At 43.1% G+C, this 248,528-nt stretch overlaps 8 protein-coding genes, 1 long non-coding RNA gene and 1 other non-coding gene across 18 annotated transcripts; 2 read left to right on the forward strand and 8 right to left on the reverse strand.

The window, feature by feature from the left end:
* Positions 1 to 57,574: 57,574 nt before the first annotated feature.
* On the reverse strand, positions 57,575 to 104,217 carry LOC106577569 (protein Dok-7). Of its 2 annotated transcripts, XM_014155715.3 has the most exons (13): positions 104,092 to 104,217; positions 103,942 to 103,987; positions 101,445 to 101,675; positions 99,544 to 99,744; positions 90,595 to 90,714; positions 87,047 to 87,151; positions 85,676 to 86,505; positions 82,731 to 82,779; positions 81,786 to 82,454; positions 80,731 to 80,852; positions 79,944 to 80,013; positions 61,900 to 62,076; positions 57,575 to 59,266 (listed from the first exon to the last, which is right to left on the reverse strand). In XM_014155715.3, exons 1-13 carry the CDS (start codon positions 104,143 to 104,145, stop codon positions 59,130 to 59,132), a joined length of 2,811 nt encoding a protein of 936 aa, XP_014011190.2. In that variant the 5' UTR covers positions 104,146 to 104,217; the 3' UTR covers positions 57,575 to 59,129. The 2 variants fall into 2 exon arrangements, with proteins under 2 accessions (XP_014011190.2, XP_014011192.2); XM_014155717.3 differs by lacking the exon at positions 81,786 to 82,454.
* A 299-nt stretch (positions 104,218 to 104,516) lies between these two features.
* On the reverse strand, positions 104,517 to 123,119 carry LOC106577572 (hepatocyte growth factor activator serine protease). The gene is given in 15 exon segments (XM_045701336.2): positions 104,517 to 104,810; positions 105,574 to 105,716; positions 107,591 to 107,731; positions 108,338 to 108,477; positions 110,585 to 110,870; positions 113,504 to 113,601; positions 114,841 to 114,874; positions 114,877 to 114,972; positions 115,263 to 115,373; positions 116,254 to 116,385; positions 116,714 to 116,857; positions 118,179 to 118,252; positions 121,717 to 121,810; positions 122,472 to 122,535; positions 122,690 to 123,119. Coding segments are annotated over 15 exon segments (1,785 nt in total). The 5' UTR covers positions 122,744 to 123,119; the 3' UTR covers positions 104,517 to 104,636.
* A 751-nt stretch (positions 123,120 to 123,870) lies between these two features.
* LOC106577570 (regulator of G-protein signaling 12) lies at positions 123,871 to 187,815 on the reverse strand. Of its 5 annotated transcripts, none has more exons than XM_014155718.3 (18): positions 187,687 to 187,815; positions 184,104 to 186,067; positions 181,742 to 181,858; positions 151,510 to 151,531; positions 147,805 to 147,977; positions 147,298 to 147,390; positions 146,935 to 147,078; positions 146,123 to 146,296; positions 145,609 to 145,762; positions 145,027 to 145,124; positions 144,421 to 144,621; positions 142,408 to 142,481; positions 142,079 to 142,205; positions 139,019 to 139,118; positions 138,512 to 138,582; positions 137,885 to 137,981; positions 136,582 to 137,172; positions 123,871 to 125,100 (listed from the first exon to the last, which is right to left on the reverse strand). In XM_014155718.3, the coding sequence occupies exons 2-18, from the start codon at positions 185,973 to 185,975 to the stop codon at positions 124,778 to 124,780; spliced, it is 4,431 nt and encodes a 1,476-aa protein (XP_014011193.1). In that variant the 5' UTR covers positions 185,976 to 186,067; positions 187,687 to 187,815; the 3' UTR covers positions 123,871 to 124,777. The 5 variants fall into 5 exon arrangements, with proteins under 5 accessions (XP_014011193.1, XP_014011195.1, XP_014011196.1 ...); XM_014155720.3 differs by having other exon boundaries at positions 187,692 to 187,813; XM_014155721.3 differs by lacking the exon at positions 187,687 to 187,815 and adding an exon at positions 186,745 to 186,905.
* On the forward strand, positions 187,037 to 200,445 carry LOC123728731 (uncharacterized). The gene is made up of 3 exons (XR_006760468.2): positions 187,037 to 187,144; positions 199,862 to 199,960; positions 200,251 to 200,445. It is a non-coding gene; the product is annotated as an uncharacterized LOC123728731 (long non-coding RNA).
* On the reverse strand, positions 188,680 to 191,180 carry LOC106577573 (myb/SANT-like DNA-binding domain-containing protein 1). Its single transcript, XM_014155732.3, has 3 exons — positions 190,515 to 191,180; positions 190,033 to 190,314; positions 188,680 to 189,551 (listed from the first exon to the last, which is right to left on the reverse strand). The coding sequence occupies exons 1-3, from the start codon at positions 190,772 to 190,774 to the stop codon at positions 189,251 to 189,253; spliced, it is 843 nt and encodes a 280-aa protein (XP_014011207.1). The 5' UTR covers positions 190,775 to 191,180; the 3' UTR covers positions 188,680 to 189,250.
* On the reverse strand, positions 193,827 to 210,364 carry LOC106577571 (E3 ubiquitin-protein ligase DTX4). Of its 3 annotated transcripts, none has more exons than XM_014155727.3 (8): positions 210,122 to 210,364; positions 208,634 to 208,848; positions 204,583 to 205,687; positions 197,843 to 197,904; positions 197,350 to 197,511; positions 196,812 to 197,194; positions 196,558 to 196,647; positions 193,827 to 196,436 (listed from the first exon to the last, which is right to left on the reverse strand). In XM_014155727.3, exons 2-8 carry the CDS (start codon positions 208,839 to 208,841, stop codon positions 196,206 to 196,208), a joined length of 2,241 nt encoding a protein of 746 aa, XP_014011202.3. In that variant the 5' UTR covers positions 208,842 to 208,848; positions 210,122 to 210,364; the 3' UTR covers positions 193,827 to 196,205. The 3 variants fall into 3 exon arrangements, with proteins under 3 accessions (XP_014011202.3, XP_082821229.1, XP_014011200.3); XM_082965103.1 differs by lacking the exon at positions 210,122 to 210,364 and adding an exon at positions 209,508 to 209,894 and having other exon boundaries at positions 204,583 to 205,648; XM_014155725.3 differs by lacking the exon at positions 210,122 to 210,364 and adding an exon at positions 209,508 to 209,894.
* On the reverse strand, positions 210,143 to 210,214 carry trnaa-cgc (transfer RNA alanine (anticodon CGC)). Its single transcript has one exon. It is a non-coding gene; the product is annotated as a tRNA-Ala (tRNA).
* LOC145861755 (uncharacterized) lies at positions 210,365 to 214,440 on the reverse strand. The gene is made up of 3 exons (XM_082965104.1): positions 214,246 to 214,440; positions 212,011 to 212,146; positions 210,365 to 211,641 (listed from the first exon to the last, which is right to left on the reverse strand). Exon 3 carries the CDS (start codon positions 211,637 to 211,639, stop codon positions 210,995 to 210,997), a length of 645 nt encoding a protein of 214 aa, XP_082821230.1. The 5' UTR covers positions 211,640 to 211,641; positions 212,011 to 212,146; positions 214,246 to 214,440; the 3' UTR covers positions 210,365 to 210,994.
* Positions 214,441 to 216,260: 1,820 nt separating this feature from the next.
* LOC106577574 (coronin-1B) lies at positions 216,261 to 230,040 on the reverse strand. Its single transcript, XM_014155734.3, has 11 exons — positions 229,598 to 230,040; positions 228,207 to 228,412; positions 226,357 to 226,479; positions 225,419 to 225,548; positions 224,179 to 224,360; positions 222,210 to 222,329; positions 221,859 to 221,963; positions 221,597 to 221,742; positions 221,309 to 221,366; positions 220,796 to 221,116; positions 216,261 to 218,669 (listed from the first exon to the last, which is right to left on the reverse strand). The coding sequence occupies exons 2-11, from the start codon at positions 228,408 to 228,410 to the stop codon at positions 218,547 to 218,549; spliced, it is 1,512 nt and encodes a 503-aa protein (XP_014011209.1). The 5' UTR covers positions 228,411 to 228,412; positions 229,598 to 230,040; the 3' UTR covers positions 216,261 to 218,546.
* An 8,229-nt stretch (positions 230,041 to 238,269) lies between these two features.
* On the forward strand, positions 238,270 to 245,265 carry LOC145861756 (uncharacterized). 2 transcript variants are annotated; one of them, XM_082965105.1, is made up of 5 exons: positions 238,277 to 238,765; positions 239,208 to 239,259; positions 239,574 to 240,120; positions 244,597 to 244,733; positions 244,894 to 245,265. In XM_082965105.1, exons 2-5 carry the CDS (start codon positions 239,245 to 239,247, stop codon positions 244,999 to 245,001), a joined length of 807 nt encoding a protein of 268 aa, XP_082821231.1. In that variant the 5' UTR covers positions 238,277 to 238,765; positions 239,208 to 239,244; the 3' UTR covers positions 245,002 to 245,265. The 2 variants fall into 2 exon arrangements, with proteins under 2 accessions (XP_082821232.1, XP_082821231.1); XM_082965106.1 differs by lacking the exon at positions 239,208 to 239,259 and having other exon boundaries at positions 238,270 to 238,765.
* The last annotated feature ends 3,263 nt before the right edge of the window (positions 245,266 to 248,528 follow it).

Below are 248,528 nucleotides of genomic sequence, written 5' to 3' on the forward strand. Positions count from 1 at the left end.
CTTTGATAGCTTGTAGTCCTTGCCACATGCGTCGCGAGTCTGAGTTACCGAACAGTGATTCAAGTTTGAGTCAATATTGTATTTTTGCATCCCTAATTGATTTGCGGAGCTCGTACCTGCTCGCCTTGTACGCATCGCGTGCAACCGGTCATCAGGGTTCGTTTTACTGTCAGCATGGCACGTACTTCTCCGTTCATCCATTGTTTTTGGTTGGGCTATGTCTGGATTGTTATTGGGGGTATAACATCATCAACACATTTCCTGATGAAGCCTGTGACTGACAATGTATATTCCTCAATGTTGATAGATGAGTCCTGGTTGGATGAGTGTTTGATCATCCTCCGTCTAGCACCTCACTATTCTCTGTGCTGGTGGCTTCCTCTTGAGGAGCTGCTTGTAGCCATAGAGTAGGAACAAAGAGATAGGATCTGATTGGTCAAAGTGGGAGCGGGGAATGACTTTGTATGAATCACAGAGGTTTGTGTACACATGGTCTAGTACATTGGTTCCTCTTGTGGGACAGAACACATGTTGATGATATAAAATAAAATAAAATTAACATTTGTTTGGTTAAAATCTCCTTTGACAATAAAGACTACTTCTGGGTGAGAGGACTCTTGCTGGCTAATGTTTGTTCGCTGAGTGCCGCTGTGGAGTTGGCTTGTGGCGGTATTTGTACACAGAGGTCATAATAACAGATGTGAATTACCTCGGCAGATAGTGGGGTCTGCATTTTAGCATACACCTCCCCCTACTCTGCGGTTTGAGCCATACGGAAGATGGAGAAACCGTCTGGTTGAATAGCTGAGTTTGGTGTATAGCCACGATTGAAGCCTTGCTCTGAGTTCATCAATTTTATTAACGAGTGATTGGTCTTTAGCCATCAGAATACTAGCAAGAGGAGGCCGTGGTGCCTGTCCTTTCAGCCTAGCTTGGTGTCCCCCTTTCAGTCCTCCAGTCAGCAGCAACAGGTAACAACAAAGGAGTGAATATATTCCAGATCTGGGAAGTTTATAGCTTCGGATCTAATGTCCAGAAGTGTTTGTCAGTCATAGGATATTGTCACATGAATATTCTGAGCAAACAAAGTAATAATTATAAAAATTGCCATAAAATCGACCAAGAACCGGCAAGACGAGCACCCTACCCAGCACCGCCATCTTACTTTTTACCATGGCCTATAAGTAAGAGGAGAAAGAACATTTCCATAAATCTTCAGAAGAATATAAGGGGAAGTGTATAGAGTCCCCACATAATGACATTGTGGCTTTCCCTATGACTCCAGAACAGAAGCAAATGTAGATAAAATAGACCTTTTCTATATGCCATTATCAGTTCGCTTGGCTGAACGCAACCCAGATATTTCATACATCAGAACGTCTTTCCCCTCCATCCGCACAAATTATGCGTGTTGCACCAATATGAAGCAAGGAATAATGGTGCGCTCTCAACTATATCTCCATCGGGAGAAGTCAGTATTTTAATCACTTCAGCAAGCGAGAGCTGACTGAGTGCTGGGTGTGTGCCAGCAAGCCAGCCTGGCTAAAACATACGTGCTCCTATCACCCCTCCTGAAAGCCAGCAGCCTATCTTCTCAAATGTAGTTCCCCCCGATAATATCTCCCATAGATATTAATAAAGCACTTGGAAAGTGAAAGTTAATAGATCTTCGAGTTGGGTTCAGGGGCGGTTCTGGGGGGGTGGGGCCAGGGGGGGCCAGTGCCCCTATGGCAACAATTTTGGACCCCCTTGTGGCCCCCCTAAATGTGGAGTATGAAATAATTTTTACATAACTAATTGTTGCTATCGTTCTTTTTTTTTACATCCGTTATTAGACAGTGGCAACTCGGAACACTAATGATTATGAACATGGTCTTTTGCCTGCTAATGCCTGCGATGCAGTGAAGAAAATGATATGACAACAATAACGTCTAATGTAACTGGCCCCTCTAACAGTACAACTGGCCACAGCTTGGCCCCCCCAGTTGAAATGGTCTAGAACCGCCACTGGTCGGGTTGCCTGGCGTCTGCATTAGTAATGTCGCTCCTTTGTCGGCAGCAGACTTGACCTAAATTAGAGTTTGATTGCTATTGATTGCATTGACAAATTACAAGTGAATTTGGGGTTTTGAAGGGTCTTTTAATTGGCTCCGAGCGGTAAATAAATTAATGATTGAGGACAGCAACTTCTGCCATGAATCACATTTATTGGTGATCATATCAACAAGCATTAGAGGCTAAGACATGAATGTGTCACATATTGGCCAGTAGAGTCAAGGATGTCTATACTTTTTAACTAGTGCTGGGAAAAACAACTGTAGGTGACTAACGCTTCTGTGAAGCAGCAACATACAGTATACCCTGTGAGGGCCTATCTGTCTTCAAATACAGGATATCACAATACCTAATCTCTCGTGGACAGACTACGTTAACAAAAAATGGTATCGTAGATCTGTCATGATACAACGGAATGTGTGAGATAACGAGCAGCATAGTTTCGGTGCTTGGGTTTTTCGTCACTGGTTATTTGGACAAATCACAATTTCGCTGGTGTTAGCATCTTTCGAATTTCAGAAGGGGATGGGACATTTGACCAATAGACTTGCACGTAACTTGCAAAGAGACTGGGTTGAGCGCTTCGTTCCGTTTACGATCCTCATTTTATCTCTTCTCTTAATAAGTATGCAAGACTTTAGTTCTGGGTTAACCGAGATTACACAATTTAACTATATTCAAACCAACCAATATCGTCAATGACAATGGCAAAGTCATAGCATGAGGAGACAACAGCTAAGCTTGAAAGAGTTAAACTTAAGTATTTCGCTCCTGAAATTACATTTAAGTTTATCAATAGCATCACACAACAAGTATTACTTCCATTGGTTCTAGTAGGCCTATTGTATTTCCCCTGTGTATCAGCTCAGGAAACATAATGGATATACACTGAGTGTACAAAACATTATGAACACTTACTCTTTCCGTGATATAGACTGACCAGGTGAATCCAGGGGAACCTATGATCCCTTATTGATGTCACTTGTTAAATCCACTTCAATCAGTGTAGATGAAGGGAAGGAGACAGGTTAAATAATAATTGTTAAGCCTTGAGACATTGATTTGTGTATGTGTGCCATTCAGAGGGTGAATGGGCAAGAAAAAATATTTAAGTGAACGGGCTAAGGTAGTAGGTACCAGGCGCACCGGTGATGTCAAGAATTGCAATGCTATGTGTTTTTCACACACACAACAGTTTCCCATGTTTATCAAAAATGGTCCACCCCCCAAAGGACATCCAAGCATTGGAGTCACCATGGGCCAGCATCCCTGTGGAACGCTTTTTCGACACCTTGTAGAGTTCATGCCCATACAAATCTAGGCTGTTCTGAGGGCAAAAGGGGGGTGCAACTCAATATTAGGAAGGTGTTCTTAATGTTTTGCACAGTCAGTGTAGATGAAGGTTGTATGCTGTAATTGTACAGTATATCATACACCACTTACTTTAAAGGACTGCCTTTGTGAGCGTACCTTTTAACCCGCAAGCAATTCAAAAGAGATTTACCCCTGGAAGAAAATGTTACTCTCAACTGTTCTGTCATAAATGTGAATCATTTAAACTTCATCTCCCCTCCAAGGAAAATGTATCTAGTCTCATAATTAGCAGACTAATGACTGCTGCGCTTTCATATGATTCTGTGGTAGCTTGCTAGAACAGGTGGCTTGTGAGGCTGGCATTTATCTTTATTGCAGTTTATTCCCTTTCAGAGCGTCTCTGGCTATTGCACAGATGGGAAACTTGGACAAACTGGAATAAACATGAATTTGACCAACATCGTTGTTGGCTAAATTACCGTAACCGCAACCTCATTCGCAAAAAAAGTAATATGACAGTTTGACATAAGGATGTGAAAGAAGAGTTCTCTCAAGCTCCAAATTAATTGTCATTTCTTGTGACTGTGCCAATACTTCTCCATGGCAACCGGTTCAAGCAGGCTTCAAGGAAGGTGCATGAAACTTTTCAAAAGATTCTCATAACATGAAAGAGACTACAACAATGACAATTGACTTTTTTCATTGCCAAGTAATTTCATACAGCATATTCTAAGACATCTATTGTAGTCTCTCTACTCTCCACAGTGATTATCTATCATCTTTTGCAAATCATATCTTTGTTGTAGCAGCTATCTCGCAAATGATTAATGATTTAGTATAGTTGGTTGATAGTCAAGCTCAGTCATATTCAATTCAACTCAAGATGTAGCCATAAAAGGTAAAGGAACTTCACTATCTGCAAAAACTCAAAGGCCATGAATTTCAAGTTCACATGGCCTTTATGAAGCAGGTTAGGATCCAAGCCTTTTCTGGGTCAGTCCTCAGGACACAATCCTTAATTGAAAGAGACAGGGGAACAGGGACTAGGCATGGAGCACATGAGAGGGTACAGTACCTCATCTTGTTCAGCCATCAGAACCAGCCTATATGCCAAACCACCAAAAGGCCAGTCTCAGCATAGGAGTTAAAGGAATAGTTTGTGATTTTGGAAGTGAAGCCCTTTATCTACTTCCCCAGAGTCAGATGAACTCATGGATAACATTTTTATGACTCTACGTGCTGTTTGAAAAAAGCTGCTAACTAATGTTAGTGCAATTGCTAACTATTGGCTTGCGAAACTACCTCTAACTTCCTTCACACTGGACTCTGGGGAAGTAGATAATGGGCTTCATTGCCAAAATCCCAAACTATCCCTTTAAGAGAGTTGACTCCGGAAAATGTCTGCTAACATTTGGTCTCCTGTTTGAGGTTGATTCCTAGTTAAAGATCCCCAAGCAGAAGTAGGTTACCTTTCCACCATAGCCTACAGAGCAGCATGTCAAAGTCATGATGGTAGATCAATGATAATGGATGCTGTGAGACCCTATGGAATCTCACAACCTGTTCAATGAGCTGAAACATTAGTTTTGAACATTCTACACAATGCATTTATATCTAAATGTTCTGTCATTGACGGCCTACCAAAAGGCATCCTGCGGGGGCTGGGACAAAATATATATATATATGAGCAGTGTATATATATATATATATATATATATATATATATATATATATATATATATATATATATATATATATACACTGCTCAAAAAAATAAAGGGAACACTTAAACAACACAATGTAACTCCAAGTCAATCACACTTCTGTGAAATCAAACTGTCCACTTAGGAAGCAACACTGATTGACAATAAATTTCACATGCTGTTGTGCAAATGGAATAGACAACAGGTGGAAATTATAGGCAATTAGCAAGACACCCCCAATAAAGGAGTGGTTCTGCAGGTGGGGACCACAGACCACTTCTCAGTTCCTATGCTTCCTGGCTGATGTTTTGGTCACTTTTGAATGCTGGCGGTGCTTTCACTCTAGTGGTAGCATGAGACAGAGTCTACAACCCACACAAGTGGCTCAGATAGTGCAGCTCATCCAGGATGACACATCAATGCGAGCTGTGGCAAGAAGGTTTGCTGTGTCTGTCAGCGTAGTGCCAGAGCATGGAGGCGCTACCAGGAGACAGGCCAGTACATAAGGAGACGTGGAGGAGGCCGTAGGAGTGCAACAACCCAGCAGCAGGACCGCTACCTCCACCTTTGTGCAAGGAGGAGCAGGAGAAGCACTGCCAGAGCCATGCAAAATGACCTCCAGCAGGCCACAAATGTGCATGTGTCTGCTCAAACGGTCAGAAACAGACTCCATGAGGGTGGTATGAGGGCCCGACGTCCACAGGTGGGGGTTGTGCTTACAGCCCAACACCGTGCAGGACGTTTGGCATTTGCCAGAGAACACCAAGATTGGCAAATTCACCACTGGCGCCCTGTGCTCTTCACAGATGAAAGCAGGTTCACACTGAGCACGTGACAGACGTGACAGAGTCTGGAGACGCCATGGAGAACGTTCTGCTGCCTGCAACATCCTCCAGCATGACCGGTTTGGCGGTGGGTCAGTCATGGTGTGGGGTGGCATTTCTTTGGGGGGCCGCACAGCCCTCCATGTGCTCGCCAGAGGTAGCCTGACTGCCATTAGGTACCGAGATGAGATCCTCAGACCCCTTGTGAGACCATATACTGGTACGGTTGGCCCTAGGTTCCTCCTAATGCAAGACAATGCTAGACCTCATGTGGCTGGAGTGTGTCAGCAGTTCCTGCAAGAGGAAGGCATTGATGCTATGGACTGGCCCGCCCGTTCCCCAGACCTGAATCCAATTGAGCACATCTGGGACATCATGTCTCGCTCCATCCACCAACGCCACGTTGCACCACAGACTGTCCAGGAGTTGGCGGATGCTTTAGTCCAGGTCAGGGAGGAGATCCCTCAGGAGACCATCCCCCACCTCATCAGGAGCATGCCCAGGCGTTGTAGGGAGGTCATACAGGCACGTGGAGGCCACACACACTACTGAGCCTCATTTTGACTTGTTTTAAGGACATTACATCAAAGTTGGATCAGCCTGTAGTGTGGTTTTCCACTTTAATTTTGAGTGTGACTCCAAATCCAGACCTCCATGGGTTGATAAATTGGATTTCCATTGATTATTTTTGTGTGATTTTGTTGTCAGCACATTCAACTATGTAAAGAAAAAAGTATTTAATAAGATTATTTCTTTCATTCAGATCTAGGATGTGTTGTTTAAGTGTTCCCTTTATTTTTTTGAGCAGTATATATATATATATATATATATATATATATAAAAATATAGGACAAAACATACATCACGACAAGAGAGACAACACAACACTACATAAAGACAGACCTAAGACAACAACATAGCAAGGCAGCAACACATGACAACAACATAGTAGCAACACAACATGGTAACAGCACAAAACATGGTACACACATTATTGGGCACTAACAACAGCACAAAGGGCAAGAAGGTAGAGACAACAATACATCACGCAAAGCAGCCACAACTGTTAGCAAGAGTGTCCATGATTGAGTCTTTGAATTAAGAGATTGAGAATAAACTGTCCAGTTTGAGTGTGTGTCCTGCTCGTTCCAGTCACTAGCTGCAGCAAACTGAAAAGAGGAGCGACCCAGGGATGTGTGTGCTTTGGGGACCTTTAACAGAATGTGACTGGCAGAACGGGTGTTGTATGTGGAGGATGAGGGCTGCAGTAGATATCTCAAATAGGGGAGTGAGGTCTAAGATGGTTTTATAAATAAGTTTCAAGAGGTGGGTCTAGAGAAGGGTATACAGAGATGACCAGTTTCCAGAGGAGTATAGAGTGCAGTGATGTGTCCTATAAGGAGCATTAGTGGCAAATCTGATGGCCGAATGGTAAAGCACATCCAGCCGCTCGAGAGCACCCTTACCTGCCGATCTATAAATTATGTCTCCATAATCTAGCATGGGTAGGATGGTCATCTGAATCAGGGTTAGTTTGGCAGCTGGGGTGAAAGAAAAGCGATTACGATAGAGGAAACCAGTCTAGATTTAACTTTAGCCCACAGCTTAGATATGTGCTGAGAGAAGGACAGTGTAGCCATACTCCCAAGTAGTTGTATGAGGTGACTACCTCAAGCTCTAAACCCTCAGAGGTAGAAATCACACCTGTTGGGAGAGGGGCATTCTTCTTACCAAACAACATGACCTTGGTTTTGGAGGTGTTCAGAACAAGGTTAATGGTAGAGAAAGCTTGTTGGTCACTAAGAAAGCTTTGTTGTAGAGCATTTAACACAAAATCCGGGGAGGGGCCAGCTGAGTATAAGACTGTATCATCTGCGTATAAATGGATGAGAGAGCTTCCTACTGCCTGAGCTATGTTGTTGATGTAAATTGAGAAGAGCGTGGCGCCTAGGATTGAGCCTTGTGGTTCTCCCTTGGTGACAGGCAGTGGCTGAGACAGCAGATTTTCTGACTTTATACACTGCACTCTTTGAGAGAGATAGTTAGCAAACCAGGCCAAAGAACCCTCAGAGACACCAATACTCCTTAGCCGGCCCACAAGAATGGAATGGTCTACCGTATCAAAAGCTTTGGCCAAGTCAATAAAAATAGCAGCACAACATTGCTTAGAATCACGGGCAAGGTTGACATCATTGAGGATATTTAAGGTTGCAGTGACACCCATAACCTGAGCAGAAACCAGATTGCATACCAGAGAGAATACTATAGACATCAAGAAAACCAGTCAGTTCATTATTGACAAGTTTTTCCAACACTTTTGATGAACAGGGCAAAGAAAGTGGTTGTATACAGAAGATAGCCCTAAGACATGAAGTTCAGTCAATCCGGAACATTTCAAGGAATATAGCAATGTGGAAATGTCAATGAAAATACTCACAAGAAGTCGACAGAATGTTGAAATTCTGAATTACAGTGAAAACTCGAAGATTAGACCAGTCGTAGACAGAGCTGTAGCTACATATGAGGACAACTAAGGTCCAGACCTCTGTAAAAAAAATAATAATAATAATCCTAATAATAAATATAAACACTATTGGTCAAAAGTTTTAGAACACCTACTCATGCAAGGGTTTTTCTTTTCTTTTTTACTATTTTCTACATTGTAGAATAGTAGTGAAGACATCAAAACTATGAAATAACACATATGGAACCATGTACTAACCAAAAAAGTGTAGTAACCAAAAAGGGGTTGTATACAGAAGATAGCCCTAAGTTTGAATCCTAATGCGCTCTACTCGCCCATGTGAGTAATGACACAACATCACCTGAATCCCTTCAGTAAATGATTTAAAGGACTGTTGAATAAAGACATCTCAAAACTGTGAGGAAATCTTTAAAATAATTTCCAACTGAAAGCTATGCCTCAGTCTCTATATCCCTTTTCAAAAGCACTTGCTAAATTCAAATCAACCTTTTCTGCCTGAAACTGTTATTGAATTTCTTTCAGAATAGTTTGTTATGCATTTTATCTCATTTTCAGTGCTACCTAAGTCAGATCGAGTGCTCCTGGGTAGCTTGTATGTTAAATTGTATTGGAAAAGTTAAATCATTTTTTATTTTACCAGGTAAGTTGACTGAGAACACATTCTCATTTACAGCAACAACCTGGGGAATAGTTTCAGGGGAGAGGAGGGGGATGAATGAGCCAATTGTAAGCTGGGGATGATTAGGTGGCTGTGATGGTATGAGGACCAGATTGGGAATTTAGCCAGGACACCAGGGTTAACACCCCTACTCTTACAATAAGTGCAATGGGATCTTTAATGACATCAGAGAGTCAGGACACCCGTTTAACGTCCCATCCGAGAGACGGCACCCTACACTGCCCTGGGGTATTGGGATAAAAAAAAAAATTGACCAGAGGAAAGAGTGCCTCCTACTGGCCCTCCAACACCACTTCCAGCAGCATCTGGTCTCCCATCCAGGACCAACCATGCTTAGCTTCAGTAGCAAGCCAGCAGTGGGATGCAGGGTGGTATGCTGCTGGATAATAAAGAAAAGTCAGGAGGAAAATCGTTCACTATCACGCTTCGTCAAACCCAAACTCAAGAGTAAAACATGAGAGCTGTAAGCAATCTATCTTATGATGCAGGAAATGGAACGGTTCATTTAGTTAACCTCTTTGGGCTAGGGGGCAGTATTTTCACGTCCGGATGAAAAGCGTGCCCAGAGTAAACTGCCTGCTACTCAGGCCCAGAAGCTAGGATATGCATATTATTAGTAGATTTGGATAGAAAACACTCTGAAGTTCCTAAAACTGTTTGAATGATGTCTGTGAGTATAACAGAACTCCTATGGCAGGCAAAAACTGAGACAAATCCAACCAGGAAGTGGGAAATCTGAGGTTTTTCGTTTTTCAAGTGATTGCCTATCCAATATCCAGTGTAAATGGGGTCAGATTGCACTTCCTAAGGCTTCCACTAGATGTCAACAGTCTTTAGAAAGTTGTTTCAGGCTTCTATTGTGAAAGGGGAGAGAATAAGACCACTCACAGTAAGTGGCTCAGCTGAAAGCCATGAGTTGTTTATCGCGAGCGCGAGCTCCGTTCCCTTTCCTTTCTAATGACAACAGAATTGTCCGGTTGGAATATTATTGAAGATTTATGATAAAAACATCATAAAGATTGATTATATACATCGTTTGACATGTTTCTACGAACTGTGTGGAAATGTCAATGAAAATACTCAAAAGAAGTCTTGATAGATGTGGAGAGTCAACACCTTTAGTTGCTCCACCTTTTTGGTTTGCTTCCTGTCTTTGAGTTTGGTGTGGGTTTTTCTTTTGTTTGTCTCTTCTTGGGCAGATTTAGTGGGTCTCATGGTGGGTGTCTTTTAGCTCCCAGTTGTTGTTGTTGTTGTTGTTGCTCTTACACAGATATTCCTCTTGTCCAGATGGGACAGAGCAGTGTGCCCGGATGCTGGAGTGAGTAGTCGTGCTGTACTTCGCTCCGCGGGTAATATTACATTTCATTACATTACAACGGAACGATTTGATTTGATTAGCTAGCTAGCTAGCTACATAGTTGTCTTTGCTGTCTTTGTATCAAGGATATAGGTGTAGCTTTGAGAAACTAACAAGGTTAGCTAGCCAGCTGTATTCGTTCTTTCGCGCCGTTTTCCAAACGGCGTCAACACCACAACACCACAGCCACTGCTAGCTAGCCAACTTTACCAACTAGCAGTACTGTAGAAACTAAATACATTACAATGGAACGTATTGATTAGTGTAATGTTAGCTAGCTACATAGATGTCTTTGTATCAAAGATAAAGGTAAGATAAAGGTAAACACAGCCATTGCTAGCTAGCCAACTCTAGCAGCTAGCATTACTGTATCATTTTTAGTCAATAAGATTTTTGCAACGTAAGCATAACTTTCTGAACTTTCGAGACGTGTAGTCCACTTGTGTAGCTAGCTAGCAGGACTGACTTTGTGTTAGCTAGTCAACGTTTAATCACTTCTGCGTTATGAAAAGAACTAGACACGGACACGTATGATCCATTGGTAGTTTGTTGTAACCAAGTAGTGGTGCTAACATTGTGTATTGGTGCTAACCGTGTGTTATTGGATGCTAGCATGCTAGTTAGCTACGGTGTCATAGGACACGGTGCACTGGGTGGGTTTCACGGAAGAATACTGTACCAAGTTATCTAGCTGAATAAACTAAGTTTGAGCCTATTCCTGGAAACATTGAACCACTGTAGTTTACATCAATTATATTTCTAAAGTGGAAGTTGGAAAAGTTATATGAGTGTTTCAGTGAATGGTTAGTGAGGGAGGCCCTGCGCTCTCGCTTCCCCAGTTGTTTAGTTAATTTTCATTCCAATCTCCTTTGCATTAGCGTAGCCTCTCCTGTAGCCTGTCAACTATGTGTCTGTCTATCCCTGTTCTCTCCTCTCTGCACAGGCCACACAAACACCTCACACCGCGTGGCCGCTGCCACTCTAACGTGGTGGTCCCAGCGCGCACGACCCACGTGGAGTTCCAGGTGTCCGGCAGCCTCTGGAACTGCCAGTCTGCGGCCAACAAGGCAGAGTTCATCTCAGCCTATGCTACCCTCCAGTCCCTCGACTTCTTGGCGCTGACGGAAACATGGATTACCACAGAAAACACTGCTACTCCTACTGCTCTCTCCTCGTCTGACCACGGGTTCTCGCATACCCCGAGAGCATCTGGTCAGCGGGGTGGTGGCACTGGAATCCTCATCTCTCCCAAGTGGACATTCTCTCTTTCTCCCCTGACCCATCTGTCTATCTCCTCATTTGAATTCCATGCTGTCACAGTCACTAGCCTATTCAAGCTTAACATCCTTATCATTTATCGCCCTCCAGGTTCCCTTGGAGAGTTCATCAATGAGCTTGGTAAGTTCCTTTCCTGAGGAAGGCTCACCCCTCACAGTTCTGGGTGACTTTAACCTCCCTACGTCTACCTTTGACTCATTTCTCTCTGCCTCCTTCTTTCCACTCCTCACCTCTTTTGACCTCACCCTCTCACCGTCCCCCCCTACTCACAAGGCAGGCAATACGCTTGACCTCATCTTTACCAGATGCTGTTCTTCTACTAATCACACTGCAACTCCCCTCCAAGTCTCCGACCACTACCTTGTATCCTTTTCCCTCTCGCTCTCCTCCAACACTACTCACTCGCTCTCTCTCTCCTGCTACTCTCTCCTCTTCCATCCTATCATCTCTTCCCTCTGCTCAATCCTTCTCCAACCAATCTCCTGATTCTGCTTCCTCAACCCTCCTCTCCTCCCTTTCTGCATCCTTTGACTCTCTATGTCCCCTATCCTCCCGGCCGGCTCGGTCCTCCCCTCCTGCTCCGTGGCTTGACGACTCATTGCGAGCTCACAGAACAGGGCTCCGGGCAGCCGAGCGGAAACGGAGGAAAACTAACCTCCCTGCGGACCTGGCATCTTTTCACTCCCTCCTCTCTACATTTTCTTCCTCTGTTTCTGCTGCTAAAGCCACTTTCTACCACTCTAAACTCCAAGCATCTGCCTCTAACCCTAGGAAGCTCTTTGCCACCTTCTCCTCCCTCCTGAATCCTCCTCCCCCTCCCCCCTCCTCCCTCTCTGCGGATGACTTTGTCAACCATTTTGAAAAGAAGGTTGACGACATTTGATCCTCGTTTGTTAAGTCAAACGACACCGCTGGTCCTGCTCACGTTCCCCTACCCTAGGCTTTGACCTCTTTCTCCCCTCTCTCTCCAGATGAAATCTTGCGACTTGTGACGGCCGGCCGCCCAACAACCTGCCCGCTTGACCCTATCCCCTCCTCTCTTCTCCAGACCATTTCCGGAGACATTCTCCCCTGCCTCACCTCGCTCATCAACTCATCCTTGACCACTGGCTACGTCCCTTTCGTCTTCAAGAGAGCGAGAGTTGCACCCCTTCTCAAAAAACCTACACTCGATCCCTCTGACGTCAACAACTACAGACCAGTATCCCTTCTTTCTTTTCTCTCCAAAACTCTTGAGCGTACCGTCCTTGGCCAGCTCTCTTGCTATCTCTCTCAGAATGACCTTGATCCAAATCAGTCAGGTTTCAAGACTGGTCATTCAACTGAGACTGCTCTTCTCTGTGTCACGGAGGCTCTCCGCACTGCTAAAGCTAACTCTCTCTCCTCTGCTCTCATCCTTCTAGACCTATCTGCTGCCTTTGATACTGTGAACCATCAGATCCTCCTCTCCACCCTCAACCCTCAACCCCACCTCTTTAAGGAATACCTGGGATAGGATGAAGTAATCATTCTAACCCCCCCCCCCAAAAAAAAAGATATAGATGTATTGGTTGTTCCACTGGATATCATAAGGTGAATGCACCAATTTGTGAGTCGCTCTGGATAAGAGCGTCTGCTAAATGACGTATATGTAAATGTAAATGTAAGTCAACAGAATGTTGAAAATCTGAATTACAGTGAAAACTCGAAAATTAGACCAGCCGTAGACAGAGCTGTAGCTACATGTGAGGACAACTAAGGTCCGAACCTCTGTAAAAATTATTTTCTAGAATGATCATAATAATAAATATAAACACTACCGGTCAAAAGTTTTAGAACACCTACTCATTCAACGTTTTTTCTTTATTTTTACTATTTTCTACATTGTAGAATAATAGTGAAGACATCAGAACTATGAAATAACACATATGGAATAATGTACTAACCAAAAAAGTGTAGTAACCAAAAAGGGGTTGTATACATGTAAGACATATTGTAAGACATGAAGTTCAGTCAATTCGGATCTTCCTTTGGTCTTATGAGTCTAAATTTGAGATTGTCTTTGTGAGACGATGGTTGCTGAAAATGGGCCGAGGTCCGCCTATGTAGATATTCCATTAAAAATCTGTAATTTCCAGCTACAGTAGTAATTTACAACATTAACATTTCTTCAGGCTAGGGCATATTTTTTTCCACTTCCTGTCTGACTGACGTGCCCAAAGTAAACTGCCTGTTACTCAGGCCCAGAAGCTAGGATATGCATATAATTTGTACCATTGGATAGAAAACACTTAGAAGTTTGTGGAAATGTTAAAATAATGTATGAGACTATAACACAATTGATATGGTAGGAGAAAATCTAAAGAAAAATCTGCCAGAATAAAAAAAAATTCAGAGCCCATGCTCTTTCAATGGAAAGCTGTGGGTCCTATGCAATTCCAGCTCCCATATTGCAATTCCTATGGCTTCCACTAGATGTCCACAGTCTTTGTTCAAGGTTTCAGGTTTGTTTCTTCCCAAACGAGGAAGAATTTAGAGTTTTGGTACTGGGAGTCAGAGTTGGAAATCAGTCTGTGCGCGCGCGACGAAGAGGACGCTCACTTGCTAATTTTACTTTTCTATTGAACATACTTCTTTCCGTATGAAATATTATAGTTTAATTACATTTTAGGGTACCTGAGGATTAGATAGAAAGATATTTTGACTTGTTTTAACAAAGTTTAGCGGTAGCTTTTTGGATTCCTTTCTCTGAATGTTGAACGAGTGGACTACTCAAATCGATGGCGCCAACTAAACAGACTTTTTGGGATATAAAGAAGAATTTTATCTAACAAAACGACCATGCATGTTGTAGCTGGGACCCTTGGGATTGTAAATCAGAGGACGATTTTTAAAAAGTAAGTGAATGTTTAATCGCTATTTGTGATTTTACGAAGCTTGTGCTGGTTGAAAAATATTTTGACATTTCTAAGTGACCCCAAACTTTTGAATGGTAGTTTAATATATATATATATATATATATAAGTACACAGTTGAAGTCAGAAGTTTACATACACTTATTAAAACTCGTTTTCCACCACTCCACAAATTTCTTGTTAACAAACTATAGTTTTGGCAAGTCGGTTAGGACATCTACTTTGTGCATGACACAAGTAATTTTTCCAACAATTGTTTACAGACAAATTATTTCACTTATAATTCCCTGTATCACAATTCCAGTTTACATGCACTAAGGTGACTGTGCCTTTAAACAGCTTGGAAAATTACAGAAAATGATGTCATGACTTTAAAAGCTTCTGATAGGCTAATTGACATCATTTGAGTCAATTGGAGGTGTACTTGTGGATGTATTTCAAGGCCTACCTTCAAACTCAGTGTCTCTTGGCTTGACATCATGGGAAAATCAAAAGAAATCAGCCAAGACCTCAGAAAAAAAATTGTAGACCTCCACGAGTCTGGTTCATCCTTGGAAGCAATTTCCAAACGCCTGAAGGTACCACGTTCATCTGTACAAACAATAGTACGCAAGTATAAACACCATGGGACCACGCAGCCATCATACCACTCTGGAAGGAGACACGTTCTGTCTCCTAGAGATGAACGTAATTATGAGCGAAAAGTGCAAATCAATCCCAGAACAACAGCAAAGGACCTTGTGAAGATGCTGGAGGAAACAGGTACAAAAGTATCTATATCCACAGTAAAACGAGTCCTATATCGACATAACCTGAAAGGTCTGCAGGAGGGACTGGTGCACTTCACAAAATAGATGGCTTCATGAGGAAGGAAAATTATGTGGATATATTGAAGGAACATCTCAAGACATCAGTCAGGAAGTTAAACATGGGACCAACACTTTACAAGTTCCGTTGAAATATATATGCATTTGAACTCAGTAGGGTTCTCAACTTACTGTTGACAGTTGGAATAGTACAATACAGAAGGTGCAATTTCAAAACTTAGTTGTGCATTAGCAGTTTTCCTCTTGTTGTACTGACAGTCTTACTGACAGTCACTCAATTAGCCCATGTCAGATACAAACATTGACTGGTAAATTATTCTAGCCAGCTAAGTTTTTATTAGTCATGGCCGAATTACTGACCCCCATTGATTTTGTTAGTTACTCTCACTCAGATATCAAATTCACATGGCATAAGTCAAGGCAAAATGTGTATAATTGCAGGAAATTAGCTTTTAAACTACAAAAATGTCTCCCCACCCCATGGCAAAATGTGTAGAATTGCAGGAAATTATCTGTAAAACTGCAAGAACAAAACAAAGTTGTCCAACCAATGTCATAGTGGCTGGGGTGATCTTTGCTGTTCTTCGAATAGCGTTTTAGGATTTTCTTAATTGTATGTTAATACTGTAAATGAGCTTCAACTTTCTTAAATTGTTTCTCTTCGGACCCCGTGTACAGAGCAGACCCGAGTTTACTCAATCTGTCTCCAAATTCGAGCTACCTCCAGAACAGCAAAAGCTGGCTGGGCAAATTGGAAAGCCAGAGGTAAAAGGTATGAAACTATCAAGGCACAGGGCGAAACCCAGATGCAGACACAGGAGGCAGATGGTTGGAGTCTTACAATGTTTATTAATCCAAAGGGGTAGGGAAGAGAATGGTCATGGATAGGCAAAAAGGTCAAACTAGATCAGAGTCCAGGAGGTACAGAGTGGCAGACAGGCTCGTGGTCAAGGCAGGCAGAATGTACAGGCAGGCGGGTAAAAAGTCCAGAAACAGGCAAGGGTCAAAACCGGGAGGACTAGAAAAAGGATAATTCAAAAAACAGGAGAATGGGAAAAATGTGGGTTGACTTGGAAACATAGAAGACGAACTGCCACAGACAGAGAGGAAACATAGGGATAAACACACTGGGGAAAACAAGCGATAGATACCTGGAGGGGGTGGAGACAGTAACGAGGACAGGTGAAACAGATCACGGTGTGACAGTAACCAAATGATAAGGGTAGCAATTTCACAATGCAAAGTGATTTTTCCTCCCCAAGATAAAGTTTCTTTCCAACTTCGTAACCTCAAATCAAATCAAAGTTTATTTGTCACGTGCGCCGAATACAACAGATGTAGACCTTACAGTGAAATGCTTACTTACAGGCTCTAACCAACAGTGCAAAAAATGTATTAGGTGAACAATAGGTAAGTATAGAAATAAAAACAACAGTAAAAAGACAGTGAAAAATAACAGTAGCGAGGCTATATACAGTAGCGAGGCTATAACAGTAGCGAGACTACATACGGGCACCGGTTAGTTGGGCTGATTGAGGTAGTATGTACATGTAGATATGGTTGAAGTGACTATGCATATATGATGAACAGAGAGTAGCAGTAGCGTAAAAGAGGGGGTGGTGGGTGGCGGGACACAGTGCAGATAGCCCAGTTAGGCAATGTGCGGGGGCACTTGTTGGTCGGGCCAATTGAGGTAGTATGTACATGAATATATAGTTAAAGTGACTATGCATATATGCTAAACAGAGAGTAGCAGCAGCATGAACGAGGGGTTGGGGGGTGGGCACACAATGCAAGTAGTCCGGGTAGCCATTTGATTACATGTTCAGGAGTCTTATGGCTTGGGGGTAAAAACTGTTGAAAAGCCTTTTTGTCCTAGACTTGGCACTTCGGTACCGCTTGCCATGCGGTAGTAGAGAGAACAGTCTATGACTGGGGTGGCTGGGGTCTTTGACAATTTTCAGGGCCTTCCTCTGACAACGCCTGGTGTAGAGGTCCTGGATGGCAGGAAGCTTAGCCCCAGTGATGTACTGGGCCATACTCACTACCCTCTGTAGTGCCTTGCGGTCAGAGGCCGAGCAATTGCCGTACCAGGCAGTGATGCAACCAGTCAGGATGCTCTCGATGTTGCAGCTGTAAAACCTTTTGAGGATCTGAGGACCCATGCCAAATATTTTTAGTTTCCTGAGGGAGAATAGGCTTTGTCGTGCCCTCTTCACGTGTTTGGACCATTTTAGTTTGTTGTTGATGTGGACACCAAGGAACTTGAGGCTCTCAACCTGCTCGATTAGAATGGGGGCGTGCTCGGGCCTCCTTTTCCTGTAGTCGACAATCATCTCCTTAGTCTTGGTTACGTTGAGGGATAGGTTGTTATTCTGGCACCACCCGGCCAGGTCTCTGACCTCCTCCCTATAGGCTGTCTCATCGTTGTCGGTGATCAGGCCTACCACTGTTGTGTCGTCTGCAAACTTAATGATGGTGTTGGAGTCGTGCCTGGCCATACAGTCGTGAGTGAACAGGGAGTACAGGAGGGGGCTGAGCACGCACCCCTGGGGGGCTGCAGTGTTGAGGATCAGCGTGGCAGATGTGTTGCTACCTACCCTCACCACCTGGGGGCGGCCCGTCAGGAAGTCTAGGATCCAGTTGCAGAGGGAGGTGTTTAGTCCCAGGATCCTTAGCTTAGTGATGAGCTTTGAGGGTACTATGGTGTTGAACGCTGAGCTGTAGTCAATGAATAGCATTCTCACATAGGTGTTCCTTTTGTCCAGGTGGGAAAGGGCAGTGGGAAGTGGAATAGAGATTCCATCATCTGTGGATCTGTTTGGGTGGTATGCAAATTGGAGTGGGTCTAGGGTTTCTGGGATAATGGTGTTGATGTGAGCAATTACCAGCCTTTCAAAGCACTTCATGGCTACGGACGTCTGTAGTCCATCTGTAGTCATTTAGGCCGGTTACCTTCAGATTCTTAGGCACAGGGACTATGGTGGTCTGCTTGAAACATGTTGGTATTACAGACTCGGACAGGGAGAGGTTGAAAATGTCAGTGAAGACACCTGCCAGTTGGTCAGCACATGCCCGGAGCACACGTCCTGGTAATCCATCTGGCCCCGCAGCCTTGTGAATGTTGACCTGTTTAAAGGTCTTACTCATGTCGGCTACGGAGAGTGTGATCACACAGTCGTCCGGAACAGCTGATGCTCTCATGCATGCCTCAGTGTTGCTTGCTTCGAAGCGAGCATAGAAGTGATTTAGCTCGTCTGGTAGACTCGTGTCACTGGGCAGCTCGCGGCTGTGCTTCCCTTTGTACACTGTAATAGTTTGCAAGCCTTGCCACATAAGACGAGCGTCGGAGCCGGTGTAGTACGATTCAATCTTAGCCCTGTATTGACGCTTTGCCTGTTTGATGGTTCGTCGCAGAACATAGCAGGATTTCTTATAAGCTTCCGGGTTAGAGTCCCACACCATGAAAGTGTCAGCTCTACCCTTTAGCTCAGTGCGAATGTTGCCTGTAATCCATGGTTTCTGGTTGGGGTATGTACGTACAGTCACTGTGGGGATGACGTCCTCGATGCACTTATTGATAAAGCCAGTGGTGTACTCCTCAATGCCATCGGAAGAATCCCGGAACATGTTCCAGTCTGTGATAGCAAAACAGTCCTGTAGTTTAGCATCTGCTTCATCTGATCACTTTTTTATAGACCGAGTCACTGGTGCTTCCTGCTTTAATTTTTGCTTGTAAGCAGGAATCAGGGGGATAGAGTTGTGGTCGGATTTACCAAATGGAGGGTGAGGGAGAGCTTTGTACGCGTCTCTGTGTATAGAGTACAGGTGATCTAGAATTTTTTTCAATCTGGTTGCATATTTAACATGTTGATAGAAATTTGGGAAAACTGATTTAAGTTTCCCTGCATTAAAGTCTCTGGCCACTAGGAGCGCCGCCTCTGGGTGAGTGGTTTCCTGTTTGCTTATTTCCTTATACAGCTGACTGAGTGCGGTCTTAGTGCCAGCATCTGTTTGTGGTGGTAAATAAACAGCCACGAAAAGTATAGCTGGGCAAGTCACAAGATACTCTACTTCAGGCGAGCAAAATCTAGAGACTTTCTTAGATTTCGTGCACCAGCTGTTGTTTACAAATATGCACAGACCGCCAGCCCTCCTCTTACCGGAGTGTGCTGTTCTATCTTGCTGGTGCAGAGTATATTCCACTAGCTGAATATCCATGTCATCGTTCAGCCACGATTCCGTGAAACATAGGATATTACAGTTTTTGATGTCCCGTTGGTAGGATATTCGTGATTGTACCTCGTCCAATTTATTGTCCAATGATTGCACGTTGGGAGTAATATTGACGGTGACGGCAGCTTTCCCACTCGCCTTCTGCGGATCCTCACGAGGCATCCCGCTCTGTGTCCTCTGTACCTGCGTCTCTTCCTCTTGAAAATAACTGGGATGTTGGCCTTGTCGGGTGTTCGGAGAATGTGCTGTGTTGAAGAACAAATCTTTGTCTAATCCGAGGTGAGTGATCGCTGTCCTGATATCCAGAAGCTCTTTTTTTGCCGTAAGATACGGTTTGCAGAAACATTATGTACAAAATAATTTACAAATAACGCGGGAAAAAACCACATAATAGCACAATTGGTTGGGCGCCCGTTAAAACTGCTGCCATTTCTTCCGGCGCCATTTTCACTCGGGCTCTCTTTTTGGAGCACTTTCTGAGAGAAAATGTGACTTGGCAGACACATTTAACCTCCCTGTGCAGGGCTTCAGTCACTCTCCGTTAGAAAAAGAAGTTATGTTGAAGCACTATAGCTAAGTCTGAGGATGGTTGTAATAAAGAACACTCAAACTTGACAAGCCAGCACCACTTTGGGGAACCCGTAACCAGCTACAATTTCCCCTGTCTGATCCTACTGATAAGTTGTACTCAAAAAGTCACTCCAAGTCCCAGAAAATCGAAGTTCTGAGGATTTTTAACTGGACAAATGACAAGTGTAATGCAGCTTCTTGTATTAGCCTTGCCACCTCTAAATCTGTTTTTATGGCTGTAACGTTTGAAAAGACATTTGAAAAAATATACTTGCTTTTTCCCCTAATGGTTCCCAAAACACAGCCTGTAAACTTTTCACCTCAGAGTTCATCCTTGCTACAAAGTCCTTAGTTAGGGAATAACACAGCCTACCTTCAAAAGTCCAGTTGTGCCCATAGATAAAATTCTACCATGCTTTCAGATCTACTCCACGCAAAAATCGCATTGAGTGTTTCCTCTTTAATTATTGAGAAAAAAATTGGGAAGATGAATACGGTCTATAAATATTCACACAAGGACTTAAACTCTGAGAATCGTAATCCCTTCCCACAGAAAACAAATCCCAACTGGGGAATTTAACCCATCTTTCACAGCTAAGAGACCACACAATAAGACCACGTTGTTAAAATGAAGTGCTTTGTAACACCAAAACTAGTGTCAACTGAGCTGTCACTAATGCGAAAGAGACAACCTTACATTTGCTCGAGTATTGAAACACATCATCCTGAGATGTTTTGAAACATTACATGGTAGGTTGTAACACCATTTAATCACGTGTTGAGCAGCACCTTGCCAGGGACTGGGAGCACTACCCGAAAAGGTTGAAAATAGCAGTTTGGTGTTTTGAGTTCTGTTTAGTGCAGAATAAGATACACTATATATACAATAGTATGTGGATACCCCTTCAAATTAGTGGATTCGGCAATTTCAGCCACACCCATTGCTGACAGGTGTATAAAATCGAGCACACAGGCATGCAATCTCCATAGACAAACATTGGAAGTAGAGTGGCCTTACTGAAGAGCTCAGTTTCACTGTGGCACCGTCATAGGACGCCACCTTTCCAACAAGTCAGTTCATCAAATTTCTGCACTATTAGAGCTGCCCCGGTCAACTGTAAGTGCTGTTATTGTGAAGTGGAAACCTCTTGGAGCAACAACAGCTCAGCCGTGAAATGGTAGGCCACACAAGCACACAGAACGGTACCGCCGTGTGCTGAAGCACATAGCGTGTAAAAATGGTCTGTCCTCAGTTGCAATACTCACTACCTGCAACACTCCCTACTGAGTTCCAAACTGCCTCTGGAAGCAACGTCAGCACAAGAAATGTTAGCCAGGAGCGTAATTAAATTAATTTCCATGGCTGAGCAGCCGCACACAAGCCTAAGATCACCATGCGCAATGCCAAGTGTCTGCTGGAGTTGTGTAAAGCTTGCCGTCATTGGAAATGCGTTCTCTGGAGTGATGAATCAAGCTTCACCATCTGGCAGTCCGACGGACAAATCTTGTTTTGGCCGATGCCAGGAGAACACTACCTGCCCAAATGCATAGTGCTGACTGTAAAGTTTGGTGGAGGAGGAATAATGGTCTGGGGCTGTTTTTCATGGACCGGGCTAGGCCCCTTAGTTCAAGTGAAAATCTTAACGCTACAGCATGCAATTACATTCTAGACGATTCTGTACTTCCAACTTTGTGGCAACAGTTTGGGGAAGGTCCTTTCCTGTTTCAGCATGGCAATGCCCCTGTGCACAAAGCGAGGTCCATACAGATATGGTTTGTCAAGATAGGTGTGGAAGATAGGTGAGCAATTCAAATAAATAATCATAAAAATGATGGATATTAAACATTTATGTACATACAAGTGTCTTATATCGGTTGAAAGCTTAAATTCTTGTTAATCTAACTGCACTGTCTGATTTACAGTAGCTATTACAGTGAAAACATGCCATGCATTTGTCATGACGTTGGCCTCTTTTGGTACAGGGAGGACAGTTGACCCCTCCCTTTTGCACCCAATCCACCCTGTGTGTAAAGGGTCGTAAAAACTCTAAAATCTCTGGCCACATGGCCCATAGAGAGACACAGGAAATTCTTCCAACTCATAGAATTGGAGAGCCAAGCGACATTTTGTGTTCTGGAGAAGGTATGGAAGATTGGTGAAGAATCCAGCTACGAACTGATCCGCTTGGTACAATTTTGTGATACTCAGAAGAGACAATATAGCCATATTACCATAAAACTGTTTATATAATAGCATCATAATGGTTGTATAGAATGTATTAATAAGGATAAAGCTTTTGTAAGACATTGAGATGCTATGTACTGATGTAATGTGATAGAATTGTATTTCTGTAACCAAATCTAACTCAGTCATAGGCACGCCCCAGGGACACATACAGGACCAGGCGTCATTTGACAAGCCTGTTCGATGGGCACTATAAAACACCCCCTGATTTACATTTCTACAGACCAGGCCCCCCACTCCATTGCGAGAAGTGGGCCAATAGGTTGACCATCCAAGTATTCTACTGAAAGTGAACCATACCACGTGGTTAACTTTTAGACTATTGATACCGACAGAATAAGAACAAGTCTTTGATATTAATTATTAGTCTGCAGCTAAGTAAATGATATCATCGAACGCGAAGACCAACGAAACAACCATTCGATGACGACATTAATGAATGTCGCTCTGAAAGATCCATTCTAACCGAGAGAGAGAGAGAGAACGCGGACAAAACTCCCCAACAGAACAGAACTCTCGAACAAGGATCACAACGACACATGAGCGTAAATATATATTGATTGCAATTGTTCCCGAATGAGTGAGACTTCAATTGTCAATTGTTAATATTAATGAACTCTGTGTAACTGCCACAGCTGACCTTTTATGACCCATTGTTCAACAGGCCGACCTGCCTGTTTAGCCCACAAGGGCACATTCCTATACCAATTCTTTGTGACGATAATTACTGTTTGTATGTTTTTCTGTTAATTACTTAGTGTAGTAAATAAATAATTTTAAGACAATTGATGTATGGATGATTTTAGTAAAGACTGGGTTCGTGCAGATACAACAATTTATGACGTTTGGAATGAGACTGGACTAGAGGTAAAATACACCATTGAAACTAGAAGATAATCGGCCTATACTATAATAGATTATAATATTATAGTACAGGAAAGTTATATTAGGAAAATTATAGCTTTGTAATCTGAATATTCTCCTTGGTGCCCCGATCTCCTAGTTAATTACAATTAAACGATTAATCAGTTTAGTCGCGTGATAATAATTACAGGGAGCTAATTGATAAACATATCTTCCGTTTAATGGTAACCCAAAGACACGACACATTGTTTGAGGACGGCGCACCACATAAAAAACAAATCCACCGGCACAGGTTTCATAAATTCACAAATAGCGATTAAATATTCACTTACTTTTTGAAAATCTCCCTCTGATTTGTCATCCAACGGGTCCCAGCTATAACATGTAGTGTCATTTTGTTAGATAAAATCCTTATGATCAATAGGAAACCGATTTTAGCAGGTGCTGTCTTCATGGCGCATGCAAACACGAATTTCCAAGACTGTGTGCTTATACTAAAACTGATATTTCTTATTATTTTTTGAAGTTACAAGCCTGAAACCTTGAACATAGACTGCTGACACCCTGTGGACGCCATAGGAATTCTATCCAGGGAGCTAATTTTCAATATGACCTTATACTTGCCATTCTGAGAGAATGGTCTCTCAAAAAACAAAGAATTCCGGTTGGTTTTTCTTTGGATTTTCTCCTACCATATCTATTGTGTTATATTCTCCTACATTATTTTAACATTTCTACAAACTTCAAAGTGTTTTCTTTCCAATGGTACCAATTATATGCATATCCTGGCTTCAAGGCCTGAGCAACAGGCAGTTTACTTTGGGCACGTCATTCAGGCAGAAATTGAGAAAAAAGGGGCCTAGCCCTAAGACGTTTTAAGGGCTTGTAAGAAAGCATTTCACTGTAAGGTGAATACCTGTTGCATTCGGCGCATGTGACAAATAACATTTGATTTGATTTGAAGTCCCCTCAGCAATTTTCCAACATCTAGCGGAAAGCCTTCCCAGAAGAGTGGAGGCTTTTATAGCAGCAAAGGGGAGGACCAACTCCATTTGAATGCCTATGATTTTGGAATGAGACATTTGATAACCACATACTATTGGTCATTAAGTGTCCCTTTCCCTTTTGTTGTAATTTCCTCTCTCTAAAGCTTCTAAACAGTGTTTCAAATCCTGTCTAGTGCAGAAGAAGCTCACTTAGGCTTCCCGAAACGAGCTGGTTTCCTGTTTCCGGTCACAACTTGCAGACTTGTTTACGCTGCTGTGCGTTTTGTTGCCGATCTTACTTTGCTACCTGACGGTTTTTTACTTTTTCATTAACGTATATTTTTACTTTATCCCTCACTCAACTTTTTTCATTCAACTTTTTCACCCCGGAGGTTTTATCTGGACATGGTTCGTCAGGACTTCAAACAGCCGAAGCTAAGTAACATTAACATGATGCCTTCTAATTGCAGTCGTTGTACTTATAATATACAGGAGAAGGATAGCTGTGCTGCAAGCCCAGCTTCAGACGCAATCGTTAGGCAAGGGCAATTTCAGTGTAGGAAAGGATGAAACAGCGTCTGTGCCACCAGTAAGTACAGATAGTAACGTTAGTATAAACCCCCTCGCACGGTCCCCGCAGCCGAACAACTTTCTCATTGCTTCTGGAGGGAAACGCTGTAGGAATGCTCAACCGGTGTCGCTTATTCAGCCGACAGAAACTTTCAACCGGTTCTCCCCATTAAGCGAGTCGGAGTCAGAGGCCGAGACTTCTCTGGTCTCTACTCCTCCCGTTACGGGGTCTGAGACGCCGACGGCTCCCACCATTAGCTCTGACAAATTGAAAACCCTAGTCATTGGCGACTCCATTACCCGCAGTATTAGACTTAAAACTAATCATCCAGCGATCATACACTGCTTACCAGGTGGCAGGGCTACCGACGTTAAGGCTAATCTAAAGACGGTGCTGGCTAAAGCTAAAACTGGCGAGTGTAGAGAGTATAGAGATATTGTTATCCACGTCGGCACCAACGATGTTAGGATGAAACAGTCAGAGGTCACCAAGCGCAACATAGCTTCAGCGTGTAAATCAGCTAGAAAGATGTGTCGGCATCGATTAATTGTCTCTGGCCCCCTCCCAGTTAGGGGGAGTGATGAGCTCTACAGCAGAGTCTCACAACTCAATCGCTGGTTGAAAACTGTTTTCTGCCCCTCCCAAAAGATAGAATTTGTAGATAATTGGCCCTCTTTCTGGGACTCACCCACAAACAGGACCAAGCCTGGCCTGTTGAGGAGTGACGGACTCCATCCTAGCTGGAGGGGTGCTCTCATCTTATCTACGAACATAGACAGGGCTCTAACTCCTCTAGCTCCACAATGAGATAGGGTGCAGGCCAGGCAGCAGGCTGTTAGCCAGCCTGCCAGCTTAGTGGAGTCTGCCACTAGCACAGTCAGCGTAGTCAGCTCAGCTTTCCCCATTGAGACCGTGTCTGTGCCTCGATCTAGGTTGGGCAAAATTAAAAATGGCGGTGTTCGCTTTAGCAATCTCACTAGTATAAAGACCTCCTCCATTCCTGCCATTATTGAAAGAGATTGTGATACCTCACATCTCAAAATTGGGTTACTTAATGTTAGATCCCTCACTTCCAAGGCAGTTATAGTCAATTAACTAATCACTGATCATAATCTTGATGTGATTGGCCTGACTGAAACATGGCTTAAGCCTGATGAATTTACTGTGTTAAATGAGGCCTCACCCCCTGGTTACACTAGTGACCATACCCCCCGTGCATCCGGCAAAGGCGGCGGTGTTGCTAACATTTACGATAGCAAATTTCAATTTACAAAAAAAAAACAATGATGTTTTCGTCTTTTGAGCTTCTAGTCATGAAATCTATGCAGCCTACTCACTCACTTTTTATAGCTACTGTTTACAGGCCTCCTGGGCCATATGCAGTGTTCCTCACTGAGTTCCCTGAATTCCTATCGGATCTTGTAGTCATAGCAGATAATATTCAAATTTTTGGTGACTTTAACATTCACATGGAAAAGTCCACAGACCCATTACAAAAGGCTTTCGGAGCCATCATCGACTCAGTGGGTTTTGTCCAACATGTCTCTGGACCTACTCACTGCCACAGTCATACTCTGGACCTAGTTTTGTCCCATGGAATAAATGTTGTGGATCTTAATGTTTTTCCTCATAATCCTGGACTATCGGACCACCATTTTATTACGTTTGCAATCGCAACAAATAATCTGCTCAGACCCCAACCAAGGAGCATTAAAAGTCGTGCTATAAATTCTCAGACAACCCAAAGATTCCTTGATGCCCTTCCAGACTGCCTCTGCCTACCCAAGGACGTCAGAGGACAAAAATCAGTTAACCACCTAACCGAGGAACTCAATTTAACCTTGCGCAATACCCTAGATGCAGTTGCACCCCTAAAAACTAAAAACATCTGTCATAAGAAACTAGCTCCCTAGTATACAGAAAATACACGAGCTCTGAAGCAAGCTTCCAGAAAATTGGAACGGAAATGGCGCCACACCAAACTGGAAGTCTTCCGACTAGCTTGGAAAGACAGTACCGTGCAGTATCGAAGAGCCCTCACTGCTGCTCGATCATCCTATTTTTCCAACTTAATTGAGGAAAATAAGAACAATCCAAAATTTATTTTTGATACTGTCGCAAAGCTAACTAAAAAGCAGCCTTCGCAAATGGAGGATGGCTTTCACTAATACATTTATGAACTTCTTTGAGGAAAAGATCATGATCATTAGAAAGCAAATTACAGACTCCTCTTTAAATCTGGGTATTCTTCCAAAGCTCCATTGTCCTGAGTCTACACAACTCTGCCAGGACCTAGGATCAAGGGAGATACTAAAGTGTTTTAGTACTATATCTCTTGACACAATGATGAAAATAATCATGGCCTCCAAACCCTCAAGCTGCATACTGGACCCTATTCCAACTAAACTACTGAAAGAGCTGCTTCCTGTGCTTGGCCCCCCTATGTTGAACATAATAAACGGCTCTCTATCCACCGGATGTGTACCAAGCTCACTAAAAGTGGCAGTAATAAAGCCTCTCTTGAAAAAGCAGAATCTTGATCAAGAAATTATAAAAAACTATCGGCCTATATCGAATCTTCCATTCCTCTCAAAAATTTTTGAAAAAGCTGTTGCACAGCAACTCACTGCCTTCCTGAAGACAAACAATGTATACGAAACGCTTCAGTCTGGTTTTAGACCCCATCATAGCACTGAGACTGCACTTGTGAAGGTGGTAAATGACCTTTTAATGACGTCAGACCGAGGCTCTGCATCTGTCCTCGTGCTCCTAGATCTTAGTGCCGCTTTTGATACCATCGATCACCACATTCTTTTGGAGAGATTGGAAACCCAAATTGGTCTACATGGACAAGTTCTGGCCTGGTTTAGATCTTATCTGTCGGAAAGATATCAGTTTGTCTCTGTGAATGGTTTGTCCTCTGACAAATCAATTGTAAATTTCGGTGTTCCTCAAGGTTCCGTTTTAGGACCACTATTGTTTTCACTATATATTTTACCTCTTGGGGATGTCATTCGAAAACATAATGTTAAATTTCACTGCTATGCGGACGACACACAGCTGTACATTTCAATGAAACATGGTGAAGCCCCAAAATTGCCCTCGCTAGAAGCCTGTGTTTCAGACATAAAGAAGTGGATGGCTGCAAACTTTCTACTTTTAAACTCGGACAAAACAGAGATGCTTGTTCTAGGTCCCAAGAAACAAAGAGATCTTCTGTTGAATCTGACAATTAATCTGGATGGTTGTACAGTCGTCTCAAATAAAACTGTGAAGCACCTCGGCGTTACTCTGGACCCTGATCTCTCTTTTGAAGAACATATCAAGACTGTTTCAAGGACAGCTTTTTTCCATCTACGTAACATTGCAAAAATCAGAAACTTTCTGTCCAAAAATGACGCAGAAAAATTAATCCATGCTTTTGTTACTTCTAGGCTGGACTACTGCAATGCTCTACTTTCCGGCTACCCGGATAAAGCACTAAACAAACTTCAGTTAGTGCTAAATACGGCTGCTAGAATCCTGACTAGAACCAAACAATTTGATCATATTACTCCAGTGCTAGCCTCCCTACACTGGCTTCCTGTTAAGGCAAGGGCTGATTTCAAGGTTTTACTGCTAACCTACAAAGCATTACATGGGCTTGCTCCTACCTATCTTTCCGATTTGGTCCTGCCGTACATACCTACACGTACGCTACGGTCACAAGACGCAGGCCTCCTAATTGTCCCTAGAATTTCTAAGCAAACGGCTGGAGGTAGGGCTTTCTCCAATAGAGCTCCATTTTTATGGAATGGTCTGCCTACCAATGTGAGAGACGCAGACTCAGTCTCAACCTTTAAGTCTTTACTGAAGACTTATCTCTTCAGTAGGTCCAATGATTAAGTATAGTCTGGCCCAGGAGTGTGAAGGTGAACGGAAAGGCTGGAGCAACGAACCGCCCTTGCTGTCTCTGCCTTGCCGGTTCCCCTCTTTCCACTGGGATTCTCTGCCTCTAACCCTTTTACAGGGGCTGAGTCACTGGCTTACTGGTGTTCTTCCTTGCCGTCCATGGGAGGGGTGCGTCACTTGAGTGGGTTGAGTCACTGACGTGGTCTTCTTGTCTGGGTTGGCGCCCCCCCTTGGGTTGTGCCATGGCGGAGATCGTTGTGTGCTATACTCGGCCTTGTCTTAGGACGGTAAGTTGGTGGTTGGAGACATCCCTCTAGTGGTGTGGGGGCTGTGCTTTGGCAAAGTGGGTGGGGTTATATCCTGCCTGTTTGGCCCTGTCCGGGGGTATCATCGGATGGGGCCACAGTGTCTTCTGATCCCTCCTGTCTCAGCCTCCAGTATTTATGCTGCAGTAGTTTATGTGTCGGGGGGCTAGGGTCAGTCTGTTACATCTGGAATATTTCTCTTGTCTTATCCGGTGTCCTGTGTGAATTTAAATATGCTCTCTCTAATTCTCTCTTTCTCTCTTTCTGTCTTTCTCTCGGAGGACCTGAGCCCTAGGACCATGCCTCAGGACTACCTGGTATGATGACTCCTTGCTGTCCCCAGTCCACCTGGCCGTGCTGCTGCTCCAGTTTCAACTGTTCTGCCTGCGGCTATGGAACCCTGACCTGTTCACCGGACGTGCTTGTTGCACCCTCGACAACTACTATGATTATTATTTGACCATGCTGGTCATTTATGAACATTTTAACATCTTGACCATGTTCTGTTATAATATCCACCCTGCACAGCCAGAAGAGGACTGGCCACCCCTCATAGCCTGGTTCCTCTCTAGGTTTCTTCCTAGGTTTTTGGCCTTTCTAGGGAGTTTTTCCTAGGGAGTTTTTCCTAGCCACCGTGCTTCTTTCACATGCTTTGCTTGCTGTTTGGGGTTTTAGGCTGGGTTTCTGTACAGCACTTTGAGATATCAGCTGATGTACGAAGGGCTATATAAATACATTTGATTTGATTTGATTTGACTTATTCTAGAGTATTTTAATGTTTAACATTGATTTATGTATCTGATCATTTGCCAATTTAATACATTTTGGCAGGCATTGTTGAGCACAGTGCTCAATCCAAGGGCAGTAACTAGAGGTTTTACAGAAAGCATTGCAGGGGTTTTACAGCAAGCATTGCAGGATATTGAATTTGCCACTATCATTTGAAGTTGAAATGTGGGAATGGGTCGTCTCATCATTGAACGTAATTTTCTGATATGTGTTCCTCATGATCCATTACACCTGATGGCTAGCTGATTAATTCTAATATAGGAAAGTATACATTTCTTTTTTCATACAACATTTTGTAAAATAATGAAGTTAAAAAATATATATATTACCCAAAACCCTCAATAAACAAACACGAACCAGTTCAAGTGCAAGGAGATTTAAACCTTCCAATGAGTTAAATCACTGTCACGATTTCCGCTGAAGTCGGGTCCTCTCCTTGTTCGGGCGGTGCTCGGCGGTCGACGTCGCCGGTCTTCTAGCCGTCATCAATCCACTTTTCATTTTCCATTTGTTTTGTATTGTATTGTTTTCCTCACACCTGGTTTCAATCCCCTCAATTACTTGTTACATTTACATTTTAGTCATTTAGCAGACGCTCTTATCCAGAGCGACTTACAGTAGTGAATTCATACATTTCATTTCATGCATTTTTTGTACAGGCCACCCGTGGGAATCAAACCCACAACCCTGGCGTTGCACACACCATGCTCTACCAACTGAGCCACAGTGTATTTAACCCTCTGTTCCCCCCATGTCTTTGTGTGGGATTGTTTGTTGTAGTGCTTGTGCACTTGTTTTCTGGTGCGCGTAGGGTTTTTGTACCCATATTCTGTTGTGTTTTTATGCTGTTGGTTTTTGGAATAAACTGCTCCGGCTACTACCTAGTTCTGCTCTCCTGCATCTCACTTCCCTGCCACCAGTTACACACCTCATTACAATCACTACATTTTCTTTATCTTTGGTTATCCTCATAAAAAATACTTACATTTTGACCAACATATTAAGTTGGATTATTGAAACGACTTCATTTTTAGTATACACTGAGTATATAAAATGACAGACTGACCAGGTGAATCCTGGTGAAAGCTACAGTATGATCCTATCAGACCTCAGGATAAGACCCAGATGCAGACAGTTCGAAGTAACAAAAGTGTATTACAAAAACCAGGGGCAGGCAAAGGTCAGTAATCCAGAACAGAGTCCGAAAGGTACAGAACGGCGGGCAGGAAGAGGTCAGTAATCCAGGGCAGTGTCACAAGGTACAGAACGGCAGGCAGGCTCAGGGTCAGGGCAGGCAGAATGGTCAGAATCGGGAAAGCAGGGACTAGAGTGAAAACAGGAGTACGGGAAAAATGCTGGTAGGCTTGATGAGACAAGACGAACTGGCAACAGACAATCAGAGAACACAGCTATAAATACACAGGGGATAATGGGGCAAATGGGCGACACCTGGAGGGGGATGGAGACAAGCACAAAGACAGGTGAAACAGATCATGGTGTGGCAGATGCCTTATTGATGCCACTTGCTAACAGGTTAAAGAAGGATTTTTAAGCATTGAGAGAACTGAGACATAAATAATTTATGTGTGCCATTCAGAGAGTGAATGGGCAAGACAAAATATTTAAGTGCCTTTCAACGGTGTATGGTAGTAGGTGCCAGGTGTACCAGTTTGTGTCAAGAACTACAACGCTGCTGGGTTTTTCACACTCAACAATTTCCTGTGTGTATCAACAATTGTCCACCCCCCAAAGGACATCCTGTCAACTTGACACAACTCGCCTCCCTGCGGACCTGGCATCCTTTCACTCCCTCCTCTCTACATTTTCCTCTTCTGTCTCTGCTGCTAAAGCCACTTTCTACCACTCTAAACTCCAAGCATCTGCCTCTAACCCTAGGAAGCTCTTTGCTACCTTCTCCTCCCTCCTGAATCCTCCTCCCCCTCCCCCCCCCTCCTCCCTCTCTGCGGATGACTTCGTCAACCATTTTGAAAAGAAGGTTGACGACATCCGATCCTCGTTTGCTAAGTCAAACGACACTGCTGGTCCTGCTCACACTGCCCTACCCTGTGCTTTGACCTCTTTCTCCCCTCTCTCTCCAGATGAAATCTCACGTCTTGTGACGGCCGGCCGCCCAACAACCTGCCCACTTGACCCTATCCCCTCCTCTCTTCTCCAGACCATTTCCGGAGACCTTCTCCCCTACCTCACCTCGCTCATCAACGCATCCTTGACCGCTGGCTACGTCCCTTCCGTCTTCAAGAGAGCGAGAGTTGCACCCCTTCTGAAAAAACCTACACTCGACCCCACCGATGTCAACAACTACAGACCAGTATCCCTTCTTTCCTTTCTCTCCAAAACTCTTGAACGCGCCGTCCTTGGCCAGCTCTCTTGCTATCTCTCTCAGAATGACCTTCTTGATCCTAATCAGTCAGGTTTCAAGACTGGGCATTCAACTGAGACTGCTCTTCTCTGTGTCACGGAGGCTCTCCGCACTGCTAAAGCTAACTCTCTCTCCTCTGCTCTCATCCTTCTAGACCTATCTGCTGCCTTTGATACCGTGAACCATCAGATCCTCCTCTCCACCCTCTCCGAGCTGGGCATCTCCGGCTCGGAGAGGATTGCGTCCTTGGATTGCGTCCTACCTGACAGGTCGCTCCTACCAGGTGGCGTGGCGAGAATCTGTCTCCGCACCACGTGCTCTCACCACTGGTGTCCCCCAGGGCTCTGTTCTTGGCCCACTCCTATTCTCGCTATACACCAAGTCACTTGGCTCTGTCATATCCTCACATGGTCTCTCATATCATTGCTATGCAGATGACACACAATTAATCTTCTCCTTTCCCCCTTCTGACAACCAGGTGGCGAATCGCATCTCTGCATGTCTGGCAGACATATCAGTGTGGATGACGGATCACCACCTCAAGCTGAACCTCGGCAAGACGGAGCTGCTCTTCCTCCCGGGGAAGGACTGCCCGTTCCATGATCTCGCCATCACGGTTGACAACTCCCTTGTGTCCTCCTCCCAGAGTGCTAAGAGCCTTGGCGTGACCCTGGACAACACCCTGTCGTTCTCCACCAACATCAAGGCGGTGACCCGATCCTGTAGGTTCATGCTCTACAACATTCACAGAGTACGACCCTGCCTCACACAGGAAGCGGCGCAGGTCCTAATCCAGGCACTTGTCATCTCCCGTCTGGATTATTGCAACTCGCTGTTGGCTGGGCTCCCTGCCTGTGCCATTAAACCCCTACAACTCATCCAGAACGCCGCAGCCCGTCTGGTGTTCAACCTTCCCAAGTTCTCTCACGTCACCCCGCTCCTCCGCTCTCTCCACTGGCTTCCAGTCGAAGCTCGCATCCGCTACAAGACCATGGTGCTTGCCTACGGAGCTGTGAGGGGAACGGCACCTCCGTACCTTCAGGCTCTGATCAGGCCCTACACCCAAACAAGGGCACTCCGTTCATCCACCTCTGGCCTGCTCGCCTCCCTACCTCTGAGGAAGCACAGTTCCCGCTCAGCCCAGTCAAAACTGTTCGCTGCTCTGGCACCCCAATGGTGGAACAAGCTCCCTCACGACGCCAGGACAGCAGAGTCAATCACCACCTTCCGGAGACTCCTGAAACCCCACCTCTTCAAGGAATACCTGGGATAGGATAAAGTAATCCTTCTAACCCCCCCCTTAAAAGATTTAGATGCACTATTGTAAAGTGGTTGTTCCACTGGATATTATAGGTGAATGCACCAATTTGTAAGTCGCTCTGGATAAGAGCGTCTGCTAAATGACTAAAATGTAAATGTAAATGTAACTATGGGAAGCATTGGAGTCAACATGGGCCAGCATTCCTGTGGAACGCTTTAGACACCTTGTAGAGTCCATGCCCCAATGAATTGAGGCTGTTCTGAGGGCAACTCCATATTAAGAAGGTGTTCCTAATGTTTGGTATACTCAGTGTACGTTGGTTGTTGTTGTTGTTTTTTGTCAATTTCAAAACACCCCAGAATATTTTTTGCTGTGTGGATGAGTGTGTAATGTTCCAATGAAATTTCAATGAAATGTAACATATTACTGCCCCGGAAGTCGGGGGTTTAATTCCCGCTGTGTCTCCTCCTGCTTCAAATCTGTCTAAACAAAGCATTTAAAAAATGATGGTGGAATTCCACCAAGATATTCTTCATAGACCCTTATCATCAGTCGATATTTAGGCTATAGCCAATTTGCATTTCATAACCATTTGATTGTATGAGAGACACAGTGTTTTGGGTTTTAATGCTGCTATTTACATGCACTGAAACCCCCTCTTAAAAACAGCAATATTCAGATTGAAACGGCGCCGGAGAAGATGGTTGATGTTTTTATGTTAGTTTTTTTGCGTTGTTTGTAACGTATTTTTTAACTTATTTTGTATATAATGTTGCTGCTACCGTGTATTGTGACCGAAAATAACTTCTGGACATCAGAACAGCGATTACTCACCACAAACTGGCAGAAGCTTTTTTTTCCTTTAGCGAGTCTGACAAGCCCGACGTGAAGGACATACTGCTTTCCCGGGAACAGGCCCAAATCCCTGTCATCTGCGTGAAGAGACAACGGAGAAAAAGAGGAAGGAGGTTGGACTGCCTTCTGAGAATTCGTAGGCGATCGAATAAACCCCCCTGCCTTCCGCTCTTCTAGCTAACGTGCAATCATTGGAAAATAAAATCGACGACATACAAGGAAGATTAAACTCCCAACGGAACATTAAAAACTGTAATATCTGACATTATCAACATACAGCTGGCTGGTTACACTGTATCGGCTGTATCAGCAGGATAGAACAGCGGCGTCTGGTAAGACAAAGGGGGGGTGAACTATACATATATGTAAACAACAACTGGTGCACAACATATAAGGAAGTCTCAAGGTTTTGCTTGCCTGAGGTAGAGTATCTCATGATAAGCTGTAGACCACACTATCTACCTATAGAGTTTTCATCTGTATTTTTCGTAGTTGTCTACATACCACCACAGGCCGATGCTGGCACTAAGACCACAATCAATGAGCTGTATTCCGCCATAAGCAAACAGGAAAACACTCATCCAGAGGCGGCACTCCTAGTGGCTGGGGACTTTAATGCAGGGAAACTTAAATCTGTTTTACCAAATTTCTATCAGCATGTTAAATGTGCAACCATAGGGGAAAAAATTCTAGACCACCGTTACTCCACACACAGAGACACGTACAAAGTTCTCCCTCGCCCTTCATTTAGCAAATCTGACCATAATTCTATCCTCCTGATTCCTGCTTACAAGCAAAAATTAAAGCAGGAAGCACCAGTGACTCGGTCAATAAAAAAGTGGTCAGATGAAGCAGATGCTAAGCTACAGGAATGTTTTGCTAGCACAGACTGGAATATGTTCCGGCATTCTTCCTATGACATTGAGGAGTACACCACATCAGTCATTGGCTTCATCAATAAGTGCATCGATGACGTCGTCCCCACAGTGACCGTACGTACATACCCCAACCAGAAGCCATGGATTACAGGCAACATCCGCACTGAGCTAAAGACTAGAGCTGCCGCTTTCAAGGAGCGAGACTCAAACCCGGAAGCTTATGAGAAAACCCGCTATGCCCTCCGACGAACCATCAAACAAGCAAAGTGTCAATACAGGACTAAGATTGAATCGTACAACACCGGCTCTGACGCTCGTTGGATGTGGCAGGGCTTGCAAACCATTACAGACTACAAAGGGAAGCACAGCCGAGAGCTGCCCAGTGACACGAGCCTACAAGACAAGCTAAACTACTTCTATGCTCGCTTCGAGGCAAATAACACTGAAACATGCATGAGAGCACCAGCTGTTCCGGATGACTGTGTGATCACGCTCTCTGCAGCCGATGTGAGTAAGACCATTAAACAGGTCAACATTCACAAGGCCGCAGGGCCAGACGTATTACCAGGACATGTACTGCGAGCATGCGCTGACAAACTGGCAAGTGTCTTCACTGACATTTTCAACCTCTCCCTGTCCGAGTCAAAATACCTACATTTAACGCAGACCACCATAGTCGCTGTGCCCAAGAAAAGTAAGGTAACCTGCCTAAATGACTTCCGACCCGTAGCACTCACATCTGTAGCCATGAAATAGTTTGAAAGGCTGGTCATGGCTCACATCAACACCATTATCCCAGAAACCCTAGACCCACTCCAATTTGCATACCGCACCAACAGATGATGCAATCTCTATTGCACGCCACACTGTCCTTTCCCACCTGGACAAAAGGAACACCTATGTGAAAATGCTATTCATTGACTACAGCTCAGCGTTCAACACCATAGTGCCCTCAAAACTCATCAATAAGCTAAGGACCCTGGGACTAAGCACCACACTCTGCAACTAGACTTCCTGACAGGCCGCCCCCAGGTGGTAAGGGTAGGTAACAACACATCCGCGAGGCTGATCCTCAACACGGGGGCCCCTCAGGGGTGCGTGCTCAGTCCCCTCCTGTACTCCCTGTTCACGCATGACTGCACGGCCAGGCACAACTCCAACACCATCATTAAGTTTGCTGTTGACACAACAGTGGTAGGCCTGATCAACGACAACGATGAGACAGCCCATAGGGAGGAGGTTAGAGACCTGATCTTGTGGTGCAAGGACAACAACCTCTCCCTCAACGTGATCAACACAAAGGAGATGATTGTGGATTACAAGAAAAGGAGGACCGAGCACGCCCCCATTCTCATCAACGGGGCTGTAGCAAAGCAGGTTGAAAGCTTCAAGTTCCTTGGTGTCCACATCACCAACAAACTAACATGGTCCAAGCACACCAAGACAGTTGTGAAGAGGACACGACAAAGCCTATTCCCCCTCAGGAGACTGAAAAGATTTGGCATGGGTCCTCAGATCCTCAAAAGGTTTTACAGCTGCACCATCGAGAGCATCCTGACTGGTTGCATCACTGCCTGGTATGGCAACTGCTCGGCCTCCGACCGCAAGACACTACAGAGGGTAGTGCGTACGGCCCAGTACATCACTGGGGCCAAGCTTCCTGCCATCCAGGACCTCTATACCAGGCGGTATCAGAGGAAGGCCCTAAAAATTGTCAAAGACTCCAGTCACCCTAGTCATAGACTATTCTCTCTGCTACCGCACGGCAAGTGGTACCGGAGCGTCAAGTCTAGGTCCAAGAGGCTTCTAAACAGCTTCTACCCCCATGCCATAAGACTCCTGAACATCTAATCAAATGGCTACCCAGACTATTTGCATTGCCGTCTGCCCCCCCCCCCCCCCCCCTCCTTTTACGCCGCTGCTACTCTCTGTTATTATCTATGCTTAGTCACTTTAATAACTCTACCTACATGTACATATTACCTCAATTACCTCGACTAACCGGTGCCCCCACACATTGACTCTGAACTGGTACCCCCTGTATACAGTCTCACTATTGTTATTTTACTGCTGCTCTTTAACTACTTTTACTTTTATTTCTTATTCTTATTGATATTTTTTAAACTGCATTGTTGGTTAGGGGCTTGTAAGTGAGCATTTCACTGTAAGGTCTACAGCTGTTGTATTCGGCACATGTGACTAATAAAATGTGATTTGATTTGAAATCAAATCACCTTGTAGAGTCCATGCCCCGACGAATTGAGGCTGTTATGAGGGCAACTCCATATTAAGAAGGTTTTTCTAATGTTTGATATACTCAATGTATGTTGGTTGTTGTTGTTGTTTTTTGTCAATTTCAATTCACCCCAGAATTTGTTTTTTGCTGTGTGGTTGACTGTGTAATGTTCCAATGAAGAACCACTTTGGGTGTTTCAGAGTAATTTTATTCGGTTTTGAAACACTTTATGTGTATCATAACGCTTACATTGGGTTTACATTCAAACACCCTCCCAACACCAAATATCAGGTTAGGTGCATTACTTTCCATGGTTTTAATACACAATTATGGTGTTTTGAGTCTTTCTATTTTTACAGTGCATGTAATCTTATTCAAATCCAAATTATGCTGCCCACTTCTCTTAACATCCATGACCCTCTCCTCCAATTGGCAGTTATTGCAGTGTAACATGTCCACGCATCTCTCATCTCTGGATCTACTACGCATTTGTCTCCCTGCCGCTATGTGAATACTAATTTAGACCAAGTAGCCGTCTGCTGCTTACTTGGGTATCAGTCCTCTCCAAGCATAACATAATCTCCCTGGGGCAAAGTGCAAAACATTTATCTTTTCATGCCTTCTCTCTATTCCTTTGCTTTTTATTAATGCCTGCAATTTCTGTGATCTCCTATCTTGTGTTAGGAGTTGTTGTTATGCAAGCCCAGAGCAGTGGATTGTGGAAGTGGAGGCACCTGATCACTGTCGCTGTTACCTCCTGGGAAGATCGTTGAGGGATAGCTGGGGTCAGAGGGAGGTCATGGGTCATTCCCACGCATGGCAGGCCCATCTGTGACCATATCCCAGACTGCACTTCAAGGACCGGGTGGTTGTTACCTTGAACAAGGGGCTTCACGGTCATTACTTACTTTCATGGTTGTTACTAGGCTACCTGGCCATGCTGGAGAAAAGCACAAATGAGAAGTAAATACCTTACCCGAACCGTAACCCTATGTAAAGCACATACATTAGAGCTTATTTACTTGCTCAGCGGACCGCAGTTCTGATGTACATTCCACTGTAGCATGGCTGGGGATTCCTTACATGGCTATTGGATAGTACAGGACTTATTCCTCAAAAATCCAGTGATATTGGAAACTGACCTTCTGTGTCGGCCATTTTATTCAGCAGAAAATAATTACATGCCAAAAGACAATATGCTTTGTGTTACAGTGGATTCTAGAGTGGCCTAACTACAGTTTCTACCATAAAAATGCTTCATACTCTGTGTATGGGTACTGGGTTTCACCTAGGAACTGAGCTATATGGGCTCATCTGAAATGGATCTGTGGTCAACTTCGCATCAAAACTAGTTCGCTGTTCTTAGAAGATATAACTTTTACATTATAAATAGTATATTTTAATACAAAGGAAACCTTATTCAAATCTCTTCTTAAATACATTAAAGTTAAGATGACACTGTAAAACCTGTTTGCCACTAAGTGAGTCAAATCTAAGCATCTTAGAATTGCACAGTGCTGTTCAGATTAGTTAAGGATGTTACATAAAGCATATTTTCGTAGTCGGCAGATTTGTTCAAACAAAAGCAATGAGAAAGTCAGCTCCATTGTGAACAGGATTGAGTGATTACATTGCAAATTTGTATTCTTTATGTGCTGGGCTTTGAAGCAAAATATTTTAGTTGTCAATATAGAAATGAAAGGGGGGAGTTTTGGGGGGGAAATGGGCAATACACTCAGTGTGTGTCATAGAATGTGACAGAAAGCTGGAGTCAGTGAAAAGGGAGTGAGGAGAAAGATAAGATGATAGAGAGCGAACAATTGCAAAGATCAGTCTGAATTGAAACGTTGCAAATACTAGCTTCAAGTCATTTAGAAACAGGAGTTTGAGATACAATGCATATTCTGAGAAATGGTTATATTGTGCAGTTATTTAGCATTCGCTAATGGCGCATTAACTGATTATTAGCAGCAATTTGTGCAGTTAGAAGGCCTAATAATTATGTGATGGCATGGTCTTTACATTTTCCCTTTAAGTTAATTGAGAATCATTAGAAGACAGGAACTGCTATTAGTTTTCCTAAAGGTCGGGTCGTATTTCCTATCGGAATGGTCAGTCCGGTTTTACACTGAACAAAATTCTAAACGCAACATGTAAAGTGTAAGTCCCATGTTTCATGAGCTGAAATAAAAGATCCCAGAAATGTTCCGTACACACAAAAAGCTTATTTTTCCAAAATGTTGTGCACAAATTTGTTTACATCCCTGTTAGTGATCATTTCTCATTTGCCAAGATAATCCATCCACCTGACAGGTGTGGCATATCAAGAAGCTGATTAAACAACATGATCTTTACACAGGTGCACCTTGTGCTGGTGACAATAAAAGGCCACTAAAATGTGCAGTTTTGTCACAAAACACAATGCCACAGATGTCTCCACCAGAGCTGTTGCCAGATAATTGAATGTTCATTTTTCTTACATAAGTTGCCTCCAACGTCATTTTAGAGAATTTGGCAGAACGTCCAACCGGCCTCACAGCCATAAATCAAGTGTATGGCGTTGTGTGGGCGAGCGCTTTGCTGATGTCAACGTTGTGAACAAAGTGCTCCAGTGGCCTGCATACTCACCAGACATGTCACCCATTGAGCATGTTTGGGATGCTCTGGATCGACGTGTATGACAGCGTGTTCCAGTTCCCGCCATTATCCAACAACTTTACACAGCCATTGAAGAGGAGTGGGACAACATTCCAGAGACCACAATCAACAGCCTGATCAACTCTATGCAAAGGAGATGTGTCGCGCTGCATGAGGCAAATGGTGGTCACAGCAGATACTGACTGGTTTGCATATCTGTATTCCCAGTCATGTGAAATCCATAGTTTAGGTCCTAATGAATGTATTTCAATTGACTGAATTCCTTATGTGAACTGTAACTCTGAAAAATCGTTTAAATTGTTGCATGTAGCATTTATATTTGAGTTCAGTATAGCTGCAGCCACTAGACTTGATCCATCATCAGAATTCCCCTTTCTCCGAGTTTAACAGTTCGTACTACTACAGCTATAACAGTGTCAACATTGACATCTACTGTACAGCACGTCACCCCCCCCCCCCCCCCCCAAGACTTGGTAGCCCTCCTCCCCTCCTTTGTCACTTGTGTGTGTGCATGCATGCATGTTCCATCCATTATTTTACCTTGATGTAGAAATTGGACAAACAGCACAAGACTAGAAGCATGCATACATCACAACAAGTTTCAGTGCACACGAAAAGAAAAACGCAGAGAGATGAGGAGTCATATCTGTCACATCTGTTCTTCCCCCGCCCACCTCACACACAGACTGGTATTATGTGATCCAACCTTTGTCACGGTTTATTGTTTGCCAGTTTTCAAGTAAGTGACATGTACAATTGGGTGTGCTGTTTAAGCATTGAATGTCTCGCAGCGGCATTTTGTAATTGTTCATTGTTTGCCCATCTTCATGTATGTGTGACATTTACCACAATTAAAAACACAATTAAAAGTCGTTTTTTAATTAAAACAATTAAAGGTTATTGTTTACATTTCAAAAGTTGTATATTTAGCCTATTGTTGAAGCATGAAACATCACATAGGGACATTCAGAACAAGACATACTTTTAACAAGCTTTTACATGCTCAGCAGGAATGATTTCATGGAAGTGACCTTCGTGTTTTTGTTCTCCAGATGAGATTTGCTTTTCATTATTTAGTCAAGTCCAGAAGTTTCCCAGCGGCTTTCTGTTTGATGCTTTCTGCCATTGTGAGGCGTTTTGACTAACCCCTTAGGGCAGGGGCAGGCAACTAGATTCAGCCGCGGGCCAATTTTTGTCGGAGCGCGTGGTCGGTGGCCAGAACATTATAATTATAATTATATTGTAATAATTTGTACACAGCAAATTGACCACAACTAAGGCCAAAAAAATATTTTACAAAATTGATTTTGAAATTACAATCATTTCAAACCTTGATTACATTGAGATCATATTCGGGGGAATATTACAGATTTCCTTTTGCTGAATTCCTGGTGATTTGACAGTCTTTTTTTTACCAGAAATGAAAATGTTATATAACCTCTTCACACACAATGAGGCAGAGGAGAGAGAAGCTTTGCTGTTTGACAAGTTTGAGATGAGTGCTAAGGTGAGTTGTCCCAGAGGACAGGGCACTTGAGAAAACTGAAATTAATTTGAAGGATGTTATGAAACACTGTTTCTACAGAGGCAGGATTAGCTACTTTAGTATGCATTGTTAACATTACATTTAATCAGTAGTGTAAAGTACTTAAGTAAAAATACTTTAAAGTACTTCTTAAGTAGTTTTTTTGGGGTATCTGTACTTTACTTTACTCTTTATATTTTTGACGACTTTTACTTTTACTTCACTACATTTCTAAAGAAAATGATGTACTTTTTACTCCATACATTTTCCCTGACACCCAAAAGTAGTCGTTACATTTTAAATGCTTAGCAGGACAGAAAATGGTCCAATTCACACACTCAAAATAACATTCCTGGTCATCCCTAATGCCTCTGATCTGGCGGACTCATTCGACATAAATGCTTTGTTTGTAAATTATGTCTGAGTGTTGGAGAGTGCCCCTGGCTATCCATACATTTTAAAAAAACAAGAAAATTGTGCCATCTGGTTTGCTTAATATAAGGATTTTTTTTATTATTCGTAATTTTACTTTTACTTTTGATACTTAAGTATATTTGAACAATTACATTTACTTTTGATACATAAGTATATTTAAAACCAAATACTTTTAGACTTTCACTCAAGTAGTATTTTACTGGGTGACTTTCACTTTTGCTTGAGTCATTTTCTAGTAAAGTATCTTTACTTTTACTCAAGTATGACATTTGGGTACTTTTTCCACCACTGCATTTAATGTTATTCTAAACTATAAATAGTTAAGTTTCAAAGTACTTTACAGGTCAGAAATTGAGACGTACACTCAGATACAAGCAATCTCTCTGTGTATTTTGAACATGATATAGGGGGAGTGGAGTAAGTTGAGTCAAAGGGGTAAGTTGAGCCACTGTTTGAAGGAAACCATAGACAAAATGTATAATTTGACCAAATATTTAAGAAGAGGTCATCATTTTATGATCAAGGAAGAAGCCCCATGGAAAAAGTGATAAGCAAGTTAAGTCCACAAAACTGATTTTCACCAAGTCAAATTAATTTATTGTGTTAGACATTTCATGATGCTTGTATCTAAACCAAAATAGATCATTTTAAGATTGTTCTACAGTATACATCAGCTGCGGTCTCTATAAGCTTCAATATGAGGTCCTAAACCTAGCATGAAAGTGCATCCTCGAAGCTGTGTGAGATAATATAGTCAAAATGTTTGCCATGGGGTAAGTTGAGCCAATGGCAATGTGGTAAGTTGAGAAAATTGAAGTGTTTTCTTTGCAAACATAATGCTAGGAATTATCACTGGGATATGAGGTAACAGCAGGGCCTGGCCTATGTTAAAAGTGTTTAAAAAAGTACGAAGAGTTTGTTAGGAGTGTTAAAAGATGCTTAAAATGACTAAAATACAAAAAAGTGATTGTTTTGAATTGTGTTTGGGAAATGAAGATAGACATGGTTTTAAATAGGTAGTGGTAATATTTTATGTAGACGGCTTTAACTTACCCTGTTCCGTGGCTCAATTTACCCCCAACCCGGTGTAAATTGTGCCAAGAAATGTACCCCATACCGGGGGTAAATTGTGTTGTTGTTGTTGTTTTGGCTCTGTACCCTATCACTTTGGATTTGAAATGATACAATGACTATGAGGTTAAAGTGCAGACTGTCTAATTTGAGGGTATTTTCATCCATATCGGATGAACCGTTTAGAAATTACAGCACATTTTGTACATAGTCTCCCCATTTCAGGAAACCTAAAGTATTGGGACAAATTCACTTCTACTGTATGTGTATTTTTAAAAGTTGTCAAAAGTTGAGTATTTGGTCCCATATTCCTAGCACGCAATGATTACATCAAGCTTGTGAGTCTACAAACTTGTTGGATGTATTTGCTGTTTGTTTTGGTTCTGTTTCAGATTATTTGGTGCCCAATAGAAATTCATGGTAAATCATGTATTGTGTCATTTGAGTCACTTTTATTGTAAATAAGAATAGAATATGGTTCTAAACACTTCTACATTCATTAGGATGCTACCGTTATTACAGATGGTCCTGAATGAATCGTGATTAATGATGAGTGAGAAAGTTAGACGCACAAATATCATACCCCAAAGACATGCTAATCTCTCACCATTACAATAACAGGGGAGGTTAGCATTTTAGATCATACCCCCAAGACATGCTAACCTCTCACCATTACAATAACAGGGGAGGTTAGCATTTTTGGGGGGGTATGATATTTATGCCTCTGCCACTTTCTCCCTCATCATTAATCATGATTCAGTCAGGACTATCCGTAATCATGGTAGCATCCACAAATCAAAGAAATCAGCTGTAATCAAAGTAAAAAAATAGGATATACATAGTTGATAGCACATTATATTGTATATCATCATTATCAAACCGGCGAATGAGGAACTTTACTTTCTGAAATGATAGAAAGGATATTTAAGAAATGTTTTAACCTCGGATAAACAGCTGGGTTGACCCTGTATTAAACTATAAATATCTATTCACACTCCTGTTACCTGACAGGTATTTCGATGTCAAGGCACATATATTGATTTGTCCAAAGCTGTATTTTTACCCCACCAACAGAAAACTTATACTATACACTAAATGAAACATTATAGGTTATCTAAAAACTTGCCATTGGCTTAGAATCCAGTTGCTGTTCAATTGTTAAGCGGTAATTAGTTCTTGCTAGAATGCTAGAACATGAGTCATTGCGTTGTTAACTGACTTACAGACAGATTCATTTCACCAGTGCACTGGAATCTCACAGAGCTGAATGTGTTGACTATTACTGCAAGTGCAGTGTGAGTGCATTACAGAGTCAAGGTAAGAGTGAACGGAAGAGTTGTATATGCCACCACAATGGTATACAGTACTTAGTAGCTTACAGAACAAGATGACTGTGTTTCAAGATGTCAATGACCGAAGGAGGCCAGGATCTCAAGTCATGGCTTGTACAGAAAGAGGTCTGATACTCATTTTTACTATAGGTTCATGAGATGAAATAGAACAGCCCAACCACCTTTGAAACTGCTGTTCACTTATTGGTTTTGTGAAAGTTCCCAGAACATTGGTTAGGTCGCGTCAAATGTTCTCATTACACAAAAACAGTCCAGTCGTGGTGATGATTATAGAATGTTTTTATAAAACATTTGCCTGATGTTGCAAGGAATGTTCCTAGAACACATTTAATTTGTTCTTTAATGGTTCCCAGAATGTTTTATTAGGTTGTGGGAACAGTCTGGTAAAAACAATGTGGAGACATCACAAAAGATATGTTCCAAAAACACAAAAACTGTCCAGTTGTGTGGATGATCCTACAATGTTTCTATTAGGCTGCAATTAATATTCACCTGATGTTACAAGACTGTTCCCAGAACACTTTTAATCAGGTCTTTAAAGGTTCCCAGAATGTTTAATTCGGTTGTGGGAATAGTCTGGTGGTAACATTGTGGGGACATCACAGAAGACAGAAGGTTTTGACTAGAAGACACTATGGATCTTGTGCTTGTAGTGAATATTTTTTAGTTTGTTTGTTTTTAGTTTTTTTTACACAATTTCGATCTTGTCTCATCACTGCAACTCCCCAACGGGCGAGTCATGCGTCCTCCAGAACATGACCCGCCAAACCGCGCTTCTTCACACCCACCCACACCAATATGTCGGAGGATACACTGTTCAGCTGACGACTGAGGTCAGCCTGCAGGGGCACGGCCCGCCACAAGGAGTCGCTAGAGCGCGATGAGCAAAGTAAAGCCCCCCCCTGGTCATACCCTCCCTTCACCCGGACGACGCTGGGCCAATTGTGCGCTGCCCTATGGGACTCCCGATCACAGCCGGTTGTGATACAGCCCATGATCAAACCCGGGTCTGTAGTGACACCTCTAGCACTGTCTTAGACCACTGCGCCACTCAGGAGGCCCCTTGTTGTGAATATTGGATTTGTACAGTAGATAACTAATGTGGTCAATCATAAATCTAACTTCCTGCAGAAGGACAATTTGTCCAGACCATGACACATTTTACATTTTAGCAGAAGCTCTTATCCTGAGCGACTTACAGTAGTGAGTGCTTGCAAGCCCCATGCTCTACCTACTGAGCCACACCAACTTAGCCACATGGGACATGACATCACAATATACCATTCATCAGACCATCGTATGACCGAGATCAATTGAAATCAATAAAAGAATTATGTAAAGAAATACTTAAAAAAAAAGTCTAAATCTCATCAAGGATAAGCGCTGGGCTGCATAATCAACACAGTGATGTCATTGATAAGTGGATTGTTTTTGTGATTATATCGCCTTTAGTTTTGCGGACAGGGAGGATGCTCTGCAGGCACTCCAAGGTGCTTGCGCACGACAGTCAAAGCTCAATGTACGAGCTGCGGATTATGATGCGGCTTAAATGTTAGTCATCACATCCTCTGGGTGGCCAGAAGTAACCTCGTCGAGTTCTGATGACAGCAACTCTCTGACGCTTCCATTTCATCCTAATTAGCCTACATGTAGCACACTATTCTGAAAAAAGTTTGTGAGGAGTTGCAAAGACAAAAGTGGTTAACTGATAATGTTGTTCTGAGCCTACCTTGAGCCATGGGGTACCCCCCGAATATTCAATTTCACCCTAATTAGTCTACATGACTCATAGCACACTATACTGCGGCGAGTTACAAAGACAAAGGCCATTAACTTATAATGTTGTTCTGTACCTTGAGCCTTGTTTGTGCCTCTGGAATCTTCCATGAAGACATCACAGAGCCAGTCTTGTGTCCTCCACTGGCAGTCATTCTGTCAAGGAAGGGCCTAACACAGACAATAAACAGCATTGAGTGTACCCATTCACATTATTTATTTATTTTCTTATTTGAAGTTTATTAATTCCAGATTTATTTCAGGAACATCACTTCTATAGTTTTAGCAACAACAACAAAAGCATTCTCATCTAGGTGTGTCAATCAATTTGAAATAGTGTAACATCAGTGTAAAGTGTATCTGCAGAGAGAGAGAGAGAGAGAGAGAGAGAGAGAGAGAGAGAGAGAGAGACCAAAACAAGAGAGCATCAGCTAGTGGAGCAGCAATAACAACAACAACAACAACAACGAAAGAAAGAAAGAAAGAAGAAAGAAGAAAGAAAGAAAGAAAGAAAGAAAGAAAGAAAGAAAGAAAGAAAGAAAGAAAGAAAGAAAGTATTATACATTAAAAACAATGAGATTAGGACATCTCTCCTCCACAATGCCTCGTGGGTACTGCCTGTAAGAGCTGCTTTCTGTGGGACATTAGGGGCTGTAATCGAGTTGCGTTCAAAGAGGCCAATGACCAGGGCCCAATGACCAGGACGGAAAGGTCAGTGGCCAAGGTTTATTGGGTTGCCAGGCATTTGGAAATGTTACCCAGCCCTCCAGGCCTTGACCATTCACAACAAATCACGTCCAACAGCTAAACTGATAAGCTGCTATTTGTGGAGGCATAGCATTTACTTAGAATCGATGCAGGTTGAAGGTTGGAGCGCCAATGTGCGTCAAAGACCATTTTAAAACACTTGGAAACCATTTCCGAACACTTATGAGGACGAGCATGACACCTATTAATTGACATGCTTGGCATGATAGTCGTGATGCTTACTCACAGAGATGCTTTAGTGGAGGGGGTACATATGAGGTCTTTACCATTCTTACATAAGCATAATATGACACTCAACATTAGTACTACATGTCATTTGAATTGACACATGCATTATTTTACTTTCACATTGCATGCAACACACTGAACGAGTGTAAAGGCATTCAAATGTCAAACTAATGTGTCAAGTGTGTCATGCTTTTGTTTTCCAGTGCTCAACTGAAAGCCTTTTTAAGTGTGACTCCTTCCTTTCTGCCGTATACACCTAGCTGCATGAATGACTCGAGCAAAAAAATATTAATGTAGATCGAAACAACGTCTGGAAAAAAGGCGATTAAGTAAATCGACAAACAGTGCAAAAATGATATTGATCGATAAAGTCAATGGCTAAAATACTTTAGTGGCTAATGTATTGTATCTATTATATCACTCAATATGTACTTTTGTAAAGTTGACCCGCACAGTGCCTTCCTTCCTTTGCCTTTGAAAGGGTTTGTTGGGGAAACTGATGGAGACAGGATGGGGGAAGAGGGAGTCTATCACCTGGTTCTGATCATAGAGCTGGTTGTTATGCATTTACAACTGTTTCCATCTGCCCTTCACTCCTATAGTTAGCCAGCCCTCTTTTCTCTCTCCTGCACGTAATTAAAAAATAAAAACAACAGATAAGGATGAGATATTGGTGACCTTTTGGATGGAAAAAGTAACAAAAAGGATGGAGAAAAAAAAAGAGAAAAGGGGAGGGGAAGAAGTGAGAAAGGTCATTGTGTGGTCATGTTGACATGAGAGAACTGACATGGTGTTATGCTGACTCATTCCCGACCATGTCACTATATACCCTGGAAATATAATATCATCATATTCTCAATGTTATTAACTAAAGCTTATTAAACCATGCCCAGGCTCGGCTATTCCTGTGTTGTCCGCTCTCTGTGTTTGATGATAAGGTGCAAAATAAGGCTCAGTCTCCCTCTGTTGTTGAATTTTTTATTGAATTTGGTGGTTTATTCGTTTTAAGTTGTTTGAAAAACCAGGAATGTAGACTGCTATAAAGCTGAGTAAGTATTTTCCAGCAAAATTGCGCCTGAATAATTGAGAAGTGTGCAGTTATTTGAATTGGTTTTTGACGAGACGTAAGATTGACAAATCAAACATCAGGTCTCATTTTCAGGTCTACATAACTAATTCAACAGTTGTAATTTTCTCCAAAGCTAAAAGCTAGAGGGTTTCCGAGACAAAAAAAACTCACTGAACTCGTTAAATGCTCTCTCTCATAGGTCAGCTACATCATTGATTTCATAGGCACTTCACATTGTTTTAGGAATCCTGCTTGGTGAGAGGAGGCTTGAACCAAAGATTATGGATATACTGACAACATACTGTACATTTCTTCCCACCCTAACAATGGGAGTTGTTGTCCACAAAGCGGCACGGCAGGCTATCTAGCTCCCGCCTATCCTGTCTTTGGATTGGTGGATACATCTCATTAATGTAATCCTTTTTTGAATTTCGATGAGGGTTTCAACGGTTGTTGACATCAACCGCATGTATTCAATGGAGAGAGATGCTATTTTACTAGCCTCGTGCCATGAATATGAATAGCCACCTCAAGTCAACTCCAATATAAAGTCTACTTATAGCAGTACACTTGTAACAACTTAAGCATTACAAAACTACTATTCGATCCAATAAACCTCACGTAGCAAATAAGCCATTCATTTTTGTTGTTGACCAACTTCTACACTCTCATTGACCTCCATACAAAAGCTTCTTGCTTGGTGGGCGAAACAACAATAAACGCCACCTGCCAGAGGGAAACAGATTTCCCCCAGTTGGGCCTCTGTTCATCTCTGCTTGAACATACAGTATTAAGCATGCCAATCAAAAGAGGCAGGAACATCACTTCAAACACACTTGAATGACAGAAAGATTTCACTACACTTGATTGGTCTTACTGCGGGCAGACAGAGCAGTCGGTTGGCATGGCATCCTGAGGAAACATCTCCCTCTGGCTCAGAGCCTCGGATGAGGAGACCGCAACCTTTCCCATTTCAACAACAATCAAGCAAAGTGTTGGTCAAAGTTGAAATGAAACTTAAATACATTGAATGATGTGGTTGACTGTAGGTTAGGCTATATGTGTCACGGGTGTCATAGGGTGTAGACCAAAACGCAGCGGGAAAATGTATACTCTTCTTTTATTGAGGACAAAGAGGAAAACCAAAACAGACACGTATACAAAAACACAACGACGATTAACAGTCCTGTAAGGTATGAAGCTATACATGGACCTTCAATCAGAGGCAACGATAGACAGCTGCCTCCAATTGAAGGCCCCAATCCCCATTACCAAAACATAGAAATACAAACAACTAGACAGAACATAGAAATAAACTAACATAGAACGATAACCCAAAAACCCCGGAATACATAAATCAAATACCCCTCTACATAAACAACCACCCCGAACCATATAAACCAAATACCCCCTCTACATGAACACATACACAAACACACCCAGAACCACATAAAATAAATACCCCCTGCCACATCCTGACCAAACTATAAGAACAAATAACCCCTTTACTGGTCAGGACGTGACAGTACACCCCCCCCCCCCCCCCAAGGTGCATACCCCGGATGCACCTTACAAAAAAAACTACAAAAATAAACCCCTTACTAAAGGGAGGGAAGGGAGGGTGGCTGCCGTCACCGACGGCTCCTGTGCTACACCCCCCCCCCCCCCCTCCCCAAACCTCCTACAGTGGAGGTGGCTTAGGCTCAGGCCTTAGTCCCCTACCTAAACAATCCACCCCCACTGAATACCTCTGCCTGAGGCCATTCACTCTAGACCCTGGACTGGACTCTGGGAGCTCCGGACTGTAGGGCGACTCTGGGAGCTCCGGACTGCAGGACGACTCTGGGAGCTCCGGACAGCAGGACGACTCTGGGAGCTCCGGACAGCAGGACGACTCTGGGAGCTCCGGACAGCAGGACGACTCTGGGAGCTCCGGACAGCAGGACGACTCTGGGAGCTCCGGACAGCAGGACGACTCTGGGAGCTCCGGACAGCAGGACGACTCTGGGAGCTCCGGACAGCAGGACGACTCTGGGAGCTCCGGACAGCAGGACGACTCTGGGAGCTCCGGACAGCAGGACGACTCTGGGAGCTCCGGACTGCAGGACGACTCTGGGAGCTCCGGACTGCAGGACGACTCTGGGAGCTCCGGACAGTGGGCCGTCTCCCCTGGTTCCGGACAGTGGGCCATCTCCCCTGGTTCCGGACAGTGGGCCGTCTCCCCTGGTTCCGGACAGTGGGCCGTCTCCCTTGGTTCCGGACAGTGGGCCGTCTCCCCTGGTTCCGGACAGTGGGCCGTCTCTCTTGGTTCCGGACAGTCTGGACGAGGCACTGTTGCCGGACACTCTAGACGAGGCACTGTTGCCGGAAGTTCTGGACGAGGCACTGTTGCCGGAAGTTCTGGACGAGGCACTGTTGCCGGAAGTTCTGGATGAGGCACTGTTGCCGGACACTCTGGACGAGGCACTGTTGCTGGAAGTTCTGGACGAGGCACTGTTACCGGACACTCTGGACGAGGTACTGTCGTCGGAAGATCGGGACTGGGCTGACGCACTGAAAGCCTGATGCGTGGGGCTGGTAGTGGAGGTACCAGACTGGGGACACAGACCTCAGGGCTAGTGCGGGGAGCAGGAACAGGACAAGTTGGACTGGGCTGACGCACTGGAAGCCTGGTGCGTGGTGCTGGTTTAGGAGACGCCAGACTATGGGTACGCACCTCAGGGTCAGCACGAGAAGCAGGAACTGGATACACCGGGACATGGGTAAGCACTGGAGGTCTGGAGCGCACCTCTTGCACAACCCGTCCTGGCTGGATGGAAATAGCAGCCCTGCACGAGCGGAGTCCTGGTACAGGGCGAACTGGGCTGTGCAGAGGCCTGATGGTTGCCGTGCGTAGAGCAGGCGTAGGGTAGCCTGGGCCTAGGAGGCGCACTGATGGCCAGATGCGCTGTGCAGGCATCCTCCTTCCAGGCTGGATGCCTACTCTAGCACGGCACTTGCGAGGGGCTGGGATCGCTCGCACCGGACTGTGCGTGCGCATAGGCGAGATCGTGCGCATTACCGCATACTCCGGCACTCTCCACTCCAAATGCTTCCCATAATAAGCACGGGGAGCTGGCTTAGGGCTCACCCTTGGCCCAGCCAAACTACCCGTGTGCCCCCCCCCAAAAAAAATTATTGGGGGTGCCTCTCGTGCTTCCCCATCGGCGCGTACAAAGCTTCATACCGGCGCCTCTCCGCCTTGGCTGCCTCTATCTCCTCCGGTGGGCGACGATATTCCCCAGCCTGGTGCCATGGTCCAGCCTCGTCCAGAATTTCCTCCCATGTCCATGATTCCACTGGGTTCTGTTGCTGCTCCCTCCTCCACTGCTTGGTCCGTGTTTGGTGGGAGGTTCTGTCACGGGTGTCGTAGGGTGTAGACCAAAACGCAGCGGGAAAATGTATATTCATCTTCTTTTATTTAGGACAAAGAATGAAAACCAAAACAAACACATATACAAAAAGACGACGACGACGACGACGACTAACAGTCCTATAAGGCATGAAGCTATACACGGAAACAATCGCCCACAAAATCCCATGACAAACACACTCCTAAATATAGGACCTCAATCAGAGGCAACGATAGACAGCTGCCTCCAATTGAAGGCCCCAATCCCCATTACCAAAACATAGAAATACAAACACCTAGACAGAACATAGAAATAAACTAACATAGAACGATAACCCAAAAACCCCGGAATACATAAATCAAATACCCCTCTACATTAACAACCACCCCGAACCATATAAACCAAATACCCCTCTACATGAACACATACACAAACATACCCAGAACCACATAAAACAAATACCCCCTGCCACGTCCTGACCAAACTATAAGAACAAATAACCCCTTTACTGGTCAGGACGTGACAATATGTATATTATTTCACATCCGGGAACACTTTTTACATGGCCAAGATCCCAAGCTTGTGGGTATCTAGGTCTGTCTGCCTGTCCATGGGTTACCATGGTGACCTGGTTTGCCTAAAGCCCACCAAGCCAGTGTTTACAGTAAAACCAGGCAACACAATCCTACAAATCAACGGAGACCATGGAGTTACTTGTGGGATTTACAAACAGCAGAAATAGTGCGAGAGCAAGCAGCAGTTCTGCTAAAAGCTTACCAGCTGCCATGTTGGGAGACTAAAGTGGTGTTAATTACAGATCTGCTGTTGCTGGGTGATTTGGGGATGAAGCTCAGCTGTGTGGCTTTGGACAACGTTTGCCTTGTCTGTGGTGCTGATTTGGGCCAAGTCATATTGGCTTTGTGGTTTTCTGCCTATGTAGTCGATTCATAATGTTTTTATGAATAATTCACATCATGTTTGTGTAAAACATGTAAGCATGCTGTCTATATAGACCCAGAGGTATTGAGTAGAATACGCTGCGCCTGTGTCAAGTGAAGTTTATTTACACATGGTACACAGGGTACACATGGTCCACAGGGTACACATGGTACACAATACAATGAAATGCTTACTTGCAGGTTCACTCTCGACAATGCTGCATAGTAAGATTTTTTTTTAAGGAATAATGAAATAGATTTAGCTCAATGGAATAAAAATAGAGTACATTTTGCAGAAATATAAATACAGGTAGGCATTTAAACAATTTAAAGGGGGCAAACATTTACAGTAGGATATTTACACGTGCCAGGAAGGGGGAATTGAGAGCAAATTGTTGAATGTGCAATAATAGTATGTAATAGCTGGAGTCGTGGATATGTACCGTGAAAGTATGTGTGTGTGCGTCCATGTGTGTATATGTGTTTACTTTGTACATACTGTATGTGTGCTAAGGTGTGAGATCCAGTGCAAGGAGACTGTTGGTATGCAGGTGGTCGGTCCCGATTCAGGTGTTCAGCAGTCAGATGGCTTGAGGGTAAAAACTGTCTCTGAGCCTGGAGGTCCGGATCTCGATGCACCGATACCGTCTTCCCGAAAATAAAGGAGTGAACAGTCAGTCCGTGGCTGGGGTGTGTGTGTGCATCCTTGATGATGTTGCAGACCTTCCTGAGGAAACGCTTGGAGTAAATGTCCTGTATGGGTGGGAGCTGGGCCCCAGTGATAGACTGGGCTGTCTTCAGCACCCGTTGAAGGGCCTTGCGGTCGGGAGCGGAGCCGTTTCCGTAACAGGCCGTGATGCAGCCTGTCAGAACGCTATCAATTGTGCAGCGGTAGAAGTTGCAGATTGTTCGGGGGATATGCAGAATTTCTTCAGCCGCCTGTGGTAGTAGAGGCGCTGTTAAGCCTTTTTGACTAAAGTTGTCGTGTTGTGGGTCCATGTCAAGTTCTCTGTGATGTGGACGCCGATTAACTTGAAGCGCTCTCTCCACTGTGGTCCCACTGACAGGTCTCTGACCTCCTCCCTGTAGCCCGTCTCATCGCTGTAGGTGATCAGGCCTACAACTTCGGTGTCATCAGCAAACTTGATAATGGAGTTGGTGTCGTGTTTCGCCACGCAGTCATGGGTGAACAAGGAGTAGAGCAGTGGGCTGAGCACACATCCCTGAGGGTCCCCCGTGTTGAGAGCCATTGTGGAGGAGATGTTGTTGTCAACACTCACAGCCTGTGGTCTGCCCGTCAGGATGTCCAGGATATAGTTATAGAGGGTGGCCCTGAGCTTGGTGACAAGCTTGGAGGGAACAATGGTGTTGAATGCTGAACTATAGTCAATGAACAGCATTCTCACAGATGTTCTTCTTGTCCAAGTGTGATGGAGCTGTGTGGATTGAGATGGAAATGGCATCTTGAGTGGATCTGTTGGATGGTTAAGCAAATTGGAGTGGGTCCCAGCCTAGTATCAGCCTAAAAACTTCCTGTGACGATTTTGCAAAAAGATAGATATGTATCATGCATTCAATGGGAAAAGATGAGTGTCACAGTAGTTGATGCTTAGGTCAATACATTGCATTCAATGGGAAAAGGTAGGCGTCACAGTAGGGTCATTGCATTGCATTCAATAGGAAAAGATGAGCGTCACAGTAGTTGGCGCTTAGATCAATACATTTCCTTCAATAGGAAAAGATGTGCGTCACGGTGGTTGATGTTTAGGTCAATACATTGTATTCAATGCAATAAAAGCTGGTGATAAAGCTGCAATGGGCAAATTGGTGAGAGACAGACAGACAGACAGACAGACAGACAGACAGACAGACAGACAGACAGACAGACAGACAGACAGACAGACAGACAGACAGACAGACAGACAGACAGACAGACAGACAGACAGACAGACAGACAGACAGACAGACAGACAGACAGACAGACAGACAGGGTTACGTTCAGGTTTGAGGTTATAGTTAGGGTTAAGCCTGGCTGTGAACATAAAGCTAGGGTTAGAGTTAGGGTTAAGCCTGGCTGTGAACATGAAGCTAGTTAGAGTTAGGGTAAAGGTTAGAGTTTGGGTTAGTTTTAGGGTTGAGCTGGGAATGGACATGAAGCTACTGTAGGGTTAGGGTCTCAACCATAGACATAACTCTAACCCTAATCCAATTAGGAATTAAGTAATTTGCCCTTCCCCCCACTGCATGGCAGAAAGATAGGCCTCACTTGAAGCCTGCCCTAGATTTAAGGTGCTTTTGAGTGACATCAACAGAACTGTTGAGGCTGGAAGCACAATTCACATATGGTATCATTTAGCTGAGGTTAATTGGAGGTCATATGGGGAGTTTTCCTAACTTTTACATATTTCTGACTGGAGACGGTAGAGACCCGGCATGTGAAATGTGAAGTGAATTGGTCCAAAAGTATTTTTGGCTTAATTGGACACAATGGTCTTGCAGTTCGAGAAACTAAGAGTCTTGTTAGAATGAATTCGGTCACATTATTTTACATTGACTTGATACTGTCTGTGTCTGTCTGTCTGGCTGTGAGTGTACATGTCTGTCTGTCTGTCTGTGAGTGTTCAAGTCTTGTCTGTCTTTGAAGCTGTCTGTCTGTCTGTCTGTCTTTGTGTTTATGTCTGTCTGTCTGTCTTTGTGTTTATGCCTGCCTGCCTGCCTGCCTGCCTGCCTGCCTGCCTGCCTGCCTGCCTGCCTGCCTGCCTGCCTGCCTGCCTGCCTGCGTCGCTAAACAATATCCCTATTGCAGCTTTATCACCAACTTTTTTTAATTGAATGCAATGTCTTAACCTAAGCATCAACCACTGTGATCCTCATCTTTTCCCATTGAATGCAATGTATTGACCTAAGCTTCAACTGCTGTGACGCTCATGTCTTTCCATTGAATGCAATGTAATGACATAAGCGTCATGTATCGTGAGACTTATCTTTTTGAAAAAACGTCACCGGATTACGTTTTTCTATGATATCATGTTGCAGCCCAGCTCCAGTGTGTCTGGCATGCTGGTCTTGATGTAGTAATAATAATAATAATAATAATAATGATGTGGGCCATGACCAGCCTCTCGAAGCACCGTTATGACAAGGGTTAGTGCAATGGGGCGATAGTCATTTAGGCATTTTTAAGGCATTTTTCGACAGCATCAATTTTGTTTGACAATGGAAGCCAGAAGCTACTCTACTTTGAACATTAAAACATGCATTACATAAAGGCCTGAATGACTAGAATTCAAGATGTGTTCGCAGGTCTAATCACATATCAAGGAAGTGTTTGGTCAAATTATTAGCACAAATTTCAGTTTCATGCAGTAAAAATATCAGTTTGCAATCCTCGAAGTGGATGCGATGTTCAAGTGCACACGAACACTCGCTAGTCTTACGAGAAATACATTTTATAGCCTAGTAATGTTTCCTTTGTTTATAATTTGCGCGTCTCGGAGCTCCATGTCTGCCTATCTGCTTTTAGATACAAATGTCAAATATATGTTAACAATCCAACCTCCAAAGGGCCATTCTATGGATTAAATGTAGAAAAAAAGAATGATCTTTTTTTGGCCTGGTTTGAAGCGGAATCACCCCATTGGTATAAAGTTGTCTGTTTATCAGAAGTGCTGTGCTTCACTTCTGTTCTAGCTCAGGTATACAGTATGAGCTGAAGGAACAACATGAAAAAAAGAGTACAGTTTACTATAGAATACTACAGTACTTACTATAGAATTCTGTAGGAAACACCGACTATACTGTAGAATACTATACTACACACTGCAGTATCCTTCTATGTGTGGTACTACAGTATTATCGGCAAAAAAACGTTGTAGTGAATACTACAGTAATGTCTGCAAAAACACTAGTCTGCAAAAACACTATACTTTTTTAACTATAGTAAATACTACAGTATTTAATTTGTAAATGTCCTGCCCATTCCCCTCCCCCATATCCCAAGTTGTGTCACCCATAAGTGAGAAACCTACATGCCAAGAATAGACCATATATTGTGTTCCCTACAGCTTATAGAAAAGAGCAGAAGGCATGAATGAACTCTCTGTTCAGACCCCAGTCCTACCTACCTACCAGTTATGGAAAATGTACTCTTTTAGTTTTTATCCAGTAGGTTTCCTCAAGGAGAACACTTCAACTTCAATGTCGAAGATAATAAAACAAAACCACTATAGTAAACACTACAGTAAATACTATAGTATACTACAATCTGCAAAAACACTACATTAATTACTAAAGTATATATAGTATAGTTTTCTTTTACCCTACAGTTAATTGTAAATACTACAGTATAGTACAGTAAATACTACAGCATGCTGACTTAAGTCCACAAAAACAGTACAGTGAATACTACAGTGAAGTCTGCAAAAACACTACAGTGAAAAACACTATATGCCATAGCATATTATAATATTTTTTCATGTGTGGTGGCCTGCTATACCCCAACCTGCCATAGTTGTTTTGGCAGGGTAGGCCTGATTTAGAGGGTTTTTTTTCAAATTCAAACCAGTGTTTTGACAGTATTTGAGAATCTGCCTATTTTGTAAATATTTTTGTAGTCCTATGTAAATATCCATTGGATTTCTTACACTTTTTGCACCGGATTCTGTTGCCTCCTGTTACTTACTGCCCTTAATGCAGCTCCAACATCCAGTCCCTATGACAAACAGGACTAAACTCTTTTACTCCAACCAAAACAAACAACCATTTGATTGTAAAGGTTGTTTTAAGTGCAGTGTAACCATTGGCTTTATGTTCAATGAACCACATGAGGATTAAAATAGTCCAATCAGTGAACCGGTACATAAAGAAATTAATTCACACGTCAAAGCAATGGTTGTTATTTGTTATAAATAAAAGGTTCAAATAAAAGGCTTTTGAAAAAATACAGACATTGTATGTAAAACTCTTAACATTGATCTGTACATACACATTATCTTCAAATATATAATGTATGGCAGTCCAAGACATCTAGAACAGAAACAGAGAAATGTATTTACACATACTGGAGAAATATATATTGGTTTTAATACAAATATATTTCTCTCTAGACAAGGTTACATTTGCGTATATGAAAAAGTGATATATGGATTAAGATAATGAGAACCGCACTAACATCACAAATAAAATAATGACTGTCTAAAGTATCAGCAAAACAAACGCATACATTCAACACACTGTAGGGAATACAGACAAGAAGCAATTTCTATTCCAATAAGGTTACATTTACATAGGAACTCCTGTCTTAAATCATCTAGCTATTTAAAAAAAAAAAGATATACGTTTGCATAATGGGGGGCCACAGGCGCTTCTGACAAACATTTCTGGGAAATTGTTTTTCATTTTTCCTTTCTGCGAAGCTGAAAAAAATCCTATGAATTATTTATAGGGTGTATGTTGCTGAAGCTCTGTCTGTCTGTCCCTCAGCGAAGCCACGTGAACCGTGAAGTTGAAAAACAAATGGAGAGCGCCCAGAAACGAACGCTACGGATGTGGTCAACAGCGGGCAATTAGGCACACTCAAGCCAACCAAAGTTCATTTAGCCAACGCGGAACAATTACAAGCCTGGGCTGAGTCACCAGAACCCAATAATGAGGGCTTAATCGCGTTGGTCTCATTGGTATACAAACACCGCCGGAACGTCTATGCCCACTTTGTCGCATTAGCTTCATAAAGTTCTTAAAAAGTTTGTTGAGCTTCGACATTCTGAATGAGTAAGACTGCATGTACTGTATAGGATAAATATAGACTGATTATCTATCTGGCCCTGTGCTAAACTAGCCTCTTTTAAAAGGCCTCAATCAAGGCTTTCACACTATAGAATTAGTATAACGATAATCAGAGTGGAGTTATGGAGGGTGATGCTTTTTTCAACTGCCTCCTCATCTCCCCCAAACGAGATTCTAACCGTATTGTATTAGATTAGGGGTGGCACAGGCGAGGCTGTGAAAAACCCACTGCTCCTCCGGGGGTTTGAGCCTGGGTAATGACTCAGTTCCAAGACTGGCACTTTCAGCCCCCCACTCCTCCGAAGTCTGCCCAGGGCTGTGACAGTGACAGTGATGCCTTCTAATGAGATGTCTGGTTCCATAAGGGATTGAAATGTCCCCTTACATGCCTTAAATCCATGCAGCAGCTTTTGTCTTTTTAATTACAGTTTGTTTTCATGTTGCTTCCATGATTGCAGAATGACAGTACTGTCCGAAGACGTCAACAATTGATGTTAGAGAAATCAAATGTGGCAGATCTCTGAGGAGTTTGACATCATGGCAGCTGGAGGTGCCCCAGGAAATCCAAGTTTCTGGTGAATTCTAGAGATTTATACAACAGTCTGGTCTGGGCCAGAGGCCCTGTGGAGGTCAAGATTAGAGGTGTGATGTCACTGTGGTACTCCCCTCCTCCTCTGCTCCAGGGTGTGAAGACCCTCCTCTCGCCCCAGGGCATGCTGGGTACCCGTTTTGTGGGCGGCATCCGTAGCAGTGATGTCAATCTGGGCATATTTAGTGGAGCTTTTCCCTGTAGAGAGAAAAAACAAGCAGTCTATGAGATGAGTAATAATGAGTATTGTTGACCCTACTTTCAGGGTGTCATGCATAAAAAGAAAATAAACATGGTAGAGAGGTTTATTCAAAAACACAGTGACAACACTTATGTACGATTATCATTCAAATGAGAGAGAACAGCAATATCTTCCTGTCCATGAACTACAGAGGAAGCATTAAGTACCATTGCTTCAGTTATACTTTCTCCAGGCAGTTTCATGAAGTGGAAAAATGAACAAACACACAACACAGTCTGGGAAGATGACCCCATTAGAGCAAGTGAATTCACCGCGGTATTCTGAACGCACTACGACCTTCCGTCTCGGCTAAGCTGGCACACACTCCAAGTGACAGAAACCGTCAAGATGACATTGGAAATTAACCTCTCGTCTCGAGTAAGGGCGTCCCTCATATTCCCGGAGAGTAACGACGTTATTAGACCGCGCTATCGCATCCCCGCACCTGATGACAGCAGCTTGAGTGTCGCTCGGCAAGACGGGGAGCAATCAACGTGATCGTTGCAGGGTTATTTTCTTATCTCTAACTAAGCGGGAATCGAATTGAGGATTATCATTTACTAAGAGTCTCTTGAGTCTGATTTGAATCGATACGCTAGTGGTCGCAAGCTACCCTGTCGCTCTTCCCCACTCTGTCCCTCTTTGCCATTCTAGTGTGAGCAAAAACCAAGAAATCTGAAAGGCCCAGTGCAGTCAAAAACGGGATTTTCCTGTGATTTATATACATTTCCACACTATGAGGTTGGAATAATACTGTGAAATTGTGAAAATGATGACAATGCACTTTTAGTGTAAGAGCTGTTTGAAATGAAATGTCAGCCTGTTTTGGTGGGGATGGAGTTTTAGCCTGCCTGTTGAAATCTCGGGCAGTAAATTAGTTAAAGGCCCAATGCAGCCATTTTTATATCAATATCAAATCATTTCTGGGTACAAGCACGAATTTGACTTGGACTCTGTGGGAGTGGTCTGAGTGGGGACCCACTGGATAAAAACTGGTTGAATCAAACTTTCCACATCATACATTTTTTAAATCAATGCGATGACAACGTGGAAAAGTGATTGGATTTTTAAAAAGTCATCAACATAAGGGAATTTCACTTTTTTTCACAAAACTTTCAACTAAATCCAATGACATGGTGACATTTTTTGCTGATTTCATGTTGAATTCACGTTAGTTGACAACAACCAAATGTAAATTAAAACCAGATGTGGAACTGATGTCTGTGCCAAGTGGGAGCGGAAATCTGAAAACTAGAAGTTATTGGCAGAGAGGTTTGGAACTCTTTCTTATTGGTCTATTAACCAATGTACTGCATGGTGTCACCATGGAAAGCCAAAACTCCCACACATGCAAACCTGCTGATTAGATGTTCTGTGTAGATTGTATTTTCAACCAGCAACTATCAGGAAATAACACTGATCAAATTCACACTTTTACAGTGTTAGTTTCATCAGCTGTTGTACAATATTAGATAAAACACAGGAAAATCTGAATTGTTGACTGCACTGGGCCGTTAATTGACCAATAAGAAAGAGAGTTCCAAATCTCTCTGCCAATAACTCCCAGACAGTCCTAGCAAAATTCTTGGTTGAGAAATTGCTATTTGCTAAGAAGCAATTTGTAACGGCCGTCGTATGAAGTGGACCAAGGTGCAGCGGGTTGAGTGCTCATTTTTACTTCATTTGAGACACTTAATAACAAAACAAGAAAACGAACGGACGACAAACAGTCTTGCAGGCCACACACGGCCACACACGGCCACGGCCACACACACACACACACACACACACACACACACACACACACACACACACACACACACACACACACACACACACACACACACACACACACACACACACACACACACACACACACACACACACACACACACACACACACACACACACACACACACACACACACACATGCAAAAACAACCTCCCACACTTCCCATTAAACACACCCCTATACATAGGACCTTCAATCAGAGGCAACGAGGAACAGCTGCCTCCAACTGAAGGCCAATCCCAATTAACTAAACATAGAACTAAACACCCTAGATCTAACATAGAAATACACTAACCTAGAACATAACCCATAAACCCCGGAACACTCTAAACAAACACCCCTCTACATAAACACATATACCAACAAATCCCGAACCACATAAAACAAATACCCCCTGCCACGTCCTGACCAAACTATAATAACAAATAACCCCTTTACTGGTCAGGACGTGACACAATTTTTGTTTATTTTTTACCATTCACAGTAATGGTAAATATATTGAGATTAAAAAGAATGGCTGCATTGGACCTTTAAATACAAATGGTCACTTTTGAGTATGCGGTGCCCTTACTCTGCTCACACCAGAAATATAATGTTTGCCACTTTATATTTTCTTTGACTACAACATCACTTTTGAATACAGTGTACCTGCATGTACACTATTGCACTTCAAGAGGCACATCATGTCAATTGGCTATAGAAAAATTTGTAGCAAGATCAAAGACATTGGAACCACAGAAGAGCAAACCACCAATTACCTACAAAAAACTGGTTGTTATTGAGAAAATGGGCCCTTACTCTGTCCTGGGAGGTGTTGACCAGTCCCCCTGACCCCAGTTTGCTCCTGATGCTCCAGCTCCATGTAGTTCAGCTGTTTCTTGGATGTGGGGCTGATGGGAATATTGACGTAGGTCACTCCATCACCGCGGGGTCTTTCTGGAGCCGCCATTTCTGGCGGGAACACAAACATGGCCCCTGCCAATGGAGAAATACCAGGATGTTATTCAACCACAAATCTGTCTGGGTGGCCTAATGAGGCCGAATAATCAGCAGGCACAGGTGAGGCTAGCCCAATAATGGACTAAAGGAGCCTCACGTTACTCCTTCTAGTCCAAGGACCTTACATGTTCTGTTTAGAGGAGAATTGGCTCTGGCAGGCAAATAGTCCATCTAAACGTGAATCGATTCTCAATCGCGGTATAGTTCTAGAAACATATCACATCAAAATAACTTCACAAATATATACAGTTTTAACACAGTTGCAGCCGACAACACGTTTGTTGTGTCCGTCTTCCGTTTCCACACAGGTGTTCGGAGACACAGATAGCTAATTAGCACAGGTAAGCCTATGTCTTCCATCTGTTTGATAGGACCTACAAGCTACAACATGTATTAGCAAATGTGTGCAACTGAACATACTATACATAGTACTACACAGTACTAGAGTCATAATTTATTGATGAACAGTTGAAATGCTATGAAAAATGTGAATACAACCAATAGCTGTCTTTTATATCCGTTTGGCAGGAAAGTATTTTCTGCCAAACACACAAATGAGAGAAATACAGCGAGTCAGTATGTTCAATCAACACGCTTTGAACCAGCTCTCAGATGTGCACAGTGATAAGAGGAGGTTTCCAAAGTGCTTTGCCTGTCATAAAGCTGAAAGTCATAAAGCATAAAGCTGAAAGCCAGAGGAATACATTGCTGGGTTGCTGAGTGCCATTGACCTCAATGTCTTATTCATACAATGGTATAGACCACAGCTAAAATATGTGCATTTCAGAGAAGTGGCTTTTTATCAGCTACAGTAGGTGTCAACACTTTTCTTTTTAATCCCCCAAAAAACTCCCTAGTCCTTGCCGATGACAAGCATACCCATAACATGATGCAGCCACCACCATGTTGACAATATTAAGAGTGGTACTAAGCGATGTGTTGTGTTGGATTTTCTCCAAAGATAACGCTTTGTATTCAGGACAAAAAGTGTATTTCTTTGCCACATTTTTTGCAGTTTTACTTTAGTGCCTTGTTGCAAACAGGATGGACGTTTTGGAATATTTGTATAATGTACAGACTTCCTTTTTTTCACTATGTAATTTAGGTGAGTATTGTGAAGCAACTACAATGTTGTTAAGCCATCCTTAGTTTTCTTATATCACAACCATTAAACTCTACATGTTTTAAAATCCCCTTTGGCCTCATTGTGAAATCCCTGAGCAGTTTCCTTCCTCTCCGGCAACTGAGTTAGGAAGGATGCCTGTATCTTTGTAGTGACTGGGTGTATTGATACACCATCCAAAGTGTAATTAATAAATTCACCATATTCAGCATCTGCTTTTTTTTTTTTTTTACACATCTACCAATCTGTGCCCTTCTTTGCGAGACACTGAAAACCCTCCCTGGTCTGTGTGGTTGAATCTCTGCTTGAAATTCAACACTCAACAAATTGAGGGAACTTACAGATAATTGTATGTGTGGGGTACAGAGATGGGATAGTCATTCAGAAATCATGTTAACCACTATTATTGAATACGGAATGAGTCCATTCAACTTAATATGCGATTTGTTAAGCACATTTTCATTCCTGACCTTATTTAGTCATTTAAAAAAATCTACAAACAAAATTCCACTTAAACATTATGGAGTATTGTGTATAGATCTGGGACACAAGGCTAAATGTAATACATTTTAAATTCAGGTTGTAACACAACAACATGTGGGAAAAGTAAAGGGGTGTGAATACTTTCTGAAGGCACTGTAAATCATTACTGTTAACGTGACTACATCTGCTATTCTAGCCTACTAGCAAAACACTGGAAGCAGCTCTTCTTTAGTAAACATGATTAAATCCACACATCAAATTAATCTTTCTATGTCAGTGTATCTAGCTACTCTCTAAAGCCAAGGGCGATTTTATGGAAGAACAAACACTGCATTAAAGGCACTTTATATATAAAACAGTTATGTTGTGCGTCTGACTGTGAAAACAGTGGGATATCAAAACAGATATATCTCTACACAGACAGCTCTCAACAGACCATGGGAGGATTGACAACACTTTCTTCTGCAGTAAAGTTAGCTAGCTTCCTTCGGGATCTAAAAGCACCAAATACAAATGTTTCACAGATACAGCTAGGATAAAACCTTTTATTCAGACATTTGGAACAACACAAATAAATAATCATAACATTTAAAACTATATAAGTAAATATAAATATATACAAAAATAAGACTCATAAATATCAAAAAGACGTAACAAAGACAAATAGAAACAAATTGCAGTATATAAATACAAATAAAAAAGAGAATCAAATTATTACCCCATTGCTATAAAAAACACACAAATAAAACTAAATTGCACAAATCCTATATCACACAAATACACAACTATAATAGCACACTTATAAAGAAGAGAACCTGATTATTACACTATTGCACTTCAAACAAGAAACACACAAACTAAATTGCACAACTGCCATCTGGCAAGTTCTTCAATTCCTGTGCAAGCTCTCTGCCATCCAAGTCTGAGTGATCTTTATAGTGCAGTGTAATACTATACTAAGGGCCTCACATTGTTCTGTCAGCTCCTCATTTGAGAGACTTTGGAAGGTTGACAGCACTCCAAACTTCTCTCCCACATCTTCCAAGGTTGCAGGTTGAGGTTGCAGCATCAACAACGAATTTGAAAAATGTCACCCCCAGATTCTTCAGGGCATCACTCAAGGGCTCATCAAATGATTCGTATGAAAAGTGCCGCTTTGTGGACCTCAGACTTCTTTGTTGTAGAATGGCCTCTACATTCATATCCTCGCAAATATCCTTGGCTGACGTTTGTGCAGTCATACATCTTCAGCATCTGTACAGTGGTGTGGTATGACATCTTGTCTTATGAATGAATTGTGGTTTATTTGGTAGCATTTTGTAGTGTGACTGATTTTACTAATTGCATTAGTACTGTACAAAGTTAGAGGTGCGCTATTTGATAGATTCCCCCACTCCCCCTACCTCGGGCTTCCAGTGGGGAGACCTGAGGTCAACCTACCCCCGCCCCACTCCCCATGTCATACTTCTGAGTGAGAGACCTTCCCAGGCAGTAGCCTTCCTAGCTCACAAACTAGAATCAGGGCGCCCACTCCGCAAAGGTTAATTGACCCACAGTCCCACACAGTGACATGATATCATTGATGTGACGTGGAAATGAGTGATAGAAAACCGATCATGCAAATGTCACCATTCTGAATTTATTTGTGCGGGCACCCCGTGCCGCCTATACCTAAATCCGCCCCTGCCTACAGTGTTTGACACAAGCCTCTGTTTCGTTTAGCTTCTCTCAAGACAGTCAAACTACAGTATTCCTCATGCCAGTCCCTCCAGGATTTGGCCGATTTTATTTATATATATATATATATATATATATATATATATATATATATATATATATATATATACACTGCTCAAAAAAATAAAGGGAACACTTAAACAACACAATGTAACTCCAAGTCAATCACACTTCTGTGAAATGAAACTGCCCACTTAGGAAGCAACACTGATTGACAATAAATTTCACATGCTGTTGTGCAAATGGAATAGACAACAGGTGGAAATTATAGGCAATTAGCAAGCCACCCCCAATAAAGGAGTGGTTCTGCAGGTGGGGACCACAGACCCCTTCTCAGTTTCTATGCTTCCTGGCTGATGTTTTGGTCACTTTTGAATGCTGGCGGTGCTTTCACCCTAGTGGTAGCATGAGACGGAGTCTACAACCCACACAAGTGGCTCAGGTAGTGCAGCTCATCCAGGATGGCACATTAATGCGAGCTGTGGAGCATGGAGAGCATGGAGGCGCTACCAGGAGACAGGCCAGTACATCAGGAGACGTGGAGGAGGCCGTAAGAGGGCAACAACCCAGCAGCAGGACCGCTACCTCCGCCTTTGTGCAAGGAGGAGCAGGAGAAGCACTGCCAGAGCCCTGCAAAATGACCTCCAGCAGGCCACAAATGTGCATGTGTCTGCTCAAACGGTCAGAAACAGACTCCATGAGGGTGGTATGAGGGCCCGACGTCCACAGGTGGGGGTTGTGCTTACAGCCCAACACCGTGCAGGACGTTTGGCATTTGCCAGAGAACACCAAGATTGGCAAATTCGCCACTGGCGCTCTGTGATCTTCACAGATGAAAGTAGGTTCACACTGAGCACATGTGACAGACGTGACAGAGTCTGGAGACGCCGTGGAGAACGTTCTGCTGCCTGCAACATCCTCCAGCATGACCGGTTTGGCGGTGGGTCAGTCATGGTGTGGGGTAGCATTTCTTTGGGGGGCCACACAGCCCTCCATGTGCTTGCCAGAGGTAGCCTGACTGCCATTAGGTACCGAGATGAGATCCTCAGACCCCTTGTGAGACCATATGCTGGTGCAATTGGCCATGGGTTCCTCCTAATGCAAGACAATGCTAGACCTCATGTGGCTGGAGTGTGTCAGCAGTTCCTGCAAGAGGAAGGCATTGATGCTATGGACTGGCCCGCCCGTTCCCCAGACCTGAATCCAATTGAGCACATCTGGGACATCATGTCTCGCTCCATCCACCAACGCCACGTTGCACCACAGACTGTCCAGGAGTTGGCGGATGCTTTAGTCCAGGTCTGGGAGGAGATCCCTCAGGAGATCATCCGCCACCTCATCAGGAGCATGCCCAGGCGTTGTAGGGTGGTCATACAGGCACGTGGAGGCCACACACGCTACTGAGCCTAATTTTGACTCTTTTAAGGACATTACATCAAAGTTGGATCAGCCTGTAGTGTGGTTTTCCACTTTCATTTTGAGTGTGACTCCAAATCCAGACCTACATGGGTTGATAAATTGGATTTCCATTGATTATTTTTGTGTGATTTTGTTGTCAGCACATTCAACTATTTAAAGAAAAAAGTATTTAATAAGATTATATCTTTCATTCAGATCTAGGATGTGTTGTTTAAGTGTTCCCTTCATTTTTTTGAGCAGTATATATATATATATATATATATATATATGTATACACACACTGCTCAAAAAAATAAAGGGAACACTTAAACAACACAATGTAACTCCAAGTCAATCACACTTCTGTGAAATCAAACTGCCCACTTAGGAAGCAACACTGATTGACAATAAATTTCACATGCTGTTGTGCAAATGGAATAGACAACAGGTGGAAATTATAGGCAATTAGCAAGACACCCCCAATAAAGGAAATATATATATTTGCGGGCAAAAATGCTTGATTTTGCTGTGGCAATTCTGACATTTTGCATGGCAATATGCAATGATTTTTATCCAATTTGTCACGAAATTGCGTTTACGGGAGAAAATGTTTGTTGACGTGTGGCTTGCTTGATTTTACCATTATGAGGTAAATGTGCAGCGATTGGTTGAAATTGCGAGCCGTCTTCTTGTACTGCGGTGATGGGTCATTTTTATGAAATAATATTGCAATGATTTGACTGTTTTATGCGGGAAATAGTGCGGAGACTTGTCAAATTTGCAAGCCCTCATATAATATACAGGGAATTTATGATTTTGCTAAACAATTTGCGCGGACGGACTGTCATGCATACTAATACAGTAAATACAATTCTGTTAGAGTACTAGCGTCCTATCCTGTACATCAAGCTGCCTCACGCTACAGTAACAGTAAATAGGCTCCTGCCCTGTGATCTATTCTGGCTTGGACAAAGCTACTTCTACAGTGATTCCTTTCCTTCATTCCATTTAAATCCTTCAAAATGGCGACATGGACCCCCTAATCAGCTGCGCACCAACAGTTACAGGGCAATATTTCTCCACAGTCATTGCAAAGCCATTAGAGACTGCCAGAGTCTCTGCGGGTCTGTCCTTTGGCATCATCTGTGAGGTCTGATGCCTATTTGATCACATTAGCCGGCCCTCGCAATCACAACAGGCCATAATGGCTGCCCATTACAACAGTGGGCATGCCCACAGCTTAGTGCAGGGGCCCTTTAGACAGCATTCACACACAGTTAGCCCAGCAGGGGGGAGGCCATTTTGGCAGATGGGTCTTTGTGAAGCAGCACCGCTCTGTGGATTCTCTTTGAAAGTGGATGTCACGGAGGTAACCCCTGGCTAAGATTAGCAACAGAAGCTCAGCACAGTCGACTGCTCCAGCTTTTAGAACAAAGTGCCAATGGTCGGTGCCTATGCAGTAAGCAGGGGCTCTGTGCTTCTATGCTAGCTTTTTGTTTGGGTCACTGGCAGTGAGGATTTGTTTTATTGAGCCCATGTGAAAGATTATGTTGTCACAGACGTTCTGTGAATTTTGAGAAGAACAGTTGTTTTTAATAAGGAGCTAAAGGTGACCAGTTTTGAGAAGCTCAAGGAATTGTGCAGCACATGTTGGTGGGCATAAAAATGTACAGTCGCTAGACAGCTAATGCTTTCATAAGGTTAACAACACTGTCCCCAGTGCTCATGACCAAAGACCTGTCCTAAAGAGTGTTCTGAGTTCTAGAGGGAGTTCTTGCACTAATTAATAATGTTATGGCTCCAACAGGAGGAGGGTGGGAAGGTGACATGGGAACTAAAGCCAGGTGCGGCAGGCAAATGAGCGGTGGAGTGAGTGATGGATGTGGTGCCAGTGTGTGACAGCGGTAAGGATAGTTCCAGAACAGGTGTGTAAAGGACTAAGGGGACGTATCAGGAAGTGACTGGTGCTCCCCTGTGTACGCATGTGTGCGTGTTCTTCTCACAGCTGTAGCACAAGAATGTGTGCTCGTTATGCAACATGAGTTACTGAGTTACATAAATACAAAGGCAGAGTGAATCTCTCAGCAATTTTCAAAGGCACAGGTGAGGTGAGCCACTCAGACATGGAAGCAGACAGAGGCCTGAGAAGTGTACAGTGTGTTAACAAAACAAGTTCTAACTCACTGTACAATACTTCAATGCATAAAGCTAGCCTGACACAGGCACTACTGTGCATTCACCCATTACTGTCCATTCTGTAATGCTATTTACAGATGTTAGGTAAGGCACTCTAGAGGTCCGATTCAGATAGAGGAAATGTACTCCTTTCTTACGCATGTCTTTCCTTCTCAGCGTAGTTCTCTTGCGTGCACTGAATACCTTTAATTCAACCGCTGAAAACCCTCCCACTTGCTGGCCAACAGAGTTTTCATTCAATAGGGTTTCTGTACATTTTCTAAAGCCATCCCTTCAAATTTTGTGTACCTTTTCATTCAAATTTTCTCTACAGACTAATGCACAAACTATATTGGTGAATAAAAAAAATAGTGGTTTGATTCATCCTGAAAGTTGTCAAATGTAATTGTTCAATCGATGAAATATTGGAAGGTGAGACAAGTGTATAATACGGGCTAAACCTTAGTGCTATAAACCTAACCTAATTATCCTTGCTAATCATGGAACTGTGATGACAACAGTTCAGTCGTCATGAACCATGCGCCAGGCTCCAGGTTTAAATGGCTACATATGGTCTACTTTCCATATTGATTCAAATTGGCTACATGTCCTAAATGATTTGCCAAATTGTAATACGTTAGCCTAATATCATCCACTATTGCTAGCGATCCTCAGGAACAACCAAACGAACGTGACAGAGGAAAGAAAGGTAAACTAACTATGTAATGCAATGATGCAAAATGTATGGAAAGTAACACTAAAGTGACAGTTATAAATATATGTGGGTGTATAACTAACATTGGCTACTGATAGCGGCTAATTTAACACAAAACACATTTTGTAAAAAAGAAATACAGTGAAAAGTCAGGGCATATAATTAAACATTCTAGAAATCCTAAATCAACTCGGTAGGTTTGGCGCTCTGTCATTTGAGCATGGCTACAGAAGCCTATTGCTTGGGTCTCCAAATGTCATTCTTGAAAGTTATAAGGTCAGCATTTCATAAACCTCACTGTGGAAAAGGTGATACTATCACGGATTACAAAGGGAAACCCAGCTGCGAGTTGTCCAGTGACGCGAGCCTACCAGGCAAGCTAAAGAGAGTTTCAAGTTCCTTGGTGTCCCCATCACTAAGGAACTATCATGGTCCAAACACACCAAGACAGTTGTGAAACGGGCACAACAACACATTTTCCCCCTCAGGAGACTGAAAAGATTTGGCATGGGTCCCCAGATCCTCAAAAAGTTATACAGCTGCACCATCAAGAGCATCCTGACTGGTTGCATCACTGCCTGGTGAGGCAACTGCTCGGCATCTGATCGTAAGGCGCTACAGAGGGTAGTGTGTACGGCCCAGTATATCACTGGGGCCAATCTTCCTGACATCCAGGTCCAATATACTAGGCAGTGTCAGAGGAAGGCCCAAAAAGTGGTCAAAGACTCCAGTCGCCCAAGTCATAGACTGTTCTCTCTGCTACCGCACGACAACCGGTACCGGAGCGCCAACTCTAGGACCAAAAGGCTCCTTAACAGCTTCTACCCCCAAGCCGTAAGACTGCTGAACAATTAATCAAATGGCCAACCAGACTATTTATATTGACACCCCCTCTTTGTTTTTACACTGCTGCTATTCGCTGTTTATTATCTATACATGGTCACTTTACAAATTACCACGACTAACCTGTATCGCCGCACATTGACTCGGTACCGGTAACCCCTGTATATACCCTCGTTATTGTTATGTAATTTTCTTGTTACTTTTTGATTTGATTATTTAACTTTAGTTAATTTAGTAAATAATAGCTATTTTTCTTGAACTGCATTGTTGGTTAAGGGCTTGTAAGTAAGCCTTTCACGGTAAGGTCTACACTATTTGTATTCGGCACATGTGATAAATAACATTTGATTTGAAAAGATTCGGCATGGGGCAGATGTTGCTCAGAAAGTTCTACAGCTGCACCATTGAGAGCTTCTAGACTGTGTCGTGTCTTTGGCATCATTAAACTGAAGACTTATTTTTATCAAAAATTCTCTAATTATTATTAGGTGATTAAACTAACTTAATCATGTAACTGTAATTAACTAGGAAGTCGGGGCACCAAGGAAAATATTTAGATTACAAAGTTATAATTTTCCTAATATAACTTTCAGATATTTTCAAATCTGATTAATGTATTCCAATTAATGAATTATTCTTCACCTACATTTACATTTACATTTGTCATTTAGCAGACGCTCTTATCCAGAGCGACTTACAGTAGTGAATGCATACATTTCATTTCATGCATTTTTTGTATTTTTATAAAAAGCTTTCAAATGAAACAAGCAATTTTACACACGGTAAAAAGTAGTTATCTTGACAATACTGCATTCCAAAAGAGTAGCAGATTTTAACATTAAACATGTTTGGCTTTACCTTAGGCATCCCTCTCAAGCCCTGTACACTGAGAAGGGACAATAGCAGATAAGGTCAGCTCTAGCAGAGATACAGTGAGCTCAAAGTATTGGGACAGTGTGTTTTGTTTTGGCTATGTACTCCAGCACCTTCGATGCAGACGGTCAGCTTTAATTTGAAGGTATTTTCATCCATATGAGCTGTTTAGAAATGACAGCACTTTTTGTACATGGACTCTCCCCCCCCCCCCCCCCCCATTTTAGGGGCCCAAAAGTATTGTGACAAGTTCACTTGTGTGTATCAAAGTTATCAAAAGTTTATTTGGTCCCATATTCTTAGCACACAATGATTACATCAAGCATTGGATTCATTTGCTGTTTTGTTTGCGTTTCAAATTATTTTGTGCCCAATTTGTGTTAGGAATATCAGACCAAATACATTGGTGAATTTGTTCCAATACTTTTAGTTCCCCCATTTTAGGGGACCATGTACAAAAAGTCAGTCGTTTCAAATTCAAAGTGCTGGAGTACAGAGCCAAAACAAATGGTCACTGTCCCAATACTTTTGGAGCTCACTGTATTTCTAAATATACGGCCCTGGACGACAGGTTTAAGAAATGTCACCTCACGTTAGTCTCATTCCAAACGTCGTAAATTGTTGGTTATCTCCACGAACCCAGTCTTCATTCACTATGAGTCATCCATACATTAATTGTTTTAAATCATTTATTTACTAACTAAATAATCACAGAAATGCACACAAACAAACAGTAGATATAGTTACAAGGAAATGATAGGGGAGTTTCCCTAGTGGGATAAACCGGTATCGCGGCTTGGTGGACAAAAGGGAAGTGGGGGTCGACTGAGATAAAAAACACTACAAAGTGATAATTATAACAATTGAAATGCTAACCCTTTGCACATGAACGCTCACTCATTCGGGAATAATTGCAATCTATATATATATATATAGTGTGTCGCCGTGATCTCTGTTGGAAAGTTCATTTCTGTTGGAGAGTTTGTCCGCCCTCTCTCTCTCTGCCGTGGTTAGGATGGATAGTTCAGAATAACATTCAGCAATGTTGTTATAGAATAGATGTTTCGGCGGTTGTCGGTCTTCGCGTTCAATGATACCAAATTCCTAGCTGCAGACTAGTAATTCGTATCAAAGATTTGTTCTTATTCTGTCGGTTAGATAGTCTCAGAGTTTAACCACGTGGTATGGTTAAGAATTCAGCAATGGACTCAAACCTTAGCCCTCTCGTAATTGAGAGAAGCATGGTCTGAAGATAAATTCCCAAGGTGGGGTTTATATTTGGAAGAGCAGAAAGGGGCGGTCCCATGACGCCAGATCAATGTCTGCGCTCATGGGGTGGGCCCATGACTTAGTTAAACTCCAAAGGGAATTGGAGTTTCCTTCATTAAACAGTCTAAAATCACATTACATAATTTCACAAATAGTTTCATCTTTACTCATTCATCCCATACAACAATTAGATGCAAGCCCCACAACAGAGACACTTGTATAAACAGGGTTATGGTAATGTGGCTGTATTGTCTCTCATGAGTTTCACAAAATTGTACCAAATGGACCAGTTCGTAGCTGGCTACCTCACCGACCTTTTATACATTCTCCAGAACATGAATATTGTTCAGTTCTCAAGTTCTGTGAGGTGGAATAAATTCCTTTTTTCTCTCTATGAAAACTCACTCTCTCTCTCTTCCTGGAGGAAGAATCTCCTCCAGGAATTTATGACCTGCCTAACAGCAGCCTGGGTGAAGGAGAGAGAGAGAGAGGGGATGGTGCAGAGAGAGGGGGATGGTGCTCGCTGTACCCAAAGAGGGCAACGTCATGACAACTGGCTGCATCACTGCTTGGTATGGCAACTGCTTGGCAATCGGACCGCAAGGCGCTACAGAGGTTAGTGTGTATGGCCCAGTAGATAACTGGGGCCAAGCTCGCTCCCTGCCATCCAGGACCTCTATACCAGGAGGTGTCAGAGGAACATGGCCGAGGGAAGAGGTTTAGTGGTGGGGGTGCTGAGAAAATGTTTGTCGACGCCAGCCACCCAAGTCATACTGTTCTCTCTGCTATTCCATGGCAAGCGGTACCAATGCACCAAGTCTGGATCCAACAGGACCCTGAAGTGTATAAAATGTGTGGAATTCCGAGGGAATTAAGTCAGAATACAGCATAGACACAACTCCACCACATCTCCACCCCAAACAAATAACAGGTGAATAGCATGCTATTCTCACGCTTAGGTGTTCTACAGAAGTTGTGTACACCTCTTCAAATTAAGTTTTACCTGTCAGGCACTAGAGTCCATTAGCTTGGCTCAATTTCACAGAGCACTCCAGGTGTCGCAGACCTGTCTGTACCTCGCCACCGCTTCTGAGGCTTCACCATTGCCCTCTCTGACCCCTGCATCTGGTTTCTGTATAAATCCACCAGGGTGCTGTCTGTCTGCCATTCCACACGGTCATGCACACAGAGTAACAGGTGATGGAGGGGATATGTTGATTCAAGTTAGAGGACTCATCATAATGATCCACTTTAATGGATAGAAAGCACAGGAAGTTGTGCCAGAAAGGGCAAGGTGAAATTCAGCTGAGACAGACAACTGAGAACTGTCATGGTCTAGGCAATTTAAGGGCAATCTTTGACGATGTTTTGATTGACTCAGCATTCAGACAAAACAAAGACCACAAATAACTGTAACATCAATGACAGACTGGATTATTTTGATCTCTCCATACTCATTTCTGTCTATGGTGAGACAGAACACTGGAATAGAGGGCTGCATTCGGTCAGGCGGACAATTTCAGATGAAAAAATGTATTTGTTTCGTAGGTTATTTGGGAACAGACATCGACATCTTTCTGCTTTCTATGAGTTAGCCTAGGCCTACCGATTGTATTGAATGCACCTCTGACGCAATATTCACACCCTCTCAGCAATCCCTGCTTCAAGTTCAGTAGCCTCTCTTCTACTAGTTGGGTGTGCAAGATCAAGTGTGGTCTCAACAGAGGTGGCACCACAGGTTAAAAAGTGGTGTGTCAAAATGTATTTAATTTTCTGGGGCCTGGAGTTTTTCCAGATCTCATGACCTGGTCAGGCAAAACAGGTCCCAAATGGGTCCTATTTCTAGGCTATGACAGGGTCCAACATTACAGGGATACTTCGGGATTTTGGCAATAAGACCATTTATCTACCCTTTATCTACTTCTCTGTGTGCAGTATGAAGTTAAGAAGTAGTTTTGCGAGCCAATGCTAACTAGCGTTAGCACAATTAGTGGAAGTCTATGGGTATCTGCTAGCCGTTGGCCAAAAATCTACAGAATTTCTCCTGGCCCGGACATGGTGTAGTTTTTAATGCATTGGGGTCATGCAGGGCCTATAGCTTGGCATGCTTTCTCTCTATATTCAATGATTAACAGGCTATATTTGGTTATGATGATATGTATTAAACATCAGTTTAATATAATTTAGCAATGTAAGTCATTACTCTATTCTTTAGAATTACATTTTTGTACATACACTGCTCAAAAAAATAAAGGGAACACTAAAATAACACATCCTAGATCTGAATTAATGAAATAATCTTATTAAATACTTTTTTCTTTACATAGTTGAATGTGCTGACAACAAAATCACACAAAAATAATCAATGGAAATCCAATTTATCAACCCATGGAGGTCTGGATTTGGAGTCACACTCAAAATTAAAGTGGAAAACCACACTACAGGCTGATCCAACTTTGATGTAATGTCCTTAAAACAAGTCAAAATGAGGCTCAGTAGTGTGTGTGGCCTCCATGCTCTGTATGACCTCCCTACAACGCCTGGGCATGCTCCTGATGAAGTGGCGGATGGTCTCCTCAGGGATCTCCTCCCAGACCTGGACTAAAGCATCCGCCAACTCCTGGACAGTCTGTGGTGCAACGTGGCGTTGGTGGATGGAGCGAGACATGATGTCCCAGATGTGCTCAATTGGATTCAGGTCTGGGGAACGGGCGGACCAGTCCATAGCATCAATGCCTTCCTCTTGCAGGAACTGCTGACACACTCCAGCCACATGAGGTCTAGCATTGTCTTGCATTAGAAGGAACCCAGGGCCAACCGCCCCAGCATATGGTCTCACAAGGGGTCTGAGGATCTCATCTCGGTACCTAATGGCAGTCAGGCTACCTCTGGCAAGCACATGGAGGGCTGTGTGGCCCCCCAAAGAAATGCTACCCCACACCATGACTGACCCACCGCCAAACCGGTCATGCTGGAGGATGTTGCAGGCAGCAGAACGTTCTCCACGGCGTCTCCAGACTCTGTCACGTCTGTCACATGTGCTCAGTGTGAACCTACTTTCATCTGTGAAGATCACAGAGCGCCAGTGGCGAATTTGCCAATCTTGGTGTTCTCTGGCAAATGCCAAACGTCCTGCACGGTGTTGGGCTGTAAGCACAACCCCCACCTGTGGACGTCGGGCCCTCATACCACCCTCATGGAGTCTGTTTCTGACCGTTTGAGCAGACACATGCACATTTGTGGCCTGCTGGAGGTCATTTTGCAGGGCTCTGGCAGTGCTTCTCCTGCTCCTCCTTGCACAAAGGCGGAGGTAGCGGTCCTGCTGCTGGGTTGTTGCCCTCCTACGGCCTCCTCCACGTCTTCTGATGTACTGGCCTGTCTCCTGGTAGCGCCTCCATGCTCTGGACACTACGCTGACAGACACAGCAAACCTTCTTGCCACAGCTCGCATTGATGTGCCATCCTGGATGAGCTGCACTACCTGAGCCACTTGTGTGGGTTGTAGACTCCATCTCATGCTACCACTAGAGTGAAAGCACCGCCAGCATTCAAAAGTGACCAAAACATCAGCCAGGAAGCATAGGAACTGAGAAGTGGTCTTTGGTCACCACCTGCAGAACCACTCCTTTATTGGGGGTGTCTTGCTAATTGCCTATAATTTCCACCTGTTGTCTATTCCATTTGCACAACAGCATGTGAAATTTATTGTCAATCAGTGTTGCTTCCTAAGTGGACAGTTTGATTTCACAGAAGTGTGATTGACTTGGAGTTACATTGTGTTGTTTAAGTGTTCCCTTTATTTTTTGGAGCAGTGTATTTCTTTCTCAAAATGAATATCTCAAAATAAGACTCTCCCCCTTAATTAAAAACAATTGTGTTCCAAAATACAGTAGATATCGACCTGGCTACAGTAGGCTAGCCAAGACAAATGCTAACGTGTATTTTTGTAGCTTTCTTTTTGCAGACTATCAGCAGTAGCCAGCATATTGATAGTATGTTCACTATTGAAGCTTAACTTTTGAAAAATCACTTTCCCTAAAAGAAATAAGCTCACCGAGTAGATTGATGGGCACTTCTTTTACCTCAGGACAACTTGCGTGTGCTGTGTGAACGTAGCTATCAATTTCTGTACTGCTCGAGTGCTTGAGAAGATCTGACTCGCGGGAGCATAGTGGTGCTTGAATGTACGGCCAATCATATGGCTCAAATACGAATAAGAAGACTTTTTCTGCGTGTAGTCTTCAATGGTTTTCAATGGTAGACTGTGACAGAGTAGGTGAATGTTGAACTGGAATGCAAAACTGTGCTGAGAAGTTAGTGGCCCGGTCGTTGCTGCTTTGAAAGTGGTGTGGCGGCGCCAAGCAATATCGAAATGTACAGAGGAAAATGCTGTCTCAACACACATTTTCCAGCGGCTCTGGGTCTCAATGAAATAGAGTAAGCCTAGGCTGCCAATTCAATGGGCGGAGAATCACGTGGCATTTGGGCTTTCCAACGAAATTATCTTAAATATGATTAGGCTATTGTATACCACAGTGTCTGTAAATAAATATTGGTAATGGAAAGAAGTGGAGGGCGCTTAACCAACGTGATTTGAGCTGCAATCAAAAATGTTATCATAGAAAAGGAAAAGGCGCAACGCACGCATAACATAGCACTTTCCTTTTCAATAAATATTGATAACCTATTTATTTGTCTCTGCTTGCAAATCATCCCACTCCTAAAAGGAGAAAGTGCAAGTGTCTGCTCTCATCATTCTTGCTGCATCAAGTTCAGTAGCTTACCTCTCCTCTCCTAGTTGGGCATGCGTGTGGGGGGGGTACTACCCTAACATGGAATTGTTTTAAGATGGTCATACAATGGATCATTTAGCTATTTATTTTGGAATTTTAGGACCCCTTTAGGTATCTTTATATATATATTTATTTATATTTAATTTGGCCTTCACTACTATAGCCCATAGAAACGCATTGAATAACACATTCATAATGGCAAAAAAAGATCACAAATCATATGGAATAAGGTTTAAGTGTCTGTCCTATATTTAGGAGATGTAAGATGTTTTTTGGACACATAAGCTGTGTTTGAATACTCATACTAACCGCACTAACCATACTATTTGTGATGTAAATTGAGTATGTAGTATGATTATTGGTCATAGTATGGATATAGTTAGTATGCCAAACGTTCCCGGATGTCGTACTAAATACGCCAAAATATGAAGTATAGAAGCAGTAGACACTATTTCCGTGCTTTTAGGGCCCATAATGCAATTCTTCTGAATATGGCCGTGGCTTCACAACATTTTCAGATTTGAAGAAAGTGGCAGAAAATATGCAGACAAAGTCCGACGAGACCGGATACAAATTCATTGCAAATGTTAAGAAAATGTTGAGGAAAGTAATAAAGCAATGACTTTTCAAATAAGTTACGTTGCACGTTATGTTGTCTGACAATTTGTTAGCCACGCTATCCTTATGAACCGCATAGCATTACAGCAATATGTACCTGTATGTTACCTAGTTACCTAACGTTAGTTGGCTACTAATACATCAAACTTGCCAGGCAGTATATTAACTATAATCTAACTAACTATCCAATGTTTATTGACTTGATTATTCACGTTGTTCTTAGCTAAGCGGTATAGTCATTGTGCATTCTCAATGGATATTGTTAATTCATCCGATTTCAGAGCACTCTCCTCTTAGTGTGCCAGAGTACAGAATAACTGATGAATTTATGAACACTCAACACCCGTTGGCAAAAAAAGCGTAATTAAATTGTTGCCATCAGCACAAATACAGTCACCAACGCTCTGGATAACATGAAAACAGCCTAACCAGCTCTGCTAGGGCAAGTAAAATGGTCAGAGTGAGGTGTTTTCTCTGTGGCTCAGTTGGTAGAGCATGGTGTGTGCAATGCCAGGGTTGTGGGTTCGATTCCCACGGGGGGCCAGCACAAAAATATCTAAAAAATCAAAATGTATGAAATGTATGTTTTCACTACTGTAAGTCGCTCTGGATAAGAGTGTCTGCTAAATGACTAAAATGTAAATGTGTTTTCTCATTTGTGTCTGGAAATAGCTAGCAAACTAGATAACATTAGCCAGTTAGCTTGGATGCTTGACTGCCGTTGTGAGGTCAGAACGCACAGCTCAACCCTACTCTTCTGCCAGAACGTCCAGTGACGCGCTCTGAATTTACAAACGGACAATCTAACAATGCTCTGGATTTAGGAATGCCCAGAGCAAACTCTGGCACTTCAAATAGAATTTAAGAACACACCATAAATCGTAAAATGTCTAGCTAGTCATTTGTTACGCTAACAAGCTAGCAAGAGGTTGCATAGCAACAGCATCAACTTCCGGTAGACAGGCGAAGTGCTAGTACACGCAACTGAAAGGATACCGTTCGGAGAACATCATCATGTTCGTGAGAGTCTCCCCATAGTGAAGTAATATTAGTTTGTAGCTCAAACGTTTCAGATCCTACAGACAGAAGTTGGTGCATCAGCGTTACCGACTTCAGATGAGTCCTGTGACACTTGCGAGGGTCGTAGAGCAGCAAAACGGAGAACGCCATCATGTTCGTCTCCCCTTTCCATAGAGTCTAGGCCAAACCGTTTGGACGCTACAGACGTTTTTGTGAGGAGACAGTTTGGACAGCTGTAGCTCGGCCACCTCCCACCGCAGATGCGGAAGGACAAAGGTGGATTGAGACGCAGCCCAATGCAAAAAATATCTGATATCTCTATCTTAAACTGACAGATTTTTATGGGGAATATTTTATTATGTTACTTAGATTGACACACAGGTGCTCTTAAATTAAATAGAGTAGGCACTGGACAGGTATCTTTCCAAGGAAATGTACTTCCTAAATATGATTAGGCTACAGTTTACTACATTGCCTGGAAATAACTATTGATCACCCATATTTGTCTCCATCTGAATATCCCCCCGCTCCAAAAAAAGGATATATGTAAAACGCAGCTCAAGAGAAAGTGTCGGCTCTCTTCAAACTACGTCTAGTATATTGGCTGATATAGCCCAGTACTACTCATAGCCTAATATAATGGGCAACGTGAGAATCGCTGGTAATTTAACCTATTTCTTAGGATATTTTTGCGGAGTGGACAGATCCAGTATAAAAACCTGCGAGAGCGGACAGGAGTGGGATGAAGAAATCAGTCCAGCACAGACCTCTACACCGGAACATAAAATGCACTCACCTTCAGTCTCATGAAGGAACCGTTGTTGTCCACAACTGCCCATCAGCTCGTACTTGCTTTTCTCCTCTGGCTGAAAGACACAGTACACAGTAAATAAGATGTTGGTTTCTAAGTGGTAGCTTAGGCTACATCTAACTAAGGCCAAGCCTGAGGCTGGAATTAATTACAAAGATTTCAATCCAAGTTGAGTAAAACAAAATTCAACCGCAGACAAATGCTAATCTCTATTTAACAGTTCACTGGAGGCACTCGAGTTAGATTTAGACTTGACTAATTTGAGTGTACTGAAACCTCACAGACTTGTCTACTTAAGTTGAAAAAAGCATGTAGCCTGAAGTGTCTCTTGTTATTATTAAAGCTTATTCATGCCTTTCCAACTGAGTCAAGTGTTCCGGTGGTTTTGCTAGTCTCTGGTGTGAAAACATGGTGGAAAGGTGCAGCCACATTGCCCTCTGCCTGACTGAAAAGTGGGATGTGACTGAGATAACAGTAGTCTGAGCATTATTGACATTAATTTAACATTGTTGACATTTGCCAATGTTTGTTCCACTCATGTTAAATGCCAGTCTCACAAGGAAATGGCATATACTAAATGTATGGGACAATTATAAAAGCAGTATAAACAGCCCAGTCATATCTTGCGTGTAGCTGTTATTAAGGACTTCCATACTGCAGTGTACACCCTCTAAAGTATTCCTCTTTCTTTCATAGACATTGGCCTCACAGGTATTTAATTATAAGTTTGGACCATAGTAAGAAAACAATTGAAACATGTGAGTGTGATGACCTTAAGAGGATTGAGTAATCCCACTTCCTGATGCTCCACCTCTGAACTCTTCTCCAACGCCCGGCTCTCCATGATCTCATACTCGACTTTGTGCCTCTCCTCCTTACTCTTCTGCTTCTTGTCTGGTGGAAAGAGGAAAATAAAGTGCGATTGAGATGTGCAACAATACAACAGACTCCTATTACACTGCAGTAAAGCCTGTGAAGATTAGATCCCTATATCATGTTCTCCTTTTCGTCTACTACATGCTGTGAACTAATGCAGTCAAAGCGGCGTCTCTCGGTCCCCAAACACACATAACCTGTTTGATCCAAGGATGGGAAACGACTTGGAAGACGTTTGCAAGGGACAGATTAATCATCGTCGTACAAGACCGCAACATGTCAGAGGACAGGATATAGCATTACATTGTTGACGTTGTCTAGAGCTCCCTAATGTGGTTGGGATAAGTGCTGTATTACTCATGGGGATGGCTTTGTTACGAGCACAGCAGCCAACACAGTGGCCCTGATGTCATTTCCAGTACAAATGGAAACCTCCACAAAATCACATAGTCTAAATAACTGTCAGAGCGATGCTATACAATCTGGGGTCATGCTGGACAAATATGACAATTGTCATTTCAGTTTGTAATTTTCTTGTGTACCGTCACAGTCATGTAAAATGCCATTGAATCTAGTCACATTTTGTTTCATACTGCAGCAACTGGTAGAGCTTCTCTGCATCTATCCCAACCTTCAAAGCAGCTCAATCACAAAATGAATATAGCATGAAGAGAACATAGAGGCTTCACCAGCTTGCAGAGGGAGGAGAAATAGTCCCCCCAAAAATACAGAGGAAACGAAGAAGAAAGGATATTTTTTAAATTAAAGTCAAAGAAAAGAACAGGGAGGAAAACATTAAAGAAACAGTTTTAGGGACGCGGATGAGAAGGAAGTAAGGAGGGAGGAAGCCAGAAAGGAAGCCAGGAAGGAAGAGGCTGACTTTGTTTGTTAGCATGAAGTTCATTCCATGAAGAGAGGAGAAGAATAAATCAGAAGTGGGCGTTCTCTTACCTTCAACCGATACTGAATGATCTTTCACCTCCAGACATGGAAGGTCTCCATCTTGGAGTGTACGGTCCAGCAGTTGCACTTCAATAGGCTGCTCTTCGTTAGATGTCTTTTCACAGTCCACACTGTTCTTCAAGGGCTCAGAGGGTAGTGGCTGTCCAAAACATACACCACTGTGGTGCATTTGATCAACCTGAAGGACAAAGCTGTTCCGGGGAAATGCTGGTGTCCCCCAAGGAGGCGGATGGCATTCCTCCCCTTTCTTGCACTTGAAGCAGTTTTCATAAATGATAGTCCCCTTGTCCCCTTGTCTTGCTGAGTTCAGATCATGCAAAAGTTCACAGTTGATAACAGGTTGTTGGGATCTAAGCTCACGTCCCAAAGTAGAAGCCATTGACTCATAAAGATTCAGTTTGTTTGTCTTTGTACCTGGCTCTCCGGATGTGCCGCCGTAGCCTAATAGGTCTGCTAAGAGGTCAGCTAATTTCCCCTTGCCTTTCTTCTGTAGAGGTGCTGATCCCTCATTCCTCATCTTTAGCTTCTCAGAGCTGTGATTGGTCACTGAGGCAGGTGAGGACGTGGTCTCTGTAGTTTTCCTCAGTGCGTCAACCTTGATATATTCTGAGGAGCTGCTGTTAGGTCTGCACGGGCACTTATCAATACTTTCACCTGCTGGATTTTCAAAATGGGAGGTTCTGAGGCAATTGCCAATCCTCAGTCCATAGGTTATGTCCTTGGAGCTTAACGCATCTCCTTTCTAGTTATACAGGTTAGGAAATCTGCACATCGGTTTAATAATTCATCGGATTCATTCATAAGAACAAACTACTTATCTAAACACGCTGCAAAGTAAACACAGGTCTGAAAAATCTATTCATGCTTGGACAGGGATATTGAAGGGAAATCATGGCATCGGGTGCGCACACACAACTAGTGGAGCTGACTTACCTGGTACGGCTGGCATTGCTGAGCCCCCAGTGTAGGAGAGTGGAGTCCCCTGTGAGAAGATGAGGAAAGAGAACATCTTCAATAACTAGATGAAACAGTGTCAGCAGGTACAGTTCCTTTCACAATATTATTTTGTGCCAGAGTCTTTCAATGAATACTGCTAAGGCATTGTCTATTGGTAAAAAAAATGAGAGTTGCTATGGCTTGTTCACATAGAGTTACAATGAGTTATTGGAACCCTTGGGCCCTTAAGGGTCTTTGTTTTCCTAGCTGATAACTGAGGTTGAGTATCACAACTGTGTTGATAGATGTCCACCCACACAATGCTTTATCCCATACGACTGGTGCTAGGTAACTAACAGAGGAATTGTTGCACTGTAAGGCTGGAGCTTAACATCACTCTCGGGAAATATCTTTCAAAGAGACTGAATGCTAGACTTAATATAAGTCAGAGGAAACAAGTGACATTTTATTTTAGTTTTCTACAAAGATCATCAGAAATGAACCTTGATAAATGTGTCTCTCCAACCAATTTTGGATGATTAATATCTAAATGCACCACCAGCAGATGGGGCTCTAGGTTTAAACGATCAACAGAAAGTCACTCATATACGGGGTAGTAAAAAAACATAAACATCAATTGAAGTTGTTTCATCAGAGAGTAAAACAGACCCGCTTTGACCAAAGAAAAGCACTTTGTTTTATGTTTGAAATTCTGATGGTCTGACATTTTATTCATTGATTTTGATGTCTTTTTAATATAATCAAAAGCAATGCTTAATAAAAGAGGTATATTTTGGATGACAAAGAAAAGATCAATGACTATAATCAGTTATTTTATTCCACAGATAATTTTTTATGAATAAATTGGGATCTAATCACATGTCATACTCTGTATGAATATGTCCTCTTTCAAAGTATATGAGTATGAGGCTTTACGGTGTAAATCACTTGTAAATGAGATTCATCTTCAAAGATCAAACGAAAGGGCTATCCTTTCTTGTTTCCATAACAAGCAGACAGTGGAAGAAAAAGTTTGTAACGAGAAGAAGTTAGAATCAATTTCTTGCACTTGGATGACCTCAAAGAGAGAGAAGAAGAGCATCAGTTTGAAAAGCCCAAAACAACCCAGACCCGATAGTACAATCCCAAAATGGAGGCCAAATTAGAAGAGCAGTAACTATGGTGACACAGAGGCTCTTATGAAGACACGTCTTACAGAGATGGGAGTCTTTGAGAGCCTATAGGAACAACATCTACGCACAGAGGAGCATGTCCTGACCTTTGTGAGTGAAAGAACAGATAGAACCTCAAATGGCTAGTAGAGTGCACACCTTGCCAGACAGACAGGCAGCAAGAATGTTAATGTTCCAACACCAATTGCTGTGAGATTTCACATTAAAGGCCATATTGACAGCTATAGCCGACAACAGGTGATACCAAGATGACTAAGCCTTACTTGCAGTCATACAAGCTGTTATAAAGACTTGTTATACAAGAGGAGCAGAGCTGCAGAAAGCACTGAGTTGGGAGTTGGACGACATGCTACAGTAAATGAGAGTGGGAGGGAGCTATGTTTTTTAATGCAGAGATTCAGATACAAACCAAAAAGGAAGCAATTGCCATACATTTTTCTGTCAAAGACCGCTTTGTGAATCTGAATGATGAAGTCTAATCGAAAGCTGCTGACAGTATTTTTGTACTTTGGTAGTTGGTACTCATGAGACAAACAAAGCAATTCTGAAGAAATGTAATATTTTGACCCAAACTGTATCAATTTGATGACGATAAAAGTGAGATGAACCAGTGGAATACAGTCAATTGGATGAAAATAAACAAAGGGTACACTTTTCCACCATAGATTAATAAAAGTAACCAGGGCAGCATCTCAATTGTATTTCCTTAATTCCTCGTGTCTACTCTCCTCGCCTCCTTTGCAAAACGCATTGGAGGAGAGGATCAAAAGTTCCTCCACTCCAATAAGTTTTGAGAAGAAAGTCAGGAGAGAGGACACACAACCAAGCTAGCACATTTGGTTCCTTGGAAGTTGTGGGAACGTACATTTTTGGTTTCTCGTTGGTTCTGGGAACGAAGCTGTACGATTCCTGACCAGTAAAACGGAAAGTTATTTTATTGTTCTGAGAACGGAAGTGAAAATGTCGCCTTTTCTAGGACCGTTAATTTTGTGGTTGCAGGGAGATTCTGAGAATGTTTTACTATGGTTCCCTGAAAGTGTTCCTGAGAGGTTTTATTAACGTTCTGGGAATATAAATTATAAATTATTTGAATGGAATTAAATAACGTTATGAGAAAATGTTTTAATAAGACTGCTAGCTTAACTGTTTTGAACTACAAGCACAGAACATATGGAAATAAATGTGTTTATTCATTCAAACACATGTATTTTTATTGTGGCATGGGGGTCAGTGAGACTCTAACCTATGATCTTCTGTTCTCTATCTATGGCAATAATCCCCTGCCCCACCAGGATGGAGCTAGCATGCCATGTTTATTACTCATACAAAGCCGTTCATTTTAGTCTATTCAAACAGACCACATTTCAAAGAAAACAAGCACTCGTTAAGATCAGGTGTGGCCAATTAGTGGGTGCAGCCAACACAGCTGAAGATACTTAACGAGACAGAGGATAGAGAGTTTTGTTGACGCTGAGAACGGAATGTGTATGTTTTTTGAATAATAATCATTTTTTGAATGTTACAAATGTTTTATTGGAAAGTTTCTTAATGTTCTGAGAACATTACTTTAAATAGAACCATGCTTAAACCTGAAGAAAATGTTATGCTAAAGTACTGTACAAGTTTGTATGCAAAATAACAATAGGACAACCAATCTCTCACCAAGCTCTAAGAAACATATGGTTCTCAGAATGTTATGTGCTAGCTTGGAAGGAATTAAGGAAATACAATAACCCCAGCTGTCTGTACCTTGAATCCTCCACAGGTGGCGCAGATGGTTAGGAGGGTTTTGGAGGCAGTGGCTTGGGAACTGCTGCATATCTGATAGGAGTCTGGGTGTTGACTGTCACTAGAGGGCGCCATCCTGCTCTTACTCTCCTCTGAGTGGCCCAGTAAGAGATCAGCTGTCGAGCGCCTGGCAACAGTGTCCGAGCGACCCCCGAGAGGACCCTCTTTTTCCCTCTGTACTGACTTACATGATGGGGGTGATTGGGGTGAACTACCCGCCTGGTCCTTAGATGTTGTGATGGTCTGGTGCCCCCTGGTCCCTCCTGTTCCCCCCTGCAGTAGATTCCGGGGGGTGTCGTAGAGGTATCTCAGTGACGTGGGTACCTGGTACTCCTGTCCTGGGGCTGGGGGGCAGGTACAGGGGGCCAGGTCCAGGTGAGGGGGCAGGCTGAACAGGGAGCCAAAGTCATCGCCCCCAGAACCAATGTCCAGGCTACCTGCATAGGAGGAGAAACTCCCAGAGTAGGAGGAGTGGCTTCCTGTGGCGATGCCGCTGTCGGATGAGCTCTGTCGACCAATCTCCTGCAGCTGCCGGGACCGAGGGGGCTTGGCTACTGCACGAGCTCCACCCACCTGGATGACGGACAGTTTATCCTCGGCCTGTAAGGCCACCTTGAGCCCAGACTGGCCAATGATGGTCTCTGTGGGGGCGGAGCTTGTTGTGACTGGCTCAGTCCAAATGGCCAGCCGGCTGCCGATGCTGGAGTCTGATTGGCTGGTGTCGGAGGTGTCAGAGGAGCCTGATATGCTGCGGTCGTCTCCCGCCACAGACAGACCATACGTGGAGGAGGCTTCCAAAACCACATAAGAAAACAGATTATTTATTCTATAAAAACAAAACTATTACTTATACACCTTATCTACACAAGCACATCAATAAAGCATAACAGATTATCCAAAATAGGTCTCCTCACTTGCCTGACTGGTATTCACAGTCATAATACTCACAATAAATCAACAACATAAGACACATTTCAATATGACGCAACAGAAACGTACTTTTAGAAAGTTACGATAATGCAACATGTATCATTTCCCATGGATTAGTCATGGAGAATACTAACTCTAATGCATGTTCCATACGTTGTTGAAGGAAGATGAATAGTGAGCAGTGGATGCTGGTGTCCCTTTTTTTTCACTCAAACTATAATGTAGCATTATGTTCATTAGCCCATTGTTAATACAATCCCCAAAAAAGGGTGCATGTCAGCAGTCCAGTTTTCAAGATAGAGCACTTTCAGTACAGCGCAATGACTGTGATGATTTTGCATTGAAGGACAGGCTCATGGTAATGGTAATTGCTGGAATAGAATGAATGGTGAGGTAATGCACCTGTGCTGCTCTGGTGAGACAGCATGCTAAGGCGTTTCTCCAGCTCCTGGGCCTCATGGTTTACCCTCTCCTCAGAGTAGGCCTGGTTGGCGGCAGCGTTGGGGTCTGTCGGGGTGAAACACAACAGTATTATTTTTACTTTACAATTATTAAAATAGCACACTATAGCAATGATATAGTAATTCCAATAAATGATATTCTACTGCTCTTTGGTAATTTACTACAGTATCCTAAAATAATATATCCGTTTAGACAGGCCCCTGTGAGACAATTCAGTGGAAAGGACAAAATTCTGTTTATGTCTGTTGATTAATAGTCGTAAATCTCGATAGGAGGCCTACTGATAATAGTATACATCATTATCTGTGAGGAGAGGTTAACCTTGGGTGCCTTTCTGATGTCACAGTGACATGTGATCAATAGAGTGACGCAGAGTGTTTCGTATTGAGGCACCCTCTGCGGGGTCATTATTAACTGGATGCATCCGGTTTTCAGGGGAACTGGAAAGAGAGCCTGTGACGTGACTTCCGCTTTTGACGTTAACAAGGCAACACTATCTTAACTCATCCTCCACATTTACTGGATTGGTTCAACAGTGCAGAAGAGAACCTCCCCTGACAGGACTAGAAAGAAAGAAGCGCTGCTCAGGCGTTTATTTTATGCCCGCTGCATTAGGTTAGTATTGAGGTGACACTGGGACAGATGTGAACATAAATCACCAGTGTGCCAATGAATCCTTGGGGGGCCGCTGTGATTAGGGTGATTACATGTCCCGGAATGTGCGGTACAGTCCTGCATTTTAGCGCTTGGTCCCGTGTCCCACAACCAAACAATCATGTACCGCATTTTATCATAACAGTTCTAACACCATTCATTTACTCTTTTTTTGTATTTGTTCCATATTTCAGTCAGTCATTCTAACATGTCTCTTTTGCAACAGAGAGGAAGAGGCAAAGTGAGAGGTTTCACTCCCCAAAATCTGTCCAAAATAAGCACAATGCATTTCTATGGGCATCTTTTGGAATTAAGTTCTTCACCTGCCTTCGGGACGACTCCCATTGTTAGGGCAGAGACATGAGCATCTCGTCATTATGTACAGATCTCTGTTTGGAGTCAAGTTGCACTTTTGACAAGATATATAAGGATGTGGTATCGGAGATATTAAACACTTCTCCAATCGTTGTTGAGATGTGATATTCTGCGCAGCATAAGGTGAGACGTAGGCCAATGTCATCGTCAACCAATCACATTTATCAAATCCTTTCGGTCGAGAGGACAGTTAAAACAGCATGCTGAGGAAGAGCTACAAAAGTAAGTAAACAGCCGTATTAGACTGAAAATATATACAAGGTGATTAAACTGAAAACATGTAAGGTGATTTTTTCAAACTTGAGGCTCTCCATGCTCATTAGCTGCTCATTTAACATATTTGCTGCTACTTCACTCAATCCAGTTTTCAAAGTCTCCCTTCCTAACTGTTTTAAATTCACTGAGACTGACCAGAAATGTTACCTTGGCCAAGAATTGCCAGATATTCATATAACAGACACACATTTGATCTCTTGTTTGGCATGACAAAAATGTGCACGAGGCAAAGGTGTAGCCTATAGGCGCTCTTCAATTAGCTTGTTTGGGCTTTTTGTGTGTGTGTGTGGGGGTGGGGGAGGTTATGCCGAATAAACATGTATTCATGTCAAGCAAAATGATCCCTTTGTCCCAGTTTATACACAATTTACATTTTCTCTAGCACACATCTAATAGGGCAGGCAGTATCAGTAGACGCAAGTACAGGGTCCTGTTCAGTAGGAAGAAAACGGACCCTAAACGAAGTCAAACCGAAAGGTAATACCTGAATGTATCCAATAAGAATACAGATTTTTGTGTTCCTATGCAAAACCTTTTGCTACGGTGTGCCCTACTGAACATGGTCCAGTACTGAGTGCTATCGTTATCGTTGTGCTGTCACGTCGCCCTCTATCTGTGAGGGTGAGAACGCCAGGCCTTTAGCGAGGTAATAGAGAACAGGGTCACACAGGGGTACACCTTGCTGTTTGTGCAACACTACATGTGTTTATTAATAGCACTGCTTGCCACGTGGCCCCTGTGGTACGCGTAATGGAGATGGTGTGGCAACGGATCATTAGTACCGCGCCGAGGATCTAATGTAAGTTACCTTAGTCCCAACCCAAGGTCAGCTGTTATTGACCTTGGGTTGGTTACGTTGATTTCCTGGTCAACCAATATTTTGTCAAGGGTCATTTCCAAGAGTCATTGTCGTTTTGATTGTGCAAGTAGAGTGCAAAATTACATACAAATGGCAAAAGACTACCTTGAGAATTTCAAATGGATTGCCGTTTATGTGATACCGGCATATCTATCGGTTACCAAACGGACTGCAATCAACTGGATATAACAGCTGACATCTGCTTCAACTTCTTGTCAACAACCCTGTTCCCTTTGCACGAGAAGGGACAGTGGTGTTTACAGGAGAGTAGGGATATTAGAAACAGAGAGCGAGAGAGAGAAATGGGGGCAAAGCAAGGGGAAAATGTGAAAGAGACAAAGAGAGAGAGAGGCACAGAGTGTGTGCTGGTGGTGGTGGGGGAGGGGGGGTGCAGTGGACACAGGAATCCTGGGGATGAGGTTACACACATGCACAGAGTGATTAGAAGGGTTTGGTGCGCTCTGCTTGTGTGAACTGTGACTTTGACCTCCCGCTCTCCCTCTGACATCGTCCCCTGCTATTTATTCTACTACAGACTACAATAATAGGAGATGAGCTCAAGGCCTGATTGGCGAGAGGATGTGTGAAACCAGGAACACCCAGTGGGACAAGCCACAGCTGCAGCGCCCACCCTAACCCCTACTGTACCTCTCGCATGACGCGACAGACTATACAGAGGTGACTGGATTGAATTTGCTGCTATAATTACAGTTAGTACAGTGGTTATCCTATTACATATGTATAAGGTGGCCCCGTTGTATACACTGCTTATGGTACAGTTAGTCCAGTGGTTATCAGATTATATTCACTAATATTATAGTCTGTACCCAGCTAATCCAATTATGTATAAAACAGCTGTCAGTCATAATGCTGTTGGATCAAAGTACATTGGATGGAATCCATGGGACTCAGAGTAACAACCTCTGGAAGTGGCTGCATTCCAGAAAGCACATGGTGGGCCACTATTATAGTGAGGATAAATCCCACACAAAGTATCTCTTGAAGAACGCTTGTTTTAATTAAGACAGCAAGTGTTCGATTTAAGTGTTTGCCTTAAGTGTTTGCCAAGTCAGAAGGCGAAAGAGCAATGGATAATATACCTCTACATAACTTACCTCAGAATGACCACAAGGATACATTAAGGCTACATTTCATCCATATTCTCCATTTAAATTGCCCAGAAATTTGATAAAATACTCTAACTCCCATTTGTCCTGTACTATAAATTCACCACCCTGGTCTGTATGTACTTGTTTGGGCAAGCCGTATAGCTAGCCGTGACAACTTTCATACCTACGTAGCAGTAAACACCTTTGGTACTGACCAGGCAGGATTGGCCTCAGTCCAAAAGGGCCTCTGGTGGGGGAGATGCCCCTGACGATGCAGTCGAACAGAAAGCTGATCTGCTCGCCCTCCATGGACGATAGGAAGAAGACGCCAGCCCCTGTAGGAAACACACATAGTCCGCCGGCTTAATGTCACATTTCGCTCTTTAGATAGAATGTTTTACCACACCCCTCTGGGTCAATTATAACTGGATGGAAGTAGTGTACAGAGATACATCTTTGTACTGGCCAGTTGGCACACAAGCACACTAATAGCTAGCACCCACTCATTTTGTTTGCAGACTGAATGGACATCACCATGGATTGTCATCCGTCTACTAATTGACATCCATTTCAATTTAGCCAGATACTGAAATAAGAGCAGCATTGAACTTCTTTAGATACAAAAAAAACTGCTGAGGTTAAATTATGTTAACCCACCACATTCCAGAATACATATGTATGATCTTAATTTGAGCCAGTTTGCTATAGCAGGAAAATATTCATGCAACAATTTCAAAGATTTTACTGAGTTCCAGTTCATATAGGGAAAGCAGTCCATAAATCCATTAGGCCCTAATCTATGGATTTCACATGACTGGGAATACAGATAAGCATCTGTTGGTCACAGATACTTTAAAAAACAAGGTAAGGCCGGTGATCAGAAAACCAGTCAGTATCTGGTGTAACCACCATTTGCCTCATGCAGCGCGACACATCTCTTTTGCATAGAGTTGATCAGGCTGTTGATTGTGGCCTGTGGAATGTTGTCACACTACTCTTCAAAGGCTGTATGAAGTTTCTGGATATTGGCAGGAACTGGAACATGCTGTCGTCATCGTCGATCCAGAGCATCCCAAACATGCTCAATGGGTGGCATGTCTGGTAAGTATGCAGGCCATGGAAGAACTGGGACATTTTCAGCTTCCAGGAATTGTGTACAGATCCTTGCGACATGGGGCTGTGCATTATCATGCTGAAATATGAGGTCATGGCGCTGGATGAATGGCAAGACAATGGGCTTCAGGTTCTCGTCACGGTATCTCTAGGCATTCAAATTGCCATCGCTTAAATTAAATTGTGTTAGCTGTCCGTAGCTTATGCCTGCCCATACCATAACTCCACCACCACCATGGGGCACTCTATTCAGAACGTTGACATCAGCAAATGGCTCGGCCACACAACACCATAGACTTGGTTTGTGGTTGTGAGGCCGGTTGGACGTACTGCCAAATTCTCAAAAACAATGTTGGAGGCGGCTTATGGTAGATAAATGAACATTCAATTATCTGCCAACAGCTCTGGTGGACATTCCTGCAGTCATTATGCTAATTGCACGCTCCCTCAAAACTTGTGACATCTGTGGCATTGTGTCACGTCTACTCTCGCTCTCCCCTCTGGCGCTTGAAGTCGCCGGTCTACTAACCACCGGTCCTGCCAACCCATCATTACGCACACCTGGCAACCATCATTACGCACACCTGCGCCTCATCATTAGGCACACCTGGACTTCATCACTTCCCGGATTACTCCCCCTTTATCTAGCACTCCGTTATAACCCATCAGGAGGTATTGTTTCTGTGTTCATGTTCAGACACTACTCTAGTTCGTGTATTCACTTTGTTTGTTCGTATTAAACTCACCGACTGCACCTGCTTCCTGACTCCCTGCGTCTTTGTCACACAATGTGTTGTGTGACAAAACTGCACATTTTAGAGTAGCCTTTTATTTTACCCGGCACAAGGTACACTTGTGTAATGACCATGCTGTTTAATCAGCTTCTTGATATGGCTTACCTGTCAGGTGGATGGATTATCTTGGCAAAGGAGAAATGCTCACTAACAGGGATTTTGTCCACACAATTTAAGAGAAATAAGCTTTTTGTGTGAATGGAACATTTCTGGGATCTTTTATTTCAGGTCATGAAAATTGGAACCAACCCTTTACATGTTGTGTTTATATGTTTGTTCAGTGTAGTATGTGGATTATAATTAATAGCCATTTTTTATAGGTCTTGATATATTTTTCCTAAGGGCAAATCAAGTCTTTAGAAGCCTTTTCAAACCTTAAATACATTACAAATGTGCATTTCCTGCTGTGATCAAATTCAGATCCAACATCTGTATGCTAAATAACCTAGGCTAAATAAAGCCTCACACAACACAAATGAACGGTCAAAAATCGAAATCTCTGATATACAGCTCCGGTCACTCAAAATGTAAAATTCAAAGTGTAAAGGTGGCAAAGGGTACAAGGGTGTGAGGGTTAATGAGTCAGGAACTCTCCTGCCCTCTTGCCATTCCCAAGCCCAAGACACACTAGGGGGTGTCACCAAGAGGATCTTTCTGTCACCTGGTCGTGAGACCACCCACCACAGAGCTATCCCCTGTCACATGTTTTAGATGCCACCGGCCCTAAGAAGGGGTCAGAGGTTAGCAGCTAAAATCACTCAGATGTTTACACTGAGGGGGACTCAAGACATATGTTACAACTAGTGGCGGTCGGTGCCGTTTAAAATGAGGGAGGATGATAATCTTTTTAATGAGCATCGCCTTATTTCTATTACAGCATATTGGATGACTGTCATTCATATTACATTCACCCAGCTCAATGTAACATCAATAGGTTTAGGCTATTACATGATACAAAAATTTTCCCTACAGTGGGGGAAAAAAGTATTTGATCCCCTGCTGATTTTGTATGTTTGCCCACTGACAAAGAAATGATCAGTCTATAATTTTAATGGCAGGTTTATTTGAACAGTGAGAGACAGAATAACAACAAAAAAATCCAGAAAACCCATGTCAAAAATGTTATAAATTGATTTGCATTTTAATGAGGGAAATAAGTATTTGACCCCCTCTCAATCAGAAAGATTTCTGGCTCCCAGGTGTCTTTTATACAGGTAACGAGCTGAGATTAGGAGCACACTCTTAAAGGGAGTGCTCCTAATCTCAGCTCGTTACCTGTATAAAAGACACCTGTCCACAGAAGCAATCAATCAGACTCCAAACTCTCCACAATGGCCAAGACCAAAGAGCTCTCCAAGGATGTCAGGGACAAGATTGTAGACCTACACAAGGCTGGAATGGGCTACAAGACCATCGCCAAGCAGCTTGGTGAGAAGGTGACAACAGTTGGTGCGATTATTCACAAATGGAAGAAACACAAAAGAACTGTCAATCTCCCTCGGCCTGGGGCTCCATGCAAGATCTCACCTCGTGGAGTTGCAATGATCATGAGAATGGTGAGGAATCAGCCCAGAACTACACGGGAGGATCTTGTCAATGATCTCAAGGCAGCTGGGACCATAGTCACCAAGACAACAATTGGTAACACACTACGCCGGGAAGGACTGAAATCCTGCAGCGCCCACAAGGTCCCCCTGCTCAAGAAAGCACATATACATGCCCGTCTGAAGTTTGCCAGTGAACATCTGAATGATTCAGAGGACAACTGGGTGAAAGTGTTGTGGTCAGATGAGACCAAAATGGAGCTCTTTGGCATCAACTCAACTCGCCGTGTTTGGAGGAGGAGGAATGCTGCCTATGACTCCAAGAACACCATCCTCACCGTCAAACATGGAGGTGGAAACATTATGCGTTGGGAGTGTTTTTCTGCTAAGGGGACAGGACAACTTCACCGCATCAAAGGGACGATGGACGGGGCCATGTACCGTCAAATCTTGGGTGAGAACCTCCTTCCCTCAGCCAGGGCATTGAAAATGGGTCGTGGATGGGTATTCCAGCATGACAATGACCCAAAACACACGGCCAAGGCAACAAAGGAGTGGCTCAAGAAGAAGCTCATTAAGGTCCTAGAGTGGCCTAGCCAGTGTCCAGACCTTAATCCCATAGAAAATCTGTGGAGGGAGCTGAAAGTTTGAGTTGCCAAACGTCAGCCTCGAAACCTTAATGACTTGGAGAAGATCTGCAAAGAGGAGTGGGACAAAATCCCTCCTGAGATGTGTGCAAACCTGGTGGCCAACTACAAGAAACGTCTGACCTCTGTGATTGCCAACAAGGGTTTTGCCACCAAGTACTAAGTCATGTTTTGCAGAGGGGTCAAATACTTATTTCCCTCATTAAAATGCAAATCATTTTATAACATTTTTGCCATGTGTTTTTCTTGGATTTTTTTCTCCCACTGTTCAAATAAACCTACTATTAAAATTATAGACTGATCATTTCTTTGTCAGTGGGCAAACGTACAAAATCAGCAGGGGATCAAATACTTTTTTCCCTCACTGTATACCCATCATGAAGTTGCTACAACCTATCCTATGAATTCAAGTTTACAACATACTGTAGGTGCACAGATCGAGAGAAATTTGAAGGTGACAGACATTTACACATTCAATACCGCCTTGCACAATCTTGCCTGCATTTAGGTGATCTAGGGTGTAATCAGTCCAACAGTTGCAAATGAGATTTTCCATTTAACAAATTCAGGTATGTTTATCTAAGTTTTGTTCCGTTTGCTTACGTTTAAGAAATGTTTTTCAACAGAATCGGAGGAATTAATACACCCCTGATCACACACAAACGCATTTCACTTTCATAGCAGCCTGCCAGATCGTTGTATAATTCCTTCTTGCATCTACGCCACAGTGTTACGCTGGTATAAAGGATTTTGGAGACAGGTGCAGGAATACACAATAGGGGTTTTTCATACACCCATAACAAACACATATACAAAAACACTGGGCTGTACCCAAACAAAAGAGCAAGGGTAAACCTCGTTAAACGCCACGGGACGATACCCGTAATAGGCGTGTATATATTACATATATATATCACGCAGCATAACAGCTGCACCAACGCATAGGCACTCACACCACCAACGGACATGGGAACAATAACCGACAATGACAGAGGGAACAGAGGGTGCATATATAACATACTAATCAGGGAAAATGGGAACCAGGTGTGAATAATCAGACAAGACAGTCTGGGGTTGATGATAATGAATCCCGTTCAGTGAAGCCTAGAAAGCCGGTGACGTAGACCTCCGGAACTGGTGAACAGAATGAGCATCAGGTTCGGGGGGTATACGTGACACAGGAGGCTGCTGAGGGGAAGATGTCTGGGATGGAGCGAATGGAATTGCATCAAACACCTAGAAACAATGTGTTTGATTTAGTTCATAACATTCCACTGATAACGCTCCAGTCATTATTACGAGCCCGTCCTCCCCAATTAAGGTTACACCAAGCTCCTGTGATCTTTACGCTTTCCTTCTCACACCTTTTTTCGCTTTGCTTGTGGACACACAGCTTAGAAAGTTGTCACCATATTAGCTAACGTCAAGTCAACAACATAGCTACTATAACTAACGCCTTACTAAATCCGCTACAATCAGTACAGTGTACAGTTAGCAAGCAGTTTAGCAGTTACACCAGCAGCCCCAGTGGCAATAAATTAATAAAGCCAAAAGCTTACCTTCACTTGGAAGAGTTCTGGAGTTGGATAGCCATAGTCAGCTAGGTAACATAGCAACCCTCTCTGTTTGAGCAGGGTGTTTGAGTAGGCTCAACTAGCTAGCTGGAAGGGGGTGGGAGCCTCCTAGGTTTTGTATTGAAGTCGATGTACCCAGAAGAGGATGGAAACTAGCTGTCCTCTGGCTAAACCACGGTGCTACCCTACAGAATGCTGTTGAGCCTACTGTAGACCTCCATTGAAAACAGTGTTTTATAATCAATTATTTGGTGACGTGAATATATTTAGTATAGTTTTGTCTAAAAAGGATCACTTTTTTAATGTTTCACTATTTAAATGTTTATGAAATTCACTGAGGAGGATGGTCCTCCCTTTCCTCCAATGAAGAGCCTCCACTGGTTACAATATCTCCTGTCTGCAGTAATCTGTTGTCGTCTATCATCCTGTTCTGAATGAAATAGCCAATTCAAAAGGCTAGTTAATCATCTCACTTGAGTATCATTTACAGTATGAATGGGTTCAACAGATGCAATGTCTACTACTGCATCGATTTATTTCCGTACTTGAGTGAAAAGTCATCTGTCATTGAGTAGTGCTTTGAATGAATGAGTGGAATGAGTGGTGCTTTGAGGACAACTCAAGGCTCTGGCTACAACAACAACAAGCAACAGGTGAGATAACTAACTTCCTTAATAATGACATCATGAAAAGGTTTCAACAAAGCTAAGCAGCACACATCACACCATCCCCACTCCCACCCTAACGTAATGGACCTCTCCACTTCTACCTAATAAAGTCAGAACCATAGGACCAAACCAAGGCGCCGCCATTCGCTGCGGGGACAGGATTTTAGACAGGCGTGTAAATAAGTTCTGCAGCGAAGGAATTGTCCGTAGAGCTCCGAGACAGGATTGTGTCGAGGCACAGATCTGGGGAAGGGTACCAAAACATTTCTGCAGCATCGCAGGTCCCCAAGAACACAGTGGTCTCCATCATTCTTAAATGGAAGAAGTTTGGAACCACCAAGACTCTTCCTAGAGCTGGCCGCCCGGCCAAACTGAGAAATCGGAAGAGAAGGGTCTTGGTCAAGGAGGTGACCAAGAAACCGTGGGTCACTCTGACAGAGCTCCAGAGTTCCTCTGTGGAGATGAGAGAACCTTCTAGAAGGACAACCATCTCTGCAGCACTCCACCAATCAGGCCTTCATGGTAGAGATGCCAGACGGAAGCATATCCTCAGTAAAAGGCACATGACAGCCCGCTTGGAGTTTGCCAAAAGGCACCTAAAAGACTCTCAGACCATGAGAAACATGATTCTTTGGCCTGAATACCAAGCGTCACGTCTGGTGGAAACCTGGCACCATCCCTACGGTGAAGCATGGTAGTGGCAGCATCATGCTGTGGGGATGTTTTTCAGCGACAGGAACTGGGAGACTAGTCAGGATCGAGGGAAAGATGAACGGAGCAAAGTACAGAGAGATCCTTGATGAAAACCTGCTCCAGAGCATTCAATACCTCAGACTGGGGCGAAGGTTCACCTTCCAACAGGACAACGCCCCTAAGCACACAGCCAAGTCAACGCAGGAGTGCCTTCGGGACAAGTCTCTGAATGTCCTTAAGTGGCCCAGCCAGAGCCCAGACTTGAACCTGATCGAACATCTCTGGAGAGCTGTGCAGCGACGCTCCCCATCCAACCTGACAGAGCTTGAGAGGATCTACAGAGAAGAATGGGAGAAACTCCCCAAATACAGGTGTGCCAAGCTTGTAGCATCATACCCGAGGAGACTCGAGGCTGTAATCGCTGCCAAAGGTGCTTCAACAAAGTACTGAGTGAAGGGTCTGAATAATTATGTAAATGTCATATTTCCGGGGGGGTTTTTGCAAACATTTCTAAAAACCTGGTGTTGCTTTGTCATTATGGGGTATTGTGTGTAGCTTGATGAGGGTAAAAAACGATTTTATCTATTTTAGAATAAGGCTGTAATGCAACAAAATGTGGAAAAAGTGAAAGGGTCTGAATACTTTCTGAATGCACTGTAGATCCCATGTACACACAAACACACACACATTTTTCCCGTCTTTAAAAAAGGGATGTGCTTTCCTTTTTTTACGACGCATGGATTGGAAAACTCTCCCCGATGTGACCTTCCCGATATTAAGTTGTGCCTCTAGTGGAAGACTGAATGGAGCTAAATAAATCACGGTTCACATACTGGAGTCTCGTGTTTCTAGTGGATCGTGTGTATTAATATTGCTCTGATGTCTTCAGCTATGTGGCGTACTTTGCGTGCCTGTCTGCGTCTACTCCAGGTGTTGACACGCGTCCATTCCCTCTCTAACGGTTTTGTGTCTATTCCAAGATGTAAACTGCAAAATACCATACCGCAAATCACATACACATGTTTCAGATATGGAAATGAACTTAATGCGCTCTCTGATTTCTCAAGTATGACTTCTCATTGACTTTTTTATATTTACAGATTAAGTCTTGCTGGACCAAGGCTAACTGACATTGGATTTCTATTCAAAGCCTGCAAGCTTTGTGAAACAAAATCGCCCACGACACCAAGTCCTTTATTTCATGTTGTTACCAAAGCAGATGCAATACACAATACTTCATATACACAAAGATACATTTGTATGTTTCTGTGTCTCGCCAAACGCCATTGAGCACATTTAATGTGAGTTGGCCCCAAGGAGAGCTACACTGGAGTCTGAAAAATGAAGAAACACCCACTCATCCCTCTAATCACTAGTCGTAGTTCCGACACTAATGTTCTCTGTCTGAATGATGCCAGCTGGCACGCTGTTCCAACAGGGTAGAGGAATCTAAGAGTAAAAACCCATGGAAGTGTAATAATGCAAATCCTCCGAAATGCCAAACGTGTCTTTCATGCTCTCAATGAAAAAGTCCCAAAGAGGAGATCAATCATAGAAATATGTCAGTTAGACAAACTTGTGGTGTGATACAACAGGCTGAAAGAACAAGTCAATATACTGTGCATGTGAATGAGGTGTGAAACAAAGCAAATGTGTAGTTTGAATGAACTTCTGTAACTGTCCACTTTCCTGTCATTAAATCCCCTCATCATCTTAGATCAATAAAATCAAGCCTTTTGTCCTTTCAAAGTACCCAAAGGTCATCGGAAATAATAACAGTATAACCTACATAAAATGCCAGAGTGCCATTTGACTCATTCTCTCTTGTCACATACTGTTATGTACTGTATTGGATTAGTATTCTTATGACTCGCTCAAGCAGATACATCCTATTTACTACTTCCATGGTACTTAATCAGATCACATAGACATAGATGTTTGTGTCAGTTCTTAGAAAACAGTCCAAGTCTAATCTTATTGGGTTTAGGTTCAAAGGATCCACATGCTGAAGCCAAATGTCAAACTGGAAAGCACCAATGACAATGCCATTCTTTTTCCCCGTGAGACAACAGAACAGCACAATGGTTAAAATGACGTAGCGCAACAACAACAGCAACTTCAGTCAACTCACAGTAGCCGCAGCGCGTTCCCCCCTCAAAGACGAAGCCATTTGGTACAGGCCCATATCTGCGCAGGTCCGGGAGGTTCCACTGGCCGATGATAACAGGGGGGATGTCCCTGGCCAGAACCAGTAGGTTGTTACACAAGTGAAGGATCGCAGGCCCACTCTCCAACTTGGTGCCTGGTAAGATGCCAACGCTAAACCTGTGGACTGGACAGAGAAGAAGAGAAGTTGAAAACCACTTAAACAAAAGACAAAAGACAATAAAAACTAATTAGGTCATTGACTTTATAAAAACGTATCCCATTATAGGCTATGCCTCCCTCGGCTTTAATGGTAGGCAATAACTATAAAGGGATAGAGAAAACTATTTAATTCCAAACATTATTGCTCCAGTATGGCTTTGATTTAATTGCTAAATAAAAAGAAGGGGAAACAGTTGAGCGCATTGAGAGTGAGATCAGTAGGCTTGAATTAAGAACAGAGTAGAGCTCAGATCCGAAGCCCAAATGTAATCAATCAGAGCCTGTCACTAACAACAATGTAATAGACTCAATATTTTCGTTAATGAGCAACATAAGAGGAAAGACAGGCCTGGCCAGGGTAGGAACATGTGTTGTGTGTCTGTTTATCTATCTGTTTTAAGTGGTGTGTGTGTGTGTGTGTGTGTGTGTGTGTGGTGTGTGTGTGTGTGTGTGTGTGTGTGTGTGTGTGTGTGTGTGTGTGTGAAACAGTGAATGAGTATGTGTAAAGGTTGTAGTTCCTCAATGCTAAACAGGAACTACATTAAAACACATGACTGATACCAGTGAGTAAACTCTGTTAGGTGAGAGATTGATGGCTTCGATGATGAAAAAATGTCGGCCAGTCCCGTCACGTCATCGCTCAGTTTGAGAGTGATTCATGGGGTGACACAACTCACAACAAAAGCGCTGGCGCACAGCAGACCTCAGCCACGGGCTGGCAGGTGACATTTCTACGTGCCTGGCCACACTTCAGACCAGAGCACAACAATCAGTACACACACACACACACACACACACAGTGGAACACACACACACAGTGGATTGGAACAGACACACATTGTACACGCACACACAAATTGGCATAAACTTTGGACACGCAGACACACACAGCACAGGGCAGCTGTGATATGTTCGCCTGACCATTCCAATTATACTCCGCACAATAGATTCATTACCTCTGTGATTTGTGACCTCTTTTACACTCATTTGTTCCACAACACAAATCAGTTGGACTCTGTCGAGTAATTGAGATTCCAACAAAATCTGAATTGCATTAATAAACTTTTAAAACAACACCAGAGCATCGAAAGGTCGAAGCAGATGTAAATGAATAGGTATTTCCAGGTGCTGACAGGGATATGAGTCGATACAACCCGTTATACCCTTTGTTTCCATACTAAATCAGTTATGAAACCGACATCTAAAACACCTCAGTGTAACATTATTTGGTTTGATGCCCATGTTACATATCCATATTACACAACACATGGGTCACCCAGAAGAGCATGTAATTGGAGAACACTGTCAACAAGGACCTACGCATCAGACTACCTGTTGCCTATGCTGTAGCAGAAACCGATGCGCCAGATCAAGTTATACCAAGCTGAATTGACGCAACGCCTCACAGAGTAATACATATTATCTACTACCTACCTGGTGGCATTAACACTTTCTTAGCCCCAGGCTTTGTTTTGGCCCCATGTTGATTCAACCACCAAAACACAAAAGCCTAAGACTTTGGGGAAAAACCTTTTGGAAGTTAAAACTTCAAAGTGGAAAAGACCTATGGTTTTGCACACCTATAAAAAGAAGACAAATCTAGTACAAAAACAAAACCCCAAATGAATGAATGCTCCCAAAAGTTCAGAAAAGAAAGTATCCCACCTTCACCGAGGCTGTAGCGGATGCGGATATCCCAGGCCAGCAGAGCCTCCTTGCCGTCGAAGCCCAGCACTGCAACCTGGCTCAGGCAGAGGATAGCCAGCGTGTAGTTTACCCCCTCATAGGAGAGACCTGTCTCCAGTCCACAGATGTCCTCCAAGGTGATGCTGCCCTTCTCCCGGTGGCCCTGGGCTTTATCCGACTTGTCTTTGTAGACGAGAAGTACCAAACAGTCTAGGAAGATGGGGAGAGAAAAGAGAACATAACAAAAACCTTACATTTGACAAAATACTGACGGTCTATAACATACAGGTTCAGTTTTCTGGACACAGGCTACAACTTAAAACATGTTCAAAGGAAATCTTCAATGAAAGTGCTTTTTAGTCCAGGACTAGTCCAGGGACCTAGGTCACAGTCTAAAAGCAGTCCTAGTTGTTGGTGAATGTTGAGGCTAGGTATGACAGGAACTTAAATACAACCAGAAAGGTGTGTTATGCATTGAGTTACCATAGTATTGAGAAACATTCCAGGAAATAGGATGAAGTGAGAATCAATTTGAGCTTTTAAAAAACAAGTACTCCTTAAACAGTTAGGCTAAAAAGTTCAACCGTGTATTGTATTGTATCGTATCATATCGTCCTGTACTGTATTGTATTGTACTGTTCTAAATTGAAGTGTAGTGTACTGTACTGACTGTTCGGATGTGAGAGGATGAGATGGGGAGGAAAAGAGAGAGTAAAGTAACATTAGAAAATGCCAGTTCTTATACTCGACTTCAGTGGATCCCTGCTGTCTAGGGAAGAAATACAGCTGAAATAAATGGACCATATCGTCAAGCCTGCTTCTAAAAGATCAAAAGGACTCTGACTTCACTATAATATCCTGGAACGCTACACTCAACAAGCAACTTTTTCACTTTCAGCCAGCCTGTTGACAGCACCTGGCTCCTGTAAGACATGGCTACATCCCATAATAGGCCTATGCCATTTAAAACATGCTGATTGTTCTCTAGTCCAGTCTCATCATCACTCAAGGTGATAAAACGATAACAGGCCTACTGTAAGTACCAGTACCCCTTGACACGGCATGAAAGTCAGAGGGTAGCATACAGATATCTTGAGTGCTTGGCATTTACTGTGGCAGCACAGGCACGGTGAAGATAGACAGTAGTCGGTGACAGAGGCCTCCTCGCACCTCTCTTTGGCACTTTCGAAGTACAATCACAGTGTCAACAGACAAAACAAGACCTTTTATTATCTCTGTCACACACACTCTGGCGCAAAGCGCGCACACACACACACACACACACACACACACACACACACACACACACACACACACACACACACACACACACACACACACACACACACACACAGCTCAAGCATGGCTGTGGACAGCTGAGATAACAGGGACTTCAAAGGGACGAGGAATGGTTGCATCCAACCTCAGCCTAGTCCATTAAACACCTAGGGGCGGGCAGAGCCCAGATAGGCAAAGAGAAGGAGGCTATAGTGTAACACAATATGGCTGCTCCATCTATTTCCACTGAGGTTGCATAATCAAAGTGTGGAAGAGCATGAAAGCCCATGTCTTTGTGAGTTACCCCACTTAAAAGCATGAAATGTCAGTCAATGGTGCAAAAGAGTTGGCGCCCGCTGCCCTGCAAGTCTTCAATGCGTGCAAATTATTTCCACTTGAGAATAGTAGGCTATTCGTGTGGTATCCCACAATCACAATAACATGCACTGAAGAAAAGTCAACACTTCACCAGAGTGCATTTACTATTATATCTGAACATATAATAAATAAACACAATAATTATAACATAGTAAGGGTAATCACTTCCAATCAGAAGACTATAGTTTAAATTCTTTATAACTACAGACATTTTACATTAAACTATAGGCCTACATTTTCTACATTGTATTTACAGCTTAATTGACTGATATTCATGGTTATAAACCAGTTATACCATGAAGATGGCACAGTGATCATGAAACGTTGGCGTTTTAACCAATAAATGACTGGAGTTTATACATATGGAGTGTGCGACTCTCTTTGTTTTTATACACCAGTTATAAACACAGGCAACAGCAGCCTCTTTAAATGTACCCTGGTAGCCTACCAGAACACATTAACTTTAATACAGGGGCCACCGGGATAGCCAAAGTTCTGAATGAGCAAACTGAAATTCGAACCTATCATCAGCACAGTGGCCTATGCATGAGAAAATATTTCATTTCATGGCATCCAGTAATGCAACTTCGTTTTCGTTTCCAGTTGCTTTTCATTTGGGATGTTTAGTAAATGACAAACAGAAATTATTTATCAATTTACTAGGGTAGCAATAGACCACAGTAGTAAACTTCCGAATTAAATGGTTTGAAATTACCACATACATTTAACAAAGACAAACATTGTAAAGCTGTGCGCTGTTATTCCAACAACGTGTATGTTATTGCGCGCTTTGAAATGTTGAACAGAATGAGCGACGTACCTGCTACAGGCGATGGCTTGCGAAGTACGACCCACCTAGTTTTCCACTGAAAGAGATAAGGGTACAAAATAGACATAGACGCAAGCGTTAAAATGCCGAATAACTTTGAAGCACATGCTCATTCAATGAATTATTTCGTTTTGTAAACACCTTTTTTCCATCTCTGAATTTGACATATCCTTCCACGACAACCGAATCCGTCATCTTCAGTCATGGTTCCAAACAGCTGCAGTGTCGCTGTCCCGTGCCCGAATGAGGGGTCACTTTCAAAATAGCTTTAGACTACTGGTGAGGGGCACACACTCGTTTCGTGCACCCCCCTCTGGCACCAACACACACAACCGCACACACCCAATTAAGACATTTTCCTGGATATTTTTCAGCAGGTGATTTTTCAAGAGGTGATATTAATCGAAATAAAGTATAATAAAACCTGCTTGCAATTGACTCTAAGATTAATTCCAATTAATAAAATATTAAATTGCTATCATCTGGGGGTGGTTCACTAAGACAGAAATAATGTACCCCTTCATCAAATTCCGATTTTTCAAGACAGGTGGACATACACGTTTAACAACATTTAAAATGTTTATTCAATCACAAAATAATATTTATTTCACAGTTGTGTAAATATCACTATTCTTCCACAGTATGTACACATAGTACATATATAAAATACCAGCTGTAATGTCCATTTATTTAGACTTGGGCTTGCGCTTGATAATTGTGTTGATCCAGTTCACGTAGTTAACGACTTTGGTGTAGACGCCAGGCTTCCCAGTCTTTCCACAGCCATCGCCCCAGCTGATAATTCCATACAGGAAGCTGACATCATCCTTCACACAAGCCAGGGGGCCTCCTGAGTCACCCTGGGAGAACACATACGCAGAGCGGCACACACGCATACACACACACACACAAACAACAAACAATGAGTCATCCCCTTGAAACTTTATATTACACACACCAATATAAACCAATTCCATTCCTACCTAAACGCAATATTTGTCATTACAACACATAAACAAGGTGGGACGTTAACCATAACTTTTCATTAAAGAGAAAGCAACTGAAGGCCATGCAATTCTTACAGCAGCCTCCATATGCATGTTCTGTGAACCAAAAGCGCCACTAGCATTTTGGGGGCCGTGAGCTAGATTTGGTTGGGGGCCCCCAAATCCCCACCTTGAGGGCGAAACATTTTAGCGGCCCCCATTTTGGCGGCGGAGAGAACAATTTCAGCATTAAAGTTAATGAGCATAGGGAGAAATGCTATTGGTCGGGGGTCCTATGAGCAGCACGTTGTCTGTGTATAGGCAGAGCCGCTTGTTCTGTAAACTTTGCCCAGTGGTTCCTCCATATTATACAGTATTTTTTTTCCTTCTTTTTTTAACTAGGCAAGTCAGTTAAGAACAAATTCTTATTTACAATGACGGACTACCCCGGCCAAACCCGGACGACGCTGGGCCAATTGTGTGCAGCCCTATGGGACTCCCAATCACGGCCGGATGTGATTCAGCCTGTATCACACATCATTATCTCATGGCTGGCTGTACAATCTACAAGAAAACATTATCTATATCATTCTATTCCAATTTGGGTCCAGAGAGCCCTAGATCTATGCACCATTACCTGGCAGGCATCCACACATCGGTTGGTCCCAGCACAGACCATGTTGGAGGTCACATGGTTGCCGTAGACTTCAGGCAGGATACACCTCTCAAACGGGACGATCCTCACCCCGGCCTCCTGCAGGTTGGTGTATTTATTTGCCTCTTTGTAAAAATAAGACAAAGAAATCAGTAATGAAAGGGATAGAGTCATATACTATAAGCATTTGGTCATATGGAAACAGTGTCATCCATGAGACATTCATGTAAAGACATGAATAGGAAGGACGTGCCTATATGGGAGCGCACATGATTGTATATGATGCATATACAGTGGGGGGGAAAAGTATTTGATCCCCTGCTGATTTTGTACGTTTGCCCACTGACAAAGAAATGATCAGTCTATAATTTTAATGGTAGGTTTATTTGAACAGTGAGAGACAGAATAACAACCAAAAAATCCAGAAAAACGCATGTCAAAAATGTTATAAAATGATTTGCATTTTAATGAGGGAAATAACTATTTGACCCCTCTGCAAAACATGACTTAGTACTTGGTGGCAAAACCCTTGTTGGCAATCACAGAGGTCAGACGTTTCTTGTAGTTGGCCACCAGGTTTGCACACATCTCAGGAGGGATTTTGTCCCACTCCTCTTTGCAGATCTTCTCCAAGTCATTAAGGTTTCGAGGCTGACGTTTGGCAACTCGAACCTTCAGCTCCCTCCACAGATTTTCTATGGGATTAAGGTCTGGAGACTGGCTAGACCACTCCAGGACCTTAATGTGCTTCTTCTTGAGCCACTCCTTTGTTGCCTTGGCTGTGTGTTTTGGGTCATTGTCATGCTGGAATACCCATCCACGACCCATTTTCAATGCCCTGGCTGAGGGAAGGAGGTTCTCACCCAAGATTTGACAGTACATGGCCCCGTCAAATGATGCGGTGAAGTTGTCCTGTTCCCTTAGCAGAAAAACACACCCAAAGCACAATGTTTCCACCTCCATGTTTGACGGTGGAGATCATAGGCAGCATTCCTCCTCCTCCAAACACGGCGAGTTGAGTTGATGCCAGAGCTCCATTTTGGTCTCATCTGACCACAACACTTTCACCACAACACTTTCACCAAACTTCAGACGGGCATGTATATGTATTCTTGAGCAGGGGGACCTTGCAGGTGCTGCAGGATTTCAGTCCTTCACAGCGTAGTGTGTTACCAATTGTTTTCTTGGTGACAATGGTTCCAGCTGCCTTGAGATCATTGACAAGATCCTCCCGTGTAGTTCTGGGCTGATTCCTCACCGTTCTCATGATCATTGCAACCCCACGAGGTGAGATCTTGCATGGAGCCCCAGGCCGAGGGATATTGACAGTTCTTTTGTGTTTCTTCCATTTGCGAATAATCACACAAAATGTTGTCACCTTCTCACCAAGCTGCTTGGCGATGGTCTTGTAGCCCATTCCAGCCTTGTGTAGGTCTACAATCTTGTCCCTGACATCCTTGGAGAGCTCTTTGGTCTTGGCCATGGTGGAGAGTTTAGAATCTGATTGATTGATTGCTTCTGTGGACATGTATCTTTTTTACAGGTAACAAGCTGCAGTTAGGAGCACTCCCTTTAAGAGTGTGCTCCCAATCTCAGCTCGTTACCTGTATAAAAGACACCTGGGAGCCAGAAATCTTTCTGATTGAGAGGGGGTCAAATACTTATTTCCCTCATTAAAATGCAAATCAATTTATAACATTTTTGACATGCGTTTTTCTGGATATTTTTGTTGTTATTCTGTCTCTCACTGTTCAAATAAACCTGCCATTCAAATTATAGACTGATCCTTTCTTTATCAGCGGGCAAACATACAAAATCAGCAGGGGATCAAATACTTTTTCCCCCCACTGTATGCCTATTTGAGATGTTACAGTGTAGTTTTGAAGGTGATATGAAAACATTCAAGACCATAATGACATATCTGACCACTACACTAGAGTGAAAGACACACAATGAAGCAGAAGCAATGAAGCAATGAAGTTTTTGACACAACTCTTACTCTCATGCATGTGGCCCCAGCCAGTAATCTGACAGCAGTATTGGTCCGGGAAGGTCATGTCTTTATCGGGCAGGCAGATTGGCCGTATAAACGGGCTCTTTTTCACACAGCGGCCATCTTGTTTTTTCAGTTTCACAAGAACTGTTGGAATAGAAACATTCTCATCATAACACAGGAAAATGTGACAAAGAGTCAATAGCAGTTGTTATTTACTGAACCTGTATTTAACCTTTAAGTAGGTAAATTAAGAACCACTGTTCATTTCCAATGATTACGCCCTTGATCGGGTGAAACATCCAAATTAGTTACAGAACGCTGTATAATGTACTGTCATCGTTATTCAAATGTTGAATCATGAAATCACGGAACGATTGCTGCACTATTGAATAATGTCTGTTTTGCTTTCAGAAAAGAGAAGAAAAAGAGAGAAGTGTGAGTCCCCTCGGAATGGATGCAGATGCCCAGAGACTGTCACACTCAAATGTGTGTGTCAGTGTGTGTGTTCACATTGGAGCCAGCTGTTCCAAGATGCACAGCTGTGAGTGCAGACAGAGTGTGTTCTGCAGACAGGCAGACTGGCATGTCTGAGTGTTTATGTTAGTCTGTGTGTGGGCGAGTGTGGTACTTTTAGGATGATGTGTGTGAGTCAGTGTACGAGCGTGTGCTACAATGTCAACTTTGTGTGAGTGTTTGAGTGTTTGCTAATAGTCAGTGTGAGTGAATAGGAACGTGAAATAATATATTTACCAATGTCATGGAGAGTTGGATTGAAAACAGAGAAACGCTCTGGAAAGATGTACTTCTCCACTCCAAAGGTTTTGGTGTCAGGAGTCGTAACGTTGAACTTATGCTGACCCAGAATCACACGAATCTTTGACACAAGGGGACTGAGGACAGACACATCATTCTCTGTCATTAGTAGCACATTGTAGGATAATTATGTCACATGAATTAAACTGAATACAATGACACTTATTTTGTATGATATTAATACCCTTGGGGCTTTATGTATCAGGTATCTCAGAGTAAGAGTACTGATCTAAGGCCAGGTTCCCCCCTGTCCATGTCATTTCTGTCATTGTAATCTAAAAGGTGAAACTGATCCTAAGCACTCCTACAGAGATGCTTGATACATACAGTGCCTGAACTGAAAAGTTTAAACCTAAAGACCCAAGACCATAGTAACCACGAAAACCCTCCCCTACTGGCCTACAAAGGGCATTTGAAAACTAAATGTTTTTAAGCTTTTCCTCAAACTGAATATTTGCGTCTAAATATAGTGTGTTCATAAAACGGGAAATGTTGAGGTCAAAGTCCAGAATGTAAATCATCTCTGTACTGACCACTAGTGTCTGTGATGTGCTGTGCCAAAATGTGAGTTTAAAGGTTGAATGTGAAAGTAATCACACAAAATACCCTACTCTCCACTGCCTTACGTACCTGTGCAACTACTGGGCAGCCACCCCATGCTAACTCATAAGATATTAATCATTCTTTATTTAACAAGGCCTATATGTGGGGCCTCCCGAATGACGCAGCGGTCTGAGGCAATGCATCACATGGCTCTCGACCTTCGCCTCTCCCGACTCGGTACGGGAGAGGCGAAGTTGCAGCGATATGACAAGACTGCAACTACCAATTGGAAATCACGAAAAAGGTGTAAAAAGTACCCAAAAAATAATAAACCATTTATTATTTATTTTTTATTACAAGACCTATATATGTGCATGGTCCCTCAAGGAACATAGGACTAACTCATAGTTCCATACCACACAAACAGGTGACAAAATAATATACGCAAATGCCAACGTAGTGTACAACTGTCTACTCTATATGCTCTATTTCTACGGTCAAATAGGCTCAATGTTGCATAACACAAACAGGTGAAAAAAAGTATAAACACAAATGGATGCTCCAAATAGTGCTGTACAGGATATTCATTTGAGTCAGTATTACATTTAAGTCATTTAGCAGACGCTCTTATCCAGAGCAACTTACAGTAGTGAATACATACATTTCTTTTCCGTACTGGTCCCCCGTGGGAATCGAACCCACAACCCAGGCATTGCAAACACCATGCTGTACCAACTGAGCCACAGTTGGTATTATGTGGATTACAGTTAATGGACATTTTATGTAGGGATTGACCAAAGGTATGTGGAAACCTGCTCATTCCAAGATCATGGGCATTAATATGGAGTTTGTCCCCCTTTTGCAGCTATAACAGCCTCCACTCTTCTGGGAAGGCTTTCCACTAGATGTTGGAACATTGCTGCGGGGACTTCCATTCAGTCACAATAGCATTAGTGAGGTATGGCACTGATGTTGAGTGATTAGGCATGGCTCGCAGCCTGCAATCCAATTCATCCCAAAGGTGATCGATGGGGTTGAGATCAGGGCTCTGTGCAGGCCAGTCAAGTTCTTCCACACCGATCTTGACAAACCATTTCTGTATGGACCTCGTTTTGTGCACGGGGCCATTGTCATGCTGAAACAGGAAAGGGCCTTCCACAAACTGTATCCACAAAGTTGAAGTCATTGAGTTGTATAGAATGTCATTGTATCCAGTGTTAAGATTTCCCTTCATTGGAACTAAGGGGCCTAGCCCAAACCATGAAAAACAGCCCCAGACCATTATTCCTCCTCCATCAAACTTTACAGTTGGCACAATGCATTCGGGCAGGTAGCGTTCTCCTGGCATCCATCAATGTTTCTCTATGGAGATTGCATGGCTGTGTGCTCGATTTTATACACCTGTCAGCAACGGGTGTGTCGGAAATAGCAGAATAGACTAATTTGAAGGGGTGTTCACAAACTATTGTATATATAGTGCACATTTTTCGTAAGTGGAATATACAAACTTAGAAGTCTTTTCAAACCTCAAATAAACTAAAAATTTTAAACAACCTGCATTGCAGAAAAGTTATCCTGCAACAGAGTGATAAAATTAAGATCCTTCACCTGTAGTGTCTATATCCTGTATTTCTACGGTACCTGCGGAAGAAGCAGTGGGCAGCAGAGACCACCCAGCAGGACGAGACCAGGGTACCCGCACAGAAGACGTCATCTCCTATGTAGAGGGCTGCCATCCAGGGATGGGTACCGGGCAGGGCAGAGCTGCCACCCAGGATACGACCCCTGGCCACCGGTATCCTCTTATTGTTCCTCTTTCCGCACACAGGCTTCTTGTCTGGCTTGGTGTGGTTGGTTTGGTTGGTATCAGGAAGGACTTTAGGTGGCGATGGCAGCTGTGGCAATGGTACTACTCTCCGCAAAGAAGCTGTGTAAACGAATATGGAAGCAGACTTAAGTTTACAAGGGCTTCCTTTCTAATCAGTTCAAATCAGTTCACATTTACTGAAGAGCATTGACTTCATTGTCAACGTGATAATAAGCTGGTACTACTAAACTACTACTGCTGGTAGTCTACTACTACTACTACTGCTGCTGCTGTTGCTACTACTAATAATAATAATCCTACTGACACTTCTACTAGTAGTGCTACTACAGCTACTACTAGTGCTACTACTACTACTACTACTGCTACTACTGCTACTACTACTGCTGCTACTACTACTAATAATAATCCTAGTGGCACTTCTACTATTAGTGCTACTACTGCTACTACTTCTGCTACTACTGCTACTACTACTGCTGCTACTACTAATTGTAATAATCCTAGTGACACTTCTACTACTAGTGCTACTACTACTACTACTACTGCTACTACTGCTACTACTACTGCTGCTACTACTAATAATAATAATCCTAGTGACACTTCTACTACTAGTGCTACTACTACTACTACTACTGCTACTACTGCTACTACTACTGCTGCTACTACTAATAATAATAATCCTAGTGACACTTCTACTATTAGTGCTACTACTGCTACGACTACTACTACTACTAGTGCTACTACTACTACGACTACTACTACTACTAGTGCTACTACTACTACTAGTGCTACTACAACTACTACTAGTGCTACTACTACTACTACCTACCAGCATGCTCCCATAATTGGAGTAACTGGGCTAAACACAGGTAATTGCTACATCCAAGGCTGCCTCTTCTTATCATTTTGGATGTTACCAATGACAAATTTTCCCCTGAAAAGACAATCAACAAATTGATCTGTTTTATTGAAAGTACTAAAAAGAATCCCAATAACGCATTGTCAGAAGTTCCGAATTGCATACAATTTGCCACCCAACAATTAACATTAACAAAAGTGTTGAAATAGCGGTTGGCCGAAAGAATGTGCTTTCTGTGCATACTCATGGCATCATGACGTCGATATAGCAGAGCCAAGTTGTCCCAGTCACTACAGAAGCATTTGGCAACACTTGACATGTTGATTCTGAGTGACTCGTACATCCTCTCATCTAACCTATACTCCTTAAACAGTACATGTATTACATTACATATTACATTATTAGTACTACATGTGTCAAGATACTATTCTGTCTTTCTATTGAGACAGTACCTATGTAAAGTTAACATTCTCTTCTGGCACGGGGGAAGGTAAGTGCAGTACAATTCCAAGAAGCTTATTTTTAATCACTAACGCAGACATTTTTTTATTTTAAAAAAGTGCTGAGTTTTAATTAAGTTTGCAGAGTGCTTTGAATGTTACGGTGGCGTAGTGTCATGGGTTGTCATAGTTCTGTGAAAGCGGAGAACAACATTGTTGGAGGCAATATAAAGAGAGAGGATGTTCTATTCCACTTAAATGAGAAGCAGCTGCTGGTGGGATTAAAAATGCTGTCAAACTCTTCATCGCTCATAATAATACAGTAGAGGTTTTAAGGGAGAAGAAATTGAAGACTGCCAAATGCATATTTCACCGTTGATTAAAGACAAAGCCCCTCACGGATCAGCGAGACTCGTCGAGCTCTATGATTTGAAGCAGGTTCATTGGAGACATTTAACTCAACACTATTTTTTTTAAAGTAAGCTTTATCCACAAAGGTATAATCAATTGATCCTTTTAATGAAGTCCTATAACAAGGTTATTCATTGTGATATGACAAGACCAGAGTTCTTTTTTCAAGATTTGGACACGCGGCTCACACCTGAAAATATTTGATGAAGTGGCTTGCGGCTCTTTTCACGCTGGGAAGAACTAAGCCTCCAGCATAGCAACTAAAAAACCCGCTGCTTTTGCGATGCCCCATTCTAGCACTTACAGGGCCATATCTTCATATGAGGACACCATTTTTTCAAGGAACTCAGTCGGTGTCTCAATTTACTGTTGAGAATTAGATTAGTAGAATACAAAAGGTGCAATTTCAAAATTTGGTAGTGCATCAGGAGTTTTCCTCTTGTTATGTCACTCACTGACAGTCACTCAATTAGCCCATGTCAGTAAAACATTTTTAGATTGGTAAATTAGTCTAGCCAGCTATCTAAACTTGTAGTAATCATGGCCGAATTACCGACTGAACACGCGGGCACATGCCCAGGGGCCCTGACCTCTAGGGGGCCTGCATTGATTTTGTTAGTCACTCTCCTTCAAATATCATATTAACATGACATAAATCATGGCAAAATGTGTAGAATTGCAGAAATGTTGCTATAGCACAGCAATAAAAAAAAAGTTCTGTAAAGCAAACCTATTTGTTAAACATTTGCTAATAAAAATGCTTTTTCTGCTGACAGATCCATCTGTACGTATTAAATGATCATTTTGAAATCTCAGTGCTGAGTTAATGTGAGTTAATGTGTAGCGGCTAAATGTATAGCTAATAGGCTATGACCGCTATGTGTTTGTAGATCGACTGAGATTAATGAAGCTACAGCAGCCAATGTGATAATGGCTGGGGTCATTTTTTTTGCTGTTGTCCAAATAACTTGGACGTCATTAAAATTCAGACCCTGGCTACAGCCCTGAGCACTTATGCTACTCACATAAACTTATGACACAAGGCGGAATGTCATAGTTCTCCCAGGAGATGGCTCCATCACTGAGAGTGTAGCACCACGGCATCTTGTCCCTATCTGGGTTTCTGGACATAGTTGACATTTTACACTACTGTTATGACACTTAACAGTATCCTGGCCTGGACTCCCAAAGAGCAAGCAGAAGCACAGTGCCAAGGAAAAATTCCCAAGAAGGAAGAAACCTCAAGAGGAATCAGAGTCAGAGGGGAGGCCGATCCTTTTCTGTCTGTACCGGGTAGAATTACCATATCAGCATCAAGGCCAGACAAAGGGGAAGGTGAATGCCCATATCACCAAGGCCAGACAAAGGGGAAGGTGAATTACCATATCACCAAGGCCAGACAAAGGGGAAGGTGAATGCCCATATCACCAAGGCCAGACAAAGGGGAAGGTGAATTACCATATCACCAAGGCCAGACAAAGGGGAAGGTGAATGCCCATATCACCAAGGCCAGACAAAGGGGAAGGTGAATGACCATATCTACCATCAAGGCCAGACAAAGGGGAAGGTGAATGACCATATCACCAAGGCCAGACAAAGGGGAAGGTGAATGACCATATCACCAAGGCCAGACAAAGGGGAAGGTGAATGACCATATCACCAAGGCCAGACAAAGGGGAAGGTGAATGACCATATCACCAAGGCCAGACAAAGGGGAAGGTGAATGACCATATTACCATCAAGGCCAGACAAAGGGGAAGGTGAATGTACCATATCACCGAGGCCAGACAAAGAGGAAGGTGAATGTACATATCACCAATGCCAGACTAAGGGGAAAGGGGAATGACCATATTTCCATCAAGGCCAGACAGACTGAGGGAGGTATATGATAGTGGTGAGGTAGTTGTCACGCCCTGACCTTAGAGAGCCGTTTTATTTCTCTATTTGGTTAGGTCAGGGTGTGATGTGGGGTGGGCATTCTATGTTGTCTATTTCTTTGTTTTGGCCGAGTATGGTTCCCAATCAGAGGCAGCTGTCTATCGTTGTCTCTGATTGGGAATCATACTTAGGCAGCCTTTTCCCACCTGTGTTTTGTGGTTAGTAATTTTCTGTTTAGTATCTGTTACCTGACAGAACTGTTCACTTTTTGCTTTTTACTTTGTTCGAGTGTTTCGTTGATCAATAAAAATCATGAACACTTTCCACGCTGCGCTTTGGTCTCATTCTAACGACAAGCGTTACAATAGTGCTGGCATGACAGGCATGAAGCAGAGACTTCAGCTTCTGTTTTGGGTTGCCAGATTGGTTGTCAATAAAGACATAGAAATAAAGAAAGAAAGACAACCTAATGCTGGACACACACCTGCAGTAGGAGATTTCTCCCAAGCCCCTGAGGGGGACGCTCTCCACGGCAGAAAGCGGGCACCAGAGACAGTGGTGCCCACCACACCACGGTAGTCTGTGCCCTTGTTGTCATAGCACTCCACCTCCGGAGCTGAACAACAAGAGATGTGGGGGATGAGACAGTATACCATGTATATCACAGTTTCCTGTGTTTAAGTGTTATGAGAGTGTGTGCGTGTCTATCTGTTTACCTTATTTATATTGGACTATCTAAATGTTTGTAGTCACAGAGTAGAATAAACATCATAAAATGTCTTCTCTATCCCAGTGTATGACCTCTGGCTAAGACCAGTAATGCTAAACTAAAGCTATGCTAATCTAGGCTAACCTAGCAATGTAAATTGAACAGTGACTGTGTTAGCATGTAGCGGTTGGACTCACCAATGCTACAGTAGGGGCCACTGTAGCCAGGCCTGCAGGCACACACCTCCTCCCTGGTGGCTGTGATGAGTCGGCATGTACCATCGTTCTCACAGGGGTTCTCACTGCAGACTGAGGACGGTTACAAACTTCATCAGGTATAATATATTATGACAAATCACAGCACTGGGATCAGTTCCAACCACCCTTATCCTGCCTCCCGCCACTGCATGAGAAACACTGGAGCTGGTCTTGCATCAGTGCTTTAAGGTGGTAACTTTGATCAAAACACACATGAAGCATTAGACTACCTACGTTCGAGCACTTATGGTTCATGGTTGCAAAAGTAGAATGGGAGAAATGCATTCACAAACACAGACACCGGTGAACAGTAGTTGTCTGATTTGACATGTTGTTCTTGGAGTGGCCATGTGGGGGCAGTATGTGTGGGAATAGCCTACATAACAGGCTGGGACGGTGGTGTGCACGAAATGGTAGCGCTAAATCAAATTTGTTTGCAGAACCTTATAAAAATCCTAATACCATGACAAAACAAAATAGGTTTGGTCCAAGGGGCTCTCTAAAGTGTCTTTTCAACACCCATCAAACATCCACCGTAGAGACGAAAGCACCTTTATCTTTTGGCTGAGAGGTTTCTCTCACGCGTTCTGAGGGGTCTCAAAGGCGAGTGGGAGTTCAGAGGGTTTCTCAAGGCCTGGTAGGCTCGCCCGAACCACCCCCAACCATTAAGGCATTGAGAATACAGTGAGATGCCTGGCAACACAGCCGAGGCTAAAGATCTGATCATCCAAAAGGCGTGGGAGATTGAGGAATGTCGGGATGGGAAGCCCTCATACTCCAAATGTTTTAGGGGGCCCTCAACTCAGGGACCCATTTCCAAGCCAAGAGGCAGCACCTCATCAAGTCTAAGGTTCCACTCTCATTTTCAACAACAACAAAAAAGCACAGAGTGGCTAAAGTAACAAAGGATCTAAGTAAGAATGTCTTTTACCAGTATAGCGGACTCTCTCACAGGAGATCTCCCCATCCACACATGTGCACCGTTCCACGTTACGGAGGTAGATCCTTCCCCATGATTTTCCAACGTCGTAATATCTCAGGTGTATGGTTTCATAGCACTTCCCTGACAAAGGGGAGAATAGAGAGATCAAAGGTAGCTGGGTGAAACGTGAGAAGAGGAGGAAGTGAACAGGTCAATGAGGAGTTAGGGGGACATGTTTTGTGGTAAGTGTTTGGCATTGTAAAGAGCAAGATAAGGGTTAATGCACTAAAGGTACTTCTCAAAAGGGAAGACAGTTTCTCTACCATCCCCACACTCTGTCATACCGCGATGAGAAATAAAACCCCATTGACAATTGACACTAACCAAAAATGTATAATTGGTTTAGTTTAATTGAAACTGCTTTGAAACACAAGTCCATATAGAAAGTATGATACTGAAAGTTACTCACTCTGATCACAGTGCCTCCCAGTGAAGCTCTCTGGACAGGAGCACTCGAAGGAGCGTCTGTGGGGGACCAGAGTGCAGATGCCGCCATTTTTACATGGATTCACCTGACAAGGGTCTGTGAATCTGCGTGATGAGTGGACGAACACTAAAACACAACAACTGAGAACATTAGTGAAAACATTAGAAAGAAACAGCATGCTACCTCAGTAACATAAGAATAAAGTATTTGCCAACTTTGGTGTGTTTAATTTGAACACTGTTTGAAAAGGAGAAGTAGTAGATGAACGCAATGGAGGAAAATGAGGAAACCACGTTTCCATCTGCAGTTTTTATGCGGGTAAAGTCAAATCGTATTTTTTTTAAATGGTGGTGTCATTTTATAAATGGCAACAGATAATTTGCTCGTTCGACATGGTGGGATCTTTTTGTGTCAGTAAAATTGATTATGCGGGAAATGGCGGTGCAAATGCCTTTATGCGCAAATAATGATATAATAACCATCATATCGAAGTAAATTTGTCACGCGATGATATGGTGTGTGGTCCTCCCATTTTGACTGTGGAAACCATGCAGTTTATTAAACTACAGTTGAAATAAATTATGATGAACTTCACAGGGTGGTGAAAGTGCACAGTGATGAGTATTTATTTTGTATAATTTTTTTATATATTGAATATTAAAACATACAATCTACTTGCAGTGAAGCTGCTCAACATCTACACCACATTCAGTAATCTAAGCGGCCCACCGCAGCAACCAAGGTCAACACTCTTCTCGATCGCACGTCAACAGATCTCCCGCAAGGTCAAAAAGGCGGGGACTCGAACCAGCGACCTATTATCCACCGACCCTAGCTCCCAACCGCCGGGCCACCAGCCCTTAAAAATCCCCCCCACAGTTCCCCCGAGAGCTGCCCCTCAACCATCCGGGGGGGTCATATTCTGATGACATGATGATCGATGCTTGACTGCTGTTTTGACAAATAAAAATATTCTGGCTCTTATCCATAATAATCTCATCATGTAGACTAGACTGTATCTGTGAGCTGTTGGCTAGACCGCAAGTGCCAAAACCAGAGTAGACACATTTGCTATTTAACTATCGGTAGAGATGAAAATGCGATGGAAACACATTGAACTTTATATTTTTATTCGGTATATGAAAACTTAAGTGAAAAAGTACATTTTGTGTGCACTACGTCATCCCTCACTGATTTTTTATCCGCAACAAGTCCGTTTGGTGTAAACATACCACTGGTGGGAACAAGGATTGTAGAATATTCGCATGGAAATCTGTCGACAATTGAATGGAAACCTAGCTAGTGATTCAAAAATATTATGTTTATGCATGCCACTACTGTAAATAGCAGGAAATGTATCTTTAAGATCGTATAGATACACAGAGACAACATAGACTTTGTAGACCATGAAGTCTTGTCCACAGATTCCACAAGAATGACCTCTCACCAATGGGTTGGGTGTTCCCAGGTGCACAGTATCCCCAGAGAAAGTCCCGATCAAAGTTGTGCGTCAGAGAACACCTATGATGCAGAAATAAAAACATTCCTGTAGCGCACAAGCAACAGTTTCAACCTGGCCATTGAGATCAAGGAGTCAGATAGCAAATCAACAGCACATTGAACACGATCAGTCACCTGACTAAGAACCATAAGGATCCTCCTCGAAAACCTGTATATCTCCAGTAAGTACAAGAAGTGGGTTTGAAACTGATATAAAATGTATTAACTGTCTTTCATAATAGTTGAGGAGCACTGCACTTTAATCCTTTTGGGACCAAAGCTATATTACCAAAATGGGTTAGAGGTTTTATTGATTCCCCCACCCATCAATCCACACCCGCTAACTGCAGTAACTACACCCAATACACCAAACCAAAAGACTTGGGTTTCAAAATCCCTTGAGAAACTAATGGAGAAACATTGAGATCAAAGTGACTCTCAAGCTAGGATCCCAGTGGCTGAGTAAATAAGCAGACACACACACACACACATACATACACACACACACACCCTCACACACCCTCGAAAACCCTCAGAATTTAAGATGAGCCAGCACTGGGCACTTGCTGTTACTTGAGGACTGAGTGGGAGAGGGCAAGACCATGATTCATATTGAATTACATCCTAGTTGTTCATACTTGCAGACGCCCACCAGCCCTGTCATAGCCTGAGTGGATTTACTCTGCAGCTGCAGCGCAGTCACACAGATGACTTTATCATAGCACTCCCTATCCAACAGCTCTGTGGTTATGAGACACAGGTCTGTGGTCTAGTTGTTTTCACAAAACAAGAGTTTCATCAAAACAAGAAGGCAGTTAGGCATCTTGCTCTGTCACAATTTGTGAAAAGTAAATAGTTAGTTCTGAGACTTGAGACGGTCATTACTATAAACCATTAAACCATGAACTCAATTCTAGGTTATAAAACCTGCGCAACCATGTCATAAACATGTTATAGCATGACATTAGCGTTTATGACTGTTTTTGGCGAATAAATTAGCAGTGCTGTCTAGCGTTGGCATATGGAGACATTTAGGATAGCCCAATTAGGTCGTGGAAGTTTGCACACAGTCACCTCGTTACTTTTTTGGGCAATTCCACATGGATTAACGAGGACTATAATTAAGTTTAAGTCTTTATATTTACTATAGTAATATAGGGTCTTGAGACAGTCACAGTGCAAATGCATGTCTCAATGAATGTCTGATAGTGGTTAGAATGTCTGTTAGTGGTTACGTTTTCAAATCATGTTGTATTCGTCACATGCTTGGTAAACAACAGGTGTGGACTAACAGTGAAAAGCTTACTTATGGCCCTTCCCAACAATGCAGAGAGAAAGGACATAGAGAAGTAATAGAAAAGTAATAACACGTAATAATAAAAGTAATAATAGATACACATTGAGAAACGATAACTTGGCTATATACAAGGGGCACCAGTACTGAGTCGATGTGCGGGGGTACGAGGTAATTGAGGTAGATATGTACATATAACTAGGAATAAAATGACTAGGCAACAGGATAGATAATAAACAGTAACAGCAGCATATGTGATGAGTCAAAGAAGTTAGTGCAAAAAAGGTCAATGCAGATAGTCCGGGTAGCTATTTGGTTAACTATTTAACTAACTATATAGCAGTCTTATGACTTGGAGGTAGAAGCTGTTCAGGGTCCTGTTGGTTCCAGACTTGTTACATCAGTATCGCTTGCAGTGCGGTAGCAGAGAGAACAGTCTATGACTTGGGTGGCTGGAGTCTTTGACCATTTTTAGGGCGTTCCTCTGAAACCGCCTGGTACAGAGGTCCTGGATGGCAGGGAGCTCGGCCCCAGTGATATACTGGGCCGTACGCACTACCCGCTGTAGCGCCTTGCGGGTCGGATGCCATACCAAGCGGTGATGCAGCCAGTCAAGATGCTCTCAATGGTGCAGCTGTAGAACCTTTTGAGGATCTGCGGGCACATGGCAAATCTTTTCAGCCAACTGAGGGAGAAGAGGCGTTGTCGTGGTCTCTTCATGAATGTGCTGGTATGTTTAGACCATGATAGATGCTTACTGATGTGGACACAGCATGGCTTTCACATGACTCTCGTGTGCGTGTGTGTCTCACCTCACTAATCTATGACTGGGAAACCCCTTTGTGTGTACAAGAGTGAGGTACACTACATGACCAAAACTATGTGGACACCTGCGCATCGAACATCTCATTCTAAAATCATGGGCATTAATATGGAGTTGGTCCCCCCATTGCTGCTATAATAGCATCCACTCTTCTGGGAAGGCTTTCCACTAGATGTTGGAACATTGCTGCGGGGACTTGCTTCCATTCAGCCGCAAGAGCATAAGTGAGGTCGGGCACTGATGTCGGGCGATTAGGCCTGGCTCGCAGTTTGCATTCCAATTCATCCCAAAGGTGTTTGATGGGGTTGAGGTCAGGACTCTGTGCAGGCCAGTCAAGTTCTTCTACACCGATCTCGACAAAACATTTCTGTATGGAACTTGCTTTGTGCACAGCGGCATTGTCATGCTGAAACAGGAAAAGGCCTTCCCCAGACTGTTCCCACAAAGTTGGAAGCACAGAATCATCTAGAATGTTATTGTATGCTGTAGCATTAACATTTCCCTTCACTGTAACTAAGGGGCCTAGCCCAAACCATAAAAAACAGCCCCAGACCATTATTTCTCCTCCACCAAACTTTACAGTTGGCACTATACATTCGGCAAGTAGCGTTCTCCTGGCATCTGCCAAACCCAGATTCGGCCGTTGGACTTCCAGATGGTGAAGCGTGATTCATCACTCCAGAGAATGCGTTTCCACTGCTCCAGAGTCCAATGGCGGCAAGCTTTACACTACTTGGTATTGCGCATGGTGATATTAGGCTTGTGTGCAGCTGCTCAGCCATTGAAACCCATTTCATGAAGCTCCCGACAGTTCTTGAGCTGATGTTGCTTCCAGAGGCAGTTTGGAACTCCGTAGTGAGTGTTGCAACCAAGGACAGATGATTTTTACACGCTACGCGCTTCAGCATTCGGTGGTCCCATTCTGTGAGCTTGTGAGCTTACTACTTTGCGGCTGAGCCATTGTTGCTCCTAAATGTTTTCACTTCACAATAACAGCCCTTACAATTGACCGGGGCAGGTCTAGCAGGGCAGAAATTTGACGAACTGACTTGTTGGAAAGGTGGCATCCTATGACGGTGCCACGTTGAAAGTCACTGAGCTCTTCAGTAAGGCCATTCTACTGCCAATGTTTGGCTATGGAGATTGCATGGCGGTGTGCTCAATTTTATACACCTGAAATAGCCAAAATCCACACATTTGAAAGGGTGTCCACATACTTTTGTACATATAGTGTATCTCTTTGAGTAATGGAAATGTGTGGCAATGGTTTGCTGAATGTGCATGTGGTTGAAGTGGCTGTTTGTGTCTCTAAAACATTGGATACTAGAGTGACTAAGAGACACTTTAAATGGATGACACTGGACTCACCAAGAGCTGGAGAAGCTGATGGTGATACAGTGGTGGTGAATGCTTCCTCCATGACGGAATGGGAATTTACATTCTTTCCCCTCTACTGTAAGGACTGGATCCACAGAAACAGGAGTAGATACAAATAGTTATCAGTGAAAATATTGTATTTTACACATATTCTAGTCATTCATTCCTCATTCTCCGCAAGAAAATGAAAAAATCTGTATTTCATTAAGTTTACTGCACAAGATCAGTTCAACGCCAATATTGAAAGTAAAAACAATATCAACCCTAAAACACTTTGCGGCAGAATAGAGGCCACTTTTAATATGCTATGAGAACGCAGGTGTTCTCCCACGGCTTGGGATCACAGCATATGATAGACAATTCATCTTTTGAGTTTGACAGTGGCTCCTGCCAGGACCCAATCAAGTTATGTTACTAGGGAGGCCCAGTAGAAGGGATGCATAGATCTCAGCACTATATCATTCCCTAATCGTTGTTCTGTTATGAAAAGAGATTGTGTACCCTTGCCAACACAAGATGAATACTTCTGGATTCTAACTCCATCGACTAAAGAGGTCATTATCATTGAGTTCTTGACTGGTCAATTGGTTGACGGGCTGTATTGTACAGTTATGTAATCCTATTATACAAACAACATATTTCAACATTTTATAAACAACATTGAGACAGGATAGTGAAGACTACGCACAAAACTGTAATCAATTAAACAGGTGATGTATGTTGTTAATGTTAATAGTAATGATTACCTTTATGACTATCTCTGTTCACATTTCTTGTACTAAACGTTTCATATCTTGGGAGTACCATTCGCTGGAACCAAAGTGAAAACAATATTAAAGTAATGCACGGTAAGTTTACTTTTTTGGCAAATTATGCACGCTAAAATATGCCTATCCAAACGCAAACCGTTCACTTGTTGCGCTCTAGAAGAACTGCTATAATTGTAAGAAACAGCTACACTTACCGTGCGTGCACTGAAGACATACGGTAGGAAAAGTAACACAAAGTATAGCATCATAATATTTTGGGTTATGTCGTCTCTGTTATCGTGCGCAAAATTATTTGAAGTTAATTTCTTGAATCAGGTCCGTCAGATAAATGTCACGTTTTATCTGTCAATTCGAGAGAACTCAGCCTGCTTTTGGTCATGGAGAACGTGGGATATGCTGCAAGAGCGAGCCTGTTCCCTGCAAACTCTGTTGAGTAAATCAAATGCGTCATTAGACCTACTTTTTGATTATGGCCATCATTCTGCGCAAAACATCGAATTGCAACTAATTTCCCTTACGAGACGCCCACGATTAAACATGCAAGATCTTGAAAGTGCTGAGCTTTGATGTAATGGAAAGTCATTTTTTGGAGGAGGTGGCGGGTGATGGTGTCGGATCCCTCCTCTCATAGCTTGGTAACCATGCGTAAACATTCCAAGTGCTGCGTGCTGTGGCAAGAACACCACCTGTCCCATAACCAAGCCTCTAATTTTCAAAGATTGCAGTAATTGAAATGCCTGCTATGGTAAACTACACTCGGAGATATATTATTCTTACTGACAAGACACGACTTCCTGACAAGACTGGTTTAAAATGGGTTTATAATGTGTGACTCGAAGAAATTGTTCACTTATAATTACTAAAACTGTTAATAAACTGACCACCGTTCTGACCAACTGGGCAAACAGATTTAAGAAGACAAAACACACTTGGGAGAATTCTGCAATGTGAATATCTTAAAGACCAATGATAATGCCTTGACAGGTCTATGTTTAGAGCTGGTTGGGTATCAAGGATTTGCATTCTTACAAATAATTTTTATTTCAAGCTAAATTAATCATTAAAGGGGCCATCTTGGATTGGCACATCCATTTGTGGACTTTTAAATTAATGATATATAGCCACTGATTCTTGAAGAACATAACTTATAAATGCCTCGTGAGCTTTCCACTGGGCAGTCACTGGTTCAATCAAGCTGTTTCCACATAATTTCAATGGAATTACGATGAACCAACATGGAATAGACATTGAATTGACGTCTGTGCCTAGTGGGTTAGTTCTACTGTCATACCCCCATCAGTTGCGGTTGTTTAAATACCAGATTGACCCTTTAACAAAATCCTTCAACATGACTAACAACAAAAGCTTCCATTCCGGCATTATAATGGTGGGAATGTTTATTGAGTGGAATTTGAACAACCAAACATCAAGCCAGACCATAATAGATCAAATGTACAGACATGAAGAGGCATCATATTTTGTTCACCATGAAACAGTGTACACTGAGTGTACAAAACATTAAGAACACCTGCAGTTCTTGACACAAACCGGTGAACCTGACACCTACTACCATACCCTGTTCAAAGGCACTTAAATATTCTGTCTTACCCATCCATCCTCTGAATGGTACACATACATAATCCATGTCTCAATTGTCTCAAGGCATAAAAATAATTCTTTAACCTGCATCATCCCCTTCATCTACACTGATTGAAATGTATTGAACAAGTGACATCAATATGAGATCATAGCTTTCACCTGGATTCACCTGGTCAGTCTATGTCATGGAAAGAGCCGGTGTTCATAATGTTTTTTACACTCAATGTGTGACCAGAATAATACAGTAACATGCACTAGAATTGCAAGGAGGTTCTCATGTTCCTACAATGTGTGAATCCTATAATCTACCTGAAAGAGGCTTAATTCTATAGCCCCAGCTTTACAGTACCTACATTATCAGCATCCATCTAAAACAAGGTATCCCCTAATACATTTCCAAACAATAGTTTATTACCAAATTGTTCATTAATCTTAACTGGCAATTATTTTCCTTTTCATCACTTCTTGAAAATGTATACGCGCTAAACAGTACGGCATAGTCAGTAATGATCAATAATACAATATCTATCACCATACAATTATTATACATATACATCAGTTCTGGCATGAAAAAATGACAGATTTTTACAGTAAAAGTCCCTCGTTCATCAAGTAAGTTCCTGTTTGAACAGACTGTGAATCAAACTTGGAAAGTGCTGGTGAGGGTTGCTCAGCCTCAGTGCTCACACAATGGTGGCCTTGTATGTGTCAGTCTTGGAGTCTTTGTTCCCTTCTGATTGATCGTGGGTGTTGAGGGGCACCTGAGAGGTCTTCATTCGACTCTGGCACTGCCGGAGCTCAGCCGCGTACCCTTGGAAACTGACGCTGAGCTCCGAGTCCTCTCCGTGGGTGATGGTGACCTCCCTCACCTTCTCCTCCTCCTCTTCCTCCAGGCACACTCCCTCCACGTCCATCACCTCCTGCAGCGCTGGCTGAGAGCGGAGTGCTCCAAGACACGGCGACCTCTTGTGGGAGCGGTCAAGAGCACATGCTCTTTGTCTTCTCTCTGGGTAGAGGGGAGTGATGGGAGAATCAGACAAGTTTTAACCACAGTGGTAAAACAAGTCAAAAGCCCAGCTACAGTGTATGGAGGAGAGTTACAAATCTACCATAGCCTTGAGGCCTCAAACACAGCATGCATTGGTTAACATGTCAATGATTTACTGATGGGTTACTACAAACACACATGTTATGACTTGTCTACCACCTCCCTGGAAATGTACAAAGCCTTCCAGAGGATTTTATAATCTGTGTTATAATCAATCTAAAGCAGTGACATAGGCCAGTGAAGGCCACCAGTGCTTTGTGTCTTGACCTATGCCCTTTTTTGGTGGCAGAGGACAAAAACAGTGAACAGGGGAGGGGAAGGGTTAAGAAACCCTCTGGAATAGCTTTTTCCATCTCCATTATGATAGAGCTCTGACCCTTGAAATGTAGTATGTACATTGAACTGATTTCAGAGCATTGACCTGTGGGTGACAAATCATCAGGCTCAGAGTATTTGGCTTGATGGCTTCTGGCCCAGGATCAGTTCAGAACATTGCGCCCAATGAGCTAACAAAATGAAACCATCTCAAACATCAAAAGCTCTATGCATGCCATTCAGCTTGTCCACTTGGCTTCAAATGAAGAAACTGAAACAGTTTAACTGATTGGTTATTCGTTAGATCAACTGTGTACTGTACTGTACTACTGTCTACACCAGGGCTCTTCAACCCTGTTCCTGAAGAGCTACCGTCCTGTAGGTTTTCGCTCCAACCCTAATCTAGCGCACCTGATTCTAATAATTAGCTGGTTGATAAGCTGAAACAGTTCAGTTAAAACTGATGTTGGTGGGAAAACCTACAGGAGGGTAGCTCTCCAGGAACATTGTTGGTCTACACTCTAAGAAAAATCTAGAACCTAAAGTGGTTCTTTGGCTGTCCCCATAGGAGAACCCTTTGAAGAACCCTTTTGGTCCCAGGTAGAACCCTTTGGAGGTCCATGTAGAACCCTTTCCACAGAGGGTTCTACATGGAACCAAAATAGTTCTACATGGAACCAAAAACGGTTCTCCTATGGGGACTGTACATAATGAGACATCTGTACATAATGAGACATCACATGATTAGAGGAAAGGGTTGTAGAGTGCGTTGACTCATACAATTCCTCCGCGACACTTCTCTATTATATTGAGGATGTGTGAGTCGAGAGAGGCCAAAGCTAACCCCGAGTGGTAATTCTCCTCGTCCCTCCTGCACTCAGTGACCCCCAGCTTTTCAACAGGAGTTCTAAGTGATTCATACACAGCACTCCAACACACACACCTTCTGACCTCCTCCGTCTCTGATTCACAGTCAAAGCAGTTTTATAAACACAGCCTCCACAGCATTCCCTTGTCACAGCTGAACACACAAACAGAACCTCTTTGCTAAGGGTAGGCCTACTTAACAACTTGATGTGCTCAATATTTTCTCATGAAGCAACAGTAACGATTTACTCTGACTACATTTCCATAACCCATTTATTACACATCTATAAGCATTTCATGAACATGTTATAACAGGTCCAAACAGCATTATTAAAGGTTCATGAAATATATCCTTACCATATTTATAGCGCATTCATGTCATGCTATGCATAGCTCATAATTACGTATCTTAATAGATGCATCATTACAATGACAGTGTTTTAGTGTCATCATTATGGCTGTTATTTAAAGTGTGCTTCTGCCATATCAGTGTTAGTGAATATTCCAAAAGGCCATGCTGATATGAAGCCTGTACTTGAGATTTTGTGTGACTGACCTATACACAATACCCCATAACGTCAAAGTGGAATTATGTTTTTAGACATTTTTACAAATTAATTACAAATAAAAAGCTGAAATGTCTTCAGTCAATAAGTATTGAAACCCTTTGTTATGGCAAGCCTAAATAAGTTCAGGAGTAACAATTTGCTTAATAACAAGTCACATAAGTTGCATCGATGCACTCTGGGTGCAATAATAGTGTTTAACATGATTTTTGAATGACTACCTCATCTCTGTACCCCACGCATTCAGATAATTCTAAGGTCCCTCAGTTGAGCAGTGAATTTCAAACACAGATTCAACCATAAAGATCAAGGTTTTCCAATGCCTCACAAAGAAGGGCACCTATTGGTAGATGGGTATAAATAAAAAAGCAGACATTTAATATTATATATTATATAATATATTAATTACACTTTGGATGGTGTATCAATACACCCAGTCACTACAAAGATTCAGGCGTCCTTCTTACTTAGTTGCCAGAGAGGAAGGAAAGCGCTCAGGGATTTCACCATGAAGCCAATAGTGACTTTTAGACAGTTACAGTTTTTAATGGCTGTGATAGAAAACTGATGATGGATCAACATAATTGTAGTTATTTCACAATAATAACCTAATTGACAGAGTGAAAAAAGGAAGCCTGTACAGAATACAAATATTCCAAAACATGCATCCTGTTTGCAATAAGGCACTAAAAGTAAAACTGCATTTTTTAGGATAAAAATAAACAGAATAGAGCTAAGCAGAGGCAAAATCCTAGAGAAAAACCTGGTTCAGTCTGCTTTCCAACACTGGGAGACAAATTCACCTTTCAGCACAAGGCCAAATATACACTGGAGTTGCTAAGCAAGATGACATTGAATGTTCCTGATTGGCCTAGTTACAGTTTTGACTTAAATCGACATGAAAATCTATGGTAAGACTTGAAAATGTCAGTCTGGCAATGATCAACAACCAACTTCAGTGCTTGAAGTATTTTTAAGGATTGGACCCTTTTTTTTCCAGTTTTCGCCTAAAATTACATACCCAAATCTAACTGCCTGTAGCTCAGGCCCTGAAGCAAGGATATGCATATTCTTGGTACCATTTGAAAGGAAACACTTTGAAATTTGTGGAAATGTTAAAGGAATGTAGGAGAATATAACACATTAGATCTGGTAAAAGATAATACAAAGAAATAAACAACAATCTTTTGTATTTTTTTGTACCGCCATCTTTGAAATGCAAGAGCAAGGTCATAATGTATTATTCCTCCACAATAGTTATATCCACAATACTTATTCCTCCACAATTCTTATAGATCCAAGATGGCGTAGCAGTAAGACGTGTTTGTTTTTGTCCCTTGTAAATATTCATTTTTTTCCCTTGGTTTTTTTTTGTGTACATTTCAATATATTTCAATCTCTTTTCCATTTTTGAATTAATTATAACTTCCTGCAACCCGCCTCACCCAATGTGGTACGGATCTGCTATTTTTTCGACCTTAGAACTGGAACCTCCATCAGCAGCTAGCCAGCTAATTAGCTACTAGCTATTTAGTCATTGTTAGCCACTGCTAGCGGTCTTTACCTTTAGCTCAGACACCAGCTGCTTTAGCCCGGATAATACCTGCCAGTCCGCACAGCGCGATATCAGCCCTGAGCATATCTGACTGCTTTTTTCCACTACATCACCGGATTCCTGCCGCAAGCTCTGGACCATTACACCGGATCATCGCAGCTAGCTAGCTGCTACCGAGTGGCTATTGTGGCTAACGCCCTTGTCCAGAAGCAAGCACCAGTTAGCGTCGAGCTAGCCTCGAGCTAGGCCCATCTCCCGGCTAGCAAACGAAGAACACCAACTACAATACCTCTCTTGCCAATTGGCCTGGAACCTTTATCGACACGGAGCCCCGCCGATCCATAACGACTGGTCTGCTGGACTGCTGACGTAATTCGGCCGATGTGCTCTCAACCGGCCTCTGCGTCGTGGATGTCGGTGAAGCCCCATCTGCTAGCACCGGCCCGCTAGCTTTTCTGAACGCCGTGTCTCCCGCTCGCCTAGCATAGTAACGACTACCGAACGGCTCCCCATCTATTGCTGCTCATTGAACCCTATGATCACACGGCTACACAGCTGATGCCTGCTGGACTGTTCATTAACACGGTACTTAATTTTGTTTCTTGCAGCCCCAGCCTCGAACTCAGGATCCTGTGTTCTGACCCTCTCTGCCCATTCGTCGCCATTTACCCGTTGTTGTTGTCTTAGCTGTTTACCCGTTGTTGTCCTACCCGTTGTTGTCCTACCCGTTGTTGTCTTAGCTCTCCCAATCAACACCTGTGATTGCTTTATGCCTCTCTCTAATGTCAATATGCCTTGTATACTGTTGTTTAGGGTAGCTCTCATTGTTTTATTTTACTGCGGAGCCCCTAGTCCCACTCAACATGCCTCAGATAGCTCCTTTGTCCCACCCCCCACACATGCGGAGACCGCACCTAGCTTAACTGGCGCCTCCAGAGATGCAACCTCTCTCATCGTCACTCAATGCCTAGGTTTACCTCCACTGTACTTGCACCCTACCATACCCTTGTCTGTACATTATGCCCTGAATCTATCCTACCACACCCCGAAATCTGCTCCTTTTATTCTCTGTTCCCAACGCACTAGACGACCAGTTCTTATAGCCTTTAGCCGTACCCTCATCCTACTCCTACTCTGTTCCTCTGGTGATGTAGAGGTTAACCCAGGCCCTGTGTGTCCCCAGGCGCTCTCATTTGTTGACTTGACTGTAACCGTAAAAGCCTTGGGTTCATGCATGTTAACATTAGAAGCCTCCTCTCTAAGTTTGCTTTATTCACTGCTTTAGCACACTCCGCCAACCCTGATGTCCTAGCCATGTCTGAATCCTGGCTAAGGAAGGCCACCAAAAATTCTGAAATTTCCATCCCCAATTACAACATTTTCCATCAAGATAAAACTGCTAAAGGGGGCGGAGTTTCAATCTACTGTAGAGATAGCCTGCAGAGTTCTGTCATACTAGCCAGGTCTATGCCCAAACAGTTCGAGCTTGTACTTTTAAAAATCCATCTCTCCAGAAATAAGTCCATCACTGTTGTCGCTTGTTATAGACCCCCCTCAGCTCCCAGCTGTGCCCTGGACACCATATGTGAATTGATTGCCCCCCATCTATCATCAGAGTTCGTACTGTTAGGTGACCTAAACTGGGATATGCTTAACACCCCGGCTGTCCTACAATCTAAGCTAGATGCCCTCAATCTCACACAAATTATCAAGGAACCTACCAGGTACAACCCCAAATCCGTAAACATGGGCACCCTCATAGATATCATCCTGACCAACTTGCCCTCTAAATACACTTCTGCTGTTTTCAACCAGGATCTCAGCAATCACTGCCTCATTGCCTGCGTCTGTTATGGGTCCGTGGTCAAACGACCACCCCTCATCACTGTCAAACGCTCCATAAAACACTTCTGCGAGCAGGCCTTTCTAATCGACCTGGCCTGGGTATCCTGGAAGGATATTGACCTCATCCCGTCAGTAGAGGATGCCTGGTTGTTCTTTAAAAGTGCTTTCCTCACCGTCTTAAATAAGCATGCCCCTTTAAAAAAATGTTGAACTAAGAACAGATATAGCCCTTGGTTCACTCCAGACTTGACTGCTCTTAACCAGCACAAAAACATCCTGTGGTGTACTGCACTAGCATCAAATAGTCCCCGCGATATGCAACTTTTCAGGGAAGTCAGGAACCAATACACACAGTCAGTTAGGAAAGCAAAGGCTAGCTTTTTCAAACAGAAAGTTGCATCCTGCAGCACTAATTCCAAAAAGTTTTGGGACACTGTAAAGTCCATGGAGAATAAGAGCACCTCCTCCCAGCTGCCCACTGCACTGATGCTAGGAAACACTGTCACCACCGATAAATCTACGATAATCGAGAATTTCAATAAGCATTTCTCTACGGCTGGCCATGCTTGCCACCTGGCTACCCCAACCACGGCAAACAGCTCTGCACCCCCGCAGCAACTGGCCCAAGCCCCCCCCCCCGTCCCCCCCGCTTCTCCTTCACCCAAATCCAGAAGACAGCTTATGTTCTGAAAGAGCGGCAAAATCTGATCCATACAAATCAGCTGGGCTAGACAATCTGGACCCTCTCTTCCTAAAATTATCTGCTGCCATTGTTGCAACCCCTATTACTAGTCTGTTCAACCTCTCTTTCGTATCGTCTGAGATTCCTAAAGATTGGTAAGCAGCCGCGGTCATCCCCCTCTTCAAAGGGGGAGACACTCTAGACCAAAACTGTTACAGACCTATATCCATTCTACCCTGCCTTTCTAAAGTCTTCAAAAGCCAAGTGAACAAACTGATCACCGACCATTTCGAATCCCACTGTACCTTCTCCGCTATGCAATCCGGTTTCCGAGCTGGTCACGGGTGCACCTCAGCCACGCTTAAGGTAACATAACCGCCATCGATAAAAGACAGTACTGTGCAGCCGTCTTCATCGACCAGGCCAAGGCTTTCGACTCTGTCAATCACAGTATTCTTATCGGCAGACTCAACAGCCTTGGTTTCTCTAATGACTGCCTCGCCTGGTTCACTAACAAAATAATGTGCTAATATTGTACAATCAAATCAAATTGTATTTGTCACATGTGCTGAATACAACAGGTCTTACAGTAAAATGCTTACTTACAAGCCCTAACCAACAATGCAGTTTAAAAAAAATACGAATAAGAAATAAAAGTAACAAATAATTAAAGAGAAGCAGTAAAATAACAATAGCGAGGCTATATACAGGGGGTACCGGTACAGAGTCAATGTGCGGGGGCACCGGTAAGGCGAGGTAATTGAGGTAATATGTACATGAAGGTAGACTATGCATAGATAATAACAGGAAGTAGCAGGAGTGTAAAAAGGGGGGGGGGCAATCCAAATAGTCTGAGTAGCATTTGATTAGATGTTCAGGAGTCTTATGGCTTAGGGGAAGAAGCTGTTTAGAAGCCTCTTGGTCCTAGACTATTTTGTGTAGATTGTTGACAAAAATTACAATTAAATGCATTTTAATCCCGCTTTGTAACACAACAAAGAGTGGAAAAAGTCAAGTGGTGTGAATACTTTCCTAAGGCACGATCGAAGTGGTCTAGAATAAACATTCTCTCATTACAGTAGGCCTATTTGAGTTGAGAGGTATAATTTCTGTCTTAGCACTGTTCGTAACATGAGCTTGTGCTGGCTGGCTGGCTGTCGGGTTCTTGTCCGTCAATGGGCCATGGCACCAGACTCGCCTAGACAGACCATTTCTCTCCAGGGCCAGTTTGGAACAGAACCAGCTGCACAGCTCACTAAGGCTAGCTGAGATCAGCCACAAGACCCCTTGGTTTCTGCCAGATGGATGATAAGACTGATTCAGGGTCAGCTGTAGCCAGCTTTCAGGTGTGTCATTTAGACAGATGGAGAAGACAATGAAATATAACGTGAGGCTAAGGGATCATTGAGCCACTAGGTCCCTCAGGCAAGAATTCTGAATCAGTGTAAGCTAATTGTGTTTATTTTCTGGGTATTAGATTTTCATTTTGTTGTTAAGAAGTAGCTGCATTGGGGTGAATACTAAGCCTAACCTTGTGCCTAAGTGGTCGATTGCATTTTAAAGTATAAAAGCTTTTCTAAATTCCAGATATGGGCAAAGATAAATCAGTCCCATTTCTGCAAAAACTTGTGTGAGAGGCCAATGACATCACAAAGCCTAATACTATACAGCTGCACTTGATATGATAAATACAGTGAAAACAGGATATCCCAAACACGGGCAACGAGAAATGGGAGGAAGTCTAATTTTATCTATTTATGTATTGGTTCTTTGCTATGACTAGAAAGTGGAACAGGTTTGGGCTTGTCCTCAATTGCCCTAGTATGGCAGATGACGTTGATGCAATGCATGGTAGTGGAACAACAGTTTAACTATATACTGTTGCCCTCTGGTGGACTAAAGCATTAATTAGAACGCAATTAGCAATACATGATTATCTGACCAGGCGCACAACCATCATTTGATTTTACACAGAAAGCTAAAACAATCATTAAAATAGATAACAGCTGATATCTTTTAGATATTAAAATGGTACATTAATCTCAACACATCACGCTCATAAGGGCATATTGGTTGTTATTTCACATCAGGTGGAGTGACCCTAACAGGTGGAGTGACCCTGTTTTGTTTTCAACATGAGTTTACATTAACGTTGTAGTCAAGGATTGAATTGGGATATCCTATAGGAGCTGACCCAAGAACCACTCATTCTGAGTGCCAGTCTGTTGATGCCATCATGCCAACTCCCTGTCACACTCACTGGCTTGCATACATTTTAGGCTTGACTGACAGCAATGGAGTAGGCAAGAGCACAAACAGATCTGGGACCAGGCTAAGAATGACTAGCTTTTTCATCCTTAACTTAATTAGTTCATTAACCACTAACTCAAGGTGGAGGTGAACTCTGTTCTACTCCTCTAAGTAAACCCCAGGGAACATAGACCATAGGCTGCTGTGTCAGTTTGTCCTCTTTAAGGGTCAAAGGTTTTTAATTACACGACCATGAGAACGTGACAGAAACATGTTTACTTTCAGATGTAGCGAGAGAGAGCGAGAGAGAGAGCAATAGTTTCTCTCTGCAGAAAAACAGTCAACTCATGCAAGATGGACACGTTACCATGGTTCCCAAGGTGGCAGGGACAGGCTGATGCGCTTAGCAACCAGAACAGAAGAGCAGAGAGAAACTCACTGCAAGGCTTATACTAACCTCTCATATCAACTTGGTGTACACATATCACCGCACATACATTTTTACATTTACATTTTAGTCATTTAGCAGACGCTCTTATCCAGAGCAACTTACAGTAGTGAATGCATACATTTTAATTCATTTCATACATTTTTTTTTTCTCCCTGTACTGGCCCCCCGTGGGAATTGAACCCACAACCCTGGCGTTGCAAACTTCATGCTCTACCAACTGAGCCACATATATCTATTGACAGAGATATTGAGAAAAAGTCAGGGCTAGAAACGTTGTGTCCACCCGAGTGATGGCCTCTGTACACTTTGAAGTAATCCTTCCTTGGAGCTGCAGGACTGGGTTGCACTTTGGGGACTATTCCATTGGCTCCATTGCACCTGTCAGGCAGTGGGTGTAGCTGGTGCATGAAGTCAGGCGCAGGAGAGCAGAGATGAGTGAACAAGGCACTTTACTTGAGAAAATAGCACAAAGTAACAAAACCAATGTGCGAACAATAATGGTTGCCATACAACACGGGTGAACACAGCACCCAGAAAAAATCAGCCGGAAACGTACCGACCTTAACAACAAACAAACACACACAAAGACATGGGGGACCAGTAATTGGGAAATGAAAACCAGGTGTGTGGGGAACATAGACAAAACCAATGGAAAATGAAAAGTCGATCGGCGATGGCTAGAAGACCGGCGACGTTGACAGCCGAGCACCGCCCGAACAAGGAGAGGAACCGACTTCGGCGGAAGTGACAGCACCAGACAAGCTCAATCAAGCGCAAGTATCTTAAACAAAACAAATGCTGTTTGAGACAGTACTTAAAATACAGATCTTCAAACAACACAGCTGGATAAGGCTTCCTTTAAAGTTGGGACATCAAAGTGTGTTGTTATTACTCTAATATGGCTTTTGAACACAGGTGAGACAAGACTGCAGTGAAATCACACAGCTAAACTGGTTGTCTTGTGACAACAATAAATAACTGTGGCGGATAATGTTGGTGATTATGATGGATGCCCTGCCCACCACAGTAAACTGTTCATTCTGTTTTGACAGACTTAGCCGCCCACCCAATAGAGATAGTGAATGATATACAGTCGACTCCAGATAAATGCAACAGCTTGGGACTGTTGTGGTAGAGTGCACTCAAACAAATGTGTAATTTAATTGGGAATTGTAAAACTGCACTTATCAGGAGTTAGTTGACTGCATTCACAAACTTATCAGGCTCACCGTGACTATCAATCTGACTTACTACGTAGTGGAGAACTAGAAACTGACCAGTTGGTAAGAGGTATGGACAATGAAATCCATGTGCAGGATTGATACAACTCTTCACTGCTCATAGAGAAAGCATTATGCATTAGCTGAGGTACATTAGTGAAAGCAATAAAAACAAGAGTCTAGTGTTGCAAAATTCCAGTAACATTTCCAAAATTCTCAGGTTTCCCAGAGATTCCTGGAATCAGGAAAGGAATAAGCCGGAAAACTGGGAGTCTTATAACTGGGAGTTCTGGAAAACCTAGGAATTATGGGAAAGTTACAGTCATTTTGCAATCCCTTAGAAAGACAAGACTAAAACAAGAAAGACAAAACAGGCAGAATTACACACAAACGCTACCGAATGACCTCTCACAGACACAACAATCAGAACTACACACAAACAAGTCAGAATTACTCTGACACAGATGCCACAAGCTTCCTAGAAGCACATATACAAAGTAGCTACCATGCAAGCACAGGTCAGGGAGGAGGTGGAAGACAAACTAAATGAAAGAGATGTATGTAGTGTTAGGGGAAGTTGGAGAAGAGGCATGGAGTGGTAACTGAATTTGAGATCACAAACGTGTAAAAAGACAGATGATATGATTCCAGGTCTAACATTTATTAGATCTAATCAAGCACAGATACAGAATTAATTGTCATGATCATCTACAACAGGCATCTACAGAGAGAGAGGATAATTCCAGACAGTGTGACACGCAATTCAACAACGATACCGTTCATTTCAAAAGGACCTCTATCATTACTGTTTTTTCATCAAGGACTCTATAATTATCAACATCTTGTGAAGAAACTAGTTCAGTTTTCCTTCTATGTATTACCAGAAAAAAGTCTGAGCAAAATTGTTGAATTGCATTGCAGTAGAGGATGGGATGGAAGTAAATACAGCTTTTCGATTAAAAAAGTACAGGCAGGTAAGAACAATCATGATCATCTTTTAAAAAAAACATGTTTTATCTTGTCTGTAGCTATGTACTGGGTTTAGGACCTTACTCCAATTATACATTCATAATGCCGGCATTGAGCATTTTATTGACATGAAAGGCTGTGACTCTATTCCAGGTTCTATTTGAATCAATCAATCAATCAAACAAACAATTCACACTTGCATGGTAATTGTAGCTCACTACAGTTGGTTGCTGTCAAATTATAGTATGTCTATTTTCATGTATTGTAATGACAACTGTCACGTTGAGTATTACAGCATTACAGTATGTAGGCATTATGAAACAAGTTTTTATTCACCTGCATCCTCATATAACCTCTGTGGTACAACAATATGAACCTTTCTAAGGTTTACTATCACCTCAAGTCTCAGTTAAGTTGTAAAACCCATCAGTTCAGTGGTGTGTGAATATAAATGTCATTCATTTCAAATATATACATCACTATTTACAATTGAGCTGAACTTACTATTGAAAGTGACCACATAAACAATGCTATCTATGTTCATTAGAAAATATTCAAAGGAGTTAAAATGACTGGGGTACTACTGAGAGAGAATACATTTTCAGTTGTAAATAAAGTGCATTGAAGTCAGTATAAAAGGACTCTCTGTCTCTCACACACACACACAAACACGCACACACACACCAACACACTTATGCATAGTCACACTGTGGAAATACCTGAGCTTGACTGGCCATTCCCACCACCATCATGGAAGGAGTGAGCGCAGGGCGAAGGAGGGATGAAGTTGCCCTCGGGCAGGCTGCCCTCATGGGACAGCAGCGCAGGGGCCAACAAGGTGCTGTTGGGGCTGGTGATGTCTCCCTCGCCCACCAGGGTCAGGTCAGCGTGGGTGTCTTCCTCCAGCATCCTGAGGGCCGGGCCTCTAGACTCCGAGGGGCGAGGGATGGGTGAGAGGGTGGCGCTGAAGGGGGGGACGGGGCGGCGGGGTGGGGGCAGTAGCGCCCGGCGTCCCGCAGCAGACTGGGAGTGTCCATTGGTGCTGCTGAGGGAGGAGTCCAGGCTCTCAGAGCGCAGGCTGGCGTTGAGGGGGCCGCGGGCGGGGGCACCGCCAACCCCGTTCTCCCTGCCAGGCCCCTGGCCTTGTTTGACGGAGGTGGGGGTGGAGCAGGCCTTGTCTAGGGAGGCAGTGGAGGGGGAGCCGGAGGTTAACCGCAGGAAGTCAGGTAACTCCAGGTCCTCTTTGTTCAGGAGGCCTCTCTGGTCATTTCTCCGGTTGCTCTGCGCCCGGCTCAGGAGCTCAAAGAATTCTAAAGAGAGAGAAAGCAGTAGAGTTACTTCATATTCCTAAAACTAGGGTTGTAACCATGGGGCGGAGCACAATTGGCCCAGCGTCGTCCGGGTTAGGGGAGGGTTTGGCCGGCAGGGATGTCCTTGTCCCATCGCGCACTAGCGACTCCTGTGGCGGGCCAGGTGCAGTGCACGCTGACATGGTCGTCAGGTGTACGTGTTTCCTCCGACACATTGGTGCGGCTGGCTTCCGGGTTAAGTGGGCATTGTGTCAAGAAGCAGTGCAGCTTGGTTGGGTTGTGTTTCGGAGGATGCACGGCTCTCGACCTTCGCCTCTCCCAAGTCCGTACGGGAGTTGCAGCGATGAGACAAGACTGTAATTACCAATTGGACACCACGAAATTGGGGAGAAAAAAGGGGTATAAAAAAAAGAAGGGAAAAAGAAATATATATAATAATATGGTTGCAAAATTCCGGTAACTTTCCCAAAAAATGTTTTCCAGAAAGGAAAGTTACCATCATTTTGCAACCCTATCTAAAACCCTCCCAAAGAACAAGAAAATAGGTTAAATAAAAAGGGGATTAGATCATTTAACGTGCACAGTACACAGTCCCAAGCTGCACTGACAGATAACCATGAAGGTTGAAGGCTTCTTTTACAGCTGGTGTTAGTGACGCGGCGAAGCAAAGCTCAGAGAAGCAACAGAACGTTAGAAAGAGAGGGGGATTTACCTTCAGCTTCATCTATATTAATCTTTTTCGGCTTTCTCTTTTCCGCAGGGAGCGACGGATCTGGTCCGCTTGCCTTTCCTGACGACCTGTCATCTCCCTGCAGACGCAACAATAACAACGCACTCCATTAAGGGGGTGAGGGAGGAGGTTGTGCATGCCCTGTACTAACACCACTACAACACATCCTGGGCAGATTGACTTAAGTGTTCGCACCTGTGCCCCTGTTATTAACTATAGGAAACACAAAAAACAACCATAAAACACGAGCGTGTGGTTTCTTTGATGCTTGTTGTTTCTTTTTACGCTTCTTTTATGCTTAGTAAATCAGATGAATGTAATATCCCTAGGAGACAAGGTCGGATCGCAACTACAAAGGTGACCTGGAGGCTGAACTATAAAGTGGGAGGTCAGCCAGTGTTCAAGTCAGCTACAGCCAGCATTTAAGGAAGAAACAACATGACAAAGAGCAAAGAACAAAGTAGAGTAGAGCACTTGAGCAATTATTATGTGACATTAAATTGTTAAGAAGCAGCATAGCAGGGGAGTTACAGCACATTTAGAAATTCAAGGATACTTGAGAAAGTGAAAACCGGGATAAAAGGAGGAGGATGATGGTGGTCTCCTTACTGTTGCAGAAAGACTCTTGGTGGTCAATGATGGCGGATGTGCTTTCAAGGAGCCTGACTTGGACTTAGAGTCTATAGAGAGAAAAAAACAACAGTGAGGTAAATAGGAGCCAATGAATCATCCCACATGTCCTCCATCACTCTGATATCTTTGTTTATCACTGGAAGTCAGTGGGGACAAAACAGGACATTGATTACAAGAGCTGTTTGAATTCCTGGAAAGGATGAAGTGCCAGTCCAACATTGGAGGAATTGGATTGGATCTCTCAAGCCACTATCTTGGTGGCTGCTTGGGGGTTTGAGTGTTTGTGCTGTATAGCCAACTAATGTTTGTTTGTTCGTCATGCCAAATCAATGACCATAGGACTTGGCAAGACAAACAGATCTGGGATCAGGCTAGGTCACTGTAGGCGTTATCTCTGAGATGGAATGTTGGCTTACTTCATTATCTGTTTCTCATCTGTGTTGCAGGGCATGTTTTGGTGTTCGGTGTGATGGACTGTCTTACCTTTCCCTGAGGCAACAGGGTCTGCTCTCTCCAATACCACACGCAGGCCGTCCAGACTGGATATGGGCGCCCCCAGGTCTAGGGGCTCCGTTTCTCCACTCTGTCAAAACATAACACAAAGTTTTAGCAGTCGTCATGCTCATAGGGTGCACATGGCCCCTCAGATTTGTCCTGTTTATATACACTATATATACAAAAGTATGTGGACACCCGTTCAAATTAGTAGATTCGGCTATTTCAGCCACACCCATTGCTGACAGGTGTATAAAATAGAGCACACTGCCATGCAATCTCCATAGACAAACATTGGCAGTAGCATGGCCTTACTAAAGAGCTCAGTGACTTTCAACGAGGCACCGTCATAGGGCGCCACCTTTCCAACAAGTCAGTTCGTCAAATTTATGCCCTGCTAGAGCTGCCCTGGTCAATTGTAAAGGCTGTTATTGGGAAGGAGCGACAACGGCTCAGCTGCGAAGCGGTGGCCACAGAACTGGACAGTCGAGTGCTGAACTGCGTAGCGAGTAAAAATCGTCTGTCCTCTATTGCAACACTCACTACCGAGTTCCAAACTGCCTCTGGAAGCAACGTCAGCACAATAACTGATCGTCAGGAGCTTCATGAAATGGGTTTCCATGGCCGACCAGCAGCAAACAATCCTAAGATCATCATGCGCAATGCCAAGCGTCAGCTGAAGTGGTGTAAAGCTTGCCGCCATTGGACTCTGGAGCAGTGGAAACGTGTTCTCTGAAGTGATGAATCACGCTTCACCATCTGGCAGTCCAACGGACTTATCTGGGTTTGGCGGATGCCAAGAGAATGCTACCTGCCCCAATGCATATTGCCAACTTTAAAGTTGGAATAATAGTATGGGGCTGTTTTTCATGGTTTGGGCTGGTTTGGGCTAGGCCCCTTAGTTCCAGTGAAGGGAAATCTTGACTCTACAGCATACAATGACATTCTAGACGATTCTGTGCTTTCAACTTTGTGGCAACAGTTTGTGGAAGGCCCTTTCCTGTTTCAGCATGACAATGCCCCCATAACACAAAGTGAGGTCCATACAGAAATGGTTTGTCGAAATTGGTGTGGAAGAACTTGACAGGCTTGCACAGAGCCCTGACCTCAACCTTGTCGAACACCTTTGGGATAAATTGGAACGGCCACTGTGAGCCAGGCCTAATCCCCCAACATCAGTGCCCAACCTCACTAATGCTCTTGTGGCTAAATAGAAGCAAGTCCCGGCAGCAATGTTCCAACATCTAGTGGAAAGTCTTCCCAGAAGAGTGGAGGCTGTTATAACAGCAAAAGGGGGACCAACTCCATATTAATGCCAATGAAATTAAATATCTACATACGTTTAGTCATATAGTGTATATTTTTATTGTTTTTTTCTCTGTAATACTACTAGCCACTTTGCAAATTTATGGAGTTGACTTTAGGTTCACAATCTCCCAACCTCATAACTAGCTACCAAGAAGCCATTTCAGGCTATGAATCAAGTTAGAGTATCTAGCTTGTCTATCTTAGCTGGCATGCCTGCTGGCAAGGTTGGTAGACTTTAGAAAAGCAAGCAATAACTAAATGTACTCACATTCCTTTCTATCTTTTACCCAGATTTGAGCAGAGAAGCATATTTTGTTTCTTTAAAAAAACAACCACCAGTCAGGATGATAGAGACAGCTGAAGAGGTATGCTTAGCTATGCAGAAAAATCTAGATATTTTTGACATAGCATTAAGCATAATGATTATGGCTCTAGATTGCAGGAAAAAGCTGCCCACATCCGGACTACCCCCCAGCCATCCTCACATACTAGGTGCACGACGTTCCTGTGTTTTAGCATGTTACTTTGCAAGCATTTTAGCCTATTAGCATGTTTCCATCGATTTCTTCACATGACCATGATGCCATATTGACATGTCAGACAGACAAGTTGCTACTTCAGCGTATCGTCACAACTTCTGTGTACTATCATTAACCATGTAAGATATGGATGCCTTCACTCCATTTAGAATGTGGCTTTCAGCTTACTGTGTAATCAGTAGCAAATTTAGGTATAGGCGACATGGGCAGCCGCCTGGGACGGCACGGGGCGTCCACACAATGTTTTTTGGAATGGTGATATTTGCGCGATCGATTTTCTATCGCTCATTTGCACGTCTCGTTAATGATATCATGTCACCGTGTGGGACTGTGGGTCAATTAACCTTGTCGGAGTGGGCACCCTGATTCTAGTTTGTGAGCTAGGCAGGCTACTGCCTGGGAAGGTCTCCCACTCAGAAGTATGAAATGGGGAGTGGGGCGGGGGTAGGCTGACCTCAGGTCTCCCCACTGGAGCCCGAGGTAGGGGCAGCGGGGGAATCTATCAAATAGCGCACCTCTAACTTTGTACAGTACTAATGCAATTAGTAAAATCAGTCACACTACCGAAATGCTACCAAATAGACCACAATTCATTGATAATACTGTGAATATTTAGTTTCAGACATATTGTTGCATTTGTTTCTGGTTTGTTTCTATGTGTCTTTGTTACTTCTTTTTGATATTTATGAGTCTTATTTTTGTATATATTTGTAGTTTTAAATGTTCTGATTATTTGTGTATTTCCACATGTCTGAACAAAAATTACAGTTAGTGCAGAATGGTGTTGGGGTTTTTTTGGCGGGGGGGGGGGGGTCGACCAGGGAGCCATACAAGCTAGAACCGCCACTGTGTGTAATAGTAGGGTAATGCTTGGAAAACCACCACAGGACCAAAATAAACCAACTAACTGGCAAGGGTTTGGAAGAGAAGGGAGTATTTCTACTCCCCTTCACCCTGCATGTTTTAGGAGTGTCGTCATTCATAATTGTAGCCCTCTCTCTTTGTATCTTCAGAGGCCGGTTGAGTCAGAATGAGCCAACTACCCAGCAACATTTGAAGAGGATGCGGTTCCTCCCCTCTTCCAAGCCAATGAGACTCCACCCAGTGACATTGTCATCTTTTACATGCTCTACAGAAGATTGGTTGGATACACAGCTGCAAACAGAAAATATTGAGGCAACCCAGCCAGTCACCAACATACTATTTTGGCCACCAGATCCTTGAGGTGGAGGCCGTATTTCGCCACGACGGGACGCAGGACTTCGGTGACGGGTTTGGTGGGTTTGGCCTTCAAGCCCACGGAGCGATTAATGGGTACCAGGTCCAACCTAAAAATAGAGGGAAAATAAATATGCAGATACTTTCTGTAACACGATCATATGATTTTCTTCAGATTCTACTGGGAAGAATGCAGGTGCAAAGAGTTATTTTAAAGTTCACATTGTTGAATAAAAAGGGGGGAATGAGAGAGAGAAATAGAGAGAGATATGGAGACATAAAGATATAGGGAGGTAGAGATGCGTATTTTACCTGAATAGGGTGCGCTTTTCCATTCTGAGGTCCCGTGCGCTGAGGGTCATGCAGTCTTGGTCCAGCACCAAAGGCTAAAAAGAATTAAAAACAACATGAAAACCTACTTACAAAGACATGAAGCGATGCCTTACTGGAACTAACCACTTAATACATCAATGAATCTGCATTATTTCACTCTAAATCAGCCTTTCTTAAAGTATGGGTCGCGATCCAGCTGTTAATGGTGGGTTGCGACGTGTCAGAGTAAATGTATAATTATTTCATTAATTAATGGAATTGATTTGGCCAAGTACATCTGCGCTCTCTGTTCAGTGCGCTCTCTGCTTAACAGCGGTCTCTGCTCAGTTTGCCAGCTGCGCAAGTTTACCGGTTTACTGGATCTTTTTCTGCAGTTTCTGCAGTTTTTTGACGATCACTCAGTGACCCACACGCTGCAGCGCTGTCATTCAAGTCACTGACTTGTTATTCCCACTCGCCATCACTCCATTCTGTCATGAAATGGACACATGCTAGCCACAAGTTCTGACTGAGCTCAATCGTCATGAAACGAAAATACAGCGATGAGTTTCTCTCTCTTTCATACAAACTTATAACAAGGAGTCCCCACAATGTGTTTTGTGTGTGCAAGTGCGTAGTAATGAGTCTCTCATAACAAACAAATTAATAAAACGACACGTCCTGACCAAACATCCAGGCACAACATGACGGTAAACCCAGGGAGTTCTTTCAGAAATGGGCAGAATGCTTCAGGAAACAGTGCTTCAACGTGGAAGAGTAAGTCAACTAGCAAGGCATTGTTGTCATTTTATAACAGGTGATGATAAGCAGAAATGAGGGAGTACTAACTAACTCTCATAGTAGTAGATGTGAGTTTCTCTTTCAAACAATCCCCTTGCCTTGTAACGTTACACAGCTAATAGCTAACATTTGCCAAAGCAAGCTAACTAGCTACTGATTGTGCGACCCTAAGAAACAGTACAGATGAAGATGAAAAATTATCAGGTCTACTGTACATTTTACTGTAGAAATGATTGTTGAAAACTAGTCTAGGCTGGAACTGTTGCTGTTAAAATACAATAATAATTTGTATTCTTAACTGGAATAAACTGATTGAAGCAAGATGCCTTTTGAGGCAAACACACATTTCTGGGTTGTTCATCTACAGTAGGAAGCGGTCAACTGAATGACTGAGAGAGAGAGCAGTAGATGTTCTGGTCCAGTTTGGCACCACATACCTATGCGAGTCAGGTTTCTCAACTCTGACATACTTAAAAAAAACAAGTACAGAAACAGTTTCAAGGCTGAGCATGACCTCAGTGTTGTACTGTCAAAAACAGAGCCCAGAATAGACATGCTTGTTGAAAACTTCCACCAGCCACACACCTCTCATTAGGACTGTGTGTATGTGTGTGTTTTCTGGTCTACATCTGTGTGACGTGATCAATCAGTTTATTCCAGTTCAGAATAAAAAATATGTATTGTATTTTAACAGCAACAGTTCCAACATAGACTTTCTTTCAACAATAATTTCTACAGTAAGATGTACAGTAGGCCTGATCATTTTTCATCTGTACTGTTACTTAGGGTTGCACTATCAAAAAGCCTGTGTGTGTGTTCTGTTATTCATCTGTGTGATGTGATCAATCAGTTTATTCCAGTTCAGAATATAAATGATTTATTGTATTTTAACAGCAACAGTTCCAACCTAGACAGATATGTAAGAGTGTTTTTAATGGGGGAATATTAACATGAATATATATTGACATGGATATTTAATTTCATTATTTGTTTTTGTCTATATTGCATTTGTTTTAGGCATAAGGGCAATGAAATGTACCGATATTTATGTATAGTTGCATATTTTCCTAAGCTTGGGTCCCAGGAAAAACACAGAATTTCTCATTTGGGTCCCAGGCTGAAAAAGTTTCAGAAGCCCTGCTCTACATCCACATTGAGATGCACAGTTGGGAAACACTAACTGTGCTGGGAACCATGGTGAGTTTGACCCACCTTCTCTCCTCCCACCAGGAAGAGGTCTACGGCAGCCATGTTGATGCGGAGGCTCTGACAGAGGTCCCGGAGAACCTCCCTAATGGTGGCCCCCGGCCGCAGAGTCACAGAGGAACACGAGCCGTCCGGCAGGGTCATGCTGCAGATCTTGGAGCACTCCCTTACTCTCTCCCACACCGGCACCGAGTGACGATTGTCCCCCTGCACGGGAATACCATGACAAACCATAGTCGGAGATGATAGAACTCAACGGAAGCAAGAGAAAATACCAAGAGATAAAACTGCAACCACAACAGTGTCTCTATGTTTTGTATGTAGTGTTGGATGTTCGCCCTGCCTGCAAACCAAATTTCCCTGTGGAATAATAAAAACAAAATTGAATGTCTGAACCTTGAAATGAATCCCCTTCAACTCATGTAGCATACAGTATAACACCTGTAACCATCCAGACAACGGTATACCCAAATCCCTTGTCAAGCAGAATTTCTGCAAACATGCCACAAAACTAACAGAGTCAGGATCTGTTTAACAGATGCTTCTACTACAGAACTATCTTGGTTCCGTGTTGCCATGGTGACCTGGCCTGGCCTTGCAGCAGGATCTTACCTCGGTCTTGCCCGTTGAACAGGAAGTGGCCAGCTCCAGACTAGCACCCGAGGACAAGGAACCCTGTGATTCTCTCCGACCGTTGCTGCCCCAGGAATCTACCCAACAGAGGAAGGACAGGGAGGGCACAGTTAGGATACAACTCATTCCACAAATAATATCCATGCATCATCACACACACATAAAACTCACTGACTTCTAAACTTGAAATATTGTTCATCATCAGGTATCATATGGAAGGGCCACAGGAGGAATGTATATGTTTGCGGTCACTGACAAGGGTGCAGAGCTTTAGATAAGTGAGGAATGGGAGCTGAGGTCAGGTCAGGTCACATTAAGGGAGAAGGAACAGTTTATTACCAACATCACTTAACTTCCTGCCTATCAATAATAAATGTAAAGCACACAATGCAGTGCTGTGTATTGCCCGACCAAAGAACTACCACCATAATGCATGACAGAAAGCTTTATGTCAATATTGAAATCCTACACAAGAGGTTCCCTCACAGGGGGAAAAGGTATTTGAATTGAATACATAGGATTAACTCCTTGTGACTTATTCTATGACTGAGAGTTGCTCACCAATGTTCATTTCTCCAATGTCCTTTTTCTTGGGTCCCTTCCCGAAGCTCCGGTTCCGGGACCAAGAGAAGAAGATGCCCCGTTTCTTATGCTCATCGTGCTCGTCTCCGGGGTCCTCGTTCAGTGACCTCCCTGACTTCTGATTCCTGGCCTCCTATTGTACAACAAAACAACCAGTTCAAACAACCTGTGTAACACCTGGGTCGATACATTAGTGCATACCGTAGAAAACCGTTTGCCCTGGAAAATATCTAGCAGCGGAAAACGTTTTCCAATGGAAAAAGAGTTTCTTATTGGACAAGTTCAGGTAGTGCCTCCCTGTTTTGGTCCGTTTTCTTCCGTTTGATACCTTGTGAATACGACCCTGATGTTTTGAAGACTAACAAACACCTATACTGGCTACAACACAAAATGTGCATCTCACAGGCGAGTTACACAATCACCTAAGGTGGTTACTAAGACAATAGCAGATACCCTTTTGGCTGTTATGGTTACTATGGTACAAGGTGGGTACCTTATTCGGTGTGGAGTGGCCGGAGCTGGCACTGTGCTTGGAGGGAGCGGGGCTACAGGGGATCTGGTAAGGGTCGGGTAATGGTCGTCCCTCCACCTCAGCCAGCATGCACTCCTGGTACAGGCCAGACTTGAGGAACCTGGAGTAGCTGTCAAACTTCATCAGGTTGAAGATCTACAGAAAAAATAGGGAGAGAAAATGATCTTCTCTTGTGAAGGGTCACAAATGGTTATGACAGGTGTTATGACATATGTCATAACAGCTATGATTCGATCACGTTTGTAACATTGTACAGACCTAAAACAACATTGTAAAGGCCTGAGAGTGTGTGTGTGGGGGGTGTGTGTATGCTAGTTTGTGTTTGGCCCTGAAGCACAATAGCCCTTTTGGAAACAGGCAGATGGTTGAAAAAAACGACACTGAGCATAAAACCTTTTGTACTGGAGTAAAACAGTAAAAGAACATTCACACATAGCACTGAATCATAACAATGTTCTAGCAGCGCAGCCCTGCAGTTGACACTGTGCTGCACCTAGCTGTGTGTGTGTGTGTGTGTGTGTGTGTGTGTGTGTGTGTGTGTGTGTGTGTGTGTGTGTGTGTGTGTGTGTGTGTGTGTGTGTGTGTGTGTGTGTGTGTGTGTGTGTGTGTGTGTGTGTGGTTTTACTATCTTTGTGGGGACCGTAAAACAAGGAAAATTCAGACAAGTGGGAACATTTTGCTGGTCCACTCAAAGAAAAGGGCTATTTTAGGCTTGGGTTAGGGGTTAAGGTTAGGGTATAACATAACATATAGTAGGCAGTTGGTCCTCTCACCTGTAACTGCTGAGCCTTGAACATGTTTGGACATGGGGAGGTGAGGACATCATCGGCCAGTTGGGCCTGACTGTCGATGTTGACCGGTGTGGTGGCCTTACTGGACAGGAAGCTGTTGTAGATCTCCCCCGCCCTCTGGGATAGCTGGGGAGGAGAGGAAGAGGTTTTATAAACACACACAACCATGATATAACCCAATGAAATAAAGGGGAATGGTTTTTAACATTAAGCCATGATCAACCCTCACAATGGAGGGCTTTTTCTATCCAGTCCACGACATCTAAAACCTATATGGACTTCTGAACTGGACTAGATAGGAGAGTATAGTTTGGTCTTGGTGTTGAGTAAGGGGAATAAGCTTACCTGCTTTTTGTCCGTTGCAGGTACCTGACTGAAGTATTCACAGGCCTGCCAGAACAAGATATTCTCCTCACTGAATTCCTTTTTGAGGAATTCCTGCGGAGACACAAGCCACAGCTTTATCACACCTGCAATAAGCCTGGTAAATGTTCTGGTTGTGTTGACTGGCTATATAGTTAACTATTGCTTCTATTCCACAGAATGTAATGTTTTCATGTCTAATTAGCTTCGTATTGATTTAATCCAACAGAATAGAGAATGAGAGAGTTAACTGTAACATTTCATAACATGCAAACTAAAACTCAATTTCCCAGTTGTTGATTAGCTGTAAAGCGTACTCCTAATTCTATCCCACAGAACACGTTTGGACGTCTGAGGTAGACGAGTATTGATTTCATCTAACGAATTGAGAATGAGAGAGATAATTAACTGTTAATTTCATTGAATTTCAGATCATATAACTAAACTAAAACTCCCAGTGAACTAAAATGTGTTCTTTACTGTACGTACTGAGAAGTAGCAGACGCCAATGGGGTCCTGGAGCAGGCGCTCGAAGCAGGCGGCCCAGCTGGCCACCCGGCGCTCTGACAGCCTCTTGTGGCTGCTGGCGCCGGGCAGACTGCTGTTGCTGTTCAGACTGCTCTGGCTGCAGCAGCCCTGGAGCTGCACACCACCACCATAGTCTGAGAGAGAAATGGGGTAGAAAAAGTGGTTAGGTTGTGTACCAAACACACTAAAAGAGGCAATAATAAATCCTCTCCTGAAAAAGCGAAACCTTGACCCGGAACATTTAAAAAACTAAATTGGCCTATATCAAATTTCCCATTCCTCTCTTTTAAAAAAAAAAAGCTGTTGCTCGGCAACTTACTGCCTTGCTGAAGACGAATAATGTATACAAAAAACTCTAGTCTGGTTTTAGAGCCCATCATAGTACTGAGACCAAACTCGTAAAGGTGGTAAATGTAAGTTTCGGTATTCCTCAAGGTTCTGTTTTAGGACCACTATTGTTTTCACTATATATGCTACCTCTTGGTCATTCGGAAACACAATGTAAACTTCTATGCAGATGGCACACAGCTAGCTGTACATTTTAATGAAACACGGTGAAGCCCCAAAATAGCCTATCCTGGAAGCCTGTTTCCAGGAAGTGGATAGCGGTAAATGTGTTGCTATTAAACACGGACAAAACAGAGATGCTAGTTCTAGGTCCCAAGAAACAAAGAGATCTGCTGCTTTTGTCACTTCAAGATTAGACTACTGCAATGCTCTACTCTCCGGCTATCTGGATATAGCACTAAATAAACTTCAGCTAGTGCTAAATACGGCTGCTAGAATCTTGTCTAGAAGCAGAAAATTCAATCATATTACTACAGTGCTAGCCTCTGGCTTCCTGATTTCAACCTACAAAGTATTACATGGACTTGCTACTGCCTATGTCTCTGATTTGGTCCTGCCGTACATACTTACACGTACGCTACGGTCACAAGACGTAGGCCTCCTTATTGTTCCTAGAATATCTAAGCAAACAGCTGGAGGAAGGGCCTTCTCCTATAGAGCTCAATTTTTATGGAATGGTCTGTCAATCCATTTGAGTGATGCAATCTTTAGGTCTTTACTGCTAAGGTGAACGGCAAGGCACTGGAGTGACGAAACACCCTTGCTGTCTCTGCCTGGCCGGCTCCTCTCTCTCTCGCCACTGAGATTCTCTGCCTCTGATTCTATTACAGGGGCTGAGTCATTGGCTTGCTAGTGCTCTCCCATGCCGTCCCTAGGAGGGGTGCGTCACGTCTTGGCAAAGTGGGTGGGGTTATATCCTGCCTGGTTGGCTCTCTCTGGGGATTCCCCCCCCCCCCCCCCCCCTATGCTGCAATAGTCTATGTGCGGGAGGGCTATGGTCAGTTTGTCCTATCTGGTATAATTCTCCTGTCTTATCTGGTGTTCTGTGTGATCTTTAGTATACTCCCTGTAATTCTCCCATCTCTCTCCTTCCCCTCCTGGAGGACCTGAGACCTAGGACCTGCCTGACGACTCTTGGCTGTCCCCATCCCCAGTCCACCTGGTTGTGCTGCTGATCCAGTTTCTGCTGTTCAGCCTGCGGCTATGGAACCCTGACCTGTTCAATGGAACTGTGTGACACTTGGGACTGGCCACCCCTCTGAACCTGGTTCCTCTCTAGGTTTCTTCCTAGGATCCTGCCTTTCTATGGAGTTATTCCTAGCCACCACACTTCTACATCTGCATTGCTTGCTGTTTGGGGTTTTAGGCTGGGTTTCTGTATAAGCACTTTGTGACATCTACTGATCTAAAAGAGCTTCATAAATACATTTGATTGATTGATTGATTGATTGATTGGTTAGGGGAAAAGGGGTTAGTGACAGTGACTGCTCTGACAACAACAGCCCTTATAGTGCTGCAACCCACCACCATTATATTGCACCCTGCCACCATCTTCTACAGCAGAGAGAGGTAATTCAGGGACACACACGGGGGGACATGATCACTATACTCTAAAAGATGGGAGACAAGGCTATTACTCTAGATTTTTACAAACACCCAAAAGAAGGGAATAGCTTCGGAGCTGTGGAATCTAGACAACTAGGCCGATTTAAACAAGTACTTCTAAGGACTCACAGTTAGTACTTGCTATCATGTCACCAGATGGCAATTTCATGGCTGTAAATCCCACCAATCAGAGAAAGCACAATAGCAAAAACACAAATGGAAGACAGCAGGGTATGTTACCAAAATGCCCTTGAATGGTCAATGTCAGACAAGACAAGTGTTCACGATCTGCCAAGGCTAACAAAATTGAGGAATTTGAATAGCCTCTGTTGGGAGTTTTATGAAAACACTACACTGAGAATAATCTATGATTAATCCATAGCCTCCAGCACCAAGGTATCTAATCAATGATAAGCATGCAGAAGCACAGGAGGAATTTCAAACAGATGTAGTTTCAATTGAGGTTTATCAAGCAAAGTTTCTTAATGCTATTGCAAATATTACATGACACCTCGGACACCAAATCATGACTGTTCGTGACTGACTACTTTACAATGCTGTGAGTAATGCCACAGCATGCAGTCTAACTATAGCATCTCATGCCTTTGTTAGCCAATTCACCCAGCTGAATCAGCACATGTGCCAATAGAGTTTTAAAGGCATAAAACAAGCTGATTTCACAGACCATTACATCTCCCATTCAAAGACGCAAGAGTCATATTACATTTTCTATCGCGACAATCAATTTGTTCCAGACATTTGTTTATATTTTTATTTCAACTCTGCCAATTGACCTTGGTGACATTATATTTGGTTTCGAGTTGACAAGATATTTGGTTTGGAGTTAGCTGTATTAGATTCGGATGTTGGGAATATTGTGTTTGCCAGCAGAGAGAAAATATGGGGCCTGTGTTGCTTTGTTAATGAGATGGTTTTCAGGGTAAATAGCATAGGGTGTCTGAACCAAAACCTCATTAAATGCGGTAAGCAGCGGCAACGCCGAAGCTCCATTAACCGTGGCCTTCAGCAAACATGATTAAATGTCTGTGAAATGGGGAACAGACAGCAAACACCAAAGCCCAAACCCTAAAACCCCTGCACAAGCGCCTTTTGTTAAAGTCGGAAATAAATAGGTTGACATCATATTCTGTGTGCCTGTTTTATTCAATAACTTCCGAATTGCGTGTGGTGGAAAGTGTAATAAAAAAGAAACTGGAAACCGAGAAAGTCGCATTCAAAACAAATGCACACAAAAGTGACCATAATTGTTCTACAAAAGGGTCTACACTCTTAGAAAAAAAGGTGCTATCTAGAACAAAAAATGGGTTCTTTGGCTGTCCCCATAGGATAACCACTCTTAGTTCCAGGTAGAACCCTTTTGGTCACAGGTAGAACCCTTTTGGGTTCCATGTAGAACCCTTTCTACATGGAACCCAAAAGAGTTCTACCTGGAACTAAGAGCCGCAGAACCCTTTTTGGAACCCTTTTATGTAAGAGTGTATGGCGGGACAAAATGCCCCATTTGGTCCGGGGCTTGTTTAGGAACTTAGTTGAACTCAACTTAAAACTAATTTGGTCAGTTAGTTACAGCTAGTACATACAGCTGCATGCAACAAATCTCTTTGCTGTGTTTTGATATCACGGATAAAGTAGCTAAATGGGTGGGTGTATGGGTGGGTGTAATGGGTGTAATGAAAAGATAAATGTACTCACCAGCATCTGAGGAAGCAGTCGACTGAAAGAGAACAAAGAGAGACATGAGTGAGAAGCTGCCCTCATGTCCTCATCCTGCTCTGAGGCAAGGAACGACTGGAGCCTGAGAAACAGTGTCTCTCCAGACATCCCACCAGTGTGTGTGTGTTACTGCAAGGGGAGGGCCCCTGTTTTCTAATCAGGGGCCATTAATGTAGGGATGTGGGTGGACCAAGGGCCTCTGCACACACACAGCTGTTCACACCTCAAGATCGTGGCCCGCCCCTCACCACACACATTCACCACCTACGACTCACACGTCTTGAACACACAAGAACATGCTCAGAGAAAGAACGAGAGACGCACACACAGACAAACACACACACTCTCTTTCACACACACAGACACAAAGACCAAGAAGTAGCACAATCCCTTTCGCTGGTGTCGTGATCAGATCAGAAGTCATTATGAGGAGCCACTTACGCGGCCGTTGCTTGCAGTAATGGGCCACTTTTGTCATGCTAATTCAGGGGCTGAGTGGCTATAAAAGTCTATACAAGGCTATAGGTCACAGAGTGAAGAGTCATTCCAACAAGCGCCTTTGGAAAGACTCAACAATTGCATTTCACCAAAATGTTGCTATTTCACTGGCATGTTTATTAGTGTGATGCTCTCACACAACCAATGCCTGACTTGATTTTATATATTCACATGGCAAACAGAATGAGAAGACATTGCTGGAAGGAGAATGTCAGAAAGCCAGATATACCTCTTATCAGTTTAGATAGAAAATAAAGATTTAGAGCAAAAAAAATTACAATATTTTCACATGCCGCAAAGGAAATGAGTGGAGCATCATTCTTTCCAAGAACACTCTTTAAATCAGTGTGTTGGAGGATTCATTAAGAAAGAGAGACTGATGCCCGACGAGCATTCGAGAAGCCACTTCAAACTGTGAATGTGCTGGGATATATGTCTAGACAGGGCACTTCCAGCAAGGCTAATGCTTGAGATAATTCAAGCCCTGATTTTGGATTTCAATGGATTTCAACAATATTGTGGAATATAAATCAGATCTAGAGACTTGAAAGTTGAAATTGAAGAGATTTGAAAGTTGTCATCAACATAACATAAACACAACATAAGCATTTCTATACACTCGCAATAACATCTGCAAACCAATGAAATTTGATTTGAAATTAATTAAAAATATTTCTATGCATAGGCCTAATTAGCAATGTTTTAAGTTAAAGGAGTGCATAATAAGATATCCTTTCTTTGTGGATCTACTATTGGTCACAGCTGGGAGATGACGTGACACATACAGCCTGGGCCTCTTCTGTGGTGGCTAGACCACATATAGTCAGGAGTCAAAGAGAGAGAAGATGAAGAGGTCAATAGAAAATAGAGGAAGAAAATGTAGAGAGCACCCGCTCAAAACGACTCCAGCACTTAAACCACCACCCTTAAATACACAGTAGTCTCCAGTAACCATGTTTCATTCTAAACTAGACAGCCATCATCTATGACATACGTCTTGACATGTTTGAACTCGTAAAAAGTCCCTGCTGAAACCATGAAATGATACAGGGGAGTCACTAGAGTAGTAGCCTGTACAGACCTAGTAGTAGTTTGAGATTGGTGTTCAAAGAGTTGAGATGTCAGCCATATTCTGTTCTCTAGGATAATGAACTCCCTTCCCAACCAATCTTTCATTCATGACGACTCATAGGAGAGCATGTCCCAGGAAATCTCATGACACACTGCGGATGTTAGCCAACCTAATACCTGCCCTTCTAAATTACTATGTGTCATATGAGAAGTATTTCTGATGAATGAAAACATCAGATCACGTCACAAGTCACGTTGCCTTTAACATCATGAAGGCTAAAGTTCTCGCCACACCTATTAAAGTTGTTACTGCTCTGTTGATTAATGAAACGGAGTGTGTGTGTGTGTGTCTGTGTGTGAGTGTGTAGCAGCCTACAGGGGTTACTGAGACCACACATACGCCTCAGTGTGTTTTCCAGCTCGTTATTGAAGAGATCAAGTGATGGCTGGCCACTTCTGTTGTCTCAACTGCTCTGCTCTCTTCCTCTGTTCACACCTCCAGTGACACCCCGCAGACAAGCTCTATCCATGGGTGGCACTAAGCATGACAAGCCTTGAGCATAATATCATTAGTAGCCAACAAAGGTCTTACAATATAGACAAAGCTATGTTTCTAGCTACAATCCGGGCTTTAGTGATCCATCACCAGCGGGTACTAATCCACTATTTGGAAAAGACACTGTTAAAGTGTAATTTACTGAAGTTATGAGGTTTTCATATAGCCTAGGTGCTGGTAGAGAGCTCCAGGGGGCACAGATTATACAGGGATTTCTCAAAAGTAATGTAGGCAATATCGGATAGTGCAATCCAATGAAGCATGACAAAGAAGATATAAAGATAAAGTGAAGAGCAAGACAGCCATGGGGGATGTAAAGAACATATCAGGTGCGACAACGTACAAGCACAATCAGGTTAAGAGAGAAGAAAAAAAACGACTTTTCCAATGTAAGTATTAACATACAGTATGGTGGGCACAAGCTATGCATACATTTCCAACACTTATGAGGCTTTGTCCTAAACACCACACATTCAAATCACATCACACTTCTTGACTTGTTTAGGCATGCTCGTGTCCCTAGAACCGTGTTAAGAGAGATGAACTCTGTCGATCACACCAGTAGAGCCAGAGAGAGAAATGCCTTCACAACCTTCACAGTTCCTCTCTCCCAAATCATAACTGTGGAATGTAATGACTAAAGCAGCTGAGTCCTTCACCACCACCAGACAAAAGAGTGAAACTGTCCTACAAAGTTCTCAGAAGTTTACTTACAGTGTTGAAATACCAGGTTTTCTTGAAGGAGAGTCTCTTTTTGAGACTCATTATTCTCAGAGTCTGGTGAATGCTAACAGGCAGACAGATGTGTGTCTGAGCGCATACCTGAACACTCCCCACCCAAACGCTGCCACCATGTCTGTACAAGTCAGAGTGAGCCGGGGAAATTTGACGAGGTACCAGACAGGGGAAGCTCTGTTCCCCTATACTCCTGTGCTTTCTGTTACCGTGGCAATCCACACGAGCAATACAGTACAGCCTCTGCCACCATAGGGCGTTAGGGATTCAGATGAAATAACCCCCCCCCCCCCCCCCTTCCTTTGTTTCCAGACACAGTATTCTATATTCATTGCTTCGAGAAGGCTGGAGTCACTGCTAAATTGAAACCAGATGAATGTTCAATCAGATTTAGTATTTATTAAAATCCTTACATTTCTGCTCCAGTTTATTTATCCTCATCAGGTTGCACCATTCAGCTATAATTTGATCCACCATAACTATCAACTACAACTACAAAATCAATGGACAATTGCTATAACCAAGAAAACAATTTATGATTTCATGAAAATAATCATGTCAACTATTTGACTGGTTCTACTAGCACAAAAGAGAAGAAAAATACGTTTGCAAACCTTTGGCATTGGAGTCGGACTGAGTCGTACTTCTGCTGCTTTTTGGCAATCTCTGGGATCTGTCTGCAGATTGCTTTGCACCCAATCTATTTTCCTTAACATGGGTGGCCCATTCTGAGGTTTTCCCATAGCTAATGGACAAGCCTGATTGCATTTAATTCCTCTCTAAACACTCGTTGCCTCATGACCTGAAAGTGCAGTGTAATCGTGCTTTCACATGCAGTACTTCTTAACATGCAAAATTTTAGGGTGGATTTTTTTCCTGTCCTAGTGCATTTAAACATGATCTATTATGGTCTACGCATTTTACTATTATATTAGGATCCCCATTAGCACTCTTCCTGGGGTCTATTCATGTTTATCAGTCAGGGTCTGTTTCAAAAGAGTGAGAGCGAGAGAAGAGGGAAGAGAGAGAGGGTGTGTATAATAACAAATAACATCTGACAAGCGGTAATTAGAATTGGGTGAAAATAGACAAAATGAGTCAGACCCTAATGAATAATCAGAATAAAGACAGCTCTCCTGACCTCTTGACTCTTTCACATCTTGGGGTGGAAAGTTCAGGGTTGGTGAGTTCATCTCAACTTAGCTCTGAGAATGTGTACAACTTCACACAACACAAACAAGCAGTAACCAATCAATATGTTTTGGTTTCACGTAAGGCATCTCTTTAGATCTGTTCTTCATCCAACTGTCATGCTTACGATTCTACCTTGCTGAATTAACTGGCTGTAAGAAGAAAGCCTTGCAGAAAATTGCCACGCTTGATTACTGACATTTCCCAAAATGCCTTAGTCTGTCCCAACCATTGTCTATTGGGTCCCAGGGCTTCTAATCATCAAAATGAAGGCATTTTATGATGAGACTCCAAAAGTGGACTTAATGACACTGAGCCAACATTCCCCACAACCAGAGCCAAATCAATTACTCAAATATTTCCTTTCCTCCCTATATCCTCCCTGTAAAAACGAACACTCTAATGTCAACGAGACCCAGGCAACACAGGTCGACTTCTAAACAAATCAATCTCAAATTGAAGAAGACAACTAATCTCTGCCTGCTTTCTTATGGCAGACAACAAACTATGCCTCTGAAAATAATTACAAGAGAAAGCCTTGGAAGCCACTTCCTTTTGAGGGAGGGAGGGCAAGGACGCAGCGACTGATAAGATGGAAGAGACATTTCTTCCCCAACCGAGTGAGGAGAAGAGAGAGAAGAGAGACTCCTCTGGCGATATGCGACCAACTGAAGAAACCCCCAGACAGAGAGACAGCCTTGTGTTGTGTGCTTTAGAGATTATGACTTGTGTCCAAAAATGTTTTTGTGTCCAAAAATGTTATTGTTGCGACAAAGCCACAGTAGGTCTGATACACACTGTGAATCATCAGCTCAGATGTGATGATGAGCTCATGAACGATGGTTAGATGACTGGCACCACAATGGTGGAACCAGCTTTCTCAATGCTAGGACAGCAGAGTCCCTGCCCATATTCCGAAAAACGTCTAAAATGACACCTCTTCAAAGAGTATCTTAAATAAGTCTGTCTTAAAAAAAAAATACATAAAGAAAAAATTGCAATTGTCTTTCCTACTAGCACCGACGTTGTACTTATTACGATTCTGATACGTGGTTGTCTCACCTAGCTATCTTAAGATGAATGCATGAAGGGCCTTTGACTGTCATTTAAGATCTTTCAAAATTTGCATGTAAACGGCAGCCATTGTCCCCCTGAGCTGGTATGTGTGGATGACGTGTGTGTGTGTATATATATATATATATATATATATATATATATATATATATATATATATATATATATATATACAGTGCCTTCGGAAAGTATTCAGATCCCTTGACTTTTTTCATATTTTGTTACGTTACAGCCTTATTCTAAAATTGATTCAATGTTTTTTTCTCTCATCAATCTACACACAATGCCACAATGACTAAGCAAAAACTGAAATATCACATTTACATTTATTATCATACAGCCTCAAGTCTTTTTGTGTATGAGGCTACAAGCTTGGCACACCTGTATTTTGGGAGTTTCTCCCATTCTACTCTGCAGATCCTCTCAAGCTCTGTCAGGTTGGATGGGAAGCGTTTCTGCACAACTATTTTTAAGTCTCTCCAAAGATGTTCAATCGGGTTCAAGTCCGGGCTCTGGAGCAACTTTTCATCAAGATCTCTCTGTACTTTTCTCCGTTCATCTTTCCCTCGATCCTGACTAGTCTCTCAGTCCCTGCCGCTAAAAAACATCCTCACAGCATGGATCTGCCACCACCATACTTCACCATAGGGATGGTGCCAGGTTTCTTCCAGGCATGATGCTTGGTATTCAGGCCAAAGAGCTCAATCTTGGTTTCATCAGACCAGAGAATAAAGTTTCTCATGGTCGGAGAGTCCTTTAGGTGCCTTTTGGCAAACTCTAAGCACACTGTCATCTGCCTTTTACTGAGGAGTGGCGTCCGTCTGGCCACTCTACCATAGAGGCCTGATTGGTGGAGTGCTGCTGAGGTGGTTGTCCTTCTGGAAGATTCTCTCATCTCCACAGAGGAACTCTGGAGTGCCATCTGAGTGACCATCGGGGTCTTGGTCACCTCCCTGACCAAGGCCCTTCTACACCGATTGCTCAGTTTGGCTGGGCGGCCAGCTCTAGGAAGAGTCTTGGTGGTTCCATTTAAGGATGCCACTGTGTTCTTGGGGACCTTCAATGCTGCAGAATTGTTTTGGTATTTTGGTACCCTTCCCCAGATCTGTGCCTTGACACAATCCTGTCACGGAGCTCTACGGACAATTCCTTCGAACTCATGGCTTGGTTTTTCCTTTGACATGCGCTGACAACTGTGGGACCTTATATAGACAGGTATGTGCCTTTCCAAATCAGGTCCAATCAATTGAATTTACCACAGGTGGACTCCAAGTTGTAGAAACATCTCAAGGATGATCAATGAAAACAGGATGCACCTGAGCTCAATTTCGAGTCTCATAGCAAAGGGTCTGAATACTTATGCAAATAAGGTATTTTTTTATTTTGAATAAATTTGCAAACATTTCTAAAAACTTGTTTTCGCTTTGTCATAATGGGGTATTATGTGTAGATTGATGAGGAAAACTATATAAGGCTGTAACGTAACAAAATGTTGAAAAAGTCAAGGGGTATGAATACTTTCCGTATGCGCTGAAAAACTCCAGCCCACAAATCACAAGGCTCGCTACAACAAAACCACCCAAATAAGATGACCCCAGAATTTCAAAACACTGCATGCAACCCTTCAAGATTTCTCTCTCTGTAGTAGGACTATTTTGGTGGAGACTAAGGGGGAGGAATCTGGGATAATTACAAGTTTCATGTTGGGAAACCCATTATTTTGTAATTGTGTGGGAGTGAAAGGGGGGAGAAAGCAGGACGAGGGTGTGGTGGCATCTTATGTGGCTAACTCTGCACGCCCTCGAGGCTCATGGGAGGGGAGCCTCTCCTCCATCATAGTCAACTAGGCTGCGAGGTCACCTGTGTCCCGTGTCTGAATATTTGTCTTGCATGGACCAGTTCGGTCTTCCTCAATGTTCCTCAACTGATTTACCCCAAAGATTATGTTTGCAGCTTAACGTTGAACATCACACACTGTACAGTAGGCCTGTTATGAAAGTCTGAGATTCCAGCTATGTTATCCAATCTATTCTAAATTAAATTACCCATTTTTGATGGTTCCACCACACTGACGTATTTGCATTCAGAGTGACACTAGTAATTACTTAATAGAGCGAATGTCATGCCTCAGAAAAAAAAGGTGACTATATTTACGAAGGGTCAGGCGGGGTTACATTTATATGGTCTCTAGAACAAGGAGGAAACACTCAGTTTCGACTGTTATGTAGCCTGGGCTTGGTGTGTCTGACCCTGAGAGAAGTGGGGCATCAGGAATGAGAAAGGTAAACATCTCCAGCGAGAGGAATGCTAACACAGTAACTCCTTGCTAACATGGCATCACCATCACTGCTGCCCTAGTATGGCCTGGCTAATACTGATTTTATATATATATATATATTTCACACAGTACCAGTCAAAAGTTTGGACACACCTACTCATTCCAGGGTTTTTCTTTATTTTTACTATTTTCTACAATTTTGAATAATAATGAAGACCACAAAACTATGAAATAACACATATGGAATCATATAGTAACCAAAAAAGTGTTCAACATTTTTTAATATTTGAGATTCTTCAAAGTAGCCACCCTTTGCATTGATGACAGCTTTGCACACTCTTGGCATTCTCTCAACCAGCTTCACCTGGAATGCTTTTCCAACAATCTTGAAGGAGTTCCCACATATGCTGATGATTGCGGGTGATTGTGGAGGCCAGGTCATCTGCTGCAGCACTATATCACTCTTCTTCTTGGTCAAATAGCCCTTACACAGCCTGGAGGTGTGTTGGGTCATTGTCCTGTTGAAAAACAAATTATAGTCCCACTAAGCGCAAACCAGATGGGATGGCGTATCGCTGCAGAATGCTGTGGTAGCCATGCTGCTTAAGTGTGCCTTGAATTCTAAATAAATCACAACAGTGTCACCAGCAAAGTACCCCCACACCATCACACCTCCTCCTCAATGCTTCACGGGAACTACACATGCAGAGATCATCTGCATCTCACAAAGACACAGCGGTTAGAACCAAAAATCTAATATTTGGACTCATCAGACCAAACGACAGATTTCCACCGGTCTAATGTCCATTCTTTCTTAGCCCAAGCAATTCTCTTCTCCTTATTGGTGTCCTTTAGTAGTGGTTTCTTTGCAGCAATTTGACCATGAAGGCCTGATTTACGCAGTCTCCTCTGAACAGTTCATGTTGAGATGTGTCTGTTACTTGAACTCTGTGAAGCATTTATTTGGGCTGCAATTTCTGAGGATGTTTTTTTTATATTACTATTATTACATTTTATACCCATTTTTCTCTGCAATTTCGTGGTATCCAATTGGTAGTTACAGTCCTGTCTCGTCGCTGCAACTCCCGTACGGACTCGGGAGAGGCGAAGGTCGAGAGCCGTGCGTCCTCAAAAACACAACCCAGCCAAGCTGCACTGCTTCTTGACACAACTCCCGCTTAACGCCCGCTTAACCAGCCTAACCCTAACCCTGCGCGATGGGACAGGAACAACCATGCCGGCCAAACCCTCCCCTAACCCGGATGACGCTGGGTCAATTGTATGCCGCCCCATGGGTCTCCCGATCGCGGGCAGCTGCGACAGAGCCTGGACTCGAACCAGGATCTCTAGTGGCACAGAGCCACTGCGCCACTTGCAAGGCCTTGAGGCTGGTAACTCTAATGAATTTATCCTCTGCAGCAGAGGTAACTCTGGGTCTTCTTTTCCTGTGGCGGTCCTCATGAGAGCCTGTTTCATCATAGTGCTTGATGGGTTTTGCGACTGCACTTGAAGAAACTTTTAACAAGGCACACCTGTTAATTGAAATGCATTCCAGGTGACTACCTCATGAAGCTGGTTGAGAGAATGCCAAGAGTGTGCAAAGCTGTCATCAAGGCAAAGGGTGACTACTTTGAAGAATCTCAAATATAAAATATATTTGTTTAGCACTTTTTTGGATACTACATCATTCCATATGTGTTATTTCACAATTTTGATGTCTTCACTATTAGTTTACAATGTAGAAAATAGTAAAAATAATGAAAAACCCTGGAATGAGTAGGTGTGTCCAAACTTTTGACTGGTACTGTATCCTTCCGAAAGTATTCAGTTCCACATTTTGTTACGTTACAGCCTTAATCGAAAATTGATTATATAAATAAAAAATACTCAGCAATCTACACACAATACACCATAATGACAAAGCGAAAACATTTTTTTTTTTTTATGTTTGCAAATGTATTAAAAATGAAAAACAAAAATACCTTATTTACATAAGTATTCATACCCTTTGCTATGAGACTCTAAGTTGAGCTCAGGTTCATCCTGTTTCCATTGATCATCCTTGAGATGTTTCTACAACTTGATGGCAGTCCACCTGTGGTAAATTCAATTGATTGGACATGATTTGGAAAGGCACACACCTGTCTATATAAGGTCCCACAGTTGACAGCGCATGTCAGAGCAAAAACCAAGGCATGAGGTCGAAGGAATTGTCTGTAGAGTTCCGAGACAGGTTTGTGTCGAGGCACAGATCTGGGGAAGGGTACCAAAAAATGTCTGCAGATTTGAAGGTCCCCAAGAACACAGTGGCCTCCATCATTCTTAAATGGAAGAAGTTTGGAACTACCAAGACTCTTCCTAGAGCTGGCCGCCCGGCCAAACTAAGCAATCGGGGGAGTAGGGCCTTGGTCAGGGAGGTGACCAAGAACCCCATGGTCCCTCTGACAGAGCTCCTCTGTGGAGATGGGAGAACCTTCCAGAAGGACAACCATCTCTGCAGCACTCCACCAATAAGGCCTTTATGGTAGAATGACCAGATGAAAGTCACTCCTCAGTAAAAGGCACATGACAGTGCACTTGGAGTTTGCCAAAAGGCACCTAAAGACTCACATACCATGAGAAACAAGATTCTCTGGTGTGATGAAACCAAGATTGAACTCTTTGGCATGAATGCCAAGCGTCACGTCTGAAGGAAACCTGGCACCATCCCTATGGTCAAGCATGGTGTTGGCAGCATCATGCTGTGGGGATGTTTTTCAGCGGAATGGACTGAGAGACTAGTCAGGATCGAGGCAAAGAAGAACGGATAAAAGTACAGAGATCCTTGATGAAAACCTGCTCCAGAGCGCTCAGGACCTCATACTGGGGCAAAGGTTCACCTTCCAACAAGACAACGACCCTAAGCACACAGCCAAGACAACGCAGGAGCGGCTTCAGGACAAGTCTCTGAATGTCCTTGAGTGGCCCAGCCAGAGCCCGGACTAGATCCATACCGAACATCTCTGGAGAGACCTGAAAATAGCTGTGCAGCGATGCTCCCCATCCATACTGACAGAGCTTGAGAGGATCTGTAGAGAAGAATGGGAGAAACTCACAAAATATAGGTGTGCCAAGCTTGTAGCCTCATACCCAAGAAGACTATATTTAATCAATTTTAGAATGAGGCTGTAATGTAACAAAATGTGTAAAATGTCAAGGAGTCTGAATACTTTCTGAATGCACTGAAACAGGAATGGAGAAGGACTGGGCCTTGACATTGGGATAGTCCCATTCCCTGACTTCCTGAGTGTAATATTCAATTCTCAATTCTGTGACTTTGTGATCTAGTGCACGATTGGTTCTACTGGTCATACTGGGAACCTGAGCTGACTGGGTGACATTGGGAGAAGACAAGGGGGACCGGAGTTTCGGTTAAGTCGGTCCCCTCTGGGGAAAGGCGAAGGGATGCAGTCATCTAGTTTGTCCTCATCGGTATTTGGCATGGGGACAAGTTCGGGGCAGCTCTCAGAGGGGCAAAAATAGACGTTTCTGAAGGGAAACTGTTACGGAGACTGAGTGGATTAGAGGAGAGAGTTATGTGGATTGCTGTATAAAAATACACTGAAATATTACAAACTGGTGCCATCTAATCTAACTTAGATTCAGTAGTGTAAATTACTACTTAAGTATTTTTTGGGGATATCTGTACTTTACTATTTATATTTTTGACAACTTTTACTTTTACTGTCATGTGTGCTCCTTCTCCAGCCTCTAGGTCACCAGGCTTCTCGTCGTCAGACTCACCTGGACTCCATTATTTCCTTTATTACCTGCCCTATATATGTCACTCCCTTTGGTTCCTTTCCGAGATGTCATTGTTTCTGTTTCATGTATGTATGTATGTATGTATGTATGTATGTATGTATGTATGTATGTATGTATGTATGTATGTATGTATGTATGCATGCATGCATGCATGTATGTATGTATGTATGTATGTTCGAGGTTCTTGTTTTGTATTATGTTCTGTTTATTTTATTAAAACACTCACTTCCTGAACTTGCTTCCCGACTCTCAGCGCACATCGTTACATTTACTTCACTACATTTCTAAAGAAAATAATGTACTTTTTACTCCATACATTTCCCCTGACACCCAAACGTACTTGTTATGTTTTGAATTCTTAGCAGGACTGGAAAATGGTCCAATTTACACACGTATCTAGAGAACATCCATGGTCATCCTACTGCCTCTGATCTGGCGGACTCACTAAACACAAATACTTAGTTTGTAAATTATGGCTGAGTGTTGGAGTGTGCCCCTGGCTATCCATAATTTTTTTGAAAACATGAAAATTGTGCTGTCTGGATTGCTTAATATGAACAATTAGAAATTATTTATAGTTTAACTTCTGATACTTAAGTACATTTTTGCAATAACATTTACTTTTGATAGTTAAGTATATTTAAAACCAAATACTTTTAGACTATTACTCAAGTAGTATTTTACTGGGTGACTCACTTTTACTTGAGTAATTTTCTACTAAGGTATCTTTACTTTTACTCGTATGAACATTGGGTACTTTTTCTACCACTGCTTAGATTCCACACTATCCACACGCAGAGCTATCCATCCTTTGAACCACCCACCCATCTTCCTTCTAGAGAGAGTTGTGGCCCGCTGTAAAAAAATGCAAAGAAATAAATCTATCATACTGGTGCTAAGTTATCCAAGCGTTCATATTTATATGCATCCTTTATCCACCCACCTATCCTTGCAACGTGTTCTGCCTTTGCCAGGTATAGAATGTTAGATCAGTGATGATCTCAGGCAGTTTTCACTTAACCTCCTATGGGGAATGGGGAGAGTAAGCTGATCCCATTTTAGAGGCAACATCCACCTCCAGCACCTCTGGAAATACCATGACCACATTCCATGTGCTGCATGTTACAGCACAAACCACAGGTGTTGCTGCTTTGATCAACAGCAAGCGTGTAGCATGTTAAATTCACCTGTCCTCGGTTGCAACACTCACTACTGAGTTCCAAACTGCCTCTGGAAGCAAAATCAGCACAATAACTGTTTGTCAGGAGCTTCATGAAATGGGTTTCCATGGCTGAGCAGCCGTACACAAGCCTAAGATCACCAAGCACAATGCCAAGCGTCGGCTGCAGTGGTGTAAAGCTCATTGCCATTGGATGCTAGATCAGTGGAAACGCGTTCTCTGGAGTGAAGAATCTCACTTCACCATCTGGCAGTCCGACGGAAGAATCTGGGTTTGGCGGATGCCAGGAGAACGCTACCTGTCCGAATGCATAGTGCCAACTGTAAAGTTTGGTGGAGGAGGAATAATCTGTCTGTTTTTCATGGTTCGGGCTAGGCCCCTTAGTTCCAGTGAAGGGAAATCTTAACACTACAGCATACAATTACATTCTATACAATTCTATGACTTCAACTTTGTGGATACAGTTTGGGGAAGGCACTTCCTGTTTCAGCATGACAATGCCCCTCTGCACAAAGCGAGGTCCATACAGAAATGGTTTGTCGAGATCGGTGTGGAAGAACTTGAGTCGCTTCGGATAAAAGCATCTGCTAAAAGGCAAACATTATATACCCTACATACTATATTTCAGTCCACTGATATGGGTTGACAAGTTTTTGAAATATCTCCCGAGAAGAAAAGTTAGTGTTTGGTTTGCCAAAGCAAATCCATAGCAAAGCTCTCACAATAGCATCGGAGAGAACCTGGTCTAACAACAATCTGTGTTAATTACATCCATGGTGTTAAGGAAACAGGACCTTGGCACCGTTTCTCGACGTTTTCTGCCAACACAAGGCCAAAGATACCAACAAACGCAGTAATTCCCTGCATCATTGAACAACCACATTCTCTTTTCCCACACTACTTCAAACATGACACCACCTCTTACCCAATGTCAGGGATGTGCGGAAACATGCCCGTGCAATACAGTCACAGGTGTGAGGTTACTTTTGTATTTTATAAGAATAAAAGTGTACCCGTTTCTCTCTCGGACATGTCTAAACTGTTTCCTTTGATGATAAACAGAGTTATAGTTCCATGGTTTTCCTTCATTATGTAACTTCCACACGCTTGGCAAGGGATGTACTGCAAACAAATCAGTATGAAGGAAAGTGTTAATAGTAAAAGGAAGGTAAATAGCGTAGATGGCCTTAGAGCTGAATCACACTGCTTCATTCCCAGAGCCTTCCTGAATCCCTGATAGGAGGTTGTCCAACACAGACAGATAGATAGGACAACAGCGCGCTGACTGTTGCAAAGTAATTCAATAAATCTCGACGACAAACCTTGGTACTTGACAGCTAAGGGTTTCATTCCCTCTTCTATCACTCTTCTCGGTTTCCGGTTAAGGTTTTGGGTTGGGCAACAAGGGACAAGGGTGGGGGGCATTGTAGTTCACAGAAATAAAGATATATAGGATAGGATACGAACCCAATTTAGGGGAAAGGTTTAGGGGAAGGGTTGGGGTTGGGGATGAGGATGGGATACAGACCCGGTTTAGGGGAAGGCTTTTGGGTTGGGAGAGGGGATAAACAACTTTATTAAAATAGAAAGAAAAGGTATGGACAACTCTTCTCTTCTAGATGCTGATGGAGGGATTGCTTCAATACATACTGAGACACTAGACACTGGGCGTGATTGGACAGCTCAGAGCATCTGCTCTTTTTTGTCCATATAAACACATGGATGGGTGGGAGAAGCAAGGCAGAACAGGAGCAAGGAAGGAGGGTGTGGTCAAAGCAAGGCATCCACCCAGCCTAAATGGATTTAAAGGTGCTGTTGAGAAAACAATTGACTATATGTTCAACTATTGTTCTTTCCCAACATGATTTTATTTAAAACAAACTTTATTAGGATAGAAGATAAAAGCACGTAACTACGAGGGGAGGGGGTAGGATACGAACCCTTGTTAGGGTAAGGGATGGGGTTTCGGTGGGGGGTGGGGGGGGGGGGGGGGTAGAGGATATGAACCCGGATAAGGGTAAGCGTAGATGGCAGGGGGTAGGGTTAGATATCAATAAATTGGATAGATAAAAAAAAAGAAAAAAGGTAATAAATATTATTCATATTGTTTTAATTTTTTTATCAAATAAAATATGGCAATGTATGATTGGAGTCAGTTGTGCACGGCTATGTCAGAGATAGGGGGATATGTTGGGTCAGTTTTCAGCCTAGTAGCATGTTGGACATGGGTGTGTCTGTGGTCCACTTGGCCTCTTCCACAGCTTCCTTCAATGATGGGTTATTGATGACTTTGTTAATTAACTTCTGACCAATGACCGAATGTCTGTCTTTGATTGTGTGTCCAGATATGCTGTGGGTGAAATTATTACCAGTTGGTAGTCTGTAGGCCATTTTTATAGCTATTTTTTGGATTGTCTGTAGCCAATTCATCTGCTGTGGTAAGGCTGTTATCCAGGCTGGTAGGGCATATTCAAAGAGAGATTGGATATAGCTGATATAAACTTTCAACATTTTCTGCGGTGGGGCTCCATATTTTCTTCCGCACAGGGTTTTTAAGTGGCTGAGTCTTTTTCATCCCTCTCTCTCTATGTTCGCTATATGTGTTGTCCATTGCATGTTCTTCTGAAAAGTGATGCCATGGAATTTCGCCTATTTTTCAACTTGTATTATTTCGAAATAGAGCTTGAGGTCTAAGAGGACACATTGGGTCTTTTGTGGGTTCAACTTTACGCGTCACATGTTAAACCATGTCTCTATCTCTTGAATAGACTGCTGGAGCTGGAGCTGGACCAGTAGCAGAGGTCGTCGGCAAACTGGGTTCAACTTTACGCGTCACATGTTAAACCATGTCTCTATCTCTTGAATAGACCTCTGCTACTGGAGCTGGACCAGTAGCAGAGGTCGTCGGCAAACTGTGAGACTTGACCTATGGTGGGTGGGGGGTTAATAGATGTCTGACATGTATAACAGGAAGAGTAGTGGGCTTAAGACTGCCCCCTGTGGGACAATTGCTTCATGGGTAAATGGTGGGGATATTGCTGTGGAGACCTTTAATTGTGTGGTTGTGGAAGAAGCTGGTGATTATGTTTCTGATGGAGGGTCATAGTTTAAGACTGGAGTCTGCAAGTTGATATCACAGCCCATTATGCCACATAATGTCTTCTGAAAGTCTTAGAATGTTATCTGTGGTTGATCTCGTTTTTCTGAAGCCAGCCTGATGGACTCCAAGAAGGCCCATTTCCTCAATGTGGCTGCTCAGTCTTTGGGTGAGTAATCTCTCAAACAGCTTTCCAACATGGCTGCGGAAGCTGCTTTGTCTGTAGCTTGTGACGTTGTATGGGTCTTTACCAGGTTTGTGACTCATTATAACAACTGCAGATTTCCAAGGAAGGGGGAAGTGGCCGTGGGTGAGAAATAAGGGGAAGAGGTTGGAAAGGAGGTGCAGGTATTCATCGGGTGCTTGTTTGATGAGTGTGCTGTCAACGTTGTCTTCCCCAGGTGCTTTGTTTTTCATTTTTTTCAGATGGATCTTAGTTTCTTCAATAGTGAGGTATCAGGTGAGAGGATGGTCTACTGGTGTCGGGAGAGAGGTTTGTTTTTCCATTCTTGGTCAAAGAGAGGGTCATTGGGGTAAGAGTGGACATTTTGTAGGTGGTTTCTGAATAGTATTGCTTTGTTAACTTCTATGAGTTGGTCTTGGGACTTCAACACAGGAATGATATTGTTGGTTTTGTTACCGTTAATGCTTTAGATTTTTTACCAGAAGGTCTGGTTGTTGGTGTCTGCATCTAGCTGGTGGTAAAAGGCAGTCCACTGTTTCTGTTTATGAAGGGTGAGTTGATGTCTAATATGAATCTGTAGCCAGTTAACTTCTGTTTTCAAGTTTGGTGCTCTCGTTCTGATAAAATCACTCCGGACCTTTCTCTTCTGCTTGATAAGGCTGAGGATGTGTGGTGGGAGTTGTTGTCGTGGTGGTAAGTGAAATAGTCTCTTCCGGGCCTGGATGAGGACACTCCCGAACCTCTCAGCCAGCTGGTCCAGCTCCTTGGTGTTCTGTGTTGCTGCTGCAATGTTTGTTATGCATTTTCTGTATTTTTCCCAGTTTGCTTTCTTGTAGTTTTATCTTTGTTTTGCAGGTGCTTGTTGAAGTTGGAGGGAAAAGGAGGCAAGGACAGGAATGGGGTCACTTCCCACGTCATGACTGACGGAGAAGCTGAGGAGTTTAGCAACCAGGTCCGGGGAGCAGAGGACAAGGTCAAGGATGTCTGCAGTGGAGGTGGAGGAGGAGTGGATGTGTGCGGGCTCATCAATGTTGAGCATGCTCAGGTTTGTGTTGTCGAGGATGTCCCTTAGTACTCTTCCCGAGTGGTTTGTTGTGTTACAGTTATATTTGGTATGGCCGTTGTTGGCTGTGAGAGCAGTGACCAGTTTTTGAGAGGGTGTTCTTGAGGTTGGACAGTGGCTATCAGGAGAGCTGTGTGTGCATTTAAAACTACTTTTGCTGCAGTGTACACATTGTTGTTAAGTTCTTCTTTTGTGAGGTTAAAAACAGCTTCAGAGTACTCAATGCCTTCCTTTAAAACATCTTCGGGATCAGTGTCCCTTCCACGGGACGGTTGAGCTAACGTAGGCTAATGTGATTAGCATGAGGTTGTAAATAACAAGAACATTTCCCAGGACATAGACATATCTGATATTGGCAGAAAGCTTAAATTCTTGTTAATCTAACTGCACTGTCCAATTTACAGTAGCTATTACAATGAAAGAAAAACATGCTATTGTTTGAGAGTGCAGAATTTTGAACATGAAAAGTTATTAATAAACAAATTAGGCAAATTTGGGCAGTCTTGATTCAACATTTTGAACAGAAATTCAATGGTTCATTGGATCAGTCTAAAACTTTGCACATACACTGAAGCCATCTAGTGGCCAAAATCTAAAATTGCACCTGGGCTGGAACAATACATTATGGCCTTTCTCTTGCATTTCAAAGATGATGGTACAAAAGAAATACAAAATAATGGGGTTTTTTTTCTTTGTATTATCTTTAACCAGATCTATTGTGTTATATTCTACTACATTCCTTTCAAATTTCCATAAACTTCAAAGTGTTTCCTTTCAAATGGTACCAATAATATGCATATCCTTGCTTCGGGGCCTGAGCTACAGGCAGTTAGATTTGGGTATGTCATTTTAGGTGAAAATTGAAAAAAAGGGGTAATCCTTAAAAGCAGTGCCACACCCCCTCTGCATCCCGCTGGTTGATAATTTCTTAAAATTTTAAAGCCAGGAATGAGGAAACTTGTATTAGTACTTCAAAACATTTTGTTGATGAGGCGATGCTGGTTTGCTTTTCTGAAAGAAGTTGTATCAGCTCCTGTTTGTTTCTCCTTATGCTTCTGATGTTAGCATGTAAAACATTTGTTGGAGTAGCCATCTGGTTTGAAATGCAGTTAGGATATAAAAAGGGGTTTAAAAGTTAAGAGTTAAGACTGTCTCTGTGTTTTTTTTATGCTCTCCATGACTCTCTTAACCATTTCTTCATCTCTGAATATTTTTTACAGGTCCTCCTGCAGGTGAGTGGTGTTATTAAGAAGCTGGGAGCCAGAGAGGCTTGGTGTCGTGGGATGGCTGGTAGTGGCGCTGCTGGTGGGGTTGATGGTGTTAGCGGTAGCAGTAGTGGGCTTGGTCGTGGTGAGGGCTAGATAGGTATACATCTTTCCCACCAGGCAGTTAGCTAGATGTTGTTGACAAATGATATCATGGTTTTGGTATGATGGTGATGACATCATTAAGCTGTGAGCTGGATGTATAATAACAACCCAAACACTTGGTAAGTGTGGGAGTACACCGTACTGTATTTCTGCCCTCGGTTGGTCAGATGTTACTTTCCTTCTATGGTCACGAGGCGGTCGAACAGCGAAGTCAGCAACCATTTTCACATCTGGTTGTTTGGTCACTGAGTTTCCATCTTCTGAGTTCAGCAGCTATATTAATCCGGAGTCGTTGGCCATGTTAACGTAACAGTCCAAGTCAGCTAGCCATTTTTGGGGTCCGTGGGCAGAAAGGCTGCATATTTAATGCAATGAAACCTCTGCAGGAGGAGAAAAAAAGCACACCACTGTGGAGAGATTTAGAAAATGTCAGGCCGCTTGCTTTTTACATCCCATAATACTGTGCCCGAGGACACATCTCGTTCCACCCACACTCCGACGCTGGTGCCCTGTGATGTCAGCGAGATAAAAGCGTGTCGTGCTCTTCCTTCGACTGCTAATCCCCCCAAGAACACACTATTTCTGCACCACCTTTCAAGTCACAACATCAGCATCATACACTGAAGAAAAATCAAACATGTAACAATTTCTAAGATTTTACTGAGCTACAATTCATATAGGAAAATCAGTCAATTGAAAAAAATACATTTTTAGACCCTAATCTATGGATTTTACATGACTGAGATTACAGAATACAGTATCTCTGTGCAATCAAATTTCCATGGATAAAATGCAATGGTGTTCATTGTCCATAGCTTATGCCTGCCCCTACCATAACCCTACCGCCACCATGGGGCACTCTGTTCACAAAGTTGACATCAGCAAACCGCTCGCCCACACAACGCCATCTGCCCGGTACAGGTGAAATAGGGATTCATCTGTGAAGATGAATCAGCGTGCCAGCGGCCATCGAAGGTGAGCATTTGCCCACTGAAAAAGTTGGTTACGACGCCAAACTGCAGTCAGGTCAAGACCCTGGTGAGGACGACGAGCACGCAGATGAGCTTCCCTGAGATGGTTTCTGACAGTTGGTGTAGAAATTATTGGGTTGTACAAACCGTTTCATCAGCTGTCCATGTGGCTGGTCTCCAACTATCCCGCAGATGAAGAAGTCGGATGTGGAGGTCCTGGGCTGGCGTGGTTACACATGGTCTCCGGTTGTGAGGCCGGTTGGACGTACTGCCAAATTTTCTAAAATGACGTTGAAGGCGGCTTATGGTAGAGCAATTAACATTTAATTATCTGGCAACAGCTCTGGTGGACATTCCTACAGTCAGCATGCCAGTTGCACTCTCCCTCAAAACTTGAGACATCTGTGGCATTGTGTTGTGTGACAAAACTACACATTTTATTGGCCTTTTATTGTCCCCCGCACAAGATGCACCTGTGTAATGATCATGCTGTTTAATCAGCTTCTTGATATGTCACACCTGTCAGGTGGATGGATTATCTTGGCAAATGAGAAATGCTCACAAACAGGGATGTAAACAAATTTGTACAAGAAAATTTAGAGAAATAAGCTTTTTGTGCGTATGGAACATTTCTGGGATCTTTTATTTCAGCACATGAAACTTGGGACCAACACTTTAAATTTTGTGTTTATATTTTTGTTCAGTATGCCAAACACAATCCAGTTGTATACTATACATACTAGGCATTTTCTATATATGGCTCGTATCCGATATATTTAGATTCGAATAGAACATCTAGCCCAACAACACAGCCTACATGTTCATAATAGTTGCTTTAAGAGAAAAATAGACCAAAGAGAACATATATACGAAAAACACATGTGCCACCACTGCCAGTAGTAACGTTAACAAAGGTTCCTTTAAGACAAAACGGACAGACTGTCTAAGAGCAGGGGGTGAATCACAGTAAAATATTATAGGAAACTGAGAGGGGCAGGGCAAAACCACATACAACCACATCAAGTTCAAACTCAACTCAAGTGGCTATAGGCAACCCTAAAAATTGTAATGTTCTCCATGTAGGTTGGGTCTGATTTCGGGTTGACAACGTCTCCAACTCTAATTCCTTCACACCAAAACTCTGCTTCACTCCTCCACTAATTCATTTGAAATGGGTCACTAGCCAAGGGACCCCAAACACAGCACCGCTCAGTCAATAGTTCATAATGAACACTTCATGAGAATCAACGATGAGAAAAATCGCTCATCACTTCACAAAACCCTTTTAGTATGATGCCTGATTTAAATTCAGTTTGTGTCCCCGGTCCCAGGATTCAGGAAGTGGGACAGTATCTGTATACAACGACACAGTGTGTCACATAGCCACACATGTGAGCTCCGTTGGAGGCTGGAGCTGATCAAAACATTCCTCTGAAGGAGCACACAAGCTAACCACTGTGAGCCACCTAAACACTCAAATATGAGAGAAAGAGCCCAAAGAAGGCATGAAAGCTGTCAGGGAGACACTGGAAGACACCACAGCACAGCACAGGCAGCATTCCTGTTCAATAAGCATGAGCTACTGTATGAAAGCAAAAGGATGAGAGAGGGATAGATAGAGAAGAGAGAGCGAACAAGATATACACATGCTCAATGAGGTAGAAGACTTACAGAGTTGAGAGTTAAAGTTTTCTCCATGTATGGGGCTGTGTGCAGCGTGTGTGTTTGGCTTGTCTTCAGCGCTGCTGCAGCTCCACACGCCCGGTGTGTGTAAACAAGTCCATCCGCAGGCACGCTCTGCGGTGTGTGTGTGTGTGTGTGTGTTTGCAGCCAGGGAGAGCTCAACTCAGGGGCAGTGCAGGAACGCCCAAGATCCTGACAGCTACTGAGAGTTCAAACGATCTCTCTCTCTGCTGCTGCGGCTTGCTTCCTCTTTCCCTCCTTCCCTCTCTCTACCCTCCCTCCCTTTACCTCTCTATTTCTCTGTGACTCCCTCTCCCTCCTCTGTCTTCATTCCTTCTCACCGTTCCTGCTACGCCCACAAAGTAGATATCAGAACTACGCTATCCAGCCTATGATATGAGGGGGAAACACAAAACCTTAGACTAACATATGGGAGCACCTTCAACTCTTTGCACACACATGTCATAGGTACACAAAATAGCATATAGTCACAAGCATTCCTTCACACCATTTGCAATGCATTCGTACACAGACCACAGAAACGCACAGACACTGCAAACAGAAACGCTCCATGTCATCTCAGAAATTTGTGAACTGTGTTGTGCTTGCCTTCCATTGTCTACTTAGCGTGCAAAGTGTCTGATTTGAGTCAGAAATTAAAGCCTGAAATGAGGAAGGAATCAGCTCGGGTGCAAGGTGGGGTGGGGTGCCGGCAGGTCTTTGACAAGTGTGCGGAAAAACAAATAGAAGAGATACAAAGCGCCACATTCTTTAACATGCCCAAACAAAAAGGGGGTTTGGCAAAGCTCCAGTGTGCAGCGAGCCGCTCCTATCGCTCTAACCGCACACACACAAAATACAGTGCCTTCAGAAAGTATTCACACCCCTTGACTTTTTCCACATTTTGTTGTGTTACAGCCTTAATTTAAAATTGATTAAATGTAGATGTTTGTGTCACTGGCCTACACACAATACACCCCATAATGTCAAAGTGGAATTATGTTTGTAGAAATCTTTACAAATTAATTTAAAATGAAAAGCTGAAATGTCTTGAGTCAATAAGTATTCAACTCGTTTGTTGTGGCAAGTGTAAATACATTTAGGAGTAATTTGATTAACAAGTAACATAATAAGTTGCATGGACTCACTCTTTGTGCAATAATGGTGTTTAACATGATTTTTGAATGACTACCTCATCTCTGTACCCCATACAATTATGTGTAAGGTCCCTCAGTCATGAATTTCAAACACAGATTCAACCACAAAGACCAGAGGTTTTCAATGCCTCACAAAGAAGAACACCTACTGGTAGATGGGTAAAAATAAAATAAAAAGCAGACATTGAATATCCCTTTGAGCATGGTGAAGTTATTAATTACACTTTGGATGGTGTATCAATACACCCAGTCACTACAAAGATACAGGTGTCCTTCTTACTCAATTGCCAGAGAGGAAGGAAACTGCTCAGGGTATCACCTTGAGGCCAATGGTGACTTTAAAACAGTAACAGTTTTTTTTTACTGAGGATGGATCAACAACATTGTAGTTACTCCAAGATACTAACCTAAATGACACAGCAAAAAGAAGTAAGCCTGTACAGAATAAAAAAATATTCCAAAACATGCATCCTGTTTGCAATAAGTCACTCAAGTAAAACTGCAAAAAATGTAGGAAAGAAATTAACTTTATGTCCTGAATATGTTTGGGGCAAACCCAACACAACTCTTCATATTTTCAAGCATGGTGGTGGCTGCATCATGTCATGGGTATACTTGTCATCGGCAAAGGACTAGGGAGTTAAGCACAGGAAAAATCCTAGAGGAAGACCTGGGTCAGTCTGCTTTCTAACAGTCACTGGGAGACAAATTCACCTTTCAGCAGGACAATAACCTAAAACACAAGCCCAAACATATACTGGAGTTGCTTACCAAGACAACATTGAATGTTACTGAGCGGCCTAGTTACAGTTTTGACTTAAATTGGCTTAAAAGAGCCTCCCGAGTGATGCAGCGGTCTAATGCACTGCATCGCAGTGCTTGAGGCGTCACTAGAGACCCGGATTCGATCCCACACTGCATAACAACCGGCGGTGACCGGGAGTCCCATAGGGCGGCGCACAATTGATCGTCCAGGTTAGGGGAGGGTTTGGCCGGGGGGGGGGGGGGGGGGGGGGGGCTTTACTTGGCTCATCGTTCTCTAGCAACTCCTTGTGGCGGGCCAGGTGCCTGCAGATTGACTTCAGTCCTCAGTTGAACGGTGTTTCCTCCGACACATTTGTGCTTCTCGGTTAACCTGTTGGGGGTAGGGGGCAGTATTTACACGGCCGGATAAAAAAACGTACCCGATTTAATCTGGTTATTACTACTGCCCAGAAACTAGAATATGCATATAATTATTGGCTTTGGATAGAAAACACCCTAAAGTTTCTAAAACTGTTTGAATGGTGTCTGTGAGTATAACAGAACTCCTATGGCAGGCAAAAACCTGAGAAGATTCTGTATAGGAAGTGCCCTCTCTGACCATTCCTTGAGCTTCTTGACTCTGTTTATTGAAGACTGAGGATCTTTGCTGTAACGTGACACTTCCTACGGCTCCCATAGGCTCTCAGAAGGCGGGAAAAAGCTGAATGATGTAATTCCAGCCACTGGCTGAAACACATTAGCGCTTTTGGCAAGTGCTCTATCAGAGGACAATGGGCTGAGGCGCGTGCACGAGTCGACCCCATGTTTTTATTTTCTTTCGTCTTTGAACCTAAACACAGATTCCCGGTCGGAATATTATCGCTTTTTTACGAGAAAAATTGCATAAAAATTGATTTTAAACAACAGTTGACATGCTTCGAAGTACGGTAATGGAATATTTAGAAATGTTTTGTCACGAAATGCGTCGTGCGCGTCACCCTTCTTTACCATTCGGATAGTGTCTTGAACGCACGAACAAAACAGAGGATATTTGAACATAACTATGGATTATTTTGAACCAAACCAACATTTGTTATTGAAGTAGAAGTCCTGGGAGTGCATTCTGACGAAGAATAGCAAAGGTAATAACATTTTTCTTATAGTAAATCTGATTTTGGTGAGTGCTAAACTTGGTGGGTGTCTAAATAGCTAGCCCTGTGATGCCGGGCTATCTACTGAGAATATTGCAAAATGTGCTTTCACCGAAAAGCTATTTTAAAATCGGACATAGCGAGTGCATAGAGGAGTTCTGTATCTATAATTCTTAAAAGAATTGTTATGTTTTTTGTGAACGTTTATCGTGAGTAATTTAGTAAATTCACCGGAAGTTTGCGGGGGGTATGCTAGTTCTGAACGTCACATGCTAATGTAAAAAGCTGTTTTTTGATATAAATATGAACTTGATTGAACAAAACATGCATGTATTGTATAACATAATGTCCTAGGGTTGTCATCTGATGAAGATCATCAAAGGTTAGTGCTGCATTTAGCTGTGGTTTGGGTTTATGTGACATTATATGCTAGCTTGAAAAATGGGTGTCTGATTATTTCTGGCTGGGTACTCTGCTGACATAATCTAATGTTTTGCTTTCGTTGTAAAGCCTTTTTGAAATCGGACAGTGTGGTTAGATTAACGAGAGTCTTGTCTTTAAAATGGTGTAAAATAGTCATATGTTTGAGAAATTGAAGTAATAGCATTTCTAAGGTATTTGAATAACGCGCCACGGGATTCAACTGGCTGTTGAGTAGGTGGGATGATTTCGTCCCGCCGACCCTAGAGAGGTTAAGCAGGCAGGTGTTAAACTTCTTATGGATAGTGGCAGTATTGATTAGCATGGATGACTGACGTGCCCAGAGTAAACTGCCTGCTACTCACGCCCAGAAGCTAAGATATGCATATTATTAGTAGATTTGGATAGAAAACACTCTGATGTTTCTAAAACTGTTTGAATGATGTCTGTGAGTATAACAGAACTCATATGGCAGGCAAAAACCTGAGAAAAAATCCAAACAAGAAGTGGTTTGTAGTTTTTCAAGTGATTGCCTATCCAAACTACAGTGTCTGTGGGGTCATTTTGCACTTCCTAAGGCTTCCACTAGATGTCAACAGTCTTTAGAACCTTGTTTGAGGCTTCTACTGTGAAGTGGGGGAGAATATTTTGTACATACATCAGAAATTATTTTTCCTGCAGTCTGAACAGCCAAAAAGCACATGGAATAGGATATTTCAAGCCACATTTCAAACCACTGTTGTAGGTGGTTTGAAGTCAGATACAACTCTGATTCCTGTGTCTGAACGGTCAAATCTAATTTATTTGCCCTCAAGTGGTTTTTAGACCGTTATTCGACATATCTTGTTCTTGCTAGCTACTCTGTTGACAGTTTGACAAGAGCATGTGGTAGCAAACTAGCTTGTTACTGTTTACAAACAAATTAGTGAATTTGCTAGAAAGCTAAACAGCTACCTAGCTAGCTAGTTGACTGCTGTGGCTAGCCAAAAAGGACTCGTTTTGAAAGTTGGATCCTCTTATCCTTTGAGGCTTTAAAAGGGGTTCTTACCCTATGATTTTGAACATTCAAAACAACTGGGAAATGTCCATGGCAGGCATTGTTGTCACCTTTGCTTGTTACATTACTAATACCTTAGCTCGCTACATTAGCACAAGAATCACCACCAACCTTTGCTAGGTATAGCTCCACCTTATCTCAGCTCACTGGTCACCATAGCAATACCCACTGGTAGCACGCGCTCCAGCAGGTATATTTCACTGGTCATCCCTAAAGCCAACACTTCCTTTGGCCCGCCTTTCCTTCCAGTTCTCTGCTGTCAATGACTGGAACGAATTGCAAAAATCACTGAAGTTGGAGACTTACGTCTCCCTCACTAACTTTAAGTGTCAGTTGTCAGAGCAGCTCACCGATCGCTGCAGCTGTACACAGCCCATCTGTAAATAGCCCATCCAACCAACTACCTACCTCATCCCCATATTTGTTTTTGTTTTTCTGCTCTTCTGCACACCAGTATTTCTACTTGCACATCCTCATCTGCACATATATCACTCCAGTGTAAATTGCTAAATTGTAATTACTTCTCCACTATGGCCTATTTATTGCCTTACCCCCTTACTTCATTTGCACACACTGTATACAGATTTTTCTGTTGTGTTATTGACTGTAAGTTTGTTGACTGTAAGTTGAGTGTAAGTTTGTTTATTGACTGTAAGTTTGTTTATGTGTAACTCTGTGTTGTTGTTTTTGTCGCACTGCTTTGCTTTATCTTGGCCAGGTTGCAGTTGTAAATGAGAACTTGTTCTAAACTGGCCTACCTGGTTAAATAAAGGTTAAATAAAATAATAAATCAGCCTACACCACTGCACACACACCCGTCGTTACTATGACAACTAGTGTAGCCATGTCAGCAAATGACAGCTGTCTGAACACGCACAAATCCGATTTTGTCACTTGTAACTTGCTGTTTGGACAGTCAGTAGTCCAAAATGTATTTCAAAACCTAAACTGAATTGAGCATTAAGGCTTGCAGCGTGAACAAGGCTTTAGAGACTTACCCAGAAAGACTTACAGCTGTTATCACTGCCTAAGGTGATTCTAGCATGTATTGACTCAGGGGTGTGAATACCTATGTAAATTAGATATTTCTGGATTTCTGTCATTTTGAATTCAGGCTGTAACACAACAAAATATAGAATACGTGAAGGGTTATGAATACTTCTGAAGGCTCTGTACATCAACCACTGATCATCACAGTCCTCTGCTGAGACCAAACGGCAACCAGGAAAAACACCAGATTAGGCTAGCCGACAGGACAATCTGGGGTAGCTACGTGTCAGAGGCTCTGTGATGTGCGGAAAATATAACAGCGTTTACCGATTCCTGACTCCTATTGCCACTGCTCTGACGCACACTACTGACCACAGAAAAAGAAACAAGGCCCCGGCTTCCTGAGCATCAAACAGCGAGAGGTTATCCACAGGCAGGGGTCTCGCCACAACGCGGCTGGAAGGGTCTACCAGGGTCCCACGGTGTCCACTCATGTCCAGATGTGTGCAGTGACCAATGGGGGCTTATCACATTTTGGATTCGCACAGCGTGAGAAAAGGGCTCCACAACATCCTAAGGAGCTCAGGAAGGAACTTTAGGAGTCAGGAGGGTAGTCGTAGGAAAAGCTCCCCTCAAAAAACACCTTCCAATCCCTGTGTAATGGGATATTCCAATATGATGCAAACTACTTAATAAACATGTGTGTTCACCTTTGCTTCTGGAGAGGCTGAGATACGATGACACTTGCTATTTATATGGTAAGGAACAACTAACAACATAGGAAATCTTACAGTTTGGGTGTAAAACTCCTTTGATGTAGCTTGTACTTCACGCCCCAGTTTGTCATTCCAGATTTTTTCTTTATGGAATGCCTGCCAAAGGGAGGCTCTCACTTTCCTCATCATAAAAGAGTAGATTACTTATCTATTGCTGTCATTTTTCCTCTTCTCTAGCATTGAATACAGTAGCTGATCATGTTACCAGGCAGGATAATAGACATGGAGGTTCCATTACAGGGTGTGGTATTAGGGGGCTTATGACACTGAATCAATGGTTCATGGAATCCGACACAGTGAAAATACAGAGAAAAATAACTGCCTAACCTCTGCAAATAGATGACCTATTATCTCAGCATAGATGATAATCATATTCCTTATGGTTGAGATCTGCTAGCGTAAAGCCTTTAGGAGTGACTCGTTGATCTTTGACTGATAATCCTGTGAAGCTGCTATAGGCTGGTTAAACCAGACTGAATGAAACAATGGTGTCTGCAGCATTCAGTCTAGTTTAGCCAGGCTGGTGACGCTGAGCCCTCGAGGTAATGAGCTCTTGACATGGAAACCAGTGGTGGGTGATAGCCATAGATGAGGATCTAATCGCCTTTGGCCGCCATTAGAACAAAACCTCAAACAAAGTAATTAACCTGAAACTGACTTGCCTAGTTAAATAAAGGTTAAATAAAATCTATCTTTTTTTTAATGTATATCATCAGCATGAGTAAATTTCACTCATTGCACTCATTTCGTCATGGTTCCAGGGTGGCTGAAATAGTGACTACACAAGGAAAATCCCCGAGGACCAGCAACTCTTAAGTTTGAACTCCACAGTTTCATAACATGGAAATGTACATCTTGAGGAAAACGCTATACTGTAAAGGCGAGGCTCCCTTGGCCAAACTGTGTTCAAATTCACTTAGCCCCACTTAGGTAAGTGGGCAGCAGGCCGCTGACCAAAATGCAATTTAGCTCATTGAATACACACAAGTCTTAGTGTTCCAGGAAACACTTTAGGGAATCGTACTACTCTTACTTACTGTTCCCCATTTGAACTGGGGATTCCCATTCAGTCTGTGGCCACCCAAATAGAGCCTTTTTTGCTTCACAAGTAGCTAGGCCAAAGCTATTTCTGATGTATGTACAAAATAAAATTACAGTTTGCGTCATATAGAGGATCAAATAGCAGGATTAGCTACTACCCTGAAAGCCCAGTTAAAAAAGGGATGTCAAAATGAGCCAGGCCTAGTTATTATTTAATTCAATACATGCTTACGTTAGAAAACCCAGTCCTATATGTCAAATGAAATGCTCTTAATGACAAAGTATTCCTAGTATTGCAATATTTTATTTATATCTATAAATGTCATTTGTGTGAAGCCAAAGGCAAATGTCCTCGTCGTGCAGACAATACCATGTTGTATCCATTTTATTCTATTGTATTAGAGCTATAAGTAGCAGACTTTTAATGTAGGCCTATAGCAGACCCTTTTCTATAGGTTCCTATTATAGGTGTATAATTAAGCAATAAGGCACGAGGGGGTGTGGTATGCTGCCAATATACCACGGCCAAGTACAGTTCGTATGCACGACGCAATGCAGAGTGCCTGGGTACAGCCCTTAGCTGTGGTACATTGGCCATATACCACAAACCCCAGAAGTCCCTTATTGCTATTATAAACTTGTTACCAATGTCATTAGTGCAGTAAAAATAAATGTTTTGTCATACCCGTGGTATACAGTCTGATATACCACGGCTGTCAGCCAATTAGCATTTAGGGCTCGAACCACCCAGTTTATAATTATGTGTATCATACAGTTGTTTATATGCCTGCATGTACAGTTAGCATGTGAGGGTGGGCTCTGTAGACAGAGATCATAGCTAATGCTAACATATGAAAGCCTGTGTGTTCTCTTTATTGATGTCACGGACAGTTTCAACACTTAAAGCACCATGTCTTTCTCCCTAGCCATCACAGTAGCTGTTGACCCTGAAGAGGCTGCAAGGCCCGAGTGTACTTGGCTCCTCACAACCGGAAGAATTCCAGATGGCCTACACCAATGACATCATCGCTGTAGCATAAGCAAATGGTGAACTGGAGCAAATCTTTATATAGTTCCCAGTTCAGGGTTCACACACTGACTGAACAATACCATTATCTTCTCTTCACTCCTCTGCAGCGCCAGTGACTCAGAAATCCCTCATCTTAATGCTGTGTAGTAAAGAATGTGCAGCCGCGTTGAGATAAGAAAGCAAATCATGCGTTGTGCTGACAGACAGCTTTGAAGTTGAGTCGTTCGACGACAAATGCAAAAGTGAGCAAAACTAAATGTCAAAACCTATTAGGTCAGACATAAGAAATGTGTTTTACATTGTGTGAGGCTGTTCGGTACAGGTTTATCTTCCAGAGAGGCTTGTTGAAAACCCTATGGAATTTAAACAGAGAATAAGAGGCCGCAAGTTTCTGACACTACTGTTTAGTGTGGGGGTGAGTGACAGGGTGTGTGTTTATACAGTGTGTGTGTATGCAGTGTGTATGTGTGTATGCAGTGTGTGTGCGCGTGTATGCAGTAGGGTATGTGTGAAAGCAGGAGCCAGTAGAATCCCAAAGCAGCGCTAATAGGGGAGAAATGTGGGCAAGTCGTTCAGTCATTCAGCAGCGCTGCTCATTAGCAAGGCCAAACCAACAGGGCCCATGCCTCGGGCCCACACAAAGGCCACTTTGTGAGCCACCCTCAACGCAAGTGTGGCACCAAACACAAGAAGGAAACAGAAATGAAAGGTTAAGAAAGAGCTGAAACTGGAGCAGAACGGAAGGGGGAGGGACGTTCGGCTGAATGTCCAAATTAGACCATCTCCTCTGCATAGAGGTGAACGGCATGATGGAAAAATACCGTTCCCATAAAAGATGGGTACACAGTGTAACAGGGCCATTGTTAAACGCTGTAATATAAAGGCATTGGTACGATAAGCCGGAACAGAGTTGTATTGAATTAAGTCGATTGAATTGCACCAGATACTTGACGTTACTCTCATTCAAATAATTATAATTCCAAAAACTCCAATGGGTTAATACCATGCAACCCCCTGAATAGGATGGAGCTAGGTTTAAATGTATATGACTGCAGTTATAAATATTGTACAGGAACTGTATTGGGTCTACCTCCAGGTCATCCAGTGATCGTGCCAGGCTGAGCTTCTTGGGGTGTCCAAATGAGCGACGGCCCGAGAAGCGACGGCCAGAGGAGCGTCCCGCACCGATGCCCCAGAACTTGGAGCCCTGTCAAGGGGAGAAGAGAAATCATAAGAATTAATGACTGTCTGCCAAAACATCACACTATTACATGGACACAATTGATCTTATCGTGGTTTTTGTCATACTTAGTTATGGGTTATGAGCCTACATAACACCATCATAAACATGACAAAAACATGACATAACACCTTATTAGGTAAGCATTAGGGATTAGTAAATTTATCAATGATCAGTTTAACATGATCATTCTTCTGTCTGGAATACACTTCCGTACAAAATAGACAAGGCTTAAACAAGCTTGCAGTGTTGGGGGAAAATTGGAGAGGGTGATAAGGAACTATCTCACTGGGCAATTTAACTGAGATGATGTAAACCAACCAAGATGACAAATGTTCTTCCTGCCTTGACGTTAAGGCCATATGCTGTGTCCTTATCTAACATGGGTTAATAACATTTAAAAAACTCCCTTCTGCCAGACAACATAACTCATCATGGCAAATGTGATTGGCTCACAGATTGAAGACTTACAGTGAGCCCCATGTGAAACATGGTCAAGCCCATTAGTCTCAGTTTGGCACAATGCTGACGATTTCACAGACACCAGTTGGGCTGAGGAAGTGAAGAAATTGATTTTCAATTTATCTCAAAAGCCTCCATCAAACTCAACTCCTCCCCTATTCATCTGCACCTTAATCTCACAGTTTAACTGCTATATGCTAAACGAGCATGAGAAACGCATTTCGCCAGCAGCCCTGCTATTATAATGATGGGTGAAAGCCCAGTCTGTTTGAGCTGGAATAAAGAACTGCCGGTAATTACCATGGTATCGCATGGGCTCTACCCTGTCATTTTCTTTCGCTTCCTGTGCAAAATTGTCTTCTTTTTCAGAACAGAGACAGACACGCGATTCATCCCGGAGTATGCACACAGGACAATAACTTTCACTTGGATAAACAGCGAGAGACAAACACAATGATAAACAGCGCACATATTTTCCACTATCATTAGACTCTGGGAATCTGCTCTCTGCACTGGAAAGAAGAAGAGCAGAAACAAAAACACATTAGATGGTGGAGGAGGATTCTCTCCATTTCTTACCAGGTTCTGCTTAAATATACCACTCTGTCAAAGCAAAGTTTCTGTTTTGACAAATGCCTGCATTTCCATGGAACACATCCATCTTTATCTACACTCATACCCTCCAATAGTGCAGCCACAGGAGAAACATATTATAAAAGGTCAGCTTTCAGTATTGGCTATTACATTTTTGGGGGGGGTTCCAAAATATCACAAGTTTGGAATGCACATTTCCTTGTGTCAACAAAAAACATAAATAAGTAGCAAAGTACTTCTTCCATGGGGAAAAATCACTCCCAACCCAGCTAGATAGTGAAACAGGGACATCTTGTGGATAATGAGGAAAACAACAAAAAAAGCCACCTGTTGACTTATACCACAATGTTGTCCAGGATTTATCCTGGATGTGGATTTATGACAATGACATCATTGTGGTATAAGTCAACAGGTGGCATTTTTTTGCTCAATTCATAGCCAAATGAGCGGTGAAATGGTGTATTATATTAGGTGTGAGAGTGAATGGACTGTCCACCCTATCAGTGCTTGGCAACTCGACTCCTGCAAACCATTTATTACTTCCTGTGGAATAAAGTTGAACAAAAAGCTAATAGAAACACAAAACCAGATGTATGTTCATACTACACACACATCGCAACTGCTGCTACCAGACTATTATCATGATTGCTGAATACTGCACAATTTTTTTTAAAACACTTGCCCCCCAATCCGTCGTTACCCAAAATATTGGACTATAAATTGTGACTTCCTATATTATACTTACACTAAAATGTTTATTCTACTGAACCATTTACTTTATGTTCATATTCTTATCTACTGTTGTTGCATTGTCGAGAAGGAACCTGCAAGAAATCATTTTGTTGGATGGTGTATACCATGCGTATCCATACAGACAACTAATACAACTTGAAACTTCCTGTAGAATAAAGTTGAACAAAAAGCAAAAAGAAACACAAAACTGGATGTTAAACAGAAGGGACATGCAAAGGTATTTTTGTTCAGCCTTTGCACAATCTCTTTTATTAACTTTGGGATAGGGAAAACACAAACTCTGGCCTATACATTAAGTAAACACACACACACACACGCACGCACACACATAGACACACCACAGAATCATCAACACAACAACAAATCGCTATCAACACAACAACATTCTCTCTTCTAATCTCACCTTGGTATTAGCATCTCTCCTGGGCTTTCCATTTAACAGCTCTCCAGATTCTGCTCTCCAGAGTTGTTTGGTCCACTCCTCCCTCTGGGGCAGAAGCATCATGGCCTCTGCTGCCTGGTACCTGTCTGGTGGGATCTGGCTGGTGGGGGGTGGCAGTGCGTTGGTGCAACCCACCGTGGCTGGTCCTGACCAGCTGTTAGTGGCCGGTGTTGCCTGGGGTTCAGGCTCTCCACTATGGCCCCTAGGCCACCTCTGCTTGACGCTCATAGAAAACCGGCGTTGACTGCTTCTGAAGGGGCCTCCTCCTTCTGTTAGGTTCTGGATCTTACCCACAGGGTAAGGTGGTGGCGGGGGCTTGAACTGAAACTCCAACTTGGGAGGAGGGCCTCCGGATGGGCCGGTTAACGACGCTGGGCCCGGTAGAGATTCGGAAAGGGAATGTGTGCTTCCCGGATTAGGATGGCCGTTTAAGTTTAGGCGGCCATTTTGGTGAGCTACTATTTGGGTGTGGTTTGCTTCGGCCTGGGGGTAATCCTCCCATGGACAGCTGGGGAGGTTGCCCCCGGGTTTGGTTCCGTGGGCAACTGGGAAATCCCTGTCCGGTCTCTCCTCAGGGGGGGAAGCGTTTCCGATCCCGCTGTCTCTGTTGCTGCTGGCACTGCCGTTCTTGCAGGCTCTGCTGCTGTTCTGTCGAGTGTGGAGGTGGTGGGCCGACTCTCTGTCCAGCCTGGTTCTAAGCCTCTCCACCGCCTCCCCCATGTTACAGTATAAGACAGACACAAACTGGAGGACGGAGGGGGGAGTGAGGGGGAACTCCTGGCAGCCCTGGGTGTCTGGGGTGCAGTCAAAGCCGAAGCGCCCGGCGATGCCCAGGTGGTCACTGTGGTGGCACAGCTCGGGGTCGATGAAAAAGACATGGCAGGAGGACCTCAGGGGACCGTTCTTCCCCACATGGCCACCAGAGACGTGTGCAGTGGTGACCAGGCAAAAGAAGCGCCTGTCCTCAGAACACACAACTCCCACGACAAGGTTCTCAGAAGGGAAGGCTGCCAGGACGGCTCCAGCGTCGTCACAGAGGCGGACGCAGTCGAACATGATCTTTATCATCACCAGCGTGTGGGTCTCCTGCTCAATGCCCATACGTCTAATACACCTGCGGATCAGCTGTAGGCAGTCATCCTCTGAGCTGGGGCTGGACAAGGCCAAGATCAGTTCAGTAGAGCCCAGGTAGCCCACCACCATGGCTGTGTTCAGCATACTCCAGTCTGGATTCACATTGTTCTCCTGGTCATTGAAAACAGAGTCAATGTCTGCCACTTTGGCGGTTTCTTCCTCAGACAGGAAGCCAGGTTGGATTTTGGAGTTCCACGGTTGGGTCCAGTGGGACATGTCCGGTTCTGACAAAGGCCTTGGCTTAAATGGAGTGACTGAGTTACATGACGAGTTGCCAGAGTGGTCCAAAACTGTTTGAAAAACTCCCCCCTTTTGAAAAAGCCCCTTTCCCTCTGTTCTAGAAAGCCCTAACTCCTCTTTGCTGGAGGAAGGGTCCACCGTGGGCCCCGTCCCGACAAGCACCACCAACCGCAAGGGTCCTTTACAGGTGCCAATCAACTGCACCACAGCCTCGTGGGAAGCCTTTACCACATTGATTCCGTTTACACTTACTATACAATCCCCCTGCTTTAGTTCCAGCAGGTCTGCAGGGCTCCCCTCCAATATACCACTCAAGACGCACGGGCCTTGTCCTGATAAGGTGAACCCGTATCCTACACGTCCTCGAACAACCTCGACCCCTCTGACTTCCTGAGGGGCGGTCAAATTCAGACGCCTTCGTGCCCTGTCGTTCTGTCCCGGCATCCTGAATGTGGCCATTTTTCAAATGGAGAGCGTGGGAACTTAATGTCACACTGGAATGTTATCTTTTAGTGCCAACACTGAAGTGTTTTAGTCATCCTGCATAAACACTAAAAGTAGACAAGAGAGAGACAGAGAGAGAGAGACAGAGAGAGGGCAAAGATAAGTGAGATACAGTGTATCAAATATTGATTAAGCATAGGCCTCCAGAATCAACATTTTTAACAAACAGCAACTGTAACACTTATCCTGTGATAATATTATGTTACAACGTATTTGTTACACAATGTTACAAAAGAATAATGATTGCATCAAATGCTTCCCCCTTCAATTAAAAAATGTGTTATTCCACTTCAACAGGCTAATGCTGCACACAATAACAATCTCCATATTTTGGGACAAAAATATATTGAGTTATTATAGTTTAACCAGACAAGTGTGGGCTGTGAGCGTGAAAATAAACCGTCTACTAGAGCAAACAGCGCCAGCTGGCCCCCTTCTCAAGAACAGTTCAATCAAAGCAAGAGCTTTCAAACCAGACAAACCTGTTCGAGCGCCTTGAATTGGTTTCGTTGGACATCACATCCTTTTTTTATTCTATCTCCCTTGGTTATTACATTTTTTTACCAAACTGCACAGCAGTTAGGCCTTGTCTGTCAAAATACAGCAAACCCCAAAATATGTTCTAAAACATTTGCTAGAGTTTTAAATGTAAAGTAGCCCGGCCTATCCCGATGAAGTTTAGGCGCAGATACAATGTTGCCAGTGCCACTGAAATTAACGTTACCGTTTCCAAACTTTATGAAGTCAGTTCAAATATTGCACCATCACAAACGTTCAAAAAGTGTTAGAAATCTACACGTGTGTAGTTTACGAAAAATAATAATTTATGTTTTCAAAAAATCCCTCGCATTCCGTATTCCATATGACGGTGACAAAAACCACCCGAACTACATTCATGTTGGGGACAAAGCTTCTTTCATAGTAACCATGACACCCTAACGTTTTCAGAGCACGTGATTTATTTCATTCGCCAATGAGGGGATTCGATTAATCTTGACCGTGTAGGCGTGTTTTACATCGGCTGAAAGTTGATTGCATTCGATTTGGAACCGGGCTGCCTTCCGGGCTCGAGCCAGGTGCCCTGTTCAAAGCCCACTGCGAAGTCGGCTCCAAACAAAAGTGACGTAAGTAAGCACTTGCATAAGGATTCTGTGTTATCCCATGTAAAAGTGATTGCTTTTGATAAAAACGCTTTATCTGCCTTACCAATGATTTGTTTTTGAAAATTTAAACATGTATTTTATGTAAAGGAGATTTCTGGACGATGCACCATACTGCCTTGTCAAAATGACCGAGCGGCACATATTACTGTTCGATATGAGAATGACGCTCCTCCCTCCCCGTTTTTGCCCGCTGACGTGACGGGACTTTGCCCGGTGGCTCAACATAATCGAATCCGCCCAATCTCTCGTGTTGAATATTCAAATATTTGCGGTATGATCCTATTGTTTCTGATGATCAAAATTGATAGGCTAAATATCAACATTGTTACCGATATTTAAGCTACAATTCACACAGATCATTACCTAAATGCACTTTTAAGCTTTTCACATAGGCTAACTATGCTCGTTTAAATCAAAGCTATAAGATGATAATGTAAGGCAACATCCACTGCACAATTAATAATGGATGTATTACAAGAAAATGAACATAACATCGTAATTACCTTACATTAAATCTTAACTGGATGTATTAACCACACAGCTCGAGAAGTGATACTTTGTTGCATCCTGTCACTCGCTACTTGTAAACAAACTGCATTGTGGTCAAAGTTCTGCAACGGTCGCAAGGGCGAGTCACGTGGTCCTATTACACATGTACTGTACACACCACAGTCTCTAGACAAATATACACTCAGCAGTGAGTCAATCAATGGAAACATAGTGCAAGCCCAAAAGTAGATGTTTACTAATGTTTAGGCCTACTGAAACCCTGGATAAAAAAACTTAGGCCTAGTAGGCTAGTGAAATAAAAGACAGTCATTTAATGAGAATAAGCAGACTATTATTATCTTTTTGTAGTAGGACCCACTTTCAGTATATTGATTAATTAAATAAAAAAAGTGCATTTAAAATGCTAAACCTATACGTCGCAAAGCTACATTCAACTCCCTTCTATTTAATCCCGTGGTTTCCCATAATCCTCTCAGAGAACAGTTAATTATTCAAGACAATGCTGTTTATAGTGAGTTAATGTAACTGTCCTCTCACATTACCCACAACACTGAGGGTAAACCCCTTCCTGGATTTTCCTGTCTAGCACTTTCAATCGTTTAATGTGGTGATATCCTTTCTCTCTAACCCAGACCAGCCACTACCATGCAATAGCAGCAGATACTGTGTTATTGTTACACATTATATCATATAATATTGTGTTTTATTTTATAAAGATCCTATTACATTACATACACACAAATTGTGAATGTTAACTTTATGTCTGCGTTTACACAGGCATCCCAATTCTGATATTTTTTCCACCTTCTCACATCAAATCTTTTTCAGAGCTAATCTGATTTGTCAAAAAATCTAATTAGTTAAAAAAATATCAGAATTGTGCTATCTGTGTAAAGACAGCATATGTAGGCTACATTATAGAAATAACTAGAATGAAAGGGAGACGTGATGGTACCAGGAATAGTTGAAAGACAAACAAAAAATGATAACAGAACATATGTTTTTATTTCAGTAATACATTTCAAACAAGTAGGCTATGCTAGTTGGGATATGCATATACCATAGCAGGACAGACATTAAAACATCATTGATACCTTTTGTCATCAAGGTATAGAATTTGTGGACATACATTGTCTTTTGTTGATGTGAATACGCATTTTCCTAGCTTGTAGATATCTTTCAAATCTGAATGGTGGAACATGTCTAAGAACTAGCCTCAGCTGTACACCTCGGAACCCTCACCCCTGACCTCTCACAGAAACTACAAGATGGCCATTCTAGAAAGGACGAAACCATCTATATTCTCTCAGTAATGTTAAGCAAGTTGATAAGCTTTTCCCTCTCTCTGGGGGTTAAGCGTCCAGGTTAGGGGTAAGGGTGAGATTGACAATTACAGTCAGTATTCGCTATCAATCAGTTGTTAAAAAGTGCCATATAGCAAGTCCTTTCTAGCATAGCCATAGCGATCACCAAGCATAGCCTTATAGCATTTTGTCATATATAGAATTTATTTTCTAGAATAGCCATATATTGACCACCCCCACCCCCCTTGACCCTTCACCCCTGCCCTGGCTCTTTGACCCCTGGCTGGGCAGCAGCACCCCAGGCAGGTGTGGGGGCAGCGGGTGGCTGAATCATCTTCTCCAGCAGGTTCATCATGTGCTCCTGGAGCTGTAGGCTCTGCACCTGGAGGAAGTTCTGCTGGTGCATGACGCGGCGCACCTCGCGGCATGTCTCCTCCACCGCCCGGCTCACCTTCCGCTGCTCCTGCAGCATTGCCTCCATCACCTTCAGCTTCCACCGCTTCAGGGAGAGGTGCTGGTGTACTTTTGTCCTCTTGGCCGGTGCCGGGTGGGAACTGGACAGAAAGTGGTTTTGTTAGTCAAAGTAATGGTAATGACACAATTTATAGAGAGTTTTACACAAGTACTCAAGAGTTTTCATGGATATGTTTTTCTTTCCATATGTAGGAACCTTTTTCAATCAAACGGTTTCTGGGATAAGCCAGGAACTAAAGAAGAGGTTGAAATTAAAGTAAACTCACTGTATGCTAAGTACTTTCATGCTAACTAACTATCATCACAATTCATTGTTCATCTTTATTACTTAGAGAGCCTTTTGGAGACACTTTATCACACCCTACCAATGACAATGGAGGACCCCTCTTGACAAGGGTGGGCAGTTTAGCTCAATACCTCAGCTTGCTCTCTCTCTCTCTCTCTCTCTCTCTCTCTCTCTCTCTCTCTCTCTCTCTCTCTCTCTCTCTCTCTCTCGCTCTCTCTCTCTCCCCCCCCCACTCTCTCTCTCATTTGAAGACCAATATGTAAACATGACCTTACTCAGGACAGGGAAGCCCGGAATGCAGACTGCCAGAGCTCTCCGATCCACCCAGGTCCTCCCTCATCTCCATCTCATCAGAGGAGCCTGTGTACTCCGGAAGGACGCCCATGTGGAGGCCCTCCGCATGGGACATCGAGGCCTCCGTGGAGGGGCCCGAAGACTGGAAGTCAAATGGGTTCACAGTCCCATTATCGGCAGTCTTGGCGAGGATCTTTTCTATGGCTTTGTAGTATGGCCAGTCCGGGGTACCTCCATTCTCATTGGTCGTGCACTTCATTTTCCTGTCAAAGAAGGACAGAAGTTAAGGATGGTATATATTGGTTTGGGTCCAGTAGTGGGCATCAGACGTCTGGGTTTCTAAATATCCCACGTTTGTCTACTCTCTCTGTGGATATTTAAGTAAGTTCATACAATATAATATTTTAATGGATTTATGTTGCCACCTCTTTCCATCCAAACAAATAAATTGGGTATTTCTTACACTTGCCTGTACTGGAAAGACATGTTTGTGATTTTCATCTTGATCTCCTCCCGGTGGCGCTGTTCTCCCGTGAGCTCGAAGAACTTCTGGGCCATTTTCTCATAGATCTTGGCATTCCTCTTGCATTTCTTCAGCTTGGCGACGTTCTGTTCCCAGACGTACAGGAGCCCCTTCATCTCCGCATCGGTCCAGTTTCGGGCCCTTCTGTGCTTCTCGCTGTGGCCCAAGAAGAGGTAACTGAAACTGTCCTTGGTGGCCATTTTCAAAGCCCACTCAAAAGTACTATATTCCTGTTTTGGTTTGGTAAACAAAAATAGGCCTCCAAAACAGTTTAGTTTGAAAGCCCTTTTCTGCTCGAAGGTGTTTCTAGCAGTTGTCAGTGGAATGTGGTTGCAAACAGCCACACCCCGCCTTGCTTTGCCTGTGCTTTTCCCCCGAGTTTAGCTGAAAGAGGACTCAAAATGGGGCCTAGGGCAGGAGAGGGATCCGGTTAAAAGCTTTTAAATGGAGGAAATCGTCACTGTGATGTCAAGTTGCCCTGGCAACTAGGAGGACCCTCTTTCTTCCTCCCCCAGCTCTCTTAACCATTCCCTGTCTCTCATGTCCTCTCTGGCTCTCTGGCTCCAATGCCACAACAAAAAGCTTTTAGCTGAAACGCAACGAGTTAGGCCAGAGATTACAGGGAAAACAGATTTGAAATGTGAGCCTCAAGGGAGGGAGGGAGGGAGTAGAATGAGAGAGCGGGTTTAATTTGTTTCCTTGGCAACAAGGCTGCCAAGATGTTGCTGCATTTAAAAGCTTTTAATAACATTCAGTTGGGAGTGCAGGGACTGTGTGGATACTATTCTCAATGAAAGGTGAAATGATATGCAAATTGTATGAAAGTGCAGGGGAAAGACGTTCGGGGGGGGGGGGGGTCAGTGTATATTAAACCAAGACAATAGGAGTCCTGTCAGTAGGTCAGCTTATGCGTGGACACTTGAACCCCTCCCCCACTCCTTACCACGATATGGCCCTTGGCGTGCAAGGGTGGGCTCAGCATGTTATCTCTCACTCTCTTGCTCTCTTTCTCTCCACTAGCAACAGGTACAGGTTCACACAAAACGGAGTGCAATGATGGATAGGAGCCATTATAGTCACTCTGGAGACAACGTGAACATAATACTGTCTGTGTAAACTCCCCCAGTCAATCCCCAGATTTCCAAGAAGGGGCCACATTGAAGTCGGAAGAAATTATAATGCCAGTGCCACTAATAGCCGGATCCATCTGTGATTTACCATCACTTTGTCTTTATTAGTGACCCTTTGCTGTCACTGTCTTAACACAGTTTTGTCCTTATTAAATCTCGAGGTCGATCTGCTCCATAGAAACTGACAGACATTCCACCATGCCATAACACTGGATTTTTCTTTGCAACTCTGCCTAGAAGGCCAGCATCCTGGAGTCGCCTCTTCACTGTTGACGTTAAGACTGGTGTTTTGCGGGTACTATTTAATAAAGCTGCCAGTTGAGGACTTGTGAGGCGTCTGTTTCTCAAACTAGACACTAATGTACTTATCCTCTTGCTCGGTTGTGCACCGGGGCCTCCCACTCTTTCTATTCTGGTTAGAGACAGTTTGCTCTGTTCTGTGAAGGGAGCAGTACACAGCGTTGTATGAGATCTTCATTTTCTTGCCAATTTCTCGCATGGAATAGCCTTGGAATAGACTGACGAGTTTCAGAAGAAAGTTATTTGTTTCTGGCCATTTTGAGCCTGTAATCGAACCCACAAATGCTCATGCTCCAGATACTCAACTAGTCCAAAGAAGGCCAGTTGTATTGCTTCTTTAATCAGAACAACAGTTTTGAGCTGTGCTAACATAATTGCAAAAGGGTTTTCTAATGATCAATTAGCCTTCTAAAATGATAAACATGGATTAGCTAACACAACGTGCCATTGGAACACAGGAGTGAGGATAGCTGATAATGGGCCTCTGTACGCCTATGTAGATATTCCATAAAAAATCTGCCGTTTCTAGCTACAATAGTCATTTGCAACATTAACAATGTGTACACTGTATTTCTGATCAATTTGATGTTATTTTAATGGACAAAAAAATTAAGGACATTTTTAAGTGACCCCAAACTTTTGAACATTATTGTACCTCCTCCATTGAAGTGGACAGAGATCTAGAGGTTTATGTTAAGCCACTTACTGTAAATTGTTTTGGTTAAAGTTTCTAGTAAGTTGAGTGCATATATTTTTTGTATGTGATCCCTGCAGGAATTGAACACATGACCACAAAACACCACATATTGTTTTTAAATATCTGTCCTGAAGTGGCAGAAGATAGTAAAAGAGCAAACCTTGCAGTTCTATATAATTACATAAAATACATAACTCATATGTTAATCTATTTATACCTCTTGACCGTCTGCAACTGTATTCATGCAGCTCGAGCCTGTCAAATAGATCAAAACCTATTGAGAAATTGGACTTAATTGACCAGAACTGGCACTTTGAGGCACAAAAGCCCTCTCATAACCACACACAGTGATATAGAAACTGTCTGGTAGTCCAGAGACTGCCCGATGCCAGTTAGTGTGTTGGCTACTGTGCTACACATTAGCCTAGTAACTAAAAGAAGAGCAGAAATTAAAGTCATTGTTTAATCTTATAGGCTATTCTTAAATAGTTATCGTACTACCTTTTCTCATTTGTTAAAGTGGACATAATCCAGACTACTAATCCAGAGCTCAGACTAATCTAGAGATAAACTGTTCCTCGTAGTTTCGCATGGTTAGACTGACCATGTCATGTCAATAGAATGAATGATCTGGGGACAAACCTTAGAATTACTGTATTTCCGAAAGGCACTTGCCCACTGGGCAAATCAGGAGTACATTTATGGTCACTTGCCCATATATACTTACATGTGGAAATGCCATAAATTGGCCGTATTTCACTTAAACGATGGGGAGGAACCAGAAAGTCCCGTGTGGCTCAGCTGGTAGAGCATGGTGTTTGCAACACCAGGCTTGTGGGTTCAATTCCCACGGGGGACCAGTACGGAAAAAAAAAAATATGAAATGTATGCATTCACTACTGTAAGTCGCTCTGGATAAGAGCGTCTGCTAAATGACTAAAATGTAAAGTTTAGGGTTAGGCTACTGGAATTCTTGCAGTTTGGTTGTTTGAGTAAGGAAAACTGCCCACCTTGCCCGACTGTTCAGTATACTTGCCCCGGCCAATAGGGAAACCCTTAATGTCAATCCCTGCATAATAGGTACATACATACATACACCCACACGAAAAGACACCAACACTGTAATCATAATACTGTTATTTTAATTGTCCCACTGTTACTTTAAATGCAAGTCTTTTGTAGTTCTATACGTTACTACTTTCTCTGCCATCATAGTTCTCAACGTCATTCGTTCTCGCCATTACAACTTTTACAAAGGTTTTATTAACAGTTTCTTTTACAAAGTGGTCATGAGCCTTCAGCCGTTGTTTTATTCCCATTGACGGACATGTAGTCAAACTGTGCCTGGGAAAGGAAATTACATTTACCAAACTGAGCAGTGCAAGAACTGAATAGACATAAAACATGACTACATAAAGTCCTGCATAACACATCCAAACCAGCTGCTGGCATCATTGGGGAGGGGGGGATACAGGGTCACATGACATGTGCCAAATGCAGTACATTTACCCACAAAGTACAATGCAGCAGTCATGTGATGGATATGAAGACTTCATGTAGTCATACAGCTGTAAAATGTGGCTAAACAATACAAAGTAAAAAAAATGTGGTTTAGATATGCCACTTACAAAAAAAAACAATTCGATAAAAATTATACAAAAATAGAGCACAATAAATACAATTAATTAAGTATAGAGTTACGTTATAACCGTACCTTTAAAAAAATGTTTAATGTAAAGTTGAATACATAAACACACACACACATACAGAAAAAACATAAACTATAAATGTTGGCCTACCATTTGCATGTTAACACATACTCAAACATATTGTCAATAGTACCGCTTTATAAGCAGGTCCGACCTAACACAAACCGACTGGACCGTTTGACAACAGGTTAGATCGACGACAGAGCAAATCTTTGTACCTCCTTACAGCAAAAACAACAGAAGGTTCGCTTTTCTCAGAGACGAATGAAGCTGGTGTCTAAAAGAAAGAAAATGAAACCCAAAGTAGTTTTAACTGTTAGATATAACTTCTTAAAGTCATGCCTAACTTTCCATGTTTCCTTTTGACTGAAGAAATAAAGAAAGATGATGCTCTGTGCAGTGCAAATCTGACCTCTGGTGGCAGGTCCAATCATAGCTTTATATCTGATTTAATTCCTTCTGGGGGTGCATCTCAATAGTCTAGTGGCCTTCCCACCCCCCCATCCCTGTTCATTCATCTGCATTGACGTGAAAGAATCGGAGAGGAAGCTATGTAAGACTATTGAGATGCACACATGGTTCGAAGAGGACTCTCATTTTGTGCTTTTAGGCTCACCCACCCCATCGAGAGGGTTCCCAAATCATTAATACTGAAAGTGACTGGCAACGGATGAGTCTTAAATCATCCGAGGTAAAAACTCAGATATTAACACACACCCACAGAGGCTTGTAATATTTAGGAGCCCTCTGGAGGAAGACTCAAGCTTGACTCATTTCTTTACAATGTCACATATAGAAAATAATGCTATAGCAATCAAACAGACAACATACAACGTTAACAAGGTAAAAACAAAATGGAATGTAAAAATGATATAAACTCAACCGAGCCAATATATACCTACTATTTAAAATGTACAACAATGCATTTTCAAAATGATACAGCAATTAATAAAATACAGAAGAAAACCTATAGAGGCAAAGGGAATGTATTTTTCGATAAGTACCACTAGAGGGCATTACACATTCATGCTCACACATCCAGTCATAAACATGAAATATTTTGAACGTTCTCGGCAACGTTTTCTGTAATGACAGATGTGTTACTCTGCTGCCAGTGGTCTAATACTTTTTGCCCGCTACCATTCATTAGCCCATCTATCATATCCCCACTAATACCCTTTTTTAGCGCTCATCCTACCACTAAGAGCAGCTCTGGTAACTTGGTTCACCATTGAATTCAATTGGACCAATACAGATTCCGTACATTCTTGTCGAACTCTCACAGTGTAAACAACAGCTTCTGTCTAACACTGAATTGTATGTGCACTGTTGCCTCAAACGTCTCACTGAATGACATTTTGTGACGCCACCATTAATGTAGCAGAAATAAACTAAAACATTCCATCATGCAGCCGAGCCACAGCCCACCTGTTCAGAGGGTGTTTGATGTTGTACCTCAGTCAGTGTCGCTAGAAACTACAGTCAGACAGTCGATTTGTCTGTTTCTCTATTTGTTTCATTTTCCGTTGGTTCTTTTTCTTGGCTCATCTTTTCACCGGTTCAGTCATTTCTTCTCGTATGCAGTCTTTCAGGCATTCGGTTTCTGTTGCTGTCACAGTTGCGCTGTCTGTGTTAATTTCTGTATTTCTCTGTCTTTTTTTTACATATTCATTTGTCTATTTCTTCTCATCTCTGTTCCATTGTGTCGCTCTGAGTCTGTATGTTCATTGTTTAAGCTCCGTCTCAGAGTCAGAACAAGTCTGTGTTGCCGTTTCCCCATTGACCCGTCTTTAGCTCAGTCTCTGAGTAGGCACTCCTCCTCTGTGATCCCCTGGGCCTTAAGCTCCTCCAGAACGTTGTCCAGGTGGCCTGGGTCGGGGTAGCCATGGCCTGTTAGGTTGGAGCCAAACTCAGTCTTGTGGTGCACTTCGTTCCAGATGACCGTGTCCGACTCGCCCGTGGTGCTGGACGTGCCCACTGAGAAGATGAGCCGGCGGTCCCATGCCACCAGCAGCAGCTTCAGTACCTAGAAAAAAAAAGAGTGAAAGAAAAAAAGGGATGGAAAGAAAGGTTAGCTACACAACCCAGTCATTTCATCTACAGCAAACCAGTACAAAATAGTGAACAGGAAGTCAGCTGGTGTTGACCTTGCGTCCCTTCTCGCTATCAGGGAGGTAGCAGTGTCGGGGGAATCCCCGGGCGGTGAATGGCTTGCCCGGGTTCGGGTGCTCAGGCCCCTGGGAAAAGGTGAAAGGGATTAGAATATGAATAATCATGCACAGTCAGTGGGTGAATTCTAACTATGTACAAAGGAGTGAATTAACGAGAATGCCCATCATCTTGTATTTACAGTACGTACATCAGATGTGTGTAGTATGTGGATGGGCAGTAAGGCTGTTACCTGGATGCCGGGGGGGATGTTGTAGATGATGCGGATGGTCTTGCAGTCAGGGTGGCCGGGCAGCGAGTGGGGGATGACGTGGTACTCCATCTTGCCCGGTGGCTGGTTGCCCGTCTTCACGCCGTAGATGGTCTTGCAGGTAGGGCACTGTAGGCTGCCGTCCTTGTTGCCGTTGTTGTACATGGCCACCAAGCACTGCAGGTGGTACTGGTGCCCACACTGAGCCAGGCGACCAACCGACTCTGCCCGCTGGATTCCCCCAACTCCGGGGCCCTTGTATCCCGAGGGCCCAGCCAGGGCCTCCATGCAGATTGTGCAGTCCTCCTCTGGGGGGTTGCGGACCTTCTGAAGGTACCTCTTCACTACTTCCTCAGGGGTCTTGCCTGAGGGAAAGTGATGAAAGAGACATTGTTAGTGAATTAATCACTGTGTACCACATTTCCTGTGTGTGTGTGTGTGTGTGTGTGTGTGTGTGTGTGTGTGTGTGTGGTGTGTGTGTGTGTGTGTGTGTGTGTGTGTTTATGGGCGCTACACCCACCTTTGCGAGCCTGCTTCTTGGTGGTCTTGCGGCAGCAGTGGCCGAGGCCGGGGACGGGCTTTATGTCACTCTTGCTAACGGGTGGGGGGTGGAGCACCAGCTTGGGAGGGCGGGTCAGACAGACAGGAAGTCCTGCGGCGCTCATCAGGATCCCTGTAATACCTAGAGACAACCAGCAGTGGGAGCAATGAGACTCCTCCATCACTGTCTATTGAGCTTAACCCAGGTAGACACTGGTCCATCATAAGCTCCACTCATTCTCTATTTATGGGTCCCATTAACAAATTAAGCCTGATTCTCTGTAACACTGTCTATCATTATTAGATAAAGTGATGTTGACCGCTAAATGACCAAAATAGGCCTAGTAAATGAAGACTGAAAATGGGCTTTAGACACTGGTACACAGTTCCCCAATAGCTCGACTAGGAAACATAGCTTCCCAGGCAGCTTCAAGCTTCTTGTTTTGATATTAAGACTTAATGGTTGTTCTTACCTGCCAATGCAGGGTGGACAGGGCTAGATCCATTGAGGTTCTTCACAGGAACTGTTGGGACACTGAAAACATAACACACACTTCAGAACACACACACCTAGCAGACACAAAACAAAGCATTTCACTGTAAGGTCTACCTACACCTGTTGTATTCGGCGCATGTGACAAATAAAATGTGATTTGATTTTGAAACAATCACATCAGAGGTAAACTTCAGGTGAGCGATGACCACAGTGTCTGGTGTTTTCTGTGTCAAGGGTCATACCATGTCAGCAGGTCAAAGAGCTTTTGCTGAGCCACGTTGTCGGCGCGTTGACACGTCGCTACGCCACCCAGGACTCCCCTAGTTGTCTGAGCCATGACTGAAAACAACAACCCTCACCTGAGCCAACACTGCTTTGAGAAAATCGTGCATAGATTGTTAAGCTTCAGAATGTTTGTTGGCCAGTTGGTTCATTTCATCTTAATTCCGATCAACACAGGAATGGAATACCACTCCTTTAGAAAAATTCCATGCCCAATATAACTGACATGAATTGAAACAGAGTTCAACAGCCAGGATTGAAATGACCCATCATTCCCTACAGCCTTCTCAATACTACAGTTATTCACATCCAACATAGTCCCACTGTCAGACAACTGAAAGAAAGACTTGTAAGCATTTGTCATGAGCCTCCACATTGTTCACAATATGATCCAAACAGAAACCGTACTGACTAGGTGTTCAATTTCATTATTGTCATCTTGACTTTGATTGTGGGGTTTACTTCCCAGCTGAAATCTGCAAACCCCTCGGGTACCAATTAAAATCGTATCCCAAAGAAGATTTTCACTATCACTTCTCCAAACTTTAATCTTCCTCAATCCTCTCTTCCGTCTCCTTTCCAAATCTCAATAATAAATCCTCATCGAGTATGTATATCCTCAGATACGCTCCAGTCTCCCTGCTCCAGTCTCCCTGCTCCAGTCTCCCTCTCCTCTCTCAGTCAGTAGATGTATGAATGTCTCATATTCCTCTGCCTTTTACAGTATAGGGATTTTCCATCCGTTGACGTCACCACACTGAGATTACCTGCCAATTAGCAAGTCACAGTGCACGGCTGCCATACGGCAGACAGACACCAGCGCACACTGGAGTAACGGCATTAGCTGAGGTCACCCCCTCTAGCCTTACACGCTGTGAGGGAATGCTGTGGGTTTTCACTGAGGGATATTCTGTGACATAAAGCAGAGGCGTTGAATGGTATTGGGTGATTAACTGAAAGTACTTTAGGTAGAGAATATTACTTGTGACGTTTACACCCCCCCCCCCTCCCCCCCGCACACATAAAACCTAAACGTGGGAATGTTATAAACGCTACATTTAGTCCAATGATTCATCCACATTGTTTCAAATAGGTACTGAAAAAAATACTGTTCGCCCATCACCAACTTGGATATTTCTTAGCAGCTTTCTATTGTTGAAGACAACACAGCACTGCACTGAACAACTGTGGCTCATTCGTTGTGTATAGTATGATCTCCAAGGTCTATTCCCCAACAGAGGTATTCCTCATCTGCACATTTCAAATCAGTTACACCTTCACCAGTCCCTCTTTGAACATTTTTGGTAACACTTTATTCGGAAAGCCCCTTACCAAAACAGATGATCTAGTATAGATGTTCAGGAAGCACGATTGGTTTCATTTATCGAGTGCGTCAGCTGCAACATATTACAACAAATGTGAGTGGCTGAGGAGAGTAAACCAACGATTACATGTCAACAGGACCTATAGGCGACTATCCAAAATAAAGTGGAACCAATGTGGTCTTTCAACCGTACACTTTCCAGACCCTCAATTCAACTGTAGGCCATTTCCCAAGTAACCAATCAAGGCTAAACCCCAAAATGATGTGGTTGGTGGCATCCCCAACTTGGCTTACAGTTAAGAGAAACACAGCGAAGTTCATTGGGTCACCGGCCTTGTGTGTGGTAAACAAGTGACTGTCTGGGTGCTCTCGCCCAGTGTTCTCTCACAGGTACGAAGATGTGGGCGATTGAAAAGCACCTTGTGAACTGGAGCAGACGGCATAAACACATTGGAGAACACGCTTCGTGCCAGGGAGCGGACGTGCAAGGTGTGAGATACGGAAGGAGGGAGGGTGGAGGAGAGGGGAAAAGAGTGATGGAGAGAGGTAGAGCGAAAAAGTGGGGAGGACTTGGGAGTTAACTATGTGGTTTGGTCACGTTTGTTTGATCCCTGGCTAATCTAAAAGCTTTAGTGCACTTTCTGGCTGATCCATTCAAGAGGCTGCTATGGGGTATAGGACACGAATAGTCACACACAGCCATAGGAAACATACAAAACCTACAAGCTCCAAAATCACATGTTGTGGGTCAGATCCTAAAACAACTGTCTGGTTCACAGATACCTGGCAATACAAAGTACCAGGATCACTGTGCCTGGACCACTGTGCCTGGACCACTGTGCCTGGACCACTGTGCCTGGACCACTGATGCGCACATGACAGGGGAGAAGGGGGTTGACCCTGTAACGTCATCGGTTAATCTCTTGACGTGGTCGACCATGCCCAGGAAAATAAAATTCACTTGTTAACCATCAGTCATCGTCCCACCTACTCACTTCAGGTCTTCCAAGGACAACTTTCCAAACAAACACGAACAGAGAGTTTACAACTATGTTATGAAGCGCTGAGTGAGGCTGACATAATGAATCAATTCAACATATTGGGCCAGTGGTCCTGGACAGAGATTAAGCCTAGTCCTGGAAGAACTTTGAATGGAGATTGGAGAATCTGTCCAGGAAACTGGTCCAATATGTTTCTCCTACGTAATAAAATTGCATGTTTGGATGAGCTTATAAAGGGTTGGGGAGGGTGGGGGGTCAAGTCCATTGTAGCAGAGCCAATTGAATGGTGGCACTGAGGTTTCTTAACTGTATTTTTGAGGAAAGCGACAGCTGGTTTACAAGTGAATCTTTTGGTCCATGGGGTGTTCAACGTCAGAGGTTATAAAAAATGACATCACACAGGTGTTTGTTTTTTCCCCCTTCACACGCCTGTTCTACCTCCCTTTTATCCCCCTCTGTGTGTCAGTGAACCTGGCATGGTAACTGTTACAGTGTGTGTGGGTCAGAGGAACAGCCTAAAGTTGTTTGTCTGCTGGGCATTACTGGAAATGATTTTGTTACTCTGGGTACGTTCGTCTGCAAAATTATTTATAATATGAATAAATAAAATCATAAATGTGTATAAAACATAAAATAACTCTAAACAATAACATGAATACTCAAATCATATGTTTTGAGGAGTATACACTGGCAAAATACTAATTCAACGCAACTGATGAGGCTTTTAGTTCTCCTCTGGGAAGCTAATACTAGGCAACTAAATACCAAATATGGACTTTAAAACGATCTTGTTCGGTTAACAACGGTCTAGGTAAGTGCAATATTTAATATATTCAGATTTCTGCCCAAATCCTAATGTAAGATCCCATGTAGTCTAGTTTTCATGTAAATCTTCCATTGAGGTTTCATGTACATCTTCTATTGACATCAATGCATGACTGAGTTAGAGCTGAGCACATGCAACTCAAGTTAGGATTCGGCCCTAAGTGATGAATGTGGGCTATTAGAAAAAAAGCATCTCGGCCTCCCGAGTGGTGCAGTGGTCTAAGGCTCTGCATCGCAGTGCTGGCTGTGCCACTAGAGATTCTGGGTTCGAGTCCAGGCTCAAACTCCCGGTCGCAGCCGGCCGCGACCGGGAGACCCATGGAGTGGCGCACAATTGCCCAGCGTCGTCAAGGTTAGGGGAGGGTTTGGCCCGGCAGGGATGCCTTGTCCCATCGACCACTAGCGACTCTTGTGGCGGGCTGAGAAGAGTGGCGGACACGGTCGCCAGGTGCACGGTCGTTTCCTCCGACACATTGGTGCGGCTGGCTTCCGGGTTAAGTGGGTATTGTGTGAAGAAGCAGTGCGGCTTGGTTGGGTTGTGTTTCGGAGGATGCACAGCTCTCGACCTTCGCCTCTCCTGAGTCCGTACGGGAGTTGCAGCTATGAGACAAGACTGTAACTACCAATTGGATACCACGAAATTGGGAGAAAAGGGGTACTTAAAAAAAAAATAATAATTTTAAAAAAAGCGTCTTACGAAAACTTGATTTAACTTCTGAGACAAACGACACCGAGAAACAATTGAAGATAATTTTGTCAAGTGAATTCTTCTGGAAGCCACAAAAAATACCTAAAAGCTGCCCTCTCATAAAACTGTATCACTTGACAAAAATGATCATTGAAAAGTAATTAATAAGCAAGTTATCACCACTTCCTGGCCCGCAAGCTAGTCTTCCACAAATAGCTGACCCTCCACAAGCTGGCCTCCCACGAATACATCTCTCAGCCTCTAACACCAGAATTCAATAAGCTGTCTGCCTGCTTTAGCTCAAGTTCTGACAACTCAACGACTCAAACTGAATTCTTCCGCTGCTCTATGTTCGCTACATACTTCAGTCAGACTGCCATCACTGAAGTCGTTTGTGGTGACGTCAAAATGAGGGGTACAAAGCAAAGTCATCAACAATTGGATCATCTCTAAACAATCAGAGTATCAAAGCCAATGACGAACTTTCAAAACGTCGCTTTACCCACGTGTGTCCTGGCTCTGGCCCAACCCATCGGTTTCTGGGACCAATCAGACGGTCTAGAATGTATTTCCAATCTAGAAATCACCGGGGAGGTACTCTGATCCGGATTCATTGCGGAGAGGAAACTAACGTCCGTGGGCGTGGCTCTTGGCCGGAGCAAGGCATTTGGGTAGCCAGGCAACAAGTCCTCAGCCCTTCACAGTGAGTTGGTCACGCGGTGAACAATGCCCTCTAGTGTTAAGAGGAGATCATTGCTACACTCCCTCACTACTCTCACAATAACACATTATTCACACAGAGCCAGTAACTGTGTCAATATTGATACTCGCTCTGCGAGCATATGCTCAGGTGGCAACTCGTCTATATGCATGTGTGGATTACCGAAGTAACTGCTACCTCTCTGTAAACAAAACTCTACCTCTGTTGTCCTTTGCCAGGACCCCATTCCACACAGTCTCTTGCACCCAATCCCCCTATGCACAGATTTGAAAACCTTAGACAGGAGATATGGCGCTATTATAACATTGTTTAAACCTCTCTCTCTCCTATCCTTTCCGATCTACACAAGTGCTCGCTTGGGTAGTGGCTCAGTATGGCATCACCCCAAGACCCTAACCCTAGACCCTTTTCATTGGCCCCTCTGAAGTATAGGGTTGGTGAAAGCAATATGGTAGTTGTTGAAACCGAGTCCCCCAGGCACTGGGCACACAAGCTAAGACGCTGCCTTGTGTCTACAAGACTGGAGCCGTCTGCCTCCAACAACCCCCATCCCCTCCCCAATCCCTCCTCAACCAAACTTCCCCTATTAACAGGTCTCATGTCTCCAAATCACCCCCCCCCCCCCCCCCCTCTATATATCAACGTCACATTCATTCTCAGGGCCAACTCCCCAGCAAACAGTCCCATAGGACATAGTGAAGCAGCTTTGCCTTCTCAGGGTAACAAGTGGGACAGCAGTCACTACAGCTTTGAGTTCCCCTCGTACCCCCTGCCCTGAGAGCGCCCTGCCTCTGTCCGTGCCCCAGCATTGTTTTGGAAATGGGAACCAGGCCTCGGCTGTGCCCACAATGGTTACCCCGGAGACAGCACACATACACACCAGCGAGGGCAGAGGGGCCTCTAGGAATGAGAATAGGCCTGGGAACTGGGTGTGTAGAGATGATGTCAGTATTACAACAGTAGCACTAAGCATGTCATGAGAGTACTGGGGAGGTTGTGTGTGGGTGTGTGTATGGGGGGTCAATCTATGCATGTAATGAGAAAACTATGCTTACCCCAAGCCCCCCCCCCCCAATCCACCCTCCTGGCTCTCAAATTCTAACTGGGTGAATCAAATCTGAGTGACACTCGTGAAAACGCAGCGTATTTCATATGAATGCGTTATGGAATTTCACATAGAAATGAACCAGCTAACAGAATGTGTCATAGGGATTAAAGGTTTATTAATGCTAATGGGGTGCTAATGTCAGATATGGGCAGTGATTATGGAGGCATGTCTACGCCAGTGGAAACGCTTTGGATCACAATGTTTAAATTCCTCGTCTATCCTAGTTTTTCATACCTTGTGTTGTGTTTATCTGCGAGAGACAAGTCTATGTCGGGCGTAGTCCATCGTGTTTTCGGATTGGGATTAACCATTGTATAGGCTACATAACATCACTAAGTCTCTTTCTCAACACTGAAATTCCCTTGTCTTCAGAAAGAATACTTTCTTTAAGCACTGTTTGGGACGATATCCAGTACAGATTGAGCCCAGTTCTGATATCGGTTCAAATGGAGACATAACTGTGTATTAACAACATGTTCTTGTCCATCTTGCAAGTTGTGTAGATCAATGTTTGGGTCACGAAGGACTTGTTTTGGGTTACGCCAAGAAACTGGACTGTCAAAGTAGACACAGACAATTCTAGTCACTCGCAGCACAAAAAAACGTTTAAAAACCACTAGACGTGTGTGATATTGAGTGTGCTGCTTGTGGCATTAGATACCACATCGTATCAGATAGACAAGTGTAGAGATATACTTCATAAAGGAGGTACACAGGAGGAGAATTTTTGTGAACTGTAGTGACATAACAGCTGGAGCAGTGACTCACCCGGAGGCGATGAGGGCTCTGGACTGGGCCATGGCGATGCGCTGCAGGGCGGGTCGGCTGAGCCCGGCAAGGCTGGCACGAGGTGGCAGGGGGGCTGCACAGGCCGCCGCTGTTGAAGACACGGGCCCCAGGACCCGGGCGGAGGGTGAGGGGGTGCAGGAGGAGGCTGCCGTGGAGATGAGAAGAGGGGCCGGCGCGGGCATCGACGGAGGGCCGGAGGACGCCATGGAGAAGGAAGAGGAGGGAGGAAGAATGGCACTGGACGCGATGGAGGAGGGTGGAGGCGGTGGAGGAGGCGGAAGGGAGGGTAGAGGCGGGGGAGGGGGCCGGGTAGAGGTGAGGGAGAGTGCGGCGGTGGCCGAACCCAGGAGGGAGAGCGAGTGGGCGAAGCCGCTGCCGACCCCTACACCACCGCTAGCCCCGCCCGCGGACGTCCTGTGGGGGGACAAGGACCTGGCCATGGAGGAGGGGGGGCGGGGGAGAGTCAGCGAGTAAGACCCCCCCATGGCCGAGTAACCACCACCTAGTTTGGGACTAGGCGGCTTGTTCTGAGGCGGCCTCCTGCCCAGGGTGTGAGCCGTCGCCATGGCGCCTGCCTTGACGCTCAGGACCAGCATGCATTGCTGACAGGCGCAGGGCTGGCCCAGCGATGTGATGGCAGAGGCCGGCAGGGCGCCGCTGGGGTAGGCGCTACCGTTCCCCATGCCCACTCCGGAAACCCCCACCCCAGGTAGTCCTCCAGGGCTTGGTCCCCAGGCGTGGTGTGTCTTGGGAAGGGGCCCAGACACCAGAGGGTAAGCCAGGTCGGAGCGGCGTTGGATGCGGCGGCAGCGCTGCGTCTGCCCGTTGATCTGGGTCATGCTCTGAAAGTCGATGAGGTAGCAGAAGCCCAGTGCCGCCAGGTCTAGCCAGGGCTGCTGACGGTCGCGTGCTGCCTGGATGGCAATGCCCACCTCTGTGTCGTAGGCTGTCCACGAGCCTGTGTCGTTCTCCCACTCCCACAGCCAGCCCTGACCCGGCGCCGACGTGGGGTCGTAGAAGCTGCGACGCACCGGTCGGAGGGTACCTGGGGTAACGGTAGAGAGACGAGGGTCACGCCACAGAACTACAGAGAGGGGAACACAAGAAGGACCTGTTCCAGAAGACCTTTCAACTAACCACATTCAGTCATAACACAACACCGATGACATTTGTTCACAACACCGATGACATTTGTAGCACAGTGTAGTAATAGACATACATTGACACAAATGACTATTGATATGACCTGTTCAAGTGAAAAAAAAGCATGAATAAAACGTTTTTTATTTTTAATTAGTTGGTTGACAGCACCTTTTTTGTTGGTCTATCTAGAAGGGTTGTTTTTTAAAAGGGTTATTTTTACCTGGAACCAAAAAGGGTTCTCTTATGGAGCCAGCCACAGAACCCTTTGGAACCCTTTTTTCTATGAGTGCAGATGAGCTAAATGTTCTGTAGGCCCTGCTGTAATAATTGTTGTAGACAAGCAAATTACGCCACCACCAAATTTGATAAAATCGGTGCGTGTTCGCTAAGAATTTGGGCAAACAGGCTGCCCCTGGTAACAGCAAACCATGTTCTGGATTGTGATTGGTTGCTGGCCTTGGTTGGTCTCAGAGCTGGTCATGTTTGCTTTCCCAGTCCAGAGACTTAACTCCATGAATGTTCAAAAAAAACATTCAGTCCATATCAACTGTCGTCCTATTACCTGGGATTCAAAGAATTTCTAATCCTGGGTTTAACTCATTTATACTCCCAAAAAGTCTTATTAAAGTGAGCATGACTGGCAGACAATGAATGACGGTTGCTTTTTTTAATGAAGAACACATTTTGAGAGAATAAATCCGGAGTGCTTGAGATGCCAAGCTGCAATAGAAAACTACATCTTCAAATAAGAAGACATAAACCAATATAAATGTATCTATAAACACAGTTCTGTTCAAAACAATAGGGTTTGAATGTAAAGAATACATGAACATACTTATTGAATTATGTAATAGACATATAACAATGCCTGGAATGCAACAGAGTCATTTTTCCATCGTATCTGAACTCAACCCAACTACCCCCTTTTCTCCCAATGACCTCAGACTTCTGCAATTCATCTCATCCCCCTCCTCCTTTCACCTCCCTCTGGTTTTGGGACAGGGGCACCCTACCCCCCTCTCTCCCCACAGCTATCCCCGTCTGGGAAGCAGGCAAACCGCACAAAAGTGTTTGTCGGCCAAAGTGTTGAGAAGGGCGGCAGAGTCAAAGTTAGACGTCTGACAATTCTTCCCTTTGTGTTGTCGCCCACTTTCCTCACTTCATTGTGTGAAGACGTCTCTCAGTCTGGAGGGCTGGATACAATCAGCCATAGCATTAACAGCCTTATTATTGGGGTGAAGTTCAGATAGCCAGTCATAGGTGAGAGTAAATACAGTAGTTTTACTTTGGATATTTGCTGCTCACGAGAAAGCATGTGAGACTTGCAGTTGCACTGTGAATGTGAACCCAATCCAGGATTGGAGGCATTTGTACACATGGTTTGGGTATGTGTCATGAAAGAGTGTGAGAAAGTAGTGTGTAGGATACACACTTTTGATTTCAAGAACAATGTTCTTGAGATCAAAAGGGGAACAAGCTAAAAATGTATGCCAATTTTCCCTCAACATTCTCATCTTTATTCATGATCATGTTTTGCATAATAACTCATAATGAGAACAGCTCATCCATAACTGTGCCCTACATATACTGTAGATGTCCACTCACACACAACAACCACCCAGCTAGCACATTTGGTTCCTTGGAAGTTGGGAGCACATATATTTTTGGTTTCACATTGGTTGTGGGAACAAAGCCATACGTTTCCTGACCGGAAAATGTAGAACCCTCTGTGGAAAGGGTTTCACATGGAACCAAAAATGGTTCTACCTGGAACCAAAAAGGGTTCTCCTATGGGGATAGCCGAAGAACTCTTTTGGAACCCTTTTTTCTAAGAGTGTGCCATGACATCATGCACTGCACATGCTGGTATCTAAAAATAAATCTATGGAAATATGTGTAAAGCAACTAAATTGGGCAAGGAAAACTGCACTTAACTGTGCTCAAACAGTTGTCACTTATCAGGGGCCATATGTATCAAGCGTCTCAGAGTATGAGTGCTGATCTAGGATCAGGTCCCCTCTGTCCATGCAATCTTTTTTTATTGTTATCTAAAAGAACTGATCCTAAATCAGCACTCTTGTACTGATACACTTGATACATACTGCATCTGTAGTCTACAGTAAGACTGGAAGGTGGTTCGTCTTCTGTGCTCACTACCTCAAGGGCTGTGAGTGTACAGTGTGTCACTGCCCAGCTAGCACATAACGTTCTGAGAACCATATGTTTCTTAGTGTTTGGTGAGAGCGTGGTTGTCCTATGGTTATTTTGCATACAACTTTCCTGGAATGGTGCAGGATAGTTGCTTGGCTTTGGAACATACTAAGCTCATTTAAAGAACTTGACAAAAAAAGAAATTCTTGGTACTTTTAGGTTCTAGATAGACAGACTGAGAAAAAAAGGTGCCATCCATCTATCTATCTATCTAGGATACTATTCTGCCCCTACCCATGCTATGCAGATCCAACATCGAAAAATGATAACAATGATGATGCTGAAAGACTCTTGTGGAAGAATGTTTAGTGAAATGCAAAACACATGATCATGAGAAAAACATAAAATAAGTTCTGTGTTTGGGATAATGGAGGCTGTTAATAAACAAGGCCTTGAAAAATATATGTGAACTATACACAAACAACTATACATGCACACATAGGCTAGTCTGCATAAGATGCGGTAGCCTATCAAACAAGAACATAAAGGCTGTTATTAAACCATATTATTTTGGTTCTATGGGGTAACTGGATAGTGCAGGCTATTGTACTGATATGTTGTAGGCCTATGATACATTATCGGTTTCACTGCGGTAATAACACTGTAATAGCAGAGCGCCTATATTCACATTCCCTCAATACACATTTGTCATGGTCGTCAATCACATTAGTCATACCTGTATCTTGTCGGAACTGGTGCATGGAATGCAAGTCGATGATGTAGGGCGAGAGGCGAGAGTCCACCTGGCCTAAGACAACACTACCACCCCGTGGGTCGTTGCGGATGACTGCCTCGATGTGGTGAGAGACGGCCGGGCTGTAAGGCCGCCAGCGCCCGTGCTCGTTCAGCCATTCCCATACCACCACGGCCGACGCTAGTAACATCCTACGCCTGCAAAACAGAATAGCACAAATGCATTTTTAGGTGGTTTTCTTTTGACTATGTCCCATTCTACGTACATATCCGTGCGCAGCTGCATCCATTTGCAAGCTAGGATAGGCTATCGAGATATATTTAGCCTATAATATCAGCGTTGCTCTGTCAACCTGTAAGTGGCGCCTACCTTCCATGTTGATATTCTGTACAGGTGCAACAATATTTCGTTTTTTTGTTCAAGCGAATCAATAAATCATTAAAATCGTTGTTCATAGGCAGGGGGGGGACAAACAGGTTCCTTGCATTTTAGCCTGTATTCAGAAAAATGGCGTGTAAATCATTTCTATGGCACAATCAGTTTTGGTGTGTGAAGATGCTGTGGTGGTGTGCTGAAGTGATGGGATGGATAGGCTACATCATACATCGACAAAGTGATTTAGTGTAACAAGTGGTTTCATTTTGCGACACTGTAGCTAGCCTATATGAATTTCTTATGTTATTATTTTAATACAATGTAACAGATACGCAGTGAGCTTCCACTGGTCACTGTAAAGACCAAAAACCTGTCGAGAGTTCCACGGCTTTATTCCACTGTATATCCTTCACATTTTAGGAATATTGGTTTATTTGTAGGTAGGATATAGCCTAAAGTAAATCAATATAGACATATTTACCAACGCCGGATACGTTTAGTTCGCCTTCCGTAGGCTAACGTTACCTCCAATCAAAGCCAATCCAGTGTAGGCTAGGGTATTCTTGGTTTAGCTACTATCCATCTCGTTATGTTAGAAAGTATTGCCTATAGTAGTGCAAATCCAAGGCTGTTGCGAGAAAATGTGTTTAGGCTATTTGTTTGAATCTCCACGAAAGCCTGCATAGCCATGTCGTGCAATTGGTCCATGATGTGTCTTGGTTTTATGAGTGGGTTGCATTTAAACGCGAGGAACAGCTAGAAATAATTCCGTGGGCCATCCCCGGTCAAAAATATTTTTTTTACAAAATGTTGCCATGAGTGCGTGGACAAGCATTTCACCCAGTGATTTCAACCAGCCCTATCTATCAGCAAGAGGTAATGTAGCCAATCAAATTCCAGAAACAAAGCCCAATACTCCGCCCATGAGTGAGCGGACAAGGAGGCACATTTTTCAAGCAGCAGTAGATCTAATTAAAACGTCGTAAATAAATTACATTATTACATGTTTTTATGTGGTAGAATGACTTTAGCTCCGAATTATCACTTGGTGTTGTAATCAATAATTAATAGTGTAGACAATAGGCGTAAGGTTACCTTTTCAGTAAAAGAAAACAGTGGAGATGCCGGGGATTGAACCCGGGGCCTCATACATGCGAAGCATGCGCTCTACCACTGAGCTACATCCCCATTTCCTGTAAAAAGATATTCAAAATGGAATATAAAAATTGCAACAGGTAAATCTTAGATTAGGTTGTATGAAATTATATTTCTAATTTAAAAATGTGAATGTGTTATACACGAATTATTGTATGTGATTAAAAAAAACTCAAGTAATAATTCGAATTAGGCCCTTTATTTCAATACAAACAGCTATTCCTAAAATATACAAAACACACATTTCATTTATTTTAATTTTTATTTAACCTTTAACCTAGGCAAATCAGATAAGAACAAAATTCTTATTTACAATGACGGCCTACACCGGCCAACCCCGGATGACGCCACCATATGGGACTTCCAATCACAGCTGGTTGTGTTACAGCCTAAAATCGAACTAGGGTGTCTGTAATGAGGCCTCTAGCGCTGATATGCAGTGCTTTAGACCCCTGCGCCACAAATAATCCAATAGCAATAAGACTAATGCAGAAAACAGTGCCACCCAAAACCTGAGCTTTATCACATGAAACCTTTAAAAAAGCTTTTTAATATCTCAAAAACATTCATATTGTTTAATGTATTCATTCTGCAATTGTTGCTCTTGTCAGTCCCTTTATTCACTTTGATTTATTCTTTCACACACTTTTGTCTCTGTTGCTCTTTGCTCTGATTGTTGTAATCTGGTTGTAACACTGGTTTGTAAGGTTTACAATTTACAATTATGATGATAATGATGACAAAACCTACTGTCAAGCACTATTGCTGTACAAAGATGAAATATGGAACTATTTTCCCTCGCTGATCCTTCCCTCACAATGCAGTCACATCATCCTTGTCTCTGCCTCCCTCACTCCTATCTTCAGACCAGATGGCACTACCAGAGAACTGATGCAGGTCTATCAGCAAACCTCCTCCTCCACTTTTTTCTCCTCCCACTGCTCCCTCATCACACTCTCCATCCTCTTTGCTTTCCCACTTTTCCTTCATATTCTCCTCTCTCTTCTCCTCATGCTCTCTTATCTCTTCCTTCTCATCCGTGAGCTTTGCTCTCTCCCTCAGGTCATAGCCACCCATGCTGGAGTAGTCATCCGACGAGTCATCCCCTCCGTCTTCCCTCTCATCGTCTTCCTCCTCCCCCTCACTTTCCCTTCCCTCGCTCCCTCTCTCCACATCACTCGGTTCATTTTTGTGTTCCTCCTCTCTTATGGCCTCCTCATCCGTGCCGAGAGGCCACAGCCGGCGCCCAAGCCGCACTTCCAGGACTCTGACCCCACTCATGATCCGGTCCCTGGCCCCATCCTGCCCATAGATCAGTTGGCGGACTGTGTACTGGCCATTAGTCTTGCGGTTCAGCCACATGTACAGGGAGACCAGGAGGCAAACAAGGAAGACCAGGATGAAGAAGGCGATCAATACGTTTCTGGTGGATGTGGTTTCGTCATATACGTTGTCCATGCCTAGAAGTGAAGAGTAAAATTGGAATGACTGTTTAGACTGACATTTGAAAGGGACATTTGGTTGGGATCTGAACGCCAAATTCATCTGGATCTAAGGGGTTTTACACTGTCTGTATGATTCGGATCCTGAAGTGTTTGTTTGGCCTGATCTGCACTGTAACAATGATATTTCAATTGTCAAACCGAATTTAAATGGAATTGACCCCACCTTGACGGTCACAAAATACAAATCTCTTAATCTAAAGCTGTTCAAGTCCAGTCATGCTTGGCCTCTTATTAGAACAAAGTAAATCCTCTCAGAATTTCAAAACCATAAATCCACCCTTATTGGGGTGAACGGGTTCAGATAGATTTGATTTTGCAACGTACCTCATCAAATAGTTCTCCGAAAAGTTGAAGGAATCCAAGGCCAAACTCTGCTGTGAAGGAGATCTAGTTTTCTGGAAAATGAGGGTGCTCTTTTTTTCCAACTGGAGCTGATCCATACATAGACGTATTACTGGATCTGTAAATAAAGTATATGGACCATTAGTTACCTACTGCCCAAAACATGTCAATATCCATGCAGCAAAATCTTTAATGCAGAAAGTTACACCTTAAAGAAATATATGTGGCAGAAACTTAGATTTTCCCACACTTTTTTTAAAGGATAAATTGAGGCTTGTTTTGAATGCAGCCTGAAATCTGCCTATGAATAATAATACAATAAATGTGTTACGACACCACCGAGGTGTATATCCAGGTGTCATGGTGACTGATTATGAATGGTTCTGACAGGTGTCATTTCATGGTAGTTGACGTGCCACGTCATTATTGTATTGTTCTGTACACACTTACTGTCACTATATATGCAGCATCCCACACATTCAGACACAGGAAGTGTCTGTGAAGCCATGATTCTGCCTGAGTGACTCACTAACAGGAAGCCAGCGTACTCTCTCTCTCTCTCTCGCTCTCTCTCTACTCTCTCTCTCTCTCTGTCTTGCTCACTTTTTTTTACAGAGAATCTACATTTCCGCCCCACATATTTCCATCTACCATAGCGTCCTTCGCTTTATTACAGGTGACAGTTTTAATATGCATCACTGTATCCTGTATCAAAAGGTGGCTGGTCCTCATTAAAGTCCTGTAGATCATTTAATTACTCCCTTTTAATTTACAAAGCTCTACTACCCAAGCTTCTAACATACCTCACTTCACTGTTCAAATGTAAAAAATATGAGGGATGGTTACCTCTCAAGGTTCCACTAGTACATACCGATCTAAGTAAATCCGCCTTCAGTTTTAGTGCCCCCCAATTTTTGGAATAGCCTGCAAAACTCCCAACATCTAGACTCTGGTGCCTCTATGGCAGTTTAGGACTTTAATGTTGAATGAATTTAATGTGAATTTGCAACTGTTTGGATTCAATGTAAGTAATTGTATTTGTGATGTTTGAAGTTGTAGTGTTGATTCTGTAATTTGTATTTTTTTTTTTTATTGATCATTTTGAATTTGTTGTATTGTAAATGAGACCCTGGTCTCAATAAATAAAAGTTTCTTTTTTTGTTGTTGTTTCAACTATTATATACATAGATATGGATGTCAACAATTATTTAAAAACGTAAGTTTTGCAATAAGTGTACCTGTTCTCCCTCCCTGGCCTGTGTGGATAGCTGACACATTGAACACTAAATGAATATAATAAACAAGACTAATAAATATTTCTAGTTCATACATGAATGCAATGGGATTCATGTATGTGGACTTGTTGTTTCATATGATGTACAAATGTGACATTCTGCTCATCAGATGAAAGTTATTAACAAAGCACAGCTAATCTCAACTAGATTACCAATTAGACTATGCAATATATATATATATATATATATATATATATATATATATACATTTTATTTAACCTTCATTTAACTGGGCAAGTCAGTTAAGAACAAATTATTATTTATAATGACGGCCTACCGGGGAACAGTGGGTTAACTGCCTTGTTCAGGGGCATAACGGCAGATTTTTACCTTGTCAACTCGGGGATTCGATCCACAAACCTTTCGGCTACCTGCCGCCCCAAAATATAATAGTCAATCTTTTCTCTCTCTTTCTACATTTTACAATGATTTTACATTTCTGCATATGACCTTACACATTTTCACATGTAATAGGCAGTCATGGTACAGTATTGGCGCGGAGCATAGATGAATAAAGATGCCACTGTGCAATGTGCTGTTAACATACTCCATCTGTTTGTCTATTACCTATGCACCATAAATTTGTACAGATAATGTAAATGTTTAAATCAAAAGCCCACTTGATATGGAAGTATTAACTACACTCTTTAGAACCGAATACAGATTCTTACTACATTTCTGAAAGTAAATAAAACAGGGACACAGACAAAGAGTTGGTGTGACAGAGAAAATAAAGACAATGTGGAAGGAGAGAAACAGTGGTGGTAGGGAAGTGAGGAGGAGATGTGGAAAGAGATTGGGAGGAGAGTGTGAAGCGGAAGGATTATCATGGAGAGAGTGGAAATATGAGACAATAAATGTCAGATAGAAAACGGGAAATTTTAATTATGGTCAGTAGATTAAAAAAATCTATAAAACTCACCAATGTCTTGCTTTAAATGAACATGCTTTAGGATGGTTTTGAAAAAGATTAACAGACACCCAGAGAGGAAGCAAGAACTCACAGGCGTGTCAGTGGTGTAACTTTTTTTGACAAGCTAAGGGGATGCATAAATTTAAAGAAGGGCATGTAAGAAATAGAGCAGGAGGGGGATATAATGTGGGTGGAGAGAGAGACGGGGGGGGGGGGGAGAGAGAGAGAGAGAGAGAGAGAGAGAGAGAGAGAGAGAGAGAGAGAGAGAGAGAGAGAGAGAGAGAGAGTAAAGCGCAGAGATTATCAAATGTGTACCCAAATATAGAAAGAGGAAGGTGTAGTGTGCTTTCATGTATGACAGAAGGTGTGACAGTTGGTGTACAGGGTAAGGTTGTGGTTTGGTTACTTTTCAAGTAAACCTTTTCTAATATGTCTCCAATATGCTATGGAATGTATTTGTACAGCCATAGGAAGTTAACAGCTGCAAAGGAACACACCTACAGTATGAACATACTGTACCTGCAAAGTTAAAAAATGCATAAAGTGAGCAAGTAATTGCAGTCCCGTGTGGCTCAGTTGGTAGAGCATGGTGTTTGCAATGCCAGGGTTGTGGGTTCAATTCCCATGGAGGACCAGTATGGAAAAAAACAGGGGGACCAGTACTAAATTATTTATTTTTTTAAATAAAAAAATGGTTGAAATGTATGCGTTCACTACTGTAAGTTGCTCTGGATAAGAGCATCTGCTAAATGACTGTAATGTAAAATAAAGTGGATTAATGTAACTGGACCTACTGATTCTGCTAATAAACACCAACTCTCACAATGCAGCCTAAACATTTGAGTTGCACCAGGTCCCATTTTGTTCTATCCAGACTTACACAAATAATATTTAGACATCTTTAAAAAAAAAAATTAAACAGTCAATGCATAGTTAAAGTTGAGTTTGTTCGCTGAAGTGCAGAACCACACAGCTGACACTGCAGAGCCCAGAAGCAGGAAGTGAATGATGGAACATGGGCAGGTTCAAAAGAAATGCACAGAGCTGATGTGCTTTCAGCCTTGAACCACATCCTGTTATGTGCTCTACTGGCTCGTACAAACACAACACCAGAAGCTACTGGGGAACCATACAGATTCTGTATGTTTAAAACCTACTAACAAATGCACTGTATGATCTCTTAAATGAGTTTTATTTAATTTCAGCAATAATGTTGTGGGAGGACTACACTTGATGGTCCATTTGTAATGCAGAATTTCATTGAGTTCTTTCCAAAGACTCTCATTTTCTTATTTTCGAAGAAGCCCCCTTCTCTGAGGAACCAATCAGAACAGCCTTAGTAACATGCTTGCTTTACCCTGTATGATAACACAAGATAACCACTGTTACACAATGTATCATAAACATTCATGATCTGTGTTTGATATGAAACAAAATAATTGTACTACTGGTTGTAAACACTGAGTGCACAAAACATTAGGGACACCTTCCTAATATTGAGTTGCACCCCCTTTTGCCCTCAGAACAGCCTCAATTCGTCAGGGCATGGACTCTACAAGGTGTCGAAAGCGTTCCACAGGGATGCTGGCCCATGTTGACTCCAATGCTTCCCACAGTTGTTTCAAGTTGCCTGGATGTCCTTTGGGTGCTGGACCATTCTTGATACACGGGAAACTGTTGAGAGTGAAAAACCCAGCAGCGTTGCAGTTCTTGACACAGTCAAACCGGTGAGCCTGGCACTTACTACCATACCCCATTCAAAGGGACTTAAATCTTTTGTCTTGCCCATTCACCCTCTGAATGGCACACATTCACAACCCAAGTCTGAAAAATCCTTCTTTAATCGGTCTTCTCCCCTTCATCTAAACTGATTGAAGTGACATCAATAAGGGATCATAGTGTTCACCAGGATTCACGGAAAGAGCAGGTGTCCCTAATGTTTTGTATACTCACTTTTCAATGACAGCTAAGACTTCCTGTCATGTGACCTGAGAGGGTTAATAAGTGGTCATTCTACAACCGCAAAAGAGGAAGGACTGTTTATTGGAAGAGTCGCACAGTGGAGTGTCATTTTCATCCCCTATTGGTTCACAACCACACAAAACATGTGTAGTATGACAGTGCATAAATAAATATTAATCTAGTAAATAAATTAGTAATGTGATGAGCTTGATGTGAACTAGCCTGGTCCCAGACCCATTTGTGCCGTCTCGCCAACTCCTGTGGTCGTTGTCGACAATACAGCCAAAAGCAGATCTGGGATAAGGCTAGATATGAACTGTACCCGAGGGCTGCAAAGCGGTGCAGTATAAACAGCTTACAAATGCAAAAAATCTAAATGTAACACAGTGAACTATTATTTTTCAGTTCCGTCTAACAGTTGAGCATTGTTTGCCCTTTCTTTCCTATCTTCAAATACAAACCACAGCTGCTATATTAGTCTAAGACAGTGGTATTCAAAAATCGGTGTCAAATCGGTGTTCATTATTTGACACATTTTTGGGGGTAAGATTACAGATTATTGTATGGGACAATATACAAACTTTGAGAAAGATAATTTGAAAAATACAATTTTATTGGGTAAATGTATTGTGGATGGTTGTGCATGTAAAAATCATAATGTACAGATTTTAAAGGTTGTTATTAGTTTTCGGGGTAGGGTCGTGAGAAATACTTGCAGAAAAAAAATGGGGTCCCAGCTAAAAAAGTTTGAATACCACTGGTCTAAAACGATTATATTTAGTTCTACTGACTTGGAAAACATCATTCACACAGTAAAAAAAAAACTCATCCTCAAATTTCATTGCAACTTTCTTTAGTTATGTGCCTCATGACACTCATAGAACTGCTATGATTTAAAATGGTATGATATTAAGTTTGTTCTACTCAGAACACATTTTCTGAGGTAACACTTTACTTGAACTCCCTGTTATAAACTGTCATTGGAGTTTACAACACCTTGTGACAAATTATACTGCATGTTGCTAGTCAGTCTGCTTTTGGCTTCACCAAAGGGGGATCATTCACCTAAGACAACTTAAGTTGGAGAGCACAAATTTAGTGTTACCTCTTCGAACGCAAACAATTTAAATACAAATCACACAAGAGATTAACAACATACATGATAGCAATCATTTAAGGTACCTCCAACTCAAGTCCTTCACATCATTTGTAAGAAAAAGCCCCATATCAAAATCAACATTATTTGGATATTGACCAATGTTTTTTCTTTATATGTCGATATAGGCGCCATACAGCACAGTTTCATACAACTTATCCAATCGCAATTAACCAGTGCAGTTTTGTAAACAGTATATATCCATTTTAGCATATACGCTTGTATTGATAATACCAATGGTCTGACTTCATCTCTTCAGCTAATCTAGGGTAAGAGATTCCTATGATGGAATGGAAAAATAATGTATAGATGCACACATGTACAAATGTATAACTACAAATAATAAACTGGAGTATGACGTTTGATATGCATCACGGTTAGCAGCTCTAACTACCCGATTAAACAATCCCTAACGGATTCACAATGTGAGTGCTTCAATGAGCGCAACTGTAAATGATCTGCCTATCTACTTGATAACACTTGTTGAGGGTGTATTCATATTATACAAAATAATGTAGACAGACGTGCCATTTTGTAAATGTGCCAAATTAACATTTGTGCCAGTTGTCATACTGTATGGCATAAGGATTCGTGAGTAGGCTACAATTGAATCCTCATGTCTTAAGTTTTGTAGTGATACACAATATTGGATACTTAAATGTATACACCTTCAAATAGTGTCACCATCAACGCTCCTTAATAAAAAACGGTAACATATCTTACTGCAGTATGGAAGTCCTATGCAGATTATCCCCCTTCATCCTATATCACCACTATCCAACTGAATCAGCATCTAAAGAGTTGCAGGGTGCATCTAAATGGTGTTTCCTTCTGTCCCTGTGTCCTCTCTTCTCGCCTCCTTCTCAAAATGCATTGGAGGAGAAGGTTCGAGGGTAGGAACCTCTGACCTTCTCCAACGCGTTTTGAGGAGGCGAGGAGAGCGGAGGACACGAGGAAATACAATTGAGATTCACCCGCAGAATCCAATTGTTCTCTGTACACCTTCACTATAATAGTTCACCTTATTCTTGACCCCTCTGTGATTCACACAGTTTAGTAACTCAGCTACACTTCACTACATCCTCCCACACACACACAGCTTAAGGTACTGTTGTTGATTCTAGTAAGGCTATGGTCTATGGAGTTTTAGTAAGAACGCCCTTTGGGTGTAGTGGTGACGCCCCTCGGCCAATCAGACGTCCCCGTCCTCGATGCGGGCCAGCTGCCTCTCCAGCAGCTCGATCCTTTGGCCCTGGGCCAAGACCACCGAACGTAGGGCCTTCACCTCCGCTAGCACCTCGCTCAGCACTTCCTCCTGGAGTGGGGAAGAGGGATGGATGGATAGGGCGAGATGGAGGTTAAGAGGGAGAATGTAGTCACATACAGTAGCAGTCAAAAGTTTGGACAGACCTACTCATTCAAGGGTTTTTCGTTATTTGTACTATTTTCTACATTGTAGAATAATAGTAAAGACATCAAAACTATGAAATCATGTAGTAATCAAAAAAAGTGTTAAACAAATCAAAATATATTTTATATTCTTCAAAGTAGCCACCATTTGCACACTCTTAGCATTCTTTAAATCAGCTTCATGAGGTAGTCACCTGGAATGCATTTCAATTAACACGTGTGCCTTGTTAAAAGTTAATTTGTGGAATTTCTTTTCTTCCTAATGCGTTTGAGACAATCAGTTGTGTTGTGACCAGGTAGGTGTGGTATACAGAAGTTAGCCCTATTTGGTAAAAAGTCCATATTATGGCAAGAACAGCTCAAATAAGAAAAGAGAAACAACAGTCCATCATTATGTAACAGTGTAGGTTCCGTCCCTCTCTTCGCCCTAACCCGGGCTCGAACCAGGGACCCTTGCACACATCAACAACTGACACCCCACGAAGCATCGTTACCCATCGCGCCACAAAAGCCGCGGCCCTTGCAACGCAAGGGGAAACCCTACTTCAAGTCTCAGAGCGAGTGACGTCACCGATTGAAACGCTATTTGCGCGCACCACCGCCAACTAACTTGCCATTTCACATCGGTTACAATTACTTTAAGACATGAAGGTCATTCAATACGGAACATTTCAAGAACTTTGAAAGTTTCTTCAAGTGCAGTCGCAAAAACCATCAAGCGCTATGATGAAACTGGCTCTCATGAGGACCGCCACAGGAAAGGAAGACCCAGAGGTACCTCTGCTGCAGAAGTTAACTCAAATTAATTTAACTGCACCTCGATTGCAGCCCAAATAAATGCTTCACAGAGTTCAAGTAACACACATCTCAACATCAACTGTTCAGAGGAGACTGGGTGAATCAGGCCTTCATGGTCGAATTGCTGCAAAGAAACTACTACTAAAGGACACCAATAAGAAGAGAAGACTTGCTTGGGCCAAGAAACACGAGCAATGGACATTAGACCGGTGGAAATCTGTCCTTTGGTCTGATGAGTCCAAATTTGAGCTTTTTGGTTCCAACCGCTGTGTCTTTGTGAGACGCAGAGTAGCTAAACGGATGATCTCCGCATGTGTTGTTCCCACCATGAAGCATGGAGGAGGAGGTGTGATGGTGCTTTGCTGGTGACACTGTCAGTGATTTATTTAGAATTCAAGGCACACTTAAGCAGCATGGCTACCACAGCATTCTGCAGCGATATGCCATCCCATCTGGTTTGCGCTTAGTGGGACTATAATTTGTTTTTCAACAGGACAATGACCCAACATAACTTCCAAGCTGTGTAAGGGCTATTTGACCAAGAAGGAGAGTGATGGAGTGCTGCAACAGATGACCTGGCCTCCACAATCACCTGACCTCAATCCAATTGAGATGGTTTGGGATGAGTTGGACCGCAGAGTGAAGGAAAAGCAGCCAACTAGTGCTAAGCATATGTGGGAACTCCTTTAAGACTGTTGGAAAAGCATTCCTCATAAAGCTGGTTGAGAGAATGCCAAAAGTGTGCAAAGTTGTCATCAAGGCAAAGTTTGGCTACTTTGAAGAATATAAAATATTATTTTATTTGTTTAACACTTTTTTGTTTACTACATGATGCCATGTGTTATTTCATAGTGTTGATGTCTTCACTATTATTCTACAATGTAGAAAATAGTAATAAAGAAAAACCCTTGAATGAGTAGGTGTGTCCAAACTTTTGACTGGTATTGTCCATGATAACATCCTAAATCCACAAGGCACTACACAAGTCTACTCAACACTTTTCTGGCACTTCTATGTCGTACTCATACCTACATCTCTAACCTCTTATTCATACCAAAACGGAAGAAAACAGACCAAAACAGGGAGGGACTACCTGAACTTGACCAATAAGAAACTCTCGCTCTTGTTGCAAAACGTTGTCGGTTACAAAACGTTTTGCTACGGTTTGCACTAGTGAATACACCCCTACTATGCCTACTGCTATACCCACCTACACCCAAACTCCATTCTCACCTCTCTTTTCACCCTATCGGATGCTCCTTCTCCTTGAGTGACCCTCTGCTGCACCACCCCCTCGTTCTCTGGCTCCCTGGTTGTTGCGGTGGGCATGGCAGCCTGCTGGGGGACTGGGGGAGAGTCTGTCCCGGAGCCCTGTGACGACAGCTTGGGCTTGTTGCGGAGGGTGTCCCTGTTCTTGGAGGGGGCGCCCACGTAGCCACCGCTCAGAGAGACCAGCAGGGGCGGCGCATCCTGCCCGGCAATCCAGTCCTCGGCCAGAAGGGAGGGCTCCACGCTGGCCGTGTCCGGGTATAGGTCCCCCTGGAACAGGTCTGACTGAGGTGGCAAGAGAGGGAGGGGGTCACAGGGAGAGCGTTTTAAGTCAAATTCAGTCAAGCTTGACTGGTTCCAATATCCACATTAGCAATGTTCTGGGCATGCTAGTAATTGGGGTTCTAGTATGGCTATTTGAACATAGTCATAAATGAAGAAGGCCTTCTGTTTCAAATTGTGTGCATGGCAGCTTACCTTCCGTGGTACCGTCATAGAAATGGGCTCTACTTTCCTTTCGTGCAGTTTGTAGAACCTGCAATGAGAGAGAGAAAGAGCAAGAGAGAAAAAGAGAAAGAAATAGTGAATGAAAGAATGAAAGACAGTGAATGAATGAATGAAATAAATGATTTACAGTGGGAGGGCATGAAAGAGGGAACGTATTAGGTGGAATTGAGGGGTGAAAAAGAGAGCAAAATACACTGTAAATACACAGAAAAACAAGTCAAGTAATAATCATAAAGACATGCTGAAAAACCTGTTCACCTGGCAATCTCACACTTGTTGACGTCCACGCCCCTCTTGCTGAGAAAGCCTGCTCCTCGCTGGGGCTCTTTACTGCTGTACAGGCTGAGGAAGTGGACATAGGGCGATTCGTCCGTCACCTCAAAGTACCGGATGGTACAGTCCCCCTGAGAGTGATCAACAGATAAACGGGGCTAAACCAAACATCCGGTGGGGAGATCTGATCATATGACACCAGCTGAATTTGTTATTGAAAATGTGGTCAGAAACAGGTGTACTGTACCTTTCCACACAGGTAGACCATGTTGGTGTCAGGGTCATAGTAGGGGAGGAGAACGCCATTACTGGTGTCCATCTCCTGCACTGCCATTGGCTCAGACATATCCCTCTGCAACACACAGATACAATCATTAGAATATCTGGTCACTGTGTGTAGCGAACCCCTCAGTGCTGTGTGAGTTGAGTCAACTGAAAATAAACAGGTTGACCTGACCTGTACTGTCATGATACCTTAGCTCAACACTCTCCTCTACCATACAGTCAGAGCATCATTTCTGAGGCGTCAACGTCCCATACACTCCCATAAGACTCTGCAAAGTCCTGTTAATGACATGTATCCACCTAGCCGCCGTACCGTATCCCACAAGGCTAGCTGCCTCTCGCTCATGCGGCTGAATCCGGTGGTCAGGATCTTCCCGTCGGAGAGGAACACGGCCCTCATGGGCCTGGTGCCGTCATGGACCTTCTCTTTCACCTGAGACACACACACAACATCATCACAGGTGTTATAAGGGAAGGTAGAGTCAATGTCAATAAGTCATCTTATGTACAGCCAGTAGACTGTAGTTAATGTAGACATACAGTGGCTTCGGAAAGTATTCAGACCCCTTGACTTTTTCCACATTGTTACGTTACAGCCTTATTCTAAAATGGATTTAAAAAAATGTTAAATCCTCAGCAATCTAAACACAATACCCAATAGTGACAAAGCGAAAACATGTTTATATAAGTTTTTTGCTAATTAATAAAAAATTTAAAACAAATACCTTATTTACATAAGTATTCAGACTCTTTGTTATGAGACCCCAAATTGAGCTCAGGTGCATCCTGTTTCCATTGATCATCCTTGAGATGTTTCTACAACTTGGAGTCCACCGGTGGTAAAATCAATTGATTGGACATGATTTGGAAAGGCCCCGCAGGCCCCACAGTTGACAGTGCATGTCAGAGCAAAAACCAAGCCATGAGGTCGAAGGAAATGTCCGTAGAGCTCCGAGACAGGATTGTGTCGAGGCACAGATCTGGGAAAGGGTACCAAAAAATGCCTGCAGCATTGCAGGTCCCCAAGAACACAGTGGCCTCCATCATTCTTAAATGGAAGAAGTTTGAAACCACCAAGACTCTTCCTAGAGCTGGCCGCCAGGACAAACTGAGCAATCGAGGGAGAAGAGCCTTGGTCAGGGAGGTGACCAAGAACCCCATGGTCAGTCTGAGCTCAAGAGTTCCTCTGTGGAGATGGGAGAACCTTCCAGAAGGACAACCATCTCTGCAACACTACACCAATCAGGCCTTTATGGTAGATTGGCCAGCCGGATGCCACGCCTCAGTAAAAGGCACATGACAGCCCGCTTGGAGTTTCTCCAAAAGGCACCTAAAGACTCTCAGACCATGAGAAACAAGATTATCTGGTCTGATGAAACAAGATTTAGTTCTTTGGCCTGAATGTCAAGTGTCATGTCTGGAGGAAACCTGGCACCATCCTTACGGTGAAGCCTGGTGGTGGCAGCATCATGCTGTGGGGGTGTTTTTCAGCGGCAGGGACTGGAAGACTAGTCAGGATCGAGGGAAAGATGAACGTTGCAAAGTACAGAGAGATCCTTGATGAAAACGTGCTCCAGAGCGCTCAGGACCTCAGACTGGGGCGAAGGTTCACCTTCCAAGAGGACAACAACCATAAGCTTTGGGACAAGTCTCTGAATGTCCTTGAGTGGCCCAGCCAGAGCCCGAACCCAATTTATTATCTCTGAAGAGCCTTGAAAATATCTGTGCAGCAACATTCCCCATCCAACCTGACAGATCTTGAGAGGATCTGCAGAGAAGAATGGGAGAAACTCCCCAAATATAGGTGTGCCAAGCTTGAAGCGTCATACCCAAGAAGACTCAAGCCTGTAATTGCTGCCAAGGTGCTTCAACAAAGTACTGAGTAAAGGGTCTGAATACCTATGTAAATGTGATATTTCTTTTTTTGCTTTGTCAATATGGGGTATTTATTGTGTGTAGATTGATGAGAAAAAAAACATTTTAATCCATTTTAGAATAAAGCTGTAACCTAACAAAATGTGGAAAAAGTCAAGGGGTCTGAATACTTTCTGAAGGCACTGTATCAAATATGCTGTATTTACAAGTGCTGATTAGCTGCAGCCAATTTAGCAGGGCAAAGGTCACTTTCTTTCAAAGGAAGGACATTATGTGAACAAGGTGGTGCTTATTTGCTTTGGTCTCCTGTGTGTAATAATAAGGGAAGTTATGGTATTTGGTACTATTAATTTGACTTATTTCAATTAATTTGCATGCGTGTCATTCATGGGCTAGACAGGAAGCACCTTGAGGACGGTCCCCCGTCGCGGGTCGATGACACGCAGCGCCTTGTCCTTGCACACAGTGCAGATGGCACTGCCCTCCCGGTTCCAGCTCACACTGTAGATCAGGTCTGGGTGGGCATCGGCTATCTGGTACACCAGCTCCCCCGTGCCCACGTCCCACACGCACACCAGGTTGTCACAGCCTGAGAGCGAGAATGAGAGAGAGTTGCATCAGTCAAAAACAGTCATGAACACAGAATCTGGGAGAGCACAGACAAAACTAAGTTCACAGAAGAGGGGTTAAAAACGCACGCTACCAAGCTTATTTTACCGAAACGTCGATCTCAATAAAAGTGGTAAAATCATGTGTTTTTTTTAAGAGTTCCCACAATAAATATGTATATGCAAAACATTCAAATAATCAAAAGGATACAGAGAGAGGTAACATCTAAAAATGCAGACATAAACATACAATTACTGGCACAGACTAAACATTCAGACATACCATTCTAAGTAACACAGACACATACATAGACAAATCAATTGCTTTTAACTTTTGAAACCTTCCGATGCCCTCTTGAAGGATAGTCAGTTTCCCGTTAACCTTAACTACATTCTCCTTTAAACGTGCAGCACATGCTGTTAATTGCAACGCAGGGATACTCAATTCCTGGCTTGCATAATGCATTGGGAATTGAACGGTCTGTCATGGAACACCTCTCCAGTACGTTTAAAGCTGTCCTTCAACTCTCACTGTTTCCCCTGACTGAATACTACATATTCCCTTTCTCTGGAGGTCCAATGTTTAACACATGGGTGACTAGTACTACATGCTACCATGACTCGTGGCCAAGCTATGTCCCAACACTATCAGCATGTCTATTTGCAGTTGTGACTACATTCAACACTTCCCCCTAAAAAAAACCACATTTCCTCTATCTCAGACTACGGACCTATTAACCATAAAAATCAAAGTCCTAGCATAAGCGGTCTCACATTATCATGACTGGTGGTGACCAACGTGTGTCACAATACTATCAATATGTCTAGTCAACCTTTCCTTGCAGCTTAAAGCACACACATCCACTGACATAGGAGGCATTGCTTATGAATAGTGACCTGGATAGTGCAAACTGGCAGGCAGACATACACTGTTTGAGGTGAAGACATTGTCCTCTGCCATGTGTTGCCACGAACCATCAGTGCAGACGATGTCGCTCTATCTGACGTACGACAATGAGGTGCAGATAGATTAAGTTACCTGCAGTTAGGAGGATATTGAAAGCTGTCGGGTGCCAGGCTAGGATTCCCACTCGTTTACTATGGCCCTCCAGTGTCACCACGGGCTCTGTCATTGGTCCAGTCAGCCCTCCGTCAGGGATTTGCCACACCTTTAATAGACAACACAACCAATAACAACGCTTTGTTACAGAGGTAGAGCATACAGATGACCCTCCCTCCCATCGGCATGCATCTGCTGATCTGCAGCATTTTCAACACAGATATGCCCTCTTGATAGTAGTCATCAGGCCATCATAGAACAGCGCATCTGTTATTTACTCTTTTTAAACACTTATGACTATTCATCCAGCTTTATGCCATCTTACAGCCCATCTCAATCAATGCAAAGGTATGGAACCTTTTCTCATTAACAATAGTGAGCTGCTAAGGGTTGCAAAGCTACCGGTAATTTAGCAAAGTTACCAGAATCTTCAGTAAATTTGGTAATTAATCGATAATCAATGGTAACTTTAGTAATTTATGTCCATGGGTTTCTAGTTGATAGACCAAATGTTTCAAGAGAAAATAGCCTAATTAATGAAAAAAGTACCTAATCAACAATGGCATTATTTTCAATGAACTCTGCAACTAAGATTATTTTTATTTATTTTTTACAACTGCCACCAGTTTGGTGGAAAAACATTTACAACAAAGACATAGTCAAATAAATAAGTGTGTAAAATAATATATATATAAAGGATGTGAAACCCTCATATTCTTCATGATAATTAAAGACACCTGAGAATCTGAAGTATCCAAAAAGGCCACTAGATTTCACCTTATACAATTCCCAAAACAAATATTCTGGTAGTTTACTAGTTAACGTCGAAAGTTTCCAGTAATATACCCTCCCTTTGCAACCCTATAACTGTTTATGTTTCCTTTTTAGAGGGCAGCTACCTTCACATCACCACCTACCTTTACAGTGCAGTCCTCCGAGGCACTGGCGATGACGTTGTCGTCATGGGGACACCACTGGACATCCAGCACTGGAGCTGCGTGTCCACACACTGTGGGTGTGGCCTGGTCAATTCTGCCACTCTGTGGAAAAGAAGCAGGTGGGCATGGTCACCATCATCTGATTAGCACAAAACCCCAGGTCAGTGGTTTTCAACTGGTGGTCTGTTATTTGAAAACAATATCAGTTGGGAGTATCAATGGTGTTATAAGCAATTGTTACTTTTCAACATGCAAATTGTTTATTATAATAATAGGCCTTTAATCTGTTACATTTGTCATAAAATTGAAGGAATAGGATATCAAGATAGGTAGGCACTTTTAGGGTATTGATCCTTATCTTCCATCTGAGAGGTTTGATGCCGTGGTGTAGTGGAGGGTATCCGTAGGTATATGCCATTTTTTTTATTTAACTAGGCAAGTCAGTTAAGAACAAATTCTTATTTACAATGACGGCCTACCCCGACCAAACCCGGACAACGCTGGGCGAATTGTGCGCCGCCCTATGGGACTCCCAATCACGGCCAGACGTGATTCAGCCTGGATTCGAACCAGGGACTGTAGTGTCGCCTCTTGCACTGACATGCAATGCCTTAGACCGCTGCGTCACTCGGGAGCCCATATACCCAGTTATTTTTTAGTGGGCATTGCATATACTCACTTCTTAATCCCCACCGTGCGTATCAAAGTAGTGTAGTAGAGGTATATGCTGTATCAATTAATAAGGCTGATGGAACAAATCAGAATGTTTTGCTTAAAATGTTTATAAACTATAATTTTTTCACATTTTAGGAGCAGCAATGTGCACAGGGCTACAGGCCTACACGCGAATGTTCCAAAATGTAATGTGCGGGAAAACACAGTTCATGTTTCGCACATGCGAGCGATTTCATGGACAGAGATGGAAACATCCGTTAGAAAATAAAGCGGGGAGATCTAAAGATGCAACAACTATCATGGGTTGCTAATATGAACGGGATGCCGCCTTTGGCTGCGACACAATGAAAGAAAGTTGAAAGAAAACCAACAGAACAGGAGAACGCATATGAGGAAGTGCCTCCATGTTTCTATAATGGGATTTTGGCTATAGGCTCCTTTGAAGCAAAGTAAAACATGGCTCATAACATGAAGTAAAACGTCCAGGTTTCAAACAATTAAGGAACAGGAAAAATATAATGATGCTAATGATGGGCCTAACAGTCTTCTTAATTAAATGTTAACTAGCTACAAAGTAGCCGATGCCTACCTGGCAGAATGATATGATCATTTGCATCAATCAAGTGGCCATTTGTTTTGCAAACTCAATCTCATGTGCTACAGAAATACTGCAAAACAAGCAACAGTGCTAGGTGCCTGTGCACTTTAATTAAAGGGTAACTACAAATCAAAAATAAAAATGTTTTCACAGACATCGAACGTGGTCTCCTAAGGTGGTTTAAGCATTTTTATGGACTTAGGACCAACAATTTTGCTGTTTTTCTCTTACAAAAGTGTGACTTTGAGAGCAAAATAATCTCATCTGAAACCTGGACTTAGTTGATTAATTTAAACATAATTTATCGGTTTCAATAGTAGGCCTACTATAAGCCTACTAGCACAGTACAGCTTAGGTTGGCCTGACTGTGAAAGACCCACATGGGATTTATTATTTCAGGTCATTCAGAGTACATGCGACTGTTTCTCAAATAATTTCTCATGCATGGCACCTTTCCTTTGGCCGGGCGGGCTGATTGGAAAATTTGGGGCAAAATTTGAGTGTACCAACTTCTCCAGGAACCCCTGGGTGGATGCTTAATTGGGCTAGCACAAACCTTATTGAGCGGTAGAACTAGGAAGGCCCCTCCTCCACCTGATTCGATGACAACTGCGGTGAATTTGGGGTTCACAGCGCAGAGGGGCCCGTCCCATGTGACACGGGACACTCGGACGTCATCGATGCAGTGCTCTGCCTTCCAAGCCTGGGCGAAGACGTGCCTGAACTTGCTCTGTCTGACCACACCTCTTCGGAACGACATGACTGTGAAGAGAGAAATTGGGAGCGTTCAAGCGGATCACTTTTGTCAATTCGGTGACCAAGGCAAAAGATGTGCCTTTGAACAGTGTATGGTAGTAGGTGCCAAGTGCACCGGTTTGATTGTGTCAAGAACTGCAACACTGCCTGGTTTTTCCCACGTGTATCAAGAATGGTCCACCACCCAAAGGACATCCAGCCAACTTGATAAATGTGGGAAGCATTGGAGTCAACATGGGCTAGGATCCCTGTGGAATGCTTGACACCTTGTAGAGTCCATGCCTCGACAAATTGAAGGGGATACAACTCAATATTTGGAAGATGTTACTAATGTTTGGTATACTCCTTGTATATTGAAATAGTCACATGCAAGTGGTGGTTAAAAAGTATTTAAACTCTGGTGGGGCTAGTTTTGCAAGTCATTACTAAGCCAATGAGTTAATGAAGTGAGCCATGTTCTTTTAAGAACAACCTCAAGCAGGCTACAATCTCAAGAGTCAAGCTTAACTTTTTTTTTTTTTCACCATCAGATCAAAGTACAGGATATGGCACTGACCAACAAACTTGTTTATTCAGTTAATCAGTAACATGTAATGAATGTTAATACTGGAGAGAAGGAAGCAAGTAAACATCAGCCAAATTCCCCCATACTGTGAGTCAGTCTGTTCTAAAAAGAACAGTCAAGGCTGACTGGACAAGAGGGCATGATCCGCCTGCAGTCAAAACACAAGGGGGGACGGGGTAATTCTATAGGCCTATGCAGGGTGATACCACATTCTTTACAGTTGACGCTACAGTATAATCTAATCAAGGGTGTTAACATGTTACATTCTAAAGTAACAAATTGTTTGTAAATTATAATAACATGACGAAACGTTGGCTTGCATCCAAATCATTTGAATGTAGGAATGCCTGTGGGAGTGGCAGGTGTAGTTTCCAAATAGATTATCTGCACAAGGCACATTATTATCAGCATCAACAAGAATTTAAAAGATGGGTCGGAAAATATCCATATAAGGACACAAAATACAATTTAGGGAATGAATGTCACAGACGACAAATAACCTAACGTTAAGTAGCCTACATGATCGAGAAGAGGGTCGATAATGTGTGGTTCTAAGAGATTATGCAAGGTAAATACAATAGCAAAGGTGTTTTACAAAGAGAAGGACATTTTTTCAATTACTATACCTCGATTTCAGACAACCTTTTAATTGGAAAAGATAAAAAGGCTGAAGCTACACCGTGACAAGAGGAAGCCAATAAAATAATCCGCCACCAGCAGTAACTTAATCCTTTGCTATGTTGGAAAGGCGGCTACACAGCCGACCTACTGCGATGGCAGGAAATAATTGTTGTAGATGATTAAACACAGCCAGGTGATTGATGATTAGATCTCAAGAAAAATAAAACACGCGCAGCGCACAATCCCGATGCAAAATTATTACCCACCCAGTTGGTTAAAAATTGCGTATCTGTGATGCAATATTTAACCTGAGCAAGCATGTCAAAAGATTCGTAAATGTAGACGAAGACAAGGGAAAGGTAACCGCGAATGACGGGCGGGCGACCGAAAAGATGCTGACACTACGCACTCCGTTTTGGAATGATTACTGTTTGGAACAGAAATCCAGACTTCCGCCCCTGGCAGGATATAGTGGAGGTAGCCAGAGAGGAAGAGGCGAAACGAGAGGGTTTTCTCCGCTGAAAATCTGTCCACGAAAATAAGACCACGGTAGAGAGGATTTTTTGAATGGAGTTCAATGAGAGAATGTCGAATTTGGTCAACAAAAACATGTATTTCTAATTTCCCACGTGAGGCTTATTTAATGGAATACACGTTTCGTAATGTTCAGGTTGTTACGAATGCACTGATAGAATTGGACGCACGTGACATTTCGGCAACAAAAATACAATAAAATAAACTGTACATCAGCGGTTTGCCTGTATGCGTATCTGCCCTCTCATTGGCTAGAAGGTTCCCACCTGATCTCGTCTCCTCCCGCATGCGTTCCATATTTGAGGATATGCATTTCCATTGTTAGAGCGGTCACTCGAGTATCTTGTCAATATAATAGAAACTCTTTGATGTAGCGTTGTATTCATCGCATTACTAACGATTGGGCTGCTGCGCTTACACAAAGCCCTACTGTACTAACTCAAATGCATATCAAATGGTGGACTTAACGGGTGTGTAAGTGACGTATTCTGTCAACATTTGCATGGCATTACATTATGTCAGCAAAAAAAGCTGTTAAACCATATGAAGCATATCAGGCCATATATGCACAGTTTTTCTTGTCCCTTGTTGTTTTTCAGGTACGAAGAAGGTGTCTGAAATGCATGACAAGTGAAATGATTATGGGTGTGTGACACATTCTGTCTATATTTGCACATATATGAGAACAGCAAAAAAGCTGTGTAACTGACCACGTCAAAAACTGGACATATATGGGTATACATGCAGGGTTGGGTATTTACCAATTTACTAAATGTAATCCGTTACAGTTACTAGTTACCTGTCCGCAATTGTAATCAGTAACGTAACTTTTGGATTACCCAAACTCAGTAACGTAATCTGATTACATTCTGTTACTTTTAGATTACTTTCCCCTTATGAGGCTTTAGAAGGAGACAAAAATGTATGTTACCCAATTGAACGACATCTATTGTCGGATAAATCAATGTTAAAGTTTACATAGCTGGTCATATATGGATGTTAAATGTTACTTTATGGGTTGGTTATGTAGGCTTCTTCTAACCCATCACTTAATGCTACATATAATAATAATATTAAATTATATCTTTACATAAAAAAACAAAATCTATCAGAATTCCAGTCATTCCAATAAATGTTATACCCCTTGATCTTGAAGAATAGAACTTGGAAATATGGAAGCATATATTGGCCAAATTGTTTTACCTGAGCATGACCCCAAAACTAAGGATTTAGTGGCCAGCCCTACTCAGTATTTTATGATTTTGTTGATATAAAATTTATAAAAAGTATTGTTTTAACCATGTTCTGAGGCTATACAGTGTTTGTTTACATTTTGCAATGTTTACAAACATTGGAGTAAAACAGGCTTATATTTTGGGTTCTCATGGAGTGTGAGACAGCTAAGCTCATGAGGCATTTATATTCTTCAAGAATCAATGGTTATATATAATTTATAAATCCAAAAATGGATGTAGCAACTACAGATTGCCCCTTTAAGTCTATCAAAAGGAGTGTAAGTTTGAGCATGTGTCCATTAGGCCTATGGATTTTTTTTTTATCAGCATGAATTAGATTGAGCAATAAAAGCCCCACTTTTATTCCACAGGCTTGGATCCGCACCATGCAGCTGTTGCAAGAGCGCATTTTCACTGTCTGTCCACTGGTTTCAAAAATAATGATTGATAGGCAGCCTAAACTTCTGGAATTCAACCATTATTGGGTTCAAATACACATTTAGATTTGTGAACAGACATCAACAACAACCACAATCCGTAAGGCGCAAATAGCTAAATGAGAGAGCAGCAGTGTGATTCACATCAATGCGCTATGTAGATATCATTAAAAAGTGATATCCGTATCGCGGTAGACCACACCACTGCTGTCATTCACAGCGTTTATTCAAATTGGATCATCTTTGGATGCCGACAACAGTCGCACCATTGGAATTCATAGCTTGGAGTGTAGTCCTACAAAAGCATATTCCTGCTCCTTTCACGCGATCCATCAAACACATTTGGTGTGTCATCATAGTGGTCTCTGACTTGTGGTCAGACTCGCTCAGGTGGAAGAAGCTTAAACTTTTTTTTATCTTGTGATGAGTAGACATTTAATTCAATTATTTGTTACACTTGAGATTGAGAAATACAATTTTCACATTTTAATATCGCTAAATGATTATGTATTTATTTGTGTGATTATTTGGGTCAAGAAATGATCTTATCCCTTCCAATATCATATCATATGATCATCTTTATGTATTTCTCACCCCTAGAAATATGATTGTAATTCCATGCTCATACTAACCACAAGATGGCGATCATGTCCCACAAAGAGAAATGCGCTACTTAATAATAACTTTGTGGAAAAGGGAGTGAGTAGGACGATAGCACAGCTAAAACGATGAGACAGATATTTCACCGGATGTATAAATGTGAAGCATTCGTTTGGTTTTTCCACTCACTACAAAATCTGGAATATAGAAGCCCAGTGACCGGCAGTAGGAGAAGATGGAACGAGATGGATTTTGGCCGACATTCTGCACATTTTCTTATCGATTAAACAATTAATCTCTATACAGTTTTCGGTTCCCAAAACTAAAATCTGTTATCAAAAGAGTGGACAAAGTTTTGTAGACTTTACCCTTTGCCAACGTTTTAAAAATAGCGTTGTTTAGGAGTGCCAACAAGAATTTAGTTATTGCACACGCGCACTGCACATAGTAGGCGTTCCCTAACGGAAATATGCAAATATTTTCTAGAACGTGCCAATAGGATCTCTCTAGTTTGTGCTGGGCTCTTCCCATCCCCGTTCTGCCCACTATGAATAATTTGTTCCCGGTCTATCTTGGGTTAGTTATAAAAATATTTGATGCAATTAGTAATTGTATCGCGTGCATGGGTTAGTAAATGAAGAGGCTTGACGTAATCGCCCGTGAAGCTCAGTTGGTAGAGCATGGTGCTTGCAGTGGCAGGGTTCTATTCCCACGGGGGACCAGTAGGAAAACACTATTATAAATCTAAGGAAGGAACAAATGTTTTTTGAGAAGAAGTCTTCGCGTGAGAAGTAGTTGTTTCTGGTTATAATAGCTTAACGATATCCAGTACCTAACTTAAGTTCACAAGTCACAAAAACAAGAAAAGTAATAGTAAGACTAAACAACCGTAAAATGTCGTTTGTCACTTGAGCTTGCCCGCTAACCGGCGGTGATGTGTCGGTAGTTAGTACATGGAACATTATAGAGCATCTCTGATTGAAAGCCTAAAGCAGACAAAATAAGTGAGAGGAAGTACATGATAACAGAAGGTCCGTTTTAGTACCTTTCCAACAGCGAGGTGTGTTTGAGCAGGTATAAAACAAGCCTGGACACCCAGTAACTGTCCAGGAGGATTTGTTTAGGCTACTGTTGCATTTAAAACATGAGACCAATGTAGACAAATTACTTAATCCATAAAACTACAGATATTTTATAGAAAATGTGTCTCTCTCACATTTCACCCTTGTGTGGTGTTTGGGACTGTGGGGCCCATTTTAAATGTTTACTAAAATAAAAATTATACAATTGTTTTTTTTCAACCTGAGACTCATTGGCCTTGGCTCATTTTTTGTGAAGAACTTGTAAAATAAGACATTTTCATTTTTCTTGCACTCTTTAGCCTTTGTAGTGTGTGTGTGAAACAACATCTTGCTGGAATACATTATTTTGAACTATCACAATGGCTGACTAATAAGGAGAGTTGCACACTCCATATAAACTCCCAGTAATTTATTGGGTATTTACCAACGTTTCGGCAAAACGTTGGTAAATAACCAATAAATTACTGGGAGTTTTTATATGGAGTGTGCAACTCTCTTTATTAGCCATTAGTCAGCACCTACACGCAAACAAATCTTTCTGGGTGTGCGCCAGCTCATGTTTTCTTATGATATACATTGTAAAAAATTAAGTGTATTCCCACATTCTACCCCAGCCAGGTGAAAATTGGGGGAGGGACACAACAAATAAATATCTTTGCATGTGTGGCTCCTTACCACAATCTGTCAGTATGGCAAAAATGATCTCTGCTCAGATGGCCTTAGAAATCATTTTTGCATAGGGAGAAGCTAGTGTGGAAGGAGTGTCTTCCACTTTGGATGATTAACAATTTTCCCAATGAGGTTCATGTCTGTCAATTCGGAGTCTGACAGTGAGTTGGAAGAAGATGAGATTAACCCTCAGCCAGGCCCCAGGACCAGCCTGTCAACAACTAGCTCATCAGCAGCCTGCAGAAGGAGAAATATGGATGAAAAAAAATAAAATTGAATGGTCTTCTTGCCCAAGGAATAAGCCACCCCGTATGGCTGCCAATGTGATAAGGATGCAACCAGGGCTGACGCGGATGGCGGATACTCATGTACAGGACATAGTCTTCTTTTGAACTGTTCATCCCAGACACCATCCAGAAAATCATTCTTAACTAATGGACTGCACTAATTTGGAGGGAAGGTGTGTTTTTGGAGAGAGATGGGAGATTGACCAAACTCATTTACATGCATACTTTGGGGTTCTTATCCTTGCTGGTGCTTTCAGATCCAGTGGAGAATCCACAGAATCCCTGTGGGATGCAGAACTTTTCTGTGCAACAATGTCTCTGGAAAACTTCCACATTATTTCCAGGATTATCCGCTTCTATAACCGAGACACCAGACCAGCTCAGCAGCAGAGAGACAAGCTAGCTGCGATCAGGTCAGAGTGGGACAAGTGGGTGAACCGCCTTACCGTTTTACAACCCTGAACCCAACGTAACTGTTGATGAGCAGCTTATGTCATTTAGGGGCCACTGCCCCTTCAGGCAGTACATACTGTCTAAACACGCAAAATATGGAATCAAGATCTGGGCTGCCTGTGATGCTGTTTCATCACATGTCACTAGTGTCCTATGTGCCAAAGAAAGGCACAAATGTGTTACTTATGAGTATGCTGCATTGGAATGGGAGAATCTGTGGTTAGGAACATCAAAAACCAGAAATCATAATTGATTACAATGCCACAAGAAGGTGTGGGCAATTTAGACAAGCTGGTGACTGGCTACAGCTGCAAAAGAAGAACCCTACATTGGCCACTTGTGATATTCTTCAACATCTTGGACATCTCAGAGTACTGTCAGGGCCCAAGTCTGACATAATCTGTGTAGAAGATCTAGATGCTGCTGTAGATCCTCCTTTGGTTGGAGACAGAAGCACCAGATCATCAGCAAACAGTAGACATTTGACATCAGATTCTAATAGGGTGAGACCGGGTGCTGCAGACTGTTCTAGTGCCCTCACCAATTTGTTGATTATATGTTGAAGAGGGGGGGGGGCTTAAGCTGCATCCCTGTCTCGCCCCCTGGCCCTGTGGAAATAAATGTTTTTTGCCAGTTTTAACCACACACTTGTTTGGGTACTTGAATTTTATAAGTTGTATGTTTTTCCCCAAACATCACTTTCCATCAATTTGTATAGCAGACCCTCATGCCAAATGGAGTCAAGCTTTTTTGAAATAAACAAAGCATGAGAAGACTTTGCCTTTGTTTTGGTTTGTTTGTCAATTAGGGTGTGCAGCGTGAATACGTGGTCTGTCGTACGGTAAAAAGACTATTTGACATTTGCTCAGTACAATGTTTTTGCTGAGGAAATGTACGAGTCTGCGGTTAATGATAATGCAGTGGATTTTCCCAAGGTTGCTGTTGATGCATATCCCCCGGTAGTTATTGGGGTCAAATTTGTCTAAATTTTTTGGGATTGGGGTGATCAGTCCTTGGTTCCAAGTATTGGGGAAGATGCCAGAGCTGAGGATGTTAAAGAGTGTAAGTATAGCTAATTGGAATTTGTGGTCTGTAGATTTTATCATTTAATATAGGATACCATAAACCCCACAGGCCTTTTTGGGTTGGAGGGTTTGTATTTGTCCTGTAGTTCATTCAATGTAATTGGATAATCCAGAGGGTTCTGGTAGTCTTTAATAGTTGGTTCTAAGATTTGTATTTGATCATGTATATTTTTTTGCTTTTTGTTCTTTGTTATAGAGCCAAAAAGATTGGAGAAGTGGTTTATCCACACATCTCTGTTTTGCGTAGATAACTCTTCGTGTTAAGAGTTTTCCAATTTTCCCAGGAGTGGTTCAGCTCTATGAATTCTTCAATTACATTGAGCTGATTTCTGACGTGCCGTTCATTTTTCTGTAGTGTATTTCTGTATTGTTTTAGTGATACACCAGAGTGAAGGCGTATAGGCTCAGGTTTTCTGGGTTTATGGTTGGATAGGTTTCTCAATTTCTTATATATTTTTATGCATTCTTCATCAAACCATTTCTCATTGTTGTTAATTTTCTAAGGTTGTCTGCTTGAAATGTTTTAATTTGAGGGAAGCTGAGAGGTCAAATATACTGTTTAGGTTTTCTACTGCCAAGTTTACACCTTCATTATTACAGTGAAACCTTTTTGTCCAGGAAATTGTCTAGAAGGGATTTAATTTGTTGTTGCCTAATTGTTTTTTGGTAGATTTCCACACTATTTTCCTTCCATCTATAGCATTTCTTAATATTATTCAGTTCCTTTGGCTTTGATGCCTCATGATTGATTATAGCTCTGTTCAAGTAGTGTGATTTTGCTGTGATCTGATAGGGGTGTCAGTGGACTGACTGAACGCTCTAAGAGACTGGGTTGAGGTCAGCGATAAAGTAGTCTACAGTACTATTGCCATGAGATGAGCTATAGGTGTGCCTACCATAGGAGTCCCCTCGAAGCCTCTTTCTCTCCCCAGCCCGTGTAGCGGAGGCAGGACAGAGGCGTGTGTTAGATGATGCAACACTACCAGTGGAGGTTAAATCGGCAGCTGGATGCTTTAGAGAAGGACAACTTCCAGGATGACCCTCTGTCCTCCCTGCCTCCCACCAGTCCTACCGCCCGCCTACCTGCCTTCAGCGAAGGCGACAAACCTGGTGTGTGTTTGTGTGTGAGGAACACCTTTTAGACCTGCCCATGGCTACTGTGAGGAGTTGTTTGGTGGAGAGCTTTACATACACTTCCCCCCTTCTCTCCTTTTTTTATTTATCTCTCTCGCTCCATTTTCTCCTGCCTCTCTCTTCCTCCTCCTTCCCTCTTCCTTCCTGTCTCTAGGTAAGAAGAAGAGGAAAACTAGAGTCGATTACTTCAAACAGAGACAACGCAAAAACTTCCAGAATCTACTCGAAAAGGAGGTAGATAGTAGAACTAGGACACCTCAAAAGTATCCTTGCGGTGGCAAGCGCATTTTCATCCACGTTCCTTCTCCTCGACGCATCTCCTCGGTTACCTTGGACCTTTTTCAAAAGAAGGCGAGAGACGACACAGGAGTTGTGCAAAACCAAATGAGATTCTCCCCGTCTTTGCTGAGTCTAACCCTATAACCTGTCCTTGCTGTGTTGTGATTGGCAGAGCGTGTCTGAGAGGGAAGGGCCTAACTATCTGTCTGCCGCGGTAACCTGTCTGCAGCTGCTAATCTGACCGTATTTGGTCATGCTCACAGAATTTTGATGGTAAACACCTCCACCTGTAGCTATCTAGACTGTTACAACAATACAGGATCGGCACTACGGAGAACTACTAGTGTACCTGAACGTTGCTACAATGTCTCCAAAAGGATGCTATGGATAGAAGGCTACCAGAGAACAATGAGGAACGCTACTAGAACGTTACAGCACGCACACATTGGCACAGCACTCTGCAGTGTGTTGTTAGTGTTGTGGAGTAGGATCTGAAGGGGGGGCAGGAAGGAGAGGGGTCGGTTTGTGTCATATGGGGAGTAGTAAGGAGGGCACTTGGTCCCATGCATATGCCTATCTTTGTCTGTCTGTCCTGCTGTGATGATTAATTAAACATGTTTTGATATGACTCTGTCTACTGTCCTTTATGTTTTAGCTTAGTCTCCTGTATTTTGTCGTTTGTGTCTGCGTAGCTGTGTGTCTTCAATGAGCCTGTGCGTGTGACTGGTGGGTGTACCCTGATCCAGGTTTGCATACAGATGTTTGTTTATGAACTTTGACCTGTTAGAAGAAATGTTCCTAGAGGGAACAACAGGTTGTATGATTATTAACTTCCAGCGGTATGAATAAAACACTTTATTTTCTGAAACCATTGCGCACACACAACTGACTAAAGTCTAGCAGTGGTTGAGTATATGAATATATGTTAATTTATTGCATGTACTGAATAGGCTATAAAACTTATATGGTGAAGGGGGTCAAGTGGTAACCAAGGGCAACAACCCCTGAACCTCGAGCTGAAAAGGATGTAAATTATTAATGTGCGCGGATGGAGGAGAGCATGATGTGTAGCCCTGAATTTGGCACAGACCGGACTTCGGAGTGCCAGAGAGTGTGTGTTTAGTGCTTTGGTGTGTTTGTATCGTATTGACAGCACTTGGGAGTGTCGACTAGCGAAAGCTGCGCGGGCATCGTGTGTTGTGTGAATGGCGGATGACTAGGTTCGGTACAAAAATCGGTCACCTGTTCGCACAGCAGACTTTGCCCAGTGAGGGAGTGTGTACGGAAATTCAGTAACAAGCAGCGGGCAAGCGAATCTAGCAGCGGAACGGGGGCGCCTCGAGCTGTCAAGCGCGAGCCGATCGCTGAAGCGCGCCAGGTGAGTAGGATGTAATGAATGGATGTAGCCTATTGGTCGTCCTTATAACACACATCTAGGATCAGATTACTATACCCAAACAACTATGGGGGGATGGCAGAGACCGCGGGCAGATTCATCATTCTGATCCTAGAATCAATGGCTCGTTGATCAATACGCACAATAAACTAAAGGCTTTCATTTCAGCCAGGTATAGCGACATAACGCATTTTTCACCGAGCTCAGAGATAAGAAGCATGATTTGCGTGTTTTTTCGATTTTTGTTTATTTATTTGACGCTGAAAATCCCCTTCAACGGTGGGAATAGACAAAATGCTGTGATTGGCCAAGCTCTATGTTCTCTGAGGAGCACAAGGCTCCTATTGGGTAAGAGGTGTGTGCACACTGCACATATTGTGTGAATATGTTTTGTGTGTGTGTGTGTGTGTGTTTCTCTGTGTAGGGTTATAGGCTAGATTCCCACTGATACTGCTGCTGCCATGGAGAGGAGGGAGGTAAGATATCGGAATATTTGATTGTGATGCACAATGAAACAGCATCCATTGCAGAACATCTGCTCTTACCCCAACCTGCCTCTCTCTCCTTCTCATCTATCTATCTATCTATCTATCTATCTATCTATCTATCTATCTATCTATCTATCTATCTATCTATCTATCTATCTATCTATCTATCTATCTATCTATCTATCTATCTATCTATCTATCTATCTATCTATCTATCTATCTATCTATCTATCTATCTATCTATCTATCTATCTATCTATCTATCTATCTATCTATATCTCTCTCTCTCTCTCGTTCTTCAGTATCCAGTCGGCGAAGTCCTCATCATTCCAATGACGTCGACTTCACCTTCACCCCAGGACTCAGCTCGACCCCAAGCCCTTCCCCTCCAGCCCTCTTCCCCTCCTCCCCCTGTCTCCTCCCCTCCTCCCCCCCTTTCTCTGTCTAATCCCCAGCTCCAGGCTGAGTTTCTGAGGAGAGCTCCCAGAGCTACCTCCCCTGACAACGACTCGGCTAGATCCCAAATCCTTCCCCTCCAGCCCTCTCCCCCCATCTCCACCTCTGTGGCCACCCGCTCCTCCCTTCCTCCCCCTCTTTCCTCCCCTCCTCCACCCCTCTGTCTGTCCAGTCCCCAGCTCCAGGCGGAGTTTCTGAGGAGAGCTAGCCGTGGTCTCAGAACTGTCTCCTGCGACACCGACGATGTCCTCACCTCCCCCAGCTCCCCCCTGGTTTCACCCTTTACCTCCACCACCACCTCCCCCCTTACCTCCCCACCTCAGCCTCTCTCCCCCACCTCCCCCTTTAGCTCTCCACCACAGCCCCTCTCCCCCTCCACGCCCACTACAGAGGGTGAGTGTACGGTGTAATACTGATAGTATAGTCTGAGTAATGTGTTGCTAGTCTGTCTCCAGTTCTCAGCTACTGAGTATAGCTAATGTAGTAGTAGCATTGTTGTAGTTGCAGTAGTAAGTGGTGGTGGTGGCGACATTGTTGTAGTAGCAGCAGCAGAGGCGTTGTTGTAGTAGTAGCAGCAACAGCGGCGTTGTAGTAGTAGTAGTAGCAGCGGCGGCGGCGGCGTTGTTGTAGTAGAAGCAGCGGCGTTGTTGTTGTAGTAGCAGTGGCGTTGTTGTTGTTGTAGTAGCAGCAGTGGCGTTGTTGTTGTTGTAGTAGTAGTAGCAGCAGCGGCGTTGTTGTAGTAGCAGCAGTGGCGTTGTTGTTGTAGTAGCAGCAGTGGCGGCGTTGTTGTTGTAGAAGCAGCGGCGTTGTTGTTGTAGTAGTAGTAGCAGCAGCAGCGGCGTTGTTGTTGTAGTAGTAGTAGCAGCAGCAGCGTTGTTCTTGTTGTAGTAGTAGCAGCGGCGGCGTTGTTGTTGTAGAAGCAGCGGCGTTGTTGTTGTAGTAGTAGTAGCAGCAGCAGCGGCGTTGTTGTTGTAGTAGTAGCAGCAGCAGCGTTGTTGTTGTTGTTGTAGTAGTAGTAGCAGCAGCGGCGTTGTTGTTGTAGTAGTAGCAGCAGCAGTGGCGTTGTTGTAGTAGTATTAGTAGTAGCAGTAGCGGCATTGTTGTAGTAGCAGCAGCAGAGGCGTTGTTTTAGTAGTAACAGCAACAGCGGCGTTGTTATAGTAGTAGTAGTAGTAGTAGCAGCGGCGTTGTTGTTGTAGTAGCAGCAGCAGCGGCGTTGTAGTAGTAGCAGCAGCAGCGGCGGCGTTGTTGTAGTAGTATTAGTAGTAGCAGCAGCGGCGTTGTTGTAGCAGCAGCGGCGTTGTTGTAGTAGTAGTAGCAGCTGCGTTGTTGTTGTAGTAGCAGCAGCAGCGGCATTGTTGTTGTAGTAGCAGCAGCATTGTAGTAGTAGTAGCAGCAGCGACGTTGTTGTTGTAGTAGCAGCAGAGGCGTTGTTGTAGTAGCAGCAGAGGCGTTGTTGTAGTAGCAGCAGCGGCGTTGTTGTTGTCGTAGCAGCAGCCGCATTGTTGTTGTTGTAGCAGCAGCAGCGGCGTTGTAGTAGTAGTAGCAGCAGCGACATTGTTGTTGTTGTTGTAGTAGTAGTAGCAGCAGCGACGTTGTTGTTGTAGTAGTAGCAGCAGCAGCGGCGTTGTTGTTGTAGTAGCATCAGCGTCGTTGTAGTAGTAGCAGCGGCGTTGTTGTTGTTGTTGTAGTAGTAGCAGCAGCAGCGGCGTTGTTGTTGTAGTAGCAGCAGTGGCGTTGTTGTAGTAGTAGCAGCAGCGTCGTTGTAGTAGTAGCAGCGGCGTTGTTGTTGTAGTAGTAGTAGCAGCAGCAGCGGCGTTGTTGTTGTAGTAGCAGCAGTGGCGTTGTTGTTGTAGTAGTAGTAGCAGCAGCAGCGGCGTTGTTGTAGTAGCAGCAGTGGCATTGTTGTTGTTGTAGTAGTAGCAGCAGCGACATTGTTGTTGTAGTAGCAGCAGTGGCGTTGTTGTTGTAGTAGTAGCAGCAGCAGCGACATTGTTGTTGTAGTAGCAGCAGTGGCGTTGTTGTTGTAGTAGTAGCAGCAGCAGCGGCGTTGTTGTTGTAGTAGCAGCAGCGGCATTGTTGTTGTTGTTGTAGTAGTAGCAGCAGCAGCGGCATTGTTGTAGTACCAGCGGCGTGGAAGTAGTAGTAGCAGCGGCATTGTTGTAGTAGTAGTAGTAGTAGTAGTAGTAGTAGTAGTAGTAGTAGTAGTAGTAGTAGTAACAGCAGCATAGTAGTAGTAGTAGTTGTAGTAGCAGCAAGGTAGTAGCAGCAAGGTAGTAGTAGTAGCAGCAGGGTAGTAGTACTAGCAGCAGCGTAGCAGTAGTAGCAGTAGTTGTAGTAGCAGCAGGGTAGTAGTTGTAGTAGCAGCAGGGTAGTAGTAGTAGTAGCAACATAGCAGTAGTAGCAGCAGTGTAGTAGTAGTAGTAGTAGTAGCAGTAGTAGCAGTAGTTGTAGTAGCAGCAGCGTAGTAGTAGTAGTAGTAGTAGTAGTAGTAGTAGCAGCAGCGTAGCAGTAGTAGTTATAGTAGCAGCAGCGTAGCAGTAGTAGCAGCAGCGTAGCAGTAGTTGTAGCAGTAGTTGTAGCAGTGGCATTGTAGCAGTAGTTGTAGCAGCAGCGGCATTGTAGCAGCGGCATTGTAGCAGTAGTTGTAGCAGCAGCAGCGGCATTGTAGCAGTAGTTGTAGCAGCAGCGGCATTGCAGTAGTAGCTGTAGCAGCAGCAGCGGCATTGTAGCAGTAGTTGTAGCAGCGGCATTGTAGCAGTAGCTGTAGCAGCAGCAGCGGCATTGTAGCAGTAGTTGTAGCAGCAGCGGCATTGTTGTAGTAGCAGCAGCGGCATTGTTGTTGTAGAAGCAGCAGCAGCAGCGTTGTTGTTGTAGTAGTAGCAGCGGCGTTGTAGTAGTAGCAGCAGCGTTGTAGTTGTAGTAGCAGCTTTGTAGTAGTAGCAGAATTGTTGTATTAACAGCATTGTTGTAGTAGTAGTTAGTGATGCACCGATGTGACATTTTTGGCCAATACCGATATTTAAAATTTTAGCGGCCTTTTAAGCATTCTAGTACAGTTAACTATTTAACACACACATGGACGCAGCGGTCTAAGGCACTGCATCTCAGTGCAAGAGGCGTCACTACAGTCCCTGGTTCGAATCCAGGCTATCTCACATCCGGCCGTGATTGAGAGTCCCACAGCGGCGCACGATTGGCCCAGCGTCGTCCGGGCCGTCATTGTAAATAAGAATTTGTTCTTAACTGGCTTGCCTAGTTAAATAAAGGTTACACACACACACACACACACACACACACACACACACACACACACACACACACACACACACACCAAACTGACCAAAAAGTTATTGTCCCCTTACCAGTAAAACATAATCAAACCTATTTCTTTCACTTTCTTGTGAAACACGTACTGTTTCATTCTCAACCAGGATTTCTATGGAACGCCATTTGGGTCAAATAACACTATCTGACCAATCAGGACCTGAATATGACTGCATGTCACATAATAATTGAACGCATTCATACATTTTTTACATAATTATTACACATTGATTACACTATCACTCGTATTTCATGTCACAACGATTCATCGATATGTATGCTATGGTAAAGTTGTCTCACGCACCTACAGTGCTGTTTCAGTAGCTAGGTGTCATCATCTAAAATAACCCTAATTTATAAGACAGTTCTTATTTGATTAATGGTGGTTGGACCCATCTATGTGAAGCTAGCCACAATAAGGATTAGCCACAGTAGTGGACTTTGCGGTTGGCCTTCAAAATAAAAGTATAGCATAATTCTACTATTTGTATTCATTTGCATCACTGTCAATTACATACTTTTATTTTGAAGGCAAACCGCAAAATCTCCTATTGTGGCTAGCTACACAACACATAACGGTCCGTTCGAGCCTCGCTAGCCAGATGAAGCTAGCTAGCTGGTTGCTTATAATGTTAGCTTTGGGAAACAGGGTTAAGTAGCTGGCTAGGTATTTATTTTCATGAACTGAAGGTCAATTTCAATAGGCGAACAACAAGTGGCAACCTAGCTAATACTTACTCACAAGGATTCCTAAATCATTGCTAAGAATAATGAAAATGACTGCAGTTTCTACTGGCCATTGTTTTCAGGCTGGTTGTGTTGGTACTAACTAGGTACCAAGCTAAAGCTAGCTACCCCAGAAGTTTCGGTCGAACAAATCATGCTTTATTACCAGCGCGGTGTTGTAAACACATCGTTCGTGACCAGACTTTTTGTACAGCTTTGACAGTGCTACTGTATCTTTTTTGACACGCAAAGACCCAAATGGCGTAACATAGTATATATGTCGTGAAGCTAATAGCAGTGATGCTATTATTGTGTAACTCCAGGCTTGACCAGTCGGCAAAAGCCAATATCACCCCCGACAGAGAACGGTTGATTATCAAGGGCAATGAATTCCATTATCTTAGCTTTAATGGATTTCGTCTTGCTAAAATGTTCTTACTCTTTCAAATAACTGCTCGACTTGTTGACTGCTCGATCCACACAGCAGACATTGTGGGCTAGGTTAGGAATGCTGTGTTGCACTTATAGCGCAAAACTTTACGTGCCGTCTTTACGTCATGTACCTATGTTATATAGGTATGCACGGTAGCTTTGACATCGGTTTTTAACATCGTTGTTAAACTAGACATCGGGCTGATAGATACCGATGTTGTCATTTTTAGCTAATATCGTCCGATTCCGATATGTTCACCGATATATCGTGCATCCCTAGTAGTAATAGTAGTATAATAATACAGTAGTAATATGTGTGTCTCTCTCCAGTCAAGAGCTGCTGTGTGTAGTGGTGTACAATAATATTTGTGTGTGTGTGTGCAGGTCGTGCTACTCGCCTGTCTCTTTCCAGTCCTGAGCTGCTGACAGAGCTGCGTCGGTCTCAGTCCCGTCCTATGAAGCACATCTCCATCTCTAAAGGACTCACCACTGTCTTCTGTGGACGGGGCAGGGGCGTAACGGTAAGGTGTGTGTGTGTGTCTCGCCACTGTCTTCTCTGGCAGGGGTGAGGACAGAAAATATTGGGGGATGATGTGAGAACTTATCTACTGTGGTAAATATAAACTCCTCCTGATCCCCCCCCCCCCCCCCCCTCGTTCTCTCTCCCTCTCTGTGCACCAGACTCCTAGCTCTGCCCCTGCCTCAGGAGCAACCAACCAGACACTCCGCTCAGACTCCACGGCCAATGGAAGAAGACAGGCGGGTCCCAGGCTGTCCAATGGGACATAGCGTTAGACTAAGTTAAAGTGCCTCTGAGGAAACCAGCTGTTGTATAGTGTCAATGTTATTGATATTAATGAAAACCAGTAGTACTGTGGCTGGAATATGATACATGATCACACACTATCTATACTGCCATGTGCCAACAATAAACACAATGCAAACTAACCGACAGACAAACACACTGTAGCTCTTCGTGTAAGACATGGAGAGCAATGTGTTGAGCTGAGGCATGCCTCTCTCTTGAAAAATAAATTCTAAAATGTATCATAACACACTTGTTTGTCTCAGTATTGTGGGTGTGTGTGGGTGTCACATCCCTGATAAGATCCAGCCCATAGCCAGAGTCCAGAGACATCATGAGATATGGGGACATCACAGTGGTTGAGATAAAAGCCAAAGGTTACAGGTCAAGTACAGAGTGTTCCAGGGGGTGTGGCTTAAATAGCAAGTGTATGTTTACTGTGTTGCATTTAGAAAGGGAGGGAAAGGAAAACAGTACTAAGAAAGAGTGTAAGAGGCAGAGAGAGTACAGGAAGAATGAGAAATTACAGAGAGACAGCAGAGGGAGAAAGAGAGGGCTCACTTGTCATAACAACCACATAGTAATAACATCCACCATGCCACAACCCGTTCTCTCTATGAGCTATAGGTAGAAAAATAGAGTAGGTGATAGCCGTTTACTACCGGTTAGATTTGCTCACCAGCCGGATCTGTACTGGTAGCAATTAACCTGGGGGCGAGGTTAACTACCGGTAGGTTATGTGAAGGGTGGTCTACTGACAAGATGGGACTCTATGGGCAACTGCAACGCTACCTGCTGCTGGCCTCCATGGCTCTGCTGCTCTTGCTCAGCTCCTTCTGGCTCCCTAAGTTTCCACTTTAATCATAGTGTTTAGCTGAAACTGTTTTCCGTGTGGCTCTGTTTGTATAATGTGACATACACGTGTCCCTCTCACTGCTCAGGTTGGAGTGTGTGATTCCCGAGACCTTCTGGCACCCCTGTCTAAGTTTCCATTTTTACCATCCAAAGGTAACACACACACACACGTGATTTAGTCTGTAGGAAAATGTAGTTATATTTGAAAAGTATTAGTGCAATTGATATTCTAGTGTAAAACAAAGTGAAAGATTTGAATATACAACTGTGAAGACATCTAGGAAAATGATGTGATACTTTCTCTTTTTTTGTGCATTCCTCTTCCCCGCCACTGCCTCTCTCCTCTTCTAGCTGGAGACCCCTGTTATTCCAGATGCAGGAGACGTGCAGAGTGGGGGACAGCAGGGTGACAAGGGTGTAACGTTGCGTTCCATTCCCCCTTTCCAGGTGTGTCCAGGTCAACAGTTCCTGACCTCTTCCATGGCTGCATACACTGACGACGTTCTGCTGGAGCACTACCTCTACAGCTGGGACAAACTCATCAAGTGCGACTAGTGTGTGTGTTTCTGTGTGTGAGAGAGAAAGAAAGAAAGAAAGTGTTTATAAGGGGAACATCTTTTAAACTTGCCATGAATGAGGTAGTGAGGAGTTGTTAGGTAAAGGCCAGACAGAACGCACACAGATACACACGTGGGCACACACACACACTCTAAAGGTCGGTTCACAATCTCACTGAATTATCCCACACTACCCATACACCGGTGGCCATGCCAGCTTCCCAGCAGCGTGGGCACAGATGCCTGCTCTCTCACTCATAGGCCCGCTCACACACACACACACACACACACACACACACACACACACACACACACACACACACACACACACACACACACACACACCACACACACACACACTAACCCTAACCTTGCCCCTGTTCCCTAAGGAAGCATACACTGTGGCCCTGGCCCACCGTTGATCCGCAGGGCGCCTGAGCTGGTGTTTGTAGTGCTGCCAGACAGAAGACTGTTCCTGGACATAGTGTGTGCTCAACATTGTTATAAACGTTATGAGAGAAGTACACACACTCACACAGAGCATACTGGAACAACACAACATGATGGAGCTGCCCTCAACAAACATGGACAGACAGAGACACAAGACATAGCCTGCACAGACTATACTGAGTCTACAAAACATTAGGAATTAGCTCTTTCCATGACATTGACTGATCAGGTGAATCCAGGTGAAAGCTATGATCCCTTATTGATGTCACTTCTTCAATCAACTTCACTCAGTGTAGATGAAGGGGAGACAGGTTAAAAATGATTTTTGTTTGTTTTTTGAGACATGGATTGTGTATGTGTGCCATTCAGAGGGTGAATGGGCAACACAAAAGATTTAAGTGCCTTTAAACGGAGTATGGTAGTAGGTGCCAGGCGCACCAGTTTGTGTCAAGAACGGCAACGATGCTGGGTTTTTCACACTGAACATTTTCTCGTGTGTATCAAGAATGGTCCACCACCCAAGGACATCCAGCCAACTTGACACAAATGTGGGAAACATTGGAGTCAACATGGGCTAGCATCCCTGTGGAATGCTTTTGACATCTTGTAGAGTCCATGCCTCGACGAATTGAGGCTGTTCTGAGGGCAAAGGGGGGTACAACTCAATATTTGGAAGGTGTCCTTAATGTTTGGCATACTCAGTGTATACTGTAGAGACACACAGCAACTCTGTTAGTTAAGCCTACCGTATAAGCATGTTTACAACTGTATATGTAGAAAAGCCCTTCTATATTATTCTAACCCTATAACTCCTGCTTTATGTCAGTGAAGTGAAAGGAGTGAATGGACATGTTATTTATTCATAATTGTCTGTACAGATGTAGGACCTTCATTTGAGCCAGTTTTCTACAGCAGGAAACTAATCCTGCAGCAAGAGTAAATGTAAGTTATTATGTGGATTATAATTAATGGATAATTTTGTAGGGGTTGATACATTTTTCGGCAAATCAAGTCTGCAAATTCAACATCAAAAGTGTGATCAAATTAAGATCTGTATTTTGCTGTAAAAAGTGACTGTTTCCTGTATATTATTTTTTTATATCCTAGATATCTCAAATGCATGATGTTATAGGTTCCTTGCATGTCCTTATAATTTCAATCGTTTTCCCAATAAACTGCAGTAACAAGTTTTCAGGGCCCCCATTTACAATGTTCACGGAATATTGATAATGCTGAACAAAATGAAAACTAATTAGAAACAAACAGCTTATTTGTTGAACATCTGATTATTAGTGAACTATTGTACTTCTTTAAAAGTCTGAGACATTTAATGCTCTAGAGACAATCAGTGGTTGGTGTAATATCCCATCCAGGGTTCCATCTCAAACAGTATGCATACTGTCACGCCCTAACCATAGAGAGCCCTCTGGGTTCTCTACGGTGTATAGGTCAGAGCGTGACTAGGGGGGGTTTCATTTTCCAATTACTGGTCATGTATTTAACCCTCTGTTTCCCCCATGTCTTTGTGTGTGATTGTTTATGGTTAAGGTCGGTACGTTTCCGGCTGGGTTTTTCCGGGTGCTGTTTTCACCCGTGTTTTGTGGCAACCGTTATTGTTAGCACATTGGTATTGTTACTTTGTGCTATTT

This window comes from Salmo salar, chromosome 18 (genome assembly GCF_965601325.2).
Source record: "Salmo salar chromosome 18, fSalSal1, whole genome shotgun sequence".
NCBI lineage: Eukaryota > Metazoa > Chordata > Actinopteri > Salmoniformes > Salmonidae > Salmo > Salmo salar.

Bases quoted from the DNA above. Each gene is read 5' to 3' on its own strand.
- LOC106577569 (XM_014155715.3), bottom strand. From the start codon at position 104,145: ATGACGGATTCGGTTGTCGTGGAAGGATATGTCAAATTCAGAGATGGA. The intron at 90,715-99,543 runs GTGAGTTGACTG...TGTTTCCTACAG, and splicing joins GGGAACGCGCTGCGGCTACT to GGGCTGGCGTCTTCTTCCTA. The intron at 87,152-90,594 runs GTCAGTACCAAA...TCACCCCGACAG, and splicing joins ACTGAGGCCAATCCTGCCTG to ACCCCAACGCTGCCGCCAAC.
- LOC106577571 (XM_014155727.3), bottom strand. From the start codon at position 208,841: ATGTTACTAGCGTCGGCCGTGGTGGTATGGGAATGGCTGAACGAGCAC. The intron at 197,512-197,842 runs GTAAGAACAACC...GGTTGTCTCTAG, and splicing joins TGTCCACCCTGCATTGGCAG to GTATTACAGGGATCCTGATG. The intron at 196,648-196,811 runs GTAACAGCCTTA...ACCTTTTCCCAG, and splicing joins ACATCCCCCCCGGCATCCAG to GGGCCTGAGCACCCGAACCC.
- LOC106577570 (XM_014155718.3), bottom strand. From the start codon at position 185,975: ATGGCCACATTCAGGATGCCGGGACAGAACGACAGGGCACGAAGGCGT. The intron at 147,079-147,297 runs GTAAGCTTATTC...TCTCCTCCCCAG, and splicing joins CTGCAACGGACAAAAAGCAG to CTATCCCAGAGGGCGGGGGA. The intron at 146,297-146,934 runs GTGAGAGGACCA...TTTTTTCTGTAG, and splicing joins TCAAGGCTCAGCAGTTACAG to ATCTTCAACCTGATGAAGTT.
- LOC106577573 (XM_014155732.3), bottom strand. From the start codon at position 190,774: ATGGCCACCAAGGACAGTTTCAGTTACCTCTTCTTGGGCCACAGCGAG. The intron at 190,315-190,514 runs GTAAGAAATACC...CTTCTTTGACAG, and splicing joins TCTTTCCAGTACAGGCAAGT to GAAAATGAAGTGCACGACCA. The intron at 189,552-190,032 runs GTAAGGTCATGT...CTTTCTGTCCAG, and splicing joins TCCGGGCTTCCCTGTCCTGA to TTCCCACCCGGCACCGGCCA.
- LOC145861756 (XM_082965105.1), top strand. The intron at 240,121-244,596 runs GTGAGTGTACGG...GTGTGTGTGCAG, and splicing joins CTCCACGCCCACTACAGAGG to GTCGTGCTACTCGCCTGTCT. The intron at 244,734-244,893 runs GTAAGGTGTGTG...TCTGTGCACCAG, and splicing joins GACGGGGCAGGGGCGTAACG to ACTCCTAGCTCTGCCCCTGC.
- LOC106577574 (XM_014155734.3), bottom strand. From the start codon at position 228,410: ATGTCGTTCCGAAGAGGTGTGGTCAGACAGAGCAAGTTCAGGCACGTC. The intron at 221,367-221,596 runs GTGAACAGGTTT...CTCTCATTGCAG, and splicing joins AACAAGTGTGAGATTGCCAG to GTTCTACAAACTGCACGAAA. The intron at 221,117-221,308 runs GTAAGCTGCCAT...TTGCCACCTCAG, and splicing joins CTATGACGGTACCACGGAAG to TCAGACCTGTTCCAGGGGGA.
- LOC145861755 (XM_082965104.1), bottom strand. From the start codon at position 211,639: ATGGACAACGTATATGACGAAACCACATCCACCAGAAACGTATTGATC.